Source organism: Saccoglossus kowalevskii, chromosome 22, assembly GCF_978046115.1.
Source record: "Saccoglossus kowalevskii chromosome 22, keSacKowa6.1, whole genome shotgun sequence".
NCBI classification, from domain to species: Eukaryota; Metazoa; Hemichordata; class Enteropneusta; family Harrimaniidae; genus Saccoglossus; species Saccoglossus kowalevskii.
In genome coordinates, this window is record NC_140662.1 from 31,017,975 (window position 1) to 31,301,635 (window position 283,661).

At 36.4% G+C, this 283,661-nt stretch overlaps 2 protein-coding genes and 2 long non-coding RNA genes across 8 annotated transcripts in view; 1 reads left to right on the plus strand and 3 right to left on the minus strand.

Moving 5' to 3' along the window:
* LOC102807784 (von Willebrand factor D and EGF domain-containing protein-like) overlaps positions 1–37,909 on the minus strand; it is a 157,397-nt gene extending 119,488 nt beyond the window's left edge. The window contains exons 1-2 of the mRNA XM_085495651.1: positions 37,836–37,909; positions 8,785–8,951 (exon numbers count right to left, since the gene is read on the minus strand). Of these exons, the coding sequence (XP_085351777.1) occupies positions 8,785–8,951; positions 37,836–37,908 (240 nt within the window). The 5' untranslated portion in view covers position 37,909. The remainder of the gene's footprint in view (positions 1–8,784; positions 8,952–37,835) is intronic.
* A 23,900-nt stretch (positions 37,910–61,809) lies between these two features.
* On the minus strand, positions 61,810–65,020 carry LOC144341653 (uncharacterized). Its single transcript, XR_014928183.1, has 3 exons — positions 64,968–65,020; positions 62,502–62,546; positions 61,810–61,941 (listed from the first exon to the last, which is right to left on the minus strand). It is a non-coding gene; the product is annotated as an uncharacterized LOC144341653 (long non-coding RNA).
* A 9,524-nt stretch (positions 65,021–74,544) lies between these two features.
* LOC102805388 (uncharacterized) lies at positions 74,545–230,754 on the plus strand. Of its 4 annotated transcripts, XM_085496191.1 has the most exons (13): positions 74,545–74,643; positions 77,955–78,107; positions 86,636–86,707; positions 103,112–103,198; positions 105,168–105,286; positions 105,748–105,859; positions 108,386–108,430; positions 108,526–108,573; positions 114,755–114,975; positions 116,900–117,099; positions 121,754–121,932; positions 223,920–224,183; positions 228,210–230,754. In XM_085496191.1, the coding sequence occupies exons 2-13, from the start codon at positions 77,957–77,959 to the stop codon at positions 228,449–228,451; spliced, it is 1,740 nt and encodes a 579-aa protein (XP_085352317.1). In that variant the 5' UTR covers positions 74,545–74,643; positions 77,955–77,956; the 3' UTR covers positions 228,452–230,754. The 4 variants fall into 4 exon arrangements, with proteins under 4 accessions (XP_085352317.1, XP_085352320.1, XP_085352319.1 ...); XM_085496194.1 differs by lacking the exon at positions 103,112–103,198; XM_085496193.1 differs by lacking the exon at positions 86,636–86,707.
* A 13,258-nt stretch (positions 230,755–244,012) lies between these two features.
* LOC146729498 (uncharacterized) lies at positions 244,013–246,685 on the minus strand. Of its 2 annotated transcripts, none has more exons than XR_014928201.1 (2): positions 246,235–246,685; positions 244,013–245,457 (listed from the first exon to the last, which is right to left on the minus strand). It is a non-coding gene; the product is annotated as an uncharacterized LOC146729498 (long non-coding RNA). The 2 variants fall into 2 exon arrangements; XR_014928202.1 differs by lacking the exon at positions 244,013–245,457 and adding an exon at positions 245,706–245,776 and having other exon boundaries at positions 246,235–246,283.
* Between the last annotated feature and the right edge of the window lie 36,976 nt (positions 246,686–283,661).

A 283,661-nucleotide genomic window follows, 5' to 3' on the forward strand; every position in this document is an offset into this window, starting at 1 on the left:
TCTTCAAAAATCAAGCATTTAGATTCTCTTAAACGTTAATTACCTAGTTTGTATAATAGTAAATTATCTGCCATTATAAATACATATGTCTCAAGTACTAATCTTAGTACACATATAGTTTGAAACAATGCAAAGGCATGTTTAGTTCTGGGTTTGAAATTTGTGCTTATTAATTACCTAATTTGCTTTGGCTTGTGATTATTTTACAGGCACTAATCATCACATTTTCATTAGACTTGGTATGTATATGCTCTTGGATACTCCACAGACCTGTTTATTTTTTTGGCTCCAATCTGTGTATAATAATTGTCTAATCTGCATAAAATTTTCAATAACCAATAAAATTTAAATGACACATACATATAGTGATATTTTCGACTTGCTTTGATATTATAGATAGATATAGGTACCTCATGAAGACATTTCATGATGATATTTTTAATTTTCTAATTTAGATATTTAGATAGTGATATTTTTGTCTTCTTGTTTGATTGCTTAGATATTATACACAATGCTTTAATTGAAATGTGCATTGCTAACATCGGAGCTATCTTAGCCGAGAGGCTGCTTATTTCAATTCTCGTTTTATTTATTTTTCTTAAATATATATATATGCACTACTATTTGGAAACATTTATAGAATTTATGTTATATTTTTCTGAAGGGACATTGAGATTAATACAATAAATGTAGTATTAATTAAGGAACACGTTGGCTAGATATGTTGCTGTACTTTTTAGGAACTGTTATATAACTTGTGTTTTATAATTCTTATAGAAATACATATCTTATATGTACTACTAATACTTTCTGCAATTCATGTTATATTATCCTGTATGGGACATTGCGATTTATACAGTACAATCAATCAATGGTATCAATTAAGGGACGGGGCTATTATTGTTTTTGTCAAATGTTGCTGTTATTCTATACAATTCATGAGGATAAATTTGAGAAACATAGATATTAATTAACTATTTTAGCTCTGCTTATTCAACAGAGCGACGCTGTTCATATTACATATTCTTCATTAGTATCAATTTATACTTTTGCCATCTTCTTGAATGTGGCAAGTATGCTTAATTTTTGATACTTGGTATATACATATATACACCTTTGGTGAACCTCACTTCATGAAAATAACTTCAAAATTCCAATTTTGATGAAACGGCAGTCATGATATTCTCAATGTGAAAATATAGATGTCTTATTGTGACAGAAAGATTACCAATATCTCTGTTTTGACCGCAGTTGATCAAAGCCAGTATCCAAGACCTCACAAAGTTCAGTCGCCTGCACAGCCACCTTTTGAACACCACATTTGAAGATTGCTTGGAGGGAAACAACAACTAATATCGGCTACTTCGGACTGTTAATTTTAGTCTTGCTCAGATTAAGGACGCATTTCTTAAAAAAGTCTGTCATAGACATATCTGATCTACCATTTTCACCCCACCAGTGTTTGACCTGGGAAAGTTGGGTGTAAATAGAATGTTTTCTAATCATTATACTTTGTAATTGGATCATGTTACCCCATGCGTATTTATAAATATCTTGTTGAGTGCATTTTGTAAGACACTAGTCTAGGTTGCTTGCAGGCACAAGTCGGAAAATATCTATTGTTTTGGTATTTTAATTTTAAAATACTCTACACTGTGTTGTATAACTTACGTTATTAGAACTCAAACTTAGTTCTTGTACCTAATAACACAACCCATCTCACCTCCCTATCTTCCAACTTATGCCGATAGATTTGACGGATATTGACCAGTAATGTGCAATCTAAGTGATAATGTGCAGTGTATTAGCCTACACGTGTGAGCTGCCGTAAACTACAATGCAGTTACTAGCGTTTAAAACTCTTAAAAAATGTTCCATCATAGTCTTGGTATAATACATTTTATTCGTTAGCCTACTAATAGTAGGGAACAAAACTATGACTTCAAAAGCGTCCTTTAATAGTTTTAGTTTAATAACTTTTCAGTGATCACGCACACGTGATAATAAAATAAATACGATATTTACTATATGGGGGCTGCCATCTTGAATGCAGCATAAAACTAAATAAGAGACAAGTTGTGAAACGCGTTTTTCAGATTCCTACAAATCTGGACAAAAATACCAATCTTTCACAAAAATGCGATCCGTTGGGGCTATATTAAGGTAGAGATGCAGTTTGCCTGACATTTTAATTAGTTAATTAGAAAACCAAGATGACCTCCCTTGTCCACAAAACTATATATTTTAAAACCAATTATCGAAAGTAAACATTTACATTTTTACATTCAATACAAATTACATTGTATCAGACGGCACACCAGTTTTGATTTTATTCAATCGCGCATATATTATCCGTATTAGTCCAAAATACATCAACGTGTATACGAATGGTACGTAAAAATAAAGATAAGAGAGATTAATGTCACATTGAATACAGCATGTAATTACAAACATATTAAATTCCATTGATCAACTATCGACAGTGTGACTGTTATGACCTGACCTAGTTAATGACCTCCGCTGAATTCCAATAATATATGACGTATGTGAAACAAACCGTAGACAAGACTAAACACGATCTATATGTGAAACTATGTCATTTCACTGTGTATCACACCAAACATCACACCTGTTTGTTTATCATAGTTTGGATAAATAAATCGTACTATTGCGGAAATAACTACCGAAATAATTGCGACACAAACAAACCATGACCGAATTTGTAGATATGCACACGGTGCGGTAATACTTCTCTAAATCATGTTTAAATGAAAATACGCTTTTCTGTAAATTCAGTAAAAATATCTCGGGTAGATGATTCAAAAGAAAGTGGGTGGAAGGTTGCAGTCTTGATAAAACAAAAACAAAAACAAAACATAAGGACTTGTTTTTATTTAAGAAAAGACATAGCTACCTACCATGTTAAGACAAAAGTATAGCTACCTACCATGTTAAGGAAAAAGTATATGATTCCTTCTTTGTTAAAAAAACATGGTATCTGCACAAAGTGTGGTCATGTAAAAAATGACGTGAATCTGTTTGTTCATTTTTTTGCAATTTCCGGGGTGCACGAATAGGAAGCCATCTTTTTTTACTGAAGTTGATATAAAATTGTTTACCAAAAATAAAAAAAAATAGTTTTCATAATTAAAAATACCAATGAACAAATGTGATAAATGACCACCTAAAGTACCTATATATTCAATTTCAAAGCAATCGAACTCGCGAGAAGAAGTCGAAAATATAATTCTTCACTAAAAATGACAAAATATTCCTTCAAATGAGAGAACCGAAGAAACCGTCACAGAAATTAAAAAACAAGCAGCCCGTCGGCTCCACTGTTAGCAATGCATATTTCAATTAAAGAACTTAAGATATGATTAAAAAATGAACAATATGTATAGTATCAAAGCAATCGAACTTGCTATATCACAAAATGAACAAATCCGAGAGAGATCCACCCAAGGTGCATATATACCACATTAGAAAGCATTCAGAATTACGATTTCGAAGAAGAAGTAAAAAATATCAATTTTGACCAAAAATCACAAAAATATTCAGCAAAAATACAAAATTTGAGAGTTTGACATGAAATGAACAAATCTGAGAGAGAACCATCCAAGGTACTAACATATCAAACTTGAAAACATTCTGCTTTGCGGTTTCGAAGAAAAAGTTGAAATTACAAAGTTTACGCCGACGACGAACGACGACGGACAAACAGTAATATGAACAGCTCCGCTAAGTCGACTTTGTGGACAGAACGGAGAAGTGTCTAGCCTGGGTATTCATAAACTAAATATAACAAAATGTAACAAATATTCATAAAAATATAAACTTGAAGATATCGTCACAGAGTTGTAAGCCTATTTCTTGTTTGTGCTTGTTGTTGGAATCATTCAGGACACACGGTATAGTTTTAGTTATAACACACGCCATTTATTGTGAAGGATTCTATCAGGTAGATACAGTACAATATGTTGACAAAAGTTGGTTGCTACGTGACAGCCACACGGCTACGTCTGAAGATACATATAGGGAAAGGATCATGGGTCACGTGGCATTCGTAATGTAGTTACATTTGCCAAGCAGACCCGCCAATATGTGAATAAAACTAATTGGCGTACTGTAGGTATAGTAGTTGTACTATCCATTTATGGAGAGCTCACAATCAATACCAAAGTAATAAAACATCAAAACAACTGGCCTGATGTATGGTTTGGGATTATTTGAGTGTATGCAAGGCTGGTAACATGCCAATCTTTCCAATATGGAGTGACCTCACTTCATAAAAAGTTTCCTCGCTCGGGAGTATCCAAGGCTGGTAATATTGACACACAATTAACAAATCTTACATTATTAAAAAGTTACATTATTAGTGAGTATGAAATCTTATTCAGCTGACAGTTTTTAAAATAAGTAATCAAATAAAAGAGAGCTTTAAAAAAATCTCCGGTATGATGTGAGAGTATTGGAGGCACACTAAAATTAATCAAAAAAAAATTGATTTTACATCTGAAATTTTCAGTTTAATTAATTCCACCTGGGATACCTAAACAATCAAACTCGCAGTTTACAACAAGTCGGAATTAAAGCTGTGCACAACATTCCACGGTCCAAGCATACATATGGACACATGACTATATAACAGTCAGTAGTGAATGTGTGTATATGATCATACCACAATTAAACTTTGGCAATATTTTATAGTCACTAATATGATGTCCACGTTTTTAAAGATCGGATGAAAATTGCATGAATTATTGTAACCGCAAAATCAGAGTTAACGACAGGGCGACGTTTAGGACAGCGACAACAACAAGAACGAGCCAGACAGTTTCCTCTCATATTAATTTCGTTTCATTAACATTACGGCACGCTAAAAATTGCTAACTAGTTAAGGGAAATCAAAGATGTGACCAATCTTAACAAAATGTTCAAACTTATATGTGCCTTACATATAGATGCTAAAAGCAAATTTCAGATCAATATGTTTGGTGGTTCTTAAGAAGAAGATTGAAGTATTGAATTTGGTCGCCTAGACTCTCAGTGGTCAAGTAATTTCAATCAAAAATGTCTGCCGAACCAATTGTCCAATCAAAATTCTGAAAGTTAGATGCACCAGTTAGCATTTAGAAATATCAATTTAGACGATGAAAAAGCGGCGGAAGATCCCTAGATATCACTTTTTACCACAAAAATATTCATCAAAATTAAAGATATCATCACAAAATGAACAAATCTGAGAAAAGTCTATCAAGGCAATCGGACATGCAGTTTTAAACGAAAAGTAAAAAATGTATCATCATAAATAAAAAAAAATAGCGAGGTCTACCAAGGTATTTATACTCAAATTATCAAAGCAATCAGGATTGAAGTTTTTAAGAGGAAGTCGACAAATTTAAACAGTTGAAGCGGACGACAACGGACGGACAATCACTCTGATGAGCTACGCACTACAAATTTGAACTAAAATAAATAGATGGACGATGGACGATGGACAATGACGGACAATCACTTATATGATAAGCTCCGCCGACAAAGTCAACAGCAGAGCTATAATAATTGATGGAAAGCTGAAAGTAAATTATTATGCAAATTGGATAAATATTATTGGTGCAAAATACACTAATTAGATCGTCACATATATATGTACCAAGTACTTGAGATATGATGAAAAACAGATTTAGATTTCATTTTGTCATTCCCCCTGTCTTATTATATTATTTACCCCTCCCCTTTTATTTTACTTTTATAATCATATTTTACAAATCACGATTTTATAATTTGGCTTTTGATGTTTTTGTATTTAACTGATTTTTCTATTTTTAAAATATGTTGTTGTTTTTGGAAAATTTCATTAAACGAATGTTTATGTTTTTCCCTGTCGAAATATTTTCGCATTTGGGGACATCATTATATAATAAGTACGGACAGAAACACTATGTTCATCTCCGCCGTAAGCAGAAGAAACATGCTCTAGCAGGAACGGCCTTTCAGTGTTAAGAACCGGTTTAATAGAACAATTCCTTGCAATATAACAATTTGGAAGATTGACAGAAAGAACAAACGATATAAATACCTCGTATAGTTCAACAGCGTAGTAAAGCATGCTTACGATGACAACAGTACGTTCAAATGAAAATAACTGACACACCCAAAACAGTTCCCATGGCCACACCCGAACAGAGGACACACAGAGACGTAAGCATAGTAGACAAAACATAGTGTAATCTAAGTACTCTACTTAATATATAGGTATACATAGGTCAGGTTATATGTTTTGAGTTATCTTTGTCAATGGAGTAGGTGTAGTGGGAAAGAATTCTGCCTTCAATTGAAACCAAACTACGTATACAGGGTCAGATAAATGGTACCTTGCACTAATTAGGAATGTAGTTTGTCCGTATGGATACGAAGGTGTAGGTGGTATTGCCGAAATGCAAGGAGGAAATGAAAAATCCTGCACAACTAAAATCAAGATGTTTGTTACAATAAATTATAACTATGATGTGCCTACATGTTATGTTGGTTGATGACAATAGAGATTTATAGCGGTGATACATGAGAAGCAGGATATACCCACTCATTTTATGCATACCATGAGATAATATGTCTTTACTGGTAACATTATTTTCTGTCATGTATCTGTAAGTTGTTTTATATGTAGTGTACTTGTCGATTACAAGTCAGTAATTTCTCTTATGTTCTTAGACTTGTACAGTCCCTGTCATGATTATTTGGGTATATTCTACAATACTCCAGACACCCATCACGGCCACGCAAATCAACATTTTGAGGGAGGTACAAATAAGTGTTTTACAGAAACTCGAAGTTCCTCAATTTGAAATACGATGTAGGTATGTGCGAATGTAAAAAAAAAATTACCAATCATAGAAAATGAAATGACATTTTTGTTGACAAAATATTGGATATAAGATATAATTGTTATGTGTTTCTGTATAAACTATAACGGTTTTGATGTAACCAATTTATAACAAGTTTTTGTTGATGACACAGTCCCAGTTGCAATGATTATTCATGCCTAAGATAAAAGTCATATAGCCAAAAGGTTTTTTATGTGATCACAAATTGAATAGTTATGGACATGTATTGCTACATGCATATTATATGCAAACAAATTTTATATGCAAATCACTGGTTGTTTTTGAATGAATTTGTAGTATGCGGTCAGTAATTGTGTTAATAATATACTAATGACTCCTAAATTTGCAATCTAATATATGGTCACAAACTTTATATTTCAATTTGTTATTTATGAAAGTTTTGTATACTATTAAGTAATCGTGGCATTCATAAATTCATTTACAACCACTCATGTTATCATTTATGATTGATGTACATTTTTATATTCATTGATTTTTTATTATTTTGAATTTTTGAACATTTAATACAATATATTCTTACAAATAAACATAAACATGTATTATGATGTTTGTGACAAAATACGGTAATACAAAAATAGTATATTTTCAAAAAATAAGATGACTGCCAGTCGGAAGATCTTTGATCTAATTATGAAACAAACTGACATGGACATGTACTCCAAAATGTGTGACGTATGTGCCAAATATGAATGAAAAGGGTTGACCAGTCGACCATATTTGATCTCAGTATAAAACGTATTGTTTCCTAACATGTATAATGAAAATGACCAGAATACAACATTTTCAAAACAAGCAGCCTGTCATATCATCACAAAATGAACAAATCTGAGAGAGGTACACAAAGTACCAAACCAATAAGAATTGTAGTTTTCAAGAAGAAGTTGAAAATTTTAAAAGTTGACACAACAACGACAGACGAAGACTTCTTTCGAACAGGAACTGAATTGACCAGAGTATATGGAACAATCCTTCTTCCTAATGTCAACACTAAATTACACTCATTTTACGAATGTATAGTCAATGCTGTATAGTTTAGTAAACCAGAGTATAAGAGTATCTGGTTATAGAAATGAGTAACACAATCAATACATTTATTAAGTAAACTAATAAAGAGTATATTTGATACAAATACTATTTTAGGAACGATCCAAGCAAGGACATTGTTGCCGGGAATGCTACATCTTTCCTGTAAACACTTGAAAAGTTGGAGCATTTGAGCACTTCCTGTGTGAATTTGAGCACTTCCTGAGTGCATTCAATTCAAAATGAAAACATAGCACTGCACTTAGCGCATAGATATTGAATATTATTTACTTTTCCCCGTTATTTACGAACCCTAAATTATGTGGTCCATCATAATGATTTAGTAAATAGTTAATACACTTGAGTTATAAATGCCACAAAATGAATGTAATATCAATGTTGTTAAAATGTAAAAGTGTTATACTCCTTTCAGTGAATCCAATATGACTACAAATGTCACATGATTGTAGCACTATATTGGGATATTTTTAAAGTAAAAATTATGTGTCACATAAGATAATGTTTACTAAGTTTTAGTTCATCTAACAGTTTTCGAGAGATTGAGGTTAGGTATTTTTTTCGTAAAAGGGTTATTTTGGCTGTCTCTCAGATAAGCCATTATGAGGGAAAAGTTATTTAACCCTAACCATATTTTTCCTGCACAATTAACCTACCCAGTGTCGTAGATGCAATCACAACTTACCGAAATTGAATATCTATATATCTATTTTAGCTGCACGTCCACCATAAAAATATTGATGTTAGTTTCTTACGCACCCAAGCAATATTGATAGGTTATTTTGCTGTTGTATATCCACCATAACCAAAATCACATCTCTCTTATCGCACTTACCTCTTGGCAAATAGTTGGTATTTCAGCTGATTTTGAGAATATTTTCATTCGATACCATCCACGGTCGAGACTCTTATCGCATATGAATTCCTGTCTATTTATTGCCAGATAATCTACACTACGAGATGGATTACTCAACACCTTATGCCCATCTTCTAAACACGGATCTGAAATATGTGCAAATAATTACAGGAAAACCAAAATTCTCATAACAACACGTGACACAATATTCGAACTCGCACACATGGCGGCGTATACACGCACCTAATACAACTAACTAGCGCAACTAATTCACTGATACATACACCATACCAAGGAGTCAAAATCAACACGTCTTCATACCCTGCTAATTATGCCAAGCCCGTTTTAATTATAGTGAATGGTGAACAATCTGTCATGTGTGCCCCATGCGGACTAGCGTTCACAAATCGAATTTCATACTCAAAATAATATAACAACCGCGCTCCCATTAAATAAGACAAATTTGACTTTGGCATTTCTTCTCAAGATCATGATTTAGCATTTCTGTGAGGTAAATAGCCGCTCAAGTCATCAATACTGTTTTGATATGTAGTAAGACAATGAAAAACAGCGTTTTTTAAAAGAAGAAGAACTTTTTTGAGAGAAGAACAAATCAAGAACAATTGTCGCTTTCAGCAACACCTGAATCAATTATATACGTCCTATCAACTCTAAAAATGGTTTTTCACTGGAGGGTACAGAAAAAAGTGCTTTCTGACAGTGCCTTAATTTGGCTGACACAACATACGAAGGTTATGTGCAAGTTTCTGAGTTAAAGTTCAACAGCGTTAATTACCCGTAATGCCGCTGGCGATAACTTGAGTCACTGACACCGCATATTTTTGTAATTACATGAGAGAATCTTGCGTTTATTCTCGTTCACCGTGGAGATTGCACTGATTTAAATTTTAGACTGGCTATGTTGGACATTAATACGCCGAAGGTTATAAATTCTCATTGTGTTGTACTCACAGTAACCAATATACGCAAAGAGTGAGAATACCAATGGAGAATATACAACGAAAGATAACATTTCCTTTATATAATGATGCATATTTATAATCTAATTTTACAGGCACATTCAAAATGTTGAGCCACACACGATTCTTAAAATCCCCGGAGACTTCGAATATTTACACTTGAATGCTTATGTATAAATTACAATTTTCCAGGACAGCGAAGACAGAAATAGTGTGTGGTCATAGACTCAAAAAATTACCCAAATTACCCAAAAAATACGCACTGGAAACAACAGTATATCACGGTAGAAGATGTTGTTACATCACATACTATTATCAAAACCACACAGATAAATACAGTTATTTCACATGGTTCATAAATCATACAATATGATTACACTAATACAGACAGATACACAGTGATGCCACATGGTTAATAAAACATACATTATGATTACACTAATACATACAAATACACAGTTATGTCACATTGTTCATAAGTCATACAATATTACACAAATACAGACAGATACACAGTGATGTCACGTGGTTAAGAAATCAGACAATATGTTTACACTAACACAGACAAATACACAGTGATGCCACATAGTTAATAAATCATACAATATGATCACAACAACACATATAAATACACATTGATGCCACATAGTTAATAAATCATACAACATGATCACACTGACACAGACAAATACACAGTGATGCCACTTGGTTTATAAATTATGAAATACGATCACAACAACACAGACAAATACACAGTGATGCCACATAGTTAATAAATCATACAATATGATCACACTAACACAGACAAATACACAGTGATGCTACTTGGTTTATAAATTATAAAATATGATCACAACAACACATAAATACACAGTGATGCCACATGGTCCATAAATCATACAATATGATCACACTAACACAGACAAATACACAGTGATGCCACTTGGTTTACAAATTATACAATATGATCACACTAACACATACAATACACAGTAATATCACATAGTTAATAATTCATACAATATGATCACACTAGCACAGACAAATACACAGTGATGCCACTTGGTTTACAAATTATACAATATGATCACAACAACACATATAAATACACAGTGATGCCATATAGTTAATAAATCATACAATATGATCACACTAGCACATATAAATACACAGTGATATCACATGGCTCATAAATCAGACAATATGATTACACAAAAACAGACAAATACACAATGACATATCTTTTCACGTCATTTATTTTATCCGCGAACGTCAAAAATATGGTTTATTCTTAGACAGAATCGGGTTTCATATATACTGATGGGTATATATGAAACCATTCTGTCAAATATGCGTAGATGATTGCCGATATTTTAGCCATGTATATGTGTAGTTATTCGTCTCATATATTCTTTGTCAACATAAGTGAAAAACGATTGATGTGTTTGTTATCTGGCCTCCATCGTTGCACAGTATGACCACTCTGTTTGATTGCCTTGTATGTACTTTGACAGCGCACGACACGTCTATATGGCGCCGTTTTAGACTACTAACGTCTCAATGCTTATATTAAAACATGACCACATCCCTAGAGATGATCGTACTTTATTATTCTGTGTGTCTGATACAGAGAAGGATGTCACCATGTACTGATGTGAGGCTATCAAAAATGCAATATTTATTTTACCGCGAAATCAATACATTGAATGGTTGGTGTATCCGTCAAATTAACGTCGTCGTAAGCATGTCGTACTTTACTGGTATAATATCATTAACAATGTTTATTTCTAGAGTGTAACATCACTAATAAAATATTTAATTATGTAAATACGCATCCATGAGAGAATCAATGTCTTTTCTATGCAATGTAAGTTTTAGTATTTTATACTTTATTTTGTTCTATATTGTCCTATTAATGTTTTACTTTTATTTAGTTAGTTTTATCATTTTATTCTTTTGTTATTTGTTACTTTTACCATACTAAACCCCCAGATGGTTTTGGTTGTGTAATAATAATAATTATTATTATATTATTAACACATAACTCCACCATCAGTTACTATTCCCTAATCTTATAGAGGAGTGCTTAACTTATGCGTTATATACAGAGGAATGGATTATAATGTTTTATAAAATTCCAAAGCAATCACGCCCATTTGTGACCAATACAGATCACCCATATTATAACATGCCTTAACCAAATGACCAATACAAGTAGTTATAGTCATAAAATAAACATGTACCAAATGAGCAATATATTTGGTCATAGTTGTCTGAATCAAAACGAATGAATGTGGTTTAAGCTACAAAACATGAATGAACCAAATGCGCAGTCAAAATGGCCGCAACCTTATAATATACGTGAACAAATATACAAGACCAGCACATACATACAATACACGTCTTTGTACCAGCTGTCAATTTCAGAATTACAGTACTCATTAGTGAATCTGTGGAACAACCTACTATATGCTATCAAAACCTAAAGTCACGTTCGAAGTTCAAACTTTCTCTTAACATGTGTTTAATTAAAAACGCCCGATATTCTTCTCTGTTATTTTAGTTATCTCACATTCTGTTTGTGATATTTTTTTATTTATTTATTTATTTATCCATTTATTGTTCATATTTTTGTTTACAAAATGACATCACCTGCTTGAAAGATCTGTAATATCTACTTGTAATGAAGTATACATAGTTTTTTGTGTTATTTAGCTAAATTTCAGTTCCTAATTTCTTCATGACGATCATTAATTATCAATTAACTGTTTTTTTAGTGGGCGGGTCAAAAACTTGATTAATTCCACTGAACCACTTCCTTGGTTTCTATCATTCATAATGTAATGCGCTTCGTTTTTGTATCGCATGTTTCAATAACATGAAATGGTGAAATAACTGTACAATTTACATACTTACGACATAACTGAATAAAATGACCGAGTTTCACACATCTTTTCGATATGTCTCAACAAACTGAACCAAATGAACTAGTAGCCAAGATCATTTTGACATGTACGGATCAAATTACCAATACCAGTTAGCCACATCCTGATGAGATACCTTAATCAAATGACCAATACAAGTTGTTCGTATCCTTACAACACATCTCAACAAAAAGACCAATACAAGTCGTCCGCATTATCATAACATGCTTGAATCAAATGACCAATACACGTCATCCATATTCTTACTACATACCTCAACCAAATGACCAATACAAGTCGCATGTATCTTTACAATATGCCTGAATCAAATGACCAATACAAGTCGTCTATATTCTTACAATATGCCTGAATCAAATGACCAATACAAGTCGTCTGTATCCTTACAATATGCCTGAATCGAATGACCAATACAAGTCGTCTGTATCCTTACAATATGCATGAATCAAATGACCAATACAAGTCGTCTGTATCTTTACAATATGCCTGAATCAAATGACCAATACAAGTTGTCTGTATCCTTACAACACACCTCAACCAATTGACCAATACAAGTCATCCGTATCCTTACAATATGCCTGAATCAAATGACCAATACAAGTCGCCCGTATCCTTACAACACACCTCAACCAAATGACCAATACAAGTCGTCCGTATCCTTACAATATGCCTGAATCAAATGACCAATACAAGTCGTCTGTATCCTTACAATATGCATGAATCAAATGACCAATACAAGTCGCCTGTATCCTTACAATATGCCTGAATCAAATGACCAATACAAGTCGTCTGTATCCTTACAATATGCCTGAATCAAATGACCAATACAAGTCGTCTGTATTTTTCCAACACACCCCAACTAAATGACCAATACAAGTCGCCCGTATCCTTACAATATGCCTGAATCAAATGACCAATACAAGTCGTCTGTATCCTTACAATATGCCTGAATCAAATGACCAATACAAGTCGTCTGTATCCTTACAACACACTTCAACTAAATGACCAATATAAGTCGTCCGTGTCATTACAATATGCCTGAATCAACCGACCAATACAAGTCACCCCTAGCATTGCAACATCCCCACACCAAATGACTAATACTAGATATCTACTTCCTTAAGACATACTTATTCCAAATTACTAAATCAAGTCTCTTATTATCTTACGTGCAAATGAACTTTACAAGTCGCTGATAGCATTACAGCATAACCTGCCTAGAAGAATGGCCATTCATATTCATTAACATGCCTATGACCTGGCTGAACAACTAACCAGTACAAATATCACACATTCCTATGTCATCCCTAGAACACACAGCTAGTGTGCAAATCGGTGCATACTTATTAGCGATTCTCTCACGATCAAACTACAATAGCACTGCCAATAGTTTCATAACAATATTTCACAATGATGTGTTATTTGAATGGCTGCCAAATATAACATCCCTGGCGACATGATTTCTGTTATCATTGGAATTTTTAAGACACCCATGTGGCAAATGACTATAACTTGTTGGAATGTTATAGCCATGTAATGTCTTAACCATATGCCATAGTAATAATTCATATGATTACACTTACTCTATCAGGATTGCCATAGTATATGGTTCATATGATTACACTTACTGCATCGGGATTGCCATAGTAATAATTCATATGATTACACTTACTGTATCAAGATTGCCATAGTAATAATTTATAGGATTACACTTACTGTATCAAGATTGCCATAGTAACAATTTATATGATTACACTTACTGTATCAGGATTGCCAAAGTAATAATTCATATGAATACACTTACTGTATGCCATAGTAATAATTCATATGATTACACTTACTGTATCAAGATTGCCATAGTAATAATTCATATGATTACACTTACTGTATCAGGATTTCCGAAGTAATAATTCATATGAATACACTTACTATATCAGGATTGACATAGTAATAATTCATATGACTACACTTACTGTACCAGGATTGCCATAGTAATAATTTATATGATTACACTTACTGTATCAGGATTGCCATAGTAATAATTCATATGATTACACTTACTGTATCAGGATTGCCATAGTAATAATTCATATGACTACACTTACTGTACCAGGATTGCCATAGTAATAATGTATATGATTACACTTACTGTATCAGGATTGCCATAGTAATAATTCATATGATTACACTTACTGTATCAGGATTGCCATAGTAATAATTCATATGACTACACTTACTATATCAGGATTGCCATAGAATTAATTCATATGAATACACTTACTGTGTCAGGATTGTCATAGTAATAATTCATATGATTACACTTACTGTATCAGTATTACCATAGTATTAATTCATATGATTATACTTACTATATCAGGATTGCCATAGTAATAATTCATATGATTACACTTACTGTATCAGGATTGCCATAGTAAAAATTCATATGATTACACTTCCTGTATCAGGATTGCCATAGCATTAATTCATATGGTTACACTTACTATATCAAGATTGACATAGTAATAATTCATATGATTACACTTACTGAATCAGGATTGCCATAGTAATAGTTCATATGATTACACTTACTCTATCAGGAATACCATAGTAATAATACATGACTACACTTACTGTAACCGGATTGCCATAGTAACAATTCATATGATTACACTTACTGTATCAGGATTGCCATAGTAATAATTCATATGATTACACTTACTGTATCAGGATTTCCGAAGTAATAATTCATATGAATACACTTACTGTATCAGGATTGCCATAGTAATAATTCATATGACTACACTTACTGTACCAGGATTACCATAGTAATAATTAATATGATTACACTTACTGTATCAGGATTGCCATAGTAATAATTAATATGATTACACTTACTGTATCAGGATTGCCATAGTAATAATTCATATGACTACACTTACTGTACCAGGATTGCCATAGTAATAATGTATATGATTACACTTACTGTATCAGGATTGCCATAGTAATAAGTCATATGATTACACTTACTGTATCAGGATTGCCATAGTAATAATTCATATGACTACACTTACTGTATCAGGATTGCCATAGTAATAATTCATATGACTACACTTACTGTACCAGGATTGCCATAGTAATAATGTATATGATTACACTTACTGTATCAGGATTGCCATAGTAATAATTCATATGATTACACTTACTGTATCAGGATTGCCACAGTAATAATTCATATGACTACACTTACTGTACCTGGATTGCCATAGTAATAATGTATATGATTACACTTACTGTATCAGGATTGCCATAGTAATAATTCATATGATTACACTTACTGTATCAGGATTGCCATAGTAATAATTCATATGACTACACTTACTATATCAGGATTGCCATAGAATTAATTCATATGAATACACTTACTGTGTCAGGATTGTCATAGTAATAATTCATATGATTACACTTACTGTATCAGTATTACCATAGTATTAATTCATATGATTATACTTACTATATCAGGATTGCCATAGTAATAATTCATATGATTACACTTACTGTATCAGGATTGCCATAGTAAAAATTCATATGATTACACTTCCTGTATCAGGATTGCCATAGCATTAATTCATATGATTATACTTACTATATCAGGATTGCCATAGTAATAATTCATATGATTACACTTACTGTATCAGGATTGCCATAGTAAAAATTCATATGATTACACTTACTGTATCAGGATTAAAATAGTAATAACTCATATGACTACACTTACTGTATCAGGATTGCCATAGTAATAATACATGACTACACTTACTATATCAGGATTGCCATAGTAATAGTTCATATGATTACACTTACTGTATCAGGACTGCCAAAGTAATAGTTCATATGATTACACTTACTGTATCAGTATTGCCATAGTAATAGTTCATATGATTACACTTACTGTATCAGGATTGCCATAGTAATAACTCATATCATTACACTTACTGTATCAGGATTGCCATAGTAATAATTCATATCATTACACTTACTGTATCAGGATTGCCATAGTAATAATTAAAATGATTACACTTACTCTATCAGGACTGCCATAGTAATAATTCATATCATTACACTTACTGTATCAGGATTGCCATAGTAATAATTCATATGATTACACTTACTATATCAGGATTGTCATAGTAATAATTCATATGATTACACTTACTGTATCAGGATTGCCATAGTAATAATTCATATGATTACACTTACTGTATCAGGATTAAAATAGTAATAACTCATATGACTACACTTACTGTATCAGGATTGCCATAGTAATAATACATGACTACACTTACTGTATCAGGATTGCCATAGTAATAGTTCATATGATTACACTTACTGTATCAGGATTGCCAAAGTAATAATTCATATGGTTGCACTTACTGTTTCAGGTTTGCCATAGTAATAATTCATATGATTACACTTAATGTATCAGGATTACCATAGTAATAATTCATATGACTACACTTACTGTATCAGGATTGCCATAGTAATAATACATGACTAAACTTACTGTATCAGGATTGCCATAGTAATAATTTGTATGATTACACTTACTGTATCAGAATTACCATAGCAATGACTTATATGATTGCAATTACTGTATCAGGATTACCATAGTAATAATACATGACTACACTTACTGTATCAGGACTGTCATAGTAATAATTTACATGATTACACTTACTGTATCAAGATTGCCATAGTAATAGTTCACATGATTACACTCACTGCATCAAGATTGCCAGAGTAATAATTCATATGATTACACTTACTGAATCAGGATTGCCATAGTAATAGTTCATATGATTACACTTACTCTATCAGTATTACCATAGTAATAATACATGACTACACTTACTGTAACAGGATTGCCATAGTAATACTTCATATGATTACACTTACTGTATCAGGATTGTCATAGTAATAATTCATATGATTACACTTACTGTATCACGATTGCCAAAGTAATAATTCATATGATTACACTTACTGTATCAGGATTGCCATAGTAATAACTCATATGACTACACTTACTGTATCAGGATTGCCATAGTAATAATACATGACTACACTTACTATATCAGGATTGCCATAGTAATAGTTCATATGATTACACTTACTGTATCAGGATTGCCAAAGTAATAATTCATATGGTTGCACTTACTGTTTCAGGTTTGCCATAGTAATAATTCATATGATTACACTTAATGTATCAGGATTACCATAGTAATAATTCATATGACTACACTTACTGTATCAGGATTGCCATAGTAATAATACATGACTAAATATACTGTATCAGGATTGCCATAGTAATAATTTGTATGATTACACTTACTGTATCAGAATTACCATAGCAATGACTTATATGATTGCAATTACTGTATCAGGATTACCATAGTTATAATACATGACTACACTTACTGTATCAGGACTGTCATAGTAATAATTTACATGATTACACTTACTGTATCAAGATTGCCATAGTAATAGTTCACATGATTACACTCACTGCATCAAGATTGCCAGAGTAATAATTCATATGATTACACTTACTGTATCAGGATTGCCATAGTAATAATTCATATGATTACACTTACTGTATCAGGATTGCCATAGTAATAATACATATGATTACACTTACTGTATCAGGATTGCCATAGTAATAGTTCATATGATTCCACTTACTGTATCAGGATTGCCATAGTAATAATACATATGATTACACTTACTGTATCAAGATTGCCATAGTAATAATTTATAAAATTACACTCACTGCATCAAGATTGCCATAGTAATAATACATGACTACACTTACTGTATCAGGATTGCTATAGTAATAATTCATATGATTACACTTACTGTATCAGGATTACTATAGTATTAATTCACATGATTACAATAACTGTGTCAGGATTACCATAGTAATAGTTCATATGATTACACTTACTGTATCAGTATTTCCATAGTAATAGTTCATATGATTACACTTACTGTATCAGGATTACCATAGTAATAGTTCATATAATTACACTTACTGTATCAAAATTACTATAGTATTAATTCACATGATTACAATAACTGTATCAGAATTACCATAGCAATAGTTCATATGATTACACTTACTGTATCAGTATTGTCATAGTAATAGTTCATATGATTACACTTACTGTATCAGGATTGCCATAGTAATAATTCATATGATTACACTTACTGTATCAGGATTACCATAGGAATAATACATGACTACACTTACTGTATCAGGATTGCCATAGTAATAATTCATATGATTACACTTACTGTATCAGGATTGCCATAGTAATAGTTCATATGATTACACTTACTCTATCAGGATTACCATAGTAATAATACATGCCTACACTTACTGTATCAGGATTGCCATAGTAATAATTCATATGATTACACTTACTGAATCAGGATTGCCATAGTAATAGTTCATATGATTACACTTACTCTATCAGGATTACCATAGTAATAATACATGACTACACTTACTGTAACAGGATTGCCATAGTAATAATTCATATGATTACACTTACTGTATCAGGATTGCCATAGTAATAATTCATATGATTACACTTACTGTATCAGGATTGCCATAGTAATAATTCAAATGATTACACTTACTGTATCAGGATTGTCATAGTAATAATTCATATGATTACACTTACTGTATCAGGATTGCCATAATAATAATTCATATGATTACACTTACTGTATCAGGATTGCCATAGTAATAATTCATATGATTACACTTACTGTATCAGGATTGTCATAGTAATAATTCATATGATTACACTTACTGTATCAGGATTGCCATAGTAATAATTCAAATGATTACACTTACTGTATCAGGATAGTCATAGTAATAATTCATATGATTACACTTACTGTATCAGGATTGTCATAGTAATAATTCATATGATTACACTTACTGTATCAGGATTGTCATAGTAATAATTCATATGATTATACTTACTGTATCAGGATTGCCATAGTAATAATTAAAATGATTACACTTACTCTATCAGGATTGCCATAGTAATAATTCATATCATTACACTTACTGTATCAGGATTGCCATAGTAATAATTCATATGATTACACTTACTGTATCAGGATTGCCATAGTAATAAATCATATGATTACACTTACTGTATCAAGATTGCCATAGTAATAATTCATATGATTACACTTACTATATCTGGATTGTCATAGTAATAATTCATATGATTATGCTTACTGTATCAGGATTGTCATAGTAATAATTCATATGATTACACTTACAGTGTCAGGATTGTCATAGTAATAATTCATATGATTACACTAACTGTATCAAGATTGCCATAGTAATAATTCATATGATTACACTTACTATATCAGGATTGTCATAGTAATAATTCATATGATTACACTTACTGAATCAGGATTGCCATAGTAATAATTCATATGATTACACTTACTGTATCATGATTGCCATAGTAATAATACATGACTACACTTACTGTATCAGGATTGCCATAGTAATATTTCATATGATTACACAACTGTATCAAGATTTATATAGTATTAATTCACATGATTACACTAACTGTACCAGGATTGCCATAGCAATGATTTATATGATTATACTTACTGTATCAGAATTACCATAGCAATGGCTTTTATGATTACACTCACTGTATCAGGATTGCCATAGTATTAATTCACATGATTACAATAACTGTATCAATATTACCATAGTAATAGTTTATATGATTACACTTACTGTATCAGGATTACCATAGTAATAGTTCATATGATTACACTTACTGTATCAGGATTGCCATAGTAATAATTCATATGACTACACTTACTGTATCAGGATTGCCATAGTAATATTTCATATGATTACACTACTGTATCAGGATTTATATAGTATTAATTCACATGATTACACTTACTGTATCAGGATTGCCATAGTAATAATTCATATGACTACACTTACTGTATCAGGACTGCCATAGTAATAATACATGACTAAACTTACTGTATCAGGATTGCCATAGTAATAATACATGACTAAACTTACTGTATCAGGATTGCCATAGTAATAATTCATATCATTACACTTACTCTATCAGGATTGCCATAGTAATAGTTCATATGATTACACTTACTGTATCAGGATTACCATAGTAATAATTTATATGATTACACTAACTGTACCAGGATTGTCATAGCAATGATTTATATGATTACACTTACTGTATCAGGATTGCCATAGTAATAATTCATATGATTACACTTACTGTATCAAGATTGCCATAGTAATATTTCATATGATTACACTTACTGTATCAGGATTACTATAGTATTAATTCACATGATTACACTTACTGTATCAGGATTGCCATAATAATAATTCATATGATTACACTTACTATATCAAGATTGCCATATTAATATTTCATATGATTACACTTACTATATCAGGATTGTCATAGTAATAATTCATATGATTACACTTACTGTATCAGGATTGCCATAGTAATAATTCATATGATTACACTTAATATATCAGGATTGTCAAAGTAATAATTCATATGATTACACTTACTGTATCAGGATTGACATAGTAATAATTCATATGATTACACTTACTGTGAGGGGATTGCCATAGTAATAATTCATATGATTATTCTTACTGTATCAGGGTTGTCATAGTAATAATTCAAATGATTACACTTACTGTATCAGGATTGTCATAGTAATAAATCATATGATTACACTTACTGTATCAGGATTGCCATAGTAATAATTCATATGATTACACTTACTGTATCAGGATTGCCATAGTAATAATTCATATCATTACACTTACTGTATCAGGATTGCCATAGTAATAATTAAAATGATTACACTTACTCTATCAGGATTGCCATAGTAATAATTCATATCATTACACTTACTGTATCAGGATTGCCATAGTAATAATTCATATGATTACACTTACTATATCAGGATTGTCATAGTAATAATTCATATGATTACACTTACTGTATCAGGATTGCCATAGTAATAATTCATATGATTACACTTACTGTATCAGGATTGAAATAGTAATAATACATGACTACACTTACTGTATCAGGATTGCCATAGTAATATTTCATATGATTACACTACTGTATCAGGATTTATATAGTATTAATTCACATGATTACACTTACTGTATCAGGATTGCCATAGTAATAACTCATATGACTACACTTACTGTATCAGGATTGCCATAGTAATAATACATGACTACACTTACTGTATCAGGATTGCCATAGTAATAGTTCATATGATTACACTTACTGTATCAGGATTGCCATAGTAATAATTCATATGATTACACTTACTGTATCAGGATTACCAAAGTAATAATTCATATGGTTGCACTTACTGTTTCAGGTTTGCCATAGTAATAATTCATAAGATTACACTTACTGTATCAGGATTAACATAGTAATAATTCATATAATTATACTCACTATATCAGGATTGCCATAGTAATAATTCATATGACTACACTTACTGTATCAGGATTGCCATAGTAATAATACATGACTAAACTTACTGTATCAGGATTGCCATAATAATAATTTATATGATTACACTTACTGTATCAGAATTACCATAGCAATGGCTTATATGATTACACTCACTATATCTGGATTACTATAGTAATAATTTATATGATTACACTTACTGTATCAGGATTACCATAGTAATAATACATGACTACACTTACTGTATCAGGATTGCCATAGTAATAGTTCATATGATTACACTTACTGTATCAGGATTGCCATAGTAATAATTTATATGATTACACTTACTGTATCAGGATTACCATAGTAATAATTCATATGATTACACTTACTGTATCAGGATTGCCATAGTAATAATTTACATGATTACACTTACTGTATCAATATTGCCATAGTAATAGTTCACATGATTACACTCACTGCATCAAGATTGCCATAGTAATAATTCATATGATTACACTTACTGTATCAAGATAGCCATAGTAATAATTTATAAGATTACACTCACTGCATCAAGATTGCCATAGTAATAATACATGACTACACTTACTGTATCAGGATTGCCATAGTAATAATTCATATGATTACACTTACTGTATCAGGATTGCCATAGTAATAGTTCATATGATTACACTTACTGTATCAGGATTGCCATAGTAATAATTCATATGACTACACTTACTGTATCAGGATTGCCATAGTAATAATACATGACTAAACTTTCTGTATCAGGATTGCCATAGTAATAATTTATATGATTACACTTACTGTATCAGGATTACCATAGTAATAATTGATATGATTACACTAACTGTACCAGGATTGTCATAGCAATGATTTATATGATTACATTTACTGTATCAGGATTGCCATAGTAATAATTCATATGATTACACTTACTATATCAGGATTGTCAAAGTAATAATTCATATGATTACACTTACTGTATCAGGATTGACATAGTAATAATTCATATGATTACACTTACTGTGTCAGGATTGCCATAGTAATAATTCATATGATTATTCTTACTGTATCAGGATTGTCATAGTAATAATTCAAATGATTACACTTACTGTATCAGGATTGTCATAGTAATAATTCATATGATTACACTTACTGTATCAGGATTGCCATAGTAATAATTCATATGATTACACTTACTGTATCAGGATTGCCATAGTAATAATTCATATCATTACACTTACTGTATCAGGATTGCCATAGTAATAATTAAAATGATTACACTTACTCTATCAGGATTGCCATAGTAATAATTCATATCATTACACTTACTGTATCAGGATTGCCATAGTAATAATTCATATCATTACACTTACTATATCAGGATTGTCATAGTAATAATTCATATGATTACACTTACTGTATCAGGATTGCCATAGTAATAATTCATATGATTACACTTACTGTATCAGGATTGAAATAGTAATAATACATGACTACACTTACTGTATCAGGATTGCCATAGTAATATTTCATATGATTACACTACTGTATCAGGATTTATATAGTATTAATTCACATGATTACACTTACTGTATCAGGATTGCCATAGTAATAATTCATATGACTACACTTACTGTATCAGGATTGCCATAGTAATAATACATGACTACACTTACTGTATCAGGATTGCCATAGTAATAGTTCATATGATTACACTTACTGTATCAGGATTGCCATAGTAATAATTCATATGATTACACTTACTGTATGCCGATTGCAATAGTAATAGTTCATATGATTACACTTACTGTATCAGGATTGCCATAGTAATAATTCATGTGATTACACTTACTGTATCAGGATTGCCAAAGTAATAATTCATATGGTTGCACTTACTGTTTCAGGTTTGCCATAGTAATAATTCATATGATTACACTTACTGTATCAGGATTAACATAGTAATAATTCATATGATTATACTCACTATATCAGGATTGCCATAGTAATAATTCATATGACTACACTTACTGTATCAGGATTGCCATAGTAATAATACATGACTAAACTTACTGTATTAGGATTGCCATAGTAATAATTTATATGATTACACTTACTGTATCAGAATTACCATAGCAATGGCTTATATGATTACACTCACTATATCTGGATTACTATAGTAATAATTTATATGATTACACTTACTGTATCAGGATTACCATAGTAATAATACATGACTACACTTACTGTATCAGGATTGCCATAGTAATAGTTCATATGATTACACTTACTGTATCAGGATTGCCATAGTAATAATTTATATGATTAAACTTACTGTATCAGGATTACCATAGTAATAATTCATATGATTACACTTACTGTATCAGGATTGCCATAGTAATAATTTATATGATTACACTCACTGCATCAAGATTGCCATAGTAATAATACATGACTACACTTACTGTATCAGGATTGCCATAGTAATAATTCATATGATTACACTTACTGTATCAGGATTGCCATAGTAATAGTTCATATGATTACACTTATTGTATCAGGATTGCCATAGTAATAATATATATGATTACACTTACTGTATCAGGATTGCCATTGTAATAATTCATATGATTACACTTACTGTATCAGGATTACTATAGTATTAATTCACATGATTACAATAACTGTATCTGGATTACCATAGTAATAGTTCATATGATTACACATACTGTATCAGTATTTCCATAGTAATAGTTCATATGATTACACTTACTGTATCAGGATCACCATAGTAATAGTTCATATGATTACACTTACTGTATCAAAATTACTATAGTATTAATTCACATGATTACAATAACTGTATCAGGATTGCCATAGTAATAATTCATATGATTACACTTACTGTATCAGGATTGCCATAGTAATAATTCATATGATTACACTTACTGTATCAGTATTGTCATAGTAATAGGTCATATGATTACACTTACTGTATCAGGATTGCCATAGTAATAATTCATATGATTACACTTACTGTATCAGGATTACCATAGGAATAATACATGACTACACTTACTGTATCAGGATTGCCATAGTAATAATTCATATGATTACACTTACTGTATCAGGATTGCCATAGTAATAGTTCATATGATTACACTTACTCTATCAGGATTACCATAGTAATAATACATGCCTACACTTACTGTATCAGGATTGCCATAGTAATAATTCATATGATTACACTTACTCTATCAGGATTACCCTAGTAATAATACATGACTACACTTACTGTAACAGGATGGCCATAGTAATAATTCATATGATTACACTTACTGTATCAGGATTGCCATAGTAATAATTCATATGATTACACTTACTGTATCAGGATTGCCATAGTAATAATTCAAATGATTACACTTACTGTATCAGGATTGTCATAGTAATAATTCATATGATTACACTTACTGTATCAGGATTGCCATAATAATAATTCATATGATTACACTTACTGTATCAGGATTGCCATAGTAATAATTCATATGATTACACTAACTGTATCGGGATTGTCATAGTAATAATTCATATGATTACACTTACTGTATCAGGATTGCCATAGTAATAATTAAAATGATTACACTTACTGTATCAGGATTGCCATAGTAATAATTCATATCATTACACTTACTGTATCAGGATTGCCATAGTAATAATTCATATGATTACACTTACTGTATCAGGATTGCCATAGTAATAATTCATATGATTACACTTACTGTATCAAGATTGCCATAGCAATAAATCATATGATTACACTTACTATATCAGGATTGCCATAGAAATAATTCATATGATTACTCTTACTGTATCAGGATTGCCATAGTAATAATTCATATGATTACACCTACAGTGTCAGGATTGTCATAGTAATAATTCATATGATTACACTTACTGTATCAACATTGCCATAGTAATAATTCATATGATTACACTTACTATATCAGGATTGTCATAGTAATAATTCATATGATTACACTTACTGTATCAGGATTGCCATAGTAATAATTCATATGATTACACTTACTGTATCAGGATTGCCATAGTAATAATACATGACTACACTTACTGTATCAGGATTGCCATAGTAATATTTCATATGATTACACTACTGTATCAGGATTTATATAGTATTAATTCACATGATTACACTAACTGTACCAGCATTGCCATAGCAATGATTTATATGATTATACTTACTGTATCAGAATTACCATAGCAATGGCTTATATGATTACACTCACTGTATCAGGATTTATATAGTACTAATTCACATGATTACAATAACTGTATCAATATTACCATAGTAATAGTTTATTTGATTACACTTACTGTATCAGGATTGCCATAGTAATAGTTCATATGATTACACTTACTGTATCAGGATTGCCATAGTAATAATTCATATGACTACACTTACTGTATCAGGACTGCCATAGTAATAATACATGACTAAACTTACTGTATCAGGATTGCCATAGTAATAATACATGACTAAACTTACTGTATCAGGATTGCCATAGTAATAATTCATATCATTACACTTACTGTATCAGGATTGCCATAGTAATAGTTCATATGATTACACTTACTGTATCAGGATTACCATAGTAATAATTCATATGATTACACTTACTGTATCAGGATTGCCATAGTAATAATTCATATGATTACACTTACTGTATCAAGATTGCCATAGTAATAGTTCATATGATTACACTTACTGTATCAGGATTACTATAGTATTAATTCACATGATTACACTTACTGTATCAGGATTGCCATAGTAATAATTCATATGATTACAATTACTATATCAAGATTGCCATAGTAATATTTCATATGATTACACTTACTATATCAGGATTGTCATAGTAATAATTCATATGATTACACTTACTGTATCAGGATTGCCATAGTAATAATTCATATGATTACACTTACTATATCAGGATTGTCAAAGTAATAATTCATATGATTACACTTACTGTATCAGGATTGACATAGCAATAATTCATATGATTACACATACTGTGTCAGGATTGCCATAGTAATAATTCATATGATTATTTTTACTGTATCAGGATTGTCATAGTAATAATTCAAATGATTACACATACTGTATCAGGATTGTCATAGTAATAATTCATATGATTACACTTACTGTGTCAGGATTGCCATAGTAATAATTCATATCATTACACTTACTGTATCAGGATTGCCATAGTAATAATTCATATCATTACACTTACTGTATCAGGATTGCCATAGTAATAATTAAAATGATTACACTTACTCTATCAGGACTGCCATAGTAATAATTCATATCATTACACTTACTGTATCAGGATTGCCATAGTAATAATTCATATGATTACACTTACTATATCAGGATTGTCATAGTAATAATTCATATGATTACACTTACTGTATCAGGATTGCCATAGTAATAATTCATATGATTACACTTACTGTATCAGGATTAAAATAGTAATAACTCATATGACTACACTTACTGTATCAGGATTGCCATAGTAATAATACATGACTACACTTACTGTATCAGGATTGCCATAGTAATAGTTCATATGATTACACTTACTGTATCAGGATTGCCATAGTAATAATTCATATTATTACACTTACTGTATCAGGATTGCCAAAGTAATAATTCATATGATTACACTTACTCTATCAGGATTACCCTAGTAATAATACATGACTACACTTACTGTAACAGGATGGCCATAGTAATAATTCATATGATTACACTTACTGTATCAGGATTGCCATAGTAATAATTCATATGATTACACTTACTGTATCAGGATTGCCATAGTAATAATTCAAATGATTACACTTACTGTATCAGGATTGTCATAGTAATAATTCATATGATTACACTTACTGTATCAGGATTGCCATAATAATAATTCATATGATTACACTTACTGTATCAGGATTGCCATAGTAATAATTCATATGATTACACTAACTGTATCGGGATTGTCATAGTAATAATTCATATGATTACACTTACTGTATCAGGATTGCCATAGTAATAATTAAAATGATTACACTTACTCTATCAGGATTGCCATAGTAATAATTCATATCATTACACTTACTGTATCAGGATTGCCATAGTAATAATTCATATGATTACACTTACTGTATCAGGATTGCCATAGTAATAATTCATATGATTACACTTACTGTATCAAGATTGCCATAGCAATAAATCATATGATTACACTTACTATATCAGGATTGCCATAGAAATAATTCATATGATTACTCTTACTGTATCAGGATTGCCATAGTAATAATTCATATGATTACACCTACAGTGTCAGGATTGTCATAGTAATAATTCATATGATTACACTTACTGTATCAACATTGCCATAGTAATAATTCATATGATTACACTTACTATATCAGGATTGTCATAGTAATAATTCATATGATTACACTTACTGTATCAGGATTGCCATAGTAATAATTCATATGATTACACTTACTGTATCAGGATTGCCATAGTAATAATACATGACTACACTTACTGTATCAGGATTGCCATAGTAATATTTCATATGATTACACTACTGTATCAGGATTTATATAGTATTAATTCACATGATTACACTAACTGTACCAGCATTGCCATAGCAATGATTTATATGATTATACTTACTGTATCAGAATTACCATAGCAATGGCTTATATGATTACACTCACTGTATCAGGATTTATATAGTACTAATTCACATGATTACAATAACTGTATCAATATTACCATAGTAATAGTTTATTTGATTACACTTACTGTATCAGGATTGCCATAGTAATAGTTCATATGATTACACTTACTGTATCAGGATTGCCATAGTAATAATTCATATGACTACACTTACTGTATCAGGACTGCCATAGTAATAATACATGACTAAACTTACTGTATCAGGATTGCCATAGTAATAATACATGACTAAACTTACTGTATCAGGATTGCCATAGTAATAATTCATATCATTACACTTACTGTATCAGGATTGCCATAGTAATAGTTCATATGATTACACTTACTGTATCAGGATTACCATAGTAATAATTTATATGATTACACTAACTGTACCAGGATTGTCATAGCAATGATTTATATGATTACACTTACTGTATCAGGATTGCCATAGTAATAATTCATATGATTACACTTACTGTATCAAGATTGCCATAGTAATAGTTCATATGATTACACTTACTGTATCAGGATTACTATAGTATTAATTCACATGATTACACTTACTGTATCAGGATTGCCATAGTAATAATTCATATGATTACAATTACTATATCAAGATTGCCATAGTAATATTTCATATGATTACACTTACTATATCAGGATTGTCATAGTAATAATTCATATGATTACACTTACTGTATCAGGATTGCCATAGTAATAATTCATATGATTACACTTACTATATCAGGATTGTCAAAGTAATAATTCATATGATTACACTTACTGTATCAGGATTGACATAGCAATAATTCATATGATTACACATACTGTGTCAGGATTGCCATAGTAATAATTCATATGATTATTTTTACTGTATCAGGATTGTCATAGTAATAATTCAAATGATTACACATACTGTATCAGGATTGTCATAGTAATAATTCATATGATTACACTTACTGTGTCAGGATTACCATAGTAATAATTCATATCATTACACTTACTGTATCAGGATTGCCATAGTAATAATTCATATCATTACACTTACTGTATCAGGATTGCCATAGTAATAATTAAAATGATTACACTTACTCTATCAGGACTGCCATAGTAATAATTCATATCATTACACTTACTGTATCAGGATTGCCATAGTAATAATTCATATGATTACACTTACTATATCAGGATTGTCATAGTAATAATTCATATGATTACACTTACTGTATCAGGATTGCCATAGTAATAATTCATATGATTACACTTACTGTATCAGGATTAAAATAGTAATAACTCATATGACTACACTTACTGTATCAGGATTGCCATAGTAATAATACATGACTACACTTACTGTATCAGGATTGCCATAGTAATAGTTCATATGATTACACTTACTGTATCAGGATTGCCATAGTAATAATTCATATGATTACACTTACTGTATCAGGATTGCCAAAGTAATAATTCATATGATTACACTTACTCTATCAGGATTACCCTAGTAATAATACATGACTACACTTACTGTAACAGGATGGCCATAGTAATAATTCATATGATTACACTTACTGTATCAGGATTGCCATAGTAATAATTCATATGATTACACTTACTGTATCAGGATTGCCATAGTAATAATTCAAATGATTACACTTACTGTATCAGGATTGTCATAGTAATAATTCATATGATTACACTTACTGTATCAGGATTGCCATAATAATAATTCATATGATTACACTTACTGTATCAGGATTGCCATAGTAATAATTCATATGATTACACTAACTGTATCGGGATTGTCATAGTAATAATTCATATGATTACACTTACTGTATCAGGATTGCCATAGTAATAATTAAAATGATTACACTTACTGTATCAGGATTGCCATAGTAATAATTCATATCATTACACTTACTGTATCAGGATTGCCATAGTAATAATTCATATGATTACACTTACTGTATCAGGATTGCCATAGTAATAATTCATATGATTACACTTACTGTATCAAGATTGCCATAGCAATAAATCATATGATTACACTTACTATATCAGGATTGCCATAGAAATAATTCATATGATTACTCTTACTGTATCAGGATTGCCATAGTAATAATTCATATGATTACACCTACAGTGTCAGGATTGTCATAGTAATAATTCATATGATTACACTTACTGTATCAACATTGCCATAGTAATAATTCATATGATTACACTTACTATATCAGGATTGTCATAGTAATAATTCATATGATTACACTTACTGTATCAGGATTGCCATAGTAATAATTCATATGATTACACTTACTGTATCAGGATTGCCATAGTAATAATACATGACTACACTTACTGTATCAGGATTGCCATAGTAATATTTCATATGATTACACTACTGTATCAGGATTTATATAGTATTAATTCACATGATTACACTAACTGTACCAGCATTGCCATAGCAATGATTTATATGATTATACTTACTGTATCAGAATTACCATAGCAATGGCTTATATGATTACACTCACTGTATCAGGATTTATATAGTACTAATTCACATGATTACAATAACTGTATCAATATTACCATAGTAATAGTTTATTTGATTACACTTACTGTATCAGGATTGCCATAGTAATAGTTCATATGATTACACTTACTGTATCAGGATTGCCATAGTAATAATTCATATGACTACACTTACTGTATCAGGACTGCCATAGTAATAATACATGACTAAACTTACTGTATCAGGATTGCCATAGTAATAATACATGACTAAACTTACTGTATCAGGATTGCCATAGTAATAATTCATATCATTACACTTACTGTATCAGGATTGCCATAGTAATAGTTCATATGATTACACTTACTGTATCAGGATTACCATAGTAATAATTTATATGATTACACTAACTGTACCAGGATTGTCATAGCAATGATTTATATGATTACACTTACTGTATCAGGATTGCCATAGTAATAATTCATATGATTACACTTACTGTATCAAGATTGCCATAGTAATAGTTCATATGATTACACTTACTGTATCAGGATTACTATAGTATTAATTCACATGATTACACTTACTGTATCAGGATTGCCATAGTAATAATTCATATGATTACAATTACTATATCAAGATTGCCATAGTAATATTTCATATGATTACACTTACTATATCAGGATTGTCATAGTAATAATTCATATGATTACACTTACTGTATCAGGATTGCCATAGTAATAATTCATATGATTACACTTACTATATCAGGATTGTCAAAGTAATAATTCATATGATTACACTTACTGTATCAGGATTGACATAGCAATAATTCATATGATTACACATACTGTGTCAGGATTGCCATAGTAATAATTCATATGATTATTTTTACTGTATCAGGATTGTCATAGTAATAATTCAAATGATTACACATACTGTATCAGGATTGTCATAGTAATAATTCATATGATTACACTTACTGTGTCAGGATTGCCATAGTAATAATTCATATCATTACACTTACTGTATCAGGATTGCCATAGTAATAATTCATATCATTACACTTACTGTATCAGGATTGCCATAGTAATAATTAAAATGATTACACTTACTCTATCAGGACTGCCATAGTAATAATTCATATCATTACACTTACTGTATCAGGATTGCCATAGTAATAATTCATATGATTACACTTACTATATCAGGATTGTCATAGTAATAATTCATATGATTACACTTACTGTATCAGGATTGCCATAGTAATAATTCATATGATTACACTTACTGTATCAGGATTAAAATAGTAATAACTCATATGACTACACTTACTGTATCAGGATTGCCATAGTAATAATACATGACTACACTTACTGTATCAGGATTGCCATAGTAATAGTTCATATGATTACACTTACTGTATCAGGATTGCCATAGTAATAATTCATATGATTACACTTACTGTATCAGGATTGCCAAAGTAATAATTCATATGGTTGCACTTACTGTTTCAGGTTTGCCATAGTAATAATTCATATGATTACACTTACTGTATCAGGATTAACATAGTAATAATTCATATGATTATACTCACTATATCAGGATTGCCATAGTAATAATTCATATGACTACACTTACTGTATCAGGATTGCCATAGTAATAATACATGACTAAACTTACTGTATCAGGATTGCCATAGTAATAATTTATATGATTACACTTACTGTATCAGAATTACCATAGCAATGGCTTATATGATTACACTCACTATATCTGGATTACTATAGTGATAATTTATATGATTACACTTACTGTATCAGGATTACCATAGTAATAATACATGACTACACTTACTGTATCAGGATTGCCATAGTAATAGTTCATATGATTACACTTACTGTATCAGGATTGCCATAGTAATAATTTATATGATTACACTTACTGTATCAGGATTACCATAGTAATAATTCATATGATTACACTTACTGTATCAGGATTGCCATAGTAATAATTTACATGATTATACTTACTGTATCAAGATTGCCATAGTAATAGTTCACATGATTACACTCACTGCATCAAGATTGCCATAGTAATAATTCATATGATTACACTTACTGTATCAAGATAGCCATAGTAATAATTGATAACATTACACTCACTGCATCAAGATTGCCATAGTAATAATACATGACTACACTTACTGTATCAGGATTGCCATAGTAATAATTCATATGATTACACTTACTGTATCAGGATTGCCATAGTAATAGTTCATATGATTACACTTATTGTATCAGGATTGCCATAGTATTAATACATATGATTACACTTACTGTATCAAGATTGCCATAGTAATAATTTATAAGATTACACTCACTGCATCAAGATTGCCATAGTAATAATACATGACTACACTTACTGTATCAGGATTGCCATAGTAATAATTCATATGATTACACTTACTGTATCAGGATTACTATAGTATTAATTCACATGATTACAATAACTGTATCTGGATTACCATAGTAATAGTTCATATGATTACACATACTGTATCAGTATTTCCATAGTAATAGTTCATATGATTACACTTACTGTATCAGGATCACCATAGTAATAGTTCATATGATTACACTTACTGTATCAAAATTACTATAGTATTAATTCACATGATTACAATAACTGTATCAGAATTACCATAGCAATAGTTCATATGATTACACTTACTGTATCAGTATTGTCATAGTAATAGTTCATATGTATACACTTACTGTATCAGGATTGCCATAGTAATAATTCATATGATTATACTTACTGTATCAGGATTACCATAGGAATAATACATGACTACACTTACTGTATCAGGATTGCCATAGTAATAATTCATATGATTACACTTACTGTATCAGGATTGCCATAGTAATAGTTCATATGATTACACTTACTCTATCAGGATTACCATAGTAATAATACATGCCTACACTTACTGTATCAGGATTGCCATAGTAATAATTCATATGATTACACTTACTCTATCAGGATTACCATAGTAATAATACATGACTACACTTACTGTAACAGGATTGCCATAGTAATAATTCATATGATTACACTTACTGTATCAGGATTGCCATAGTAATAATTCATATGATTACACTTACTGTATCAGGATTGCCATAGTAATAATTCACATGATTACACTTACTGTATCAGGATTGTCATACTAATAATTCATATGATTACACTTACTGCATCAGGATTGCCATAATAATAATTCATATGATTACACTTACTGTATCAGGATTGCCATAGTAATAATTCATATGATTACACTTACTGTATCGGGATTGCCATAGTAATAATTCATATGATTACACTTACTGTATCAGGATTGCCATAGTAATAATTAAAATGATTACACTTACTCTATCAGGATTGCCATAGTAATAATTCATGTCATTACACTTACTGTATCAGGATTGCCATAGTAATAATTCATATGATTACACTTACTGTATCAGGATTGCCATAGTAATAATTCATATGATTACACTTACTGTATCAAGATTGCCATAGCAATAATTCATATGATTACACTTACTATATCAGGATTGCCATAGAAATAATTCATATGATTACTCTTACTGTATCAGGATTGCCATAGTAATAATTCATATGATTACACTTACAGTGTCAGGATTGTCATAGTAATAATTCATATGATTACACTTACTGTATCAACATTGCCATAGTAATAATTCATATGATTACGCTTACTATATCAGGATTGTCATAGTAATAATTCATATGATTACACTTACTGTATCAGGATTGCCATAGTAATAATTCATATGATTACACTTACTGTATCAGGATTGCCATAGTAATAATACATGACTAAACTTACTTTATCAGGATTGCCATAGTAATATTTCATATGATTACACTACTGTATCAGGATTTATATAGTATTAATTCACATGATTACACTAACTGTACCAGGATTGCCATAGCAATGATTTATATGATTATACTTACTGTATCAGAATTACCATAGCAATGGCTTATATGATTACACTCACTGTATCAGGATTTATATAGTATTAATTCACATGATTACAATAACTGTATCAATATTACCATAGTAATAGTTTATATGATTACACTTACTGTATCAGGATTGCCATAGTAATAATTCATATGACTACACTTACTGTATCAGGACTGCCATAGTAATAATACATGACTAAACTTACTGTATCAGGATTGCCATAGTAATAATACATGACTAAACTTACTGTATCAGGATTGCCATAGTAATAATTCATATCATTACACTTACTGTATCAGGATTGCCATAGTAATAGTTCATATGATTACACTTACTGTATCAGGATTACCATAGTAATAATTTATATGATTACACTAACTGTACCAGGATTGTCATAGCAATGATTTATATGATTACACTTACTGTATCAGGATTGCCATAGTAATAATTCATATGATTACACTTACTGTATCAAGATTGCCATAGTAATAGTTCATATGATTACACTTACTGTATCAGGATTACTATAGTATTAATTCACATGATTACACTTACTGTATCAGGATTGCCATAGTAATAATTCATATGATTACACTTACTATATCAAGATTGCCATAGTAATATTTCATATGATTACACTTACTATATCAGGATTGTCATGGTAATAATTCATATGATTACACTTACTGTATCAGGATTGCCATAGTAATAATTCATATGATTACACTTACTGTATCAGGATTGCCATAGTAATAATACATGACTACACTTACTGTATCAGGATTACCATTGTAATATTTCATATGATTACACTTACTGTATCAGGATTTATATAGTATTAATACACATGATTACAATAACTGTATCAATATTACCATAGTAATAGTTCATATGATTACACTTACTGTATCAGCATTGCCATAGTAATAATTCATATTATTACACTTACTGTATCAGGAATACCATAGTAATAATACATGACTACACTTACTGTATCAGGATTGCCATAGTAATAATTCATACGATTACACTTACTGTATCAAGATTGCCATAGTAATGATTAATCTTACTTTATAATATTTGACATAGTATGAAATTGGAATTAGTAGCAATCACTTGTATAAAATATGTAAATTGTAGTATAAGGGGTTCGGAAATCCTGTCCCACTCCATAGATTATTTCAGTGGGAAATGTGTAACTAAAAACTCATTGTGAAAAATAGTGACATGGTCACTTAAAATTAATTTCTTTTTCTAAGTTAATTGGTTAATTAATTATGCTGTTATGTGCATGTATGATGTACGTACATAACAGTGACAAACGTGATTTTAATTCACTTGCATCATAGATTATGTTATTTGATTGATTGTGTTTCAGTAGTTGAAGTTCTGACAAAAACAGACAGTATGTCTTCTACTCAGACTAAAATGGTGAAACGTCAAGTGAATACTTGATTAAAACGTAGATGTGAATACCCTGAAAAACAGTGCATGACACTAAATGGATGGTCTAGTGTTCTATATAATTATGATTGCACTGAAAGGCATCGAGATTTAAGATATCTAAATACATCCACAGCTTGTTTTGTAATCATAGAATTGGTTTAAACAACCGAAAACTCTGACAGCTTTTCTGTATATATGCTTGTATAGTTGAAGACAGCAAGCTTTAAAGTGCACGTAAATTAACCAGGGAGACTCGAACAGCTTCTACTGGTATGTGGAGCAGATAAATCAAATAAATGGTGCTTACTAGTACTTGTCAAGCTTAATATAAACTGCTTACGGTGTTTTAATGGGGGCATTATATGAAATCAAGGTTCTCGTGAAAGATTTCAACCCGACTTGGGTAAAGTTGAAACAGTATAGTTGTAATACGTCGCATTCGATTTGTAGGAAAGAAATGAGAAGTCAGCATACTGAACACTCTGTGACAGCACGATAAGACAATGCAGACAAAGTGGTACTAATAAAGGCGATATTACAGTGATGTAACAAACTTGTACACACAGCATTCAAAAAACACCTCCCGCGTTAGAAATCATATGCTTATAGCAGACACACACACTATCTTAGGCAGTGATTAAATAAACGACATAACTAAGGAAACCTACCGATCTGGCCTTGTCCTCTCGTTGTAAACAAACATAGCAGTATAACGATAACTGATGGCTGTTGTCGATGCATGTTCGTTAAAGACGGCATACTGGTTTAACAAATATGTCTATAGCGTACGTGGCTTATTACAGAGCAGCCAATATAGTGTAGGGTGACGTTAATAGCTTCAGTCTGCGTTAAAAGTATGTTGATACAAAAGTTATTTTTGTGTACAACTCCCCAGTAGCTGTATGAGATTAATGATAAAAAAACTAGTCGTGTGTTCGTCTCAAATGATAGACTTCTTCTCACTAAACTACTATATGACGACGGCTCCGGAAATACTTTCACGAATATGCGAGTTAGGTTCATGGGTCTAGACTGTTCCAAGACGTAACTTGAGCGTTAATCGGGTGCAGCATTGACCAGCAGAAGCAATGGCGAATAAGGGTCGCGTAGAGAAAAAGCAGATAAACTTTGCCCCGAACGCGCCCCTCGCCATGATACGCCGATACGAACACCACGTGATGCCATTTCCGTCAGATAACGTATTTATACTTGTCTCTCAACATACACCACTCACATCTCTACGTGTGAATAAAAGGATGTGTTACGTATTACTCAGAAAGTATGTGACGAAATGGATGTGTTACGTATTACTTATAAAGAATGCGACGTAATGAATGTGTTACCTATTACTTAGAAAGTACGTAAGTGATAAAACGGATGTCTTATATATTACGTAGAAAGTATGTGACGACATGGATGTGTTACATAATACGTAGAAAGAAAGAAAAAATGGCGAAATGAATTTGTCACTTATTATGCAGTATAAAGCATGCGGCGAAATGAATGTGTTAAATATTACGTAGAAAGTATGTAAGTGACAAAGTGGTATATTAGGGAATGGTGTACAACATTAATGAGTGAAGTCCAGTAAAGTTATCACAATCGCAAAACAACATTACATTACATTACAAACTAAACTAAAAAAATAATTACCTATGTTATTAAAATAAAACAGTCTTTTCTTTGAACGATAACCGTCTCCATATTATTGGTTGGGATGCTGGGAAACGTAACAACCTATATAATTAATAATATTAAAGGCCGCCATTTAAATCGAGTATACTGTCACTTAGTGGCTAATATTCAATGACTCGGTGTGTCTCGTACCCTTCAATCTTCATAACAAGCTCTAGTTTCAAAGTCTAAATGTAAACCGAGGCTATAATTAAAATGTTGGCATGGAGATTGGTTTCAAACTAGGGTTACCGTGCTCTCTTTTTGAAACGATTGTAATGATGATGAGAACAAACCGTAACGTATTCCTTATATATGGTTCACACGGTATCATTAGCAGATAAAGGCGATGGAGGACGGCGAAGACAGAACAAATGTCGGAACATGTAGAGAGTTCAATCGGAGAGCGAACATAACACTATAATGTTGGCACCTCGGGGAGCGACAAATATTTTGACAGCGTGTCTAAACGCTGGAAGCTTCGAAAAAAACTTAGTCTAAAGTTACCGTGGAATGGTAAACAACTGAAAGCGGGAGCGTGGGTTGCCGTAAGGTCATTCGACTTCCTTCAATTATTTGCTACTGCAGGATGTAAAAACACACTTAACAATCGTGTATTACGAGCATATTTCATTCTCACTACCTCCCATACGATACTTGATTAGCACCCTATACAATACATAACTCAATTCCCACTATATCGCACACGAAACCCTATTCTCACCATATCACACACGTAACTGTATTCCCCCTATATCACACACGTAACTCTATTCACACTTTATCTCACATGTAACTCTATTCCCACTTTACCACACATGTAACTCTATTATCACCATATCACACGTAACTCGTATTCTCACCAAATCGATACATAACTATATTCACACTTTATCTCACACGTAACTCCATTCCCACTTTATCACACACGTAACTCTATTTTTACTTTATCACACACGTAACTCTGTTCTCACTATATCCATACATAACTCTATTCCCACTATATCTCAAACGTAACTCTATTCTCACTTTATCACACACGTAACTCTGTTCTCACAATATATCACACGTAACTATATTCTCAATATGTCCATACATAACTCTATTCCCACTATATCTCAAACGTAACTCTATTCTCACTTTATCACACACGTAACTCTGCTCTCACAATATATCACATGTAACTATATTCTCAATATGTCCATACATAACTCTATTCCCACTGTATCTCACACGTAACACAATTCCCTCTATATCTCAAACGTAACTCTATTCCTACTTTGTCTCACACCTAACTCTACTATCACTTTATCACACAGGTAACTCTATTCTCACTTTATCTCAACGTAACTCGATTTTCACTTCATTACACAGGTAACTCTATTCTCACTTTATCTCAACGTAACTATATTCTCACTATATCACACACGTAACTGTATTTTCACTTTATCAATACATAACTCTATTCCCACTGTATCTCACACGTAACTCTATTCCCACTATATCTCAAACGTAACTCTATTCTCACTTTATCACACACGTAACTCTGCTCTCACAATATATCACAAGTAACTATATTCTCAATATGTCCATACATAACTCTATTCCAACTGTATCTCACACGTAACACAATTCCCTCTATATCTCAAACGTAACTCTATTCCTACTTTGTCTCACACCTAACTCTACTTTCACTTTATCACACAGGTAACTCTATTCTCACTTTATCACACACGTAACTCGATTTTCACTTTATTACACAGGTAACCCTATTCTCACTTTATCTCAATGTAATTATATTCTCACTATATCACACACGTAACTGTATTTTCACTTTATCAATACATAACTCTATTCTCACTGTATCTCACACGTAACTCTATTCCCACTATATCTCAAACGTAACTCTATTCTCACTTTATCGCACACGTAACTCTGCTCTCACAATATATCACAAGTAAATATATTCTCAATATGTCCATACATAACTCTATTCCAACTGTATCTCACACGTAACACAATTCCCTCTATATCTCAAACGTAACTCTATTCCTACTTTGTATCACACCTAACTCTACTTTCACTTTATCACACAGGTAACTCTATTCTCACTTTATCTCAACGTAACTCGATTTTCACTTTATTACACATGTAAATCTATTTTCACTATACCCCTCACATAACTCTATTTTCATTATACGAACTGTGTAACTATATTCTGAATATACGCAACATGTAACTCTATTTTCACTATATCCATACATAACTCTATTCCCACTATATAACAAACGTAACACTATTCTCATTCTATTACATATGTAACGCGGAAGACAGGGCCTGGCTTGAGTACTGTGAAATGAATTAAAGTGTGCGCCCGCAATAGACGGGCCCACAGTCAGCTGGCACACACGTGATAATAAAATAAATTCGATATTTACAATATGGGGCCGCCATCTTGAATGCGGCATAAAACTAAAAGTCTCTTATTTAGTTTTATGCCGCATTCAAAATGGCGGCCCCATATAGTAAACATCGTATTCATTTCATTATCACGCGCGCGAAAAATGACTGTGGCCCCGCTATAGACGGGTCTGGGGTGGGTAATATGAAATAATTTAAAGGGTGCGCCCCACTATAGCCCGTCCAGAGTAGGTTCTGTGAAATGAATTAAAGCGTGCGGCCCCGATATAGACGGGCCTGTAGTGGTTATGTGAAATGAATTAAAGCGTGCGGCCCCGCCATAGATGTGCCTGGAGCGGTACTGTGAAATGAATTAAAGCGTGCGCCTCCGCCATATAAGGGCCTGGAGCGGTACTGTGAAATGAATTAAAGCGTGCGGACCTGCTATAGACGGGCCTGGAGTGGGTACTGCGAAATGAAATAAAGCTTGCGGCCGTGCTATGAAAAACAGTGAACTTCGCAAATCCTTAACAAAATTTAGACTTGGCAACCACTGTCTGAAAATTGAAACAGGCCGGCATACAGGATTGAATTTTAAAGACAGAGTCTGCAATATGTGCGACAATGACCATGTTGAAGATGAACAACATTTTGTCACAAATTGTCCTCATTACAATGAAATAAGATTAAAACTTTACATTGTAGCTAATAAACGTATACCAAAATTTGACAAATTTAGTAATGAAAATAAATTCATATCATTACTAAGTGACGAGAAAATGTCAATTCCTTTAGCGCAATATTTAAAAAACTGTTTTAATACAAGACAGCAGCACCTACATAAACTAAGCCAGTAATACATTCCTTGTATTCAAATTATTATCTTTTTTTTTTTTTTTTATGCTTTTTTTGTTCCCTTACTTTTTATGTGGTTACTTTTTCTTTTACTAATATCTGATTTGTAACCCTTTTCATCCCCTCCGGGGGATGTTGTGTGTTAATAAATAAATAAGAAATAAGAATAGACAGGCCTGAAGTGGTATTGTGAAATGAATTAAAGCGTGCGGCCCCGCTATAGACGGGCCTGGAGTGGGTACTGCGAAATGAAATAAAGCTTGCGGCCGTGCTATAGACGGGCCTGGAGTGGTACTGTGAAATGAATTAAAGCGTGCGGCCCCGCTATAGACGGGCCTGGAGTGGGTACTGTGAAATGAAATAAAGCATGCGGCCCCGCCATAGACTGGCCTGGAGCGATACTGTGAAATGAATTAAAGCGTGCGCCCCCGCCATATAAGGGCCTGGAGTGGTACTGTGAAATGAATTAAAGCGTGCGGCCCCGCCATAGATGGGCCTGGAGTGGTACTGTGAAATGAATTAAAGCGTGCGGCCCCGCTATACACGGGCCTAGAGTGGTACTGTGAAATGAATTAAAGCGTGTGACCCCACTATAGACGGGCCTGGAGCGGTACTGTGAAATGAATTAAAGCGTGCGCCCCCGCCATATAAGGGCCTGGAGCGGTACTGTGAAATGAATTAAAGCGTGCGGCCCCGCTATAGACAGGCCTGGAGTGGTACTGTGAAATGAATTAAAGCGTGTGATCCCACTATAGACAGGCCTGGAGTGGTACTGTGAAATGAATTAAAGCGTGCGCCCCCGCCATATAAGGGCCTGGAGCGGTACTGTGAAATGAATTAAAGCGTGCGGCCCCGCTATAGACAGGCCAGGAGTGGTACTGTGAAATGAATTAAAGCGTGTGACCCCACTATAGACAGGCCTGGAGTGGTACTGTGAAATGAATTAAAGCGTGCGGCCCCGCTATAGATGGGCCTGGAGCGGTACTGTGAAATGAATTAAAGCGTGCGGCCCCCACCATAGACGGGCCTGGAGCGGTACTGTGAAATGAATTTGAGCATGCGGCCCCACCATAGACAGGCCTGGAGTGGGTTCTGTGAAATGAATTAAAGTGTGTGCCCCAACATATACGGGCCTGGAGTAGTACTATGAAATGAATTATAGCGTGCGGCCCCGCCATAGATGGGCCTGGAGTGGTACTGTGAAATGAATTAAAGTGTGCGGCCCCGCTATAGACGGGCCTGGAGTGTGTACTGTGAAATGAATTAGAGCGTGCGGCCCGCTATAGATGGGCCTGGAGTGGGTACTGTGAAATGAATTAAAGCACGCGACCCTGCTATAGACAGGCCTGGAGTGGTACTGTGAAATGAATTAGAGCGTGCGGCCCGCTATAGATGGGCCTGGAGTGGGTACTGTGAAATGAATTAAAGCGCGCGGCCTTGCTATAGACGAGCATGGAGTGGGTACTGTGAAATGAACTAAAGCGTGTGGCCCACTATAGACGGGCCTGGAGTGGGTACTGTGAAATGAATTAAAGCGTGCGGCCCGCTATAGACGAGCCTGGAGTGGTACTGTGAAATGAATTAGAGCGTGCGGCCCGCTATAGATGGGCCTGGAGTGGGTACTGTGAAATGAATTAAAGCGCGCGGCCTTGCTATAGACGAGCATGGAGTGGGTACTGTGAAATGAACTAAAGCGTGTGGCCCACTATAGATGGGCCTGGAGTGGGTACTGTGAAATGAATTAAAGCGCGCGGCCCTGCTATAGACGAGCCTGGAGTGGGTACTGTGAAATGAATTAAAGTGCGCGGCCCTGCTATAGACGAGCCTGGAGTGGTACTGTGAAATTAATTAAAGCGTGCGGTCCTCGCCATAGATGGGCCTAGAGTGGTACTGTGAAATGAATTAAAGCGTGCGCACCGCATATACAGGCCTGGAGCAGTACTATGAAATGAATTAAAGCATGCGGCCCTGCCATAGACGGGCCTGGAGCAGTACTATGAAATGAATTAAAGCGTGCGGCCCTGCCATAGACGGGCCTGGAGTGGGTATTGTGAAATGAATTAAAGGGTGCGGCCGCGCTATAGACGGGCCTGGAGTGGTACTGTGAAATGAATTAAAGCATGCGCCCCACCATATACAGGCCTGGAGCAGTACTATGAAATGAATTAAAGCGTGTGGCGCCGCCATAGACGGGCCTGGAGTGGGTACTGTGAAATGAATTAAAGTGTGCTCCCCAACATATACGGGCCTGGAGTAGTACTATGAAATGAATTAAAGCGTGCGGCCCCGCCATAGATGGGCCTGGAGTGGGTACTGTGAAATGAATTAAAGCGTGCAGCCCCGCCATAGATGGGCCTGGAGTGGGTACTGTGAAATGAATTAAAGCGTGTGTTCCCCACTATAGATGGGCCTGGAGTGGTACTGTGAAATAAATTAAAGTGTGCGGCCCCGCTATAGACGGGCCTGGAGTGGTACTGTGAAATGAATTAAAGCATGCGGCCCGCCGCTATAGACGGGTCTGGAGGGGTACTGTGAAATGAATTTGAGCATGTGGCCCCGCTATAGACGGGCCTGGAGTGGGTACTGTGAAATGAATTAAAGCGTGCGCCCCGCCATATACAGGCCTGGAGCAGTACTATGAAATGAATTAAAGCGTGCGGCCCCGCCATAGACGGGCCTGGAGTGGGTACTGTGAAATGAATTAAAGTGTGCTCCCCAACATATACGGGCCTGGAGTAGTACTATGAAATGAATTAAAGCGTGCGGCCCCGCCATAGATGGGCCTGGAGTGGGTACTGTGAAATGAATTAAAGCGTGCAGCCCCGCCATAGATGGGCCTGGAGTGGGTACTGTGAAATGAATTAAAGCGTGTGTTCCCCACTATAGATGGGCCTGGAGTGGTACTGTGAAATAAATTAAAGTGTGCGGCCCCGCTATAGACGGGCCTGGAGTGGTACTGTGAAATGAATTAAAGCATGCGGCCCGCCGCTATAGACGGGTCTGGAGGGGTACTGTGAAATGAATTAAAGGGTTCGGCCGCGCTATAGATGGGCCTGGAGTGGTACTGTGAAATGAATTTGAGCGTGCGGCCACGCTATAGACGGGCCTGGAGTGGTACTGTGAAATGAATTAAAGCATGCGCCCCACCATATACAGGCCTGGAGCAGTACTATGAAATGAATTAAAGCGTGTGGCGCCGCCATAGACGGGCCTGGAGTGGGTACTGTGAAATGAATTAAAGTGTGCGGCCCCGCTATAGACGTGCCTGGAGTGGTACTGTGAATTGAATTAAAGCATGCAGCCCCGCTATAGACGGGCCTGGAGTGGTACTCTGAAATGAATTAAAGCGTGCGGCCCCGCCATAGACGGGCCTGGAGTGGTACTGTGAAATGAATTAAAGCGTGCGGCTCCACCATAGATGGGCCTGGAGTGGTACTGTGAAATGAATTAAAGTGTGTGGCCGCACTATAGATGGGCCTGGAGTGGTACTGTGAAATGAATTTGAGCGTGTGGCCCCGCTATAGACGGGCCTGGAGTGGGTACTGTGAAATGAATTAAAGCGTGCGGCTCGGCCATAGATGGGCCTGGAGTGGGTACTGTGAAATTAATTAAAGCGTGTGGCCCCGCCATATACAGGCCTGGAGTGGGTACTGTGAAATGAATTAAAGTGTGCGGCCCCGCTATAGACGTGCCTGGAGTGTTACTGTGAAATGAATTAAAGCGAGCGCCCCGCCATATACAGGCCTGGAGCAGTACTATGAAATGAATTAAAGCATGCGGCACCGCCATAGACGGGCCTGGAGTGGGTTCTGTGAAATGAATTAAAGCGTGTGGCCCCGCTATATATGGGCCTGGAGTGGGTACTGTGAAATGAATTTGAGCATGTGGCCCCGCTATAGACGGGCCTGGAGTGGGTACTGTGAAATGAATTAAAGCGTGCGCCCCGCCATATACAGGCCTGGAGCAGTACTATGAAATGAATTAAAGCGTGCGGCCCCGCCCTAGACGGGCCTGGAGTGGGTACTGTGAAATGAATTAAAGTGTGCTCCCCAACATATACGGGCCTGGAGTAGTACTATGAAATGAATTAAAGCGTGCGGCCCGCCATAGACGGGCCTGGAGTGGGTACTGTGAAATGAATTAAAGCGTGCAGCCCCGCCATAGATGGGCCTGGAGTGGTACTGTGAAATGAATTAAAGCGTGCGGCCCCGTTATATATGGGCCTGGAGTGGGTACTGTGAAATGAATTAGAGCGTGCGGCCCGCTATAGATGGGCCTGGAGTGGGTACTGTGAAATGAATTAAAGCGCGCGGCCCTGCTATAGACGAGCTTGGAGTGGTACTGTGAAATGAACTAAAGCGTGTGGTCTCGCCATAGACGGGCCTAGAGTGGTACTGTGAAATGAATTAAAGCGTGTGGCCCGCATATACGGGCCTAGAGTGGGTACTGTGAAATGAATTAAAGCATGTGGGCCTGCTATATACGGGCCTGGAGTGGGTACTGTGAAATGAATTTCATATGAAACACGCATAATTAATCATCATATCAAAGGGTTTGGCCACGCTATAGACGGACATGGAGTGGGTACTGTGAAATGAATTAAAGCGTGCGGTGCCAGCCATAGACGGGCCTGGTGTGGTACTGTGAAATGAATTAAAAGGGGCGGCCCCGCCATTGACGGGCCTGGAATGGGTACTGTGAAATGAATTAAAGCGTGCGGCCCCCGCTATGGACGGGCCTGGAGTGGGTACTGTGAAATGAATTAAAGTGTGCGCCCCAACATATACGGGCCTGGTGTAGTACTATGAAATGAATTAAAGCGTGCGGCCCCGCCATAGATGGGCCTGGAGTGGGTACTGTGAAATGAATTGAAGCGTGTGGTCCCCACAATAGATGGGCCTGGAGTGGGTACTGTGAAATGAATTAAAGGGTGCGGCCGCGCTATAGACGGGCCTGGAGTTGTACTGTGAAATGAATTAAAGGTAACTGCCCCACTATATACAGGCCTGGAGTGGGTTCTGTGAAATGAATTAAAGCGTGTGGCCCTGCTATATATGGGCCTGGAGTGGGTACTGTGAAATGAATTAAAGTGTTCGGCGGCGCAATAGACGGGCCTGGAGTGGTACTGTGAAATGAATTTGAGCGTGTGGCCCCGCTATAGATGGGCCTGGAGTGGGTACTGTGAAATGAATTAAAGCGTGTGCCCCGCCATATACAGGCCTGGAGCAGTACTATGAAATGAATTAAAGCGTGCGGCCCCGCCATAGACGGGCCTGGAGTGGGTACTGTGAAATGAATTAAAGTGTGCGCCCCAACATATACAGGCCTGGAGTAGTACTATGAAATGAATTAAAGCGTGCGGCCCCGCCATAGATGGGCCTGGAGTGGGTACTGTGAAATGAATTAAAGCGTGTGGTCCCCACTATAGATGGGCCTGGAGCAGTACTATGAAATGAATTAAAGCGTGCGGCCCCGCCATAAACGGGCCTGGAGTGGGTACTGTGAAATGAATTAAAGTGTGCGCCCCAACATATACAGGCCTGGAGTAGTACTATGAAATGAATTAAAGCTTGCGGCCCCGCCATAGATGGGCCTGGAGTGGGTACTGTGAAATGAATTAAAGCGTGTGGTCCCCACTATAGATGGGCCTGGAGTGGTACTATGAAATGAATTAAAGCGTGCGGCCCCGCCATAGACGGGCCTGGAGTGGGTACTGTGAAATGAATTAAAGTGTGCGCCCCAACATATACAGGCCTGGAGTAGTACTATGAAATGAATTAAAGCGTGCGGCCCCGCCATAGATGGGCCTGGAGTGGGTACTGTGAAATGAATTAAAGCGTGTGGTCCCCACTATAGATGGGCCTGGAGTGGTACTATGAAATGAATTAAAGCGTGCGGCCCCGCCATAGACGGGCCTGGAGTGGGTACTGTGAAATGAATTAAAGCGTGCGGCCCCGCTATAGACAGGCCGGGAGTGGGTACTCTGAAATGAATTAAAGCGTGCGGCCCCCGCTATGGACGGGCCTGGAGTGGGTACTGTGAAATGAATTAAAGTGTGCGCCCCAACATATACAGGCCTGGAGTAGTACTATGAAATGAATTAAAGCGTGCGGCCCCGCCATAGATGGGCCTGGAGTGGGTACTGTGAAATGAATTAAAGCGTGTGGTCCCCACTATAGATGGGCCTGGAGTGGTACTGTGAAATGAATTCAAGCGTGCGGCCCCGCTATAGACGTGCCTGGAGTGGGTACTGTGAAATGAATTAAAGCGTGCGCCCCGCCATATACATGCCTGGAGCAGTACTATGAAATGAATTAAAGCGTGCGGCCCCGCCATAGAGGGGCCTGGTGTGGTACTGTGAAATGAATTAAAGCATGCAGCCCGCCGCTATAGACAGGTCTGGAGTGGTACTGTGAAATGAATTAAAGCATGCAGCCCGCCGCTATAGACAGGTCTGGAGTGGTACTGTGAAATGAATTAAGGCATGCGACCCCGCTATAGACGGGCCTGGAGTGGTATTCTGAAATGAATTAAAGCGTGCGGCCCCGCCATAGACGGGCCTGGAGTGGTACTGTGAAATGAATTAAAGCATGCAGCCATGCTATAGACGGGCCTGGAGTGGTACTGTGAAATGAATTAAATCGTGCGGCCCTGCAATAGACGGGCCTGGAGTGGGTACTGTGAAATGAATTAAAGCGTGCGGCCCCGCCATATACAGGCCTGGAGTGGGTACTGTGAAATAAATTAAAGTGTGCGGCCCCGCTATAGACGGGCCTGGAGTGGTACTGTGAAATGAATTAAAGCATGCGGCCCGCCGCTATAGACGGGTCTGGAGGGGTACTGTGAAATGAATTAAAGGGTTCGGCCGCGCTATAGACGGGCCTGGAGTGGTACTGTGAAATGAATTAAAGCATGCGCCCCACCATATACAGGCCTGGAGCAGTACTATGAAATGAATTAAAGCGTGTGGCGCCGCCATAGACGGGCCTGGAGTGGGTACTGTGAAATGAATTAAAGTGTGCGGCCCCGCTATAGACGTGCCTGGAGTGGTACTGTGAATTGAATTAAAGCATGCAGCCCCGCTATAGACGGGCCTGGAGTGGTACTCTGAAATGAATTAAAGCGTGCGGCCCCGCCATAGACGGGCCTGGAGTGGTACTGTGAAATGAATTAAAGCGTGCGGCTCCACCATAGACGGGCCTGGAGTGGGTACTGTGAAATGAATTAAAGTGTGCGGCCCCGCTATAGACGTGCCTGGAGTGGTACTGTGAATTGAATTAAAGCATGCAGCCCCGCTATAGACGGGCCTGGAGTGGTACTCTGAAATGAATTAAAGCGTGCGGCCCCGCCATAGATGGGCCTGGAGTGGTACTCTGAAATGAATTAAAGTGTGTGGCCCTGCTATATACGGGCCTTGAGTGGGTACTGTGAAATGAATTAAAGGGTTCGGCCGCGCTATAGATGGGTCTGGAGTGGTACTGTGAAATGAATTTGAGCGTGCGGCCCCGCTATAGACGGGCCTGGAGTGGGTACTGTGAAATGAATTAAAGCGTGCGGCTCGGCCATAGATGGGCCTGGAGTGGGTACTGTGAAATTAATTAAAGCGTGTGGCCCCGCCATATACAGGCCTGGAGTGGGTACTGTGAAATGAATTAAAGTGTGCGGCCCCGCTATAGACGTGCCTGGAGTGTTACTGTGAAATGAATTAAAGCGAGCGCCCCGCCATATACAGGCCTGGAGCAGTACTATGAAATGAATTAAAGCATGCGGCACCGCCATAGACGGGCCTGGAGTGGGTACTGTGAAATGAATTAAAGTGTGCAGCCCCGCTATAGACGTGCCTGGAGTGGTACTGTGAAATGAATTAAAGCATGCGGCCCGCCGCTATAGACGGGTCTGGAGGGGTACTGTGAAATGAATTAAAGCGTGCGGCTCCGCCATAAATGGGCCTGGAGTGGTACTGTGAAATGAATTAACGCGTGCTGCCCCGCTATAGACGGGCCTGGTGTGGTACTGTGAAATGAATTAACGCGTGCTGCCCCGGTATAGACGGGCCTGGAGTGGTACTGTTAAATGAATTAAAGCGTGTGGCCCCGCCATAGATGGGCCTGGAGTGGTACTGTGAAATGAATTAAAGCGTGCCGCCCCACTATATACGGGCCTGGAGTGGTACTGTGAAATGAACTAAAGCGTGTGGCCCTGCTATATACGGGCCTGGAGTGGGTACTGTGAAATGTATTAAAGGGTGCGGCCGCGCTATAGACGGGCCTGGAGTGGTACTGTGAAATGAATTAAAGGTAACTGCCCCGCTATATACGGGCCTGGAGTGGGTACTGTGAAATAAATTAGAGCCTGCGGCCCGCTATAGATGGGCCTGGAGTGGGTACTGTGAAATGAATTAAAGGGTTCGGCCGCGCTATAGACGGGCCTGGAGTGGTACTGTGAAATGAATTTGAGCGTGCGGCCCCGCTATAGACGGGCCTGGAGTGGTACTGTGAAAAGAAATTAAAGGGTGCGGCCCCGCTATAGACGGGCCTGGAGTGGTACTGTGAAATGAATTTGAGCGTGCGGCCCCGCCATAGACGGGCCTGGAGTCGTACTGTGAAATGAATTAAAGCATGCGGCCCGCCGCTATAGACAGGTCTGGAGTGGTACTGTGAAATGAATTAAAGCGTGCGGCTCCGCCATAGATGGGCCTGGAGTGGTTCTGTGAAATGAATTAAAGCGTGTGGCCCTGCTATAGACGGGCCTGGAGTGGGTACTGTGAAATGAATTTTAGCGTGCGGCCCCGCTATAGACGGGCCTGGAGTGGTGCTGTGAAATGAATTAAAGCGTGCGGCCCTGCTATAGACGGGCCTGGAGTGGGTACTGTGAAATGAATTAAAGTTGTGTCCCGCTATAGACGGGCCTGGAGTGGGTACTGTGAAATGAATTAAAGCGTGCGCGCCGCCATATACAGGCCCGGAGCAGTACTATGAAATGAATTAAAGCGTGCGGTCCCTGCTATAGACAGGCCTGGAGTGGGTACTGTGAAATGAATTGAAGCGTGCGGTCCCCGCCATAGACGGGCCTGGAGCGGTACTGTGAAATGAATTAAAGCGTGCGGCCCCCGCTATAGACTGGCCTGGAGTGGTACTGTGAAATGAATTAAAGCGTGCGGCCCCGCTATAGACGGGCCTGGAATGGTACTGTGAAATGAATTAAAGCGTTCGGCCCTGCTATAGACAGGCCTGGAGTGGTACTGTGAAGTGAATTAAAGCGTGCAGCCCCACCATAGACGGGCCTGATGTGGTACTGTGAAATAAATTAAAGCGTGCGGCCCCGCCATAGACGGGCCTGGAGTGGTATTGTGAAATGAATTAAAGCGTGCGGCCCCCGCTATAGACGGGCCTGGAGTGGTACTGTGAAATGAATTAAAGCGTGCCGCCCGCTATATACGGGCCTGGAGTGGTACTGTGAAATAAATTAAAGCGTGCGGCCCCGCCATTGACGGGCCTGGAGTGGTGCTGTGAAATGAATTAAAGCGTGCAGCCCCCGCTATAGACGGGCCTGGAGTGGTACTGTGAAATGAATTGAAGCGTGCGGTCCCCGCCATAGACGGGCCTGGAGCGGTACTGTGAAATGAATTAAAGCGTGCGGCCCCCGCTATAGACGGGCCTGGAATGGTACTGTGAAATGAATTAAAGCGTGCGGCCCCGCTATAGACGGGCCTGGAATGGTACTGTGAAATGAATTAAAGCGTTCGGCCCTGCTATAGACAGGCCTGGAGTGGTACTGTGAAGTGAATTAAAGCGTGCAGCCCCACCATAGACGGGCCTGATGTGGTACTGTGAAATAAATTAAAGCGTGCGGCCCCGCCATAGACGGGCCTGGAGTGGTATTGTGAAATGAATTAAAGCGTGCGGCCCCCGCTATAGACGGGCCTGGAGTGGTACTGTGAAATGAATTAAAGCGTGCCGCCCGCTATATACGGGCCTGGAGTGGTACTGTGAAATAAATTAAAGCGTGCGGCCCCGCCATTGACGGGCCTGGAGTGGTGCTGTGAAATGAATTAAAGCGTGCAGCCCCCGCTATAGACGGGCCTGGAGTGGTACTGTGAAATGAATTAAAGCGTGCGGCCCCGCTATAGACTGGTCTGGACTGGGTACTGTGAAATGAATTAAATCACGCGACACAACGTGTCAATTCCCACCTCGGTATCTAGAGTCGAAGAAGTTATCTTCTGGGAATACTTTCTCACGAGTTTCATTTCGAAGAGAGACGTTTTCTTGTTGTCCAGCCATATAATGTCGTCATGAGTTGTAAAGTTGAAATAGTTGAACCGAGACGTTTTTCTATAAATGTCTCAGTGCTTGCGTCAGAAACATACCAGATACACGTGACAGCTTATGACAAGCCACGTGACAGCTTAGGGAATATACTCACAACTGCCTATAATGTGACAAATTACCACAAGGACAATCGATTGGGTTCGATTCAAATTGTCACAGTCTTCCCATGTGACGTATAAAACACGCGTGAATGACATTGTTTGTTGACACGGAATCCAAAGTCGCTTTTGAAGTCGGCTGACATTTTTGACGCGAAAAGATCCTAAAACCTCCTATCTCTAGCTGGGTATTGGAATGTCATTAGATAACAAAAAAACTTGGAATGTCCCCCACTAGTTTTTATAATAATGAGCCCCATTTCCATATTGACCACATGAGGTAAACTAAAAAAGTTATACTATTCGTAGAGATATTTTTATATTATATAAATGATAAAAACACCTGGACAAGGACATATAGGGGGATTGTTGTTTTGTTTATGCTCGGTTACTTTTAAAAAAACACACGCCTCCAAAGGCCTTTCGAATACTGGTCACATGCTATCACAGTAATGCGTTGTTTACCGCATTTGTCTCATTTATATATGGATTAATACACGTACTATTTGATTAATGACGTAATATTGTTTCATTATATGTAACTGTTTCAGCTGAGCATTTGTTCTCAAAACAGTATTTGGTTATAATAATAAAATTTATTGCTATAAATAGGCCACCCGCACATCGCAAAAAATACGTGAAAATCTGATCATCAACGATTTACTGCAGTATCTCTTTCCTCTTGCCCTTTCAGAAGTTACATTATTTCTTTGGACCATACTGGACAAAAGAGTCACAAAATTATAGTTACATTTTCCCATAGTAGCCGAAGGCGGCAAAAGCATATTCCTGTACATATGACATATGTAACTCTATTCTGAATATATGCAACACGTACACTCTATTTTCACTATATTCATACATAACTTTATTCCCACTATATCACACACGTTACCATATTCTCACTATATCACAAATGTAATTGTATTCTGATTATATCGCACACATAACGCTATTCTCACTATGTCACATATGTAACTCTCTTCTCACTACATCACATATGTAACTCTCTTCTCACTATATCACATATGTAACTCTATTCTAAATATATGCAACACGTACAGTCTATTTTCACTATATTAATACATAACTTTATTCCCACTATATCACACACGTTACCATATTCTCACTATATCACAGATTAGTGTAATTCTATTCTGAATATATCGCACACGTAACGCTATTCTCACTATATCACATATGTAACTCTCTTCTCACTATATCACATATGTAACTCTCTTCTCACTATATCACATATGTAACTCTATTCTCACTATATCGCATATGTAACTATCTTCTCACTATATAACATATGTAACTCTATTCTCACTATATCACATATGTAACTCTAACCTCACTATATCACATATGTAACTCTATTCACTATATCATATATGTGACTCTATTCTCACTATATCACATATGTAACTCTATTCACTATATCATATATGTAACTCTAACCTCACTATATCACATATGTAACTCTATTCACTATATCATATATGTGACTCTATTCTCACTATATCACATATGTAACTCTATTCTCACTATATCGCATATGTAACTATCTTCTCACTATATCACATATGTAACTCTATTCTCACTATATTGCATATGTAACTATCTTCTCACTATATCACATATGTAACTCTCTTCTCACTATATCACATATGTAACTCTATTCTCACTATATCGCATATGTAACTCTCTTCTCACTATATCACATATGTAACTCTATTCTCACTATATCACATATGTAACTCTAACCTCACTATATCACATATGTAACTCTATTCACTATATCATATATGTGACTCTATTCTCACTATATCACATATGTAACTCTATTCACTATATCATATATGTGACTCTATTCTCGCTATATCACATATGTAATTCTATTCTGGATATATCGCACACGTAACGCTATTCTCACTATATCACATATGTAACTCTATTCTGAATATATCCCACACGTAATGCTATTCTATATCACATATGTAATTCTATTCTCACTATATCACATATGTAACTCTATTTTCACTATATCACATGCGTAACTGTATGCTTACTATATCACACATGTTACTCTATTCTCACTATATCACATATGTAATTCTATTCTGAATATATCGCACACGTAACGCTATTCACACTATATCACATATGTAACTCTATTCTCACTATATCGCATGCTTAACTTTATGCTTACTATATCGCAAATGTAACTCTAACCTCACTATATCACATATGTAACTATTCTCACTGTATCACATATGTAACTCTATTCACTATATCACATATGTGACTCTATTCTCGCTATATCACATATGTAATTCTATTCTGGATATATCGCACACGTAACGCTATTCTCTCTATATCACATATGTAACTCTATTCTGAATATATCGCAAAGGTAACGCTATTCTCACTATATCACATATGTAACTCTATTCTCACTATATCACATATGTAACGCTACTCTCACTGTATCACATGCGTAACTCTATTCTCACTATATCACATATGTAATTCTATTCTGGATATATCGCACACGTAACGCTATTCTCATTATATCACATATGTGACTCTATTCTCATGGTTGGAAACTCTTGTGAACTGGAATTATATACCTGGTAATATCAGGATTAGGCATATCCCGGAATAATACACTTGTTTTTATATTTTTTTTGTTTCAGACAAATGAGTCCATATCAACAACAAAATAGTAAATAAATACTGGAATGAATAAGAACTATAAACAGGAAACAATAGATCGATTGCTGTTACGTAATTGCACATAACGTCTTAGTAAAGCATTTCATTCTAACGCTGTAACAAGGCTGACCTCCATCTCACGTCACTGTTCCATAAACCAGTCAATTGCTATGTTCACAGGGCAGCATTCTATCGGAGCCGAACTACTGCTCCTCCCACGGATTAACAGGAGATTATCTACAATGCGTTCATACGGTCGGGAGCCGAACGAGAGCCGAGATCTGCCAGAGTTAGATTCAGTTCGATCAGAGCCGAGCGGAACAGTGTCCTTGAATAATTAGTGACTGAAAACGATTTTAGTGTCGTGCTTGTGCTTTTTTCTTTACATGGCATGATGCTGTTGAGCTAGGAGAAAAAGGAGCCTGACCATGGAGGTAGAAAAGACAATGACTGGTATTTTAAATTTGGTACTAGTATCTCGAATAAACAGGAAACACGGCAGCTAAAATACGTTTAATACAGCCTATTCGCTCAAGTTATTGTCATGCAAAATTACCATTTTGTAACTATTCAACTGTGGTGATATCTATTAAAACTCCTAGGAAGAATCACAGATTCTCTCTATCTATCATAGACGGACTATGGAAGAATCTAAACCTACCAGGAACACGTCACCGTACCGCGATCGCTTCTACGATTTTTATCTTTAGTGTCTTTAAAAAGTTTCCGTTCAGTCGTTCTTTCAAGTTTTTGTCGCATAATTTCGTACGCCATTTTTTGTTTCCCATTGAGCTATCAATCTATCGCAATGATTCGTTACTATGCACTAGGACGCGTACCTCTTATTCAAGCGGGAATTGCGTGAAATTATGAAAGATGTTGTCTCCGCCATAATTGAAATGAGAGGTTACTCGAAGAAGACGATTGAGGGCGTGATTTCGGCTCCGATAGTTGGGCCCCGATGCGTTTACACGTTTGGAGCCATGCCGGGACTCAACTCTATCGGAGTTCAACCCCGAGGGTTTAGTGGAGCCGAACTTGGCTCGAGCCGGCTCGAGCCGAACGCGTTCACACGGCCATTTTTGCTGGCTCGAGCCTTTGGGCTCCGATAAAATGCTGTCGTGTGAACGTAGCAAATATACTGTTGGACGAGCATGCTCTTTAAATTTATATACAATATTCCAGTAAATTTCATAAAATGATTTGACACGGTTAGCAACACATAGATCGGGCACTGTGGTCATATGGATAGTCAAAAAAGGCTACGGAATAAGATGTTATAAGAAACCTTTAAAGAATTAAGAGTCGCTTCGTTAAAAAAAAAAACACCACAACTGTGAACAATAAATATTATAACAATATGTTTTAAAGGCCCATGTCTTGCAGCCGGGCCGCAAGATAATACTTGTTTATTGGGGAGTGGCTATGCATAATGTCTAGTGTTAATTAGTTTCTCGTTATCAGCACAGAGTGTGTTTACAGAACATCGTAATCCTCTTGGTATATTTACAAACAGATTATTCAAAATAGCAAACTGAGATCCATTACATCACGGTTTAGTCACTGTGATTACATTGAAGAGTATAGTTTCGACACGGTCTTTTTTAGTGACCGAGGTGCCGGGTTATATTCGCTTGTTACAGAAATCGACCGGTCATAAATCAAGTCATAAATTGAGTGACATTGTAGTGTAAGATATCGATGAAATATCATGCGTTACTCAGGCCAGAAAGCAGATTAAACTGTATTTAAATTCGTATTTCGACGAGTCCTCAAGTCCGAACGTACGCTTCCGTCGTTGTTTATTTTCTGGCATAGACGAAAACAAAAAAAATGACCGAAATAGAACATAAACTCCCTCAAAAATCATCGACTTACTTGCCGGTAAAAATAACGAAAATTCGCATCATACTCAATTTACGTGTCAGCACAGTCCCTCTATCATATAGAGGGACTGTGGTGTCAGCATTGTCAGGTTGGTGTTTACAGTGTGATTTCTGTGGGGATGACACGCATATAAATTCACAATCAGTGCGGACGAGAGACGTACACGCATCTGAATAAGCTACTCGCTTACATTGTATCATTGTTGTTTTTCACCACAGAAGACGCAGTACACATTCAAACACTATAACAAATATTTTAAAAATGGAGCATGGAGATTTGTAGTCAGGCATATTTAGTACATGAACTGCGTCAAAACTACAAGTTGAAAACCTTTTGTGGGGGAATCTGCAATAAATCATCACTCTCATTGCGATATTGACATGAATAAACTGCTTTCAAACAATACATGGTAAAGTGACAAACAGGCGAAATGGCGGCTAGAACCAAAGGGGAAATGGCCCAAATCGAAAAACACAAATACCTACGATCATATATAGTTCCGATCGGGGTCACGGTAGTCAGTAAAACGTGGAAATGGTAATAAATCGATCACGACGATAAAGACATCTTGTGCGTTCATCTAAAGTTGGCGCAACCGCAAATTTCAGCCAATAGACTGAAATATTCGTAATATATATCATATGATAGCAAGAGTTGGCAAAACCGATACCGGAGGTCATTTTCAAAGTTTGACAGAATATTGGTACTTGTAATTTGTTCACAAATAAAATAGCGATCGATATAAGAATATTATGACTTCCGTTGTTTGTTTATAGTACAACGGAGTCCCGGAACGTATTAATCGGAAATGAAAATTGGATAATGTGTCTATACTGAGTGTAATAGCACAGTCACACGTATCCCAAATTGTTTGGGGTTACATAGTCACTAGATGATATTTACGTACGCCCAACAAGTAACTAATATTTTGTCTAGGGCATATGTAAATATCATCAAGTGATCCCCGAACAATTCGGGATACGCGTGACTGTGGGTCCATACATCACCCATTTATTATTTCGACTGTCTGTGGATAGGTTATAAATTGTGTGCAAGCTTTTTCTCGGCTGCACGACTCATTTTAGCAGCATAAAAGAACCTACCGTACTTATATGAACGAGTTATAATAAAATCATGTATGAGTGATGACATATTTGTGATTATAAAGCAAACCTAAGTGCAGTTTGCAGTAAACAGTGCCACGCCGTGGAAAAAAGTTATTATTTTCTAATTTTTTTCTAACACGTTTATTATTTTCTTTCAAAACATCCTCACCGATGTTAAATATATCCATGTTCTGAAATGTATTTGAGAAAAAAAAATGCATTCAAGGGGCAGTCGTAACTAACTGCCAACTCAATTGACTTTTACTGGATTTATTTTTGTCAGAATGTCACTTCGTCAGATTTTTTTTTTCAACATGGTGTCACAATGCTTCATTACGTATGCACGCAAATTGACATGGAAACACATTTCAAAACAATCACAAGTATGTCAGACAGGAAGTCAACGAGACGAAAAATGGCTTGTCCTGGGGAAAACAAAACCACAGGTAATGCGCCAAAATAAAAGTTGAAACGTATATTTTCACTACATGTTATGATAACCACGGTAAAGTGTCATACAGTTGAAACATTTGTTTTTACACCAGAATGCTATAGGCAAAGGTTTATGCAGACACTCTCATGAATAAAATACAATGTTAAAATGTTGTTTTCAAATAATGCACGACTCCAAAGAGGGATTCTCCAGAGGATTTATCATATCGCACTTGAATAAAATCGTGGTACTCGCGACCTTTTATCGAATTGTTTTCCAGCTAGGTGATCAGCATCTCGTTCGAAATAGGTGTCCGGGCCATGCATTATTAAACATGAAAATATATTGAACCATATATCAGCACCACCACCGAGTCCATGGCTAGTATATTTATAGTTACAAATATTACAATACGGTGTAGATTAATATCAAATAAATAATACGATTCATGATAAAGTTCAAATAACTGAACTCGTCAAAATATCTCGCCACCATTTTGTCTGGCACACCAAACCTACGGAAAGGCTTATATGACGAGTAATAGAAAACAAAATCATGTCGTTCATATTCGAATTCAATGAGCATATGACAGTGATACTGGCACAGCACAGACCCGCCGTCAATCTACCCAAAGGGAAAAAGAACATGTACCGTAACGTGACACTAGGGGGACAATAGCCGGTTGTCGATCGGCCGGAACCCAGTACTCACCACTGTAAACTAGCCTTCTTTTGGTTCACAGATTTTAATCGAACATAAAAAAATACATGCTCATTTATAACACGGAAAACTCTTGTTTTTATTTTCAACGCAAATAAAAGTAACACTGAATGGAAAAGCAAAATGACCGCAGAAAAGAACGGCCGATATTCCGGACACGTGAATATTTTCAGTGTTTTACAAGCTGTGGAAATACATGTATTTTCTGGCTCTCGGAGTCTTGTTCTGACTGAGACTCCTTTGTTTTCACTGAATCCGCTACACGGATAAGCAGATTTGGATTATAAACTAACTAAATGTTTGGATAAGTTAGCCAGCTCGTCATGGGGTACGTTGACTGGTAACGCGTTGGTTGATCCGTGATCATTTCTGTCATTACTTGATCGAAATCTAAACGTACACGCTATTTGGGATGACAATCGTAACGTCACATCAAGGCTACCGTAGTATATTCACAGTCACACCTATGCATTTTTGGTACAACATAGTACACCGAAAAACGCAATTTACTGAACAATTACCGGAGCTGTGTATAGCAGCAGGACGCGTAACGAACTAATCCCTATTGCTAAGGGTTCCATTTATAGTCTACATGTCGGTTTAAACAATATACGTTTAACATCATAGCTGCACTTAACGAATTTCCTAAGAAGTAGGTTTGCTCTCACACAAAACAAGCGACGTTGGTGGTCAATGTCTGCATTATCCTTCATGTCGCACGTGACCCTAAGACCCATATACGTAATCTGCCAGACAAATTCTATGTCCAGGTTCATCAGTCTAACCTGAGACAGAATGTTCAGCTTGGATGGAAAGTACATACACTTTGTTTTCAACAGTTTTCGCAGTCCTTTTATAGAGGGCGCTATTACACACATGTCATCCGCATAACAAGGTCCAATGACTGACCTTGTCAAATGCCTTAAATGCATCGAGAAAGCAAACAAATACATGACATTCACGGGAATTGTAATGCTTAATAATTTCTTTCAGAGTTAAGAAACACGATAATTCTGACATCTGTTTAGAAGAATTTGTTCAAAGACTGTAGTTAAAACTGTTATGGCAATGGGTCGATAATTATCTTTGCTGGTCATATTTACACATTTGTTCTTAGCCATTGGAAGCAGTTCAACTTCAATCAACCTTCTTGGAACAGTTCCGTGTATAAGCATTGCTGACAGACACATTGACAGATGCAATGAGATTACCAGGCTAGAGAATTACATGATTTCTCTAGCTCAAGACTGCAGAACAGTATTAACTGAAACATATTGCTGCACTTTAGCTTTATAAATATCATTATTAACAGAATTTAAAATCGTATTAAAATGGTTAGCCCACATGTTCACAGTATTCGATTCACGGGAGCAACCGTCAATAGCACATGGAAGAGGCGCGTTATATGCCGTCGTAGCCTGTTTCAAAAATATCCGCCGATCTTCGTTCATCAACGACTTGGCCAGATTGTCTGACTCGAATTGGATCTTATTATTTCTGCAGTAGCGCAACTTAAGTTTGAATTGTGATCTCTATCTGTGCATCATCTGGTACACAAAACCATATCTAGGTTTACCAGAGTCACGCCAAGAATGAAAATAATTGCGAGCAGTGTCATGTGCCTCTTTAACTACCTAATTCTAACCAGGTACAGCCACAAAACGTCTGGTTGATTTTCTAATAAATGTTTCGTCATCAGCACTTCCCAAGGAACCAATAATTTGTCCATAATATCGAGTAATCATGTCATTGTGGTCACTGCGACAGCAGTCAGCTGATACGAACATAATTGCATCCACCGGAATATCGATGTTTCTAAGGCACATTTCCGTCCGTTGACGATACTGGTTAAGAATATAAGTGCTCTCTTTGGGCCAGTTAATTTTTGCATTGCGGGTTTCAGATCCAGAGTTAGCCGGACCAGCGCAATATAAACGTGACCTGATAATGGGATTGTGTTCCCCCCCCCCCCGAGTGTTCAAATAATAGAAGCTGACATTTTTTGACTAACATTATGTAATTGAAACACAAGCCACAAGTATTAGATGGCTTACAGAAGAGGCTATAGTTAATATGGGCAAATGATTTGCTTGAGCCATTTGATTTGATTTGCTGTGACAATGTATACATGAATGAACAATTATGTGAATAAGGTGTTGTGTGTTATACGAAGTAGGTGATGTTTTAAGTCATTTGGTTATGACATTTGAATCAAGAGGTGAGATTAAAGTACTTGATCGGAAAGAATGATTATATTTGTTCTTTGGCAGTGAATGGCTTATTTGTATTTGACTGTGACCCACCCACCACTCGATTGTAATTTGGCCAGTTGCTATTAGACATCACTAGCAGACTAGTTGGAAGACAACCAGGTAAAATAGTGTGAATAAAATAATTGTCTGTTATGAACAAGGAAATAATAAAGTTTTTATTTTTTTATTTTAACCAACAATAAACAACAAGTTTACAAAAAACATTCGAGTAAGAATAAAGTAAAAATAATTGTCAAGATTAACCAGTAGGAGGTACAGGTGATGGTTGAATTATCTCGCCTGGAAGAAAATAGAAAACAAGTAAGTGGTAAGGATTATATGAAGGTAATGAATGATTTGAGTAAGGTGTTGAGAAGAGGAATGTTCAATAGGAAGAACATTGTTGAAATAGATAATGCTTTGGAAATGATTGGACTTTCCATAATTAAATCTTGAGGCACATTGTAAATAACTGGCGAGAGGATGCTGAAAGCACTACTGTGCATTCAAGCATCCTCTCATTGCAAATAAACACAGGTTATGCTCATTTACATTATAATGAGGTAAATTAGTGTTGTCAACATAGTGTCATGATTAAATCTGGTATGATGTGCATGAAACGACTCATGGTGCAAAAGCGCATAAGTGTTGACGGAAGACCCAAATGATAGGTATCACCACCAACAACCAATTTGGTAGTAGTCATATTGCCGAAAATATTATATCTTGTTGTCTGTATATATGCAGCAACAATAAACTGTACAAAACCAGTAGTTAACTGTTTACAACATTGTACAAGACAGTATTATAGACCCATATCATGCAAAGTTACAGGGTGTCGTACAAATATACTCCCTTACTTTTAGGCTATTGTGTGTTCATCCAACTGTCCATTCAGAATGAATCTGAAATAAAGTAGGTGCAAAGAGACTATATGAAATGTAATTGTACTTCATAGGAATATCATTGATGATATCAATCCCATCAGACTGATAGAACTCGTAAAAATAATGAATTTATCGCATGGCAATGTGCCATCTGACATATAACCGGAGTGAATTGGCCAAGTGCAAAAACAGCATTGTTGGTTTGCATAAGACAGCCCACACACATGCTATAAGGAGTAAAATCCTGGTATCACCAATGACAGGGCTGTAAATGAGTCAACATCAAACCAGAAACATAGAATGTAAATGCATGGACCTGTTTATACAGAATACCAGTTTATCCCTCATTTATGTCGACCATATTAAAAAGATCTCAAACCATTATGAGGCCAATGAAAACAAATTTGGTGTTTCCAGTATTAGGGTAAAAAATATTGGGTAGTTAGGCAGGGATTTTATTATTTTAGATTTATTCATTTCCATAAAAATAAAATTTGGCCTTATTAACAAATGACAACACATGTCATTGATTAAGGTTGAGGTGAGTAGCCTGAACTGTTGATCGGTGACACTATTTCAAAAATGGCAGCTGGTGACAGCAAAACTTTCACCGATGTACATGTGAATGTAGACATCAGCACAAGGAATTGGCCCCTATCAGTTTCTGCCTAATAAATAACAGTTATGTACATTCCTGCTGTGGCCATTTACCTACAATAGCAACATCACATGATCATGATAAGAGCATTTTTGATGTACACATTGCAGCTCTTGCTGTTTCTTGCATGTGACAAAAATCCGCCTAAATCACCAGAAAATTGTAGTGGGCCAAACAATGGTCATGAAAAAGATGGTAAGAGGGGTACAGCAAGCCATGCCAATGTGGTGAATCAAATGCAATTTTTTGCATGACTTTTTGCTCAATATTATACAATGTGTGGTAGCCTATGCCGAATAAACAATGGCGTGGTCACAAATAATTAATCATGATCACATACTTCATAGACACTATAACATTTCATTAATGGGCAAAAACTATAAATCATATCCATGCCCTAGACATGGCTACATCCGAGGTCATCATTTTGCCAATGCCATTCTTGCAATTTCATTATTGCTGGCTGCAGTGACCAGACTATTAATGTACAAGTATTTACACATATCGGCCTTATTTTGGTTTTGGATGCTATTTTATTGAGATGCATCATGACAACTGTGGCCGTGAAGGACCGGTAGGTTAGGTAATTATTAATAGTCGCACCGTATATTAGCTGCGGTTCCGTAGCTCTTTGGTGCGACCTACAATCGAATTTCGCCCTCACAATTTCATTTGGACGTCTTTTTTTTAATTTTGTTGTTTTACGTCGAACATAGAGCTACGGGATCTATCACCGTTTAAAAACAGAAATCTGGCAAACGTAAATTAAATCGCTTTTGCTTTCGATTACGATGGTGTGACGTACCTTTATTGTGATTTGATCGCTGGATGAATAACATACAAACTTTTGTTTGCAATTTGTGTTTATAAATAAGCAATAATTTGTGATATTTTCAAACAATTACCGCGGAAACCAAGCAAATTTCGAGAAAACGGCAGCCATTGACATCCCACACTCCCTAGCGCAGAATAAATGTAATCTCGTTTGGTGGTCATGTGATGCAGTGGTGGAAGAATAAAACTCACTCTTCCCGTTATTCTAATTGTTCCAAGAAAGCAATCACATACACTATTTATAATTGTATGATTTTTGTTTAATAATAGAAACTAGTTGCATAAACGCAATTTATCTACTGATTTCGATCACGTGGTACAAAATGATAGGTCTCGCGTAATTTGCTATAAACTCTGGAATACAAAATGGCGTCTTTCGTCTTGTTATTTTTCTGCGACTCGGTGTACGGTAAATAAAGTCAATTTTTTATGACCACCGTCATCATTTCACAGCGCAAATAGGTTCTGGTCATTGTTTGGAAGTAAATAAACATAGTGAGTACTTTCGAAGGTCTTAAAATGTGATTTTCGCGACGACCAAATTTGGCATGTGGATTTTAACCGGTATTCAGTCGCACAAGGTCCCATAGCCCTATGGGCCGGCCAGAGTCAGTCACGTAAATAATGCGGTCGGCAACATAAGGCTATGATTCCACAGCTAACCGTATATGTGCACATCACACAAATCATATGAGTTCACAAGCCATAGGCCTAGTAAATCGCTGTCATCATTTATGCACGATGCAATATTTGGCGATTTATTTTTGGCCATTAGATTCCCTGATTCATGACATCATGTGTCAATAAATCCTGAAAATCGGCTTTGCTAAGCGATGAGTCGTTTAGTTCAAAACACTGAATAATCATAGCATGGTGTGCAGAGTTTTATAGGTAAAGCAACTGTTAAGAATATTTTAAAATTTGTGGAAAAGGGCAAGAGCTCTTACCTTCTATTAGTACATGGTATGTACGGCGTCCTGGCCTGACTGGCAAAATAATCTACGTCATCGAAAGATGCGTGTACGTGTACTGTAGACAATTTCCATGACGCTAAATTGCATGCGTAGAGTCGACGTCACGATTTTTCTCCGCTTTTTTCAACAAATAATTCATTTTTTTCTCCTGGGAAAACGTCGTCAATCTTATTTTATTAACCCGAACTTTGTCTTGACAGCGCAAATCATACCCAAATAAGCGTCTTTGGTTGATTTCTGGCACCCAAAATTGATTCTCGTCTCAGTCCTAATTACGCGTTTAGGAATGACCTGGTGATCCAAAATTAACCTCGCATGAAAATATTGCCGCCTACGGCGAATCCCGGGATCATTGCGTCCAGTGGTAGATGGCGCTACACTTGGCAAAGACCCAGTATGACACGTGATAGAAACATGCATGTGATCAGAAGTGACATAATCATATCAAATATTAATGTCTACAATAGAAGGATGTGCATTCACTGAGGAGATACAGTGATCCAACCAGAACGTTTTACCATGAGAGTCACTGAGAAAAATAAAAGCTTCATTAAATGTACCAATGAATTCAAGGTCAGAAATAATTAAACCAGCATTGTTACAGAATTCATTCATTTCTTCACCAAAGTTTGAAGTTGTAATAGGATCGGCGTTCCAGTCCCAAATAACCATAACATTGGGCGTACGACAGTCTTGCACTATCGCACTAATCTTACCAAGGTAGTCTACAAATGTATCTATCATTGTCACCATAGTTTGTAGGGAGGTAAACACACAAGAAGAAGAGTTTACTATTGTCGTTAGTTGTTAATTCCGCACCAAGAAGCCTCGGATCATCATACGTATTAATAAAATACCACCGTACAGGTATGTCCGATCCACAGTCAGCTGGCGCACACGTGATAATAAAATAAATAACGATATTTACTATATGGGGCCGCCATCTTGAATGACGCATAAAACTAAATACATGTAAATAAGTTGTGAAAGGCGTTTTTCAGATTCCTACAAATCAGAACAAAAATACCAATCTTTCACAAAAAATACGGTCCGTTGGGGTTATATTAAGTCAACCGATACCAAACTTTGGTCGAATTCGTCGTTTTTGTGTGGAAAAATTCCTTGCATACGAACACATAATTACACGAAGAACCTAGAACACTTTCCTGGGGTATTTAAAACTAAAAATTGACATTCCAGCTCAGCAGCCAATCAGCGACGGCCTAACGCTTAGATGACAATTTCGGTTTCAAATACCCCGGCTTACGAGCCATCTCTGCTTGTGCGTATCTTGGCGAGCATACGTGGAAGTTCAACATACAAACACTAGATGTGTTGTAAAGAATTGACATTATTTTGCCTGACGTTGTAATACTTGTCGCATTTTTTTTGTAATTCAACTATTCTATCGTTTTACTAGAATAAATGTGAAAAAAAGGTTGTCTCTTTTAGTTTCCTTCAAGTTCTATTGATGATTCCACAAACATCTCAAGAATGACCACATATCATTTTTTTACTAAACATAAAAAAATATTGCTAAGAATTGAGAATACTGAGTTGTTATTGTCACAAAAAGAAAATATCTAACAGAGATTAACATGTATTTTGCATTGTGGGACAGTGAACAGTGAACAGGTACATTTTCTAAGCTCTTGGTCTAATTCAAAAAAACTCAGTATTCGTGAGTAATTTTACCTCTGTGACTTTACATAATGAAGTGCAATGACTGTAACGTGAAACGAGGCGTGGTTTTGTGCCAAGGGAATTTACCACTTTGTGGAAAATGCAAGGTAAAACGATTTCCTACCACGAATGAAGCCGATATGGCGGCGAATACAGTGAATACCAACACAACAGGTGGTTCTCCTAACAATGGTGATGACAATATGGCAACAATACTACGTGAAATTCGTAGTATTAATGAAAAGCTACAGAAAATCAACGTATTAGAGGGGAAATTGGAGCAGGTAGAAAAAGCTATGAAATTTATTAATGATGTCTATGAAGAAAATAAAAAGAAACTAGAGGAAATACAAAACACTAACCATCTACTTATTGCTGAAAATGGTCTATTAAAAAGAAAGGTTTCAAGTTTGGAGCGAAATTATAATGATTTGGATCAATATACGAGACGGGAAAATATTGTTATTACTGGCATCCCTGAAACAGATAACGAGGATACTGACGAAATAGCTTTGAAAGTTGCTAAAATCGCCGATAATAATGTAACGATGTCGGACATTGATGCTTCGCATCGTTTTGGAAAACGTCAGGTATCCGGTGAACAACATCATAAATATCCATCTCCAATTATTGTTCGTTTTACTACAAGAAGAGTTCGTGATTCTGTGTTCAAAAATCGTAAAAAGCTAGCTGATGTCAATTCATCAAACATCGGGTATCGAGCTGCAAATGTTATCTATATTAATAAGAACTTAACACCAATGGCGAAATCATTATTGACAAAGGTAAACATCAAAAGAAAGCATTTTAAATGGAAATTTATATGGACACATAATGGTAGAATTTTAATAAAGAAAGACGAATTGTCACCTGTGGTCCATATTGCCGATGAAGAAAGCCTTACTAAGATATGCTAATGTCACCATTGTTATGTGTACTTAATGTACAACAACCAATCATATTGATGGATTCAGACTCAATATACAGTTTACTACAAAATCATAGCATCTGTCAATCCTATTCTTTAAATGAGTTCAATGGTAAGGAATCACTTCCTTTGTTATCAAATAATTTATCTGCTCTTCATTTAAATATTCGGTCACTAAGTGCACACTTTGATGACCTGTCAACTTTTTTAAGTTTATTGAAATGCAAATTTTCTCTAATTGGTGTTACTGAAACGTGGTTACATCCCGGTTCGGAAACTTCAATTTATAAAATACCACCATATAACTTTATTAATAATAGCCACAACTACTCCAGTGGTGGTGGTGTGGGTCTTTATATACACCAGTCATTATCATATACTATGATTGATTCAATTACTTTACGTCACTGTGAATCATTATTCGTGGAAATACAAATAGGCATTAAACAAATCACAGTAGGAGTTATCTATCGCAAACCAAATACACCTGTACATGAATTTCTGGAGAGTTTTGAAGTCTGTCTCGAACATTTTTCAAGTAACAAAAAACGTTGTGTTATCCTCGGTGATTTCAATATAGATGTTAGTTGTACAAATATTTCACAATTTGAATATGTTACCTTACTTAATGAAAATGATTTTCAACAAATCATAGATGTTCCGACCAGAGTAACTAGTACTACATGCACAACAATAGACCATTGTCTGATAAATTTTTCTGATTATTTCATCGAAGGAGGTACTATTGAAACTGATATTAGTGACCATTTTCCAGTGTTTGCCCTATTCAGGGATCTACATCATGTTTTTAACAGAAAGTCGGTTAGATATAAATTTGACTTCTCGCAGTTTCTTTCAGATGCATTTGAAGCGGAAATGGCCAATATTTCTTGGACAAATATTTATAATTTATTGGATCCGAATTTGGCATATGATTATTTTTATAATTTGTTTATTAGTGATATAATTACTAAACATCTACCTAAGAAAATGATTTATTCTGCATCAAAATCATCACAAAAACCATGGTTATCTAAGGGGCTTCTCATTTCAATTAAAACAAAACATAGACTTTTCTCAAAAACTAAGCGACATAGTCCCAGTTCACCAATTCACATTCAATACAAAATTTATCGTAATATTTTGTCAAAATTATTAAAAATTGCTAAGAAGTCTTACTTTTCTGGCAAGCTGGCAAATGTTATTGGAAATAGCAATAAAACATGGCAGGTTATAAACGAACTGCGGAATAATCAGTCATGTAATGATCGTTTTCCACATAAACTTAGAGTGAGTACTAACCCAGATGAATTTGTGACAGAGGGAAGGGATATTGCTGAGAAGTTTAATTCGTATTTTGTTAATGTTGGTCCAAATTATGCATCTAAAATCACTTATAATGCCAACTTCAATGATTACCTTGATAGTAGACAATCACATTCATTATTTTTCCGCCCAGTTTGTGCTCATGATATTTTAAAAGAGATCGATAAATTAGATCCTAATAAAGCAGTTGGCTATTATTATTATTATTATGGTTTTATTTCAGACATAGTCCATATATAAAGAAAAAGATACAAACATGACAATATGTTCCCTAAACTTATCAAGCAGGCTGCTGAACAAATTGCTGAACCACTGGCTCATATTTTTAACTGTTCTGTGTACACGGGTATATTCCCTGATAAATTAAAAATAGCCCGGGTTTCTCCATTATTTAAAAAAGGTTGTGCATTTGAAGTTGGTAATTATAGGCCGATATCAGTGTTACCCATTATTAGCAAATTGTTTGAATCTTTAGTAAATAAACAGATGTGTGCTTTTCTAGAAAAATTCCAAATTCTTGATGAAAACGAATATGGATTCTGTAAGCATCACAGCACCAAATTAGCTTTAGTTGACCTTACTGCTGAGATTTCAAAACAAATAGATGACGGTTTTATCACATTTGGTATTTATCTAGACCTCAGAAAGGCTTTTGACACCATTAACCATACCATATTATTGTCTAAATTACATTATTATTTTATAAGAGGGTCTACTTTGAGTTTGTTTGAATCTTATTTAGAAGACCGCCAGCAATATGTTAATTTAAATAATTGTAATTCAGCTTATAAAGTAATTTTTTGAGGGGTCCCACAAGGGTCCATTCTTGGACCACTTTTGTTTTTAATTTATATAAATGATATTGTAAAATCATCCAACATTTTCCAGTTTAGGCTTTTTGCTGACGACACAAATCTGTTTCACTCCGTTAAAATGATTCTATTGATATTGGCCTACTTAATTCAGAATTGAATAAGGTTTGCACATGGTGCAAGGCAAATAAACTAACCATAACTATTGATAAAACAAATCTTATGGTTTTCAAAACAGTTCAAAAGAAGACAAATATGCAAAGTTTATTAAATATTGATAACTCTCCTATTGAACTTGCTTCCTCTGTGCTATATCTTGGTGTCACTATCACGGGGAAAAATCTTCTCCACGGGCTTCTCCATACGTGTCAGGTGGGAATCTCGTCTCGTCTCTATATCTCGTCCCCTTGAGGTACGGGATCGGGAAAGTCACTTTAGCTTTACAGTCAAATAAGACACACACAACGAAATACGTTTCAGCTCTCGTCTTAGTCGGTCAATCGAGCACTCTATAAGACACAGCGCCCTGGGGAAAAATCCCCAAGACTATCGCAAGGCTGATCCAAGACTTTTTTAGACTGCGTCAACACTCGCCCCAAGGCTCTCCAGGACTCCGTCTGTTCTGCTGTACTCCCCAAGACCAACTAAAACAACTTTATTCATTTTCAAAACTCTAACCAATTACAAAGCAGTAAAAAGACTCTAGGGCGTAACCTTCAATCATAAGGCCAATCACACTAAGTACTGAATACGTCATATCTTTTGATTAATCGTTCACTACATTAATGACTACGAATACCAACTGTCAGAATCAATAGTCAGAATAGCGACGGTTATCTCGTAATTAGTTCCAAATCACTGAGCCAAGTTCCGTCCAAAACTTTAAATAGGCCTAAACGATGACGGACATAACACAGCAATTCAGCTAATAATCAACTAATTAAGTCGGTTAACAGATACGCAAAAACAAATTCATGACATCACTCTCGACAGATCACTTACTTGGAGACCTCACATTAATAATATTGTTAAAAAAATTAGTAAAATGATTGGACTCATTTCATATCTGCGTCACTACCTACCCAAATCACTTATAATATTACTACATAATTCACTCATTCTTCTTCCACACATAAGCTATTGTATTGAAATATGGGGCAACACTTTTAGTACCGTTATAGATCCAATTTTAAAATTACAGAAAAAATTTATTCGCTTAGCCACTTTTTCAAATCCCCGTGCAAGTAGCTCACAACTCTTTAAAAGATTGGGCATTCTTGATGTGCATAAATTATGCAAGTTCCAAACGTGCATGTTTATTTATGACCTGAAGGGCGATCGTTATGCTCGTTCTCTGGGTCATTATGCCTCTTCAATCTCTCACTCTTATTTGACACGTTCAGTTATTTCTGACAAACTTGAAATTCCAAAAGTAAAACTAAGCTCAACTAAAAACAGTTTAACATATTCATTAGTAAAACACTGGAATGATCTTCCAATTTCCATTAAAACATTAACATCAAGAAATCGCTTCAAGCTTACCCTAAAACAATTTCTTTTAAATAATTGAACATCAATTTTATTGTTATTTCTCTATCATTCAATTTACAGTATTGTCATTTCACTATTACCACCATATTTCATATAATTTTTCTCCTTATGTATTATGTACTCTTAAACAATATATTAATATAATTTATGTATTCACTGTTCTTATCTTTTTCTGCTATCAGTGAATATGCAAGGGCTAGAGACTAGATTAGTTCGACTAGAACTACCTCTCTTGTCCTCGCCAGATAGTTATGTATATCTCTATCTTCGTTTTGTACTTTGTAATGTAATTTATCTGGTGAAATAAAATTGTATTGTATTGTATTGTATTGTATCAAATCAGTAGTTTTCAAGAAGTCGTCGAAAATAGCAGTTTTTACAAAAATGACCCAAAATATTTACAAAAATACAATATTGACACAAAATCTGAGAGAGACCCACCCAAGGTAGTAGTATACTAAACATCAAAACACTCAGGCTACCGGTTTTCAAGAAGAAGATGCAAATGCAATTGTTGAAGAAGAACGACAGTTGATTAGTAATCCGTTGCTGTGTCACCTTCGATGAAAGCGGAGCTAAAAATTATTAGTATTCAAGTCGCAAATACAAAACTTGTTATAATTTATGGTTATTTTCTCAATAAAATGATGAAAATATACAATTGTATATTTTTAGTAAGCTTAAGAGCTATAATCCTTACAACATATTATGATGATCATAGTCTCGCCTTGTATAGAATATTTCTGATGTTTTATCTGGTATCAGATTTTTATAATTTGTTACTATAAAACTTGTCAATAGTTTCCTCCCTTATCTTCCGTATCTGTACAAATTATGTCATGATCATATGCATATTTAATTTGTAAGCTTATTTGCTAAAGTAATACACCATTTACGTTCCAAGTTAACACGGTGTTCTCAAATTTTCTGACTTTTACAATTACATGTACGCAATATTATCTACACTTTATTGTGCAATTGTCCTTGGAAAACATTGTTCTTAGTAGAACACCGGCTGCGCGGGAAGTATGTCACACCGGAAATAATATCGCACGTTAACGTTCGACATTTATTCCTGTCCTGATTCTCACATGTGCGTCACACAAACCCAGAAGATTTGTCACATCAGAACGCGTTTACCGAAGGATTATTCAATGTGTGATATTGTTTGATTTTGATTCTTCAACACAAATTATCAAATACATGTATATTAAAAAGGGTAATTATGAATTTGTTTTATCTATGAAGTGTAAAAAAACATTTTTTACTGTAAATGAACCTTTCATTTTATTATTTGTAAAAACTTAAAAGGCCTTTTTTTTTATTTTCTGTAACCTGCACCAGCTCCCTCCTTGTCCACCCTCTGAAATGCAACTGCACTTTATTAATTAAAAACAACAAAACGATTACTTTCTCTAGTTTAATATCTGTGTGTGAACCCATTTTGCGATGGTCAATACTACTTTATGTACGTGTATCGCATGTATATGTATTTACTATTATTGTTTTCATGTTTGTTATTGTTTTATATTGTTTTTTCTTGTAAGTGTTTACTGATTCAAAGGTGAATAGATAACATTATTATTACAAATTGCTTTTGTTTGCTTTCACTCCTCATTTCCCAGTGCTTTTTCCACCTTTTACGGCTGATTATGTACCAAAAACGATATATCCATTGTCTTTGCTCCCCGGGGCTTTGCTCCTAAGCAATTTTTACGGTATCCTCGGGGGCGGACATCCGGGCATTTTCACCGCCTGGCAACCCTCGCGGTGAAAACAAAGGCCCAAAACTCGCAGAAAACGGTACTTTGGGATGATTGTTGAGACTCCCCTGAACAGTGTAATAAGATTTGCACTACGTGTGTAACATGTATAAATTTGGTTGTTCAGGATTACTTCAAAGTTGAGTTTGTGTTGTTTCCGGCTCGACCGGCGTTCCACAGCAGCGCGCGCAGAGCCCATAGAAATGCAGTGGTGCGGGTCGTAGCAACGTGGAACGTCTTGTGACGTAAGCAAATAACACCGAATAAACGGCAAGGTAAAGACTATGTCTAATTATAGTAAATACGTACTGCGTGCGTGACTCGAACCGGCGCTCGCGTACGGCACCTAATCGCCTAGCTTCACGCCACTACACGTCTTCCCCTCGGCCACCGGGCATCCCCAAAAAAGGATGCTTAATAACCGAGCTTATTACGTGCAGAGAACGTGAAACCCGTCCACGCGATACGCGCCACACAGCATGGCCAGAATGCGGCAAAGGCCTTCAGATCTGGCTGTAGTAGGATGGTGAAAGTAATGGTACAGCATTTTAACAGTGAATAAGTACTGAGAAATAATTATTAAACTCATAGTTGCTGTCGACATAGGAAGTAAAGTAAGCAAATAACACCGAATAAACGGCAAGGTAAAGACTATGTCTAATTATAGTAAATACGTACTGCGTGCGTGACTCGAACCGGCGCTCGCGTACGGCACCTAATCGCCTAGCTTCACGCCACTACACGTCTTCCCCTCGGCCACCGGGCATCCCCAAAAAAGGATGCTTAATAACCGAGCTTATTACGTGCAGAGAACGTGAAACCCGTCCACGCGATACGCGCCACACAGCATGGCCAGAATGCGGCAAAGGCCTTCAGATCTGGCTGTAGTAGGATGGTGAAAGTAATGGTACAGCATTTTAACAGTGAATAAGTACTGAGAAATAATTATTAAACTCATAGTTGCTGTCGACATAGGAAGTAAAGTAAGCAAATAACACCGAATAAACGGCAAGGTAAAGACTATGTCTAATTATAGTAAATACGTACTGCGTGCGTGACTCGAACCGGCGCTCGCGTACGGCACCTAATCGCCTAGCTTCACGCCACTACACGTCTTCCCCTCGGCCACCGGGCATCCCCAAAAAAGGATGCTTAATAACCGAGCTTATTACGTGCAGAGAACGTGAAACCCGTCCACGCGATACGCGCCACACAGCATGGCCAGAATGCGGCAAAGGCCTTCAGATCTGGCTGTAGTAGGATGGTGAAAGTAATGGTACAGCATTTTAACAGTGAATAAGTACTGAGAAATAATTATTAAACTCATAGGAAGTAAAGTAAGCAAATAACACCGAATAAACGGCAAGGTAAAGACTATGTCTAATTATAGTAAATACGTACTGCGTCTTGTGACGTAGCTCCGCCCCCGAGGTATGTAAATTATGTTATAGAGCGCCATCTATAGTTGACTTTAGTAAGATATTTTCAATATGGCGAAAGGATAACAACAACGACTGGTTGCGCGAGTACAATTGATTTTTGTTGATCGAACAGATGTGTAATATTGAATGCATTAGTAGATAAAGGTACGTAGAAAAATTGGATATGATATATAGCAATTCAATAATGTACTGGATTAGTTGATCGCCGACATTTTGCAGCCCGTGATATCGGCAGGTTTGGGCGTAAATATATAAATGCAAGTTCCGCTATTGTTAGAGGTGTATACGGGAATATGTCCTAGTTGTATATGTGTTTGCGCACGGTTACTAGAACTAGAACTAGTAACCGTGGTTTGCGTTTATCAGGAACGTACTTCGGACATTGTACAACACTATGCGATCATTAAAATTCCCACCGTGAACTGTATCCCAAAATGCCGGAATGTATCTTCATAGTGGTCTGAGGCATAAGCAAGCTTTTCATCGGAAATATGTAACACATTCCGCGTTCATTTTGAGGGTGGACCAATGTTCAAGAGTGAACAAAATTCGCCATGAATTTGTTTGTAATATACAGGAAAAATAGTGTATAATACTTGTGATTGGGATATTCTCCCAATGAGTCATCTAATTCTCCTTAGTACATAAATTGAATGGAGAATTTGTCTAAAATAAATACATGTAGCTCTCAATATTATGAGTATCTGTACAACCTCCCAAGCCTTATCTTTCATCATGTATGTAGTCAACTTATACTTTCAGCAGCGTAACAAAGCACCAATTTCAATTCCAGTAAACCATCTTTATCTTTCACTATTTATTTAATTAATATTTAATAAACAAATTTACGTGTGCAAGTGTATATACCAAAATTGCAACAATTCTTTTTCTCCATTAAATATATTAGAAACATAATACATAAGTTTAATAAATATATTAAATTCTGAAGACCAGATTTGTTCAAAATGTGTTACAATGTTTGTACAATGCCCAAATTGTCTTCCTAATAGACAAAAATTGTGTTAAATATGACTAGTATGAATGAAAAAAATCATACAATAAATCAATGGTAAAAAAAAAACAAGCAAAAAATAGACTATTAAATCTAAGAAATAAATCAAGAAGAAGCTATCTCAAGAAATGCAAAACTTAGTGAAGCTGACTCTGTGTTGCACATTTTTGATTTGTTCTAAATATGGTTCAAAATAAAAAAAAATTGTTTAAACTTGTTAGAAGTACATAGCTTATTTATTTCTGGTTTAAATATCGTTGGCAACCAGACTTTATTATAGTAACTTTGTTTGAATTTGGTTTTGAATTCTATAGTGTTAGATTCATCGCTAATTTTAGTTAATGTGAATAATCTTTTAACAAATGCTGTCCAAGAATTACCATTCATTTTATTGTCAGTATTTGAAGCATAGTCCAGAAGATGATTATTTTTAATGGATTTTAGCCTTTCATAATAACGGATGATTTTCAAATGTTCAGCTAGCAATATGATAAAATTTGCAAATGTTTTCAACCTAGTATGAACTTAAAAATTAAACAAGCAGCCTATCGGCTGAGATAGCTCCGCTGTTAGAAATGCACATTTCAATTAAAGAACTGAAGACATCATCAGAAAATGAACAATATGTATAGTATCAAAGCAATCGGACTTACAGTTTTTAACAAGAAGTCGAAAATATCACTTTCTACCAAAAATGACCAAAATATTCACCAAAATTAGAGAATTGAAGATATCATCACGAAATGAACAAATCTGAGAAAGGTCTACATGTAGTATCTATATATGTAATATCAAAGCAATTGAACTTTTGGTTTTTAACAAGAAGTCGAAAATATCACTTTTTACCAAATATGACAAAAATATTCACCAAAATTATAGAATCCAAGATATCATCACGAAATGAACAAATCTGAGAAAGGTCTACATGTAGTATCTAAATATGTAATATCAAAGCAATTGAACTATTGGTTTTTAACAAGAAGTCAAAAATATCACTTTTTACCAAAAATTACAAAAATATTCACGAAAATTAGAGAATTGAAGACATCATCATGAAATGAACAAATCTGAGAGAGGTCCACATGTAGTACCTATATATGTAATATCAAAGCAATCGGACTTGTGGTTTTTAACAAGAAGTCGAAAATATCACTTTTTACCAAAAATTACAAAAATATTCACCAAAATTAGAGAATTGAAGATATCATCACAAAATGAACAAATCTGAGAGAGGTCCACATGTAGTACCTATATATGTAGTATCAAAGCAATTGGACTTGCGGTTTTTAACAAGAAGTCGAAAATATCACTTTTTACCAAAAATGATAAAAATATTCACCAAAATTAGAGAATTAAAGATATCATTACAAAATGAACAAATCTGAGAGAGGTCCACATGTAGTACCTATATATGTAATATCAAAGCAATTGCACTTGCGGTTTTTAACAAGAAGTCGAAAATATCACTTTTTACCAAAAATGACAAAAACATTCACCAAAATTAGAGAATTAGAGATATCATTACAAAATGAACAAATCTGAGAGAGGTCCACATGTAGTACCTATATATGTAATATCAAAGCAATTGCACTTGCGGTTTTTAACAAGAAGTCGAAAATATCACTTTTTACCAAAAATGACAAAAATATTCACCAAAATTAGAGAATTGAAGATATCAACATGAAATGAACAAACCTAAGAGAGGTCTACCCAAGGTACATATACACCAAGTATCAAAGCATTCAGGCTTGTAGTTTTCAAGAAGAAGTCGAAAAAGTAAAACATTGACACGGACGACGGACGACGAACGACGGACGACAGACGACGACGGACAATCACTCATATGATAAGCTCCGCTCGACAAAGTCGAGAGCGGAGCTAAAAAACTCTGGTCATACAGTGAAAATCAGAAAGCTGTAGCATAGTTTTGAAACATATTTATAACAATTTTTTAATAACAATCATCAGCTTTCATTCCAATTCAGATATTTTAATAATGATTGGTGTGATATGGGTACAAGTCTTTAAGTGATTTAGCAATTGCAAACGTACACTTATTCACTTACAGATTGGTCAATCTGTATTATTTGCTTTTAATTTATTTATTTTTGTATTTAATTGTAACCTGCGCACGCGCGGGAATTAAGTCCTAAGCGACGATAACAACACACGCTTAAAACGCAAAGGGTAGACGATTGACACGCTATGGCCATCTGACGCATGCGCAGGTGACAACTCCCCCGCTTTGAAATCAATATTTGTAGCAAATGTACAGATTTGGCTGAAGCAGATGTTTCATTTTATATTGTCTGACTTTTTATCAACAAACAAATTTATATGCAATTTGTCTTTCTTAATAAAATGAAGATGTTTTTTTTTTTTTTGACAACCAACTTTAAATGGTGGTACGTTGTCTGTGAATGTTTTACTTGCTTTGTTATAGTTATGGAAAGTTACAAGTCTTCTTCATCCAGTGAGGAAGTTTCTGGGAAGCCTTTAGTTGGTGATGATGATGTTAAAAGACCTAAACGACCCCCACTACCTAAGGAATATGAAGGCGATCCAGATTTGGAGAAGGGATCTGTTAATTTATTAGGTTTGTATGAAACCAATCATGTTTTCAATATTTCTATTGTTTTTTGTGATACACTTGACCTGTTTTATGATCCTTCTCAAAACATGAAAATACTTCATACACTTGTACATGTAGTTGTGGCAAAATGCTCAATAAATGGTGAGAACAAAATCTAGTTATAGTTTGGCGGTATAGTGAGTAGTATAGGCTTTAACTGTACATAATCTATAGTTATACCACATAAACTTATATACATGATGTTCATTCGTGAATTGCCTGTGGTGGCGCTGTCTCTGAGTTTCAGTGCTCTTTCTTAAAGAAGACCATATTTCCCTTATATTAGAAGTCTGTAGCCCACACAAACTAAAATTGCATTTATTGTATACTGTCATTTTATTTGATACTAATAAAGCAAATACAGTAGGTTTCTGTTGTTTTTGCAGTACTTGATGTAATAAATTGTATCAACTGTAAATACATTTTATTGGTACTATCCAATTACTTTCAAACTTGGATATTATATTAACCAGTTTGGCATTAGGCCATGTTTCATTTTAGTATGCATTTTCTGTATATTTTTCAAATTATTGGTTAAATTTCACTTAAAATTATCTTCTTGTGGTTTAAATAACTTATCTTCAAATTTGGGAGTTTTATAACTATGAAATGTTAACCAAGTTCAATTTTGGTGTAACTAGCATGTGCAATTTTCAAGATATAATTTGGCTGAAATAAGATGTTGATAGAAATAAGTTGACAGAATGAAGATGTCTGTGTTGCTGAGAATGAGAACCAGATGTTAGTACTATGCTCTTGAAGAAATGTCAATTAGATAAGTGTAGTAAATCTGGCTAGTATTTTATTTTGCTTAAATACTAGTATATAGATATAGTATTACTATACTATTTTTTGGGAACTTTTATATGATTCATGTTAATACATCATTCTATATGGGACATTTAAATTATTTCAGTACATGTAATATTATTTCCTCTGGAACTGTTAGATTTGCTCGCTTTCTTTCTTTTTAGCTTCGCTGTCGACTTTGTCGAGCGAAGCTTATCATATGAGTGATTGTCCGTCGTCCGTGTCAATGTTTTCCTTTTTCAACTTCTTCTTAAAAACTACAAGCCTGAATGCTTTGATACTTGGTGTATATGTATCTCATGATGACATCTTCAATTCTCTAATTTTGTGAACATTTTTTGCCATTTTTGGTAAAAAGCGATATTTTTGACTTCGTGTTAAAAATGGCAAGTCCAATTGCTTTGATATTACATATACATGTATAGGTTCTACATGTGGACCTCTCTCAGATTTGTTCATTGTTTGAACAAATTCTAATTTTGGAGAATATTTTTGTAACTTTTGTTAAAAAGTGATATTTTCGACTTCTTGTTAAAACCACAAGTCTGATTGCTTTGATACTATACATATACATGTAGATACCTCAGGTAAACCCCTCTCAGATTTGTTGATTTCATGATGATATCTTCAATTCTCTAATTTTGATGAATATTTTTGTCATTTTTGGTAAAAAGTGATATTTTCGATTTCTTGCTAAAAATAGCAAGTCCGATTGCTTTAATACTATACATATTGTTCATTTTCTAATGATATCTTCAGTTCTTTAATTGAAATGTGTCTTGCTAACAGCGGAGGTATCTCAGCAGACATGCTGCTTGTGTCAAGATTTCAAACATATTTCACTGACTGGCAGCCATTTTTTTTTGCATATTTACAACCCTTATGTAGATATACTTTTACAGATTTTGTTTAAATTTGGTTTAAGAGACAAGACATAATGGAAAACATATGCTTGTTTATTTGTGTCTCATCTTCATTACCTCTGATGGTACATGGCGTCTGGAGAACAATTTTTCAAATTGAGTTCCTGAAAATTGCTTATAATAATTGTGAACATCTCAACAACAGACAAGAATGTTATATTCAATATATTAGGTTGATGATGCACCCATTCCAACCCCTTCCTCCCTAAATATACAAAGGATAGAATATATATAAAATGTAAATACAAGTGTTAATACAAATGGTAAGTGTGTGTGTTGTGCTTATCTTATTTCTTCTGTTTATAAATTTATAAATAAATGTTAATTGTATGATGACATCATCTTTTACCTCATATCTGTTTCTGTGTCTGTGCCATTTGTGAAGAAATATGTTGCAATGGTGCATACCGGGTCAAACACCAATACATCAAGTTTGTGGTAAATAAGACCACATGTGCGCCATATACCTACAATGTATACTTGCTACACGATTGGGTTTACGAAAGCCTGAAGATTTCAATGATTTTTGGTTAGTAGATTAACTATTTTTTGCTACATCTTTGTAAAGTTTTGTGATCCATGCTCATATTGGTTTTGAATTTGATAGCTCAATTCTTTATCAAACCTATTCAGAGCTATTACATTATTCCTGGATTTTAGAGCTACAGTATGAGATATAGTCAGTTACCATATCTATAGCTACAGTATGAGATATAGTCAGTTACCATATCTATAGCTACAGTATGAGATATAGTCAGTTACCATATCTATAGCTACAGTATGAGATATAGTCAGTTACCATATCTATAGCTACAGTATGAGATATAGTCAGTTACCATATCTATAGCTACAGTATGAGATATAGTCAGTTACCATATCTATAGCTACAGTATGAGATATAGTCAGTTACCATATCTATAGCTACAGTATGAGATATAGTCAGTTACCATATCCATAGCTACAGTATGAGATATAGTCAGTTACCATATCCATAGCTACAGTATGAGATATAGTCAGTTACCATATCTATAGCTACAGTATGAGATATAGTCAGTTACCATATCTATAGCTACAGTATGAGATATAGTCAGTTACCATATCTATAGCTACAGTATGAGATATAGTCAGTTACCATATCCATAGCTGCAGTATGAGATATAGTCAGTTACCATATCTATAGCTACAGTATGAGATATAGTCAGTTACCATATCCATAGCTACAGTATGAGATATAGTCAGTTACCATATCTATAGCTACAGTATGAGATATAGTCAGTTACCATATCTATAGCTACAGTATGAGATATAGTCAGTTACCATATCTATAGCTGCAGTATGAGATATAGTCAGTTACCATATCTATAGCTACAGTATGAGATATAGTCAGTTACCATATCCATAGCTACAGTATGAGATATAGTCAGTTACCATATCTATAGCTGCAGTATGAGATATAGTCAGTTACCATATCTATAGCTACAGTATGAGATATAGTCAGTTACCATATCTATAGCTGCAGTATGAGATATAGTCAGTTACCATATCTATAGCTACAGTATGAGATATAGTCAGTTACCATATCCATAGCTACAGTATGAGATATAGTCAGTTACCATATCTATAGCTACAGTATGAGATATAGTCAGTTACCATATCCATAGCTACAGTATGAGATATAGTCAGTTACCATATCCATAGCTACAGTATGAGATATAGTCAGTTACCATATCTATAGCTACAGTATGAGATATAGTCAGTTACCATATCTATAGCTACAGTATGAGATATAGTCAGTTACCATATCTATAGCTACAGTATGAGATATAGTCAGTTACCATATCCATAGCTACAGTATGAGATATAGTCAGTTACCATATCTATAGCTACAGTATGAGATATAGTCAGTTACCATATCTATAGCTACAGTATGAGATATAGTCAGTTACCATATCTATAGCTACAGTATGAGATATAGTCAGTTACCATATCTATAGCTACAGTATGAGATATAGTCAGTTACCATATCTATAGCTACAGTATGAGATATAGTCAGTTACCATATCTATAGCTACAGTATGAGATATAGTCAGTTACCATATCTATAGCTACAGTATGAGATATAGTCAGTTACCATATCTATAGCTACAGTATGAGATATAGTCAGTTACCATATCTATAGCTACAGTATGAGATATAGTCAGTTACCATATCTATAGCTACAGTATGAGATATAGTCAGTTACCATATCTATAGCTACAGTATGAGATATAGTCAGTTACCATATCTATAGCTACAGTATGAGATATAGTCAGTTACCATATCTATAGCTACAGTATGAGATATAGTCAGTTACCATATCTATAGCTACAGTATGAGATATAGTCAGTTACCATATCCATAGCTACAGTATGAGATATAGTCAGTTACCATATCCATAGCTACAGTATGAGATATAGTCAGTTACCATATCTATAGCTACAGTATGAGATATAGTCAGTTACCATATCTATAGCTACAGTATGAGATATAGTCAGTTACCATATCTATAGCTACAGTATGAGATATAGTCAGTTACCATATCTATAGCTACAGTATGAGATATAGTCAGTTACCATATCTATAGCTACAGTATGAGATATAGTCAGTTACCATATCTATAGCTACAGTATGAGATATAGTCAGTTACCATATCTATAGCTGCAGTATGAGATATAGTCAGTTACCATATCCATAGCTACAGTATGAGATATAGTCAGTTACCATATCCATAGCTACAGTATGAGATATAGTCAGTTACCATATCCATAGCTACAGTATGAGATATAGTCAGTTACCATATCTATAGCTACAGTATGAGATATAGTCAGTTACCATATCCATAGCTACAGTATGAGATATAGTCAGTTACCATATCTATAGCTACAGTATGAGATATAGTCAGTTACCATATCTATAGCTACAGTATGAGATATAGTCAGTTACCATATCCATAGCTACAGTATGAGATATAGTCAGTTACCATATCTATAGCTACAGTATGAGATATAGTCAGTTACCATATCCATAGCTACAGTATGAGATATAGTCAGTTACCATATCTATAGCTACAGTATGAGATATAGTCAGTTACCATATCTATAGCTACAGTATGAGATATAGTCAGTTACCATATCTATAGCTACAGTATGAGATATAGTCAGTTACCATATCTATAGCTACAGTATGAGATATAGTCAGTTACCATATCCATAGCTACAGTATGAGATATAGTCAGTTACCATATCTATAGCTACAGTATGAGATATAGTCAGTTACCATATCTATAGCTACAGTATGAGATATAGTCAGTTACCATATCTATAGCTACAGTATGAGATATAGTCAGTTACCATATCCATAGCTACAGTATGAGATATAGTCAGTTACCATATCCATAGCTACAGTATGAGATATAGTCAGTTACCATATCTATAGCTGCAGTTCTGTAGCTCTGGATTTTGCTGGTGTCTGGTTTCGCAATTACCAGTAGACGACTGAATCAGACTAAATCCAGAGCTACAGAACTGCAGCTAGTGTAACCAATGTTTGATTATTTGGTTCGTAAATAATTACATGTACAAAATAGCTAAAATAAGGCATTTAGTAATTTTCTGTGTAGTATTTTTCGTAATGAGTTAGTATTTGTAAAAGTAGCGACTGTGTGGTCTTATTACGATCATGGTACTCAGAATCACAGGCACTTGAATCAATGAATTCAAATTGTGTAATATATTCTTCCGTTTAAAGTCAAATTCATCGATTCAAATGCCTGTGCTCCATATCCATTAATCAGAAGTTGTTCGTTTATTTTGACCGGAACTTTTTTTTTGATAAATGCCTAAATTATTTATTGATTTTGTTTTGTTTTCTTTTGGAGCTGGAAGATTTTTCTTTTGTCCTTGTATGAGAATATTTCTCTCAGCATTTTTTTTCATGACACTGGGCTGCATTTGGTTACACAACAATCTGTATTCGATATCAGAAATTTGCAATAAAACATCCAATGCTATCACATATAACGTTACAGTTTGAATATCTCTGTACTATACTAAAACAAAACATCCAATGCTATCACATATAACGTTACAGTTTGAATATCTCTGTACTATACTAAAACAAAACATCCAATGCTATCACATATAACGTTACAGTTTGAATATCTCTGTACTATACTAAAACAAAACATCCAATGCTATCACATATAACGTTACAGTTTGAATATCTCTGTACTATACTAAAACAAAACATCCAATGCTATCACATATAACGTTACAGTTTGAATATCTCTGTACTATACTAAAACAAAACATCCAATGCTATCACATATAACGTTACAGTTTGAATATCTCTGTACTATACTAAAACAAAACATCCAATGCTATCACATATAACGTTACAGTTTGAATATCTCTGTACTATACTAAAACAAAACATCCAATGCTATCACATATAACGTTACAGTTTGAATATCTCTGTACTATACTAAAACAAAACATCCAATGCTATCACATATAACGTTACAGTTTGAATATCTCTGTACTATACTAAAACAAAACATCCAATGCTATCACATATAACGTTACAGTTTGAATATCTCTGTACTATACTAAAACAAAACATCCAATGCTATCACATATAACGTTACAGTTTGAATATCTCTGTACTATACTAAAACAAAACATCCAATGCTATCACATATAACGTTATAGTTTGAATATCTCTGTACTATACTAAAACAAAACATCCAATGCTATCACATATAACGTTATAGTTTGAATATCTCTGTACTATACTAAAACAAAACATCCAATGCTATCACATATAACGTTACAGTTTGAATATCTCTGTACTATACTAAAACAAAACATCCAATGCTATCACATATAACGTTACAGTTTGAATATCTCTGTACTATACTAAAACAAAACATCCAATGCTATCACATATAACGTTACAGTTTGAATATCTCTGTACTATACTAAAACAAAACATCCAATGCTATCACATATAACGTTATAGTTTGAATATCTCTGTACTATACTAAAACTAACCAATTCTAAGTGAAGTGGTAATCATTTAAATACCAGCAGTTAGTGACATTTACATCCCATACATTATATTACAGTATTTGTATTGTACGACAATTCACCAGAAGTGGTATACATAACCTTAGCAACAACTACATCTGATACTTATCACCAAGTCTGCAGAATTGCATATTATTTAGATGACTCAATAATAACTAATTATTGATTGAATAAAGAAATTATTTTCATCTTTGTGATTATTTTTCTGTGCGACATATTGTGAGACTGAACTTGAAAGCCTTGTAAACATGGATACACTTGTAAATTAAAACAAAGTTTCACAATGAGTCATTATTGTTAGCAACTGCATATCATTTTAATTGCCCAGTTATTACACTATAACATTGCAATTGTTATTGCTCGATATTAATTCTGAAAGAAGAACCATTCCCACAAACTGAAACATTCAGCATCTGCCGTGCTCGGCCGTGTTAGCGCCCAGGGGCCTCAACTCAGAAAATCAAGATTTTTAGGGGTGGGCGCTTACCCGAGCACCCCTCTCGAAAAAAAGTGCAAATAAAAATAATCTTTGAGGGAAAATCAAATTACGAAATTAGTTACCTCGTCATTGATTTTTACAATGAAGAAACAGAAATGATCACAAAAAATATGCACATTTTATTACAATATTAATTATGTACCACCCAAATTTACGAGATTAAAAATATTAGTCTGTTGGAACACAGTCAAAATTCTCATCATTATCTCCACTGACGAAGGTGTTGGACCGTACGCAAACTCACGATGAAAATCAATTTCCGCCATGATGCATTTGCAGATTTGACTTGCAGCAGCGTCCTTTGACCTAATGGGTCAAGTTGGTTATTAACCAATCAGAATGCTGTGTTGTATCGAGGCAATTCTTCGGAAATTTCCGAAGACTTTCCGGTAACGCAATGCGGAAGTGAAATATCAATGTCGAAGTACGATCTGTTGGAATTGATGAATATTTTTGCAATTTTTGCTAACTGATATTTTCGACTTATTGTTAAAAACTTTGATGATTATTTTTGTCACTTTGGTGAAAAGTGATATTTTTGAATTCTTGTTGAAAACAGGTCAGGTTGCTTTGATACTATACATATTGTTCATTTTCCTATGATATCTTCTGTTCTTTGATTGAAATGTGCATTGCTAACAGCAGAGCTATCTCAGCCGATAGGCTGCTTGTTTAATTCTTTTTTATTACAAGTGTAGAAAAAGACTCCCTGGGCGTATGCCCGGACATGACCTTAATCTCTTTATTGTATCAAAATTGGGGGGTGGGCGTTTGCCCAGGCATGGGCGCTTACCCGGATAAATACGGTATATATATGGGTACTACATGTGGACCACTCTCAGATTTGTTCATTTTGTGTTGATATTTTCAATTCTCTAATTGTCAATTCTCCAACTCAAGCATGAGTGAGTTTGAAATTTTTGTTTAGTGTTGTAATCTATGAATTTCTGTTTGTCTGTAATTGCATCAGTCTTACTTCTGATGTAATTACTTAATGATTAATCTGAGTAATAACTGATGGAAAAAGTAAATTAATGAATTAACAAACTGAAAGAAATGAACAAACATGTGAATGACACATTATCAGACTCTTTTCATTTCCTGGTAATTTGACACTGACTTTATGTATATTAGGAGATTCTGATCTGGACGATGAAGGGCCTGACATTCTTCCCTTGCCACGACAGTATATTGGTAGACTTAGAGGTAAGACTGAGTAACCTTGTTGTATCCAACTATAGTTACTTACCATATCCAACATTACTGTACCCAACATTATTCACATACTGTGTCCAACATTATTTACATACTGTATCCATAGTTACTCACCTACTGTATCAACATTACTCACATACTGTATCCAGCATTACTCACATACTGTATCCAAAATTATTCACATACTGTATTCTTTGTTACTCACCTACTGTATCCAACATTACTCACATACTGTATCCATCATTACTCACATACTGTATCCAACATTACTCACATAATGTATCCAACATTACACACACACTCACTGTATCCAGCATTACTCACTTTCTGTATCCATCATTACTCACATACTGTATCCAAAATTATTCACATACTGTATTCATTGTTACTCACCTACTATATCCAACATTAGTCACATACTATATCCATCATTACTCGCATACTGTATCCATTATTACTCACATACTGTATTCATTATTACTCACATACTGTATACAACATTACTCACATACTGTATTCATTATTACTCACATACTGTATACAACATTACTCACATACTGTATCCATCATTACTCACATAATGTATCCAACATTACTCACATAATGTATCCAACATTACACGCATACTGTATCCAACATTAGCCACATACTGTATCCAGTATTACTCACATACTGTATCCATTATTACTCACATACTGTATCCATCATTACTCACATACTGCATCCATCATTACTCACTTTTGATATCCATCATTACTGACATCACATACCATATCCAACGTTACTCACATAATGTATCCATCAATACTATACTACACGCATACTGTATCCAACATTATCAACATACTGTTTCCAACATTATCAACATACTGTATCCAACATTAGTCACATACTGTATCCAACATTAGTCACATACTGTATCCAACATTATCAACATACTGTATCCAACATTACTCACATACTGTATTCAACATAATATATACTGTATCCAACATTAGTCACATACTGTATCCAACATTAGTTACATACTGTATCCAACATTAGTTACATACTGTATCCAAAATTATTCACATACTGTATTCATTGTTACTCACCTACTATATCCAACATTAGTCACAAACTATATACATCATTACTCACAAACTGTATTCATCATTACTCATATACTGTATCCATCATTACTCACATACTGTATCCATTATTACTTACATACTGTATCCAACATTACTCACATACTGTATCCAACATTACTCACATAATGTATTCATCATTACTCACATACTGTATCCAACATTACTCGCATACTGTATCCAACATTACTCACATACTGTATAAAACATTAGTCACATCTGTATCCAGCATTACTCACATACTGTATCCATCATTACTCACATACTGTATCCATTATTACTCACATACTGTATCCATTATTACTCACATACTGTATCCAACATTACTCACATAATGTATCCATCATTACTCACATACTGTATCCAACATTACACGCATAGTGTATCCAACATTAGCAACATAGTGTATCCAACATTATCAACATACTGTATCCAACATTAGTTACATACTGTATCCAACATTATCAACATACTGTATCCAACATTATCAACATACTGTATCCAATATTTCTTACATACTGTATCCAACATTAGTCACATACTATATCCATCATTACTCACATACTGTATCCATTATTACTCACATACTGTATTCATTATTACTCACATACTGTATCCAGCATTACTCATATACTGTATCCATCATTACTCACATACTATATCCATCATTACTCACATACTGTATCCATCATTACTCACATACTGTATCCATCATTACTCACATACTGTATCCATCATTACTCGTGTACTTTATCCATCATTACTCTCATACTGTATCCAGCATTACTCACATACTTTATCCATCATTACTCACATACTGCATCCATCATTACTCATATAATGTATCCATCATTACTCACTTTTGATATCCATCATTACTGACATCACATACCATATCCAACGTTACTCACATAATGTATCCATCATTACTCACCTACTGTATCCATCATTACTCACCTACTGTATCAACATTACTCACATACTGTATCCAGCATTACTCACATACTGTATCCAGCATTACTCACATACCGTATCCATCATTACTCACATACTGCATCCATCATTACACACTTTTGATACCCATCATTACTGACATCACATACCATATCCAATGTTACTCACATAATGTATCCATCATTGCTCACATACTGTATCCAACATACACACATACTGAATCCAACATTATCAACATACTGTATCCAACATTAGTCACATACTGTATCCAACATTAGTTACATACTGTGTCCAACATTTCTCATGTACTGTATCGAACATTAGTCACATACTGTATACAACATTACTCACATACTGTATCCAGCATTACTCACATGCTGTATCCAGCATTACTCACATACTGTATCCAACATTACTCACTTACTGTATCCAACATTAGTTACATACTGTATCCAATATTTCTTACATACTGTATCCAGCATTACTCACACACTGTATCCAACATTAGTCACATACTATATCTATCATTTCTCACATACTGTATCCATCATTACTCACCTACTGTATCCATCATTTCTCACATACTGTATCCATCATTACTCACGTACTGTATCCATCATTACTCACCTACTGTATCAACATTACTCACATACAGTATCCAGCATTACTCACATACTGTATCCAGCATTACTCACATACTGTATCCAGCATTACTCACTTTCTGTATCTATCATTACTCACATACTGTATCCAAAATTATTCACATACTGTATTCATTGTTACTAACCTACTATATCCAAAATTAGTCACATACTATATCCATCACTACTCACATACTGTATCCATCATTACTCACATACTGTATCCATCATTACTGACATACTGTATCCATTATTACTCACATACTGTAACCGACATTACTCACATACTGTATCCAACATTACTCACATAATGTATCCATCATTACTCACATACTGTATCCAACTTTACTCACATAATGTATCCATCATTTCTCACATACTGTATCCAGCATTTCTCACATACTGTATCCATCATTACTCACCTACTGTATCCATCATTACTCACCTACTGTATCAACATTACTCACATACTGTATCCAGCATTACTCACATACTTTATCCAGCATTACTCACATACTGTATCCAACATTACTCACATACTGTATCCAACATTACTCACATACTGTATCCATCATTACTCACCTACTGTATCCATCATTACTCACCTACTGTATCAACATTACTCACATACTGTATCCAGCATTACTCACATACTTTATCCAGCATTACTCACACACCGTATCCATCATTACTCACATACTGCATCCATCATTACACACTTTTGATATCCATCATTACTGACATCACATACCATATCCAATGTTACTCACATAATGTATCCATCATTGCTCACATACTGTATCCAACATTACACACATACTGTATCCAACATTATCAACATACTGTATCCAACATTAGTCACATACTGTATCCAACATTAGTTACATACTGTGTCCAACATTTCTCATATACTGTATCGAACATTACTCACATACTGTATACAACATTACTCACATACTGTATCCAGCATTACTCACATACTGTATCCAGCATTACTCACATACTGTATCCAACATTACTCACATACTGTATCCAACATTACTCACATACTGTATACAACATTAGTTACATACTGTATCCAATATTTCTTACATACTGTATACAACATTACTCATATTAGACTATCCAGCATTACTCACATACTGTATCCAACATTACTCACATAATGTATTCATCATTACTCACATACTGTTGCCAACATTACTCGCATACTGTATCCAACATTACTCACATACTGTATAAAACATTAGTCACATCTGTATCCAGCATTACTCACATACTGTATCCATCATTACTCACATACTGTATCCATTATTACTCACATACTGTATCCATTATTACTCACATACTGTATCCAACATTACTCACATAATGTATCCATCATTACTCACATACTGTATCCAACATTACACACATAGTGTATCCAACATTAGCAACATAGTGTATCCAACATTATCAACATACTGTATCCAACATTAGTTACATACTGTATCCAACATTATCAACATACTGTATCCAACATTATCAACATACTGTATCCAATATTTCTTACATACTGTATCCAACATTAGTCACATACTATATGCATCATTACTCACATACTGTATCCATTATTACTCACATACTGTATTCATTATTACTCACATACTGTATCCAGCATTACTCATATACTGTATCCATCATTACTCACATACTGTATCCATCATTACTCACATACTGTATCCATCATTACTCGCGTACTTTATCCATCATTACTCTCATACTGTATCCAGCATTACTCACATACTTTATCCATCATTACTCACATACTGCATCCATCATTACTCATATAATGTATCCATCATTACTCACTTTTGATATCCATCATTACTGACATCACATACCATATCCAACGTTACTCACATAATGTATCCATCATTACTCACATACTGTATCCAACATTACACGCATACTGTATCCAACATTTTCAACATACTGTATCCAACATTATCAACATACTGTATCCAACATTAGTTACATACTGTGTCCAACATTTCTCATATACTGTATCGAACATTAGTCACATACTGTATACAACATTACTCACATACTGTATCCAACATTACTCACATACTGTATCCAACATTAATTACATACTGTATCCAATATTTCTTACATACCGTATCCAACATTACGCATATACTGTATCCAACATTAGTCACATACTGTATCCATCATTTCTCACATACTGTATCTATCATTACTCACCTACTGTATCCATCATTTCTCACATACTGTATCCATCATTACTCACCTACTGTATCCATCATTACTCACCTACTGTATCAACATTACTCACATACTGTATCCAGCATTACTCACATACTGTATCCAGCATTACTCACATACCGTATCCATCATTACTCACATACTGCATCCATCATTACACACTTTTGATATCCATCATTACTGACATCACATACCATATCCAATGTTACTCACATAATGTATCCATCATTGCTCACATACTGTATCCAACATTACACACATACTGTATCCAACATTATCAACATACTGTATCCAACATTAGTCACATACTGTATCCAACATTAGTTACATACTGTGTCCAACATTTCTCATATACTGTATCGAACATTAGTCACATACTGTATACACCATTACTCACATACTGTATCCAGCATTACTCACATACTGTATCCAGCATTACTCACATACTGTATCCAACATTACTCACTTACTGTATCCAACATTAGTTACATACTGTATCCAATATTTCTTACATACTGTATCCAGCATTACTCACACACTGTATCCAACATTAGTCACATACTGTATCTATCATTTCTCACATACTGTATCCATCATTACTCACCTACTGTATCCATCATTTCTCACATACTGTATCCATCATTACTCACGTACTGTATCCATCATTACTCACCTACTGTATCAACATTACTCACATACAGTATCCAGCATTACTCACATACTGTATCCAGCATTACTCACATACTGTATCCAGCATTACTCACTTTCTGTATCTATCATTACTCACATACTGTATCCAAAATTATTCACATACTGTATTCATTGTTACTAACCTACTATATCCAACATTAGTCACATACTATATCCATCACTACTCACATACTGTATCCATCATTACTCACATACTGTATCCATCATTACTCACATACTGTATCCATTATTACTCACATACTGTATCCGACATTGCTCACATACTCTATCCAACATTACTCACATAATGTATCCATCATTACTCACATACTGTATCCAACTTTACTCACATAATGTATCCATCATTTCTCACATACTGTATCCAGCATTTCTCACATACTGTATCCATCATTACTCACCTACTGTATCCATCATTACTCACCTACTGTATCAACATTACTCACATACTTTATCCAGCATTACTCACATACTGTATCCAACATTACTCACATACTGTATCCAACATTACTCACATACTGTATCCATCATTACTCACCTACTGTATCCATCATTACTCACCTACTGTATCAACATTACTCACATACTGTATCCAGCATTACTCACATACTTTATCCAGCATTACTCACACACCGTATCCATCATTACTCACATACTGCATCCATCATTACACACTTTTGATATCCATCATTACTGACATCACATACCATATCCAATGTTACTCACATAATGTATCCATCATTGCTCACATACTGTATCCAACATTACACACATACTGTATCCAACATTATCAACATACTGTATCCAACATTAGTCACATACTGTGTCCAACATTAGTTACATACTGTGTCCAACATTTCTCATATACTGTATCGAACATTACTCACATACTGTATACAACATTACTCACATACTGTATCCAGCATTACTCACATACTGTATCCAGCATTACTCACATACTGTATCCAACATTACTCACATACTGTATCCAACATTACTCACATACTGTATACAACATTAGTTACATACTGTATCCAATATTTCTTACATACTGTATACAACATTACTCATATTAGACTATCCAGCATTACTCACATACTGTATCCAACATTAGTCACATACTATATCCATCATTACTCACCTACTGTATCCATCATTTCTCACATACTGTATCCATCATTACTCACGTACTGTATCCATCATTACCCACCTACTGTATCCATCATTACTCACCTACTGTATCCAACATTACTCACATACTGTATACAACATTAGTTACATACTGTATCCAATATTTCTTACATACTGTATACAACATTACTCATATTAGACTATCCAGCATTACTCACATACTGTATCCAACATTAGTCACATACTATATCCATCATTACTCACCTACTGTATCCATCATTTCTCACATACTGTATCCATCATTTCTCACATACTGTATCCATCATTACTCACGTACTGTATCCATCATTACTCACCTACTGTATCAACATTACTCACATACTGTATCCAGCATTACTCACATACTGTATCCAGCATCACTCACATACTGTATCCAGCATTACTCACTTTCTGTATCCATCATTACTCACATACTGTATCCAAAGTTATTCACATACTGTATTCATTGTTACTAACCTACTATATCCAACATTAGTCACATACTATATCCATCATTATTCACATACTGTATCCATCATTACTCATATACTGTATCCATTATTACTCACATACTGTATCCAACATTACTCACATACTGTATCCAACATTACTCACATAATATATCCATCATTACTCACATACTGTATCCAACATTACTCACATAATGTATCCAACATTACACACACACTGTATCCATCATTACTCACTTTTGATATCCATCATTACTGACATCACATACCATATCCAACGTTACTCACATAATGTATCCATCATTACTCACCTACTGTATCCATCATTACTCACCTACTGTATCAACATTACTCACATACTGTATCCAGCATTACTCACATACTGTATCCAGCATTACTCACATACCGTATCCATCATTACTCACATACTGCATCCATCATTACACACTTTTGATACCCATCATTACTGACATCACATACCATATCCAATGTTACTCACATAATGTATCCATCATTGCTCACATACTGTATCCAACATACACACATACTGAATCCAACATTATCAACATACTGTATCCAACATTACTCACATAATGTATCCAACATTACACACACACTGTATCCATCATTACTCACTTTTGATATCCATCATTACTGACATCACATACCATATCCAACGTTACTCACATAATGTATCCATCATTACTCACCTACTGTATCCATCATTACTCACCTACTGTATCAACATTACTCACATACTGTATCCAGCATTACTCACATACTGTATCCAGCATTACTCACATACCGTATCCATCATTACTCACATACTGCATCCATCATTACACACTTTTGATACCCATCATTACTGACATCACATACCATATCCAATGTTACTCACATAATGTATCCATCATTGCTCACATACTGTATCCAACATACACACATACTGAATCCAACATTATCAACATACTGTATCCAACATTAGTCACATACTGTATCCAACATTAGTTACATACTGTGTCCAACATTTCTCATGTACTGTATCGAACATTAGTCACATACTGTATACAACATTACTCACATACTGTATCCAGCATTACTCACATGCTGTATCCAGCATTACTCACATACTGTATCCAACATTACTCACTTACTGTATCCAACATTAGTTACATACTGTATCCAATATTTCTTACATACTGTATCCAGCATTACTCACACACTGTATCCAACATTAGTCACATACTATATCTATCATTTCTCACATACTGTATCCATCATTACTCACCTACTGTATCCATCATTTCTCACATACTGTATCCATCATTACTCACGTACTGTATCCATCATTACTCACCTACTGTATCAACATTACTCACATACAGTATCCAGCATTACTCACATACTGTATCCAGCATTACTCACATACTGTATCCAGCATTACTCACTTTCTGTATCTATCATTACTCACATACTGTATCCAAAATTATTCACATACTGTATTCATTGTTACTAACCTACTATATCCAAAATTAGTCACATACTATATCCATCACTACTCACATACTGTATCCATCATTACTCACATACTGTATCCATCATTACTGACATACTGTATCCATTATTACTCACATACTGTAACCGACATTACTCACATACTGTATCCAACATTACTCACATAATGTATCCATCATTACTCACATACTGTATCCAACTTTACTCACATAATGTATCCATCATTTCTCACATACTGTATCCAGCATTTCTCACATACTGTATCCATCATTACTCACCTACTGTATCCATCATTACTCACCTACTGTATCAACATTACTCACATACTGTATCCAGCATTACTCACATACTTTATCCAGCATTACTCACATACTGTATCCAACATTACTCACATACTGTATCCAACATTACTCACATACTGTATCCATCATTACTCACCTACTGTATCCATCATTACTCACCTACTGTATCAACATTACTCACATACTGTATCCAGCATTACTCACATACTTTATCCAGCATTACTCACACACCGTATCCATCATTACTCACATACTGCATCCATCATTACACACTTTTGATATCCATCATTACTGACATCACATACCATATCCAATGTTACTCACATAATGTATCCATCATTGCTCACATACTGTATCCAACATTACACACATACTGTATTCAACATTATCAACATACTGTATCCAACATTAGTCACATACTGTATCCAACATTAGTTACATACTGTGTCCAACATTTCTCATATACTGTATCGAACATTACTCACATACTGTATACAACATTACTCACATACTGTATCCAGCATTACTCACATACTGTATCCAGCATTACTCACATACTGTATCCAACATTACTCACATACTGTATCCAACATTACTCACATACTGTATACAACATTAGTTACATACTGTATCCAATATTTCTTACATACTGTATACAACATTACTCATATTAGACTATCCAGCATTACTCACATACTGTATCCAACATTACTCACATAATGTATTCATCATTACTCACATACTGTATCCAACATTACTCGCATACTGTATCCAACATTACTCACATACTGTATAAAACATTAGTCACATCTGTATCCAGCATTACTCACATACTGTATCCATCATTACTCACATACTGTATCCATTATTACTCACATACTGTATCCATTATTACTCACATACTGTATCCAACATTACTCACATAATGTATCCATCATTACTCACATACTGTATCCAACATTACACACATAGTGTATCCAACATTAGCAACATAGTGTATCCAACATTATCAACATACTGTATCCAACATTAGTTACATACTGTATCCAACATTATCAACATACTGTATCCAACATTATCAACATACTGTATCCAATATTTCTTACATACTGTATCCAACATTAGTCACATACTATATGCATCATTACTCACATACTGTATCCATTATTACTCACATACTGTATTCATTATTACTCACATACTGTATCCAGCATTACTCATATACTGTATCCATCATTACTCACATACTGTATCCATCATTACTCACATACTGTATCCATCATTACTCGCGTACTTTATCCATCATTACTCTCATACTGTATCCAGCATTACTCACATACTTTATCCATCATTACTCACATACTGCATCCATCATTACTCATATAATGTATCCATCATTACTCACTTTTGATATCCATCATTACTGACATCACATACCATATCCAACGTTACTCACATAATGTATCCATCATTACTCACATACTGTATCCAACATTACACGCATACTGTATCCAACATTTTCAACATACTGTATCCAACATTATCAACATACTGTATCCAACATTAGTTACATACTGTGTCCAACATTTCTCATATACTGTATCGAACATTAGTCACATACTGTATACAACATTACTCACATACTGTATCCAACATTACTCACATACTGTATCCAACATTAATTACATACTGTATCCAATATTTCTTACATACCGTATCCAACATTACGCATATACTGTATCCAACATTAGTCACATACTGTATCCATCATTTCTCACATACTGTATCTATCATTACTCACCTACTGTATCCATCATTTCTCACATACTGTATCCATCATTACTCACCTACTGTATCCATCATTACTCACCTACTGTATCAACATTACTCACATACTGTATCCAGCATTACTCACATACTGTATCCAGCATTACTCACATACCGTATCCATCATTACTCACATACTGCATCCATCATTACACACTTTTGATATCCATCATTACTGACATCACATACCATATCCAATGTTACTCACATAATGTATCCATCATTGCTCACATACTGTATCCAACATTACACACATACTGTATCCAACATTATCAACATACTGTATCCAACATTAGTCACATACTGTATCCAACATTAGTTACATACTGTGTCCAACATTTCTCATATACTGTATCGAACATTAGTCACATACTGTATACAACATTACTCACATACTGTATCCAGCATTACTCACATACTGTATCCAGCATTACTCACATACTGTATCCAACATTACTCACTTACTGTATCCAACATTAGTTACATACTGTATCCAATATTTCTTACATACTGTATCCAGCATTACTCACACACTGTATCCAACATTAGTCACATACTGTATCTATCATTTCTCACATACTGTATCCATCATTACTCACCTACTGTATCCATCATTTCTCACATACTGTATCCATCATTACTCACGTACTGTATCCATCATTACTCACCTACTGTATCAACATTACTCACATACAGTATCCAGCATTACTCACATACTGTATCCAGCATTACTCACATACTGTATCCAGCATTACTCACTTTCTGTATCTATCATTACTCACATACTGTATCCAAAATTATTCACATACTGTATTCATTGTTACTAACCTACTATATCCAACATTAGTCACATACTATATCCATCACTACTCACATACTGTATCCATCATTACTCACATACTGTATCCATCATTACTCACATACTGTATCCATTATTACTCACATACTGTATCCGACATTGCTCACATACTCTATCCAACATTACTCACATAATGTATCCATCATTACTCACATACTGTATCCAACTTTACTCACATAATGTATCCATCATTTCTCACATACTGTATCCAGCATTTCTCACATACTGTATCCATCATTACTCACCTACTGTATCCATCATTACTCACCTACTGTATCAACATTACTCACATACTTTATCCAGCATTACTCACATACTGTATCCAACATTACTCACATACTGTATCCAACATTACTCACATACTGTATCCATCATTACTCACCTACTGTATCCATCATTACTCACCTACTGTATCAACATTACTCACATACTGTATCCAGCATTACTCACATACTTTATCCAGCATTACTCACACACCGTATCCATCATTACTCACATACTGCATCCATCATTACACACTTTTGATATCCATCATTACTGACATCACATACCATATCCAATGTTACTCACATAATGTATCCATCATTGCTCACATACTGTATCCAACATTACACACATACTGTATCCAACATTATCAACATACTGTATCCAACATTAGTCACATACTGTGTCCAACATTAGTTACATACTGTGTCCAACATTTCTCATATACTGTATCGAACATTACTCACATACTGTATACAACATTACTCACATACTGTATCCAGCATTACTCACATACTGTATCCAGCATTACTCACATACTGTATCCAACATTACTCACATACTGTATCCAACATTACTCACATACTGTATACAACATTAGTTACATACTGTATCCAATATTTCTTACATACTGTATACAACATTACTCATATTAGACTATCCAGCATTACTCACATACTGTATCCAACATTAGTCACATACTATATCCATCATTACTCACCTACTGTATCCATCATTTCTCACATACTGTATCCATCATTACTCACGTACTGTATCCATCATTACCCACCTACTGTATCCATCATTACTCACCTACTGTATCCAATATTACTCACATACTGTATACAACATTAGTTACATACTGTATCCAATATTTCTTACATACTGTATACAACATTACTCATATTAGACTATCCAGCATTACTCACATACTGTATCCAACATTAGTCACATACTATATCCATCATTACTCACCTACTGTATCCATCATTTCTCACATACTGTATCCATCATTTCTCACATACTGTATCCATCATTACTCACGTACTGTATCCATCATTACTCACCTACTGTATCAACATTACTCACATACTGTATCCAGCATTACTCACATACTGTATCCAGCATCACTCACATACTGTATCCAGCATTACTCACTTTCTGTATCCATCATTACTCACATACTGTATCCAAAGTTATTCACATACTGTATTCATTGTTACTAACCTACTATATCCAACATTAGTCACATACTATATCCATCATTATTCACATACTGTATCCATCATTACTCATATACTGTATCCATTATTACTCACATACTGTATCCAACATTACTCACATACTGTATCCAACATTACTCACATAATATATCCATCATTACTCACATACTGTATCCAACATTACTCACATAATGTATCCAACATTACACACACACTGTATCCAGCATTACTCACTTTCTGTATCCATCATTACTCACATACTGTATCCAAAATTATTCACATACTGTATTCATTGTTACTCACCTACTATATCCAACATTAGTCACATACTATATCCATCATTACTCACATACTGTATCCATCATTACTCACATACTGTATCCATTATTACTCACATACTGTATCCAACATTACTCACATACTGTATCCAACATTACTCACATAATGTATCCAACATTACACGCATAATGTATCCAACATTAGCCACATACTGTATCCAGCATTACTCACATACTGTATCCAACATTACTCACATACTGTATCCAACATTACTCACATAATGTATCCAACATTACACGCATAATGTATCCAACATTAGCCACATACTGTATCCAGCATTACTCACATACTGTATCCATTATTACTCACATACTGTATCCATCATTACTCACATACTGCATCCATCATTACACACTTTTGATATCCATCATTACTGACATCACATACCATATCCAATGTTACTCACATAATATATCCAACATTACACACACACTGTATCCAGCATTACTCACTTTCTGTATCCATCATTACTCACATACTGTATCCAAAATTATTCACATACTGTATTCATCATTGCTCACATACTGTATCCAACATTACACACATACTGTATCCAACATTATCAACATACTGTATCCAACATTATCAACATACTGTATCAACATTAGTTATATACTGTATCCAATATTTCTTATATACTGTATCCAACATTATCAACATACTGTATCCAACATTATCAACATACTGTATCCAACATTAGTCACATACTGTATCCAACATTACACGCATAGTGTATCCAACATTAGCAACATAGTGTATCCAACATTATCAACATACTGTATCCAACATTAGTTATATACTGTATCCAACATTAGTCACATATAGGCTATATACCGTTGTTGTATATTAAATCACTTGCAAGTAGAAAAGGATGGTTGCTGGGTTGAGTCCAGGTTCTATTGAAATCCAGTTTGTGAGGTGAACCTCAGGGATTACAGTAAAAGACGAAAACTTAGTCAGGGATGTAACCATCTCGAGAAGCTAAGCTTAGTGATGGACTTGCTAAAGATTTGATGTGTTATTTCCCAAGATAGTGTGCATTGTGCATCACAATTTTGTATGGTTCCCATCATGTGACTGATTTCAACAAAATTGTGACTACTGATCCTTAGTTTTTGACTCCCATGTGCGAAGCACAAAACAGAAGTCTTTGCAGTTACCCTGCGCAGATTTGATTAGGTTTTGGTTGAAATCATTGCATATTAATTACCTGATTTGCATGATAATTAGCCAATTTCTAGCTGTTCTTTGACTGTTCCACTGATATTTAAAGAGCCATTCATTAGATTTTGATGAAACTTGGTACATAGTTGCTCTGGATTAATGCACAGATGTGAATAGTTTTGGGTAAAAATCCATGCACATAATTAACCTAATTTGCATAATGATTACTCAATTTTCTGCTTTTCCACTGAATCCTCAGGTACTAATCATCACATTTCAATGAAACTTACATAGATACATAGGACGATGCACAGACAGATATGTGGAATATTAATTACCTTATTTGCATAATTAATCAATTTTCAGCTTTTGATATTTCAAGTACTATTACTTCATTACTTTTCAATGAAACTTGGTACATATATGCTCTAGAACAATCCAGAGACTTGATTTATTTTAAGTAAAAATGTTGTGCATATTAATCAACTAATTTGCATAATTAGTTAATTTTTGGGTTTTACAATGATATCGCAAGTTACTAATTATCCCATTTCAATGAATCTTGGTTCATAGATGTTCTAGGACAATGCATAGACCAGATTAGTTTTGGGTTAAAATCAGTGCATATTAATTACCTAATTCGCATAATAAATCATAATTTTTAGTTCTAATCACATTTCAATGAAACTTCGTACATAGATGGTCTTTGACATTACTTATCTAAATTCAATGAATCTTGGTACATATGTACTCTAACACAATGTAATGATCAAATTAGTTTTAGGTTTATATACATCTATAAAAATTATCTAATTTGCATAATTTACTTTTCAGCTTTCCACTAATTATTAATCATCACATTATAATGAAACTTTGTACATGTGCACCCTGAAACAATATACAGACCTAAATCTATGCATGATAATTGCTTAATTTGTATAATTCATTTGGTTTATTGAGGTAATACACATACGTGATTAGTTTGATATTGATAAACATGCATATTGATTATCCCATTTCTGATATCTAAAAAAATCAGATTTAAATTGAATTCATCGCAGAGGTGCTTTGGAACTAATTAGACTAAAAACCATGGATGAAAAATCAAATGTATTTTCTGTATGTACCGGGGGTATTATAAATTTTGATAATGTAAATCACATTTTTTTCATGTTATGCATCTCAAATAGCAAACAAAAATTAGTTACCAAACTTTTTGTTTGAAAAGCAAATCTTAAATTTTGAATTACCGTAATTTTAATGTGTCTATAATACTCTCAGCACACAGGAGTTCTTTCTAAGCTTTCTTTGATCACATTTCACTTTGCTCACGCAATTGTGTCTAAAACAATATTTCAGTAAGATTTGGTCATTTTCATGTGGTTATTTAAACAAAAACATTTTCAAAATCACTGCTATTGGTGCTTTAAAGGTAATACACATAAATCTTTGTTGCCTGTTTTATAGCATCCTGAAAAGTGATTCAATTGTAAGCAATATCTGTTTATAATGTCATCGTTGATCTTTGTTTTGTTTTTATTGTTACCATTGCAATGAAAAGGAGATTATTCCAACTCTCCCAGGGATTCAAACACATCCCTTGACTCCATACCACCATTACCTAGAAATTTTATAGATAGCATTAAAGGTAAGATTACTGCAGGTGTAATAGTACAACATGTGTTAATAGTCATAACAGTTGGCTAGTTGGTTAAATTGATGTGTGTGGGGATGGTTGATACAGTTTATTATAAAGCAATGTAGTTGATTATAGTTAGTAGGATAAACCATTCTAGGTGGTAATAGTTGGTAAGATAAACCAATGTAGTTGATTATGGTTGGTATGTTAAACCAATGTAGGTGGTGGTAGTTGGTAGGATAAACCAATGTAGGTGGTAGTAGTTGGTAGGATAAACCAATATAAGTGGTGATAGTTGGTAGAATGAGGCAATGTAGTTGGTTATAGTTGGTAGGATAAACCAATATAGGTGGTGATAGTTGGTAGGATAAACCAATGTAGGTGGTAGTAGTTGGTAGGATAAACCAATGTAGGTGGTAGTAGTTGGTAGGATAAACCAATATAAGTGGTGATAGTTGGTAGAATGAGGCAATGTAGTTGGTTATAGTTGGTAGGATAAACCAATGTAGGTGGTGTTAGTTGGTAGGATAAACCAATGTAGGTGGTGGTAGTTGGTAGGATAAACCAATGTAGGTGGTGGTAGTTGGTAGGATAAACCAATGTAGGTGGTGGTAGTTGGTAGAATGAGGCAATGTAGTTGGTTATAGTTGGTAGGATAAACCAATATAGGTGGTGATAGTTGGTAGGATAAACCAATGTAGGTGGTAGTAGTTGGTAGGATAAACCAATATAAGTGGTGATAGTTGGTAGAATGAGGCAATGTAGTTGGTTATAGTTGGTAGGATAAACCAATGTAGGTGGTGTTAGTTGGTAGGATAAACCAATGTAGGTGGTGGTAGTTGGTAGGATAAACCAATGTAGGTGGTGGTAGTTGGTAGGATAAACCAATGTAGGTGGTGGTAGTTGGTAGAATGAGGCAATCTAGTTGGTTATAGTTGGTAGAATGAGGCAATCTAGTTGGTTATAGTTGGTAGGACAAACCAATGTAGGTGGTGGTAGGATAAACCAATATAGGTGGTGATAGTTGGTAGGATAAACCAATATAGGTGGTGATAGTTGGTAGAATGAGGCAATCTAGTTGGTTATAGTTGGTAGAATGAGGCAATCTAGTTGGTTATAGTTGGTAGGATAAACCAATGTAGGTGGTGGTAGTTGGTAGGATAAACCAATGTAGGTGGTGGTAGTTGGTAGGATAAACCAATGTAGGTGGTGATAGTTGATAGGATAAACCAATATAGGTGGTGATAGTTGGTAGAATGAGGTTATCTAGTTGGTTATAGTTAGTAGGATAAGCCAATGTAGGTGGTGATAGTTGGTAGGATAAACCAATGTAGGTGGTAGTAGGTGGTAGGATAAACCAATATAGGTGGTGATAGGTGGTAGAATGAGGCAATCTAGTTAGTTATAGTTGGTAGAATGAGGCAATCTAGTTGGTTATAGTTGGTAGGACAAACCAATGTAGGTGGTGGTAGGATAAACCAATATAGGTGGTGATAGTTGGTAGGATAAACCAATATAGGTGGTGATAGTTGGTAGAATGAGGCAATCTAGTTGGTTATAGTTGGTAGAATGAGGCAATCTAGTTGGTTATAGTTGGTAGGATAAACCAATGTAGGTGGTGGTAGTTGGTAGGATAAACCAATGTAGGTGGTGGTAGTTGGTAGGATAAACCAATATAGGTGGTGATAGTTGGTAGAATGAGGTTATCTAGTTGGTTATAGTTAGTAGGATAAGCCAATGTAGGTGGTGATAGTTGGTAGGATAAACCAATGTAGGTGGTAGTAGTTGGTAGGATAAACTGGTGTGGGTGGTGATAGTTGGTAGAATAAACTGGTGTGGGTGGTGATAGTTGGTAGGATAAACTAATATTTGTAGTGATAAAAAACAATGTTTGTGATGATAGTTGGTAGGATAAACCTGTTGGGAGTGATTATTCTTGTTGATGAATTATCTAACTGCAATTATTTTTTCATTAAAGGAGAGCATGATATCGTACCATTGTATGATGATACAGACTCAGTGTTGTCTGATGAACCTCCTCCTCCCATTCCACCAAAACCTACAGATAGTGAAAAATCTCCACCTCCCAGACCTGAAGTGAGTATGTACAAGTGTGTTTAGCAGGCCATTATTCATATTTTGACTTTGTGTTACATGTACATCATTGCATTGCTGTAACATCACTAGTGTTAAGGAGATGTGAACTAAAAATACCGATAGAACACAAAAATATCGAACTAAATTAAGCACTCAATATGAAGAATGTATAATTTTCAAACATTTTTATAATAGATTCAGTGTCTGTGTGTTTTCTTGCATAACTGTTGTGTGTTGTGTATTTATACTGCACTCGATCCCTTTGTGTCATCATATTGTATAATAACAATATGAAGTTAACCATAATGCTATGTTGCAGCTATGTAACTGAATCCTCATCTAGTATGGCAGTTTCCAAACTTGATGGAAATAAGTAATTATCTTTCGCTGTATCTTAATTAAGATTACAATGTATAAGCTGATACTAATTGACCTCATGTATCAACACTTCATATTACCAGTCACCAGCAGACAGTGATCTGTCATTGCCTTCTAAAGCATCATCCGATTCTAAAAGACGTCCTTTGTCAGTACATGATGGAGATACTGTCGATGGATGGAAGCCATCACCCAAGGAAAGTATATTCAGTATATTTTGTGTAATCATTGTTTTGTAGTGTGTCACATATTTTGTTATTACCTTGCCGGATCGCCATTAGATTTCATGTCCTCATTGTTGTTGTCTTCAATGTGAACTGTTTTTTATTGTGGTTACAATAACTGAAATAGTTTGTATCTGATTTTTTTCAAACTTAAACATTTTATTAACCAGTTTCGGATCTTGGGCATGAGGATTATCAGATGAAATTTCACTTAAAATTGTCTGTTTCTTGTGGTTACAATGACTCAAACAATTTTAGAATCTTATCACACACTATAAAATGTCAAGTAATTTTTAGTGCAGTTGTCAAGATATGATTTAAAATTTGACTGAAATAAACATTTGTTAAACATAGAAATAAGCAGACAGAATAAAGACATTTATACTGCTAGTGATATGATTCAGATGACAGTAATATGCTCTGCAAGGTCTGCTAGGTTTTCCCTTTTTCAAATCTGGCTAGTATTTTTAGCTCCGCTGTCGACTTTGTCGAGCGAAGCTTATCATATGAGTGATTGTTCGGCGGCGTCGTCCGGTGCCCGTCGTCCGTGTCAATGTTTTACTTTTTCGACTTCTTCTTGAAAACTACAAGCCTGAATGCTTTGATACTTGGTGAATATGTACCTCTCTCAGATTTGTTCATTTCATGATCATATCTTCAATTCTCCAGTTTTGGTGAATATTTTTGTCATTTTTGGTAAAAAGTGATATTTTCGACTTCTTGTTAAAAACCGCAAGTCCAATTGCTTTGATACTACATATGAAGGTACTACATGTGTATCTCTCTCAGATTTGTTCATTTTGTAATGATATCTTCAATTCTCTAATTTTGGTGAATATTTTTGTCATTTTTGTTTAAAAGTGATATTTTTGACTTCTCGTTAAAAACCGCAAGTCCAATTGCTTTGATATTACATATATAGGTACTACATGTATATCTCTCTCAGGTTTGTTTATTTTGTAATGATATCTTCAATTCTCTAATTTTGGTGAATATTTTTGTCATTTTTAGAAAAAGTGATATTTTCGAGTTCTTGTTAAAAACCGAAAGTCCAATTACTTTGATATTACATATATAGGTACTACATGTGAATCTCTCTCAGATTTGTTCATTTTGTAATGATATCTGTAATTCTCTAATTTTGGTGAATATTTTTCTCATTTTTGGTAAAAAGTGATATTTTCAACTTCTTGTTAAAAACCGCAAGTCCAATTGCTTTGATATAACATATATAGGTACTACATGTGGACCTTTCTCAGATTTGTTCATTTTGTAATGATATCTTTAATTCTCTAATTTTGATAAATATTTTTGTCATTTTTGGTAAAAAGTGATATTTTCGACTTCTTGTTAAAAACGACAAGTCCAATTGCTTTGATATTACATATACAGATACTACATATGGACCACTTTCAAATCTGTTCATTTCATAATGATATCTTCAATTTTCTAATTTTGGTGAATATTTTTGTCATTTTTGGTAAAAAGTGATATTTTCAACTTCTTGTTAAAAACCGCAAGTCCAATTGCTTTGATACTACATATATAGGTACTACATGTGGACCTCTCTCAGATTTGTTCATTTTGTAATGATATCTTTAATTCTCTAATTTTGGTAAATATTTTTGTCATTTTTGGTAAAAAGTGATATTTTCGACTTCTTGTTAAAAACGACAAGTCCAATTGCTTTGATATTACGTATATAGATACTACATATGGACCACTCTCAAATTTGTTCATTTCATGATGATATCTTCAATTTTCTAATTTTGATGAATATTTTTGTCATTTTTGGTAAAAAGTGATATTTTCTTCTTGTTAAAAACCACAATCATTTATGGTTAAAAATTATATTTTTAAATTCTTGTTGCATTGATACTATGCATATTGTTCATTTTCTAATGATATCTTCTGTTCTTTAATTGAAATGTGTATTGCTAACAGTGGAGCTATCTCAGCCGAGAGGCTGCTTGTTTATTACTTTATTACTGCACAATTATTTGGGAACCTCAAATCTTTTATACAATCCAAGTTATATAATTCTATGAAGAACATTCAGATTAGAACAGTACATGTAGTATTAATTAGAGAACACATAGTATTTTTCTTGCCAAGGTATGTTGCTGCACTACTACTTTTTGTTGTATTATTTTATAAAGGCATTAAGAATAAGACAGTACATGTAGTATTATTTAAGGAACATGAATATTAATTAATTTGGTTATGTAATTATGATGTCTTTGTTGGTCCTGTCTGTTTTTTTTTTATGAGAATTGTTTCCAATTAAATTTTAGCCAATATTTTTTGAATTTTAGATATATGAGATATATTATTGCATTGTTTCAGGACTTATAGTCATGCTATGCACATAAAGATACTGAATTGTTAGTTTGTATCCGACCATTCGTTTGTTATTTATTCTAGATTCTCATTGGACAAGGTTTTAATAGTTATGCTATGTTTTGACATGCTATAATGTCTGTTTATTCTTTATATTAGGATGAGGAACCAGTTGAACTACAAGCTATACCTCCACCACTAGGTACATACACCATTCTGCTCTCTCTTAATTTATTCACTAAATGTACATAAAACATGAATCTTATCCTTAAAATATAATTTTATTTTTACATCTAGTTCATGAAGAACCAGAAACAGAGGCAGAAACATCATTTATTACTCCAGGTGAGTTGCCAGATACAATATTTACTATTGCAGCTGACCGCATTCACTATTATATAAGTATATCAGTAACCACACTTTTGACCTGTTATTTATATACCTAAAAAATCGTGATTTTCTGAGTTGAGGCCCCTGGGCGCTAATGCGGTCGAGTACGGTATATGGTAAATTATTACATGATTGCGTCCATGCATCTGCACCTGTATATAAGACAGGTCTTGACTAATAATGATCACACTTCACATATTATACATCATATCACATATGAGCATTCATTCATCCAAACGAGAACTTTATTTAGTTTATTTAGTCTCTGTGTGCATAAATGTGTGAATCCAGAGCCTTATCTCAGATACCCTTTGATCAATTTTCTTCAAACCTAGCACATACTTTACACTTTATACATACTAACACAATACCTTATCTGATACATATGCCCTCACATATGCACTAGCTCTTGACAAAGAGAGGCTGTTCTAGTTTTGTTATACTATAGTGTAGCATTGACATCATCCATCATTTCATTCTGTTCCAATGACTGCACAATATACATGTATATGGAATCAGTGGAACTGCTCTGCAGTGCAGAACTGCAAACAAGTTGTCATCATTGAAAATATGTTTTCTGACTCTTTTTCGCTTCCTTGGGCATCCTTTTAGTCCTGATCGCGAAAAATAACCTGATTGTTAAAGAAATCCCGACTGGACGCATCTGCGGGCGTGTGACTGCTATTAATTATTCATGAATTCATTGATTATTCATGAGTGGGCGTCTTAAAGTAAACACGACCTTTTAAAGGTTGATTCGATTCGATCGCAGAGATGGATACTTTAACTTTCTAAGTGCAAAGCCCATACTTTCATCCATGTTTACTGAAAACCAGTCGATTTAAATGTCCAATGTATATAAGTAGTCTTTCAAAATCGCCGGGACCTCAGAAGTGAAAGGTCACATACATTAACATAGATAAGATATGATGTATACAGCTGCACTCTGATTCGTCTGCCAGTGCTACTCAACATTTTTTAATTAGCATAATCACCGGAGTGGTTCCGCTCTGGTTTTCACTCCAACGTAGGGCCTGCAGATGCGTCCAGTCAGGATAATTTTTTATTACAACCTTATAGAATGAATTACATATCTAATTTGATTTATAAAGTGTAATCATCCTCAAGTAGGTTGCATTTACCGTAGCACATTTTCTGTCCTCTGTTTTTATTTTTGGTCTTTTATGCCTTCCCATCTCGATGTTTAGTTTATGGGCACTCAGTCTCAATTTTGCTAATAGACCGATGTTTTCTTTATTATCAAGGATTTTAATGTATGGTTCAGTATTTATATTTTTCTTCAGTAAAATTCTTAGTTTTGAATCCGGTCTTTGATTATCTTGGTTCCATTTATAATTGTAATATTTATTCACTTTTTTTTTTTAAACTGGTCTTTCTTAATTGTTTCTAAATTCTTAATATCATACAGTTGTTTTATTTTATGCAGATTCATTTTACTGCATCATATACTATACTGATTGGGCCATTCTTTGTAATATTTTGGTAGTATATGATTGCATTCAGTTGAATTTTCGCTAGTAATGGTAGTCGTGGAATTTCCAATCAACTACCAATGTTACATACATCATATGATTTATGCAGATGACACTCAATGTTATATCCCCGCTCAGTAAATACTGGCAATCCTCTACACAAACTGAAATCATCCAAGCATAATGGAAGAAATGCATCATTGACATCTGACATTGACATCATTATGAATTAAAACAGCATGTCAACAAAATTGGGAAAATTCGCCAATATCTAGACCAAAAATCAAAGCTTAATCTACTCATTTGTTACATCAAGTTTAGACAATAGCAACTCATTGTTCTACGGGTCACCATCATACCAGTTTGAACTACTGCAACATATCTAGAATTCTACTGCCAGACTTATTACATGTAGGAAGCATAATCAACATATACTTGCTCCTGTGTCAACTTCATTGGTTACCAGTTCATAAACAAATTATATACATATAATAACCTTGCCCATGCTTATGTTACTGATCTCATTGCTCCATATACATCTTCATCTAGTGTTCAAATTGCCCTTCTAAACTGAAGGACCCTGTTCAAGAACTTAATACTACGACAAGAGGGCTTTCTCAGCTGCAGCTTCCAAATTCTGGAATGAACTAACATAAGACATCTGGTCTATTAATGACTAAATTTACAAGTGATCCAAATTGGCTGTATAGTCATAAAACTTGGTTTTTGATCATTGTTTGACTTTTCCCGAATATCGATAATCAAATTGATATAATACAGCATGGATATTGATTGCCATGAAAATGTTGTGCATGCAAAGACAATCACCTGTTAACAACTGTAAAAGGTGGTAAATACTGCATTCCATATTCAGTTTACCTTTGTGAAGGCTGAAATCGAACTAACGCCAGACGTATAAATGAATAGACACTAGATTATGAGGCATATCTAAGACAATTGCATATGACATTTAATACACAAAACGAAACAATACCATATAGTACGATTTCGTTCAAAGGCCACACGTGAGGATTTACTGTCTGAGTACGCGGATATATGTGACGAAGACAAATGCCTTATAACGGCACAATTGTGATACACAGTCGTTAATTCTAAAATTCTGACAGCAATGAAACAGTAATTAATCCAAATATGGCAATCCCACGAGCAGTAGTTGTAGCACTCCTCTCAGTTAACCCTCAGGCAGTGTGTTGCATTCCGTAACAGTCCCACGCAACCGTAATATACTCGCGTAATTATTCAAGCATGTGTTCACGTGGATGACATTACAGTTCTTACTTGTTGCACATTACAACAAAGGAAATTACATAAACTCAGTTATAAAACTCTCGCCAGAACCTATGCAATATTCTTGTCAGAAGTCAGTTTGTCGACTCGTCGAATACTTGGTTAACTGGCTTGCCTTTTCACTAACTTGCCCATAGCAGTCAGATGCACACCTCTCGTTTACCCTTCCAACCTGCCACACTTCTCAAACTCAATTTGCATAACCATTGGTTCATGAAATTAGTTTCTCAAATTGTCAAAATTTCCATAAGAATTCATTGCATACAACCTCGATCACAAACATAGAAAAACAATTATATAGATTCAGTTTTATTCTGACACTTTGTTACAAACAGGAATACAAGATAGTGTCCAGCGAACCTGGGCACCAATACAGGATGCAACACTAAAGGTCAAACAGAGGCACACAACCAGAATATGTCAAATAATACTAATTTAATAATACAATAAGCATAAATCATTAACGAGAGTAATATAAATCACAAACCGGTCAGAAATATACATCACAATAGTACTAATATTAATGATAATAGCCCAGCTTGGAATTGCCTACCCTATCTAGGTGCAAACTACTGTGTAGTTCCAGCAAGAGTACAGTCATTCGCAGTAACATCAACGACAAAACAATTTCTACAGCTTTAAACGACAAGGCCTCAAGGAATGCAAACTACACAACACTGACCTTAATGTTACGGGACTTCCATACTGTTCATGCATAGAAAGGACCAAGATCAGCAAACCACACTTTCTGGCGAAACATAGGTCTTTAATATTGGTTTTACAGCATAGAACCAAAGGAGGTTGTCTCGTATCTATTAGTCCCACACCCTGAATTGGACAGGCATAATCTTGAGGCATGTGCTAGCTGTCACGTCGACACTGCACTGGAGCTGAACTGCAATGCATGCCACTGCTTTGGCTGGGAGCTGGGTGACAACTGACTAATTCGTGTTCATGTTTGTCTTGCACAAGCACGAACAAAAGAATATTAATTAGCAATGACAATAAATGATGTCTATTTTAATTCCGCTAGCTAACTACGCATTATCAAAGTACATTTATATTACAGCAAAAAATAGAATATCAGAACACCTTTCAAAAATAGATGACAGAGGGAGCTGTTCATATAGTTGATTGTCCGTTATTGTTCATCGTCCATCAAAAATTCTATTTCTATACTTGGTATGAGTTGACCTCTCTCAGATTTGTTTATTTAGTGGTGATATCTTTAATTCTCTATTTTAGGCAAATACTTTTGTCATTTTTTGTAACATCTTCTTGAAAACTGCCAGCTCAATTGCTTTGTTGCTAGATACATTGGGTGGACCCAATTTTTTTCATTTTGTGACGATATCTTTACTATCTTTACTAAAAATGACAAAAATATGAGCTACCAGTATTTTCAACTTCTTCTTGAAAACTACCAATTCAATTGCTTTAATACCTGGTATGTAGGTACCTTGGGTTGAGCGTTAACAGATTCTGTGCTGACATCTTTAATTAATGTTTTTGTCATTTTTGATGAAAATGCTATTTTCAACTTTTGTGATATAATGATTTTTATGTGGATTTGTGTCTGTACATGTATTCTACATTCAGAACCAATTGCATTCTAAACGTACCTGCTGTGCTCACAATTTATCTACCATGGTTACAATTTTCCTGCCATGGTTACAATTTACCTGCCATGGTTACAATTTACCTGCCATGGTTACAATTTACCTGCCATGGTTACAATTTACCTGCTATGGTCACAATTTACCTGCAGTTGTCACAATATACCTGCCATGGTCACAATTTACCTGATGTGGTTACAATTTACCTGATGTGGGCACAATTTACCTGCTGTAGTCACAATTTACCTGCTGTGCTCACAATTTACCTGATGCCCATGGGCACAATTTACCTGCCATGGTTACAATTTACCTGCCATGGTTACAATTTACCTGATGTGGGCACAATTTACCTGCCATGGTTACAATTTACCTGCCATGGTTACAATTTACCTGCCATGGTTACAATTTACCTGCCATGGTCACAACTTACCTGCCATGGTTACAATTTACCTGCCATGGTTACAATTTACCTGCCATGGTTACAATTTACCTTCCATGGTTACAATTTACCTGCCATGGTTACAATTTACCTGCCATGGTCACAACTTACCTGCTGTGCTCACAATTTACCTACCGTGGTCACAATTTATCTGCCATGGTTACAATTTACCTGCCATGGTTACAATTTACCTGCCATGGTTACAATATACCTGCCATGGTCACAATATACCTGCCATGGTCACAATTTACTTGCCATGGTTACAATTTACCTGCCATGGTCACAATTTACCTACCGTGGTCACAATTTACCTGCCATGGTTACAATTTACCTGCCATGGTTACAATATACCTGCCATGGTCACAACTTACCTGCCATGGTCACAATATACCTGCCATGGTCACAATTTACTTGCCATGGTTACAATTTACCTGCCATGGTCAAATTTACCTGCTGTGGTCACAATTTACCTGCCATGGTTACAATTTACCTGCCATGGTTACAATATACCTGCCATGGTCACAATTTACCTGCCATGGTTACAATATACCTGCCATGGTTACAATTTATCTGCAGTTGTCACAATATACCTGCCATGGTCACAATTTACTTGCCATGGTTACAATTTACCTGCCATGGTCAAATTTACCTGCTGTGGTCACAATTTACCTACCATGGTTACAATTTTCCTGCCATGGTTACAATTTACCTGCCATGGTTACAATTTACCTGCCATGGTTACAATTTACCTACCATGGTTACAATTTTCCTGCCATGGTTACAATTTACCTGCCATGGTTACAATTTACCTGCCATGGTCACAATTTACCTGCCATGGTCACAATTTACCTGCCATGGTCAGAATTTACCTGCTGTGGTCACAATTTACCTGCCATGGTCACAATTCACCTGCCGTGGTAACAATTCACCTGCAGTGCTTACAATTTGTGGTCACAATTAATGTACCGTGATCACAACTCACCTGCTGTGGTCACAATTTACCTGCCATGGTCACAATTTACTTGCTGTGGTCACAACTTACCTGCCATGGTCACAACATTCCTGCCATGGTAACACTTACCTGCCATGATCACAACTTACCTGCCATGGTCACAACTTAACCAGCAAGGTCACAACTTACCCGCCTTGGTCACAATTTACCTGCTATGGTTAAAATGTACCTTCTATGGTTACAATTTACCTGCCATGGTCACAATTTACCCAACATTCTAGATTGTTTATGCAAATTGTAAAGTTTATACTCTGTTATCATTTTGCAGTGGATGTGCCTTCCGAGAATGTTTTACCTACAAATCAACCTGAGGTTACCATACCCGGAGATAGAGATATTGAAATACAACCATCTACTGATAAGCTGAGGAAAAAGAAGCCACTCTTGTTGAGGATAGTGGTTTTTATTATAGCAGGTGTTATAATTCTAACTTTGATATTGATGTTGATATTATTACCCATGACATTCTCTTACCTGGATTACTATAGGGTATGTTCCCTTTTAAAAACAACACAGTTTGTTGTGTAGTCACTGTCTTGAAGATCTAAATGAAATATTCACTGCTACAAAAGTCACTGTGACTCACCATCTTAAAGATTTCCATGGAAATATTCACTGCTACAAAAGTCACTGTGACTCACCATCTTAAAGATTTCCATAGAAATATTCACTGCTACAAAAGTCACTGTGACTCACTGTCTGAAAGATTTCCATGGAAATATTCACTGCTACAAAAGTTACTGTGACTCACCATCTTAAAGATTTCCATAGAAATATTCACTGCTACAAAAGTCACTGTGACTCACCATCTTAAAGATTTCCATGGAAATATTCACTGCTACAAAAGTCACTGTGACTGACTGTCTGAAAGATTTCCATGGAAATATTCACTGCTACAAAAGTTACTGTGACTCACCATCTTAAAGATTTCCATAGAAATATTCACTGCTACAAAAGTCACTGTGACTCACTGTCTGAAAGATTTCCATGGAAATATTCACTGCTACAAAAGTTACTGTGACTCACCATCTTAAAGATTTCCATAGAAATATTCACTGGTACAAAAGTCGCTGTGACTCACCATCTGAAAGATTTCCATGGAAATATTCACTGCTACAAAAGTTACTGTGACTCACCATCTTAAAGATTTCCATAGAAATATTCACTGCTACAAAAGTCACTGTGACTCACCATCTTAAAGATTTCCATGGAAATATTCACTGCTACAAAAGTCACTGTGACTCACCATCTTAAAGATTTCCATAGAAATATTCACTGCTACAAAAGTCACTGTGACTCACCATCTGAAAGATTTCCATGGAAATATTCACTGCTACAAAAGTCACTGTGACTGATTATCTTAAAGATTTCCATAGAAATATTCACTGCTACAAAAGTCACTGTGACTCACCATCTTAAAGATTTCCATGGAAATATTCACTGCTACAAAAGTTACTGTGACTCACTGTCTGAAAGATTTCCATGGAAATATTCACTGCTACAAAAGTCACTGTGACTGATTATCTTAAAGATTTCCATAGAAATATTCACTGCTACAAAAGTCACTGTGACTCACCATCTTAAAGATTTCCATAGAAATATTCACTGCTACAAAAGTCACTGTGACTCACTGTCTGAAAGATTTCCATGGAAATATTCACTGCTACAAAAGTCACTGTGACTCACTGTCTTAAAGATTTCCATAGAAATATTCACTGCTACAAAAGTCACTGTGACTCACCATCTTAAAGATTTGCATGGAAATATTCACTGCTACAAAAGTCACTGTGACTCACCATCTTAAAGATTTCCATGGAAATATTCACTGCTACAAAAGTTACTGTGACTCACTGTCTGAAAGATTTCCATGGAAATATTCACTGCTACAAAAGTCACTGTGACTGATTATCTTAAAGATTTCCATAGAAATATTCACTGCTACAAAAGTCACTGTGACTCACCATCTTAAAGATTTCCATAGAAATATTCACTGCTACAAAAGTCACTATGACTCACTGTCTGAAAGATTTCCATGGAAATATTCACTGCTACAAAAGTCACTGTGACTCACTGTCTTAAAGATTTCCATAGAAATATTCACTGCTACAAAAGTCACTGTGACTCACCATCTTAAAGATTTGCATGGAAATATTCACTGCTACAAAAGTCACTGTGACTGACTATCTTCCATTTCAAGGACTACATATTTGTGGGGAAATGAACAATTCTAGTTAAATAGCTGAGACTGCTTGCTGACCATAATAAAAATTATCAGGTTGATAAATGCACCGACAGAGGTGTAATAACAGATTGTGAAGAAAATTACATACTTCTGGTTCTAATTGAGCTTTTAATTGGACTCAATTCCATTTGATTGGACATAATAATATGCTGTCTTCACTGTATGTTGCAGGTTGGAATGAAAGAAAAAAGTTCCACAGGAGAAGTTTATGAGAAAAAAGTGTATCCATCAGGAAGGCATGCTATTGGACCAGATCATCATTTCCGTCAATTTTCCAGTGTAGCACATTTTGTTGAAATGGATGATTTAGCAATTGCAACAGTAGATAAATTGCAATTTGTTATTCAGTGTACATTTCAGTATTTTTTGAGGTAAGTTAAATAGTGTGTCAGTTTATTGTTTATTTACTCCAATTATTGAAACAAGACACATTATGTGTTTTTGTTTTGGCCACTAACAGAAGCATTACCCTTTTATTGACATTATTCATGGTGGATTGATGTTGAATGTCATGTCTGTTTGGATGCATCCAAAAATAGTGACTTGTCACAGCCACGGCATCCAACATTCTAGCTGGTAGGATAAATTTTTCTTGTCTTTTTTTACCTTTGTGTGTAATGTTTTTCCACAACAAAGAAATCAAAACCCGCCGCCACTACGTAACCACTTGTTGGTTTTGCGGCGGCATCTTTTACAACTGTATTTCGTTTCCCTCATGCATGTCATCTTTTATTAGTGCCTGTTCGGACGCAGTCCGAAAACGAGGACTTATGTTTTGACCTCCATGTGTGCCTGCGTGCGTTCGAATCTGTATCTTAGAAATGCCTGGACTAATCACAATCAAACTTCACACATATATCATACATGATATTATACATATGCACGTCAATTTGTTTCACGATCTGATTCAAAATGGCCGAATGGCAGCCATTTTTGTGCTAAAAATCATTAAAATCAAGCATTTCTCGGCTGTTTACAGATGGATTTTGTTCGAACTTGGAATATACATTAGACATTTTGGGACCTTGATACAAATAATTTTGTTTTTCAGATAAGATTCAAAATGACCGACTGGCGGCCATTTTGTTTTAATGAATGTGGTTCTCGTGCCATATGTCTAACTTGTTTTCACTGATTATGTTCAAATTTTAAATATTCATTATATTGCTTTGATGATCCTATTCAAAATGGCCAAATGGTGGCCATTTTTGTGCTAAAAAAATCATCAAATATCAAGCATTTATGGCATTTATGGATGGATTTCGTTCAAACTTGGTACATACATTAGACATTACGGGTTCCTGATGCACATCATTTTATTTTTCAGATTGGATTTAAAATGGCTGACTGACGGCCATTTTGCTTTAATGATTGGGGTTCTAGAGCCATAACTCTTAAATGCTTTGACTGATTATATTCAAATTTTATATATTCGTTATACATCATGTTATATATATACATGTATTCAAAATGGCTGATTTTGAATGCTGTTCCAGAGCAATATCTCTCAAGTACTTGTTTGACGATCAGATACAAATGTCAGTCATTTTAATGTTAAAAAATCATAATCCTGACATGGTTATGTTCCAGCTATATTACTATAAACAAAACTATATATCGTAAATTTGATAACTAACGGGAACTGTGCCATGCATGGCTTGTTTACAATGTATTTAGGAATGGATAGATGCACTGGCAATGCCAGAAGCTCGCCGCCAGTTTTATCCCCTCAGTTTTTGAGGCGGGTTTGCAACAATTGTACACAGAACAAGATTGGAACCCACATGCTAAAGATAGCCGAGACTGACCGCGTCGCTCGCTCACGAAAAGGTCGCACGACAGGTTTAACCGGTATGGGTAAGGGTGAGTTGTGCATATTGGCATGAGTGAGAAGTCCTGGTCTAACGCAGGATTTACTTCACCAGTTGGGCTTTCTAGTAAATCAGAAGAAGTCCCAACCCGACCCGACTCAGCAGTTGGTGTTTCTGGGCATGGAGTTCAACACCGAGGTAGGCCAGGTTCGCCTAACTCAAGCCGTTGCCTAGCGCTAAGCAACCTAGCAGAACACCTAGTCAGCATTCCTTCAGTGTCCCTCCGAGAACTAATGTGGTTCATCAGAATGATGACCTCCATTCGAAGGGTAGTTCCCGAGGCCGCACTACGCAGCCGCCCGGTCCAACACTTGTTATTGGAACATCGTGCTGACCTACCGGAACTAGACAGGCGAGTATTGATCCCGGACCAAGCGAATGAAACCCTGTCCTGGTGGTCGTCACTGACCAACCTCAGACAGGGGGTCCCCTTGGACCCACTCGTCAGAGCTATGACTCTGGTAACAGATGCCTCACTCCACGGGTGGGGAGAGCATCTATTGGGCGCTATTGCGCTTTCTACCCGAAGTTCAAGACCACAGAGTCCTGCTCCGCACAGATAACACAGCGGTGGTCTCCTACATCAACAGGAGGAAGGGGGACGCTTTCCCTATCGTAGTTGGTTCTAGCAGAGCAAATTCTCTTTTGGTGCCTGGAATAAAATGTGGAGCTAACCTGCTGGAAATGATAGTCGAAACACCAGTAGTTCTTCCAGATATACCGGACTTGCTGTCCCAACTGGACGGCGCACTGCCAACAAGCCCAGCAAGTGTACCACTTACATGCATGGAGGCTCTCAGTAGACTCGCGCAGACGAAAGGTCTATCTAAGCGGACTGCCAATGTCCTGGCCATGGCGAACAGGGATTCCACCAACTCTGCCTACAACTCGAAATGATGAGCATACACTAATTGGTGTAGTGGATGGAGATTGATCCATGTCATCCCTCTATTGGCTAGGTAGCAGACTTCTTTGTCCACCTGTTTGACAAAGTAGGTTTGTTCTATGCAGCAATCGTTGGCTACAGGTCAGCCTTGTCCCTCGCCATAGAGAACTCTTTGGGGTCAAGTTTAGCCGATTGTCCTATTATTAGGAGACTGTTTACTGCTTTCCATAATCAGAGGCCCAGGACCCGTACAAGAGAACCACCCAATTGAGATCTGTTGTTTTATCAGCTCTAAGCAGACCACCCTTCAAGCCCCACTTTTCAGCACCACTCAAGTTTTTGATGTGGAAAATAGTCTTCCTACTGACTCTTGCCTCAGGTAGGTGCCGGTCAGAGCTAGGCGCACTGTCCTTCGCGGACAGTTGTGTCGCCTTTATGGACGATCAAGTTGTACTAAAGACACAAATCGGATTTCTCGCCAAGAACCAAATCCCAGGACACGATCCTCAGCTGATCGTCATCCCCCAGCTGTCAAATATTGTCGGTCCAGAGGATCATGAGGAATTGCTTCTCTGCCCGCCAGGTGGATTACTGCGACTGTACTGGAGATCTATAGTACATTATCCTCCTCAACACAGACCTTGCAGAGCCACCAAGTACGGGCACATGAGGTCCGTGCTTTTGCTAACTCAATAGCGCTAGCGTCAGGCACCCCCTCAAACACATTCTGAGGGCAGGCTTCTGGAGAACGCAGAACGTCTTCATCAAATACTATCTAAGGGACACTCAATCTATTGAGCAGGGTCTCTTCAGGTTAGGCCCTGTCGTAGCGGGTCAAGCTTTGATTACCGGCCCAGCCCGAACGACCGCAGGGGCCCCTGTGCATAGGTGATAAGTCAGTCTCGGCATTCTTGCGGACAGATTTTCTGTACCACTAGCACTTCCTGGAAGCTCCCAGATTTCGCTTTTTTCGACCTACGCCCTCATGCAGAACTGTTTCGACCCTTACTTCAAGCTTATTACCCCCAAACTTGGGTTGGGGTCTAGCTTTCTCGGGCACACCGAACCCTGTCACCATAGCAGCACTTTGGCTTCTTGCTTCGGGACAGCACAGGCAAGGTAAGACACCACCCTTCTTGGGTCTTCACTAAGGTGTTGAGTTTATTGTAGTTTGTTTTCATCTCGGACTGGGAAAAGACTTTCATCATTTTTTCTGTTTGCTTGGAAAACCTGCCATCTATCAGCACCTGACTCTGCCTACAGTTCAAAATAGTCATTTTGACTGGCCAGAGTCTATGGTGGGTAATTGAACGTAGTGAATTTAGGCAGAGGGTTCTCCGAACCCGCCTATTCACATAGTTCATACCCACCATAGACTCCCCCAACCACCCCACTCTTTCTGTAGCGTTGGTCCAAGTCCTCGAGGCGGAGAGAAAGGAACCAGAGTGATTGTACAGCAGTTAATGGCGCTGCCATATGGCCTCGGTCACGTGGTTCGTGACGTAAGGGAAAGAGAATCTTGGGGTCAAGGGGCTTCCCCTGACCTAGATTCTATCTCTCCGTCGCCGGCAGAATCACTGATTAATGCCTACAGTTCAAAATAGTCACTTTGACTGACTGGAGTCTATGGTGGGTATGAACTATGTGAATAGGCTGGTGCATCTCTTCTTTTTTGTTTTTGTTATTTTTGTTTTGTTTCTTAGAATAGTATTTGACTGTTCTTTTCAAAATGAATATTGTCAATAAAGTTATTATTATTATTATCATTATTTATACTTTACACATACATCTTGGAATACATAAATAAATATGCATGTTCATCTTATTCAATATGACGGCCATTTTAATGTTAAAAATCCATCTAAATAAAGCATTTCTGAAAGCATTCGGAACCCAGATTCCTGTTACACATGGACAACTATTGGTCATCTTGGTACAATGAACATATATATAAGGGACCATAATGTTTTTTCAGATCAGTTGGCCAAATGCAATTGCTGTTCTAGAGCCATGACATATATTGACTGATAACAATCAAACTTTACATCTACATTAGACATCATGTCAAAATGGCTCCCTCATTTCATTTGTGTTTACTATTTAGCTAACTGTGACTCTGTCTTGTCATGACATGATTTGTTTGTGATTTGATTCAAAAAGCCTTGTTAAAAGTATATGCTGTATCAGTAAATGGTTGCTGTATTCATTCTCACCAGTCTGTAATGAGAATACAGATTGTTTATGAACAATAATTGTGTATGTCAATAGGGAAGATGAACTCAGTCTTTTGTTTGAAAACTATGATATGGATTATGATCAAGTTATACAGTCAGTGGCTTACTCAACTATCAAGAATGCCGCTACACAGTTTTATATTGATGACTATTTGAAAGAAAGACGAAAAGTAGAAAAAGGATTGCACAAGGCATTAAGATTGAAATTAGGTGGTAAGTTTGAACTTGACTGTTGCTATAGAAACTCACAAATGCCGACATCACGCACACTGCATGATATCTGATATTGCACAGTGTTGGGATCACATACACTACATGATATCAGACATTACACAGTATTAGAATCACACACGCTACATGATATCAGATACTACACATGTGTTGGTATCACACACACTACATGATATCTGATATTGCATAGTGTTGGGATTACACACACTACATGATATCAGACATTACACAGTGTTAGAATCACGCACTACATGATATCTGATATTGCATAGTGTTGGGATTACACACACTACATGATATCAGACATTACACAGCGTTAGAATCACACACTACATGATATCTGATATTGCATAGTGTTGGGATCACATACACTACACAATATCAGACATTACACAGTGTTGGTATCACACACCCTACATAATATCTGATATTGTATAGTGTTGGGATCACATACACTACATGATATCAGACATTACATAGTATTAGAATCACACACGCTACATGATATCAGACACTACACATGTGTTGGTATCACACACACTACATGATATCAGACACTACACATGTGTTGGTTTCACACACACTACATAATATCTGATATTGCATAGTGTTGGGATCACATACACTACATGATATCAGACATTCACAGTGTTGGGATCACACACAGTACATGGTATCAGACATTACACAGTGTTAGAATCACACACTACATGATATCAGACATTACACAGTGTTGGGATCACATACATTACATGATATCAGACACTACACAGTGTTGGTATCACACACACTACATAATATCTGATATTGCATAGTGTTGGGATCACATACTACATGATATCAGACATTACACAGTGTTAGGATTACACACACTACATGATATCAGACATTACACAGTGTTGGGATCACATACACTACATGATATCAGACACTACACAGTGTTGGTATCACACACACTACATAATATCTGATATTGCATAGTGTTGGGATCACATACTACATGATATCAAACATTACACAGTGTTAGGATTACACACACTACATGATATCAGTCATTACACAGTGTTAGAATCACGCACTACATGATATCTGATATTGCATAGTGTTGGGATCACATACACTACATGATATCAGACATTACACAGTGTTAGGATTGGGATCACGCACACTACATGATATCAGACATAATACAGGGTTGCAATCACAAACACTACATGATATAAGACATTACACAGTGTTGGGATCACACACACTACACGATATCTGATATTGCATAGTGTTGGGATCACACACACTACATGATATCAGACATTACACATTGTTGAGATCACACACACACCATGATATCAGACATTACACAGTGTTGGGATCACACACACTACATGATATCAGTCATTACACAGTGTTAGAATCACGCACTACATGATATCTGATATTGCATAGTGTTGGGATCACATACACTACATGTTATCAGACATTACACAGTGTTAGGATTGGGATCACGCACACTACATGATATCAGACATAATACTGGGTTGCAATCACAAACACTACATGATATAAGACATTACACAGTGTTGGGATCACACACACTACACGATATCTGATATTGCATAGTGTTGGGATCACACACACTACATGATATCAGACATTACACATTGTTGAGATCACACACACACCATGATATCAGACATTACACAGTGTTGGGATCACACACACTACATGATATAAGACATTGCACAGTGTTGGGATCACACACACTACATGATATCAGACATTACACAGTGTTAGAAGCACGCACTAGATGATATCTGATATTGCATAGTGTTGGGATCACATACACTACATGATATCAGACACTACACAGTGTTAGGATTGGGATCACGCACACTACATGATATCAGACATAATACAGGGTTGCAATCACAAACACTACATGATATAAGACATTACACAGTGTTGGGATCACACACACTACATGATATCAGTAAGTAAAGTTGGGATTACACACACTACATGATATCAGACATTACACAGTGTTGGGATTACACACACTCCATGATATCAGACATTACACAGCGTTGGGATCACACACATAGCATGATATCTGACACTACACAGTGTTGGGATTACACACACTCCATGATATCAGACATTACACAGCATTGGGATCACACACATAGCATGATATCTGACACTACACTGTGTTGGGATTACACACACTGCATGTTATCAGACACTACACAGTGTTGGGATTACACACACTACATGATATCAGACATTACACACTGTTGGGATTACACACTACATGATATCAGTAAGTAAAGTTGGGATTACACACACTACATGATATCAGACATTACACAGTGTTGGGATTACACACACTACATGATATCAGTAAGTAAAGTTGGGATTACACACACTACATGATATCAGACATTACACAGTGTTGGGATTACACGCACTCCATGATATCAGACATTACACAGCGTTGGGATCACACAGATAGCATAATATCTGACACTACACAGTGTTGGGATCACACACACTACATGATATCAGACATTACACAGTGTTAGAATCACACACTACATGATATCAGACACTACACAGTGTTGGGATTACACACACTACATTATATCAGACATTACACAGTGTTGGGATCACATACACTACCTGATATCAGACATTACACAGTGTTGGAATCACACACGCTACGTGATATCAGACACTACACAGTGTTGGTATCACACACACTACATGATATCAGACATTAAACAGTGTTGGGATCACACACACTACATGATATCAGACATTACACAGTGTTAGAATCACACACTGCATGATATCAGACACTACACAGTGTTGGGATTACACACACTACATGATATCAGTAAGTAAAGTTGGGATTACACACTCTACATGATATCAGACATTACACAGCGTTGGGATTACACACACTTCATGATATCAGACATTACACAGCGTTGGGATCACACACATAGCATGATATCTGACACTACACAGTGTTGGGATCACACACACTACATGATATCAGACATTGCACAGTGTTGGGATCACATACACTACACAATATCAGACATTACACAGTGTTGGGATCACACACACTACATGATATCAGACATTACACAGTGTTGGTATCACACACACTACACGATATCAGACACTACACAGTGTTGGGATCACATACACTACACATTATCAGACACTACACCGTGTTGGGATCACACACACTACATTATATCAGACATTACACAGTGTTGATATCACACACCCTACATAATATCTGATATTGTATAGTGTTGGGATCACATACACTACATGATATCAGACACTACACAGTGTTGGTATCACACACACTACATAATATCTGATATTGCATAGTGTTGGGATCACATACACTACATGATATCAGACATTACACAGTGTTGGGATTACATACACTACATGATATCAGACATTACATAGTGTTGGGATCACACACACTACATGATATCAGACATTACACAGTGTTGGGATCACACACACTACATAATATCTGATATTGTATAGTGTTGGGATCACATACACTACATGATATCAGACATTACACATTGTTGAGATCACACACACACACCATGATATCAGACATTACACAGTGTTGGGATCACACACACTACATGATATCAGTCATTACACAGTGTTAGAATCACGCACTACATGATATCTGATATTGCATAGTGTTGGGATCACATACACTACATGTTATCAGACATTACACAGTGTTAGGATTGGGATCACGCACACTACATGATATCAGACATAATACTGGGTTGCAATCACAAACACTACATGATATAAGACATTACACAGTGTTGGGATCACACACACTACACGATATCTGATATTGCATAGTGTTGGGATCACACACACTACATGATATCAGACATTACACATTGTTGAGATCACACACACACCATGATATCAGACATTACACAGTGTTGGGATCACACACACTACATGATATAAGACATTGCACAGTGTTGGGATCACACACACTACATGATATCAGACATTACACAGTGTTAGAAGCACGCACTAGATGATATCTGATATTGCATAGTGTTGGGATCACATACACTACATGATATCAGACACTACACAGTGTTAGGATTGGGATCACGCACACTACATGATATCAGACATAATACAGGGTTGCAATCACAAACACTACATGATATAAGACATTACACAGTGTTGGGATCACACACACTACATGATATCAGTAAGTAAAGTTGGGATTACACACACTACATGATATCAGACATTACACAGTGTTGGGATTACACACACTCCATGATATCAGACATTACACAGCGTTGGGATCACACACATAGCATGATATCTGACACTACACAGTGTTGGGATTACACACACTCCATGATATCAGACATTACACAGCATTGGGATCACACACATAGCATGATATCTGACACTACACTGTGTTGGGATTACACACACTGCATGTTATCAGACACTACACAGTGTTGGGATTACACACACTACATGATATCAGACATTACACACTGTTGGGATTACACACTACATGATATCAGTAAGTAAAGTTGGGATTACACACACTACATGATATCAGACATTACACAGTGTTGGGATTACACACACTACATGATATCAGTAAGTAAAGTTGGGATTACACACACTACATGATATCAGACATTACACAGTGTTGGGATTACACGCACTCCATGATATCAGACATTACACAGCGTTGGGATCACACAGATAGCATAATATCTGACACTACACAGTGTTGGGATCACACACACTACATGATATCAGACATTACACAGTGTTAGAATCACACACTACATGATATCAGACACTACACAGTGTTGGGATTACACACACTACATTATATCAGACATTACACAGTGTTGGGATCACATACACTACCTGATATCAGACATTACACAGTGTTGGAATCACACACGCTACGTGATATCAGACACTACACAGTGTTGGTATCACACACACTACATGATATCAGACATTAAACAGTGTTGGGATCACACACACTACATGATATCAGACATTACACAGTGTTAGAATCACACACTGCATGATATCAGACACTACACAGTGTTGGGATTACACACACTACATGATATCAGTAAGTAAAGTTGGGATTACACACTCTACATGATATCAGACATTACACAGCGTTGGGATTACACACACTTCATGATATCAGACATTACACAGCGTTGGGATCACACACATAGCATGATATCTGACACTACACAGTGTTGGGATCACACACACTACATGATATCAGACATTGCACAGTGTTGGGATCACATACACTACACAATATCAGACATTACACAGTGTTGGGATCACACACACTACATGATATCAGACATTACACAGTGTTGGTATCACACACACTACACGATATCAGACACTACACAGTGTTGGGATCACATACACTACACATTATCAGACACTACACCGTGTTGGGATCACACACACTACATTATATCAGACATTACACAGTGTTGATATCACACACCCTACATAATATCTGATATTGTATAGTGTTGGGATCACATACACTACATGATATCAGACACTACACAGTGTTGGTATCACACACACTACATAATATCTGATATTGCATAGTGTTGGGATCACATACACTACATGATATCAGACATTACACAGTGTTGGGATTACATACACTACATGATATCAGACATTACATAGTGTTGGGATCACACACACTACATGATATCAGACATTACACAGTGTTGGGATCACACACACTACATAATATCTGATATTGTATAGTGTTGGGATCACATACACTACATGATATCAGACATTACACAGTATTAGAATCACACACGCTACATGATATCAGACACTACACATGTGTTGGTATCACACACACTACATAATATCTGATATTGCATAGTGTTGGGATCACATACACTACATGATATCAGACACTACACAGTGTTAGAATCACACACACAGCATGATATCAGATACTACACATGTGTTGGTATCACACACACTACGTAATATCTGATATTGTATAGTGTTGGGATCATATACACTACATGATATCAGACATTACACAGTGTTAGAATCACACACACTACATGATATCAGATACTACACATGTGTTGGTATCACACACACTACATAATATCTGATATTGTATAGTGTTGGGATCACATACACTACATGATATCAGACATTACACAGTATTAGAATCACACACACAGCATGATGTCAGATACTTCATATGTGTTGGGATCACACACACTACATAATATCTGATATTGTATAGTGTTGGGATCACATACACTACATGATATCAGACATTACACAGTATTAGAATCACACACGCTACATGATATCAGACACTACACATGTGTTGGTATCACACACACTACATAATATCTGATATTGCATAGTGTTGGGATTACACACTACATGATATGAGACATTACACAGTGTTAGAATCACGCACTACATGATATCTGATATTGCATAGTGTTGGGATTACACACACTACATGATATCAGACATTACACAGTGTTGGTATCACACACCCTACATAATATGTGATATTGTATAGTGTTGGGATCACATACACTACATGATATCAGACATTACATAGTATTAGAATCACACACGCTACATGATATCAGACACTACACATGTGTTGGTATCACACACACTACATGATATCAGACACTACACATGTGTTGGTATCACACACACTACATAATATCTGATATTGCATAGTGTTGGGATCACATACACTACATGATATCAGACACTGCACATTGTTAGAATCACACACACAGCATGATATCAGATACTACACATGTGTTGGTATCACCCACACTACATAATATCTGATATTGTATAGTGTTGGGATCACATACACTACATGATATCAGACATTACACAGTGTTAGAATCACACACACTACATGATATCAGATACTACACATGTGTTGCTATCACACACACTACATAATATCTGATATTGCATAGTGTTGGGATTACACACGCTACATGATATCAGACATTACACAGTATTAGAATCACACACTCTACATGATATCAGATACTACACATGTGTTGGTATCACACACACTACATGATATCTGATATTGCATAGTGTTGGGATTACACACGCTACATGATATCAGACATTACACAGTGTTAGAATCACGCACTACATGATATCTGATATTGCATAGTGTTGGGATTACACACACTACATGATATCAGACATTACACAGCGTTAGAATCACACACTACATGATATCTGATATTGCATAGTGTTGGGATCACATACACTACACAATATCAGACATTACACAGTGTTGGTATCACACACCCTACATAATATCTGATATTGTATAGTGTTGGGATCACATACACTACATGATATCAGACATTACATAGTATTAGAATCACACACGCTACATGATATCAGACACTACACATGTGTTGGTATCACACACACAGCATGATATCAGATACTACACATGTGTTGGTATCACACACACTACATAATATCTGATATTGTATAGTGTTGGGATCACATACACTACATGATATCAGACATTACACAGTGTTAGAATCACACACACTACATGATATCAGATACTACACATGTGTTGCTATCACACACACTACATAATATCTGATATTGTATAGTGTTGGGATCACATACTCTACATGATATCAGACACTACACAGTGTTAGAATCACACACACAGCATGATATCAGATACTACACATGTGTTGGTATCACACACACTACATAATATCTGATATTGCATAGTGTTGGGATCACATACATTACATGATATCAGACACTACACAGTGTTAGAATCACACACACTACATGATATCAGATACTACACATGTGTTGGTATCACACACACTACATAATATCTGATATTGTATAGTGTTGGGATCACATACACTACATGATATCAGACATTACACAGTATTAGAATCACACACGCTACATGATATCAGATACTACACATGTGTTGGTATCACACACACTACATGATATCTGATATTGCATAGTGTTGGGATTACACACACTACATGATATCAGACATTACACAGTGTTAGAATCACGCACTACATGATATCTGATATTGCATAGTGTTGGGATTACACACACTACATGATATCAGACATTACACAGCGTTAGAATCACACACTACATGATATCTGATATTGCATAGTGTTGGGATCACATACACTACACAATATCAGACATTACACAGTGTTGGTATCACACACCCTACATAATATCTGATATTGTATAGTGTTGGGATCACATACACTACATGATATCAGACATTACATAGTATTAGAATCACACACGCTACATGATATCAGACACTACACATGTGTTGGTATCACACACACTACATGATATCAGACACTACACATGTGTTGGTATCACACACACTACATAATATCTGATATTGCATAGTGTTGGGATCACATACACTACATGATATCAGACATTACACAGTGTTGGGATCGCACACAGTACATGATATCAGACATTACACAGTGTTAGAATCACACACTACATGATATCAGACATTACACAGTGTTGGGATCACATACACTACATGATATCAGACACTACACAGTGTTGGTATCACACACACTACATAATATCTGATATTGCATAGTGTTGGGATCACATACTACATGATATCAGACATTACACAGTGTTAGGATTACAAACACTACATGATATCAGACATTACACAGTGTTGGGATCACATACACTACATGATATCAGACACTACACAGTGTTGGTATCACACACACTACATAATATCTGATATTGCATAGTGTTGGGATCACATACTACATGATATCAGACATTACACAGTGTTAGGATTACACACACTACATGATATCAGTCATTACACAGTGTTAGAATCACGCACTACATGATATCTGATATTGCATAGTGTTGGGATCACATACACTACATGATATCAGACATTACACAGTGTTGGGATCACACACACTACATGATATCAGTCATTACACAGTGTTAGAATCACGCACTACATGATATCTGATATTGCATAGTGTTGGGATCACATACACTACATGTTATCAGACATTACACAGTGTTAGGATTGGGATCACGCACACTATATGATATCAGACATAATACTGGGTTGCAATCACAAACACTACATGATATAAGACATTACACAGTGTTGGGATCACACACACTACACAATATCTGATATTGCATAGTGTTGGGATCACACACACTACATGATATCAGACATTACACATTGTTGAGATCACACACACACCATGATATCAGACATTACACAGTGTTGGGATCACACACACTACATGATATAAGACATTGCACAGTGTTGGGATCACACACACTACATGATATCAGACATTACACAGTGTTAGAATCACGCACTACATGATATCTGATATTGCATAGTGTTGGGATCACATACACTACATGATATCAGACACTACACAGTGTTAGGATTGGGATCACGCACACTACATGATATCAGACATTACACAGTGTTAGAATCACGCACTACATAATATCTGATATTGCATAGTGTTGGGATTACACACACTACATGATATCAGACATTACACAGCGTTAGAATCACACACTACATGATATCTGATATTGCATAGTGTTGGGATCACATACACTACACAATATCAGACATTACACAGTGTTGGTATCACACACCCTACATAATATCTGATATTGTATAGTGTTGGGATCACATACACTACATGATATCAGACATTACATAGTATTAGAATCACACACGCTACATGATATCAGACACTGCACATGTGTTGGTATCACACACACAGCATGATATCAGATACTACACATGTGTTGGTATCACACACACTACATAATATCTGATATTGTATAGTGTTGGGATCACATACACTACATGATATCAGACATTACACAGTGTTAGAATCACACACACTACATGATATCAGATACTACACATGTGTTGCTATCACACACACTACATAATATCTGATATTGTATAGTGTTGGGATCACATACTCTACATGATATCAGACACTACACAGTGTTAGAATCACACACACAGCATGATATCAGATACTACACATGTGTTGGTATCACACACACTACATAATATCTGATATTGCATAGTGTTGGGATCACATACATTACATGATATCAGACACTACACAGTGTTAGAATCACACACACTACATGATATCAGATACTACACATGTGTTGGTATCACACACACTACATAATATCTGATATTGTATAGTGTTGGGATCACATACACTACATGATATCAGACATTACACAATATTAGAATCACACACGCTACATGATATCAGATACTACACATGTGTTGGTATCACACACACTACATGATATCTGATATTGCATAGTGTTGGGATTACACACACTACATGATATCAGACATTACACAGTGTTAGAATCACGCACTACATGATATCTGATAATGCATAGTGTTGGGATTACACACACTACATGATATCAGACATTACACAGCGTTAGAATCACACACTACATGATATCTGATATTGCATAGTGTTGGGATCACATACACTACACAATATCAGACATTACACAGTGTTGGTATCACACACCCTACATAATATCTGATATTGTATAGTGTTGGGATCACATACACTACATGATATCAGACATTACATAGTATTAGAATCACACACGCTACATGATATCAGACACTACACATGTGTTGGTATCACACACACTACATGATATCAGACACTACACATGTGTTGGTTTTACACACACTACATAATATCTGATATTGCATAGTGTTGGGATCACATACACTACATGATATCAGACATTACACAGTGTTGGGATCACACACAGTACATGGTATCAGACATTACACAGTGTTAGAATCACACACTACATGATATCAGACATTACACAGTGTTGGGATCACATACACTACATGATATCAGACACTACACAGTGTTGGTATCACACACACTACATAATATCTGATATTGCATAGTGTTGGGATCACATACTACATGATATCAGACATTACACAGTGTTAGGATTACACACACTACATGATATCAGACATTACACAGTGTTGGGATCACATACACTACATGATATCAGACACTGCACAGTGTTGGTATCACACACACTACATAATATCTGATATTGCATAGTGTTGGGATCACATACTACATGATATCAGACATTACACAGTGTTAGGATTACACACACTACATGATATCAGTCATTACACAGTGTTAGAATCACGCACTACATGATATCTGATATTGCATAGTGTTGGGATCACATACACTACATGATATCAGACATTACACAGTGTTAGGATTGGGATCACGCACACTACATGATATCAGACATAATACAGGGTTGCAATCACAAACACTACATGATATAAGACATTACACAGTGTTGGGATCACACACACTACACGATATCTGATATTGCATAGTGTTGGGATCACACACACTACATGATATCAGACATTACACATTGTTGAGATCACACACACACACCATGATATCAGACATTACACAGTGTTGGGATCACACACACTACATGATATCAGTCATTACACAGTGTTAGAATCACGCACTACATGATATCTGATATTGCATAGTGTTGGGATCACATACACTACATGTTATCAGACATTACACAGTGTTAGGATTGGGATCACGCACACTACATGATATCAGACATAATACTGGGTTGCAATCACAAACACTACATGATATAAGACATTACACAGTGTTGGGATCACACACACTACACGATATCTGATATTGCATAGTGTTGGGATCACACACACTACATGATATCAGACATTACACATTGTTGAGATCACACACACACCATGATATCAGACATTACACAGTGTTGGGATCACATACACTACATGATATCAGACATTACACAGTGTTGGGATCACACACAGTACATGGTATCAGACATTACACAGTGTTAGAATCACACACTACATGATATCAGACATTACACAGTGTTGGGATCACATACACTACATGATATCAGACACTACACAGTGTTGGTATCACACACACTACATAATATCTGATATTGCATAGTGTTGGGATCACATACTACATGATATCAGACATTACACAGTGTTAGGATTACAAACACTACATGATATCAGACATTACACAGTGTTGGGATCACATACACTACATGATATCAGACACTACACAGTGTTGGTATCACACACACTACATAATATCTGATATTGCATAGTGTTGGGATCACATACTACATGATATCAGACATTACACAGTGTTGGGATCACATACACTACATGATATCAGACATTACACAGTATTAGAATCACACACGCTACATGATATCAGATACTACACATGTGTTGGTATCACACACACTACATGATATCTGATATTGCATAGTGTTGGGATTACACACACTACATGATATCAGACATTACACAGTGTTAGAATCACGCACTACATGATATCTGATAATGCATAGTGTTGGGATTACACACACTACATGATATCAGACATTACACAGCGTTAGAATCACACACTACATGATATCTGATATTGCATAGTGTTGGGATCACATACACTACACAATATCAGACATTACACAGTGTTGGTATCACACACCCTACATAATATCTGATATTGTATAGTGTTGGGATCACATACACTACATGATATCAGACATTACATAGTATTAGAATCACACACGCTACATGATATCAGACACTACACATGTGTTGGTATCACACACACTACATGATATCAGACACTACACATGTGTTGGTTTTACACACACTACATAATATCTGATATTGCATAGTGTTGGGATCACATACACTACATGATATCAGACATTACACAGTGTTGGGATCACACACAGTACATGGTATCAGACATTACACAGTGTTAGAATCACACACTACATGATATCAGACATTACACAGTGTTGGGATCACATACACTACATGATATCAGACACTACACAGTGTTGGTATCACACACACTACATAATATCTGATATTGCATAGTGTTGGGATCACATACTACATGATATCAGACATTACACAGTGTTAGGATTACACACACTACATGATATCAGACATTACACAGTGTTGGGATCACATACACTACATGATATCAGACACTGCACAGTGTTGGTATCACACACACTACATAATATCTGATATTGCATAGTGTTGGGATCACATACTACATGATATCAGACATTACACAGTGTTAGGATTACACACACTACATGATATCAGTCATTACACAGTGTTAGAATCACGCACTACATGATATCTGATATTGCATAGTGTTGGGATCACATACACTACATGATATCAGACATTACACAGTGTTAGGATTGGGATCACGCACACTACATGATATCAGACATAATACAGGGTTGCAATCACAAACACTACATGATATAAGACATTACACAGTGTTGGGATCACACACACTACACGATATCTGATATTGCATAGTGTTGGGATCACACACACTACATGATATCAGACATTACACATTGTTGAGATCACACACACACACCATGATATCAGACATTACACAGTGTTGGGATCACACACACTACATGATATCAGTCATTACACAGTGTTAGAATCACGCACTACATGATATCTGATATTGCATAGTGTTGGGATCACATACACTACATGTTATCAGACATTACACAGTGTTAGGATTGGGATCACGCACACTACATGATATCAGACATAATACTGGGTTGCAATCACAAACACTACATGATATAAGACATTACACAGTGTTGGGATCACACACACTACACGATATCTGATATTGCATAGTGTTGGGATCACACACACTACATGATATCAGACATTACACATTGTTGAGATCACACACACACCATGATATCAGACATTACACAGTGTTGGGATCACATACACTACATGATATCAGACATTACACAGTGTTGGGATCACACACAGTACATGGTATCAGACATTACACAGTGTTAGAATCACACACTACATGATATCAGACATTACACAGTGTTGGGATCACATACACTACATGATATCAGACACTACACAGTGTTGGTATCACACACACTACATAATATCTGATATTGCATAGTGTTGGGATCACATACTACATGATATCAGACATTACACAGTGTTAGGATTACAAACACTACATGATATCAGACATTACACAGTGTTGGGATCACATACACTACATGATATCAGACATTACACAGTGTTGGGATCACACACACTACATGATATCAGTCATTACACAGTGTTAGAATCACGCACTACATGATATCTGATATTGCATAGTGTTGGGATCACATACACTACATGTTATCAGACATTACACAGTGTTAGGATTGGGATCACGCACACTACATGATATCAGACATAATACTGGGTTGCAATCACAAACACTACATGATATAAGACATTACACAGTGTTGGGATCACACACACTACACAATATCTGATATTGCATAGTGTTGGGATCACACACACTACATGATATCAGACATTACACATTGTTGAGATCACACACACACCATGATATCAGACATTACACAGTGTTGGGATCACACACACTACATGATATAAGACATTGCACAGTGTTGGGATCACACACACTACATGATATCAGACATTACACAGTGTTAGAATCACGCACTACATGATATCTGATATTGCATAGTGTTGGGATCACATACACTACATGATATCAGACACTACACAGTGTTAGGATTGGGATCACGCACACTACATGATATCAGACATTACACAGTGTTAGAATCACGCACTACATAATATCTGATATTGCATAGTGTTGGGATTACACACACTACATGATATCAGACATTACACAGCGTTAGAATCACACACTACATGATATCTGATATTGCATAGTGTTGGGATCACATACACTACACAATATCAGACATTACACAGTGTTGGTATCACACACCCTACATAATATCTGATATTGTATAGTGTTGGGATCACATACACTACATGATATCAGACATTACATAGTATTAGAATCACACACGCTACATGATATCAGACACTGCACATGTGTTGGTATCACACACACAGCATGATATCAGATACTACACATGTGTTGGTATCACACACACTACATAATATCTGATATTGTATAGTGTTGGGATCACATACACTACATGATATCAGACATTACACAGTGTTAGAATCACACACACTACATGATATCAGATACTACACATGTGTTGCTATCACACACACTACATAATATCTGATATTGTATAGTGTTGGGATCACATACTCTACATGATATCAGACACTACACAGTGTTAGAATCACACACACAGCATGATATCAGATACTACACATGTGTTGGTATCACACACACTACATAATATCTGATATTGCATAGTGTTGGGATCACATACATTACATGATATCAGACACTACACAGTGTTAGAATCACACACACTACATGATATCAGATACTACACATGTGTTGGTATCACACACACTACATAATATCTGATATTGTATAGTGTTGGGATCACATACACTACATGATATCAGACATTACACAATATTAGAATCACACACGCTACATGATATCAGATACTACACATGTGTTGGTATCACACACACTACATGATATCTGATATTGCATAGTGTTGGGATTACACACACTACATGATATCAGACATTACACAGTGTTAGAATCACGCACTACATGATATCTGATAATGCATAGTGTTGGGATTACACACACTACATGATATCAGACATTACACAGCGTTAGAATCACACACTACATGATATCTGATATTGCATAGTGTTGGGATCACATACACTACACAATATCAGACATTACACAGTGTTGGTATCACACACCCTACATAATATCTGATATTGTATAGTGTTGGGATCACATACACTACATGATATCAGACATTACATAGTATTAGAATCACACACGCTACATGATATCAGACACTACACATGTGTTGGTATCACACACACTACATGATATCAGACACTACACATGTGTTGGTTTTACACACACTACATAATATCTGATATTGCATAGTGTTGGGATCACATACACTACATGATATCAGACATTACACAGTGTTGGGATCACACACAGTACATGGTATCAGACATTACACAGTGTTAGAATCACACACTACATGATATCAGACATTACACAGTGTTGGGATCACATACACTACATGATATCAGACACTACACAGTGTTGGTATCACACACACTACATAATATCTGATATTGCATAGTGTTGGGATCACATACTACATGATATCAGACATTACACAGTGTTAGGATTACACACACTACATGATATCAGACATTACACAGTGTTGGGATCACATACACTACATGATATCAGACACTGCACAGTGTTGGTATCACACACACTACATAATATCTGATATTGCATAGTGTTGGGATCACATACTACATGATATCAGACATTACACAGTGTTAGGATTACACACACTACATGATATCAGTCATTACACAGTGTTAGAATCACGCACTACATGATATCTGATATTGCATAGTGTTGGGATCACATACACTACATGATATCAGACATTACACAGTGTTAGGATTGGGATCACGCACACTACATGATATCAGACATAATACAGGGTTGCAATCACAAACACTACATGATATAAGACATTACACAGTGTTGGGATCACACACACTACACGATATCTGATATTGCATAGTGTTGGGATCACACACACTACATGATATCAGACATTACACATTGTTGAGATCACACACACACACCATGATATCAGACATTACACAGTGTTGGGATCACACACACTACATGATATCAGTCATTACACAGTGTTAGAATCACGCACTACATGATATCTGATATTGCATAGTGTTGGGATCACATACACTACATGTTATCAGACATTACACAGTGTTAGGATTGGGATCACGCACACTACATGATATCAGACATAATACTGGGTTGCAATCACAAACACTACATGATATAAGACATTACACAGTGTTGGGATCACACACACTACACGATATCTGATATTGCATAGTGTTGGGATCACACACACTACATGATATCAGACATTACACATTGTTGAGATCACACACACACCATGATATCAGACATTACACAGTGTTGGGATCACATACACTACATGATATCAGACATTACACAGTGTTGGGATCACACACAGTACATGGTATCAGACATTACACAGTGTTAGAATCACACACTACATGATATCAGACATTACACAGTGTTGGGATCACATACACTACATGATATCAGACACTACACAGTGTTGGTATCACACACACTACATAATATCTGATATTGCATAGTGTTGGGATCACATACTACATGATATCAGACATTACACAGTGTTAGGATTACAAACACTACATGATATCAGACATTACACAGTGTTGGGATCACATACACTACATGATATCAGACACTACACAGTGTTGGTATCACACACACTACATAATATCTGATATTGCATAGTGTTGGGATCACATACTACATGATATCAGACATTACACAGTGTTGGGATCACATACACTACATGATATCAGACATTACACAGTATTAGAATCACACACGCTACATGATATCAGATACTACACATGTGTTGGTATCACACACACTACATGATATCTGATATTGCATAGTGTTGGGATTACACACACTACATGATATCAGACATTACACAGTGTTAGAATCACGCACTACATGATATCTGATAATGCATAGTGTTGGGATTACACACACTACATGATATCAGACATTACACAGCGTTAGAATCACACACTACATGATATCTGATATTGCATAGTGTTGGGATCACATACACTACACAATATCAGACATTACACAGTGTTGGTATCACACACCCTACATAATATCTGATATTGTATAGTGTTGGGATCACATACACTACATGATATCAGACATTACATAGTATTAGAATCACACACGCTACATGATATCAGACACTACACATGTGTTGGTATCACACACACTACATGATATCAGACACTACACATGTGTTGGTTTTACACACACTACATAATATCTGATATTGCATAGTGTTGGGATCACATACACTACATGATATCAGACATTACACAGTGTTGGGATCACACACAGTACATGGTATCAGACATTACACAGTGTTAGAATCACACACTACATGATATCAGACATTACACAGTGTTGGGATCACATACACTACATGATATCAGACACTACACAGTGTTGGTATCACACACACTACATAATATCTGATATTGCATAGTGTTGGGATCACATACTACATGATATCAGACATTACACAGTGTTAGGATTACACACACTACATGATATCAGACATTACACAGTGTTGGGATCACATACACTACATGATATCAGACACTGCACAGTGTTGGTATCACACACACTACATAATATCTGATATTGCATAGTGTTGGGATCACATACTACATGATATCAGACATTACACAGTGTTAGGATTACACACACTACATGATATCAGTCATTACACAGTGTTAGAATCACGCACTACATGATATCTGATATTGCATAGTGTTGGGATCACATACACTACATGATATCAGACATTACACAGTGTTAGGATTGGGATCACGCACACTACATGATATCAGACATAATACAGGGTTGCAATCACAAACACTACATGATATAAGACATTACACAGTGTTGGGATCACACACACTACACGATATCTGATATTGCATAGTGTTGGGATCACACACACTACATGATATCAGACATTACACATTGTTGAGATCACACACACACACCATGATATCAGACATTACACAGTGTTGGGATCACACACACTACATGATATCAGTCATTACACAGTGTTAGAATCACGCACTACATGATATCTGATATTGCATAGTGTTGGGATCACATACACTACATGTTATCAGACATTACACAGTGTTAGGATTGGGATCACGCACACTACATGATATCAGACATAATACTGGGTTGCAATCACAAACACTACATGATATAAGACATTACACAGTGTTGGGATCACACACACTACACGATATCTGATATTGCATAGTGTTGGGATCACACACACTACATGATATCAGACATTACACATTGTTGAGATCACACACACACCATGATATCAGACATTACACAGTGTTGGGATCACATACACTACATGATATCAGACATTACACAGTGTTGGGATCACACACAGTACATGGTATCAGACATTACACAGTGTTAGAATCACACACTACATGATATCAGACATTACACAGTGTTGGGATCACATACACTACATGATATCAGACACTACACAGTGTTGGTATCACACACACTACATAATATCTGATATTGCATAGTGTTGGGATCACATACTACATGATATCAGACATTACACAGTGTTAGGATTACAAACACTACATGATATCAGACATTACACAGTGTTGGGATCACATACACTACATGATATCAGACATTACACAGTGTTGGGATCACACACACTACATGATATCAGTCATTACACAGTGTTAGAATCACGCACTACATGATATCTGATATTGCATAGTGTTGGGATCACATACACTACATGTTATCAGACATTACACAGTGTTAGGATTGGGATCACGCACACTACATGATATCAGACATAATACTGGGTTGCAATCACAAACACTACATGATATAAGACATTACACAGTGTTGGGATCACACACACTACACAATATCTGATATTGCATAGTGTTGGGATCACACACACTACATGATATCAGACATTACACATTGTTGAGATCACACACACACCATGATATCAGACATTACACAGTGTTGGGATCACACACACTACATGATATAAGACATTGCACAGTGTTGGGATCACACACACTACATGATATCAGACATTACACAGTGTTAGAATCACGCACTACATGATATCTGATATTGCATAGTGTTGGGATCACATACACTACATGATATCAGACACTACACAGTGTTAGGATTGGGATCACGCACACTACATGATATCAGACATTACACAGTGTTAGAATCACGCACTACATGATATCTGATATTGCATAGTGTTGGGATTACACACACTACATGATATCAGACATTACACAGCGTTAGAATCACACACTACATGATATCTGATATTGCATAGTGTTGGGATCACATACACTACACAATATCAGACATTACACAGTGTTGGTATCACACACCCTACATAATATCTGATATTGTATAGTGTTGGGATCACATACACTACATGATATCAGACATTACATAGTATTAGAATCACACACGCTACATGATATCAGACACTACACATGTGTTGGTATCACACACACAGCATGATATCAGATACTACACATGTGTTGGTATCACACACACTACATAATATCTGATATTGTATAGTGTTGGGATCACATACACTACATGATATCAGACATTACACAGTGTTAGAATCACACACACTACATGATATCAGATACTACACATGTGTTGCTATCACACACACTACATAATATCTGATATTGTATAGTGTTGGGATCACATACTCTACATGATATCAGACACTACACAGTGTTAGAATCACACACACAGCATGATATCAGATACTACACATGTGTTGGTATCACACACACTACATAATATCTGATATTGCATAGTGTTGGGATCACATACATTACATGATATCAGACACAATTATTCTCTCAGTTCAAACAAAAACACAACAACAGTTTTGGCGGATAATTAATTTCGTTTTATTCACTAACGAAACAATGAGTTTTGCTGATCATGTTCGCCAGCCAACAAGACAAAAAGGCAGAATCACAAAACTGAAAATAACATCAAGATGCAATAATAACTAACAAAACTAGCAAGTAAATCATCAATCGATGCACGCGAAAAAAACTAATAAAGAAAAGCAAAATAACGATTCGAGAAAAAGCAAATAAAATTTAAAAAAAAAAAAAAAAAAAAAAAAAAAAAAAAAAAAAAAAAAATAAAACATTCACTTGCGAAAAAGCCCACCTCGGACAACAAGCAATGAAAAGGGTGGGTGGGTGGGGAAATAGAAAAGTTCACAGTTGACTTGAAAGCAACAAAGGACGCAACTAACTAACAATACAAAATTGCGCATGCGTGAAACAAACAATTTGCATAAATACAACAAGACAATTGCGCATGCGCGCAGTGCAAATAATAAAATTCACGGGAATAATTAACCATTTTGAAATACAAAATTACACAATTATTCTCTCAGTTCAAACAAAAACACAACAACAGTTTTGGCGGATAATTAATTTCGTTTTATTCACTAACGAAACAATGAGTTTTGCTGATCATGTTCGCCAGCCAACAAGACAAAAAGGCCAAAATAATAAAAAAACCGCCAAAACTGAAAATCAAAGAGTCAGTGAGAGATTCCCTTCCTCAATTGCAGTGCGTATGCAGGCAGCAGTACGGAGACGATGGCCGAACGACGATTCCATATACAATAAGTACGCTTGAGAAGACCAATCTCCTTGAGCTTTGACTGCATCCGGCTCAGCCCCTGATTGGAAGGCAAATGACGCACCGCCACGGCGAAAACTGTGTCCGGAATATGAGGCTGGATCAAGGCCAATCGCCTTCAGTAACAAAGACAGATGATTAGCGAAAGCTTGATGCGTTAGTGGATGAAGAGTGCCAGGCGTAGTCGGAATGAGGAAGGCAGGTGCATCGCGTGGAGCAGGCATCATCAAGACCATGCGTTTATATGCTGCCACTGGGCACAGCGAAGAGCCAGAGATTGCCAGCACAGGCACGTGCAACACCTTATCGCCAAACTGGATAGTTTTGGACCAGGTGACCCTGACCACAAGACCAATGTCATTGAGACGAATTTTCCCACGAGTGAGATGCATGCTGGCATTAAAGTCTGATGCAGAGCGTGGAACCACATTAGACTTCCTAAAGAAAGTGAAAAAGCACAGCAGGAATGCTGCCCAAAGCGTAACGTGAAGCGGGCGACGAAGATCAAGCAGACTGTGAATACGTAGTAAGATTTCTGGGGTGATTGGCAGCTTCCGCCGAACCAGATGTGGGGACAAACGTTGAATCCCGCGCAGCACTAGCTTCAATTCAAAGTTGCTGAGTGATGGGGGTTCCAAGCCCATAAACAGATGCAATAGACGAACACCGTTGAGATAATTGCGAATAGAAGCGGTCGATGCGAATGAGCGAGAGAGAAACTGCGTATACCGAATAAGTGTCTGAGGAGCTGCTGGGAGAGGTATCACCACGAAGAATCGACAAAACAGGAGAAAAGCTCGCCACTGTGACATAATGTTACGAAGATAACCAGTTGAAAATGCAGACTGCAAGGATCGCTTGGCTTGAACGTCCAAAGACACAAGAGAATCAACTGGACCTGCACAGGAATAGAAAACAAATAGATATTACCATGGTGCGGTGAATTTAAAGTTATCAATTGACACTGCCGCCTCAGACAACCCAAATGTGGACTGCAACTTCGCAACCCGTGCCTGGAATTCCGGCGAGAGGTGTGACCGACTTGGAGCATCAGCCAGATTCGTGGCACCAGCAACATGGATTGCTCGGAGGTCAAATTCATAACGTGCTTGGATGAAAGCGATTTCCCGAAGACAGCTCAAGGCAAAGGAAGAATGGCAGCGGTGATTGTTGATAAGCGCGACTGTAGTTGTATTGTCTGAGGCAATCTGGATGCGGAGTCCAGTCCAGCGTGTAGCCCAGAGCTTCAGAGCGATGACCACTGCAAGAAGTTCCAGACAGTTGATGGATAGATCCATATCGATGATATGCATGGGAAATGGTGTGCGATAAAACTGGTTAACTGTAATGCCGCCGCAGCCTGTGAGACAAGCATCTGTGCATAAAACAGTATCTGGTGCAGACCAGGGTTGGTTGAGGATCATCGATATGCCATTATACTTGGACAGAAATGTCTGCCACCAAAGCAAATCACGGCGAAATTCATCATTGACAGCAATTCGCGAATGTTTGTCCGGAATAGAACGTAAAGTCTCTAACATCCGTGAGATGAAAAGTCTGCCTGGACGAACGCAATTTGAAACATACGAAAGCAAACCAATCAGGCTCTGAAGGTCGGAACGTGAGCAAGTTGTGCGATTATTCCATAGAGATAACTCCTGATCGACCTTCACCAGCTTATCCTCTGGCACAGAAATGGTCATATCAACTGTGTCAAAACAAGAACCTAGGAACACCATACGAGTAGATGGGGAAACTGCCTTGGCAACCGACTCGTTTAGACCTAGCTCCTGCAAAACTGCGCCAAGTGTCTCAAATGCAGCGCGAGCATTGCAAGGGTGTGCAGCCCCTCCAAAATCATCAATGTAATTAATAATGTCAAACCCGCGAGACTGGACAATATGGCGGACTGCATTAGTAGCACGCTGACACATCAGAGCAGCTGTGCGAAGTCCGAATGGTGGGGCAATATCGAAGTAATATTTGCTGTCCCAGGTGTAGCCAAGTAAACTGTAATCAGATGGGTCCACGCGGAGTTGACGGTAGGCCCGACTAAGATCTCGCTTGAAGAGCAAGCAACCAGGACCCAGTAAACGGATTTGATCAGTCATTGAATCGACGGTGGGGTAATGCAACTTAAACTCCTGCCCCAAATACTCATGGCTGGGAATGCCGTCATTCACTGAGTAGCCCTCAGGAAAACTGAGATCCATAACAATGCGACGAGTGTTGGCATCCTTCTTGTCTACAGTCATTAAAGGTGAAGTAGTGAGGGGTGTTGAGAATGGAGGTGCATCAAACGGACCAATTGCTGCGCCGAAGGAGCGTTCTGTAGCCAAGTAGCGTTCCACATGGTCTGGGAAAGAAATAGCAGAGTTGTGGTTTGCCGCGTGTGATGTTGGTAAATAATCACGCGAATAACTGATCGGCCAGCCGAATTCAAGGAAATCACAAATATCATCAGTGTAATCTTGAAGCAAGATACGCCAGTTGTGCATGTTGAGAGACGAAGGGACAGGAATGCGAGCACCCAGATAATTGTATGTACCTGTTGCCTTGATGTGGTTATGTAAATCCACAAAGTAAGCAGGTGGATGGCAGTCAGCCATGGATGTGGTGCCGTTAAAGCAAGTAATATCTGTGCCCTTGTAGTCATTAATGCTTGAACCTGTACTAAACTGATTGCTGCCTGTGACATGCGTGGTATCACCGTAAATGTTATTGTTGACCGTAACAGCATCGAAATGTGGCATAATATTGTCAGTAGAAATACCACCCATGTGGCTGCCACCTGAGACATTAATGGTATCAATGCCTCTGTAATCGCTGACCGCAGTAGGTGCAGAATCAGGCTGAGAATTAATAATGTCCGTAGTATTTGCACCAATGTGAATGTTATCTGGCACATTACTGGTGTTGATGTATTCGTAATCGCTGACTGCTGTGGGCGAAGAATCAGTATGTGGAATAGAATAAATGTCAGTTGTATTTGCACCCATGTGACTGCTACCCGAGATATTTCCAGTGTCAATGCATTTGTAATTGCTGACCGCGATGGGTGGAGAAGCAGAATGAGAATTAATAATGTTAGAGGTACCGCTGTGATTGCTACCCGAGAGATTAACGGTGTTGATGCATTTGTAATTGCTGACCGGTGTAGGTGGTGAATCATTATGTTGAATAAAAACGTCAGTAGTATTTGCACCCATGTGACTGCTACTTGAGACATTTCCAGTATTGATGCATTTGTAATTGCTGACTGCAGTGGGTGGAGACACCAAATGTGACTTAACGGTATTGATGCATTTGTAATTGCTGACCGCAGTAGGTGATGAGGAGCAGGCATCACTAATGTCAATTTTACCAGTGGCACCAGACTTGCATGTTGTTTTATCCAGTCACGCCGAAGTTGACATGTCCTTTCCTTTTTTAATTTTTGAATCTGTCCCAGGCTTCTGTTTGCAATGTAACTCGCTGTGTGCATTAAAGCGATTCCTGTATGTGAAGCAGTAGTTACAGATGTGACGATATTTGCAGGGGTCAAACGAGCATGACCCAGTTTCATTGAATGCAGTGCAAACGGAAATGTTATTGTTACTCGAACTTGTAGCAGCAGATCCTTTGTTCCTAGCAACAGGCTGTGACTTCAACTTATCCGGTGAAAAATCAAAGAAAACCTCTTTGACATCGGCGAAAGAATCTAACCACGAACGCCTGTGCGACTCAACCAAGCGTATCACAGCTGCATGGTAGCTACGTACAACTTGCCATTTGTATTGCGGCAATTTAACGAAAATGTCATGCAAGAGCTGAAGTCTCCCATTGCGCTCTGTTACAGACAAACTCGGGTTCTGTAACAACAACGTGTATCCTTGCAAGAATTGTTCCAGTGTCAAGTCATCATATTTTAATTCGTTTGAAGTGTAGAAACTTGCAATGTAATGCTCCGGTGAATTAGTAAATTGGCGATCCTTTGTCTTCATGGCCGTGGCGTGGGGTATTGTTCTACCAAAATGATCAAAACGCCACTCACCAGCATTGTGTTGTTCATCGCCAACTGTCCTGTCTACGCCGACCATCGATGCGAGAGGGGCGAGTTCCTCTTCGACTTCCTCCCTAAGGTGGGTCATTTTCCGCAAATCGCCGAGACTGAAATTACCGGACGCACTGTGACTGTGTTGCCGTGGGTGATGGTGTATACCGGTGGCAGTGAACTCAACAGACGCCGAGTGATCGAATTCGCGTTCGAGTTTCGCCACTTCAGCTTCTAGACGAGTTTTCTCTAGTCTGGCTTCGAGCAATTTCTTCTTTTGATGTAAAGCCTGGAGATCTGATGTCAAGGAAACGAAATCGTCAGCGATGTGTGACTTTGAGTCCGAAGAAATATCGTTGTGTTGTCGTGGTGAAACAGACAAAGGAAACTGATCGGCGTCATCATCAGAAACTGGTCTACCATCGCAGTGTTTCCCTGGTTTACCCCAAAAGTGGTCTTTAACGGGTTGTCGGCATCCAGCGCAATTGTGTTTCCTTTTACCAGACGACATTGTGTAATTGCGAAGCGTAACAAAAGTACGTAATTGAAAACGAAATCGAAATCGAAATAGAAAAGTTCACAGTTGACTTGAAAGCAACAAAGGACGCAACTAACTAACAATACAAAATTGCGCATGCGTGAAACAAACAATTTGCATAAATACAACAAGACAATTGCGCATGCGCGCAGTGCAAATAATAAAATTCACGGGAATAATTAACCATTTTGAAATACAAAATTACACTACACAGTGTTAGAATCACACACACTACATGATATCAGATACTACACATGTGTTGGTATCACACACACTACATAATATCTGATATTGCATAGTGTTGGGATTACACACACTACATGATATCAGACATTACACAGTGTTAGAATCACGCACTACATGATATCTGATATTGCATAGTGTTGGGATTACACACACTACATGATATCAGACATTACACAGCGTTAGAATCACACACTACATGATATCTGATATTGCATAGTGTTGGGATCACATACACTACACAATATCAGACATTACACAGTGTTGGTATCCCACACCCTACATAATATCTGATATTGTATAGTGTTGGGATCACATACACTACATGATATCAGACATTACATAGTATTAGAATCACACACGCTACATGATATCAGACACTACACATGTGTTGGTATCACACACACTACATGATATCAGACACTACACATGTGTTGGTTTCACACACACTACATAATATCTGATATTGCATAGTGTTGGGATCACATACTACATGATATCAGACATTACACAGTGTTAGGATTACACACACTACATGATATCAGTCATTACACAGTGTTAGAATCACGCACTACATGATATCAGACACTGCACAGTGTTAGGATTGGGATCACGCACACTACATGATATCAGACATAATACTGGGTTGCAATCACAAACACTACATGATATAAGACATTACACAGTGTTGGGATCACACACACTACACGATATCTGATATTGCATAGTGTTGGGATCACACACACTACATGATATCAGACATTACACATTGTTGAGATCACACACACACCATGATATCTGATATTGCATAGTGTTGGGATCACATACACTACATGATATCAGACATTACACAGTGTTGGGATCACACACACTACATGATATCAGTCATTACACAGTGTTAGAATCATGCACTACATGATATCTGATATTGCATAGTGTTGGGATCACATACACTACATGTTATCAGACATTACACAGTGTTAGGATTGGGATCACGCACACTACATGATATCAGACATAATACTGGGTTGCAATCACAAACACTACATGATATAAGACATTACACAGTGTTGGGATCACACACACTACACAATATCTGATATTGCATAGTGTTGGGATCACACACACTACATGATATCAGACATTACACATTGTTGAGATCACACACACACCATGATATCAGACATTACACAGTGTTGGGATCACACACACTACATGATATAAGACATTGCACAGTGTTGGGATCACACACACTACATGATATCAGACATTACACAGTGTTAGAATCATGCACTACATGATATCTGATATTGCATAGTGTTGGGATCACATACACTACATGATATCAGACACTACACAGTGTTAGGATTGGGATCACGCACACTACATGATATCAGACATTACACAGTGTTAGAATCACGCACTACATGATATCTGATATTGCATAGTGTTGGGATTACACACACTACATGATATCAGACATTACACAGCGTTAGAATCACACACTACATGATATCTGATATTGCATAGTGTTGGGATCACATACACTACACAATATCAGACATTACACAGTGTTGGTATCACACACCCTACATAATATCTGATATTGTATAGTGTTGGGATCACATACACTACATGATATCAGACATTACATAGTATTAGAATCACACACGCTACATGATATCAGACACTACACATGTGTTGGTATCACACACACAGCATGATATCAGATACTACACATGTGTTGGTATCACACACACTACATAATATCTGATATTGTATAGTGTTGGGATCACATACACTACATGATATCAGACATTACACAGTGTTAGAATCACACACACTACATGATATCAGATACTACACATGTGTTGCTATCACACACACTACATAATATCTGATATTGTATAGTGTTGGGATCACATACTCTACATGATATCAGACACTACACAGTGTTAGAATCACACACACAGCATGATATCAGATACTACACATGTGTTGGTATCACACACACTACATAATATCTGATATTGCATAGTGTTGGGATCACATACATTACATGATATCAGACACTACACAGTGTTAGAATCACACACACTACATGATATCAGATACTACACATGTGTTGGTATCACACACACTACATAATATCTGATATTGTATAGTGTTGGGATCACATACACTACATGATATCAGACATTACACAGTATTAGAATCACACACGCTACATGATATCAGATACTACACATGTGTTGGTATCACACACACTACATGATATCTGATATTGCATAGTGTTGGGATTACACACACTACATGATATCAGACATTACACAGTGTTAGAATCACGCACTACATGATATCTGATATTGCATAGTGTTGGGATTACACACACTACATGATATCAGACATTACACAGCGTTAGAATCACACACTACATGATATCTGATATTGCATAGTGTTGGGATCACATACACTACACAATATCAGACATTACACAGTGTTGGTATCACACACCCTACATAATATCTGATATTGTATAGTGTTGGGATCACATACACTACATGATATCAGACATTACATAGTATTAGAATCACACACGCTACATGATATCAGACACTACACATGTGTTGGTATCACACACACTACATGATATCAGACACTACACATGTGTTGGTTTCACACACACTACATAATATCTGATATTGCATAGTGTTGGGATCACATACACTACATGATATCAGACATTACACAGTGTTGGGATCACACACAGTACATGGTATCAGACATTACACAGTGTTAGAATCACACACTACATGATATCAGACATTACACAGTGTTGGGATCACATACACTACATGATATCAGACACTACACAGTGTTGGTATCACACACACTACATAATATCTGATATTGCATAGTGTTGGGATCACATACTACATGATATCAGACATTACACAGTGTTAGGATTACACACACTACATGATATCAGACATTACACAGTGTTGGGATCACATACACTACATGATATCAGACACTACACAGTGTTGGTATCACACACACTACATAATATCTGATATTGCATAGTGTTGGGATCACATACTACATGATATCAGACATTACACAGTGTTAGGATTACACACACTATATGATATCAGTCATTACACAGTGTTAGAATCACGCACTACATGATATCTGATATTGCATAGTGTTGGGATCACATACACTACATGATATCAGACATTACACAGTGTTAGGATTGGGATCACGCACACTACATGATATCAGACATAATACAGGGTTGCAATCACAAACACTACATGATATAAGACATTACACAGTGTTGGGATCACACACACTACACGATATCTGATATTGCATAGTGTTGGGATCACACACACTACATGATATCAGACATTACACATTGTTGAGATCACACACACACACCATGATATCAGACATTACACAGTGTTGGGATCACACACACTACATGATATCAGTCATTACACAGTGTTAGAATCACGCACTACATGATATCTGATATTGCATAGTGTTGGGATCACATACACTACATGTTATCAGACATTACACAGTGTTAGGATTGGGATCACGCACACTACATGATATCAGACATAATACTGGGTTGCAATCACAAACACTACATGATATAAGACATTACACAGTGTTGGGATCACACACACTACACGATATCTGATATTGCATAGTGTTGGGATCACACACACTACATGATATCAGACATTACACATTGTTGAGATCACACACACACCATGATATCAGACATTACACAGTGTTGGGATCACACACACTACATGATATAAGACATTGCACAGTGTTGGGATCACACACACTACATGATATCAGACATTACACAGTGTTAGAAGCACGCACTAGATGATATCTGATATTGCATAGTGTTGGGATCACATACACTACATGATATCAGACACTACACAGTGTTAGGATTGGGATCACGCACACTACATGATATCAGACATAATACAGGGTTGCAATCACAAACACTACATGATATATATAAAGACATTACACAGTGTTGGGATCACACACACTACATGATATCAGTAAGTAAAGTTGGGATTACACACACTACATGATATCAGACATTACACAGTGTTGGGATTACACACACTCCATGATATCAGACATTACACAGCGTTGGGATCACACACATAGCATGATATCTGACACTACACTGTGTTGGGATTACACACACTGCATGTTATCAGACACTACACAGTGTTGGGATTACACACACTACATGATATCAGACATTACACACTGTTGGGATTACACACTACATGATATCAGTAAGTAAAGTTGGGATTACACACACTACATGATATCAGACATTACACAGTGTTGGGATTACACACACTACATGATATCAGTAAGTAAAGTTGGGATTACACACACTACATGATATCAGACATTACACAGTGTTGGGATTACACGCACTCCATGATATCAGACATTACACAGCGTTGGGATCACACAGATAGCATAATATCTGACACTACACAGTGTTGGGATCACACACACTACATGATATCAGACATTACACAGTGTTAGAATCACACACTACATGATATCAGACACTACACAGTGTTGGGATTACACACACTACATTATATCAGACATTACACAGTGTTGGGATCACATACACTACCTGATATCAGACATTACACAGTGTTGGAATCACACACGCTACGTGATATCAGACACTACACAGTGTTGGTATCACACACACTACATGATATCAGACATTAAACAGTGTTGGGATCACACACACTACATGATATCAGACATTACACAGTGTTAGAATCACACACTGCATGATATCAGACACTACACAGTGTTGGGATTACACACACTACATGATATCAGTAAGTAAAGTTGGGATTACACACTCTACATGATATCAGACATTACACAGCGTTGGGATTACACACACTCCATGATTTCAGACATTACACAGCGTTGGGATCACACACACTACATAATATCTGATATTGTATAGTGTTGGGATCACATACACTACATGATATCAGACATTACACAGTATTAGAATCACACACTCTACATGTTATCAGATACTACACATGTGTTGGTATCACACACACTACATGATATCTGATATTGCATAGTGTTGGGATTACACACACTACATGATATCAGACATTACACAGTGTTAGAATCACGCACTACATAATATCTGATATTGCATAGTGTTGGGATTACACACACTACATGATATCAGACATTACACAGCGTTAGAATCACACACTACATGATATCTGATATTGCATAGTGTTGGGATCACATACACTACACAATATCAGACATTACACAGTGTTGGTATCACACACCCTACATAATATCTGATATTGTATAGTGTTGGGATCACATACACTACATGATATCAGACATTACATAGTATTAGAATCACACACGCTACATGATATCAGACACTACACATGTGTTGGTATCACACACACAGCATGATATCAGATACTACACATGTGTTGGTATCACACACACTACATAATATCTGATATTGTATAGTGTTGGGATCACATACACTACATGATATCAGACATTACACAGTGTTAGAATCACACACACTACATGATATTAGATACTACACATGTGTTGCTATCACACACACTACATAATATCTGATATTGTATAGTGTTGGGATCACATACTCTACATGATATCAGACACTACACAGTGTTAGAATCACACACACAGCATGATATCAGATACTACACATGTGTTGGTATCACACACACTACATAATATCTGATATTGCATAGTGTTGGGATCACATACATTACATGATATCAGACACTACACAGTGTTAGAATCACACACACTACATGATATCAGATACTACACATGTGTTGGTATCACACACACTACATAATATCTGATATTGTATAGTGTTGGGATCACATACACTACATGATATCAGACATTACACAGTATTAGAATCACACACGCTACATGATATCAGATACTACACATGTGTTGGTATCACACACACTACATGATATCTGATATTGCATAGTGTTGGGATTACACACACTACATGATATCAGACATTACAGAGTGTTAGAATCACGCACTACATGATATCTGATATTGCATAGTGTTGGGATTACACACACTACATGATATCAGACATTACACAGCGTTAGAATCACACACTACATGATATCTGATATTGCATAGTGTTGGGATCACATACACTACACAATATCAGACATTACACAGTGTTGGTATCACACACCCTACATAATATCTGATATTGTATAGTGTTGGGATCACATACACTACATGATATCAGACATTACATAGTATTAGAATCACACACGCTACATGATATCAGACACTACACATGTGTTGGTATCACACACACTACATGATATCAGACACTACACATGTGTTGGTATCACACACACACTACATAATATCTGATATTGCATAGTGTTGGGATCACATACACTACATGATATCAGACATTACACAGTGTTGGGATCACACACAGTACATGGTATCAGACATTACACAGTGTTAGAATCACACACTACATGATATCAGACATTACACAGTGTTGGGATCACATACACTACATGATATCAGACACTACACAGTGTTGGTATCACACACACTACATAATATCTGATATTGCATAGTGTTGGGATCACATACTACATGATATCAGACATTACACAGTGTTAGGATTACACACACTACATGATATCAGACATTACACAGTGTTGGGATCACATACACTACATGATATCAGACACTACACAGTGTTGGTATCACACACACTACATAATATCTGATATTGCATAGTGTTGGGATCACATACTACATGATATCAGACATTACACAGTGTTAGGATTACACACACTACATGATATCAGTCATTACACAGTGTTAGAATCACGCACTACATGATATCTGATATTGCATAGTGTTGGGATCACATACACTACATGATATCAGACATTACACAGTGTTGGGATCACACACACTACATGATATCAGTCATTACACAGTGTTAGAATCACGCACTACATGATATCTGATATTGCATAGTGTTGGGATCACATACACTACATGTTATCAGACATTACACAGTGTTAGGATTGGGATCACGCACACTACATGATATCAGACATAATACTGGGTTGCAATCACAAACACTACATGATATAAGACATTACACAGTGTTGGGATCACACACACTACACGATATCTGATATTGCATAGTGTTGGGATCACACACACTACATGATATCAGACATTACACATTGTTGAGATCACACACACACCATGATATCAGACATTACACAGTGTTGGGATCACACACACTACATGATATAAGACATTGCACAGTGTTGGGATCACACACACTACATGATATCAGACATTACACAGTGTTAGAATCACGCACTACATGATATCTGATATTGCATAGTGTTGGGATCACATACACTACATGATATCAGACACTACACAGTGTTAGGATTGGGATCACGCACACTACATGATATCAGACATAATACAGGGTTGCAATCACAAACACTACATGATATAAGACATTACACAGTGTTGGGATCACACACACTACACGATATCTGATATTGCATAGTGTTGGGATCACACACACTACATGATATCAGACATTACACATTGTTGAGATCACACACCTACTATGATATCAGACATTACACAGTGTTGGGATCACACACACTACATGATATAAGACATTGCACAGTGTTGGGATCACACACACTACATGATATCAGACATTACACAGTGTTAGAATCACGCACTACATGGTATCTGATATTGCATAGTGTTGGGATCACATACACTACATGATATCAGACATTACACAGTGTTAGGATTGGGATCACGCACACTACATGATATCAGACATAATACAGGGTTGCAATCACAAACACTACATGATATCAGACATTACACAGTGTTGGGATCATACACACTACACGATATCTGATATTGCATAGTGTTGGGATCACACACACTACATGATATCAGACATTACACATTGTTGGGATCACACACACACCATGATATCAGACATTACACAGTGTTGGGATCACACACACTACATGATATAAGACATTGCACAGTGTTGGGATCACACACACTACATGATATCAGACATTACACAGTGTTGGGATCACACACACTACACGATATCTGATATTGCATAGTGTTGGGATCACACACACTACACGATATCTGATATTGCATAGTGTTGAGATCACACACACACCATGATATCAGACATTACACAGTGTTGAGATCACACACACACCATGATATCAGACATTACACAGTGTTGGGATCACACACACTACATGATATAAGACATTGCACAGGGTTGCAATCACAAACACTACATGATATCAGACATTACACAGTGTTGGGATCACACACACTACACGATATCTCATATTGCATAGTGTTGGGATCACACACACTACACGATATCTGATATTGCATAGTGTTGAGATCACACACACACCATGATATCAGACATTACACAGTGTTGGGATCACACACACTACATGATATCAGACATTACGCAGTGTTGGGATCACATACACAACATGATATCAGACATTGCACAGTGTTAAAATCACATACTACATGATATCAGACATTACACAGTGTTAGAATCACACACTACATGATATCAGACATTACACAGTGTTGGGATCACACACCCTACATAATATCTGATATTGTATAGTGTTGGGATCACTTACACTACATGATGTCAGACATTACACAGTGTTGGGATCACACACACAGCATGATATCAGACATTACACAGTGTTGGGATCACACACCCTTCATAATATCTGATATTGTATAGTGTTGGGATCACATACACTACATGATGTCAGACATTACACAGTGTTGGGATCACACACACACACCATGATATCATACATTACACAGTGTTGGGATCACATACGCTACATGATCTAGTAGTTTTTAATCAACCTTGGTTTGACAAACCATGTTACATTCTAAAAAGAGAACTTTTATCAATTTCAAAACAAATATCGAAGCAACCAAACAATCCATTTATAAAGCACAGATACCATATAATTAAAAAACAATATACTAGATTAATAAAAAATAAGAAGAATTTTTTTAAAAATGAAATGATAAACAAACTTGAAACTTGTGATAAAACAGATCAGAATGAGTACTGGTCATTATTAAAACAACTACGTTGTCAACAAAACAGTCTTAATCCTGACTCAACTATAAATAGCGATGAGTGGCTAGATCATTTCAGCAAACTATATAACAATAATGCTGATTTTAAGCAATCACTAAAATTATTAGAAGATACAAAATTATCTAACCATGAGTTAAACAATGTTATTTCATATAATGAAATTAAAAAGGCTATTAAAAATTTAAAAAACAAAAAATCAACAGCAGAAGACAGTATTTCAAATGAAATGTTAAAAACAAAAAATAGTCTGTTAATTCCATGTATACAAAAATTATTCAATTTTATTTTGGAGAGTAGCACGTATCCAACAAGTTGGAAATCCACCATCTTAGTACCAATACACAAATCAGGTGACAGATCGAACCCATCCAATTATAGAGCAATTGCTATATCCAGCTGTCTATCAAAATTATTCACAGGCATTATGAATTGCAGATTGACAAACCACTTGGAGAAAAACAAATTAATGAATGAGGTACAATTTGGATTTCGAAAAAACAGACGCACAAGTGATGCAATTTTTCTTCTGAAGACAGCAGTGGAAAAAACACTGTATGGAAAAAAAGAAACTGGTGCTAAATGTAAAAGATTATACAGCTGTTTTGTAGACTTAAAAAAAGCATTTGACAGTGTCTCAAGAGATGCTTTATTTCTAAAATTACAAAAAACTGGCATAAATGGCAATTTCTACAACATAATAAAATCAATGTACACTGATCAAGAATATAAAGTAAAGCTAAACAGTGGTATCACAAAGGGATTTCATCCAACAAGTGGTGTCAAACAAGGGTGCAACATCTCACCAACGCTTTTTAACATTTTCATGAATGACCTCCCTGGTATATTCGGTGAGAATGTATATAAACCAATCATGATTGACACTTTTCCCCTAAATTGCATTCAGTATGCGGATGACCTGGCAATTATTTCGGAGTCCGTGGACGGTCTACAAAACTGTCTGAACAAACTAAATGATTATTGTACAAAATGGTACCTAAATGTTAATGTTAGAAAAACTAAAGTAATGATATTTAACAATAGTAATCGTTTAATAAAAAATATGAATTTCAAAATAAATAATGAAGAGATAACATTTGTTAAGGAGTTTTGTTATTTAGGAACCATTTTCACACCAAATGGTAAATTTAAAATAAATCAGTCAAACCTAAAAAATAAAGCTATGAAAGCTTTATTTAGTATACATCACACTATACTAAATCAAAAAATGATCTCTACAAAACTAAGCCTTAAACTTTTTGATCAACTCATCTCTCCAATTTTGTTATATGGGTCAGAGATTTGGGCCAATGAAATTACAAATGAAAACAATTACTTGGAGCAAGCATGCAACCACTTTTACCGGTTTATTTTAGGTGTTAGTAAAGTAACACCATTGATTGGCATAAGAGGCGAAATTGGTAGAATTCCTATAAGGATTATGGCAACTTTATCGCTAATTAAATATTGGCACAGATTGTCATTGTTACCTGAAAATCATATTCTAAAAAGTGCACTAAAAGAAACAGTGTCCTCAAACTCAAGCTGGATAAAACTTGTTAAAACAATTCTTGGACATACTGACTTATCTGAAGTAAATAAAATATATAAAGTGGGAAACATCGCTAAATTAACAAAATTGTTGGAAGAAAAATTAAAAAATAATTATATACAAACATGGTATTAGCAACTTAGTCACGTCCCAAAACACGGAAAATCAGGAAACAAACTAAGAACGTATAATTTGTTTAAAATGGAATATGAATTTGAAGGATATTTAACAGAAATTCAGGACTTCAATTTGAGAAGAATGGTTACCAAGTTTAGACTTAGTGACCATAATTTGGAAATTGAATTGGGCAGGAGAAAATTTCCAAGAATGGAGGCAAATTACAGATTGTGTAAAAAATGCAACACAGGTACTGTAGAAGATGAAAAACATTTCATCCTTGACTGTTGCTTCTTCACTCAAGAAAGAAATACCCTCTTAGAAGATTGTAAATTAGAAATGTGCAGTACAACCAAACCGAAATTTAATATTCACTTGCATCATAAATAGTAGTACTGCACTTGCAAAATACTTAAAAAATACAATTTATAAAACCTAATTGTAATACATATTTTATATATACCCTTTGATTTGTTTGTAATTTTGAAACTTTTGTCGTTTTTTGTTTATTTGTGTTTGTTTTTTCTGATCTGTATCCTTACCATACAGCACCCACTGATGGTGCAGTTGTGTAATAAAGTTATTATTATTACACAGTGTTGGGATCACACACACATACCATGATATCAGACATTACACAGTGTTAGAATCCCACACACTACATTATATCAGACATTACACAGTGTTGGGATCACACACACTACATGATATCTGACATTACACAGTGTTAGAATAACATACCCTACATGATATCAGACATTACACAGTGTTAGAATCACACACTAAATGATATCAGACATTACACAGTGTTGGGATCACACACACAGCATGATATCAGACATTACACAGTGTTGGGATTACACACACTACATGATATCAGACATTACACAGTGTTGGGATTACACACACTACATGATATCAGACATTACACAGTGTTGGGATCACACACACTACATGATATCAAACATTACACAGTGTTGGGATCACACACTACATGATATCAGACACTACACAGTGTTAGAATCACACACACAGCATGATATCAGACATTACACAGTGTTGGGATTACATACACTACACATTATCAGACATTACACAGTGTTGGGATTACACACACTACATGATATCAGACATTACACAGTGTTGGGATCACACACACTACATTATATCAGACATGACACAGTGTTGGGATCACACACACTACATGATATCTGACATTACACAGTGTTAGAATCACACACTACATGATATCAGACATTACACAGTGTTAGAATCACACACACAGCATGATATCAGACATTACACAGTGTTGGGATTACACACACTACATGATATCAGACATTGCACAGTGTTGGGATCACATACACTACACAATATCAGACATTACACAGTGTTGGAATAACATACCCTACATGGTATTAGACATTACACAGTGTTAGAATCACACACTAAATGATATCAGACATTACACAGTGTTAGAATCACACACAGCATGATATCAGACATTACACAGTGTTGGGATTACACACACTACATGATATCAGACATTGCACAGTGTTGGGATTACACACTACATGATATCAGACATTACACAGTGTTGGGATTACACACTACATGATATCAGACATTACACAGTGTTAGAATCATGCAGACAGCATGATATCAGACATTACACAGTGTTGGGATTACACACACTACATGATATCAGACATTACACAGTGTTAGAATCACACACAGCATGATATCAGACATTACACAGTGTTGGGATTACACACACTACATGATATCAGACATTGCACAGTGTTGGGATTACACACTACATGATATCAGACATTACACAGTGTTGGGATTACACACTACATGATATCAGACATTACACAGTGTTAGAATCATGCAGACAGCATGATATCAGACATTACACAGTGTTGGGATTACACACACTACATGATATCAGACATTACACAGTGTTGGGATTACACACACTACATGATATCAGACATTACACAGTGTTAGAATCACACACTACATGATATCAGACATTACACAGTGTTGGAATAACATACCCTACATGGTATTAGACACTACACAGTGTTAGAATCACACACATAGCATGATATCAGACATTACACAGTGTTGGGATCACACACTGCATGATATCAAACATTACACAGTGTTGGGATTACACACACAGCATGATATCAAACATTACACAGTGTTGGGATCACACACAGTACATGGTATCAGACATTACACAGTGTTGGGATCACACTACATGATATCAGACATTACACAGTGTTGGGATTACACACTACATGATATCAGACATTACACAGTGTTAGAATCACACACTACATGATATCAGACATTACACAGTATTGGAATAACATACCCTACATGGTATTAGACATTACACAGTGTTAGAATCACACACATAGCATGATATCAGACATTACACAGTGTTGGGATCACACACTGCATGATATCAAACATTACACAGTGTTGGGATTACACACAAAGCATGATATCAGACATTACACAGTGTTGGGATCACACACAGTACATGGTATCAGACATTACACAGTGTTGGGATCACACACTACATGATATCAGACATTACACAGTGTTGGGATTACACACTACATGATATCAGACATTACACAGTGTTAGAATCACACACTACATGATATCAGACATTACACAGTGTTGGAATAACATACCCTACATGGTATTAGACATTACACAGTGTTAGAATCACACACTAAATGATATCAGACATTACACAGTGTTAGGATCACACACTACATGATATCAGACATTACACAGTGTTAGAATCACACACTACATGATATCAGACATTACACAGTGTTAGAATCACGCACACAGCATGATATCAGACATTACACAGTGTTGGGATTACACACTACATGATATCAGACATTACACAGTGTTAGAATCACACACTACATGATATCAGACATTACACAGTGTTGGAATAACATACCCTACATGGTATTAGACATTACACAGTGTTAGAATCACACACATAGCATGATATCAGACATTACACAGTGTTAGGATCACACACTACATGATATCAGACATTACACAGTGTTGGGATTACACACACTACATGATATCAGACATTACACAGTGTTAGAATCACACACAACATGATATCAGACATTACACAGTGTTGGGATTACACACTACATGATATCAGACATTACACAGTGTTAGAATCACACACTACATGATATCAGACATTACACAGTGTTGGTATAACATACCCTACATGGTATTAGACATTACACAGTGTTAGAATCACACACTACATGATATTAGACATTACACAGTGTTAGAATCACACACACAGCATGATATCAGACATTACACAGTGTTGGGATCACACACTACATGATATCAGACACTACACAGTGTTAGAATCACACACTCCATGATATCAGACATTACACAGTGTTAGAATCACACACACAGCATGATATCAAACATTACACAGTGTTGGGATTACACACACTACATGATATCAGACATTACACAGTGTTGGGATCACACACTACATGATATCAGACACTACACAGTGTTAGAATCACACACACAGCATGATATCAGACATTACACAGTGTTGGGATTACACACACTACATGATATCAGACATTACACAGTGTTAGGATCACACACACTACATGATATCAGACATTACACAGTGTTAGAATCACACACTACATGATATCAGACATTACACAGTGTTAGAATCACACACACAGCATGATATCAGACATTACACACTGTTGGGATCACACACGCTACATGATATCAGACACTACACAGTGTTAGAATCACACACTACATGATATCAGACATTACACAGTGTTAGAATCACACACATAGCATGATATCAGACATTACACAGTGTTAGAATCACACACTACATGGTATCAGACATTACACAGTGTTAGAATCACACACACAGCATGATATCAGACATTACACAGTGTTGGGATTACACACACTACATGATGTCAGACATTACACAGTGTTGGGATCACACACTACATGATATCAGACACTACACAGTGTTAGAATCACACACACAGCATATCAGACATTACACAGTGTTGGGATTACACACACTACATGATATCAGACATTACACAGTGTTGGGATCACACACACTACATGATATCAGACATTACACAGTGTTGGGATCACACACACAGCATGATATCAGACATTACACAGTGTTGGGATTACACACACTACATGATATCAGACACTACACAGTGTTAGAATCACACACACAGCATGATATCAGACATTACACAGTGTTGGGATTACACACACTACTTTATATCAGCCATTACACAGTGTTGGGATCACACACACTACATTATATCAGACATTACACAGTGTTGGGATCACACACTACATGATATCAGACACTACACAGTGTTAGAATCACACACACAGCATGATATCAGACATTACACAGTGTTGGGATCACACACTACATGATATCAGACACTACACAGTGTTAGAATCACACACTGCATGATATCAGACACTACACAGTGTTAGAATCACACACTACATGATATCAGACATTACACAGTGTTAGAATCACACACACAGCATGATATCAGACATTACACAGTGTTGGGATTACACACACTACATGATATCAGACATTGCACAGTGTTGGGATCACATACACTACACAATATCAGACATTACACAGTGTTGGAATAACATACCCTACATGGTATTAGACATTACACAGTGTTAGAATCACACACTAAATGATATCAGACATTACACAGTGTTAGAATCACACACAGCATGATATCAGACATTACACAGTGTTGGGATTACACACACTACATGATATCAGACATTGCACAGTGTTGGGATTACACACTACATGATATCAGACATTACACAGTGTTAGAATCACACACTACATGATATCAGACATTACACAGTGTTGGAATAACATACCCTACATGGTATTAGACACTACACAGTGTTAGAATCACACACATAGCATGATATCAGACATTACACAGTGTTGGGATCACACACTGCATGATATCAAACATTACACAGTGTTGGGATTACACACACAGCATGATATCAAACATTACACAGTGTTGGGATCACACACAGTACATGGTATCAGACATTACACAGTGTTGGGATCACACACTACATGATATCAGACATTACACAGTGTTGGGATTACACACTACATGATATCAGACATTACACAGTGTTGGAATAACATACCCTACATGGTATTAGACATTACACAGTGTTAGAATCACACACTACATGATATCAGACATTACACAGTGTTAGGATCACACACTACATGATATCAGACATTACACAGTGTTGGGATTACACACACTACATGATATCAGACATTACACAGTGTTAGAATCACACACAACATGATATCAGACATTACACAGTGTTAGAATCACACACACAGCATGATATCAGACATTACACAGTGTTGGGATCACTCACTACATGATATCAGACACTACACAGTGTTAGAATCACACACTCCATGATATCAGACATTACACAGTGTTAGAATCACACACACAGCATGATATCAAACATTGCACAGTGTTGGGATTACACACACTACATGATATCAGACATTACACAGTGTTGGGATCACACACTACATGATATCAGACACTACACAGTGTTAGAATCACACACACAGCATGATATCAGACATTACACAGTGTTGGGATTATACACACTACATGATATCAGACATTACACAGTGTTGGGATCACACACACTACATGATATCAGACATTACACAGTGTTAGAATCACACACTACATGATATCAGACATTACACAGTGTTAGAATCACACACACAGCATGATATCAGACATTACACAGTGTTGGGATCACACACGCTACATGATATCAGACACTACACAGTGTTAGAATCACACACTACATGATATCAGACATTACACAGTGTTAGAATCACACACATAGCATGATATCAGACATTACACAGTGTTAGAATCACACACTACATGGTATCATACATTACACAGTGTTAGAATCACACACACAGCATGATATCCGACATTACACAGTGTTGAGATTACACACACTACATGATGTCAGACATTACACAGTGTTGGGATCACACACTACATGATATCAGACACTACACAGTGTTAGAATCACACACACAGCATGATATCAGACATTACACAGTGTTGGGATTACACACACTACATGATATCAGACATTACACAGTGTTGGGATCACACACACTACATGATATCAGACATTACACAGTGTTGGGATCACACACACAGCATGATATCAGACATTACACAGTGTTGGGATTACACACACTACATGATATCAGACACTACACAGTGTTAGAATCACACACACAGCATGATATCAGACATTACACAGTGTTGGGATTACACACACTACATTATATCAGCCATTACACAGTGTTGGGATCACACACACTACATGATATCAGACATTACACAGTGTTGGGATCACACACTACATGATATCAGACACTACACAGTGTTAGAATCACACACACAGCATGATATCAGACATTACACAGTGTTGGGATCACACACTACATGATATCAGACACTACACAGTGTTAGAATCACACACTGCATGATATCAGACACTACACAGTGTTAGAATCACACACTACATGATATCAGACATTACACAGTGTTAGAATCACACACACAGCATGATATCAGACATTACACAGTGTTGGGATTACACACACTACATGATATCAGACATTGCACAGTGTTGGGATTACACACTACATGATATCAGACATTACACAGTGTTAGAATCACACACTACATGATATCAGACATTACACAGTGTTGGAATAACATACCCTACATGGTATTAGACACTACACAGTGTTAGAATCACACACATAGCATGATATCAGACATTACACAGTGTTGGGATCACACACTGCATGATATCAAACATTACACAGTGTTGGGATTACACACACAGCATGATATCAAACATTACACAGTGTTGGGATCACACACAGTACATGGTATCAGACATTACACAGTGTTGGGATCACACACTACATGATATCAGACATTACACAGTGTTGGGATTACACACTACATGATATCAGACATTACACAGTGTTAGAATCACACACTACATGATATCAGACATTACACAGTGTTGGAATAACATACCCTACATGGTATTAGACATTACACAGTGTTAGAATCACACACATAGCATGATATCAGACATTACACAGTGTTGGGATCACACACTACATGATATCAGACATTACACAGTGTTGGGATTACACACACTACATGATATCAGACATTACACAGTGTTAGAATCACACACTACATGATATCAGACATTACACAGTGTTAGAATTACACACACAGCATGATATCAGACATTACACAGTGTTGGGATCACACACTACATGATATCAGACACTACACAGTGTTAGAATCACACACTCCATGATATCAGACATTACACAGTGTTAGAATCACACACACAGCATGATATCAAACATTACACAGTGTTGGGATTACACACACTACATGATATCAGACATTACACAGTGTTGGGATCACACACTACATGATATCAGACACTACACAGTGTTAGAATCACACACACAGCATGATATCAGACATTACACAGTGTTGGGATTACACACACTACATGATATCAGACATTACACAGTGTTGGGATCACACACACTACATGATATCAGACATTACACAGTGTTAGAATCACACACTACATGATATCAGACATTACACAGTGTTAGAATCACACACACAGCATGATATCAGACATTACACAGTGTTGGGATCACACACGCTACATGATATCAGACACTACACAGTGTTAGAATCACACACTGCATGATATCAGACACTACACAGTGCTAGAATCACACACTACATGATATCAGACATTACACAGTGTTAGAATCACACACACAGCATTATATCAGCCATTACACAGTGTTGGGATCACACACACTACATGATATCAGACATTACACAGTGTTGGGATCACACACTACATGATATCAGACACTACACAGTGTTAGAATCACACACACAGCATGATATCAGACATTACACAGTGTTGGGATCACACACTACATGATATCAGACACTACACAGTGTTAGAATCACACACTGCATGATATCAGACACTACACAGTGTTAGAATCACACACTACATGATATCAGACATTACACAGTGTTAGAATCACACACACAGCATGATATCAGACATTACACAGTGTTGGGATTACACACACTACATGATATCAGACATTGCACAGTGTTGGGATTACACACTACATGATATCAGACATTACACAGTGTTAGAATCACACACTACATGATATCAGACATTACACAGTGTTGGAATAACATACCCTACATGGTATTAGACACTACACAGTGTTAGAATCACACACATAGCATGATATCAGACATTACACAGTGTTGGGATCACACACTGCATGATATCAAACATTACACAGTGTTGGGATTACACACACAGCATGATATCAAACATTACACAGTGTTGGGATCACACACAGTACATGGTATCAGACATTACACAGTGTTGGGATCACACACTACATGATATCAGACATTACACAGTGTTGGGATTACACACTACATGATATCAGACATTACACAGTGTTAGAATCACACACTACATGATATCAGACATTACACAGTGTTGGAATAACATACCCTACATGGTATTAGACATTACACAGTGTTAGAATCACACACATAGCATGATATCAGACATTACACAGTGTTGGGATCACACACTACATGATATCAGACATTACACAGTGTTGGGATTACACACACTACATGATATCAGACATTACACAGTGTTAGAATCACACACTACATGATATCAGACATTACACAGTGTTAGAATTACACACACAGCATGATATCAGACATTACACAGTGTTGGGATCACACACTACATGATATCAGACACTACACAGTGTTAGAATCACACACTCCATGATATCAGACATTACACAGTGTTAGAATCACACACACAGCATGATATCAAACATTACACAGTGTTGGGATTACACACACTACATGATATCAGACATTACACAGTGTTGGGATCACACACTACATGATATCAGACACTACACAGTGTTAGAATCACACACACAGCATGATATCAGACATTACACAGTGTTGGGATTACACACACTACATGATATCAGACATTACACAGTGTTGGGATCACACACACTACATGATATCAGACATTACACAGTGTTAGAATCACACACTACATGATATCAGACATTACACAGTGTTAGAATCACACACACAGCATGATATCAGACATTACACAGTGTTGGGATCACACACGCTACATGATATCAGACACTACACAGTGTTAGAATCACACACTGCATGATATCAGACACTACACAGTGCTAGAATCACACACTACATGATATCAGACATTACACAGTGTTAGAATCACACACACAGCATGATATCAGACATTACACAGTGTTGGGATTACACACACTACATGATATCAGACATTGCACAGTGTTGGGATCACATACACTACACAATATCAGACATTACACAGTGTTGGAATAACATACCCTACATGGTATTAGACATTACACAGTGTTAGAATCACACACTAAATGATATCAGACATTACACAGTGTTAGAATCACACACAGCATGATATCAGACATTACACAGTGTTGGGATTACACACACTACATGATATCAGACATTGCACAGTGTTGGGATTACACACTACATGATATCAGACATTGCACAGTGTTAGAATCACGCACTACATGATATCAGACATTACACAGTGTTGGGATCACACACACTACATGATATCAGACATTACACAGTGTTGGGATCACACACACAGCATGATATCAGACATTACACAGTGTTGGGATTACACACACTACATGATATCAGACACTACACAGTGTTAGAATCACACACACAGCATGATATCAGACATTACACAGTGTTGGGATTACACACACTACATTATATCAGCCATTACACAGTGTTGGGATCACACACACTACATGATATCAGACATTACACAGTGTTGGGATCACACACTACATGATATCAGACACTACACAGTATTAGAATCACACACACAGCATGATATCAGACATTACACAGTGTTGGGATCACACACTACATGATATCAGACACTACACAGTGTTAGAATCACACACTGCATGATATCAGACACTACACAGTGTTAGAATCACACACTACATGATATCAGACATTACACAGTGTTAGAATCACACACACAGCATGATATCAGACATTACACAGTGTTGGGATTACACACACTACATGATATCAGACATTGCACAGTGTTGGGATCACATACACTACACAATATCAGACATTACACAGTGTTGGAATAACATACCCTACATGGTATTAGACATTACACAGTGTTAGAATCACACACTAAATGATATCAGACATTACACAGTGTTAGAATCACACACTAAATGATATCAGACATTACACAGTGTTAGAATCACACACAGCATGATATCAGACATTACACAGTGTTGGGATTACACACTAAATGATATCAGACATTACACAGTGTTAGAATCACACACAGCATGATATCAGACATTACACAGTGTTGGGATTACACACACTACATGATATCAGACATTGCACAGTGTTGGGATTACACACTACATGATATCAGACATTACACAGTGTTAGAATCACACACTAAATGATATCAGACATTACACAGTGTTAGAATCACACACAGCATGATATCAGACATTACACAGTGTTGGGATTACACACACTACATGATATCAGACATTGCACAGTGTTGGGATTACACACTACATGATATCAGACATTACACAGTGTTAGAATCACACACTACATGATATCAGACATTACACAGTGTTAGAATCACACACATCATGATATCAGACATTACACAGTGTTGGGATTACACACACTACATGATATCAGACATTGCACAGTGTTGGGATTACACACTACATGATATCAGACATTACACAGTGTTAGAATCACACACTACATGATATCAGACATTACACAGTGTTGGAATAACATGCCCTACATGGTATTAGACACTACACAGTGTTAGAATCACACACATAGCATGATATCAGACATTACACAGTGTTGGGATCACACACTGCATGATATCAAACATTACACAGTGTTGGGATTACACACACAGCATGATATCAAACATTACACAGTGTTGGGATCACACACAGTACATGGTATCAGACATTACACAGTGTTGGGATCACACACTACATGATATCAGACATTACACAGTGTTGGAATAACATACCCTACATGGTATTAGACATTACACAGTGTTAGAATCACACACATAGCATGATATCAGACATTACACAGTGTTGGGATCACACACTGCATGATATCAAACATTACACAGTGTTGGGATTACACACACAGCATGATATCAAACATTACACAGTGTTGGGATCACACACAGTTCATGGTATCAGACATTACACAGTGTTGGGATCACACACTACATGATATCAGACATTACACAGTGTTGGAATAACATACCCTACATGGTATTAGACATTACACAGTGTTAGAATCACACACTAAATGATATCAGACATTACACAGTGTTGGGATCACACACTACATGATATCAGACATTACACAGTGTTAGAATCACACACACAGCATGATATCAGACATTACACAGTGTTGGGATCACACACTACATGATATCAGACATTACACAGTGTTGGGATTACACACACTACATGATATCAGACATTACACAGTGTTAGAATCACACACTACATGATATCAGACATTACACAGTGTTAGAATCACACACACAGCATGATATCAGACATTACACAGTGTTGGGATCACACACTACATGATATCAGACACTACACAGTGTTAGAATCACACACTCCATGATATCAGACATTACACAGTGTTAGAATCACACACACAGCATGATATCAAACATTACACAGTGTTGGGATTACACACACTACATGATATCAGACATTACACAGTGTTGGGATCACACACTACATGATATCAGACACTACACAGTGTTAGAATCACACACACAGCATGATATCAGACATTACACAGTGTTGGGATTACACACACTACATGATATCAGACATTACACAGTGTTGGGATCACACACACTACATGATATCAGACATTACACAGTGTTAGAATCACACACTACATGATATCAGACATTACACAGTGTTAGAATCACACACACAGCATGATATCAGACATTACACAGTGTTGGGATCACACACGCTACATGATATCAGACACTACACAGTGTTAGAATCACACACTGCATGATATCAGACACTACACAGTGTTAGAATCACACACTACATGATATCAGACATTACACAGTGTTAGAATCACACACACAGCATGATATCAGACATTACACAGTGTTGGGATTACACACACTACATGATATCAGACATTGCACAGTGTTGGGATCACACACTACATGATATCAGACACTACACAGTGTTGGAATAACATACCCTACATGGTATTAGACATTACACAGTGTTAGAATCACACACTAAATGATATCAGACATTACACAGTGTTAGAATCACACACAGCATGATATCAGACATTACACAGTGTTGGGATTACACACACTACATGATATCAGACATTGCACAGTGTTGGGATTACACACTACATGATATCAGACATTACACAGTGTTAGAATCACACACTACATGATATCAGACACTACACAGTGTTAGAATCACACACACAGCATGATATCAGACATTACACAGTGTTGGAATAACATACCCTACATGGTATTAGACACTACACAGTGTTAGAATCACACACATAGCATGATATCAGACATTACACAGTGTTGGGATCACACACTGCATGATATCAAACATTACACAGTGTTGGGATTACACACACAGCATGATATCAAACATTACACAGTGTTGGGATCACACACAGTACATGGTATCAGACATTACACAGTGTTGGGATCACACACTACATGATATCAGACATTACACAGTGTTGGGATTACACACATAGCATGATATCAGACATTACACAGTGTTGGGATCACACACTGCATGATATCAAACATTACACAGTGTTGGGATTACACACACAGCATGATATCAAACATTACACAGTGTTGGGATCACACACAGTACATGGTATCAGACATTACACAGTGTTGGGATCACACACTACATGATATCAGACATTACACAGTGTTGGGATTACACACTACATGATATCAGACATTACACAGTGTTAGAATCACACACTACATGATATCAGACATTACACAGTGTTGGGATTACACACAGCATGATATCAGACATTACACAGTGTTGGGATTACACACACTACATGATATCAGACATTGCACAGTGTTGGGATCACATACACTACACAATATCAGACATTACACAGTGTTGGAATAACATACCCTACATGGTATTAGACATTACACAGTGTTAGAATCACACACTACATGATATCAGACATTACACAGTGTTGGAATAACATACCCTACATGATATCAGACATTACACAGTGTTAGAATCACACACTACATGATATCAGACATTACACAGTGTTAGAATCATGCACACAGCATGATATCAGACATTACACAGTGTTGGGATTACACACACTACATGATATCAGACATTGCACAGTGTTGGGATTACACACTACATGATATCAGACATTACACAGTGTTAGAATCACACACTACATGATATCAGACATTACTCAGTGTTGGAATAACATACCCTACATGGTATTAGACATTACACAGTGTTAGAATCACACACATAGCATGATATCAGACATTACACAGTGTTGGGATCACACACTACATGATATCAGACATTACACAGTGTTGGGATTACACACACTACATGATATCAGACATTACACAGTGTTAGAATCACACACTACATGATATCAGACATTACACAGTGTTAGAATCACACACACAGCATGATATCAGACATTACACAGTGTTGGGATCACACACTACATGATATCAGACACTACACAGTGTTAGAATCACACACTCCATGATATCAGACATTACACAGTGTTAGAATCACACACACAGCATGATATCAAACATTACACAGTGTTGGGATTACACACACTACATGATATCAGACATTACACAGTGTTGGGATCACACACTACATGATATCAGACACTACACAGTGTTAGAATCACACACACAGCATGATATCAGACATTACACAGTGTTGGGATTACACACACTACATGATATCAGACATTACACAGTGTTGGGATCACACACACTACATGATATCAGACATTACACAGTGTTAGAATCACACACTACATGATATCAGACATTACACAGTGTTGGGATTACACACACTCCATGATATCAGACATTACACAGCGTTGGGATCACACACATAGCATGATATCTGACACTACACAGTGTTGGGATTACACACACTCCATGATATCAGACATTACACAGCATTGGGATCACACACATAGCATGATATCTGACACTACACTGTGTTGGGATTACACACACTGCATGTTATCAGACACTACACAGTGTTGGGATTACACACACTACATGATATCAGACATTACACACTGTTGGGATTACACACTACATGATATCAGTAAGTAAAGTTGGGATTACACACACTACATGATATCAGACATTACACAGTGTTGGGATTACACACACTACATGATATCAGTAAGTAAAGTTGGGATTACACACACTACATGATATCAGACATTACACAGTGTTGGGATTACACGCACTCCATGATATCAGACATTACACAGCGTTGGGATCACACAGATAGCATAATATCTGACACTACACAGTGTTGGGATCACACACACTACATGATATCAGACATTACACAGTGTTAGAATCACACACTACATGATATCAGACACTACACAGTGTTGGGATTACACACACTACATTATATCAGACATTACACAGTGTTGGGATCACATACACTACCTGATATCAGACATTACACAGTGTTGGAATCACACACGCTACGTGATATCAGACACTACACAGTGTTGGTATCACACACACTACATGATATCAGACATTAAACAGTGTTGGGATCACACACACTACATGATATCAGACATTACACAGTGTTAGAATCACACACTGCATGATATCAGACACTACACAGTGTTGGGATTACACACACTACATGATATCAGTAAGTAAAGTTGGGATTACACACTCTACATGATATCAGACATTACACAGCGTTGGGATTACACACACTCCATGATTTCAGACATTACACAGCGTTGGGATCACACACACTACATAATATCTGATATTGTATAGTGTTGGGATCACATACACTACATGATATCAGACATTACACAGTATTAGAATCACACACTCTACATGTTATCAGATACTACACATGTGTTGGTATCACACACACTACATGATATCTGATATTGCATAGTGTTGGGATTACACACACTACATGATATCAGACATTACACAGTGTTAGAATCACGCACTACATAATATCTGATATTGCATAGTGTTGGGATTACACACACTACATGATATCAGACATTACACAGCGTTAGAATCACACACTACATGATATCTGATATTGCATAGTGTTGGGATCACATACACTACACAATATCAGACATTACACAGTGTTGGTATCACACACCCTACATAATATCTGATATTGTATAGTGTTGGGATCACATACACTACATGATATCAGACATTACATAGTATTAGAATCACACACGCTACATGATATCAGACACTACACATGTGTTGGTATCACACACACAGCATGATATCAGATACTACACATGTGTTGGTATCACACACACTACATAATATCTGATATTGTATAGTGTTGGGATCACATACACTACATGATATCAGACATTACACAGTGTTAGAATCACACACACTACATGATATTAGATACTACACATGTGTTGCTATCACACACACTACATAATATCTGATATTGTATAGTGTTGGGATCACATACTCTACATGATATCAGACACTACACAGTGTTAGAATCACACACACAGCATGATATCAGATACTACACATGTGTTGGTATCACACACACTACATAATATCTGATATTGCATAGTGTTGGGATCACATACATTACATGATATCAGACACTACACAGTATTAGAATCACACACGCTACATGATATCAGATACTACACATGTGTTGGTATCACACACACTACATGATATCTGATATTGCATAGTGTTGGGATTACACACACTACATGATATCAGACATTACAGAGTGTTAGAATCACGCACTACATGATATCTGATATTGCATAGTGTTGGGATTACACACACTACATGATATCAGACATTACACAGCGTTAGAATCACACACTACATGATATCTGATATTGCATAGTGTTGGGATCACATACACTACACAATATCAGACATTACACAGTGTTGGTATCACACACCCTACATAATATCTGATATTGTATAGTGTTGGGATCACATACACTACATGATATCAGACATTACATAGTATTAGAATCACACACGCTACATGATATCAGACACTACACATGTGTTGGTATCACACACACTACATGATATCAGACACTACACATGTGTTGGTATCACACACACACTACATAATATCTGATATTGCATAGTGTTGGGATCACATACACTACATGATATCAGACATTACACAGTGTTGGGATCACACACAGTACATGGTATCAGACATTACACAGTGTTAGAATCACACACTACATGATATCAGACATTACACAGTGTTGGGATCACATACACTACATGATATCAGACACTACACAGTGTTGGTATCACACACACTACATAATATCTGATATTGCATAGTGTTGGGATCACATACTACATGATATCAGACATTACACAGTGTTAGGATTACACACACTACATGATATCAGACATTACACAGTGTTGGGATCACATACACTACATGATATCAGACACTACACAGTGTTGGTATCACACACACTACATAATATCTGATATTGCATAGTGTTGGGATCACATACTACATGATATCAGACATTACACAGTGTTAGGATTACACACACTACATGATATCAGTCATTACACAGTGTTAGAATCACGCACTACATGATATCTGATATTGCATAGTGTTGGGATCACATACACTACATGATATCAGACATTACACAGTGTTGGGATCACACACACTACATGATATCAGTCATTACACAGTGTTAGAATCACGCACTACATGATATCTGATATTGCATAGTGTTGGGATCACATACACTACATGTTATCAGACATTACACAGTGTTAGGATTGGGATCACGCACACTACATGATATCAGACATAATACTGGGTTGCAATCACAAACACTACATGATATAAGACATTACACAGTGTTGGGATCACACACACTACACGATATCTGATATTGCATAGTGTTGGGATCACACACACTACATGATATCAGACATTACACATTGTTGAGATCACACACACACCATGATATCAGACATTACACAGTGTTGAGATCACACACACACCATGATATCAGACATTACACAGTGTTGGGATCACACACACTACATGATATAAGACATTGCACAGGGTTGCAATCACAAACACTACATGATATCAGACATTACACAGTGTTGGGATCACACACACTACACGATATCTCATATTGCATAGTGTTGGGATCACACACACTACACGATATCTGATATTGCATAGTGTTGAGATCGCACACACACCATGATATCAGACATTACACAGTGTTGGGATCACACACACTACATGATATCAGACATTACGCAGTGTTGGGATCACATACACAACATGATATCAGACATTGCACAGTGTTAAAATCACATACTACATGATATCAGACATTACACAGTGTTAGAATCACACACTACATGATATCAGACATTACACAGTGTTGGGATCACACACCCTACATAATATCTGATATTGTATAGTGTTGGGATCACTTACACTACATGATGTCAGACATTACACAGTGTTGGGATCACACACACAGCATGATATCAGACATTACACAGTGTTGGGATCACACACCCTTCATAATATCTGATATTGTATAGTGTTGGGATCACATACACTACATGATGTCAGACATTACACAGTGTTGGGATCACACACACACACCATGATATCATACATTACACAGTGTTGGGATCACATACGCTACATGATCTAGTAGTTTTTAATCAACCTTGGTTTGACAAACCATGTTACATTCTAAAAAGAGAACTTTTATCAATTTCAAAACAAATATCGAAGCAACCAAACAATCCATTTATAAAGCACAGATACCATATAATTAAAAAACAATATACTAGATTAATAAAAAATAAGAAGAATTTTTTTAAAAATGAAATGATAAACAAACTTGAAACTTGTGATAAAACAGATCAGAATGAGTACTGGTCATTATTAAAACAACTACGTTGTCAACAAAACAGTCTTAATCCTGACTCAACTATAAATAGCGATGAGTGGCTAGATCATTTCAGCAAACTATATAACAATAATGCTGATTTTAAGCAATCACTAAAATTATTAGAAGATACAAAATTATCTAACCATGAGTTAAACAATGTTATTTCATATAATGAAATTAAAAAGGCTATTAAAAATTTAAAAAACAAAAAATCAACAGCAGAAGACAGTATTTCAAATGAAATGTTAAAAACAAAAAATAGTCTGTTAATTCCATGTATACAAAAATTATTCAATTTTATTTTGGAGAGTAGCACGTATCCAACAAGTTGGAAATCCACCATCTTAGTACCAATACACAAATCAGGTGACAGATCGAACCCATCCAATTATAGAGCAATTGCTATATCCAGCTGTCTATCAAAATTATTCACAGGCATTATGAATTGCAGATTGACAAACCACTTGGAGAAAAACAAATTAATGAATGAGGTACAATTTGGATTTCGAAAAAACAGACGCACAAGTGATGCAATTTTTCTTCTGAAGACAGCAGTGGAAAAAACACTGTATGGAAAAAAAGAAACTGGTGCTAAATGTAAAAGATTATACAGCTGTTTTGTAGACTTAAAAAAAGCATTTGACAGTGTCTCAAGAGATGCTTTATTTCTAAAATTACAAAAAACTGGCATAAATGGCAATTTCTACAACATAATAAAATCAATGTACACTGATCAAGAATATAAAGTAAAGCTAAACAGTGGTATCACAAAGGGATTTCATCCAACAAGTGGTGTCAAACAAGGGTGCAACATCTCACCAACGCTTTTTAACATTTTCATGAATGACCTCCCTGGTATATTCGGTGAGAATGTATATAAACCAATCATGATTGACACTTTTCCCCTAAATTGCATTCAGTATGCGGATGACCTGGCAATTATTTCGGAGTCCGTGGACGGTCTACAAAACTGTCTGAACAAACTAAATGATTATTGTACAAAATGGTACCTAAATGTTAATGTTAGAAAAACTAAAGTAATGATATTTAACAATAGTAATCGTTTAATAAAAAATATGAATTTCAAAATAAATAATGAAGAGATAACATTTGTTAAGGAGTTTTGTTATTTAGGAACCATTTTCACACCAAATGGTAAATTTAAAATAAATCAGTCAAACCTAAAAAATAAAGCTATGAAAGCTTTATTTAGTATACATCACACTATACTAAATCAAAAAATGATCTCTACAAAACTAAGCCTTAAACTTTTTGATCAACTCATCTCTCCAATTTTGTTATATGGGTCAGAGATTTGGGCCAATGAAATTACAAATGAAAACAATTACTTGGAGCAAGCATGCAACCACTTTTACCGGTTTATTTTAGGTGTTAGTAAAGTAACACCATTGATTGGCATAAGAGGCGAAATTGGTAGAATTCCTATAAGGATTATGGCAACTTTATCGCTAATTAAATATTGGCACAGATTGTCATTGTTACCTGAAAATCATATTCTAAAAAGTGCACTAAAAGAAACAGTGTCCTCAAACTCAAGCTGGATAAAACTTGTTAAAACAATTCTTGGACATACTGACTTATCTGAAGTAAATAAAATATATAAAGTGGGAAACATCGCTAAATTAACAAAATTGTTGGAAGAAAAATTAAAAAATAATTATATACAAACATGGTATTAGCAACTTAGTCACGTCCCAAAACACGGAAAATCAGGAAACAAACTAAGAACGTATAATTTGTTTAAAATGGAATATGAATTTGAAGGATATTTAACAGAAATTCAGGACTTCAATTTGAGAAGAATGGTTACCAAGTTTAGACTTAGTGACCATAATTTGGAAATTGAATTGGGCAGGAGAAAATTTCCAAGAATGGAGGCAAATTACAGATTGTGTAAAAAATGCAACACAGGTACTGTAGAAGATGAAAAACATTTCATCCTTGACTGTTGCTTCTTCACTCAAGAAAGAAATACCCTCTTAGAAGATTGTAAATTAGAAATGTGCAGTACAACCAAACCGAAATTTAATATTCACTTGCATCATAAATAGTAGTACTGCACTTGCAAAATACTTAAAAAATACAATTTATAAAACCTAATTGTAATACATATTTTATATATACCCTTTGATTTGTTTGTAATTTTGAAACTTTTGTCGTTTTTTGTTTATTTGTGTTTGTTTTTTCTGATCTGTATCCTTACCATACAGCACCCACTGATGGTGCAGTTGTGTAATAAAGTTATTATTATTACACAGTGTTGGGATCACACACACATACCATGATATCAGACATTACACAGTGTTAGAATCCCACACACTACATTATATCAGACATTACACAGTGTTGGGATCACACACACTACATGATATCTGACATTACACAGTGTTAGAATAACATACCCTACATGATATCAGACATTACACAGTGTTAGAATCACACACTAAATGATATCAGACATTACACAGTGTTGGGATCACACACACAGCATGATATCAGACATTACACAGTGTTGGGATTACACACACTACATGATATCAGACATTACACAGTGTTGGGATTACACACACTACATGATATCAGACATTACACAGTGTTGGGATCACACACACTACATGATATCAAACATTACACAGTGTTGGGATCACACACTACATGATATCAGACACTACACAGTGTTAGAATCACACACACAGCATGATATCAGACATTACACAGTGTTGGGATTACATACACTACACATTATCAGACATTACACAGTGTTGGGATTACACACACTACATGATATCAGACATTACACAGTGTTGGGATCACACACACTACATTATATCAGACATGACACAGTGTTGGGATCACACACACTACATGATATCTGACATTACACAGTGTTAGAATCACACACTACATGATATCAGACATTACACAGTGTTAGAATCACACACACAGCATGATATCAGACATTACACAGTGTTGGGATTACACACACTACATGATATCAGACATTGCACAGTGTTGGGATCACATACACTACACAATATCAGACATTACACAGTGTTGGAATAACATACCCTACATGGTATTAGACATTACACAGTGTTAGAATCACACACTAAATGATATCAGACATTACACAGTGTTAGAATCACACACAGCATGATATCAGACATTACACAGTGTTGGGATTACACACACTACATGATATCAGACATTGCACAGTGTTGGGATTACACACTACATGATATCAGACATTACACAGTGTTGGGATTACACACTACATGATATCAGACATTACACAGTGTTAGAATCATGCAGACAGCATGATATCAGACATTACACAGTGTTGGGATTACACACACTACATGATATCAGACATTACACAGTGTTAGAATCACACACAGCATGATATCAGACATTACACAGTGTTGGGATTACACACACTACATGATATCAGACATTGCACAGTGTTGGGATTACACACTACATGATATCAGACATTACACAGTGTTGGGATTACACACTACATGATATCAGACATTACACAGTGTTAGAATCATGCAGACAGCATGATATCAGACATTACACAGTGTTGGGATTACACACACTACATGATATCAGACATTACACAGTGTTGGGATTACACACACTACATGATATCAGACATTACACAGTGTTAGAATCACACACTACATGATATCAGACATTACACAGTGTTGGAATAACATACCCTACATGGTATTAGACACTACACAGTGTTAGAATCACACACATAGCATGATATCAGACATTACACAGTGTTGGGATCACACACTGCATGATATCAAACATTACACAGTGTTGGGATTACACACACAGCATGATATCAAACATTACACAGTGTTGGGATCACACACAGTACATGGTATCAGACATTACACAGTGTTGGGATCACACACTACATGATATCAGACATTACACAGTGTTGGGATTACACACTACATGATATCAGACATTACACAGTGTTAGAATCACACACTACATGATATCAGACATTACACAGTATTGGAATAACATACCCTACATGGTATTAGACATTACACAGTGTTAGAATCACACACATAGCATGATATCAGACATTACACAGTGTTGGGATCACACACTGCATGATATCAAACATTACACAGTGTTGGGATTACACACAAAGCATGATATCAGACATTACACAGTGTTGGGATCACACACAGTACATGGTATCAGACATTACACAGTGTTGGGATCACACACTACATGATATCAGACATTACACAGTGTTGGGATTACACACTACATGATATCAGACATTACACAGTGTTAGAATCACACACTACATGATATCAGACATTACACAGTGTTGGGATTACACACAAAGCATGATATCAGACATTACACAGTGTTGGGATCACACACAGTACATGGTATCAGACATTACACAGTGTTGGGATCACACACTACATGATATCAGACATTACACAGTGTTGGGATCACACACTACATGATATCAGACATTACACAGTGTTGGGATTACACACTACATGATATCAGACATTACACAGTGTTAGAATCACACACTACATGATATCAGACATTACACAGTATTGGAATAACATACCCTACATGGTATTAGACATTACACAGTGTTAGAATCACACACATAGCATGATATCAGACATTACACAGTGTTGGGATCACACACTGCATAATATCAAACATTACACAGTGTTGGGATTACACACAAAGCATGATATCAGACATTACACAGTGTTGGGATCACACACAGTACATGGTATCAGACATTACACAGTGTTGGGATCACACACTACATGATATCAGACATTACACAGTGTTGGGATTACACACTACATGATATCAGACATTACACAGTGTTAGAATCACACACTACATGATATCAGACATTACACAGTGTTGGAATAACATACCCTACATGGTATTAGACATTACACAGTGTTGGGATCACACACTACATGATATCAGACATTACACAGTGTTAGAATCACACACTACACAATATCAGACATTACACAGTGTTGGAATAACATACCCTACATGGTATTAGACATTACACAGTGTTGGAATAACATACCCTACATGGTATTAGACATTACACAGTGTTAGAATCACACACATAGCATGATATCAGACATTACACAGTGTTAGGATCACACACTACATGATATCAGACATTACACAGTGTTAGAATCACACACTACATGATATCAGACATTACACAGTGTTAGAATCACGCACACAGCATGATATCAGACATTACACAGTGTTGGGATTACACACTACATGATATCAGACATTACACAGTGTTAGAATCACACACTACATGATATCAGACATTACACAGTGTTGGAATAACATACCCTACATGGTATTAGACATTACACAGTGTTAGAATCACACACATAGCATGATATCAGACATTACACAGTGTTAGGATCACACACTACATGATATCAGACATTACACAGTGTTGGGATTACACACACTACATGATATCAGACATTACACAGTGTTAGAATCACACACAACATGATATCAGACATTACACAGTGTTGGGATTACACACTACATGATATCAGACATTACACAGTGTTAGAATCACACACTACATGATATCAGACATTACACAGTGTTGGTATAACATACCCTACATGGTATTAGACATTACACAGTGTTAGAATCACACACTACATGATATTAGACATTACACAGTGTTAGAATCACACACACAGCATGATATCAGACATTACACAGTGTTGGGATCACACACTACATGATATCAGACACTACACAGTGTTAGAATCACACACTCCATGATATCAGACATTACACAGTGTTAGAATCACACACACAGCATGATATCAAACATTACACAGTGTTGGGATTACACACACTACATGATATCAGACATTACACAGTGTTGGGATCACACACTACATGATATCAGACACTACACAGTGTTAGAATCACACACACAGCATGATATCAGACATTACACAGTGTTGGGATTACACACACTACATGATATCAGACATTACACAGTGTTAGGATCACACACACTACATGATATCAGACATTACACAGTGTTAGAATCACACACTACATGATATCAGACATTACACAGTGTTAGAATCACACACACAGCATGATATCAGACATTACACACTGTTGGGATCACACACGCTACATGATATCAGACACTACACAGTGTTAGAATCACACACTACATGATATCAGACATTACACAGTGTTAGAATCACACACATAGCATGATATCAGACATTACACAGTGTTAGAATCACACACTACATGGTATCAGACATTACACAGTGTTAGAATCACACACACAGCATGATATCAGACATTACACAGTGTTGGGATTACACACACTACATGATGTCAGACATTACACAGTGTTGGGATCACACACTACATGATATCAGACACTACACAGTGTTAGAATCACACACACAGCATATCAGACATTACACAGTGTTGGGATTACACACACTACATGATATCAGACATTACACAGTGTTGGGATCACACACACTACATGATATCAGACATTACACAGTGTTGGGATCACACACACAGCATGATATCAGACATTACACAGTGTTGGGATTACACACACTACATGATATCAGACACTACACAGTGTTAGAATCACACACACAGCATGATATCAGACATTACACAGTGTTGGGATTACACACACTACATTATATCAGCCATTACACAGTGTTGGGATCACACACACTACATGATATCAGACATTACACAGTGTTGGGATCACACACTACATGATATCAGACACTACACAGTGTTAGAATCACACACACAGCATGATATCAGACATTACACAGTGTTGGGATCACACACTACATGATATCAGACACTACACAGTGTTAGAATCACACACTGCATGATATCAGACACTACACAGTGTTAGAATCACACACTACATGATATCAGACATTACACAGTGTTAGAATCACACACACAGCATGATATCAGACATTACACAGTGTTGGGATTACACACACTACATGATATCAGACATTGCACAGTGTTGGGATCACATACACTACACAATATCAGACATTACACAGTGTTGGAATAACATACCCTACATGGTATTAGACATTACACAGTGTTAGAATCACACACTAAATGATATCAGACATTACACAGTGTTAGAATCACACACAGCATGATATCAGACATTACACAGTGTTGGGATTACACACACTACATGATATCAGACATTGCACAGTGTTGGGATTACACACTACATGATATCAGACATTACACAGTGTTAGAATCACACACTACATGATATCAGACATTACACAGTGTTGGAATAACATACCCTACATGGTATTAGACACTACACAGTGTTAGAATCACACACATAGCATGATATCAGACATTACACAGTGTTGGGATCACACACTGCATGATATCAAACATTACACAGTGTTGGGATTACACACACAGCATGATATCAAACATTACACAGTGTTGGGATCACACACAGTACATGGTATCAGACATTACACAGTGTTGGGATCACACACTACATGATATCAGACATTACACAGTGTTGGGATTACACACTACATGATATCAGACATTACACAGTGTTGGAATAACATACCCTACATGGTATTAGACATTACACAGTGTTAGAATCACACACTACATGATATCAGACATTACACAGTGTTAGGATCACACACTACATGATATCAGACATTACACAGTGTTGGGATTACACACACTACATGATATCAGACATTACACAGTGTTAGAATCACACACAACATGATATCAGACATTACACAGTGTTAGAATCACACACACAGCATGATATCAGACATTACACAGTGTTGGGATCACTCACTACATGATATCAGACACTACACAGTGTTAGAATCACACACTCCATGATATCAGACATTACACAGTGTTAGAATCACACACACAGCATGATATCAAACATTGCACAGTGTTGGGATTACACACACTACATGATATCAGACATTACACAGTGTTGGGATCACACACTACATGATATCAGACACTACACAGTGTTAGAATCACACACACAGCATGATATCAGACATTACACAGTGTTGGGATTATACACACTACATGATATCAGACATTACACAGTGTTGGGATCACACACACTACATGATATCAGACATTACACAGTGTTAGAATCACACACTACATGATATCAGACATTACACAGTGTTAGAATCACACACACAGCATGATATCAGACATTACACAGTGTTGGGATCACACACGCTACATGATATCAGACACTACACAGTGTTAGAATCACACACTACATGATATCAGACATTACACAGTGTTAGAATCACACACATAGCATGATATCAGACATTACACAGTGTTAGAATCACACACTACATGGTATCATACATTACACAGTGTTAGAATCACACACACAGCATGATATCCGACATTACACAGTGTTGAGATTACACACACTACATGATGTCAGACATTACACAGTGTTGGGATCACACACTACATGATATCAGACACTACACAGTGTTAGAATCACACACACAGCATGATATCAAACATTACACAGTGTTGGGATTACACACACTACATGATATCAGACATTACACAGTGTTGGGATCACACACTACATGATATCAGACACTACACAGTGTTAGAATCACACACACAGCATGATATCAGACATTACACAGTGTTGGGATTACACACACTACATGATATCAGACATTACACAGTGTTAGGATCACACACACTACATGATATCAGACATTACACAGTGTTAGAATCACACACTACATGATATCAGACATTACACAGTGTTAGAATCACACACACAGCATGATATCAGACATTACACACTGTTGGGATCACACACGCTACATGATATCAGACACTACACAGTGTTAGAATCACACACTACATGATATCAGACATTACACAGTGTTAGAATCACACACATAGCATGATATCAGACATTACACAGTGTTAGAATCACACACTACATGGTATCAGACATTACACAGTGTTAGAATCACACACACAGCATGATATCAGACATTACACAGTGTTGGGATTACACACACTACATGATGTCAGACATTACACAGTGTTGGGATCACACACTACATGATATCAGACACTACACAGTGTTAGAATCACACACACAGCATATCAGACATTACACAGTGTTGGGATTACACACACTACATGATATCAGACATTACACAGTGTTGGGATCACACACACTACATGATATCAGACATTACACAGTGTTGGGATCACACACACAGCATGATATCAGACATTACACAGTGTTGGGATTACACACACTACATGATATCAGACACTACACAGTGTTAGAATCACACACACAGCATGATATCAGACATTACACAGTGTTGGGATTACACACACTACATTATATCAGCCATTACACAGTGTTGGGATCACACACACTACATGATATCAGACATTACACAGTGTTGGGATCACACACTACATGATATCAGACACTACACAGTGTTAGAATCACACACACAGCATGATATCAGACATTACACAGTGTTGGGATCACACACTACATGATATCAGACACTACACAGTGTTAGAATCACACACTGCATGATATCAGACACTACACAGTGTTAGAATCACACACTACATGATATCAGACATTACACAGTGTTAGAATCACACACACAGCATGATATCAGACATTACACAGTGTTGGGATTACACACACTACATGATATCAGACATTGCACAGTGTTGGGATCACATACACTACACAATATCAGACATTACACAGTGTTGGAATAACATACCCTACATGGTATTAGACATTACACAGTGTTAGAATCACACACTAAATGATATCAGACATTACACAGTGTTAGAATCACACACAGCATGATATCAGACATTACACAGTGTTGGGATTACACACACTACATGATATCAGACATTGCACAGTGTTGGGATTACACACTACATGATATCAGACATTACACAGTGTTAGAATCACACACTACATGATATCAGACATTACACAGTGTTGGAATAACATACCCTACATGGTATTAGACACTACACAGTGTTAGAATCACACACATAGCATGATATCAGACATTACACAGTGTTGGGATCACACACTGCATGATATCAAACATTACACAGTGTTGGGATTACACACACAGCATGATATCAAACATTACACAGTGTTGGGATCACACACAGTACATGGTATCAGACATTACACAGTGTTGGGATCACACACTACATGATATCAGACATTACACAGTGTTGGGATTACACACTACATGATATCAGACATTACACAGTGTTGGAATAACATACCCTACATGGTATTAGACATTACACAGTGTTAGAATCACACACTACATGATATCAGACATTACACAGTGTTAGGATCACACACTACATGATATCAGACATTACACAGTGTTGGGATTACACACACTACATGATATCAGACATTACACAGTGTTAGAATCACACACAACATGATATCAGACATTACACAGTGTTAGAATCACACACACAGCATGATATCAGACATTACACAGTGTTGGGATCACTCACTACATGATATCAGACACTACACAGTGTTAGAATCACACACTCCATGATATCAGACATTACACAGTGTTAGAATCACACACACAGCATGATATCAAACATTGCACAGTGTTGGGATTACACACACTACATGATATCAGACATTACACAGTGTTGGGATCACACACTACATGATATCAGACACTACACAGTGTTAGAATCACACACACAGCATGATATCAGACATTACACAGTGTTGGGATTATACACACTACATGATATCAGACATTACACAGTGTTGGGATCACACACACTACATGATATCAGACATTACACAGTGTTAGAATCACACACTACATGATATCAGACATTACACAGTGTTAGAATCACACACACAGCATGATATCAGACATTACACAGTGTTGGGATCACACACGCTACATGATATCAGACACTACACAGTGTTAGAATCACACACTACATGATATCAGACATTACACAGTGTTAGAATCACACACATAGCATGATATCAGACATTACACAGTGTTAGAATCACACACTACATGGTATCATACATTACACAGTGTTAGAATCACACACACAGCATGATATCCGACATTACACAGTGTTGAGATTACACACACTACATGATGTCAGACATTACACAGTGTTGGGATCACACACTACATGATATCAGACACTACACAGTGTTAGAATCACACACACAGCATGATATCAGACATTACACAGTGTTGGGATTACACACACTACATGATATCAGACATTACACAGTGTTGGGATCACACACACTACATGATATCAGACATTACACAGTGTTGGGATCACACACACAGCATGATATCAGACATTACACAGTGTTGGGATTACACACACTACATGATATCAGACACTACACAGTGTTAGAATCACACACACAGCATGATATCAGACATTACACAGTGTTGGGATTACACACACTACATTATATCAGCCATTACACAGTGTTGGGATCACACACACTACATGATATCAGACATTACACAGTGTTGGGATCACACACTACATGATATCAGACACTACACAGTGTTAGAATCACACACACAGCATGATATCAGACATTACACAGTGTTGGGATCACACACTACATGATATCAGACACTACACAGTGTTAGAATCACACACTGCATGATATCAGACACTACACAGTGTTAGAATCACACACTACATGATATCAGACATTACACAGTGTTAGAATCACACACACAGCATGATATCAGACATTACACAGTGTTGGGATTACACACACTACATGATATCAGACATTGCACAGTGTTGGGATTACACACTACATGATATCAGACATTACACAGTGTTAGAATCACACACTACATGATATCAGACATTACACAGTGTTGGAATAACATACCCTACATGGTATTAGACACTACACAGTGTTAGAATCACACACATAGCATGATATCAGACATTACACAGTGTTGGGATCACACACTGCATGATATCAAACATTACACAGTGTTGGGATTACACACACAGCATGATATCAAACATTACACAGTGTTGGGATCACACACAGTACATGGTATCAGACATTGCACAGTGTTGGGATTACACACTACATGATATCAGACATTACACAGTGTTAGAATCACACACTACATGATATCAGACATTACACAGTGTTGGAATAACATACCCTACATGGTATTAGACATTACACAGTGTTAGAATCACACACATAGCATGATATCAGACATTACACAGTGTTGGGATCACACACTACATGATATCAGACATTACACAGTGTTGGGATTACACACACTACATGATATCAGACATTACACAGTGTTAGAATCACACACTACATGATATCAGACATTACACAGTGTTAGAATTACACACACAGCATGATATCAGACATTACACAGTGTTGGGATCACACACTACATGATATCAGACACTACACAGTGTTAGAATCACACACTCCATGATATCAGACATTACACAGTGTTAGAATCACACACACAGCATGATATCAAACATTACACAGTGTTGGGATTACACACACTACATGATATCAGACATTACACAGTGTTGGGATCACACACTACATGATATCAGACACTACACAGTGTTAGAATCACACACACAGCATGATATCAGACATTACACAGTGTTGGGATTACACACACTACATGATATCAGACATTACACAGTGTTGGGATCACACACACTACATGATATCAGACATTACACAGTGTTAGAATCACACACTACATGATATCAGACATTACACAGTGTTAGAATCACACACACAGCATGATATCAGACATTACACAGTGTTGGGATCACACACGCTACATGATATCAGACACTACACAGTGTTAGAATCACACACTGCATGATATCAGACACTACACAGTGCTAGAATCACACACTACATGATATCAGACATTACACAGTGTTAGAATCACACACACAGCATGATATCAGACATTACACAGTGTTGGGATTACACACACTACATGATATCAGACATTGCACAGTGTTGGGATCACATACACTACACAATATCAGACATTACACAGTGTTGGAATAACATACCCTACATGGTATTAGACATTACACAGTGTTAGAATCACACACTAAATGATATCAGACATTACACAGTGTTAGAATCACACACAGCATGATATCAGACATTACACAGTGTTGGGATTACACACACTACATGATATCAGACATTGCACAGTGTTGGGATTACACACTACATGATATCAGACATTGCACAGTGTTAGAATCACGCACTACATGATATCAGACATTACACAGTGTTGGGATCACACACACTACATGATATCAGACATTACACAGTGTTGGGATCACACACACAGCATGATATCAGACATTACACAGTGTTGGGATTACACACACTACATGATATCAGACACTACACAGTGTTAGAATCACACACACAGCATGATATCAGACATTACACAGTGTTGGGATTACACACACTACATTATATCAGCCATTACACAGTGTTGGGATCACACACACTACATGATATCAGACATTACACAGTGTTGGGATCACACACTACATGATATCAGACACTACACAGTATTAGAATCACACACACAGCATGATATCAGACATTACACAGTGTTGGGATCACACACTACATGATATCAGACACTACACAGTGTTAGAATCACACACTGCATGATATCAGACACTACACAGTGTTAGAATCACACACTACATGATATCAGACATTACACAGTGTTAGAATCACACACACAGCATGATATCAGACATTACACAGTGTTGGGATTACACACACTACATGATATCAGACATTGCACAGTGTTGGGATCACATACACTACACAATATCAGACATTACACAGTGTTGGAATAACATACCCTACATGGTATTAGACATTACACAGTGTTAGAATCACACACTAAATGATATCAGACATTACACAGTGTTAGAATCACACACTAAATGATATCAGACATTACACAGTGTTAGAATCACACACAGCATGATATCAGACATTACACAGTGTTGGGATTACACACTAAATGATATCAGACATTACACAGTGTTAGAATCACACACAGCATGATATCAGACATTACACAGTGTTGGGATTACACACACTACATGATATCAGACATTGCACAGTGTTGGGATTACACACTACATGATATCAGACATTACACAGTGTTAGAATCACACACTAAATGATATCAGACATTACACAGTGTTAGAATCACACACAGCATGATATCAGACATTACACAGTGTTGGGATTACACACACTACATGATATCAGACATTGCACAGTGTTGGGATTACACACTACATGATATCAGACATTACACAGTGTTAGAATCACACACTACATGATATCAGACATTACACAGTGTTAGAATCACACACATCATGATATCAGACATTACACAGTGTTGGGATTACACACACTACATGATATCAGACATTGCACAGTGTTGGGATTACACACTACATGATATCAGACATTACACAGTGTTAGAATCACACACTACATGATATCAGACATTACACAGTGTTGGAATAACATGCCCTACATGGTATTAGACACTACACAGTGTTAGAATCACACACATAGCATGATATCAGACATTACACAGTGTTGGGATCACACACTGCATGATATCAAACATTACACAGTGTTGGGATTACACACACAGCATGATATCAAACATTACACAGTGTTGGGATCACACACAGTACATGGTATCAGACATTACACAGTGTTGGGATCACACACTACATGATATCAGACATTACACAGTGTTGGAATAACATACCCTACATGGTATTAGACATTACACAGTGTTAGAATCACACACATAGCATGATATCAGACATTACACAGTGTTGGGATCACACACTGCATGATATCAAACATTACACAGTGTTGGGATTACACACACAGCATGATATCAAACATTACACAGTGTTGGGATCACACACAGTACATGGTATCAGACATTACACAGTGTTGGGATCACACACTACATGATATCAGACATTACACAGTGTTGGAATAACATACCCTACATGGTATTAGACATTACACAGTGTTAGAATCACACACTAAATGATATCAGACATTACACAGTGTTGGGATCACACACTACATGATATCAGACATTACACAGTGTTAGAATCACACACACAGCATGATATCAGACATTACACAGTGTTGGGATCACACACTACATGATATCAGACATTACACAGTGTTGGGATTACACACACTACATGATATCAGACATTACACAGTGTTAGAATCACACACTACATGATATCAGACATTACACAGTGTTAGAATCACACACACAGCATGATATCAGACATTACACAGTGTTGGGATCACACACTACATGATATCAGACACTACACAGTGTTAGAATCACACACTCCATGATATCAGACATTACACAGTGTTAGAATCACACACACAGCATGATATCAAACATTACACAGTGTTGGGATTACACACACTACATGATATCAGACATTACACAGTGTTGGGATCACACACTACATGATATCAGACACTACACAGTGTTAGAATCACACACACAGCATGATATCAGACATTACACAGTGTTGGGATTACACACACTACATGATATCAGACATTACACAGTGTTGGGATCACACACACTACATGATATCAGACATTACACAGTGTTAGAATCACACACTACATGATATCAGACATTACACAGTGTTAGAATCACACACACAGCATGATATCAGACATTACACAGTGTTGGGATCACACACGCTACATGATATCAGACACTACACAGTGTTAGAATCACACACTGCATGATATCAGACACTACACAGTGTTAGAATCACACACTACATGATATCAGACATTACACAGTGTTAGAATCACACACACAGCATGATATCAGACATTACACAGTGTTGGGATTACACACACTACATGATATCAGACATTGCACAGTGTTGGGATCACACACTACATGATATCAGACACTACACAGTGTTGGAATAACATACCCTACATGGTATTAGACATTACACAGTGTTAGAATCACACACTAAATGATATCAGACATTACACAGTGTTAGAATCACACACAGCATGATATCAGACATTACACAGTGTTGGGATTACACACACTACATGATATCAGACATTGCACAGTGTTGGGATTACACACTACATGATATCAGACATTACACAGTGTTAGAATCACACACTACATGATATCAGACACTACACAGTGTTAGAATCACACACACAGCATGATATCAGACATTACACAGTGTTGGAATAACATACCCTACATGGTATTAGACACTACACAGTGTTAGAATCACACACATAGCATGATATCAGACATTACACAGTGTTGGGATCACACACTGCATGATATCAAACATTACACAGTGTTGGGATTACACACACAGCATGATATCAAACATTACACAGTGTTGGGATCACACACAGTACATGGTATCAGACATTACACAGTGTTGGGATCACACACTACATGATATCAGACATTACACAGTGTTGGGATTACACACATAGCATGATATCAGACATTACACAGTGTTGGGATCACACACTGCATGATATCAAACATTACACAGTGTTGGGATTACACACACAGCATGATATCAAACATTACACAGTGTTGGGATCACACACAGTACATGGTATCAGACATTACACAGTGTTGGGATCACACACTACATGATATCAGACATTACACAGTGTTGGGATTACACACTACATGATATCAGACATTACACAGTGTTAGAATCACACACTACATGATATCAGACATTACACAGTGTTGGGATTACACACAGCATGATATCAGACATTACACAGTGTTGGGATTACACACACTACATGATATCAGACATTGCACAGTGTTGGGATCACATACACTACACAATATCAGACATTACACAGTGTTGGAATAACATACCCTACATGGTATTAGACATTACACAGTGTTAGAATCACACACTACATGATATCAGACATTACACAGTGTTGGAATAACATACCCTACATGATATCAGACATTACACAGTGTTAGAATCACACACTACATGATATCAGACATTACACAGTGTTAGAATCATGCACACAGCATGATATCAGACATTACACAGTGTTGGGATTACACACACTACATGATATCAGACATTGCACAGTGTTGGGATTACACACTACATGATATCAGACATTACACAGTGTTAGAATCACACACTACATGATATCAGACATTACTCAGTGTTGGAATAACATACCCTACATGGTATTAGACATTACACAGTGTTAGAATCACACACATAGCATGATATCAGACATTACACAGTGTTGGGATCACACACTACATGATATCAGACATTACACAGTGTTGGGATTACACACACTACATGATATCAGACATTACACAGTGTTAGAATCACACACTACATGATATCAGACATTACACAGTGTTAGAATCACACACACAGCATGATATCAGACATTACACAGTGTTGGGATCACACACTACATGATATCAGACACTACACAGTGTTAGAATCACACACTCCATGATATCAGACATTACACAGTGTTAGAATCACACACACAGCATGATATCAAACATTACACAGTGTTGGGATTACACACACTACATGATATCAGACATTACACAGTGTTGGGATCACACACTACATGATATCAGACACTACACAGTGTTAGAATCACACACACAGCTTGATATCAGACATTACACAGTGTTGGGATTACACACACTACATGATATCAGACATTACACAGTGTTGGGATCACACACACTACATGATATCAGACATTACACAGTGTTAGAATCACACACTACATGATATCAGACATTACACAGTGTTGGGATTACACACACTCCATGATATCAGACATTACACAGCGTTGGGATCACACACATAGCATGATATCTGACACTACACAGTGTTGGGATTACACACACTCCATGATATCAGACATTACACAGCATTGGGATCACACACATAGCATGATATCTGACACTACACTGTGTTGGGATTACACACACTGCATGTTATCAGACACTACACAGTGTTGGGATTACACACACTACATGATATCAGACATTACACACTGTTGGGATTACACACTACATGATATCAGTAAGTAAAGTTGGGATTACACACACTACATGATATCAGACATTACACAGTGTTGGGATTACACACACTACATGATATCAGTAAGTAAAGTTGGGATTACACACACTACATGATATCAGACATTACACAGTGTTGGGATTACACGCACTCCATGATATCAGACATTACACAGCGTTGGGATCACACAGATAGCATAATATCTGACACTACACAGTGTTGGGATCACACACACTACATGATATCAGACATTACACAGTGTTAGAATCACACACTACATGATATCAGACACTACACAGTGTTGGGATTACACACACTACATTATATCAGACATTACACAGTGTTGGGATCACATACACTACCTGATATCAGACATTACACAGTGTTGGAATCACACACGCTACGTGATATCAGACACTACACAGTGTTGGTATCACACACACTACATGATATCAGACATTAAACAGTGTTGGGATCACACACACTACATGATATCAGACATTACACAGTGTTAGAATCACACACTGCATGATATCAGACACTACACAGTGTTGGGATTACACACACTACATGATATCAGTAAGTAAAGTTGGGATTACACACTCTACATGATATCAGACATTACACAGCGTTGGGATTACACACACTCCATGATTTCAGACATTACACAGCGTTGGGATCACACACACTACATAATATCTGATATTGTATAGTGTTGGGATCACATACACTACATGATATCAGACATTACACAGTATTAGAATCACACACTCTACATGTTATCAGATACTACACATGTGTTGGTATCACACACACTACATGATATCTGATATTGCATAGTGTTGGGATTACACACACTACATGATATCAGACATTACACAGTGTTAGAATCACGCACTACATAATATCTGATATTGCATAGTGTTGGGATTACACACACTACATGATATCAGACATTACACAGCGTTAGAATCACACACTACATGATATCTGATATTGCATAGTGTTGGGATCACATACACTACACAATATCAGACATTACACAGTGTTGGTATCACACACCCTACATAATATCTGATATTGTATAGTGTTGGGATCACATACACTACATGATATCAGACATTACATAGTATTAGAATCACACACGCTACATGATATCAGACACTACACATGTGTTGGTATCACACACACAGCATGATATCAGATACTACACATGTGTTGGTATCACACACACTACATAATATCTGATATTGTATAGTGTTGGGATCACATACACTACATGATATCAGACATTACACAGTGTTAGAATCACACACACTACATGATATTAGATACTACACATGTGTTGCTATCACACACACTACATAATATCTGATATTGTATAGTGTTGGGATCACATACTCTACATGATATCAGACACTACACAGTGTTAGAATCACACACACAGCATGATATCAGATACTACACATGTGTTGGTATCACACACACTACATAATATCTGATATTGCATAGTGTTGGGATCACATACATTACATGATATCAGACACTACACAGTATTAGAATCACACACGCTACATGATATCAGATACTACACATGTGTTGGTATCACACACACTACATGATATCTGATATTGCATAGTGTTGGGATTACACACACTACATGATATCAGACATTACAGAGTGTTAGAATCACGCACTACATGATATCTGATATTGCATAGTGTTGGGATTACACACACTACATGATATCAGACATTACACAGCGTTAGAATCACACACTACATGATATCTGATATTGCATAGTGTTGGGATCACATACACTACACAATATCAGACATTACACAGTGTTGGTATCACACACCCTACATAATATCTGATATTGTATAGTGTTGGGATCACATACACTACATGATATCAGACATTACATAGTATTAGAATCACACACGCTACATGATATCAGACACTACACATGTGTTGGTATCACACACACTACATGATATCAGACACTACACATGTGTTGGTATCACACACACACTACATAATATCTGATATTGCATAGTGTTGGGATCACATACACTACATGATATCAGACATTACACAGTGTTGGGATCACACACAGTACATGGTATCAGACATTACACAGTGTTAGAATCACACACTACATGATATCAGACATTACACAGTGTTAGAATCACACACACAGCATGATATCAGACATTACACAGTGTTGGGATCACACACTACATGATATCAGACACTACACAGTGTTAGAATCACACACTCCATGATATCAGACATTACACAGTGTTAGAATCACACACACAGCATGATATCAAACATTACACAGTGTTGGGATTACACACACTACATGATATCAGACATTACACAGTGTTGGGATCACACACTACATGATATCAGACACTACACAGTGTTAGAATCACACACACAGCATGATATCAGACATTACACAGTGTTGGGATTACACACACTACATGATATCAGACATTACACAGTGTTGGGATCACACACACTACATGATATCAGACATTACACAGTGTTAGAATCACACACTACATGATATCAGACATTACACAGTGTTGGGATTACACACACTCCATGATATCAGACATTACACAGCGTTGGGATCACACACATAGCATGATATCTGACACTACACAGTGTTGGGATTACACACACTCCATGATATCAGACATTACACAGCATTGGGATCACACACATAGCATGATATCTGACACTACACTGTGTTGGGATTACACACACTGCATGTTATCAGACACTACACAGTGTTGGGATTACACACACTACATGATATCAGACATTACACACTGTTGGGATTACACACTACATGATATCAGTAAGTAAAGTTGGGATTACACACACTACATGATATCAGACATTACACAGTGTTGGGATTACACACACTACATGATATCAGTAAGTAAAGTTGGGATTACACACACTACATGATATCAGACATTACACAGTGTTGGGATTACACGCACTCCATGATATCAGACATTACACAGCGTTGGGATCACACAGATAGCATAATATCTGACACTACACAGTGTTGGGATCACACACACTACATGATATCAGACATTACACAGTGTTAGAATCACACACTACATGATATCAGACACTACACAGTGTTGGGATTACACACACTACATTATATCAGACATTACACAGTGTTGGGATCACATACACTACCTGATATCAGACATTACACAGTGTTGGAATCACACACGCTACGTGATATCAGACACTACACAGTGTTGGTATCACACACACTACATGATATCAGACATTAAACAGTGTTGGGATCACACACACTACATGATATCAGACATTACACAGTGTTAGAATCACACACTGCATGATATCAGACACTACACAGTGTTGGGATTACACACACTACATGATATCAGTAAGTAAAGTTGGGATTACACACTCTACATGATATCAGACATTACACAGCGTTGGGATTACACACACTCCATGATTTCAGACATTACACAGCGTTGGGATCACACACACTACATAATATCTGATATTGTATAGTGTTGGGATCACATACACTACATGATATCAGACATTACACAGTATTAGAATCACACACTCTACATGTTATCAGATACTACACATGTGTTGGTATCACACACACTACATGATATCTGATATTGCATAGTGTTGGGATTACACACACTACATGATATCAGACATTACACAGTGTTAGAATCACGCACTACATAATATCTGATATTGCATAGTGTTGGGATTACACACACTACATGATATCAGACATTACACAGCGTTAGAATCACACACTACATGATATCTGATATTGCATAGTGTTGGGATCACATACACTACACAATATCAGACATTACACAGTGTTGGTATCACACACCCTACATAATATCTGATATTGTATAGTGTTGGGATCACATACACTACATGATATCAGACATTACATAGTATTAGAATCACACACGCTACATGATATCAGACACTACACATGTGTTGGTATCACACACACAGCATGATATCAGATACTACACATGTGTTGGTATCACACACACTACATAATATCTGATATTGTATAGTGTTGGGATCACATACACTACATGATATCAGACATTACACAGTGTTAGAATCACACACACTACATGATATTAGATACTACACATGTGTTGCTATCACACACACTACATAATATCTGATATTGTATAGTGTTGGGATCACATACTCTACATGATATCAGACACTACACAGTGTTAGAATCACACACACAGCATGATATCAGATACTACACATGTGTTGGTATCACACACACTACATAATATCTGATATTGCATAGTGTTGGGATCACATACATTACATGATATCAGACACTACACAGTATTAGAATCACACACGCTACATGATATCAGATACTACACATGTGTTGGTATCACACACACTACATGATATCTGATATTGCATAGTGTTGGGATTACACACACTACATGATATCAGACATTACAGAGTGTTAGAATCACGCACTACATGATATCTGATATTGCATAGTGTTGGGATTACACACACTACATGATATCAGACATTACACAGCGTTAGAATCACACACTACATGATATCTGATATTGCATAGTGTTGGGATCACATACACTACACAATATCAGACATTACACAGTGTTGGTATCACACACCCTACATAATATCTGATATTGTATAGTGTTGGGATCACATACACTACATGATATCAGACATTACATAGTATTAGAATCACACACGCTACATGATATCAGACACTACACATGTGTTGGTATCACACACACTACATGATATCAGACACTACACATGTGTTGGTATCACACACACACTACATAATATCTGATATTGCATAGTGTTGGGATCACATACACTACATGATATCAGACATTACACAGTGTTGGGATCACACACAGTACATGGTATCAGACATTACACAGTGTTAGAATCACACACTACATGATATCAGACATTACACAGTGTTGGGATCACATACACTACATGATATCAGACACTACACAGTGTTGGTATCACACACACTACATAATATCTGATATTGCATAGTGTTGGGATCACATACTACATGATATCAGACATTACACAGTGTTAGGATTACACACACTACATGATATCAGACATTACACAGTGTTGGGATCACATACACTACATGATATCAGACACTACACAGTGTTGGTATCACACACACTACATAATATCTGATATTGCATAGTGTTGGGATCACATACTACATGATATCAGACATTACACAGTGTTAGGATTACACACACTACATGATATCAGTCATTACACAGTGTTAGAATCACGCACTACATGATATCTGATATTGCATAGTGTTGGGATCACATACACTACATGATATCAGACATTACACAGTGTTGGGATCACACACACTACATGATATCAGTCATTACACAGTGTTAGAATCACGCACTACATGATATCTGATATTGCATAGTGTTGGGATCACATACACTACATGTTATCAGACATTACACAGTGTTAGGATTGGGATCACGCACACTACATGATATCAGACATAATACTGGGTTGCAATCACAAACACTACATGATATAAGACATTACACAGTGTTGGGATCACACACACTACACGATATCTGATATTGCATAGTGTTGGGATCACACACACTACATGATATCAGACATTACACAGTGTTGGGATCACACACACTACATGATATCAGTCATTACACAGTGTTAGAATCACGCACTACATGATATCTGATATTGCATAGTGTTGGGATCACATACACTACATGTTATCAGACATTACACAGTGTTAGGATTGGGATCACGCACACTACATGATATCAGACATAATACTGGGTTGCAATCACAAACACTACATGATATAAGACATTACACAGTGTTGGGATCACACACACTACACGATATCTGATATTGCATAGTGTTGAGATCACACACACACCATGATATCAGACATTACACAGTGTTGGGATCACACACACTACATGATATAAGACATTGCACAGTGTTGGGATCACACACACTACATGATATCAGACATTACACAGTGTTAGAATCACGCACTACATGATATCTGATATTGCATAGTGTTGGGATCACATACACTACATGATATCAGACACTACACAGTGTTAGGATTGGGATCACGCACACTACATGATATCAGACATAATACAGGGTTGCAATCACAAACACTACATGATATAAGACATTACACAGTGTTGGGATCACACACACTACACGATATCTGATATTGCATAGTGTTGGGATCACACACACTACATGATATCAGACATTACACATTGTTGAGATCACACACCTACTATGATATCAGACATTACACAGTGTTGGGATCACACACACTACATGATATAAGACATTGCACAGTGTTGGGATCACACACACTACATGATATCAGACATTACACAGTGTTAGAATCACGCACTACATGGTATCTGATATTGCATAGTGTTGGGATCACATACACTACATGATATCAGACATTACACAGTGTTAGGATTGGGATCACGCACACTACATGATATCAGACATAATACAGGGTTGCAATCACAAACACTACATGATATCAGACATTACACAGTGTTGGGATCATACACACTACACGATATCTGATATTGCATAGTGTTGGGATCACACACACTACATGATATCAGACATTACACATTGTTGGGATCACACACACACCATGATATCAGACATTACACAGTGTTGGGATCACACACACTACATGATATAAGACATTGCACAGTGTTGGGATCACACACACTACATGATATCAGACATTACACAGTGTTGGGATCACACACACTACACGATATCTGATATTGCATAGTGTTGGTATCACACACACTACACGATATCTGATATTGCATAGTGTTGAGATCACACACACACCATGATATCAGACATTACACAGTGTTGAGATCACACACACACCATGATATCAGACATTACACAGTGTTGGGATCACACACACTACATGATATAAGACATTGCACAGGGTTGCAATCACAAACACTACATGATATCAGACATTACACAGTGTTGGGATCACACACACTACACGATATCTCATATTGCATAGTGTTGGGATCACACACACTACACGATATCTGATATTGCATAGTGTTGAGATCACACACACACCATGATATCAGACATTACACAGTGTTGGGATCACACACACTACATGATATCAGACATTACGCAGTGTTGGGATCACATACACAACATGATATCAGACATTGCACAGTGTTAAAATCACATACTACATGATATCAGACATTACACAGTGTTAGAATCACACACTACATGATATCAGACATTACACAGTGTTGGGATCACACACCCTACATAATATCTGATATTGTATAGTGTTGGGATCACTTACACTACATGATGTCAGACATTACACAGTGTTGGGATCACACACACAGCATGATATCAGACATTACACAGTGTTGGGATCACACACCCTTCATAATATCTGATATTGTATAGTGTTGGGATCACATACACTACATGATGTCAGACATTACACAGTGTTGGGATCACACACACACACCATGATATCATACATTACACAGTGTTGGGATCACATACGCTACATGATCTAGTAGTTTTTAATCAACCTTGGTTTGACAAACCATGTTACATTCTAAAAAGAGAACTTTTATCAATTTCAAAACAAATATCGAAGCAACCAAACAATCCATTTATAAAGCACAGATACCATATAATTAAAAAACAATATACTAGATTAATAAAAAATAAGAAGAATTTTTTTAAAAATGAAATGATAAACAAACTTGAAACTTGTGATAAAACAGATCAGAATGAGTACTGGTCATTATTAAAACAACTACGTTGTCAACAAAACAGTCTTAATCCTGACTCAACTATAAATAGCGATGAGTGGCTAGATCATTTCAGCAAACTATATAACAATAATGCTGATTTTAAGCAATCACTAAAATTATTAGAAGATACAAAATTATCTAACCATGAGTTAAACAATGTTATTTCATATAATGAAATTAAAAAGGCTATTAAAAATTTAAAAAACAAAAAATCAACAGCAGAAGACAGTATTTCAAATGAAATGTTAAAAACAAAAAATAGTCTGTTAATTCCATGTATACAAAAATTATTCAATTTTATTTTGGAGAGTAGCACGTATCCAACAAGTTGGAAATCCACCATCTTAGTACCAATACACAAATCAGGTGACAGATCGAACCCATCCAATTATAGAGCAATTGCTATATCCAGCTGTCTATCAAAATTATTCACAGGCATTATGAATTGCAGATTGACAAACCACTTGGAGAAAAACAAATTAATGAATGAGGTACAATTTGGATTTCGAAAAAACAGACGCACAAGTGATGCAATTTTTCTTCTGAAGACAGCAGTGGAAAAAACACTGTATGGAAAAAAAGAAACTGGTGCTAAATGTAAAAGATTATACAGCTGTTTTGTAGACTTAAAAAAAGCATTTGACAGTGTCTCAAGAGATGCTTTATTTCTAAAATTACAAAAAACTGGCATAAATGGCAATTTCTACAACATAATAAAATCAATGTACACTGATCAAGAATATAAAGTAAAGCTAAACAGTGGTATCACAAAGGGATTTCATCCAACAAGTGGTGTCAAACAAGGGTGCAACATCTCACCAACGCTTTTTAACATTTTCATGAATGACCTCCCTGGTATATTCGGTGAGAATGTATATAAACCAATCATGATTGACACTTTTCCCCTAAATTGCATTCAGTATGCGGATGACCTGGCAATTATTTCGGAGTCCGTGGACGGTCTACAAAACTGTCTGAACAAACTAAATGATTATTGTACAAAATGGTACCTAAATGTTAATGTTAGAAAAACTAAAGTAATGATATTTAACAATAGTAATCGTTTAATAAAAAATATGAATTTCAAAATAAATAATGAAGAGATAACATTTGTTAAGGAGTTTTGTTATTTAGGAACCATTTTCACACCAAATGGTAAATTTAAAATAAATCAGTCAAACCTAAAAAATAAAGCTATGAAAGCTTTATTTAGTATACATCACACTATACTAAATCAAAAAATGATCTCTACAAAACTAAGCCTTAAACTTTTTGATCAACTCATCTCTCCAATTTTGTTATATGGGTCAGAGATTTGGGCCAATGAAATTACAAATGAAAACAATTACTTGGAGCAAGCATGCAACCACTTTTACCGGTTTATTTTAGGTGTTAGTAAAGTAACACCATTGATTGGCATAAGAGGCGAAATTGGTAGAATTCCTATAAGGATTATGGCAACTTTATCGCTAATTAAATATTGGCACAGATTGTCATTGTTACCTGAAAATCATATTCTAAAAAGTGCACTAAAAGAAACAGTGTCCTCAAACTCAAGCTGGATAAAACTTGTTAAAACAATTCTTGGACATACTGACTTATCTGAAGTAAATAAAATATATAAAGTGGGAAACATCGCTAAATTAACAAAATTGTTGGAAGAAAAATTAAAAAATAATTATATACAAACATGGTATTAGCAACTTAGTCACGTCCCAAAACACGGAAAATCAGGAAACAAACTAAGAACGTATAATTTGTTTAAAATGGAATATGAATTTGAAGGATATTTAACAGAAATTCAGGACTTCAATTTGAGAAGAATGGTTACCAAGTTTAGACTTAGTGACCATAATTTGGAAATTGAATTGGGCAGGAGAAAATTTCCAAGAATGGAGGCAAATTACAGATTGTGTAAAAAATGCAACACAGGTACTGTAGAAGATGAAAAACATTTCATCCTTGACTGTTGCTTCTTCACTCAAGAAAGAAATACCCTCTTAGAAGATTGTAAATTAGAAATGTGCAGTACAACCAAACCGAAATTTAATATTCACTTGCATCATAAATAGTAGTACTGCACTTGCAAAATACTTAAAAAATACAATTTATAAAACCTAATTGTAATACATATTTTATATATACCCTTTGATTTGTTTGTAATTTTGAAACTTTTGTCGTTTTTTGTTTATTTGTGTTTGTTTTTTCTGATCTGTATCCTTACCATACAGCACCCACTGATGGTGCAGTTGTGTAATAAAGTTATTATTATTACACAGTGTTGGGATCACACACACATACCATGATATCAGACATTACACAGTGTTAGAATCCCACACACTACATTATATCAGACATTACACAGTGTTGGGATCACACACACTACATGATATCTGACATTACACAGTGTTGGGATTACACACACTACATGATATCTGACATTACACAGTGTTGGGATTACATACACTACACAATATCAGACATTACACAGTGTTAGAATAACATACCCTACATGATATCAGACACTACACAGTGTTAGAATCACACACACACAGCATGATATCAGACATTACACAGTGTTGGGATTACACACACTACATGATATCAGACATTACACAGTGTTGGGATTACACACACTACATGATATCAGACATTACACAGTGTTGGGATCACACACACTACATGATATCAAACATTACACAGTGTTGGGATCACACACTACATGATATCAGACACTACACAGTGTTAGAATCACACACACAGCATGATATCAGACATTACACAGTGTTGGGATTACATACACTACACATTATCAGACATTACACAGTGTTGGGATTACACACACTACATGATATCAGACATTACACAGTGTTGGGATCACACACACTACATTATATCAGACATGACACAGTGTTGGGATCACACACACTACATGATATCTGACATTACACAGTGTTAGAATCACACACTACATGATATCAGACATTACACAGTGTTAGAATCACACACACAGCATGATATCAGACATTACACAGTGTTGGGATTACACACACTACATGATATCAGACATTGCACAGTGTTGGGATCACATACACTACACAATATCAGACATTACACAGTGTTGGAATAACATACCCTACATGGTATTAGACATTACACAGTGTTAGAATCACACACTAAATGATATCAGACATTACACAGTGTTAGAATCACACACAGCATGATATCAGACATTACACAGTGTTGGGATTACACACACTACATGATATCAGACATTACACAGTGTTGGGATTACACACTACATGATATCAGACATTACACAGTGTTGGAATAACATACCCTACATGGTATTAGACACTACACAGTGTTAGAATCACACACATAGCATGATATCAGACATTACACAGTGTTGGGATCACACACTGCATGATATCAAACATTACACAGTGTTGGGATTACACACAAAGCATGATATCAGACATTACACAGTGTTGGGATCACACACAGTACATGGTATCAGACATTACACAGTGTTGGGATCACACACTACATGATATCAGACATTACACAGTGTTGGGATTACACACTACATGATATCAGACATTACACAGTGTTAGAATCACACACTACATGATATCAGACATTACACAGTGTTGGTATAACATACCCTACATGGTATTAGACATTACACAGTGTTAGAATCACACACTACATGATATCAGACATTACACAGTGTTAGAATCACGCACACAGCATGATATCAGACATTACACAGTGTTGGGATTACACACACTACATGATATCAGACATTACACAGTGTTAGAATCACACACTACATGATATCAGACATTACACAGTGTTGGAATAACATACCCTACATGGTATTAGACATTACACAGTGTTAGAATCACACACTACATGATATCAGACACTACACAGTGTTAGAATCACACACATAGCATGATATCAGACATTACACAGTGTTAGGATCACACACTACATGATATCAGACATTACACAGTGTTGGGATTACACACACTACATGATATCAGACATTACACAGTGTTAGAATCACACACAACATGATATCAGACATTACACAGTGTTGGGATTACACACTACATGATATCAGACATTACACAGTGTTAGAATCACACACTACATGATATCAGACATTACACAGTGTTGGTATAACATACCCTACATGGTATTAGACATTACACAGTGTTAGAATCACACACTACATGATATTAGACATTACACAGTGTTAGAATCACACACACAGCATGATATCAGACATTACACAGTGTTGGGATCACACACTACATGATATCAGACACTACACAGTGTTAGAATCACACACTCCATGATATCAGACATTACACAGTGTTAGAATCACACACACAGCATGATATCAAACATTACACAGTGTTGGGATTACACACACTACATGATATCAGACATTACACAGTGTTGGGATCACACACTACATGATATCAGACACTACACAGTGTTAGAATCACACACACAGCATGATATCAGACATTACACAGTGTTGGGATTACACACACTACATGATATCAGACATTACACAGTGTTAGGATCACACACACTACATGATATCAGACATTACACAGTGTTAGAATCACACACTACATGATATCAGACATTACACAGTGTTAGAATCACACACACAGCATGATATCAGACATTACACACTGTTGGGATCACACACGCTACATGATATCAGACACTACACAGTGTTAGAATCACACACTACATGATATCAGACATTACACAGTGTTAGAATCACACACATAGCATGATATCAGACATTACACAGTGTTAGAATCACACACTACATGGTATCAGACATTACACAGTGTTAGAATCACACACACAGCATGATATCAGACATTACACAGTGTTGGGATTACACACACTACATGATGTCAGACATTACACAGTGTTGGGATCACACACTACATGATATCAGACACTACACAGTGTTAGAATCACACACACAGCATATCAGACATTACACAGTGTTGGGATTACACACACTACATGATATCAGACATTACACAGTGTTGGGATCACACACACTACATGATATCAGACATTACACAGTGTTGGGATCACACACACAGCATGATATCAGACATTACACAGTGTTGGGATTACACACACTACATGATATCAGACACTACACAGTGTTAGAATCACACACACAGCATGATATCAGACATTACACAGTGTTGGGATTACACACACTACATTATATCAGCCATTACACAGTGTTGGGATCACACACACTACATGATATCAGACATTACACAGTGTTGGGATCACACACTACATGATATCAGACACTACACAGTGTTAGAATCACACACACAGCATGATATCAGACATTACACAGTGTTGGGATCACACACTACATGATATCAGACACTACACAGTGTTAGAATCACACACTGCATGATATCAGACACTACACAGTGTTAGAATCACACACTACATGATATCAGACATTACACAGTGTTAGAATCACACACACAGCATGATATCAGACATTACACAGTGTTGGGATTACACACACTACATGATATCAGACATTGCACAGTGTTGGGATTACACACACTACACAATATCAGACATTACACAGTGTTGGAATAACATACCCTACATGGTATTAGACATTACACAGTGTTAGAATCACACACTAAATGATATCAGACATTACACAGTGTTAGAATCACACACAGCATGATATCAGACATTACACAGTGTTGGAATAACATACCCTACATGGTATTAGACATTACACAGTGTTAGAATCACACACATAGCATGATATCAGACATTACACAGTGTTGGGATCACACACTGCATGATATCAAACATTACACAGTGTTGGGATTACACACACAGCATGATATCAAACATTACACAGTGTTGGGATCACACACAGTACATGGTATCAGACATTACACAGTGTTGGGATCACACACTACATGATATCAGACATTACACAGTGTTGGGATTACACACTACATGATATCAGACATTACACAGTGTTAGAATCACACACTACATGATATCAGACATTACACAGTGTTAGAATCACACACAGCATGATATCAGACATTACACAGTGTTGGGATTACACACACTACATGATATCAGACATTGCACAGTGTTGGGATTACACACTACATGATATCAGACATTACACAGTGTTAGAATCACACACTACATGATATCAGACATTACACAGTGTTGGAATAACATACCCTACATGGTATTAGACACTACACAGTGTTAGAATCACACACATAGCATGATATCAGACATTACACAGTGTTGGGATCACACACTGCATGATATCAAACATTACACAGTGTTGGGATTACACACACAGCATGATATCAAACATTACACAGTGTTGGGATCACACACAGTACATGGTATCAGACATTACACAGTGTTGGGATCACACACTACATGATATCAGACATTACACAGTGTTGGGATTACACACTACATGATATCAGACATTACACAGTGTTAGAATAACATACCCTACATGGTATTAGACATTACACAGTGTTAGAATCACACACATAGCATGATATCAGACATTACACAGTGTTGGGATCACACACAGTACATGGTATCAGACATTACACAGTGTTGGGATCACACACTACATGATATCAGACATTACACAGTGTTGGGATTACACACTACATGATATCAGACATTACACAGTGTTGGAATAACATACCCTACATGGTATTAGACACTACACAGTGTTAGAATCACACACATAGCATGATATCAGACATTACACAGTGTTGGGATCACACACTGCATGATATCAAACATTACACAGTGTTGGGATTACACACACAGCATGATATCAAACATTACACAGTGTTGGGATCACACACAGTACATGGTATCAGACATTACACAGTGTTGGGATCACACACTACATGATATCAGACATTACACAGTGTTGGGATTACACACTACATGATATCAGACATTGCACAGTGTTGGGATTACACACTACATGATATCAGACATTACACAGTGTTAGAATCACACACTACATGATATCAGACATTACACAGTGTTGGGATTACACACTACATGATATCAGACATTACACAGTGTTAGAATCACACACATAGCATGATATCAGACATTACACAGTGTTGGGATCACACACTGCATGATATCAAACATTACACAGTGTTGGGATTACACACACAGCATGATATCAAACATTACACAGTGTTGGGATCACACACAGTACATGGTATCAGACATTACACAGTGTTGGGATCACACACTACATGATATCAGACATTACACAGTGTTGGGATTACACACTACATGATATCAGACATTGCACAGTGTTGGGATTACACACTACATGATATCAGACATTACACAGTGTTAGAATCACACACTACATGATATCAGACATTACACAGTGTTGGGATTACACACTACATGATATCAGACATTACACAGTGTTAGAATCACACACATAGCATGATATCAAACATTACACAGTGTTGGGATTACACACTACATGATATCAGACATTGCACAGTGTTGGGATTACACACTACATGATATCAGACATTACACAGTGTTAGAATCACACACATAGCATGATATCAGACATTACACAGTGTTGGGATCACACACTGCATGATATCAAACATTACACAGTGTTGGGATTACACACACAGCATGATATCAAACATTACACAGTGTTGGGATCACACACAGTACATGGTATCAGACATTACACAGTGTTGGGATCACACACTACATGATATCAGACATTACACAGTGTTGGGATTACACACTACATGATATCAGACATTACACAGTGTTAGAATCACACACTACATGATATCAGACATTACACTGTGTTAGAATAACATACCCTACATGGTATTAGACATTACACAGTGTTAGAATCACACACATAGCATGATATCAAACATTACACAGTGTTGGGATTACACACACAGCATGATATCAAACATTACACAGTGTTGGGATCACACACAGTACATGATATCAGATATTACACAGTGTTGGGATTACACACACTACATGATATCAGACACTACACAGTGTTAGAATCACACACTACATGATATCAGACATTACACAGTGTTAGGATCACACACTACATGATATCAGACATTACACAGTGTTGGGATTACACACACTACATGATATCAGACATTACACAGTGTTAGAATCACACACAACATGATATCAGACATTACACAGTGTTAGAATCACACACACAGCATGATATCAGACATTACACAGTGTTGGGATCACTCACTACATGATATCAGACACTACACAGTGTTAGAATCACACACTCCATGATATCAGACATTACACAGTGTTAGAATCACACACACAGCATGATATCAAACATTGCACAGTGTTGGGATTACACACACTACATGATATCAGACATTACACAGTGTTGGGATCACACACTACATGATATCAGACACTACACAGTGTTAGAATCACACACACAGCATGATATCAGACATTACACAGTGTTGGGATTATACACACTACATGATATCAGACATTACACAGTGTTGGGATCACACACACTACATGATATCAGACATTACACAGTGTTAGAATCACACACTACATGATATCAGACATTACACAGTGTTAGAATCACACACACAGCATGATATCAGACATTACACAGTGTTGGGATCACACACGCTACATGATATCAGACACTACACAGTGTTAGAATCACACACTACATGATATCAGACATTACACAGTGTTAGAATCACACACATAGCATGATATCAGACATTACACAGTGTTAGAATCACACACTACATGGTATCATACATTACACAGTGTTAGAATCACACACACAGCATGATATCCGACATTACACAGTGTTGAGATTACACACACTACATGATGTCAGACATTACACAGTGTTGGGATCACACACTACATGATATCAGACACTACACAGTGTTAGAATCACACACACAGCATGATATCAGACATTACACAGTGTTGGGATTACACACACTACATGATATCAGACATTACACAGTGTTGGGATCACACACACTACATGATATCAGACATTACACAGTGTTGGGATCACACACACAGCATGATATCAGACATTACACAGTGTTGGGATTACACACACTACATGATATCAGACACTACACAGTGTTAGAATCACACACACAGCATGATATCAGACATTACACAGTGTTGGGATTACACACACTACATTATATCAGCCATTACACAGTGTTGGGATCACACACACTACATGATATCAGACATTACACAGTGTTGGGATCACACACTACATGATATCAGACACTACACAGTGTTAGAATCACACACACAGCATGATATCAGACATTACACAGTGTTGGGATCACACACTACATGATATCAGACACTACACAGTGTTAGAATCACACACTGCATGATATCAGACACTACACAGTGTTAGAATCACACACTACATGATATCAGACATTACACAGTGTTAGAATCACACACACAGCATGATATCAGACATTACACAGTGTTGGGATTACACACACTACATGATATCAGACATTGCACAGTGTTGGGATTACACACTACATGATATCAGACATTACACAGTGTTAGAATCACACACTACATGATATCAGACATTACACAGTGTTGGAATAACATACCCTACATGGTATTAGACACTACACAGTGTTAGAATCACACACATAGCATGATATCAGACATTACACAGTGTTGGGATCACACACTGCATGATATCAAACATTACACAGTGTTGGGATTACACACACAGCATGATATCAAACATTACACAGTGTTGGGATCACACACAGTACATGGTATCAGACATTACACAGTGTTGGGATCACACACTACATGATATCAGACATTACACAGTGTTGGGATTACACACTACATGATATCAGACATTACACAGTGTTAGAATCACACACTACATGATATCAGACATTACACAGTGTTGGAATAACATACCCTACATGGTATTAGACATTACACAGTGTTAGAATCACACACATAGCATGATATCAGACATTACACAGTGTTGGGATCACACACTACATGATATCAGACATTACACAGTGTTGGGATTACACACACTACATGATATCAGACATTACACAGTGTTAGAATCACACACTACATGATATCAGACATTACACAGTGTTAGAATTACACACACAGCATGATATCAGACATTACACAGTGTTGGGATCACACACTACATGATATCAGACACTACACAGTGTTAGAATCACACACTCCATGATATCAGACATTACACAGTGTTAGAATCACACACACAGCATGATATCAAACATTACACAGTGTTGGGATTACACACACTACATGATATCAGACATTACACAGTGTTGGGATCACACACTACATGATATCAGACACTACACAGTGTTAGAATCACACACACAGCATGATATCAGACATTACACAGTGTTGGGATTACACACACTACATGATATCAGACATTACACAGTGTTGGGATCACACACACTACATGATATCAGACATTACACAGTGTTAGAATCACACACTACATGATATCAGACATTACACAGTGTTAGAATCACACACACAGCATGATATCAGACATTACACAGTGTTGGGATCACACACGCTACATGATATCAGACACTACACAGTGTTAGAATCACACACTGCATGATATCAGACACTACACAGTGTTAGAATCACACACTACATGATATCAGACATTACACAGTGTTAGAATCACACACACAGCATGATATCAGACATTACACAGTGTTGGGATTACACACACTACATGATATCAGACATTGCACAGTGTTGGGATCACATACACTACACAATATCAGACATTACACAGTGTTGGAATAACATACCCTACATGGTATTAGACATTACACAGTGTTAGAATCACACACTAAATGATATCAGACATTACACAGTGTTAGAATCACACACAGCATGATATCAGACATTACACAGTGTTGGGATTACACACACTACATGATATCAGACATTGCACAGTGTTGGGATTACACACTACATGATATCAGACATTGCACAGTGTTAGAATCACGCACTACATGATATCAGACATTACACAGTGTTGGGATCACACACACTACATGATATCAGACATTACACAGTGTTGGGATCACACACACAGCATGATATCAGACATTACACAGTGTTGGGATTACACACACTACATGATATCAGACACTACACAGTGTTAGAATCACACACACAGCATGATATCAGACATTACACAGTGTTGGGATTACACACACTACATTATATCAGCCATTACACAGTGTTGGGATCACACACACTACATGATATCAGACATTACACAGTGTTGGGATCACACACTACATGATATCAGACACTACACAGTGTTAGAATCACACACACAGCATGATATCAGACATTACACAGTGTTGGGATCACACACTACATGATATCAGACACTACACAGTGTTAGAATCACACACTGCATGATATCAGACACTACACAGTGTTAGAATCACACACTACATGATATCAGACATTACACAGTGTTAGAATCACACACACAGCATGATATCAGACATTACACAGTGTTGGGATTACACACACTACATGATATCAGACATTGCACAGTGTTGGGATCACATACACTACACAATATCAGACATTACACAGTGTTGGAATAACATACCCTACATGGTATTAGACATTACACAGTGTTAGAATCACACACTAAATGATATCAGACATTACACAGTGTTAGAATCACACACAGCATGATATCAGACATTACACAGTGTTGGGATTACACACACTACATGATATCAGACATTGCACAGTGTTGGGATTACACACTACATGATATCAGACATTACACAGTGTTAGAATCACACACTACATGATATCAGACATTACACAGTGTTGGAATAACATGCCCTACATGGTATTAGACACTACACAGTGTTAGAATCACACACATAGCATGATATCAGACATTACACAGTGTTGGGATCACACACTGCATGATATCAAACATTACACAGTGTTGGGATTACACACACAGCATGATATCAAACATTACACAGTGTTGGGATCACACACAGTACATGGTATCAGACATTACACAGTGTTGGGATCACACACTACATGATATCAGACATTACACAGTGTTGGGATTACACACTACATGATATCAGACATTACACAGTGTTAGAATCACACACTACATGATATCAGACATTACACAGTGTTGGAATAACATACCCTACATGGTATTAGACATTACACAGTGTTAGAATCACACACATAGCATGATATCAGACATTACACAGTGTTGGGATCACACACTACATGATATCAGACATTACACAGTGTTGGGATTACACACACTACATGATATCAGACATTACACAGTGTTAGAATCACACACTACATGATATCAGACATTACACAGTGTTAGAATCACACACACAGCATGATATCAGACATTACACAGTGTTGGGATCACACACTACATGATATCAGACACTACACAGTGTTAGAATCACACACTCCATGATATCAGACATTACACAGTGTTAGAATCACACACACAGCATGATATCAAACATTACACAGTGTTGGGATTACACACACTACATGATATCAGACATTACACAGTGTTGGGATCACACACTACATGATATCAGACACTACACAGTGTTAGAATCACACACACAGCATGATATCAGACATTACACAGTGTTGGGATTACACACACTACATGATATCAGACATTACACAGTGTTGGGATCACACACACTACATGATATCAGACATTACACAGTGTTAGAATCACACACTACATGATATCAGACATTACACAGTGTTAGAATCACACACACAGCATGATATCAGACATTACACAGTGTTGGGATCACACACGCTACATGATATCAGACACTACACAGTGTTAGAATCACACACTGCATGATATCAGACACTACACAGTGTTAGAATCACACACTACATGATATCAGACATTACACAGTGTTAGAATCACACACACAGCATGATATCAGACATTACACAGTGTTGGGATTACACACACTACATGATATCAGACATTGCACAGTGTTGGGATCACATACACTACACAATATCAGACATTACACAGTGTTGGAATAACATACCCTACATGGTATTAGACATTACACAGTGTTAGAATCACACACTAAATGATATCAGACATTACACAGTGTTAGAATCACACACAGCATGATATCAGACATTACACAGTGTTGGGATTACACACACTACATGATATCAGACATTGCACAGTGTTGGGATTACACACTACATGATATCAGACATTACACAGTGTTAGAATCACACACTACATGATATCAGACACTACACAGTGTTAGAATCACACACACAGCATGATATCAGACATTACACAGTGTTGGAATAACATACCCTACATGGTATTAGACACTACACAGTGTTAGAATCACACACATAGCATGATATCAGACATTACACAGTGTTGGGATTACACACACTACATGATATCAGACATTGCACAGTGTTAGAATCACGCACTACATGATATCTGATATTACACAGTGTTGGGATTACACACACTACATGATATCAGACATTGCACAGTGTTGGGATTACACACTACATGATATCAGACATTACACAGTGTTGGGATTACACACTACATGATATCAGACATTACACAGTGTTAGAATCACACACACAGCATGATATCAGACATTACACAGTGTTGGGATTACACACACTACATGATATCAGACATTGCACAGTGTTGGGATTACACACTACATGATATCAGACATTACACATTGTTGGGATTACACACTACATGATATCAGACATTACACAGTGTTAGAATCACACACATAGCATGATATCAGACATTACACAGTGTTGGGATCACACACTGCATGATATCAAACATTACACAGTGTTGGGATTACACACACAGCATGATATCAAACATTACACAGTGTTGGGATCACACACAGTACATGGTATCAGACATTACACAGTGTTGGGATCACACACTACATGATATCAGACATTACACAGTGTTGGGATTACACACTACATGATATCAGACATTACACAGTGTTAGAATCACACACTACATGATATCAGACATTACACAGTGTTGGAATAACATACCCTACATGGTATTAGACATTACACAGTGTTAGAATCACACACTACATGATATCAGACATTACACAGTGTTAGAATCACACACTACATGATATCAGACATTACACAGTGTTAGAATCATGCACACAGCATGATATCAGACATTACACAGTGTTGGGATTACACACACTACATGATATCAGACATTACACAGTGTTAGAATCACACACTACATGATATCAGACATTACACAGTGTTGGGATCACACACTACATGATATCAGACATTACACAGTGTTGGGATTACACACACTACATGATATCAGACATTACACAGTGTTGGGATCACACACACTACATGATATCAGACATTACACAGTGTTAGAATCACACACTACATGATATCAGACATTACACAGTGTTAGAATCACACACACAGCATGATATCAGACATTACACAGTGTTGGGATCACACACGCTACATGATATCAGACACTACACAGTGTTAGAATCACACACTGCATGATATCAGACACTACACAGTGTTAGAATCACACACTACATGATATCAGACATTACACAGTGTTAGAATCACACACACAGCATGATATCAGACATTACACAGTGTTGGGATTACACACACTACATGATATCAGACATTGCACAGTGTTGGGATCACATACACTACACAATATCAGACATTACACAGTGTTGGAATAACATACCCTACATGGTATTAGACATTACACAGTGTTAGAATCACACACTAAATGATATCAGACATTACACAGTGTTAGAATCACACACAGCATGATATCAGACATTACACAGTGTTGGGATTACACACACTACATGATATCAGACATTGCACAGTGTTGGGATCACATACACTACACAATATCAGACATTACACAGTGTTGGAATAACATACCCTACATGGTATTAGACATTACACAGTGTTAGAATCACACACATAGCATGATATCAGACATTACACAGTGTTGGGATTACACACACTACATGATATCAGACATTACACAGTGTTAGAATCACACACTACATGATATCAGACATTACACAGTGTTGGGATCACACACTACATGATATCAGACATTACACAGTGTTGGGATTACACACACTACATGATATCAGACATTACACAGTGTTAGAATCACACACTACATGATATCAGACATTACACAGTGTTAGAATCACACACACAGCATGATATCAGACATTACACAGTGTTGGGATCACACACTACATGATATCAGACACTACACAGTGTTAGAATCACACACTCCATGATATCAGACATTACACAGTGTTAGAATCACACACACAGCATGATATCAAACATTACACAGTGTTGGGATTACACACACTACATGATATCAGACATTACACAGTGTTGGGATCACACACTACATGATATCAGACACTACACAGTGTTAGAATCACACACACAGCATGATATCAGACATTACACAGTGTTGGGATTACACACACTACATGATATCAGACATTACACAGTGTTGGGATCACACACACTACATGATATCAGACATTACACAGTGTTAGAATCACACACTACATGATATCAGACATTACACAGTGTTAGAATCACACACACAGCATGATATCAGACATTACACAGTGTTGGGATCACACACGCTACATGATATCAGACACTACACAGTGTTAGAATCACACACTGCATGATATCAGACACTACACAGTGTTAGAATCACACACTACATGATATCAGACATTACACAGTGTTAGAATCACACACACAGCATGATATCAGACATTACACAGTGTTGGGATTACACACACTACATGATATCAGACATTGCACAGTGTTGGGATCACATACACTACACAATATCAGACATTACACAGTGTTGGAATAACATACCCTACATGGTATTAGACATTACACAGTGTTAGAATCACACACTAAATGATATCAGACATTACACAGTGTTAGAATCACACACAGCATGATATCAGACATTACACAGTGTTGGGATTACACACACTACATGATATCAGACATTGCACAGTGTTGGGATTACACACTACATGATATCAGACATTAGACAGTGTTAGAATCACACACTACATGATATCAGACATTACACAGTGTTAGAATCACACACTACATGATATCAGACATTACACAGTGTTAGAATCACACACTACATGATATCAGACATTACACAGTGTTAGAATCACACACATAGCATGATATCAGACATTACACAGTGTTAGAATCACACACTACATGATATCAGACATTACACAGTGTTGGGATCACACACTGCATGATATCAAACATTACACAGTGTTGGGATTACACACACAGCATGATATCAAACATTACACAGTGTTGGGATCACACACAGTACATGGTATCAGACATTACACAGTGTTGGGATCACACACTACATGATATCAGACATTACACAGTGTTGGGATTACACACTACATGATATCAGACATTACACAGTGTTAGAATCACACACTACATGATATCAGACATTACACAGTGTTAGAATCATGCAGACAGCATGATATCAGACATTACACAGTGTTGGGATTACACACACTACATGATATCAGACATTACACAGTGTTAGAATCACACACTACATGATATCAGACATTACACAGTGTTAGAATCACACACACAGCATGATATCAGACATTACACAGTGTTGGGATCACACACTACATGATATCAGACACTACACAGTGTTAGAATCACACACTCCATGATATCAGACATTACACAGTGTTAGAATCACACACACAGCATGATATCAAACATTACACAGTGTTGGGATTACACACACTACATGATATCAGACATTACACAGTGTTGGGATCACACACTACATGATATCAGACACTACACAGTGTTAGAATCACACACACAGCATGATATCAGACATTACACAGTGTTGGGATTACACACACTACATGATATCAGACATTACACAGTGTTGGGATCACACACACTACATGATATCAGACATTACACAGTGTTAGAATCACACACTACATGATATCAGACATTACACAGTGTTAGAATCACACACACAGCATGATATCAGACATTACACAGTGTTGGGATCACACACATAGCATGATATCAGACACTACACAGTGTTAGAATCACACACTACATGATATCAGACATTACACAGTGTTAGAATCACACACATAGCATGATATCAGACATTACACAGTGTTAGAATCACACACTACATGGTATCAGACATTACACAGTGTTAGAATCACACACACAGCATGATATCAGACATTACACAGTGTTGGGATTACACACACTACATGATGTCAGACATTACACAGTGTTGGGATCACACACTACATGATATCAGACACTACACAGTGTTAGAATCACACACACAGCATGATATCAGACATTACACAGTGTTGGGATTACACACACTACATGATATCAGACATTACACAGTGTTGGGATCACACACACTACATGATATCAGACATTACACAGTGTTGGGATCACACACACAGCATGATATCAGACATTACACAGTGTTGGGATTACACACACTACATGATATCAGACACTACACAGTGTTAGAATCACACACACAGCATGATATCAGACATTACACATTGTTGGGATTACACACACTACATTATATCAGCCATTACACAGTGTTGGGATCACACACACTACATGATATCAGACATTACACAGTGTTGGGATCACACACTACATGATATCAGACACTACACAGTGTTAGAATCACACACACAGCATGATAGCAGACATTACACAGTGTTGGGATCACACACTACATGATATCAGACACTACACAGTGTTAGAATCACACACTGCATGATATCAGACACTACACAGTGTTAGAATCACACACACTACATGATATCAGACACTACACAGTGTTAGAATCACACACAGCATGATATCAGACACTACACAGTGTTGGGATCACACACACTACATGATATCAGACATTACACAGTGTTGGGATCACACACACTACATGATATCAGACATTACACAGTGTTGGGATCACACACTACATGATATCAGACACTACACAGTGTTAGAATCACACACTGCATGATATCAGACACTACACAGTGTTAGAATCACACACACTACATGATATCAGACACTACACAGTGTTAGAATCACACACACTACATGATATCAGACATTACACAGTGTTGGGATCACACACGCTACGTAATATCAGACACTACACAGTGTTAGAATCACACACACTACATGATATCAGACACTACACAGTGTTGGGATCACACACACTGCATGATCTCAGACATTTCACTCCCGTGAATGTGATGTGCATACTTCTGTGAATGTGATGTGCATACTTCCGTGAATGTGATGTGCATACTGCCGTGAATGTGATGTGCATACTGCCGTGAATGTGATGTGCATACTTCCGTGTATGTGATGTCATACTTCCGTGAGTGTGATGTGCATACTTCCGTGTATGTGATGTGCATACTTCCGTGTATGTGATGTGCATACTTCCATGAATGTGATGTGCATACTTCCGTGTATGTGATGTGCATACTTCCGTGTATGTGATGTGCATACTTCCGTGTATGTGAAGTGCATACTTCCATGAATCTAATGTACATACCAAGATGAATTATTAAAATGATACTATATAAATACCATATAAATATTTTATAGATAATGTATTTATTTACTATTGGATTGTTTGTAGGTAATTGCTGTCCTCCAAATCTAGCTGATTGCTACCTCACTGACTTGTGTGATGACTGTAGCAGAGAAGAAAATTGTGACAAAGGATATCATGTTGATGTTCGCTATTTCCAGCTAGGACAGGTGTTATTGCCTGAAAGTCTCCTGAGTAGATTTTTAAATCAACAATTATTACTGATTGAAGCAGAAACTGAACTGTTTCTTCAAGAGTATAGTGTTACTCAGAAAGTCACTGACAGTCTCAAGCAAGATATTGTGAATCAAGGTAGGCCTATTCATTGTGTGATACTACATAAGGACTACTGGCCACAATATTGTTGGTCAATGCTGATAATGTAGCTATGTGGACAGTGGGCAGTCCTGTTTTGTAGCCAGTGATCACAGTTTGGTTAGGGAGCCAGTGATCATAGTTTTATGATAGATAGCCAGTAATAATAGTTTGGTTAGGTAGCCAGTAATAATAGTTTGGTGAGGTAGCCAGTGATTATAGTTTGGTTAGGTAGTCAGTGATTATAGTTTAGTTAGGTAGACAGTGATTATAGTCTGGTTAGGTAGACAGTGATTATAGTTTGGTTAGGTGGACAGTGATTATAGTTTGGTTAGGTGGACAGTGATTATAGTTTGGTTAGGTAGCCAGTGATCATAGCTTGGTTAGATGGCCAGTGATTATAGTTTGATTAGATAGACAGTGATTATAGTTTGGTTAGGTACACAGTAATTATAGACTAGTTCGGTAGACAGTGATTATAGTTTGGTTAGGTAGACAGTGATTATAGTTTGGTTAGATAGCCAGTGATTATAGTTTGATTAGATAGACAGTGATTATAGTTTGGTTAGGTAGACAGTGATTATAGTTTGGTTAGGGAGCAAGTGATTATAGTTTGGTTAGATAGCCAGTGATTATAGTTTGATTAGATAGACAGTGATTATAGTTTGGTTAGGTAGACAGTGATTATAGTTTGGTTAGATAGCCAGTGATTATAGTTTGATTAGATAGACAGTGATTATAGTTTGGTTAGGCAGACAGTGATTATAGTTAGGTTAGGTAGACAGTGATTATAGTTTGGTTAGGGAGCAAGTGATTATAGTTTGGTTAGGGAGCAAGTGATTATAGTTTGGTTAGGGAGCAAGTGATTATAGTTTGGTTAGGTAGACAGTGTTTATAGTTTGGTTAGGTAGACAGTGTTTATAGTTTGGTGAGGTAGACAGTGATTATAGTTTGGTTAGATAGCCAGTGATTATAGTTTGGTTAGGTAGACAGTGATTATAGTTTGGTTAGGGAGCAAGTGATTATAGTTTGGTTAGGTAGCCAGTGATTATAGTTTGATTAGATAGACAGTGATTATAGTTTGGTTAGATAGCCAGTGATTATAGTTTGATTAGATAGACAGTGATTATAGTTTGGTTAGATAGACAGTGATTATAGTTTGGTTAGATAGCCAGTGATTATAGTTTGATTAGATAGACAGTGATTATAGTTTGGTTAGGCAGACAGTGATTATAGTTTGGTTAGGTAGACAGTGATTATAGTTTGGTTAGGGAGCAAGTGATTATAGTTTGGTTAGGGAGCAAGTGATTATAGTTTGGGTAGGGAGCAAGTGATTATAGTTTGGTTAAGTAGACAGTGATTATAGTCTGGTTAGGTAGACAGTGTTTATAGTTTGGTTAGGTAGACAGTGATTATAGTTTGGTTAGTCAGACAGTGATTATAGTTTGGTTAGGGAGCAAGTGATTATAGTTTGGTTAAGGAGCAAGTGATTATAGTTTTGTTAGGGAGCAAGTGATTATAGTTTGGTTAGGGAGCAAGTGATTATAGTTTGGTTAGGGAGCAAGTGATTATAGTTTGGTTAGGTAGACAGTGATTATAGTTTGGTTAGGTAGCCAGTGATTATAGTTTGGTTAGGTAGCCAGTGATTATAGTTTGGTTAGGGAGCAAGTGATTATAGTTTGGTTAGATAGCCAGTGATTATAGTTTGGTTAGGTAGACAGTGATCATAGCTTGGTTAGATAGCCAGTGATTATAGTTTGGTTAGGTAGACAGTGATTATAGTTTGGTTAGATAGCCAGTGATTATAGTTTGGTTAGGCAGACAGTGATTATAGTTTGGTTAGATAGCCAGTGATTATAGTTTGGTTAGATAGCCAGTGATCATAGCTTGGTTAGATAGCCAGTGATTATAGTTTGGTTAGGTAGCCAGTGATTATAGTTTGGTTAGGAAGCAAGTGATTATAGTTTGGTTAGGTGGACAGTGATTATAGTTTGGTTAGGTAGCCAGTGATTATAGTTTGGTTAGGCAGACAGTGATTATAGTTTGGTTAGGGAGCAAGTGATTATAGTTTGGTTAGATAGCCAGTGATTATAGTTTGGTTAGATAGCCAGTGATCATAGCTTGGTTAGATAGCCAGTGATTATAGTTTGGTTAGGTAGCCAGTGATTATAGTTTGGTTAGGGAGCAAGTGACTATAGTTTGGTTAGATAGCCAGTGATTATAGTTTGGTTAGATAGCCAGTGATCATAGCTTGGTTAGATAGCTAGTGATTATAGTTTGGTTAGGTAGCCAGTGATTATAGTTTGGTTAGGGAGCAAGTGATTATAGTTTGGTTAGATAGCCAGTGATTATAGTTTGATTAGATAGACAGTGATTATAGTTTGGTTAGGCAGACAGTGATTATAGTTTGGTTAGGGAGCAAGTGATTATAGTTTGGTTAGATAGCCAGTGATTATAGTTTGGTTAGATAGCCAGTGATCATAGCTTGGTTAGATAGCCAGTGATTATAGTTTGGTTAGGTAGCCAGTGATTATAGTTTGGTTAGGGAGCAAGTGATTATAGTTTGGTTAGATAGCCAGTGATTATAGTTTGATTAGATAGACAGTGATTATAGTTTGGTTAGGCAGACAGTGATTATAGTTTGGTTAGGTAGACAGTGATTATAGTTTGGTTAGGGAGCAAGTGATTATAGTTTGGTTAGGGAGCAAGTGATTATAGTTTGGTTAGGGAGCAAGTGATTATAGTTTGGTTAGGTAGACAGTGTTTATAGTTTGGTTAGGTAGACAGTGTTTATAGTTTGGTGAGGTAGACAGTGATTATAGTCTGGTTAGGTAGACAGTGATTATAGTTTGGTTAGGTAGACAGTGATTATAGTTTGGTTAGGCAGACAGTGATTATAGTTTGGTTAGGGAGCAAGTGATTATAGTTTGGTTAGGGAGCAAGTGATTATAGTTTGGTTAGGGAGCAAGTGATTATAGTTTGGTTAGGGAGCAAGTGATTATAGTTTGGTTAGGGAGCAAGTGATTATAGTTTGGTTAGGTAGACAGTGATTATAGTTTGGTTAGGTAGCCAGTGATTATAGTTTGGTTAGGTAGCCAGTGATTATAGTTTGGTTAGGGAGCAAGTGATTATAGTTTGGTTAGATAGCCAGTGATTATAGTTTGGTTAGGTAGACAGTGATCATAGCTTGGTTAGATAGCAAGTGATTATAGTTTGGTTAGGTAGACAGTGATTATAGTTTGGTTAGATAGCCAGTGATTATAGTTTGGTTAGGCAGACAGTGATTATAGTTTGGTTAGGGAGCAAGTGGTTATAGTTTGGTTAGGTAGCCAGTGATTATAGTTTGGTTAGGGAGCAAGTGATTATAGTTTGGTTAGACAGCAAGTAATTATAGTTTGGTTAGGGAGCAAGTGATTATAGTTTGGTTAGGGAGCAAGTGATTATAGCTTGGTTAGATAGCCAGTGATTATAGTTTGGTTAGGTAGCCAGTGATTATAGTTTGGTTAGGGAGCAAGTGATTATAGCTTGGTTAGATAGCCAGTGATTATAGTTTGGTTAGGTAGCCAGTGATTATAGTTTGGTTAGGGAGCAAGTGATTATAGCTTGGTTAGATAGCCAGTGATTATAGTTTGGTTAGGTAGACAGTGATTATAGTTTGGTTAGGTAGACAGTGATCATAGCTTGGTTAGATAGCCAGTGATTATAGTTTGGTTAGGCAGACAGTGATTATAGTTTGGTTAGGTAGACAGTGATTATAGTTTGGTTAGGGAGCAAGTGATTATAGTTTGGTTAGGCAGACAGTGATTATAGTTTGGTTAGGGAGCAAGTGATTATAGTTTGGTTAGACAGCAAGTCATTATAGTTTGGTTAGGGAGCAAGTGATTATAGTTTGGTTAGGTAGCCAATAGTTGTAATTTGGAGTGCATAGAATTTCGAGGATAAGGTCTTAAATTGGTGTACATGCATGCATGTATGTCGGTTAGTATAACATAATGTTCATATCTATATCTGTGTTGTTTACAGCAAGAGAATTAAATGCTACTGGTGAAGCAACAGCTAATCTGATACGTCTGCAAAGCCAAGCCGTGGGAAGTGCTCTAGTGGAATCAGCTCATAGTGAGGGACTTATGATTTTATACAGATCAATTGGTGCAAACACGGCTGATCTCAAGGCATCTCTGAACTTATTTTTCACTTTAGATAAGCATCCTAATCTTATAATGGGTCTAGAATATAAAGACTATTTAAGAACTGTGCGTGGTTGAGAACATCATAAGTAACAGAGTTTTGGAACAGGAAATTCTTGAAATATTATTAAATTTGTCATGCTTTGCTGTTTTAAATTCCAAGGAACTTATCTTGTTTTGTGGTGGCATTGCAATATAACTTGACTGATTTGATTTGACCTTGAGGACTAGGAATGTATATACCGTTAGAGGGTATTTATAATTTTTAACTTTCCATATTTAAAAAAAAAATGGTATAAAGGTATATTTTTATGGTAATGATTGGGGAAATAAAATGTTGACGTATCTTTTATAAACATTTGTTATATAACAATTTATTGCTGGTTTAGTTCAAGTAGCATTATTAAATTATGTAATATTTAGTGATAAATATGAGATTATTTTATTTGTTATGCAGTGGATAAAACATTTCTTTCCTGTTTTGATAATATGAAGTATGTACAGGGTTAATGCATTTCTTTGTGTAAATTTTAAAAATAACTAATTTTTTGCAGAAGAATATGGAGTGCACTTACAAGCCTGTCATTTGTTGCCCAGGCAACCATTTTAATGTTACTGGTCATCACATCTACCAGTGAAGGCAGAAATGTAAAATAAAAATTTAAGACTAATCAATATAAAAGCACAATTTAAATATAATAATTAACAAAACATTATTTTTGGAAAACAAATCACAATGGCTTAGCGGATACATGTCAGTCACCGGAATTCAACAATAATTGTAGGAACCTTGCACAGTCTCATGGATAATGAATGGATTATTATATAGCCATTGGATTTGAATGGAGCATTAGTCTTTTCCATCGTAAATATTTTACGAATATTTTAATAATTTCCATGATAATGAGTTTTCTGCAAACAATTATTACATTCTCTAACATTGATTACTTCTTTGATGCAATGCAAGTAGAAGCCAAGCAATCAGTCTGGTGTGTTGTGATGCATTAAATAGTGTTTTTTCTCTTATTTTCTGTAATAATTCTTTTATATACTACTCAAAACAATTTAAGGAACACCTGAGTTTTTACAATAAATACAGTTGGACCATGTTAAACTATGTCATATGACCCCAATATTGCCACAATAGCAGTTTTTAATCTGCCACACATGTCTAAATTATTTTCTAACCCAGTATATGAGAATAGGTGCGACCTCAATTTCACAGTTACATATTCTTTCAGGGGAAAATTGTTCATCACACACCTGCTCTAATTCTTATGCTTCGAAGAATGTTGAGTTTTTTCCCTGTACATAATGCATCCTTGTGATCACATCTTCCAATTATGGTAATCAGAATACACTCACTAATGGCGTTGTCGCAGCTTTTGCAAGCATGCCTCCACGTCGACATTTAACAATTGAAGAAAGAGCCAGGGCCATAGGCTGGTTTCCTTGCGAAAAGCTGCAAGAAGGCTAAATGTGAGCCCATCTGTTATTCACAGACTATCCCAGTGCTTCAGAGAGACCCATACAATACACAGAAGACCCAGGTCAGGTCATCCACGTGTCACAATTCCTGCTGAGGACCGCTACCTCCTTATTTCAGCCCTTCGTAACTGAACTGTAACTAATGCCACCATCAGACAGCACAACCAGTTTGGTGGTGGCAGCATTATGGTATGGGGGTGGCTTCAGCTACCACCAAAGGACCCCTCTCCATGTTATTAATGGCAATTTAATTGGATTAAGTTACAGAGATGAGATCCAGCAACTTATTGTGTTACCTTGTCTACAGAGGATAGGAGCTGCGGCAGTCCTATAGGATGATAATGCCAGACCACACAGATTTTCTACGCCAACACAACATCAACAGAATGGATTGGCCTGCTTATTCACCTGACATGGCACCAATTGAACATTTGTGGGATGAACTTGGTCTTAGTGTTATGGGCAATCATCCCTCACCAGTGGATCGTCGTTAGCTAGCTCATTGGCTGATCCAGGAGCGGTAAGCGATACCACAACGTTCACGGCAGAGATTAGTGTCATCGATGAGGCGACGTTGTGTTGCATGTGTTACTGCAAAAGGCGGTCACACTCATTATTGAAATGTTCCATGAACTGGGATTTTTATTTTCAACCTTTCTCTCTTTCAGAACTCATGTAACGAAATGTGTGATGATTACATGCATTCCTTATCATCTGTTTCATTGTGCAGATGTTTCACGTCAATTATGTGACCAAATGGGTTTATCTGAAATAAAGGACCTTGCTGTAACTGAGAATATTCAAGTGTTCCTTTAATTGTTTTGAGTAGTTTATTTAATTTTTTTACTTTAAAATACTTTTAGAAAATAAAACAAAAAAATTCTTTTAAGAAATGCTGTTTTAACTGTTTCAAGGACCGTATCTTCAGCATACATGTGAGAGTAATTTTCTTGTTTGGGATTTATGAAGCACACATGGCTTTGAATGATAAAGTATGTAGAGTGCAATATCCTGGTGAATTGTTTTGCGGCAACCTCACTGGCAAATTTTTTCAGATGTTATTATTTTTAGCTCCTGTGTGTAGAAAGTTTTAGGGCCATGTCAGTGCAGATTAAGTAGCTAATTTGCATATTACTTCATTTTAGCCTGTTTAAGCAAAATTTCAAAAACTTCTTTGATCAAATTTGCCATATATTGATGGTGAACATCTGTTGGGTGATAATCTTAACCTCTAATGCCATTAAATATTTCACATGTTATCAACTCGTGCAAACACAGGTATTGTCTACATTTTCAACTTCATCTCAAAGACCTTTTTCTATATTCTCTCTCAGAATTGTTCATTTATATGTAGCTGCACGGATGCACTTCATATAATGATAGTTGGGTTGACCCTTTTTTCCATTCTGTGGATTAGATTGCGACAATATATATCCGTTGACGAGCTAATGGTGAATAATTAGTGGACGATTTAAAACTCTGAACGAAAGGAAATAACATTATAACAATCATAGAATTCTGGGGATTGTGTTTTGAGACAAATAGATAATACCTATAATGCGTAAGGTGACGCAATGAGAAAAAAACGGCATTGACGCTGTATTTTTTGTTGGTAATTAAACATATGACAATCAACTAGTATAAAACAAATGATACATTATTGGCTAAAACAAAGAATGAAAACACTAGTCTATAAAGCATACAGACTTGTCACAGAGATGGATGGTAAAGGTATACTTAATTTGGTATCTGGAATCAAAATATTTTGCACTATCTAGAAATGGATAAGTCATGGGGGAAAATAATGATCCAAATTATAACACCAATCTAATCAACACAATTTGCATTAAATTCAAAAAAGTATTCGAAGACAAGAGTCAAGAACAAATGCATGATGATAATAAAAAACAAAAGAATAAGCTGCATACATATAAACTGCTAAAGAAGAATTGCCAGTATGAAAATTATTTAACAACAGTAACAAATGCAAAACATAGAGCAGCATTTACAAAATTGAGAAGTAGTGCCCCATAATTTAGAAATACTGTAGAGAAAGGACAATACGAAACAATTCCTTGCAGTGGTAACAAGTTCACTGCTTGCGACCAAAACAAAACTAGCAAGCTACATCTATAATTGTTTTAGTGCCAGAGAAAATCATTTGAAAAAACTACCAGCTGTCCCTAAAAAAAAATAAACCTTTTTTTTCATTATTATTCTTTTCAATTATAGCCCTTCCATTTTGGTACTTCCTCAGTTTTTTCATCTTTATTGTAATTTTCTCTTTCCGATGCAATATCCAAATAAGGATACAATTATGCAATAAAGATTATTACTATTATGATTATTGTAATCAATGTGATAGTATGAGGTTTACAGTAATACGATCAAGTATACTTATGTGACATTGGCGTATAGGGAGTTTAGAGTAATGGGATCTGTAGTACTTGTGTGACGTGGGTGTGCAGGGAGTTTACAGTAATACGATCTATAGTACTTATGTGACGTGGGTGTGCAGGGAGTTTATAGTAATACGATCTATAGTACTTATGTGACGTGGGTGTGCAGGGAGTTTACAGTAATACGATTTGTAGTACTTATGTGACATGGGTGTGCAGGGAGTTTACAGTAATAGTACTTATGTAACATGGGTGTGCAGGGAGTTTATAGTAATACGATCTATAGTACTTATGTGACGTGGGTGTGCGGGGAGTTTACAGCAATACGATATATAGTACTTATGTGACATGGACGTGCTGAGAGTTTACAGTAATACGATCTGTAGTACTCGTGTGACGTGGGTGTCCAGGGAGTTTACAGTATTACAAATATTGGTACTCATGTGACATTGGCGTGCTGGGAGTTTACAGTAATACGATCTGTAGTACTCATGTCACATGGGTGAGCAGGGAGTTTACAGTAATACGATCTGTAGTACTCATGTCACATGGGTGAGCAGGGAGTTTACAGTAATACGATCTATAGTACTTATGTGACGTGGGTGTCCAGGGAGTTTACAGTAATACGATCTATAGTACTTATGTGACGTGGGTGTCCAGGGAGTTTACAGTAATACGATCTATAGTACTTATGTGACGTGGGTGTCCAGGGAGTTTACAGTATTACAACTATTGGCACTCGTGTGACATGGGCGTGCTGGGAGTTTACAGTAATACGATCTGTAGCAGACCCGTAGCCCGCACTTTTGAATAGGGGGTTCGAAAACAACAATTATACATTTGATGTGAAATGTGTGAATTTTATAATATTCAAAAAGTGTTTTTGAGCTCTGTTACTGACATTTTTATATTATCGGTTTTAAATTAAATTTTATTGGTAAGATATTTCACATAACATCTTTGAACTATTTTACCATTTTAGAGAAGGGGTCCTGAGCCATTCCTCACCTACAGACAAACACATCCACACCATTGATCCACTACGGCAAAATGTTGTACACAAAAACGACAAGACTGTACTTATCTTAGCATTATTGTCTAAGTATTTTAAAGTAGAAGGCTACTTACGAGTTTTTTCGCTCTTCGCAGATGTTAGCGCACATAAAAGTGACACGATTTCATGTCGAAATCTGTCTACAATTATTCATTTTAGTATTAGTCAATTTTGTATTATGTAATTTTATTTCTGTACAGGGCCTCAGACTATCGTATACTGTAAAATGTAATGGGTAGAAAAGTGCATAGCACGTTTTAAACACAATACAACATCCATGTAAACATATGGTACTAAGTTAAGCTGAATTCATATTCATCTCGTCGCTTGAAAACTTTTAAAAGATATAGAGCTATTTGATATATGGTGTAGCAGTTTGTGTAAGCCCAGACTGTCAGTATTTGCATAATTGCATAGGGTTATTGACAAAAGATCAGCCCTTAGATCATTATATAATGGACATATAAAAACAAAGTGAATTTCATTTTCTATCATGCTAAATTCGAACGTATCACTGCAAAAACTAAAAAAAATATTGATCTAACTGTATTTCTGTGTGTCTGCCTAATTCAACATTATGTTTATGGCCAAAACAGCGAAAACTCGTCAGTATATATTTTAGTCTATAATTGCTTGCCAATAAATCTCCCAGGTTATAATACTACTTTGATTTTTCGCAGCCTGGATGATTGTGAAATTGAAATTGAGGCATGCCACTATTTTTTTATTCTTTGAGTGAATATTCCTAAGAAATTTGCAGTATCTCCAACTTGTTTTTCAAACCAGACAATGCCGAAACCATATTTGAACAGGAGAATTTTTATGTGGGTTTCCCAAGCAAGTCTGCAGGTCTTGTCTAATCGTTTGAGCATGATATAACATGTTTTGGGGTTTCAGTAATTTTAACCAATATGAGATACACCGCTTGAAACCACAGCACAATGGCAGCCTTCCACATTCGTCTAACATCGCTACAGTGTTTGTACAACTATTAATGCTAAGTACCGGGTAGATATTTGCAAAATGTTATCTGTACCTTCTCGATTTCCGAATTTACGTACCCCCATATCGTTACCATAAAAAATAGTTGGCGCAATGATTGCATCAAACAAATTAAATGCACTAACCAATGGCATACTACCAAGTTTCTTACAGTATGTAAATATATTTGGTTCACTGTAAATCTGTTTTTAGAGGGTGGTAAAATAATATGCATACAGTGGCAGTTTAGAAGCGGTCTCAATAGACTTCAATGACTACAACTCCTTTTATGAACCCACTAAAAATATAGTAAATTTTCTGAGACATCAAAAAAAAACGTTTAAAAAAATTATGTTTGCAATTTATGATTCATCGCATAGTTTCAGTGCTGAAGCAACACTGTGGGGTAAATTGTTGGCTGCAAGAAGCTCTTCGACCTATCCAACTCGTGATGATAAATCTTCGGCATTTTTTTAAATGATTTGTTCAACCCTTAGCTGTACACTATTGTCCAATAACAGAGGCTACACGTACTAATACAATAAGTTGACTACATTTGGCTGATACACTTAGAACAAAACAGTATATATGCCATCATTAACTTGAAGAATACAAAACTAATGAATCATACTAGGAAAGTACAGTGTGGTGTTGTCGTGTCAATCCCGTTCGATACCCACACTTTACTAACTGAGCGAACATTAGCACAAGACAAATTGCCCTATTCAGGATCACCCCATCATTCAGAGAGTGACTACCATTATATTATTGTTTCAATGTTGTTTTAATATTTAACATCAGGTGCATGAACGCGATCTTCATTACACCATCGCGGAAAAATCGAATAAAAGCTTGCCTATTTATAACAACCTGTTTTGGTTGGCTGCTGTTGAGCTGAGACGGCATAACTTCACGATTGACATTTAAAGCTCGTTGCCACCTAAATGCTCATTACTATGCATTACTCATTACATTACTCTGATAGTTACCTCATGGAGTCAAGTGATTTAAACAATGATAATTATTTTAATTAATACTGTTTGTTTTATTATGTTCTAATCTACGATCATAAATCTATTCACTTCCAAAATTTTGGGGGTTCGACCGAACCCCCCGACCCCCCCCCCCAAAAAAAAAAAAACTACGGGCCTGCACTAGCTTCGTTTTTATGTTTTTATGTGCCGTGGAATTCATAATGTGTCTGGTTTCAACTCCTGCCGAATCTAACACAGCGCACGCAGTTGCCTTAACATAATGATGTGTATGAATTGCCAACAAATTCGCTGCTGAATCAACGGTACTCACTAAAACGAAGGACCGCGAAGGACCGAAGGACCGAGCCGACGGACCGAAGGACTTAAACGGGCGTAATGACTATAAACCGCTGATAAAAATAACGTTGATATACGTTGCATTTTGTCGGAGATTAATATGAGCGATAAATATAATCGTGATTACGTGGCTAATATGAGCGAAAGGCCGTGATTACGTGGCGAATATGCGCGAAGGACCGCGATTATATTATAAATAAGAGCGAAGGACCGTGACTACGTGGCAAATATGAGCGAAAGACCTCGATTATATTATAAATATGAGCGAAGGACCACGATTATATTATAAATAAGAGCGAAGGACCATGATTACGTGGCAAATATGAGCGAAGGACCGTGATTACGTGGCAAATATAAGCGAAGGACCTCGATTATATTATAAATAAGAGCGAAGGACCACGATTATATTATAAATAAGAGCGAAGGACCATGATTACGTGGCAAATATGAGCGAAGGACCGTGATTACGTGGCAAATATAAGCGAAGGACCTCGATTATATTATAAATATGAGCGAAGGACCACGATTATATTATAAATAAGAGCGAAGGACCATGATTACGTGGCAAATATGAGCGAAGGACCGTGATTACGCGGCGAATATGAGCGAAGGACCGCGATTATATCATAAATAAGAGCGAAGGACCATGACTTCGTGGCAAATATGAGCGAAAGACCTCGATTATATTATAAATATGAGCGAAGGACCACGATTATATTATAAATAAGAGCGAAGGACCATAAATACGTGGCAAATATGAGCGAAGGACCGTGATTACGTGGCAAATATAAGCGAAGGACCTCGATTATATTATAAATATGAGCGAAGGACCACGATTATATTATAAATAAGAGCGAAGGACCATGATTACGTGGCAAATATGAGCGAAGGACCGTGATTACGTGGCAAATATGAGCAAAGGACCGTGGTTACGTGGCGAATATGAGCGAAGGACCGTGATTACGTGGCGAATATGAGCGAAGGACCGCGATTACGTGATCAATATGAGCGAAGGACCACGATTATATTATAAATAAGAGCGAAGGACCATGATTACGTGGCAAATATGAGCGAAGGACCGTGATTACGTGGCAAATATGAGCGAAGGACCTCGATTATATTATAAATATGAGCGAAGGACCGTGATTACGTGGCAAATATAAGCGAAGGACCTCGATTATATTATAAATATGAGCGAAGGACTACGATTATATTATAAATAAGAGCGAAGGACCATGATTACGTGGCAAATATGAGCGAAGGACCGTGATTACGTGGCAAATATGAGCGAAGGACCGTGATTACGTGGCGAATATGAGCGAAGGACCGCGATTACGTGATTAATATGAGTGAAGGACCACGATTATATTATAAATAAGAGCAAAGGACCATGATTACGTGGCAAATATGAGCGAAGTACATATACCTCCATGTTTAGTACTACCACGCCCTGATATCAATATGAGGAGGCACAAATAACAACATTTTTACGTGTCCTTTTATTGCTCCAGTGTTAATGCTATCGTCGACTCTCTGTGATATGTGTTGTTGAGTAAAAGAACATAGATTCACTCGATACACCTCAATAACAATAATCACTTTAATGTATACCATTCAATATCACGTGTAAACACAAGCAGCCCGTAGGCTGAGATAGCTCTGTTGTTAGCAATGCACATTTCAATTAAAGAACAAAAGTTATCACTAGAAAATGAACAATATGTATAGTATCAAAGCAATGGAACTTGCTGTTTTTAACAAGGATTAAAAAATATCACGTTTACATAACAATGAGAAAAATGTTCTTCAAAATTAGAGCATTAAAGTTATCAACACGAAATCAACAAATTTAAGAGAAGTCTTCCCAAGGTACACCAAGTATCAAAGCAATGACAATTGTCTGTTTCAAAAAGAAGTTGAAAATGTAAAATGTTGACACAGACGGTGGACGACGACGGACAATCACTCATATGAGCTCCGCTCGACAAAGTCGACAGCTGAGCTAAAAAAGTGAAATTATTACAACAATTATTACATTAATCATGTTTATTACTAGTACATAAAACTAAACGCTTAACAATAATAATAAATGCACTTGGTTTCTTGAAAACCACATATATAAAACCAACAGATACTGAATGTTTGTGTTTCTAATAATACAGTTCATTTACAAGATTTGACCAAAACCTATACTTGCTCGTGGCGATTATAACACATCATTATAAGACACGCTCAGTTAGAGTACACTCTTCGTCAGCTTCTTGTATTGTACTATTTTGAAAAGTTGAAACTAGTACAGACACTGCTTCCTTATACAGCACATCCATCAGGAACCTTCCAGCAAAACTGAAAACGCAACAGTATCACGTTATTTAAAGCGATGACAAGGTAAATCAATTTGTGATTTTAAGGATCATAATCGGCCAAATAATGGAGTTTTCAATATTGAAAATTACATGGCAACATGGCAAGTAAAACAATTATCTGATTACCAGTCATTGTATACATAGAAGAACTGACATATTTATTTGATAAGCTGAAACTAAAAACTAAAGCGAAACTAAAAGTTATTGTCACAAAAATACAAAATACTTACAAAATACTGTGCCTGTAGGTTTCCATTACAGGTACTCGTTTACTGGTGCACAACACCTGTGTGCTGCATTCAAACATTCTGCAAAACAAACATAAGAGGAATAATTATATCAATATTCATATCAACATTCAAAACTGCAATATAGGCCTTATACATATATATAGTGCCTCCTTGACCTTTGGCAGTTAAAATGGATGGTAGACAAAAGCAACATGAATACCAAGTGTTAACGATACTGGTAACGACACTGATCTTTCCCTGGTTTTAATATCGTGAAAATTCATACATATATAAACTGTATTAGGAAAAAAACAACGCGTAACAATGTGATATCGTATCTACTCTTTGTGCATAATGAAAATTTTAATGAATAGCTGTGTCATTGTGTCTATCCATAGTTGAGATGGTATAGCTGTGTCATTGTGTCTATCCGTAGTTGAGATGGTATAGCTGTGTTATTGTGTCTATCCATAGTTGAGATGGTATAGCTGTGTCATTGTGTCTATCCATAGTTGAGATGGTATAGCTGTGTCATTGTGTCTATCCATAGTTGAGATGGTATAGCTGTGTCATTGTGTCTATCCATAGTTGAGATGGTATAGCTGTGTCATTGTGTCTATCCATAGTTCAGATGTTATAGCTGTGTCATTGTGTCTATCCATGGTTCAGATGGTATAGCTGTGTCCTTGTGTCTATCCATGGTGCAGATGGTATTGCTGTGTCATTGTGTCTATCCATGGTTCAGATGTATAGCTGTGTCATTGTGTCTATCCATGGTTCAGATGGTATTGCTGTGTCATTGTGTCTATCCATGGTTCAGATGGTATAGCTGTGTCATTGTGTCTATCCTTGGTTCAGATGGTATAGCTATGTCATTGTGTCTATCCATGGTTCAGATGGTATAGCTGTGTCATTGTGTCTATCCATGGTTCAGATGGTATAGCTATGTCATTGTGTCTATCCATAGTTGAGATAGTATAGCTGTGTCATTGTGTCTATCCATGGTTCAGATGGTATAGCTATGTCATTGTGTCTATCCATGGTTCAGATGGTATAGCTAAGTCATTGTGTCTATCCATGGTTCAGATGGTATAGCTATGTCATTGTGTCTATCCATAGTTGAGATGGTATAGATGTGTCATTGTGTCTATCCATAGTTGAGATGGTATAGCTGTGTCATTGTGTCTATCCATGCTTCAGATGGTATAGCTGTGTCATTGTGTCTATCCATGGTTCAGATGGTATAGCTGTGTCATTGTGTATATCCATGGTTCAGATGGTATAGCTGTGTCATTGTGTCTATCCATGGTTCAGATGGTATAGCTCTGTCATTGTGTCTATCCATAGTTGAGATGGTACAGCTGTGTCATTGTGTCTATCCATAGTTGAGATGGTATAGCTATGTCATTGTGTCTATCCATAGTTGAGATGATATAGCTGTGTCATTTGTGTCTATCCATAGTTGAGATGGTATAGCTATGTCATTGTGTCTATACATAGTTGAGATGGTATAGCTGTGTCATTGTGTCTATCCATAGTTGAGATGGTATAGCTGTGTCATTGTGTCTATCCATAGTTCAGATGGTATAGCTGTGTCATTGTGTCTATCCATAGTTGAAATGGTATAGCTGTGTCATTGTGTCTATCCATAGTTCAGATGGTATAGCTGTGTCATTGTGTCTATCCATGGTTCAGATGGTATAGCTATGTCATTGTGTCTATCCATGGTTCAGATGGTATAGCTGTGTCATTGTGTCTATCCATAGTTCAGATATGGTATAGCTGTGTCATTGTGTCTGTCCATGGTTCAGATGGTATAGCTGTGTCATTGTGTCAATCCATAGTTCAGATGCTATAGCTGTGTCATTGTGTCTATCCATAGTTCAGATGGTATAGCTGTGTCATTGTGTCTATCCATAGTTCAGATGGTATAGCTGTGTCATTGTGTCTATCCATGGTTCAGATGGTATAGCTGTTTCATTGTGTCTATCCATGGTTCAGATGGTATAGCTGTGTCATTGTGTCTATCCATAGTTCAGATGGTATAGCTGTGTCATTGTGTCTATCCATAGTTGAAATGGTATAGCTGTGTCATTGTGTCTATCCATGGTTCAGATGTTATAGCTGTGTCATTGTGTCTATCCATAGTTAAGATGGTATAGCTGTGTCATTGTGTCTATCCATAGTTGAGATGGTATAGCTGTATCATTGTGTCTATCCATGGTTCAGATGGTATAGCTATGTCATTGTGTCTATCCATAGTTGAGATGGTATAGCTGTGTCACTGTGTCTATCCATAGTTTAGATGGTATTGCTGTGTCATTGTGTTTAACCATAGTTGAGATGGTATAGCTGTGTCATTGTGTATATCCATGGTTCAGATGGTATAGCTGTGTCATTGTGTCTATCCATAGTTGAGATGGTATAGCTGTGTCATTGTGTCTATCCATGGTTCAGATGGCATAGCTGTGTCATTGTGTCTATCCATGGTTCAGATGGTATAGCTGTGTCATTGTGTCTATCCATGGTTCAGATGGTATAGCTGTGTCATTATGTCTATCCATGGTTCAGATGGTATAGCTGTGTCATTGTGTCTATCCATAGTTGAGATGGTATAGCTGTGTCATTGTGTCTATCCATGGTTCAGATGGTATAGCTGTGTCATTGTGTCTATCCATAGTTCAGATGCTATAGCTGTGTCATTGTGTCTATCCATGGTTCAGATGGTATAGCTATGTCATTGTGTCTATCCATGGTTGAAATGTGTCCCAGTGATATTTCAGAAAATAATTATCAGATGTTGATGACACAACTACCGTAGTTTACATGCTATGCTGTGGAAAACACCCTGATAATTACACACAGATAATTCATGAAGACAGGTACAATTAAACTCTCTGTGGAGGTTATACTATGAGTATTTCACATCTGTATCTGTATTCATTGTTGGTGACATATCAAGTACATATTTTAACCATTAATATTTATTTTTATGCTGTTATTTAAATTTTACAAATCTTTACTGTAGTAATTAAGTGAATCTTCAACTTTACTTGCAAAAAAATTAGGGAACAAAATATTTCTTCAGTTCTTTTCTGACAAAAAATATATAAACCTGATTTATATAATGATATTTCATCTTTACTGTTACATATAGTAGTGCAATAACTATCAACAAAATGATATACTATAGTTGTCTTCATTACTATTTTCATAGGTATTTTGGATGTGATAACATGTCTAAAACTGGCATAGTGACTTTCAGTAAAAAACATAACTTATTTAACAGCTATTGTTTTCTATTGAATCTTAAAGGTAGAACCATGCAGTTAGTCTAAAACAGAAACATATTAATCTAATTCATATCATATCACTCAATTTTCGTTATTTTTAAATATATGGATAATCAATTTGTTTGAGGAAAGTTTTGACATGTACGTAATGTTTAGACTAATAATATTTTGGAATAACTTCTTTTTCTTCTCTTTTCTTTTTCTTGACACTAACAATTTTAATTTTTATGCTATTTTGTTTTACCCATAACAATACAAGCTACAATACTGTATTTGCTATATTGGAAGTACATGACAGAGGTTATTTTGTAGATAAAATAAGTCAAAATGTATGCAAAAAATGCAATATTTGGTTTAGGTGTACTTATGTAGGAGATGTGCTTCTAATAGAGCAAATATGGCAATAAAATGCCTATGGTTAACTGAAGATTTGGTGGTTATACACTCTAGGTATTGAGCCTCTTGAAGACGAGAAACATGATGATCATAACATTACTGTTGATGAAGATTCAAAAGTTGTAAGTGTTGTGTTCTTTATTGCACTGTTTTCCTGATTGTTTAATGTATGATCACACTTTTCTGCATTTGACTGTAATATTGAAAATATCTTGGGCTCACTTTTATGTAAATTATGTTTATTTTTTCAGAGTTTCAGGAGTCCCGACAAAGTTGTCATGATCTGAAGCAAGTATCTGAGATGTCTAACGGAAAGAACAACTCTCTACTTCAGATCCTATGTGGATGCTTGCAGGCATTTTCATAATAATAATGCATTATTTGCATGTGATTAACATACTGTGAACCAGTATTTAAAATAAGCTCAACAGTAAGACACAGGACAAGTGAAAAAGCTAATTATTTTAGTACAAATCTGTTTACACAAAGAACTACATGTATTAGTATAGTGCTTTGCTTCATATTATTAAAGCTTAAAGATGTACTTTTAGCTGTAACAATGATTTACTATTCAAGCTTGTAAAACATGAACATTTTTGCTTATTGGCATATGCAGCTATCAAAAAATTCGTTGAAAATGATCAAGCTTTTCTACTTTTTTGCACACTGCAAATTAGTACAACCCAATTGAAAACATCAATTTTAGTTAGACCATGAGAAGTTACCATTTAAAGACGAGGTCACTAAGGAGTTGTTGGGGGGGGGGGGTGATTTCCTGGACAAGGTACCAACCTCAATATACATAGTATGTGGGAAGTGGAGAAGAGACTTGATGGTGAATGCCGCAGATGTTTAACTCATCTGTAGCCATACCCTGTCAGTAAACAAGACAAATTCAGAAATCTTTAGGAATAAACATGGAGCCCAAATTTAGCATTCAATTTATAAGTTGCTTAATTTAACATATCAATTAAAAAAACAAAATTCCTGGTACAATAACAAGGGAGCATATTCCAGGTATAGGCTTCTTTTTTTAGCTACGCTGTCGACTTTGTCGAGCGGAGCTTATCATATGAGTGATTGTCCCTCGTCGTCGTCCGTGTCAATGTTTTACTTTTTCGCCTTCTTCTTGAAAACTACAAGCCTGAATGCTTTGATACTTCGTGTATATGTACCTTGGGTAGACCTCTCTCAGATTTGTTCATTTCATGATGATATCTTCAATTCTCTAATTTTGGTGAATATTTTTGTCATTTTTGGTAAAAAGTGATATTTTCAACTTCTTGTTAAAAACCGCAAGTTCAATTGCTTTGATATTACATATATAGGTACTACATGTGTACCTCTCTCAGATTTGTTCATTTTGTGATGATGTCTTCAATTCTCTAATTTTGGTGAATATTTTTGTAATTTTTGGTAAAAAGTGATATTTTCGACTTCTCAGATTTGTTCATTTCGTGATGATATCTTCGATTCTTTAATTTTGGTGAATATTTTTGTCATTTTTGGTAAAAAGTGGTATTTTCGACTTCTTGTTAAAAACTGTAAGTCCGATTGCTTTGATATTACATATATAGGTACTACATGTGGACCTCTCTCAGATTTGTTCATTTTGTGATGATATCTTCAATTCTCTAATTTTGGTGAATATTTTTGTCATTTTTGGTAAAAAGTGATATTTTCGACTTCTTGTTAAAAACCAAAAGTTCAATTGCTTTGATATTACATATATAGATAATACATGTAGACCTTTCTCAGATTTGTTCATTTCGTGATGATATCTTCAATTCTCTAATTTTGGTGAATATTTTTGTCATTTTGGGTAGAAAATGATATTTTCGACTTCTTGTTAAAAGCTGTAAGTCCGATTGCTTTGATACTATACATATTGTTCATTTTCTAATGATGTCTTCAGTTCTTTAATTGAAATGTGCATTGCTAACAGCGAAGCTATCTCAGCCGATGGGCTGCTTGTTTTTATCTTGGTCGCCACTCGTGTATGACAAAAAATATACATAAATGTAGAGTAGTCATTTGCATGTTTACAAATCTTATCACAATTTGAATGCTAATGATTGTATAATATACACTACAAGTAACATCATTTTTGCTGTTTGGTTTATTGTATTTTGAATCTTACACGATATTGTACATGATTTTAAGCATATAGACATTCACCTGTGAATTATCTACTATTCTGTGTCTTTGTAAAATATCACAAGGCTACAAAATACCATATAGTTTTGTGTTTGTGGCACATTTGACAATTAAAAAAAATGTGATCACAACCTATGATTAAAATGACAATTTTCACAAAAGTACTTCATGTACAATGTGTATCAACATCTGGGCAAAATTTAGTCATAGTACATTTGAAAGTTACTGTAATGATATAAAGTAAAATGATTTGTTAGCAAATATTAAAGCATGCAGTTCTGTATCCCAGGTTCTGATAATGTACACTAGATAGGTGTGTTGGGCTTAGCTATAATGCATTTGCTGTGTATTTCAATAGATTAAGCAGAGTCACTATGATGATCAATATTGAAGTATGATAGACAAATCACAATTATGTGTCCCAATCCTTTCACACACGTTTCTTGTTTACACCAGAAAAAACATCTTACAATACAGTGGCAAATGTGATTCTATAATATATTCAACAGATGCACATATTTGTAGTAAGGGTTTCCTTTGAATACTAACCTATTCATGTACTTAAGTTTTGTGTAGGCAAATACAATTAATACTCAAAGTTGCACACAACTATTCTAAAGTTGAATGATTCCAACTACCATATATGCTCTACTCTATAGAATAACAGCCTTTGACTTTCAGTTTAGCATAATTTTACATGTATCTGGGGGAAAAAACCCAGGAAATTGAATAAAGTCTGGATATCCGGAATTATGTGTACCTCCTCGTTTTTAATATTAATATATATTATTCATCATCATATGCAAGTTTGCTTATCATGTATATGTATTTCCGGTACAATCAAACTCTGTTAAGCTAAATAAACTGGTCCTTAATTATGCATCCTATCAGATTTGGCATTACTTTAGTATAGCAATCAGTAAAAGCCCTGGTAAAACTTGTATACATCAACAGCACTAGATTTTATCTTTGCTCTGCTAGCTTTTTTGTAATAATCCTACTTGAGGACAGAAGTGCTGTTACATATGAGGTGTTAATATATTCACATTCAATGGTTCTGTAATGACATCCACATGTAAACCTGAGTATGCTGTCAAACAAAATATAGATTTTGTCAATTTTCAACTTTTATCACAAATACTACCAAGCCCTGGCAAATGGCAACCATAAGAATGCTTTACGATTATGTTAAATATGCAGGTAAGTGCTCTCTAAGAAGAATATAGCTATCTCTGGCATTATATACATCAATGTTTCCACATTTTTCTATAATTTGTTCTTCTGTGACATAATCGGGTAAATAACTCTGGCCGTTCTCATCAAACCGATGTCTTCTACCTATTTTGTCAAGGTCATTTTGGCTCACTGGATAACCACATTGGATACCACCTACAAATAAGAGTAAATTGTCAAGTATTACTTCACTATAAAGTATGACATGCATGCACATAAATTTACAGTTTAAAAAAAAATCGGTGCAACAAAGTAAATAATATGGATATAAAAACAGTATATGTCTCTACATTAACATGTTTTACTATTCATTGCATAATTACCATGTTTATCAGGGAAATTGTACATGTCTTCCTGAATACCACATGGTCTGTCTATTCTCTTTTGCTTTCTTATGCGATGCACATTCCATTGATCAACAAAGTCATTCAATTCCTTACCAATCAATGGCATATACACAGCAGTCAAAGACAGCCTAAATAAAGACTAAATTTACTGTGAACATTTTAAAGCATACAGTATGGTGAATTACTGCTTTTTAACACCCCCTCCCCCGACTTTAGTAAAACAAGCTCTGGAAGCTTACGGTACCTCGAGTAACCACTACCTCTAACAATTTACACAATTTTGTTCACGTGTAATCAAGGATTAAAATTTGCATAGTTTAGAGTGTAAACTGGAAGACAAACACACTGATACACAGGCAGACACAAAACTTTCTATCTACAATACATTATCTATGGTCAAGAAACTAATCTATTAATAATTTAAAATGGTATGAATAAACTGGTATGGTATAATGAATATCATAATGGGAATGATGTTAAAACCTCCTGAATCACTGTGAACTATGGTTAAATTATTGGAAACTATTACAATATTTGTCAATATGTATATTTGAATTGAACTAACAGACATAAGTACATGTATTACCTATCATTAATGTTATCAGGGTCGTAAAATCCATCTGCCTCTAAGCCCTAGAACAAATGAGTATAGAGTTATAACTACAGTATACACATATTTCAGCATAAGTCAGAGTTACAGTTGATGTAGGTGTTGCAGACTGCACAAGAAAAAAGAAACTTGTGAAACAATGTAGACTCATGGCAGTAGAGAATTATGATGTCAAACTGAAGTGCCACACATGTCCTTCGTTATAGGCAATGAGCAGTCCTACTATTTAACGCCCGGACACGCGAGGGAGTGTCCAGGCACGCGCGGAGGCGAACAGGAGGGAATACCTAACGCGCGGGGCAGCGGCAGCAATCCTTGTACTGTATAATATTCGTTTATGCTCAAAATTTGAACCGGAGTGGCGAATTCGAGCAGCTATCCACACTTTTTTATGATCGACGCCCGGGCATTCCGGCGAGTCGAGTCCGCCATGTTGTTTACTAATTACCAAACGCTTCAGCGTGGTATTAAGATTTTGTTTTCAGGCTTGGGTGGTACCAAGGTGGAAAATGGTTGCACCTATAGGGGGTAATTCCTCAGTAGAATTGCAATAGAGAGGGTTCAGGCCGAAATACATATATATAGTGTTTCCATGTTTCGTCTGATATTTCTGTGGTATTCTGCTGCTGTAAATAATGCAAGATTTGTTCCGAAATTCAGTGTGTTGTGTGCACTCCAGGGTTATTCGTTTTTTTTTTGCTCAAAACACCCCTATTTTTTAATGGCAGATTCGATTAGTTTCACTCCCACTGGGAAATCTGCATTGTTACTTGAATGAGAGCTAACTAAACACATTTTCCAGACCGGCGAAAGTGTATGCAACAGCCAATTTTAACAGCCTGTCACGTGATTTTAGTCTGAATGTCAACATCAAAATTGGCTAGTCCATTTACGCAGGTATAACTGGGAATAGAATATGTGAGGGATTGTATCAACAGAGATGTGTATAATGAAAAGTAACATCTATCCTTCTTTTGCATCGCTGAGCATTTCTGTTTTAGTATACTGGTTTGAAAATGTTGAATTTGCATGATTTGCAATGTGTTTTTTTACTGAAACTCCCCTATTGATCGAATCCCGGGTTTGAAAGAGAACGGCACACCACGTGATTCGTTTGAATACAATGGTGAAGGCACGAAGCATGACTTACTGTAGAATACTTTATTTTCGCTTGTAATTTATTTTCGCTATTTTCGCTGAAGGGATGATTCCGTGAAAATAAAATCCAGCGAATATACTTTTTTTCCCATATTTCACATTAAACTCATCAAAAATCAGTGAAAATAAATTCCATACAAAACGCCCAAAAAACCTTTTCAGCGAAAATTAATTCCAGCGAAAATAAAGTATTCCACAGTACGTTGCCAGCAGTAGTCGCTGAGCTTCACGCTACAACTTCACTTGTGATGTTGCTTGTTAGCCGTGGATTGAATTAATCTTGATTACCGGTTAAAATGTTGCTTATTTGGCGTTGGTAATCTTTATTTGGAACTGGGTAACGTCGCCAGCAGAAACCTCCTGGGATTTTGATGTTGATGGTTGCGCCTCCATGGCAATCGCTAATTTTACTGCCGGTGGATCTTCCAAGAGCCCTTCGGGGTTTATAAAACTCATTCAACATACACAAGAGAACTGGTGATGGTTGTAGAACCATAACTGCCTCAGCTCAAAGGCTGTTATGTAATACAAGGGAATGTAAAGGGAAATGTATTGTAGTGTTACCTCTGTGTAATTTACAATATATCCGCATTAACCTTCACTATTAAGGACAATATGGGAGTAGAAGCAAGGCTACGCAAATTTGCGAAAAAGTAGTTAGTTAGAATTACCAGACATTGTGGGATATAAAGAAGTGGCATATTAACCCAACAAACATACTCGCACATATCCATACATGTCTTATTGTGTGGGGGAAAGCTGTCATGTACACATTCATAATAACTGGAAATGGTTTCACAACAGAAAACAAGTGTTATTGCTGTAAATAATTATGAACAATAAAAACTGAAATTTAGAAAAACTATGAACAAAAAATAATGAAAGTCTGTGATTTTCTGCACAGTTTCCAGGAAATTTATTAACCGAACCATAACATTTTTAAAAAGCACAGTGCTGAGATTCACTTCGAGTATATCAGAATTACAATTGCATACGAGTCGTCAAAACGTACAGTTTGGTGACATAATTCAAATTTTGTATAGTTCAATATGCATACAACCACCCATGTACTAGTACATTTTGACAATAAACCCCTCTTTCACATTGTGCAAATACAAACAAGACATTAAACCTTTCTGACAGTAACATGTAAGCGTTGTATTAACCCGAATGAAAAGTCTTGAGTCACGGCGAATACTTCTATCGAGTCGCCCATTTAAAAACCGCTTCAACTAGCCAAGGCTAATCAATAATGTGCGGGGTCATTAATTAAATAATATTAATTTTATTAACACCTACACATTCCCCGGAGGGGTTGGCAATGGCTATAAATGTTTAAGAAAGAATAAAAGGTTAAAAAAATTAAATAAATAATATAAAATAAAAACATACAAAAAACTAAGCTAATACATTACTGTAACAGAGAAAGAAAATATTAAGACTAAATTATTATACAATAAAAAGATAGAAAAAATGCAAAACCTAACTCTGAACGAAAATTGTCACTGGGGTTGCTGTCTTATTTCAAAACACTTCTTTAGGCACCTTGCTACAGGGAGTGTTAGACTACTGTTGTTTAGCAAGGCTATGAACTGTGTCTTTGGTGACAAATTTTAGTTTTTGCCATTTCAAATAAGACATTTCTATCGGGGGTACAACTTTTGCATGACAGCATTAGGTGATATTCATCTTCTACTTGATTCTGATCACAAAGGTTACATAATCTATTAGCAAGGGGTATTCCGTTGTGTCTGTCAGTCACAATATTTTGCAGGGTAACAAGGTAGGTTTCAAAAGCAAAATTGTTTCTTTAATTCTCTGTATGTTCTTAATTTATTTATATTTCATTTTGGTTTGATTAATTGTCGTTTTGTAATTCACTTTTCCAAGTTGATATAAATGATGTTTGTATATTTTTATTAATTTGTCCTAATTGCCTTGTTGTTAGAAATTCAATGTTGTCAACCAGGTTATACTGGTTGACGTTAATCAAAAGGGAGTCGACCATTTACTATTAATTTCTTAATATTAATAATTTACTATTAAACTCAAAAACATCGTAATGTTATTACTTCTACACCAGGCAACACAAATTAAAACCAACATCGATTTAGAATTACTGTGGTCAATGACATTGAAATTTTTTGCTTTTCCATAAAGCAGCAGTTTCCCTTTTTTAATAATCAAAACTACCCTTGATACCCTGGTGAATTATGTTCATTGTTTCACAACAACGACTGTCCCAAGAGATTTTCGTCTTCTCAATTTATCAAGATAAGCGTCCCAGGGTTGTTTTGTTTACTAGAAGGAAATGTCCTTTGACAGCATTACTTGAATTAATTTCCATTGCACAAAAAGCAGCAAATACTCTTACTGAAGCACAGAATTGGCATGATTTTCCCCGGCCATTCACGCAAACTGCAAATCAAGACTTTTACCGCATCCATAGTTGTTGACAGCCGATGGATGATGATGGATGTATTGTGACGTATTTTGACCCCCGGATTCTGACCTTGCATTCTTTCCACATTTACTTTCATACCCGTTCAATTTCCTTTCCTTATTTCATCCAGATTCCATGATATTTTATATTTAAAAATAACCTTTATTTCACAGTCACTCTCGTTTTCACTTTTCTAAAATTATCTTACTGATCAAAAGATTTTTCACTCCCATCATGTAATCTCCCATAGTACTTCCGCAGACACAGAGGCGATCGCCAACATATCTACAAATAACCTTGCTCTCAGGAGCTGAGGAATAAAGTTCTCTCAATCGTAGTAGTCCATGTGATGTACACCTAATATGCCAAACATGTTGCTGAACGAGTTTGCCAATGAAAACAAGCCGGTTGGCGATCCACTCCACTAAAAAAAAATAGCAATATGTTTTCGGCTGTTGCCATGGTAGGACATGAACGTGAAGCTAACGTCGGTTTATAACTAAAACTGGGCACCGTATACAAAGTTCGCAAAAAAACATTCAGTCCTTAGAAGTCATTTTATTTTATTGCTAGGACGTATGCTGTTGTTAGGGATTGGTCAGTTACTTCGGCCTGGGGGTGGATCAGTAGGGGGGTTACCCCGTTTTTGATTTTGCGAATGGGGGGTCACCCTGTTTTCCACAATTCACACACGCGCTTATGCATATATTTTTTTAAATTTTATTTCAGAACAATAGATTAAAAAGTTAATCGTACAAATGTGTTCTTAATAATAACTATTACCCATATTGCCTATAAATTTGTTGATGCAAAAAATGTTATAGGCTAAATATTTTGGGGTTGAAGTTGACAAATAACTAACAGATTATGCAATGTGGCAGAGCCCCATGCAATTATACAGTTAAGTTTTGAACACATCCCAAGTCCATGTGATATCAGATTATTTTATTTAAAGTCTGAAGTCACCATTGTATAAGATATTTACTGGATTTATCCAATTGTAGCTGGAGACGGAAAAACACAGCAATTAGTACAAAGAGCAGTGACAGTTTTTGTTCAGCAAATCAAAAAAGTTAAATGGATTCATGTATATAAATAAATAGTTTTTTTTTGTTTTTTTAACTTTTAAATATGCATATTTTGCTCTGTAAAATACCAAAATCCAACACAAATTTATACAAAAATCAAAGTGTCCTTTGTTTTCATAAGCACAGACTGTGCTTCAGGTGTAAAGATTTCCTGGTCTATAAGATATGAAAGATATATTAAATCCAAATTAGTTTTCAAACCGCCTAGATTCAAATCCTCTTTTCCTATCTTATAAGGGCGTTTATCAAGTGAGTACTCCACAGCTTTGTTTTTATTTACTATCTTTAGCAGCATAGATTTCCCTACTTCCTGCAGCCTTTTCTGTAGTCGTTTTTTGGCTTTATGCTTCCCCTCCCCTCCTAAGGTGACTGGTCTATTAAATGCAAACACTAAAAATTACGGCAAACCACGATATTTTCAATGCACATCATACATTTTGTAATCATGTCAGAGCCAAAACTGTTAATGTTTCTTTGTTTTTCGGGGGGGGGGGGTCAGCATGTTTTAAAATATAATGTTAGGGGGTCGCCCACTTTTTTTTGGTGATAGGGGTGGGTCAACTGAGATTTACAGCTGACAAAATGGAATCTGCCGACCCCCCCCCCCCTCAGGCCAGAGTAACTGAACAATCCCTTAAATTTATTATTTCCAACCGATAGTATTTTCTAGATTGCAGGCAGCATTTACAGTTCATTCAAAGTTCAAAGTTGCGTCGGGATTACGTTGACACAGTGTAACAATGTCGGCGTCGGTGATCTCTTACCGGTGTGCAACGTAGCCAAAATAAAAGGCATGAACACAAGACTAGTGGGAAGTAATAAATTTGGGGTCGAAAGTATTCAAAAAACAGTTTTTGGCTGTTGCCATGGTAGCTGTGGACCAGGATTGTTTTGCCAATTAGTGACGGTACGACCTGCCCGTCAATTATAAACAAAATTAGCCAAGCCAACAAAAATCTCAGTAAATTGTTGCCCACACTCAAGCGGATTAGAATGAGCTACGTCCATGCTTTTTAATCATAGAAATGTAGGGTGTGATACATTTGGCGTGAAGGTATTAAAAAATTCAGTTGTTGGCTGTTTCCATGGAAACGGTGGTCAGAATTTGTTTTCAGATTGTTTTGGTTAGTGCATGGAGGTAGAAAAGAGAAGGAGTGATGACGCTATTGTTTCCGCTGGTTTCATGATGCTTTGGATTTGTTTACTCACATACACAATGTAATTAGTTTGCAAACACGCTGTACAATGTCACAGTTAATCGGCTTACGTGTTTCGGCTGTATTCGGAAGCTTCACGAAGATTCTCAACGCACTGCGCATGCCCAAACAGATAACAATAATACAGAATGCAGTGAAAGACGTACGCTGAGTGTACTCAACGCCCGAAATCTATTACAACAAAATGCGCGATTTTAAACATCTGCACACCAATGAAAAATGACGAGTCAAAACATCTTGTTATAATCTTATCATGTATATTTAAATTTCACTGCGGAAATTTGCGGGATTTTTTTAATCAATGTCCAAAGTTGGAAGACTATTGCGATGTAAAATATCAGAAAAGAAGTAATCACACATCTTGGTGGCGTCCGTATGCAGAATTTCCGGTACCTACAAGTGTGAAATGACCTTTGTGATCCGATAAAGGTCATTGCGCATGCACAATTCTTTTATTTATGGTTTGCGCATTCAATTTTATAGACGATGTTTAAACGGAATTTATTTTTTTCAGTTCTACTCTCGTTTTCTTGTGTAAATAAGCGGCTATTATCATGTAGATAAAACGACTTCTAAACAAAAACAATAAGTGGCTTAACCAGAGCGAAGACAAAGGATGTTTATAAGATTAACATGGGCTTAAATAGCGTCCTCACTCCTTCTCTTTTCTACCTCCATGGTTAGTGTTTAGTGTTTAACAATAGGACAATACCATTCGATCCATGGGGGTGACAGTCCTACGAATGTGCCGACATTGTCGAAGGACAAGGACAGGACAAGTTTGTGCAAGTGTGGCGAGACTTCCGTAGTATTGTTTAGTAAGTAAGATTCATTTAAAAATGACCATGTATGACGTCTGTTACGCAGAAATTATTCACCTCATGTTGTTTTCTCATTGTTATGTGTCCCCGTAAACACAGCATTGTATGCAGGTGACAATGCTACGTACACTTGCAATGAAGTCGGTATCCTAAGAATATCGTAACGTCTTTGTTTTTCCTGTTGCAGTGCAAGTTTGTATACGGTAAATATCGTGAACGGTACAGAGTTCGGTAAATCTCGTGTACGGTACAGAGGGGATATTTTCGTCCAATGTTTTTATACTTTGTAATGTAATTCAAACAAATAAAAAACGTATATTCGTAGCCATGGACAAGATTTAAAATGTAATCAACCGTTTTATTCATCCATGATTTGTACAAAGATTGTATATTTTGTAAGTGTATAAAGCATTTTCCACATTAAGCTTTCAATATAGATTCTTAAACACAAAATATCAAATATATCTTTAAGTGTAAAAATCGATTTTTTTACTGTAAATGGTAACTTCCTGTAAAAACTTAAGATGCCTTTTTTATTTCCTGTACCAGTCACCCACCCTCTGTCCCCACTCTTACAGCATGCGGTAAATTTCTTATTGTACACGCAGTTTACGGTAAACCTGGTTTATACCTCTTGTCGAAAACACGGAGTTTGGTCAATCTCGTGCACAGTATAGCGTACGGAATATATTACGTTTCGTCCACATATTTCAAAGGTTGACGCCGCGACACGTATTCAGCTGTGATTGACACTCTATTGTACAACTACAACAAAGAGGGGAACATACACTGTCCCTAATTCAGTTCAACCACGGTCACTATTTTTTAGTAACCGTGGTTCAACCCAAGCAAGGCACGTTTTTTTTTTTTTCAAATAAACATGACATACCAAATATGATGAACTTGTGTAATTCAGAAAAAAAAGGTTGTCATTTGTTCCGGCTTGGAGCCTGATGGTAAGGGAAAACATTTACATCAATGAAACTGAATGACGTTCCCACTTTTATTAAATATAGGCACAGGGAGCCCAGGAACTATAATCAACTGTAATACTGAGTCTCTATGAGCGGGGGGGGGGGGTATCGGCTGGTATCTAGTGTAAGAAATAGACAGGGGATGAAGGCTCCAGCCAGCTCACATTTTTTAAATTCGAAAAAACACGAAAAGAATGAAAAATAAAATCTAAAAAAAATACCAGGTTGAAGAATATTAGTTGCTTCTTCAAATTTCGCCAAAGCCCTACCTACATTTTACCGATATCTGCAGAATAAATCAAGAAAACTACACAAATTTACTCCATTTAGGAATTCCTAACGGTTTGCCCGAACGCATGGCACAGTTGGAGGCGTGGCCTGTTCAGCATTTGTCAACAACCAATCACAAGACTGGTTACGAACCACATCGAAGTCACGACTCAGTTAGCCTTGCTCAACTGGTTCGTAACCATCGAAAAGTCAAGTTTAGTTCATCGCCCGCTGTACGAATTCACGTTTGCGAATGAATGACCACTTGACGCGATGGAGAGATCCCAAGCCCAGTTGGCGAGCTACAGTAGTAGTAGTTTTCTGTATACACGCCCCGTGATCGATCTTTTTCAAACCCGTGTGCTATCGGCGTTTTTTTTTTTTTTTTTTTTTTTTTAAATCAGTGTATGACGTTGCTTTTAGTTTGAACAATTTAACTTGCCGACATGATAACACCTTCTTTTCAGAACTATTACAGAGTTATGACATTGTTTTCGGTGTGGACGATTGAACTTGCCGACATGTTAATGTTTTTTTTTCAGAACTATTACAGAGTTATGCCATTGTCTTAGGTGTGAACGATTGAACTTGTCGACGTGTTAATGTATTTTTTTCAAAACTACTAGTATTAGTGTTATGCCATTGTATTCAGTGTGGACCATTGAACATACCGACGTGATAATGCCGTTCTTTGGAACTAATGTGAGGCATGCGCAATTGTACTTCCTCGTTAATATTTTAACTTGGAGTTCTGATACTGCATTATAGCGACAACGAAAAACACGTTTATCATAGCATTGTCAATTTCGTTAGCCAGGATTTATTTTGTTTATAATCAAAACGCGCAAGTCACGCAGACTTTACCGTCGACGGTAGAATATAATTTTATTGCTACCGTCGACGGTAAAGTTGGCCATGCTGTGTGGCGCGTATCGCGTGGACGGGTTTCACGTTCTCTGCACGTAATAAGCTCGGTTATTAAGCATCCTTTTTTGGGGATGCCCGGTGGCCGAGGGGAAGACGTGTAGTGGCGTGAAGCTAGGCGATTAGGTGCCGTACGCGAGCGCCGGTTCGAGTCACGCACGCAGTACGTATTTACTATAATTAGACATAGTCTTTACCTTGCCGTTTATTCGGTGTTATTTGCTTACTTTACTTCCTATGTCGACAGCAACTATGAGTTTAAAAATTATTTCTCAGTACTTATTCACTGTTAAAATGCTGTACCGTTACTTTCACCATCCTACTACAGCCAGATCTGAAGGCCTTTGCCGCATTCTGGCCATGCTGTGTGGCGCGTATCGCGTGGACGGGTTTCACGTTCTCTGCACGTAATAAGCTCGGTTATTAAGCATCCTTTTTTGGGGATGCCCGGTGGCCGAGGGGAAGACGTGTAGTGGCGTGAAGCTAGGCGATTAGGTGCCGTACGCGAGCGCCGGTTCGAGTCACGCACGCAGTACGTATTTACTATAATTAGACATAGTCTTTACCTTGCCGTTTATTCGGTGTTATTTGCTTACTTTACTTCCTATGTCGACAGCAACTATGAGTTTAAAAATTATTTCTCAGTACTTATTCACTGTTAAAATGCTGTACCGTTACTTTCACCATCCTACTACAGCCAGATCTGAAGGCCTTTGCCGCATTCTGGCCATGCTGTGTGGCGCGTATCGCGTGGACGGGTTTCACGTTCTCTGCACGTAATAAGCTCGGTTATTAAGCATCCTTTTTTGGGGATGCCCGGTGGCCGAGGGGAAGACGTGTAGTGGCGTGAAGCTAGGCGATTAGGTGCCGTACGCGAGCGCCGGTTCGAGTCACGCACGCAGTACGTATTTACTATAATTAGACATAGTCTTTACCTTGCCGTTTATTCGGTGTTATTTGCTTACTTTACTTCCTATGTCGACAGCAACTATGAGTTTAAAAATTATTTCTCAGTACTTATTCACTGTTAAAATGCTGTACCGTTACTTTCACCATCCTACTACAGCCAGATCTGAAGGCCTTTGCCGCATTCTGGCCATGCTGTGTGGCGCGTATCGCGTGGACGGGTTTCACGTTCTCTGCACGTAATAAGCTCGGTTATTAAGCATCCTTTTTTGGGGATGCCCGGTGGCCGAGGGGAAGACGTGTAGTGGCGTGAAGCTAGGCGATTAGGTGCCGTACGCGAGCGCCGGTTCGAGTCACGCACGCAGTACGTATTTACTATAATTAGACATAGTCTTTACCTTGCCGTTTATTCGGTGTTATTTGCTTACTTTACTTCCTATGTCGACAGCAACTATGAGTTTAAAAATTATTTCTCAGTACTTATTCACTGTTAAAATGCTGTACCGTTACTTTCACCATCCTACTACAGCCAGATCTGAAGGCCTTTGCCGCATTCTGGCCATGCTGTGTGGCGCGTATCGCGTGGACGGGTTTCACGTTCTCTGCACGTAATAAGCTCGGTTATTAAGCATCCTTTTTTTGGGGATGCCCGGTGGCCGAGGGGAAGACGTGTAGTGGCGTGAAGCTAGGCGATTAGGTGCCGTACGCGAGCGCCGGTTCGAGTCACGCACGCAGTACGTATTTACTATAATTAGACATAGTCTTTACCTTGCCGTTTATTCGGTGTTATTTGCTTACTTTACTTCCTATGTCGACAGCAACTATGAGTTTAAAAATTATTTCTCAGTACTTATTCACTGTTAAAATGCTGTACCGTTACTTTCACCATCCTACTACAGCCAGATCTGAAGGCCTTTGCCGCATTCTGGCCATGCTGTGTGGCGCGTATCGCGTGGACGGGTTTCACGTTCTCTGCACGTAATAAGCTCGGTTATTAAGCATCCTTTTTTGGGGATGCCCGGTGGCCGAGGGGAAGACGTGTAGTGGCGTGAAGCTAGGCGATTAGGTGCCGTACGCGAGCGCTGGTTCGAGTCACGCACGTAGTACGTATTTACTATAATTAGACATAGTCTTTACCTTGCCGTTTATTCGGTGTTATTTGCTTACTTTACTTCCTATGTCGACAGCAACTATGAGTTTAAAAATTATTTCTCAGTACTTATTCACTGTTAAAATGCTGTACCGTTACTTTCACCATCCTACTACAGCCAGATCTGAAGGCCTTTGCCGCATTCTGGCCATGCTGTGTGGCGCGTATCGCGTGGACGGGTTTCACGTTCTCTGCACGTAATAAGCTCGGTTATTAAGCATCCTTTTTTGGGGATGCCCGGTGGCCGAGGGGAAGACGTGTAGTGGCGTGAAGCTAGGCGATTAGGTGCCGTACGCGAGCGCCGGTTCGAGTCACGCACGCAGTACGTATTTACTATAATTAGACATAGTCTTTACCTTGCCGTTTATTCGGTGTTATTTGCTTACTTTACTTCCTATGTCGACAGCAACTATGAGTTTAAAAATTATTTCTCAGTACTTATTCACTGTTAAAATGCTGTACCGTTACTTTCACCATCCTACTACAGCCAGATCTGAAGGCCTTTGCCGCATTCTGGCCATGCTGTGTGGCGCGTATCGCGTGGACGGGTTTCACGTTCTCTGCACGTAATAAGCTCGGTTATTAAGCATCCTTTTTTGGGGATGCCCGGTGGCCGAGGGGAAGACGTGTAGTGGCGTGAAGCTAGGCGATTAGGTGCCGTACGCGAGCGCCGGTTCGAGTCACGCACGCAGTACGTATTTACTATAATTAGACATAGTCTTTACCTTGCCGTTTATTCGGTGTTATTTGCTTACTTTACTTCCTATGTCGACAGCAACTATGAGTTTAAAAATTATTTCTCAGTACTTATTCACTGTTAAAATGCTGTACCGTTACTTTCACCATCCTACTACAGCCAGATCTGAAGGCCTTTGCCGCATTCTGGCCATGCTGTGTGGCGCGTATCGCGTGGACGGGTTTCACGTTCTCTGCACGTAATAAGCTCGGTTATTAAGCATCCTTTTTTGGGGATGCCCGGTGGCCGAGGGGAAGACGTGTAGTGGCGTGAAGCTAGGCGATTAGGTGCCGTACGCGAGCGCCGGTTCGAGTCACGCACGCAGTACGTATTTACTATAATTAGACATAGTCTTTACCTTGCCGTTTATTCGGTGTTATTTGCTTACTTTACTTCCTATGTCGACAGCAACTATGAGTTTAAAAATTATTTCTCAGTACTTATTCACTGTTAAAATGCTGTACCGTTACTTTCACCATCCTACTACAGCCAGATCTGAAGGCCTTTGCCGCATTCTGGCCATGCTGTGTGGCGCGTATCGCGTGGACGGGTTTCACGTTCTCTGCACGTAATAAGCTCGGTTATTAAGCATCCTTTTTTGGGGATGCCCGGTGGCCGAGGGGAAGACGTGTAGTGGCGTGAAGCTAGGCGATTAGGTGCCGTACGCGAGCGCCGGTTCGAGTCACGCACGCAGTACGTATTTACTATAATTAGACATAGTCTTTACCTTGCCGTTTATTCGGTGTTATTTGCTTACTTTACTTCCTATGTCGACAGCAACTATGAGTTTAAAAATTATTTCTCAGTACTTATTCACTGTTAAAATGCTGTACCGTTACTTTCACCATCCTACTACAGCCAGATCTGAAGGCCTTTGCCGCATTCTGGCCATGCTGTGTGGCGCGTATCGCGTGGACGGGTTTCACGTTCTCTGCACGTAATAAGCTCGGTTATTAAGCATCCTTTTTTGGGGATGCCCGGTGGCCGAGGGGAAGACGTGTAGTGGCGTGAAGCTAGGCGATTAGGTGCCGTACGCGAGCGCCGGTTCGAGTCACGCACGCAGTACGTATTTACTATAATTAGACATAGTCTTTACCTTGCCGTTTATTCGGTGTTATTTGCTTACTTTACTTCCTATGTCGACAGCAACTATGAGTTTAAAAATTATTTCTCAGTACTTATTCACTGTTAAAATGCTGTACCGTTACTTTCACCATCCTACTACAGCCAGATCTGAAGGCCTTTGCCGCATTCTGGCCATGCTGTGTGGCGCGTATCGCGTGGACGGGTTTCACGTTCTCTGCACGTAATAAGCTCGGTTATTAAGCATCCTTTTTTGGGGATGCCCGGTGGCCGAGGGGAAGACGTGTAGTGGCGTGAAGCTAGGCGATTAGGTGCCGTACGCGAGCGCCGGTTCGAGTCACGCACGCAGTACGTATTTACTATAATTAGACATAGTCTTTACCTTGCCGTTTATTCGGTGTTATTTGCTAACATTGGCACCAGGGCTGTAAGATATGTTATTGACTAATTTTCGTTTTAGTTGACTTGTACTTTGAATAATTTTGAATAAAAATATTTTCCACAAGGGCGGGGTGTCTGTCTATTTACTATACATGTTTTAATTTTCGTTTTAGTTGACTTGTACTTATTTTTAATAAAAATATTTTCTAAAAGGGCGGTTTGTTTACTATACATGTTTTACAGTGGGCGCAAACAAAGCGAGACTTTCTTAGCGGCACTGTTTTGAAAACAATTTGCTACATTTTGCGACAATCTCACTTTTCCTTGCAACACTTGATTATCGACAAATTATGTTTGGTCTCGATACGTATTATGGCTGAGTGGTTGTCTGTTTTCACATTGTAACATTATAACACAACCACGAAGCTCTTGGATGCTAGCCCTGAATACAGTGCTGTGTATACGGGAGCGCGTTTGGTTGATAGACGACCCCACCACAGCCCGGCGTACCCCCATAGACTGTACGCAGGACTACCTAGATCCATGATACGATACAATATAGCACAACAATGAGAAACATGCTTTTTTTTCACATGAGGTAAATAATTTCCGCGTAACTACGGGAGTCTCGCCACACTTGCACAAACTTGTCCTGTCCTTGTCCTTCGACAATGTCGGCACATTCGTAGGACTGTCACCCCCATGGATCGAATGGTATTGTCCTATTGTTAAACACTAACCAAAACAAGTAACCTGTAGAATGCTGTGTGGGTAATATTTTTATATTGATTTTTGTTGCATTTGCAGCAAATAGTTACCAAACAATGAGAAATCTATAGGATTGGATATACCTCTCAGCTGGCTTCACATGCATAGTTCAAGACTGCCTAACCGGTGCTTATACCAGGATTTAGTTGCAGCACTGTGGTCTATGGTTACAGCTTCATTTTCCGAGTAATCACAAGAAATTGACATTACAATAGAAAATAAAAGACTGGCACTCCCATACAATTAATAGCAAGTGAAATTCCTGGAATTGAAACATAGATTTTGAAGTCACTGGTGTAGGCATTGAATAACTTCAAGTTGGCATATAGACGAGGTAGTTTATTTAATCAGTGCTGAACTAGAGGTTGAAATTATAATTAAGTTCGTTGTCATATAATTTGTTTATTTAAATTTCTCCTGAATTCAAATAGAACATACTGGTGAAAGGATGTTTGTGAGGTGTGGTTACATTGTGTATGGAGTGGTAGGGTTGGGTGTCATATAATTTTTTCATTTTCAACTCTCATGAAATCACACAGAATTTCACTTAATTTATTTTCGATGAAAAGTTTTCAAGCATACGGTGTGAATCAAATTTTCACTGTGCTGTGTCTCAATAGAGTATGAGGGAAATGGCATTTTCACTGGAATTTATTTTAGCGGAAAAATGTTCACAGTGAAAGGAAGTATTCCACATTATTACATATATACTGCAGTTTATTTTGATTCGTCCCTGAAATCAAAATCGGTACTTCCACACCCCATATGCAAATGAGGTCTGAGAGCGAATAAAGTAGTCCGTTCAAGAGTAGCGTTTTTCGAAACATAGCAGAAATAAACAATATTTAGAAGTACGATATTTTACGTTTGGGTACATGAATATGTTTGCCGAGTGAAATGAAATTTGAACAACAGTAATGGTACTTCTAAGCAGTAACTTATTTTGACTAAAACTAATTTGCATATCACCCATGCAATGATGTTTTTGGTATTTTCACGGTCAATATGCAAATGAACATGGTATTGGCGATTCGCTCCACTTGGATTGCCCTTAAAATCACTTTAATTTTGTGTATCTGTGTGTGATTTCTAGTGTTTTCACGTATTAATTCTTCTGTGATTTGTTTGGCTTGGCCGATTTCGCTCAAACTTAGCAGGTAGGTCACACCTTCACCCTAGTTATCAGGAAATGTATCTCCTACAAATTTTGGATACAACACCTCAGACATAGCTCATTTTGCTCAGCTTGAGTGTGGGCACAAAGTTACTATTGGTAAAATCTGAAAACAAATTCTGACCACCGTTTCCATGGAAACAGCCAACAACTGAATTTTTTAATACCTTCACGCCAAATGTATCACACCCTACATTTCTATGATTAAAAAGCATGGACGTAGCTCATTCTAATCCGCTTGAGTGTGGGCAACAATTTACTGAGATTTGTTATGGCTTGGCTAATTTTGTTTATAATTGGCAAAACAATCCTGGTCCACAGCTACCATGGCAACAGCCAAAAACTGTTTTTTGAATACTTTCGACCCCAAATTTAATACCTCCCACTAGTCTTGTATTCATGCCTTTTATTTTGGCTACGTTGCACACCGGTAAGGGATCACCGACGCCGACATTAATATTGTTACACTGTATCAACGTAACCCCGACGCAACTTTGAACTTTGAATGAACTGTAAATGCTGCCTGCAATCTCGAAAATACCATCGTTGGAAATAATAAATTTAAGGGATTGTTCAGTTACTCTGGCCTGAGGGGGGTGGTCGGCAGATTCCATTTTGTCAGCTGTAAATCTCAGTTGACCCACCCCTATCACCAAAAAAAAGTGGGCGACCCCCTAACATTATATTTTAAAACATGCTGACCCCCCCCCGAAAAACAAAGAAACATTAACAGTTTTGGCTCTGACATGATTACAAAATATATGATGTGCATTGAAAATATCGTGGTTTGCCGTAATTTTTAGTGTTTGCATTTAATAGACCAGTCACCTTAGGAGGGGAGGGGAAGCATAAAGCCAAAAAACGACTACAGAAAAGGCTGCAGGAAGTAGGGAAATCTATGCTGCTAAAGATAGTAAATAAAAACAAAGCTGTGGAGTACTCACTTGATAAACGCCCTTATAAGATAGGAAAAGAGGATTTGAATCTAGGCGGTTTGAAAACTAATTTGGATTTAATATATCTTTCATATCTTATAGACCAGGAAAGCTTTACACCTGAAGCACAGTCTGTGCTTATGAAAACAAAGGACACTTTGATTTTTGTATAAATTTGTGTTGGATTTTGGTATTTTACAGAGCAAAATATGCATATTTAAAAGTTAATAAAACAAAAAAACTATTTATTTATATACATGAATCCATTTAACTTTTTTGATTTGCTGAACAAAAACTGTCACTGCTCTTTGTACTAATTGCTGTGTTTTTCCGTCTCCAGCTACAATTGGATAAATCCAGTAAATATCTTATACAATGGTGACTTCAGACTTTAAATAAAATAATCTGATATCACATGGACTTGGGATGTGTTCAAAACTTAACTGTATAATTGCATGGGGCTCTGCCGCATTGCATAATCTGTTAGTTATTTGTCAACTTCAACCCCAAAATATTTAGCCTATAACATTTTTTGCATCAACAAATTTATAGGCAATATGGGTAATAGTTATTATTAAGAACACATTTGTACGATTAACTTTTTAATCTATTGTTCTGAAATAAAATTTAAAAAAATATATGCATAAGCGCGTGTGTGAATTGTGGAAAACAGGGTGACCCCCCCCATTCGCAAAATCAAAAACAGGGTAACCCCCCTACTAATCCACCCCCAGGCCGAAGTAACTGACCAATCCCTAACAACAGCATATGTCCTAGCAATAAAATAAAATGACTTCTAAGGACTGAATGTTTTTTTGCGAACTTTGTATACGGTGCCCGGTTTTAGTTATAAACCGAGGTTAGCTTCACGTTCATGTCCTACCATGGCAACAGCCGAAAACATATTGCCAGTTTTTTTGTTTAGTGGAGTGGATCGCCAACCGGCTTGTTTTCATTGGCAAAATCGTTCAGCAGCATGTTTGGCATATTAGGTGTACATCACACCTTGGTACCACCCAAGCCTGAAAACAAAATCTTAATACCACGCTGAAGCGTTTGGTAGCCCTGAGTACAGTCCTGTAGGTTGGCCTTCTTCCGCTGATCATTCGGTCCATGATCAGCGGAAGAAGGCCAACCTACAGGACTGTACTCAGGGGCTAAAGCGTTTGGTAATTAGTAAACAACATGGCGGACTCGACTCGCCGGAATGCCCGGGCGTCGATCATAAAAAGTGTGGATAGCTGCTCGAATTCGCCACTCCGGTTCAAATTTTGAGCATAAACGAATATTATACAGTACAAGGATTGCTGCCGCTGCCCCGCGCGTTAGGTATTCCCCCCTGTTCGCCTCCGCGCGTGCCCGGACACTCCCTCGCGTGTCCGGGCGTTAAATAGTAGGACCCGCAATGAGTACCTACAGGGGGTTAGCTGATACTTATTATTTATCGAATAAAGCGGTAAAACGCCTTTGAATTTTTTGATTATTTTCATGTTTTAGTGGCTGTGTAGACGACGGGTATACATTTTATAAAATCAAGAAACGCGAGTTTGGGCTGTTCATTTTGTTTAATCTGAAAATGTTATAAATACGATTTCACTTTCCCATTTATATGCAGTCTATGTCACACATCCCAGCTGTCTGTGGTCAAACTCTATTACTGTTGTGCAGAGTACATGATATTTGGCAACCGATAAATAATTTTCAATCCTATGTAATATACAGCATATGGAAGCAAATACAGGACAGAGCTTAATGTACAAAAATAGATCAATATCATTTTTGAATTTACCTTTAATTCGTCCATCCAATACTGACCATGATGTTTTCGCATTTGGCACCACCAACTTTCTATGCACTGTAAAATAAATGATGTTAGGTCATGTTTATGGTGTATCAATTTATAAGTCCTTTCATTACAGAAGCAGAGCTCATTATCACTAGCTTTCCTAAGCAAAGCTTCACAAGTTCATTTGTGTGAAAAAAAGTTGTCTGGATCAAGCGATTGTCAGGGACAAATCCCATGCTATTAAAATATTGTTTGCACTCACTTGATTAGTAACTGATGATCCATATACATGTACATTATCTAAACCTGAATCACGATGCAAGAACAACTGACATTGTACTAGAAGTCCCACTTCTGCACCTGCATCAGATCTAGTCATCCTTGGAAACACTGAAAAATGAAAAAACATCAAGGTAGTTAAAGGGATTGGTCAGTTACTTCGGCAGGGGTTCCCTACAGATTCCATTTTGTCAGCTGTAAACCCCAGTGACCCACCCCCTATCAAATAAAAAAAGTGGGTAACCCACCCAATCATTATATTTTAAAACATGCTGTCCCCTCTGAAAAATGATTACAAAATGTATATCTTATAGACCAGGAATGCTTTACACCCAAAGCATAGTCTGTGCTTATGAAAACAAAGGAAACTCTGATTTTTGCTTAAATTTGCGTTGGATTTTGGCATTTTACAGAGCAAAATATGCATATTTAAAAGTTAAAAAAAATATTTATTTAGTTTTTTATCATTTATTTTAATTTATATATCAGCATTTTCACAAATTTAACTTTTTTGATTTGCTGAACAAAAACTGTCACAGCTCTTTGTACTAATTGCTGTGTTGTCTTTCCGTCTCCTGTTATAATTGGATAAATCCAGTAAATATCTTATAAAATGGTGACTTCAGACTTTAAATAAAATAATCTGATATCAGCAGCACATAGACTTTGGATGTGTTTAAAACTTAACTGTATAATTTGGGTTCAAGCCGCATTGCATAATCTGTTAGTTATTTGGCAACTTCAATCAACCCCAAAATATTTAGTCTTAAACTTTTTTTTCATCAAAGAATTTATAAGCAATATAGGTAATAGTTATTATTGAGAACACATTTGTACGATTAACTTTTTCATCCTTTGTTCTGAAATAAAATTCTGGAAAACACCTATTCGTGATATCAAAAACAGAGTGACCCCCCCCCCCCTATTTGCAAAATCAAAAACAGGGTAACTCTAAAAAAATAAAAATGAACTCAAAGCAGTAAATTAGTAATTCATAATGTGTAAGTGTGTAATTACATAATTGATGACAGGTTTATATTGATAATATTTTCCCTATAATTGTACTGGGTAAATAACCCTGAATTACCTAAACATGTGTCTAACATTCATGTAAGTAACTAAAATAGCATTTAATAATACTACAATTAGAATAGATATGTTAAACTTCAGCTCATAAAAAATTAGAGCTAGAAACTTCTTCATTAGGACATGAACATAGACATATTCTAACCCTTGCTCTGCAACTACAGCATCATAAAAATATCGAGCGATAACTTGTGGGTTTGTTTGTTCTGTTAACACGCATCCATAATATCTTTCGTGAAAAACTGTCAACACATCCATGGATGGCAAATGGATACTCATTTCGTTTATAACCCAATAACTTGTTGTAACCATCTACATGCCATGACCAGTTTGGACCCTGGAATTAAACATCACTTGAGATCAAGTGGCCGCTATAAATTAAACAATTATTGCTTATCAGAGTTTAAAAATGGGTACACTTTTTGGATAGGGATTATGGGTAATTCATTAGGTACATCTATGTCAGTGTAGCTATTATATGTGTTATTCATGATCTTTCTGCTAAAACATGGACAATATACACTGTAATATGACACTATAAGTTTGCTAAACAATGTATGCTTGGATCCATTTGGGAAAACAAAACAGTACTTCATTACTTTCCTCAGCTATTTTATATGACGTTATCTTTGAGAAAAAATCGTCTTCTTTCACCTATTTGCAGAGTTCCACCTCTTCGTTTGATCATTCTGCTATGATCAAGTTCCACCATGATTGCTTCAATGTTATCCCTTTGTAAACATGATGCAATGAATGATCAGACGTTGACACTGTTTATATATAGTGGGCAGACAGTTATACCATACATTGTTCAATTTATAATAGTTTATGAATGTTTAAATACCTTTTTAACTAGCATATGATGGTTTCTCCTCAAATGCTGATACATGGCCTTTATGCCAATTAGTTTTCTAAGTGTCTGCAACTCTTTCTGTTCGTAAACAATATTCAGTACAACTTTAATAATAACAATGATAAGACCGACAAGGATGTGATTAATATTTATCCATCTAGCTTAAAACGTGTGTGTTTGACATTACACATGTATTTAATCAAAGACACTAGTAAATGCACATATATTTTCTAGTGTCTTTGATATAATATATCCTTATATCAATATCTAGGCAACAATATATTGTTATCATTAGGTATTCTACTAAATGCATTTGTACATCATCAAATTAGAGCAGGATAACATCAACAAATTTACATAAACATTACCTACTTTGCACTATTAATCTCACATCATTTGGAGTATAATCCTCGTGTCTCCTGATATTCCAATCACGGAGTCGCCTTTTAAGTGTACTAAGGCTGAGATAAATAGAGCATACAATTACATTTACTCAATAAAATGAAATGGAAACAAGTCATTGAAAATGACACAGTCCCCGTTAAGTTCTCTTTGTGCTCGTCATATTAAAGCGGAGGGGTTGTCGCGAGCGGGTCCTTGAAACTTGAGTTCCAAGTGGCATATACAACAGATTGTTTATTTACATCAAAACACGTGTTTCGTGTCATAGTAATATGGCCAAAATAAAAACAGCCGTTATTCAGCCATCTTTGATCTGATTATGAAACACACTGATATGTATGATGTAGTATGTGCCAAATACGAATGAAAATGGTACATAAATTGTGGAAATATAGTTGTAAGGCCAAAAAGTCAGATGGCTGTCAATCGGCCATCTTTGACCAGATTTTGAAACAAATTGTCATGGACATGCATCCTAACATGTATAAAGTACATGTATGTGCCAAATTTGAATGAAAACTGACAGAGCACGTCCAAGATACCGCATAAAAAAACAAAAACAAGATGCCTGCCAGTCGACCATCTTTGATCCAATTGTGAAATAAATCATCATGGACATGTATCCTAACATGTATAATCTATGTACCAAGTTTGAATGAAAACTGACAAAGCATGTCCAAAATACAACATTTTCAAAAAACAAGATGGCTGCCAGTCGGACATTTTGAATCGAATCGTTAAACCACTGCATGTGCATGAGTCCCACATAAAGTACTAGGCAGATGCAAAGAATGAACGGAATCGGTCCAAGGGATTCTGAGATATGACTCCGGACGGACGCACGGACGGACGGATGGAGACCGAATTATAAGTCCCCGTTTTCGGACTTTAATAGCAAATGCAGGAATATACTAGTTATCTATTTACCTCCAAACTCTGCAGTGATCTTTTTCTAAGTACAATAGAATAGTCTTGTTATCCTTCCCTCTTTCAATCAGTTTTCTCAAGTACACCTGCAACTCTTAAAAATACAATACACAATGATAGCCTATATGTATTCCACAAAAAAACTATTAACAATAAACACTCTCAATAAATATCAACTCACGATTCCTTTACATAAACACATCAATCATTCATTTTTGAAGTAAATGATTTATTACCACAGCACCCTCCATCTGTTTTCTTTGTGGTGCTCCAAAATCATAATAATAAAGTCTGTAACTAAAAAAATCCCAGTTTAAATTTCATCCATTGGTCGGTTGTACTTACCTTCTTCAGCTTCCATGTTAAACTTGCAAATAAACTTAAAGGGGAGCAGAGGTGTGGCTTTTGACACTCTGAACATGAAATTTGAGATCTATGAAAGAATTCTGTCGATAAAAACAACTTATATGTGCTGTGAAATGCCCTAAATATCGGGTATAAAACGGGCTGTGAAGCAGACGACAAACGCCCGCTTGGCCTGACGTCACTTCGCCTCTAGAGGGCCAGTCAGATGATGTCATCAGTGAACACTGATAATTGAACCCATTCATGCTAGTACGTTAATCCCATAGAAATGCTACTATGAAAGACCTTGTTAACTGGCAACTTAAAAGTTGAAACATGAAGAGGTGTTGTGTTATGAATGCCATAACGATTCATGTTATGTTTATCAAAATACCAAATAAAAATTCACGTTGCTGGTTGCGAGAAATCGGCGGAAGAACTAACCTGAAAGTGAAGACACGTACAGCGTTCTGGATATAGTAAACAGTGAGTGAATAAATATTGTTTGAGTTAAAACTAAATGAGAAATATGCTAATATCACTTGAACCACAGTACTCATTTTGCCCAACTTCCCACTTTTAATCGACCGCTTATCGCTTAATTTCCGACCGCACTGTATTTTCCGACCGGAAAACGACCGCATTTTTATAGTAAATTTTCTTTCACCGACTCATTGAAAACACCATTTAAAATTGCACAAAATTGTTTGAGGTCTGAAGCAAAACAAAACACAACAATAAACAACAAATATGTCAGAAGAGTATGTAATCCACTAGCTTTGTGTACAGGTCTGTGAATATGGAGAAGCTTATTTTCACTGTGGCTGTCACTGTGTGGACAAACACAGCATGTTGGTATGCCGACAAGTTCCGGTATAAATATCACCCCCTATCACACACATGATGTACGCAGCCTGAAGGCTAGTAGTCCATGTGCATTGTAACTATAACTGTATCACATGAATATAGCGTCAGAGAATATGGCAAATATTAAAATACTGGGACAAACAGAACTTAATTCTATTTATTTGGGGTGGTGGAAGGTAGGGGTAGGGTTAGAGCATGAAGGTAAAACACGAATTCTTTTTTTTACCTCCAGGCTCCATGGTTAGAGTTAAATTGGGGTGGGTACAAATCACAACAAAATTTAATACAGGCAACAATTATTCACCTGTCTATAAAAGTCAAACTTTGGTTGCCTTGTATAATAAAACATTTCTTATTTTCCCATTTTTTCCCGGGAAATGATAGAATTATAGGTTACAGCAGTCATCATATTCGATAATGTCATTCAATTTTCAAATTCGACTAGATGAGTGGGTGACTTCATGTACAGTTTCGCCACTCTTTGCTAGACTTTAATTGTCATGTTCTTTCCACAACTATCTGAATGTCAGATTAAAGTAACCAAATATTCGTCAGTGGCTTCATATATGCCTAATTGCCAGAAAATACGCCGTTCAAAAGTCATTGATTGGCTGAGCAGTTAAGGTCAAAGGTTAGAGGTCAAGGAGCAAAGGGTGAAAAAAGTAAAAACCATTTTCAAAACTAAAATTAAAAGTCATTTTCAGAAGTAAAATGTAATTTTAAATTCATTTTCAAAAATAGAAGTATTTTTTCATGTGCAAATTCATTTTCATTTTGAAAAATAAAAGTAAATTTTCAAATGCAAATTCATTTTCGAAAATAAAAGTAAATTTTCAAATGGAAATTCATTTTGAAAAATAAAAGTAAATTTTCAAATGCAAATTCATTTTCGAAAATAAAAGTAAATTTTCAAATGCAAATTCATTTTCGAAAATAAAAGTAAATTTTCAAATGGAAATTCATTTTCAAAAATAAAAGTAAATTTTCAAATGCAAATTTATTTTCAAAAATAAAAGTAAGTTTTCAAATATAAATCCATTTTTGAAAATAGAATAATATTTTCGAATTAAAATCACTTTTCAAAAATAAAAGTAAATTTTCATATGAAAATTCATTTTCAAAAGTAAGATGAGGATTTCAATTTGCGATTTTCATTCTTGTTTTTAAATTTTGTATTAATTTTAATCAACAAAGCCATTTTAAATTGCAAATCAAATATTAATTATAAAAGCTAGAAGTACGGAAAAAATGAAACGCACAAAAAAGTCACACTTTTCACAAAGCACGGTTGTGACCCTCCTCGGTTGCCGTACTCCCAGCGTCGAGATGGCTCAGCCAACTCTTGTTTTGTATAGTTACAGAAACATTGAGAATAAACATATAAATAACTTGCATATGATTTGTCGCATTTGTGGAGAGTATATGACCTTGAAAAATAAAAATGAACTGTGACGCAACTAATACAACTTCCTGTGTACATCTCGCACTATCTCGCGTTTTTTGATGAAATAGTAATGGATACAGCGTTATTACGTTATATAGTCTTTGATTGGATTAAATAGTAACTAATAATAATAACTTTATTACACTACTAAAAACCTACAGAGGGTTTTTGTATGGTAAGGAACATAAATACAAAGGAATAAAAAACATACAATACATAAGAGATACAAATAAAATGTTAGTAAAATAAAAGAAAAAATAAATTAATTACTTTCTGTGGTTTTAAAAATTGTGCTCTTTAAGTATTTTGCTAAAGCTATATTATTCTCCATAGTCTTTTTAAATATGGAATTCACATTCATTGTGTAAATATTTATTGCACACTTATCAAACAGGTTTTTTCTTTGTTCCATATAGCCAGTACAAAATAGCAGGAAATGTTTTTCATCTCCTAATGCTTTAGTGTTACATTTATTACAGTGTCTATTTTCTAATTCTATTTTGGGCTTTGTTCTTCTACCTAATTCTATTTCTAAGTTGTGGTCACTCAGACGGAATTTTGAAAGCATTTTCCTGAGGCTGAAATTTGAAATGTTTTGCAAATAATTTTCCATATTATAACTTACTTTGAATAGTTTGTATGTTCTCAGGTTTGTTCCCCTATTTTCATTGGTTTCACTGAAATTTAGTTCTTCTCTCCATCTTTGAATATAAATCTCAGATAGTCTGAGTTTTACCTTTTTTAGTATTTGATTCCAATTTTCCATATTGTGATCATTTTTTATTTTAATTAGATCATGTCCCAGTGTAGCATTAATATTTCTTACCCAGTTTGAATTAATTTTCATCATTTCATACAGGGCTAATTTTAAAATGTGATTATCTTGCAGACTATATAGTCTATGCCAGTATTTAATTTGAGCCAAATCAATTTTTAATTTTACTGGTAACCTACCAAGTTCTGCTTTCAAACCACTAATTGGCGTCATTTTACTCACTCCTAGGATAAACCTGTAAAAATGACTGCAAACTTGCTCTAAACTGTTACTGTCAGTTGTGATTTCATTGGCCCAGATTTCTGCACCATACATGAGTATAGGTGAAATTAATTGGTCGAAAATGTTCAAACTAAGTGCTGGTGAGATTATTTTGTGGTTTAAGACTGTTTGTCTGATGCTGAAAAGAGCCTTCATTGATTTATTTTTTAACATAGATAAGTTTGTTTTAAATTTCCCATTTGGAGTAAATATTGCCCCTAAATAGCAAAACGCGCTAACAGCTGTTATGTCTTGGTTGTTGATTTTAAAATTCATGTTTTTAATCAGTCTGTTGCTGCAATTAAATACCATGACTTTAGTTTTCTTTACGTTTACTTCTAAATTCCAATTTATACAATAGTCATTTAATTTGTTCAGACAGCTTTGTAGGCCGTCTTCCGTTTCTGAAATAAGTGCAAGGTCATCTGCATATTGGATGCAATTTATAGGTTTCTCGCCCATTAGAACTGGTTTATCAATTTGATCCCCAAATAATTCTGGCAGATCGTTCAGAAAAATGTTAAATAAAGTTGGTGATAAATTGCAGCCTTGCTTAACTCCACAGGTAGACTGAAATCCATCAGTTATACCCTCTGACAATTTAATTTTATATTTAATATCCTTATACATAGATTTTATTATTTCATAAAAGTTCCCCGTGATACCAATATTTTGTAACTTGAGAAAGAGTGCATCCCTCCAAATGGTTAAGCCCAACAACTAACGTGGTACGCATCTGACCATAAGAAAGGCCTCGTTGCTAGTCTGTTCTTCAGTTGTATGAGCCATGGAGGTGTCATAAATTTGTTTTTGCGTATCTGTTAATCGACTTAATTAGCTGAATGGCTGTGTTATGTCTGTCATCGTTTAGGCAGGCGAGGTTTTGGACGGAACTTGGCTCAGTGATTTGGAACTAATTACAAGATAACCGTCGCTATTCGGACTATTAATTCTGACAGTTGGTATTCGTAGTTATTAATGTATAGTGAACGATTAATCAAAAGATATGACGTATTCAGTACTTAGTGTGATTGGCTTTATCATTGAAGGTTACGCCTTAGAGTCTTAATACTGTTTTGTAATTGCATGGTTAGTGTTTTGAAAATGAATAAAGAAAGTTTGAGACCGACTAAGACGAGAGTTGAAACGTATTTCGTTGTGTGTGTCTTATCTGACTGTAAAGCTAAAGTGACTTACCCGATCCCGTACCTTAAGGGGACGAGATATAGAGACAGAGACGAGATTCCCCTCTGGCAAGTGTGGAGAACCCCAGAGGAGAAGAATTTCTCCCTGATAGAGGTACCTCCATGTCTGAACACGGTTCCTCTATCACCGGTCCGAAAAGCTTGTTTATGGTGTCAATCAGATGAAATAGTCGAACAACGCTCGTTTTGGCAATCCGCGAAGCGTGATGACTGTGGGTTTTACCACAGTCCCTCTGTTGTTATACGGTCATAGTGGTTTGGTCAAGATTTTAATGTTTCTGGCGAGAATGAAACCCATTTTACGAATAGGTATCAATTATTTTCCATTTTGACAGTACATATGTATTCTGCGTGTTGTTTCTCTATGTGAAATAATGAGCTATTTCGTTCCAATATGTTTTGACGTTCGCCGACATGTGAACGTACTCAATGTTTCTGTCTATGATATTTGTGAAACCATTAAAAAAATGATAAATGTTTTAATTTTGAAAAGTTCAAAGTATGTTAAATTGTCGGCTGGTTGAATATATAATTTTCAAGATAGTTTGCTCCAAAAAACGTCTGCATTTTAAGATACTAAAAGTGTCCACTATGAAATCAAAATGGCGATGGACAATTGTTTGATAAAATGATTTTGTCTTTCATATAATCATGGACCTACCATGATATAATATTGATATTATACTTCAAGGAATAAAGTTGAATGTCGTAACAAGAAATATTTTGTGCTTGGGCCATTACAGTTTCAACATCATAGGCATAATTTTAGCCCAAGTTTCTGCTCCAATTACGAATGAATGATCATACAGAAATTGTTTGGTGGTTAGAACAACGCATTTGGTAAGGTAGTTTAATTGTATTTTAATGTTAAATAGATTACTAAATCGACAACATTCCCCAAATAACGTGATTTTAATACGGCTGACGAGACGTACGCATGCGCACCGATACTAAAATATATAATTTAATTTTATGCAATCTTATTTTGGGTCACATCATGGATGATATAACTTCCGGAATACTTATCGGAAGATAGCAACGGTTTATTTACCCACTTCGAGCATTGGTACAATAGATTGCATTTCGTTTCCAGATCGGGGATAGTGGGCCTCTGATCTGATATAGAAATGTGCTTAATTAATTTGCTTCTACAGTCAATAGTAAGTCATTACATATACTAGTATATTGTATTACTTGCTACGCGTTGGCCGTTACGATCAGCGTGCTTTCCTTCTGCATTCTTTATTTTGTGGTATTCTCATAATAACATCATGGTAATATTCTAAACATGCAATACTACACTACTACTACTATCCTTAATAATTTTCATCTTCATTTTCATGAAATCACCTGGAAGACAATCTTCTTCAAAATATTTGGAGCAAATTTTCGCGGGAGACGTAACAAAGGGACTATTTTCCTCTGCCAATTTTTAACCATCTTTCTTTCAAGTCTTTGTAACTAGCAATTGTCTCGTTTCTTTTTCTTTCACCTTACCATAGTATTTTGTATTCACGGCGGTTCAGAAAAACAGAAACGTAAACTTTCACACAAACAGCGTAACTAAAGGTTGGTTCAGAAATGACGTCACAGTTTACTGTAGCTCCCGCTGGGAAACGGCCAAGTGAGTGCTTCTTTCGTTTACTCATTTTCCGATTTTGTACTATACGGTCCATTTAAAGCGAGAAAGGCAATGTGACTTTTTTTTAAAATTCTTATTTCAATAAAAGCCGTAAATATTTGTTGTGTTAAGTTAAATTGATGTTTATTTACATCAAAACACGTGTTCCATGTAGTAGTAATATGGCCAAAATAATAAACAGCCATTATTCGGCCATCTTTGATCTGATTATGAAACACACTGATATGTATGATGTATGTTTGTATTCATTTAACATATTCTTGACAGACCTGTATCTTTCCACAATAAATAATTATTAAATGCGTCTTCTCTCGATGATCAAAGCATTGCACAGTTAAGTTTTAATGAGCCAAAGAAGTTCCCGGGTTACAGGCCAAATCTCGACAATAATTTATAATCTTGAAAATATTGCATTAGTTTATCTGACCATTGATGACAAAGCACTGTTAATCTGACCATTGTATATACAGCGGTCCTTCAGTTCATTTTAGCAGTGATCCCGAAGGCTACGCATCCCATAACAGTTTTTGACATCATATACGACCCTATCGATTCCCTATTGCCTGATAGGCGTGTGTAAGACGGCTTTGCCTTGGAAATCGTTTTTTTTTTTACTGAATCTTCTTAATATAGCCCGTAAAAATGGACGTTTTCGTTCATATTACACGTGTTAATCATTTAGTGCATATGCTACCTGATATGTGGTCTAAAAACCATTAAAAGGCTAAGTTTCAATCCTTGCGTCAAATAATTAATGTAGAAACAAATGTTAAATTTGGAATTCTATATTGTATGTGGCGTGGCAAGCTCTAACTAGTGTACTATCTCGTGAACGCGACTCTTTGAGAACGTGGAGTTTTTACTATTTTGGGTAATTTTTTTCTGGCAATGTGGATAACTTTTTATACATTTTTCAATTATTTTGGCGGAGTCTCGTTTTCGATGAAACATTTTTCAATGAAATAATGAGGCTTTGGTTTTAAAAATAGCCGTATCTGTTTTAGTTTATCTGTACATATAAATAAATTCAGGGTGTATTTTGCCGAAAACTGCTGCTTGTTGTCAAAAATAGGTTTCATATTATAAAAAAATCATTCTGTTTTAAGTTTACTGGTTCGAGGATGGCACTGTGGAGGTATTCATAATACTGATTGTCCGTCGTCATCAGTCCGTTACAGTTATACCAACTAATATTTACATTTTCATCTTTTTAAAAAAAAGACAGTAGCATGAGTGATTTGTTGTTCACCTTGGGTGGTTCGTTCTCATATTTGTATTTTTGGTGAATATTTTGGGTCAAAACTAAAATTTCCGATTTCTTACCCGAAACCGCTGCTCAGAAGGGTTTCAACAAGTACCTTGGGTGATTCTCTCTCAAATTTGTTCATCTCGTGGCGATATCTTCAAATCTCTCTTTTCAGCAAATATTGTTATTTTTTAATAACAAATGGTATTTTCGATTACTTGTTGTATACTGTCAGCTATACTACTTAGTACTTGGTATGCCAGTACTTTGAGTGTAATTACACGTTCCGCAGTTTTTGTGTGCTAATCAAATTCACACCTGAAATTCAAAGTAGTAATTTATTCAAATTTGTAAAATAGATGCAAGTCTCAAGAAAGTACATGCGAGTGTTAAGCGAGAGTTTAAGTGAGTGTTGAGAAAAGAGAGAATATGGGTGAGTTTTCAGAGAGTATGGGCGAGTGTCGAAACATAAATAGGCGAGTGTTGAGAGAGAATAGGTGAGTGTTGAGAAAGTATGTGCAAGTGTTGAGAGAGAGAGAGAGAGTATATTTTGAGAGTTGAGAGAATATTGGCTAGTGTTGAGAGAATATTGGCTAGTGTTGGGAGAATATTGGCTAGTGTTGGGAGAATATTGGCTAGTGTTGGGAGAATATTGGCTAGTGTTGGGAGAATATTGCTAGTGTTGGGAGAATATGAGCAAGTGTTGGGAGAATACTAGTATTGGCTAGTGTTGAAAGAATGTTGGTTAGTGTTGAGAGAATATGAGCAAGGGTTATGAGAATATTGGCTAGTGTTGAGAGAATTTTGGTAGCAGTGTTGAGAGAATTTTGGTAGTAGTGTTGAGAGAATTTTGGCTAGTGTTGAGAGAATACTGTAAACATGTCTTTTTGGCGAATTTAGCGAGAGAATTGATTCAAGATATCTGCTACGTTCACACGACAGCATTTTATCGGAGCCCTACGGCTCCAGTGGCGGATCCAGAGGGGGGCGGGCAGGGGGGGGGGCATGGCCCCTCCAAACGCATGACGATTCATAGTATAGTATATTTTATTTGGCACGAAATAATACATTGAATTACATTATCTATGGTCAATAAACATACAACAACAAGTAACAAACATCAATAACAAATAAAACAATAAGTAAGCAAAGAAATATAAAATATTAGTAGTACATGTAATAAGAAACAAAAGTAAAATTTAGATATTGTTAGACATTATAATTTGATGAACAAATTTTCCGAGACTGTTAACAATGAAACTATCATTTGAGGTAAATAATTTTTTAAGTAAGTTATCCTTGGATAATTCTTGAATTTTGTCATCATAAACCGAAACCATATTTAAAAATTCTAAACGACTATTCAATTCAATATTTTCACAGTCCATGAATGCATGAGTTTCACTGCCAACAGCCCATAGATCACATAGTGTACACATTCTTTCTTCTGGAAGTATTCCTTGATATCTCAACTTTTCAATTGGAAGTGAATGAGCTGGAATTCTAAATCTAGTTAAGCTGGTTCGATGTTTTATATTTTTCATAAGATCCAGGTATGGCTCAAATTTGAATGCTAATTTTATTTTGTTGTATGTTCGTAATTTGTTATTTTCTGTTTTTTGTAGACTTTGCAACCAAATTTGTTCTACATACAATTGTTTTTCATATGATCTGGATTATGCATAGCTTCTCTGCGATTTACGCTCCGTATATCTTAAGCCACAGTCCCTCTATCTGATAGAGGGACTGTGCTTAAGCGTAGCTTGGACCCCCCCCAATATACTAGTATTTTGCTGGATCCGCCACTGTACGGCTCGAGCCAGCAAAAATGGCCGTGTATACGCGTTCGGCTCGAGCCAAGTTCGGCTCCATGGAGTTGAGCCCCGACATGGCCCCGACCGACCGATTGTTTTTTATTTTTTTTTTATTTATTTATTTATTACCACGTACTCACTCCCCGGAGAGAATTGACAATGGTTACATATACATGTAATAGTAAATAGTGTATACGCAGGGCCCAACCATCTGAGCCTGAATCACGCCCTCAATCGTCTTCTCAACTTGAAGTACCCTTACATTTCAATTATGGTGGAGACAACATCGTTCGTAACTTTACAACAGTTGAACAGGCTGTAACACAGTTTAGCTGCCGTGTTTCCTGTTTATTCGAGATACTATTATCTAAATCATAACACCAGTTCATTGTCTTTTCTACCTGAATGCTCAGACTCGATCGTGAGTGTTTCTTTTTTTTTTCTCCCAGATTAACAGAATCGTGCCATGTAAATAAACAACACAAGCTCGACACCAATATCGTTTTCATTCATTTCTTCTCATACTAATTATTTGGGGACACTGTTCCGTTAGGCTCTGGCCGAACTGTATCGAACTATGGCACGTCTCGGCTCTTGTTCTGCTCCCGACCGTATGAACGCATTGGAGATAATCTCCTGTTAATCTGTGGAAGGAGCAGTAGTTCGGCTCCGGTAGAATGCTGCCGTGTGAACATAGCAATCGCTAATGACTTTATTATAAATTCAAAATGGCCGCTAAACAACGTCTTTTTCTCCACACACACTTAGTAAACAAAAACAAAAACGCACTGACATGATAGATACACTTTATTGAAAAGTAAATTAAAAAAAACAAGTCATTGAAAATGACACAGTCCCCGTCAAAACTTTTGAAAGTTCTCTTTGTGCTCGTCATATTAAAGCGGAGGGGTTGTTGCGAGCATGTCCTTGAAACTTGAGTTCCTAGTGGCATATACAACAGATTGTTTATTTACATCAAAACACGTGTTCCATGTAGTAGTAATATGGCCAAAAATATAAACAGCCGCTATTCGGCCATCTTTGATCTGATTATGAAACACACTGATATGTATATATGTATGTGCCAAATACGAATGAAAATGATACATAAATTGTGGAAATATAGTAGTAAGGCCAAAAAGTCAGATGGCTGTCAATCGGCCATCCTTGGCCAGATTTTGAAACAAATTATCATGGACATGCATCCTAACATGTATAAAGTACATGTATGTGCCAAATTTGAATGAAAACTGACAGAGCACGTCCAAGATACCGCATAAAAAACACAAAAACAAGATGCCTGCCAGTCGACCATCTTTGATCCAATTGCGAAATATTGGACATGTATCCTAACATGTATATAATATGTACCAAGTTTGAATGACAACTGACAAAGCATGTCCAAAATACAACATTTTCAAAAAACAAGATGGCTGCCAGTCGGCCATTTTGAATCGAATCGCTAAACCACTGCATGTGCATCAATCTGATTAAAATAAGATCCTGGTTGGCTTAATTTTTTTTTATATATATAATTACTGTAATTATTATTTATTTTAATTATTTACTATACTTATTATTTATTTTAATTATTTTTTGACGTTACAATTATTTTGCTGCAAGAATGGTTTTGTTCGTGAAAGCCACCGGGATCCGAACAACCCGCATAGGAACTCTCGTTCCAGTCTCACAATTTACGAGAAAAACAGCAGTCAATCAAATTCGTTGTAACATGTGCAAGATTACGCGAGTGTAATTGTTTTTGTTATGGTCGCTATTTTGTTTTTCGTCAGCGTGAAGATTTCGGAGTTGTTATTGGTAAGTATATTATGTATTTATAGATTCGTTTCTTGATAAAAAAAAACGACAGACAACTTTAGTCAACTGACAGTGTATGTATGATATGATATTGTGAAAATTGAAGCAATTTTGTTTGTATTCATTCGTAATGATGGATCTCAATCAATCACTTGTTGTTATTTTGCGTCGGAGGTTAGCTGCAGTTCTGTAGCTCGCTCGGTTTCGCTGTCGGGTATTTCGTTCGTCGTGGTGTTAACGCGAAACCAGAGAGCTACAGTTCCATCCTATGCGAGTTACCCTATTCATGGAGGTAATGCCCTATTTTACCGACCTGAAATCAGGTTGGTAAATGTAACAGCCGTTTTTAGGTAGAGTTGACTTTTCAGAACTCAGAACCTCAGAACTCAGAACATGGAGTGCGCCCCCAGACAAAGAAATTGGGGTTAATGAATAAATCGGTCGTTTTTGGCATCGGAAACGCAAGGGCGATAAGACTCTATTTTCAAGGACGCAGGTTGTTGGGATCGGACTGTTTCTTTTGTTTTGAGTTCGTTGTAAGTCTAGAAACGTAACAACATTGTTTTTTAGTGAATACAGAATATGTTCTGTTTCAATACAGGATTTTGATATGCCAATCGGGCGATTTTAACAATTTCTTACAGGGGCGTCCCCTGTATAAATCGTCGTCTATTCTCCAAAAAATGACAATGGTACTAGTCCAGGAGACTTTCTGTTCAGCGCGTCTTTGACTCTAGCAATGTTTACGCCACTGTACGAAAATACGCACACGCGCGAATTTGACAACACTCCCTCGAGCATTTTAGGATAGTGGGAATAGAAGCAAATAGATGGAAATACCAGTTACATCACTCATGAAGATTGATGATTCGATTGCTGGGTGGTATAGCTGTATTTAATGTCCATTTCTATGCAATAGGTCTACACTTGCGATTCTCAATTTCGATGTGTAAAATTATATCGCTGCTGTGGACGGCGACGGCTGACAGACTGTTTTGGCTCTACGGCTCTCTTCGACACGGGCAACTAATTTTTAGGTTGCTTTTTTGTTTTACTATTCTGACGTTTACTTGGTCGCATTGTGAGACACTAACAGTAAGTAAACGGGCCGGAACATAGTCAACATGGGAGAAAGTGTCATCGTACAACATTAATGAATGAAATTTACATTACAATCTCGTGCTTCCGAAAAATCTGACATTTAAGCTCGATACTGTGGAGAACAAAGTATACAAATACTGTCTACGATACACTGGAAATATACGTATTTGACCGTTGTTTTTTGTAAAAAAATTCCAAAAACACAAAACAAACAACTGACAACAATCGACAAAACAACAAAAACTGCCTCAGTTACTGTAGTCACATCAGTAAGAAAAATATACTGTGGACCTCATGGTCAATGTAAATACAAAATAAATGTCAGTGAATACAATATTTATAATAATAATCTTGCAGCCTCCATGGACAAGTTGACAAGCTCTAATATTGCAAAACCGTCAGTTGTGAACTGAACTTTGAATCTCATTAGGATTTCCCTATAAAGTTACACAGATATAAAAAAAATATTAGACAAATAAAAATAATGCATATTCTAAATTCTCTTATTTCCGGGGGGGGGGGGTATTTTTGTGAGTGTACACGTATGCATTAAAATATGTATATCCATTAAAATTATTAAAACTTCAAATGTAATCATAGTAAAAATGTGAAGTAAACAAAATTATCGAGAGTGATTTTGGCTTTTTTGTTGAAAAAAATCTAAAGTCTAAATCTAAAAGTCTAATTGGTGATGGGATTTGCCAAGCCAGTTTATAAAAAATAGTGAACACACATTTTTGTAAATATTACTGACTGCGAAAGAAGCCCATCACGAAGTGTCTTGTTTGGTCTAAACAAATATTATATTTAAGTTCAGAATGTTTTCTTTTCCCATAAAAAACAAGAACTAATTCATAAATCTTAATTTCTTCGTTTGAGGGCGCACTCCATGTTCTGAGTTCTGAAAAGTCAACTCTACCGCCGTTTTTAGCTCCGCTGTCTACTTTGTCGAGCAGAGCTTCTCATATGAGTGATTGTCCGTCGTCGTCTGTGTCAATGTTTTACTTTTTCGACTTCTTCAAAACTACGAGCCTGAATGCTTTGATACTCGGTGTATATGTACCTTGGGTAGACCTCTCTCAGATTTGTTCATTTCATGATCATATCTTCAATTCTCTAATTTTGGTGAATATTTTTGTCATTTTTGGTAAGAAGTGATATTTTCTTCTTGTTAAAAACCACGATCATTTATGGTGAAAAATGATATTTTTGAACTCTTGTTGAAAACAGCAAGTCCCATTGCATTGATACTATGCATATTGTTCATTTTCTAATGATATCTTCTGTTCTTTAATTGAAATGTGCATTGCTAACAGCGGAGCCATCTCAGCCGAGAGGCTGCTTGTTTTTATTTTCGCCTCAAGTTTCTACTGTCGATGGGTTCCGAAACTTTTTCATCAATTATTTTGAGAACGATGGTCCGAAATTGGTCGATTTCACAACGAAAACCGCGGAAAATAGGAAAACTACAGCGAAATCCCCGGTGTTTGCTGCCATCTTGAATGAGTGAAGTGACGTGAATAGGAGCTGTAAATACAAGTGACCTAATTTTGTTTCTTTTAGTTTCAGATTGTTTCTGGTTATTAGCTACTATGTCGTATGTAGTTTTGATTTTAAAAAGGAGTTTTTGAATAAAGCTGGAAACCTTGGATACACCAGAAAGAAGGTTGTCCGGAATACAGATGAAATTATTGGATTGAAAAATGGTTGGCTGTGCCCAGCAGAGCTGATATAATTGTTTTTAGTCTGTTAGAATCAATTTTTTGGTCAAAAAATAAAATGCAGTTGTATTGTCTACAAGGATCACCTTGGGTACATGGTTTTATAGTTCTAAATGTGTATAGGGAACAAAATATAAAACTGTTTTCACAGCAATTAAGACACATTGGCAATTGTTAATAATTTATTAAAAAAATAGAACTGGTGTCTCTGTACATGTTTTCCCAGCATCCAATAAAGGAAATTTGGTACTACAGGTAATAATTCATATGCATAGCTTTTAACTACAATTTCTGTGCAATTTTAACAAAAATATGACACTGGTAGTCAATCACAAATAACATCTCTGACTCGTACTGAGGAAAAATGGGTAAAAAAAGGTTTTACAAATTTAATTAGTTATTTATTATTGAAGTTTGTCAAAATCTACTTGACATTGTATCAACATTGGATTAAAAATATCCCCAAAATAAGAATTTTCACATATTCAGAGATATTTGTTTGAATCTGTTGGATAACAAATACAGATCCTCGTGTGACACTTGTAAATTATGACAATGTGATCAATTCTCGTTTACCACTGTCTGAATAACATTATGAAAATGCTTATTCTTCAAATGTTTTTAATCCGATGACAATAAAATACAAATACCAATCTGATTATACCAACTTCACACTGCTATCATCAATGGCACATTCAGTCATCTGTACCAGTGCTTGATGAGCTATTATTCTCAATTATTGCATTAGACTCTATACTGTCACTGCTAACACTATCACTATCTGTATCAGCACAGTAATGAATAAGATGTCTTTCAATATAACTACTTTCATCTTTGCAATGTCCACATGAACACTTAAATGCACAAATATCACAAAAACTGTGATATAATTCTTTGTCTTTCAATTGATTTATTTTCCTGACTTGAAGCAAAATCTTTATAAAGTTTAGCCCGTCTGCAAACATTTGTGTTTAAGTATGATACAAAATAACGAAATGAGATGGTTTGTCATCTCTCCCAACTCTCCCAGATTCCTGTATATACAACTCTATATCAAATGAAGGACAATAGTGAATAACATGATGACAATTTTTCATATCAATTAATACCCATTCTAAGAGCTGTTGTACAAAAAATAATATGCAACTCTGAATGCAACACTTTCGTCATTTCTTCTAAGTGAGACTCTTATACAACAGAATCAGTTTCGCTGTGGTACATCCCAATGTAAGAAATTAAGGCAGGATATTTCCTTCAAAGTAATCATATAATCTAGATGTATAATCAAGTGATGAACAGTAGACAAGTGTATGTGGAAACTGGTCAGTTTCCTCTCTCAACTTATCAACCATCCAGTAAAAAGTTGAGGGGATATCACGTACAATTTTCAAAAGACCATACTGTAAAGGGGGTAATTATTCACTGGGTTTTAATTTAGCTTATTTTGCTGACTGGAAAAATGCACTGAATTAAAACACAGTGAATATGTAAAATTTAGCATAGAACACATTATCTAAATGACGAAACCGTGAATTTAAAACCCACTCATTATGCCTGAAATGGTAAATCAGTGAAATTTAAACCCAGTGAAAATTAGTCATTTTACAGTATCTAACATAAGCCTTATTATATTTTTACAGTCTGAAATGGAGAGACTGTCCTTGATCTGTGACTGTAACAATTTGGATGCTGTTGTGGTCAATGCCAGTACTTGTACATCAGGAAATAGGATCGTAGTTCTCCTAAATAGGAAAAATACTCTCTAAATGCACATTCTTGCTCTTTGCGCCTGCCTTTGTTACT

Bases quoted from the DNA above. Each gene is read 5' to 3' on its own strand.
- LOC102805388 (XM_085496191.1), top strand. From the start codon at position 77,957: ATGGAAAGTTACAAGTCTTCTTCATCCAGTGAGGAAGTTTCTGGGAAG. The intron at 78,108-86,635 runs GTTTGTATGAAA...TATGTATATTAG, and splicing joins GGGATCTGTTAATTTATTAG to GAGATTCTGATCTGGACGAT. The intron at 224,184-228,209 runs GTAGGCCTATTC...TGTTGTTTACAG, and splicing joins GCAAGATATTGTGAATCAAG to CAAGAGAATTAAATGCTACT.